This window comes from Centruroides vittatus, unplaced genomic scaffold (genome assembly GCF_030686945.1).
Source record: "Centruroides vittatus isolate TY-2023 unplaced genomic scaffold, ASM3068694v2 scaffold_576, whole genome shotgun sequence".
NCBI classification, from domain to species: domain Eukaryota; kingdom Metazoa; phylum Arthropoda; class Arachnida; order Scorpiones; family Buthidae; genus Centruroides; species Centruroides vittatus.
In genome coordinates this window covers 2,858,632-3,090,012 of record NW_027122713.1, presented here as the reverse complement: position 1 = coordinate 3,090,012, position 231,381 = coordinate 2,858,632, and the positions used below count along the sequence as shown (strand labels likewise).

Genomic DNA, 231,381 nt, shown 5'->3' with positions numbered 1-231,381 from the left:
CAACTCACCGACGAAAGAAAAGCGCCATTGGACTCACGCACATTTGCGCTCCCCGAGCGGCAAAAAAATAGGTCCGCACCGAGAAGAGGGGGGGAGAACCCACAAGCACGAAATAAACTCGCTAAACCTTAAGTAATAAAAACGTCCCGGAAAGAATTGTAAAAACAAATAATGTAAAAGGTTAGTGAGTAAACTGTCGGGAAAAAGGGCTGCCAGACGATGAAACACGTTATTGTTAGCATTTAAGTATGTAAATGAGGGGAGTGACCGCATTCAGAATTGTGACGTCACCTCACACTATAAATCCCGAGTCTCAAGTGAAGACGGAGAGGGGAATTCTGATAGCAACGAGCTTGGTGGTCTTCGCAGCAGTAATAGAGAGGTGTCCGATAGGATCTCGAATAGTTCCAAGGTGATTTTGAAGTGATTCGAAGTTTGGATCGAAAGTCTTGAGAGTTTGAGGAAATAGGTTCCGAGTATATTGAGGTGACGATTAGGATCTCTAGTTTATAAGAATTATTGTTATAAGTTAAACTTTTGGTTTTGTCGGATTCCAAAGGGGATAGATAGAGTTAAGTTAGACTTAGATTTGAATCAAGGATTGTCTGGTTGAATTTCTTTCAATAAATTATTGTTTGATTTTTACTTAATATTGTACATAGTTATTGCTAAACGATTAATTAAATCTTTGGTTTTTTTCTATTGACAAATATTGTCTTTATTTAATTCGGTGCACGCTTAAAGTCCAGGCCTGGCACGCTAACGCGAATCCGAGTAAAGTACCCGGTAGGTTAACGGTTGTTTCCGACACGGTAGAGTCGATAATCGTTGTAAATAAAAATAGTACTTTACAACATATTAAGCGCCACTCGTGGCTGGGTCGATAAAACCACCGAATACTGATTGTTAGTTATGGGTTCGCGCCTAATCAATGGACTGGACAAGTAGATTTTTCCGGTTTTCTTCGCGTGTCCATCTAAATAAGGGGGCAATTTCCCATATAAAGTCATACCGAGAAGCATTACTCTTGGCAGATTACCACGCAACGCATTGTTGCGTTACTTCATTTCATCAAGTAAACGACATATTTTGTTGTTATATATTTTGTCAACGTGGACATTAATTATTAATAGGATAATTATACTGGTTTTAAGATTTTACGCAAAAATTGAGAAAAAAGTTCTTAAAGAACACAGACTTTCTTCATTAAGCTACCTGTACACATACATAGATTCACATCAGTGTTTCGGGCTATCATGCCCCTCATCAGCAAGAATACAATTGTGATAATGTTTAATTATAAACTAACAGATAATTAAAATATTACAATATATTTATCTATTTAATATATATTATATATATATTTTATATATACTAGCTGACCCGGCCACGCGTTGTTGTGGCTCAAAATGTATCTATTATAAATGTGTAACACTTCCTCCGTGGGGGAATTTCAAAAAATCTCTTCTTAGTGTATATTCTGTTGACGTCACCTATTAAAACGCAATTAAAAACGCAAAAAACCGCATGTAAAATAGTATAAATAGAAGCAGAGTTCTTCACGGTAAGCCTTAATCCCGTCCATCTCCCCCCGTAGGGAGAATTTCGACATGTATATTATATAAAAACACGTGCATATTCGAATGCAACGTTGTGTCAAAATTTCAAAGGAATCTGTAGGAACAAACAAACGTTGTATTTTATTTATATAGATAGGTAGAAAATGATCTGCTTAGGTCCATTCTCACAGAAAAGCAAACTTAGGTCGTCTGAAGTTAGCGCCATCTGTTGGACATAAAAGCCTTAATCCATATATAAATATATTATTGAAAGGGGGGAAATGGTGATCTTCACATATGCCACAAACCTTCGCGGGAATGTATTAAACAACTTCCCAAAGTTTCATGGCAATCGGATAAATGGTGTGGTAATGCATGAAGGACACACACACACACACACACACACACACACACACACACACACACACACACACACACACACACACACACAGACATTCGTTTTTATATATATTTATATATATATTTTATAAAACTTACGATATATAAGAATCCAATTTCCGACAATAATTGGTTTTTGTATTGAAATGTAAATTGCTTCATATTCCTATTTTAGAAATTAAAATTACTTTATGAGAACTAAAACCTTTTTTGTAAAACTACTAAAATTATTTCTAAAGGAGAATAATATCAAAACAAAAAGTAAAACAAAAAACTATTGACAAGGTAAAAAATTATAATAGACAATTAAATAATACCAAAAACTTTTTAACAGAAAATAATTTATTACTTGAAAGTGACAAAACGAAACAAACCATAATTATGAAGGCAGAGAAGAAAAAAGAAATCATTAAAAATCTAATACAAGAAGGGGGATACAACTTGCTCGAAAAAGACCCAAGTAAAATCACGACAAAAAATTTACGTCTTTGTATGATGTTGGTTCATATGGAAATTACAGCCCTATATATATAGCTTTATTCTCCGATGAGTGTAGTGATCATAGTTGCCAGATCTGAAGGTTTTTTTTTTTTTTTTAACTCTTTCCGCCCTATGGGCACTAAGAGGGCCTCTTTTAGTAGGCCCATTATGGGTTCGGCCAGGCCCACAATGGGGCGACCGGGTGGTGAGGGACGGGGCCCGACATATCCGAACGGACCACCCCCCGAAAAATTCCTGGGAATTTTTCGACCCGTTCGGATTCGATCCCGGGTCCCCCAGAGCGGTAGGCTGCCACCTTTACCGCTCGGCCATCCGGCCGTCTAGATCTGAAGGTTAAAAAGTAGCGTGGTTGTGCTCCAAAAGTAGCGGATTTGAACTGCTTGTAGCCCAAACAATAAAACCGAATTATTTTGCAACTATGCACTTTTACTAATAAAATAAGTTTGTAATATATATATATATATATATATAGACATTCGGTGTATCTGCATCAATTTTCTCTAAATCAAAGCGAGTCATTCGCAGGCGCGGCGATTCATTTTTTGAACTTAGAAACTTAAAACTGAAAACAAAAGTCGCAGTCGCTAAGGCCTCTCTGTTTACACTGTATCAAGAACTGTTGTATCTGTTAGACTAGTTTAGAGACTCGGAGAGATTAGTAAAAACTAGTTAAACTCGCGTAACTGGTTAAACAACAAAGAATACACAAAGATTACACTGTCTTGACTCACGGAAGGGGAGTGTGAAACGAGGTCACCGTCCCCGAAGGGTTAACAATGGAAGTGTTAAGAAAAACCGACGTGCAATATTTACAGGCGCAGATGCGTTTTTGCGGGAAATCGAACATATTTTCAGACCCATCTAAAAATTCTCTAATTAGTCTGGAAACAGGGAAACCTAATTCTTGCAATCTGTGAAAAAAGATGGAGATTGGCTATAATGTAATAATCTTAATCTTTGCTGTCGTTACTTTTGCCCGAGTAACACTGGGTCTATTCACTACATTTTTAGTAGACGTTTCCTTTTTTCCCCTTTTTTAAGGTATTCCAAGGAATACCTAAAAAAAGAAAAAAAGGAAAGGCCTACTAAAAATGTAGTGAAATCGTCAAATTAGAGAAAGGAACGTTCTAAAACAGAAGTAGAGTCAAGAAGTCAAGCGGGAAAAAACAGGAAAACGAAGTAAAAGTACAAATAAATTTGTGAGTAGCATATTTTCGTTTTAAAAAAATAATTAAAAATAGGCGCATATTGATAGATATATGAGAGGAAAAAAATTAATAAAATTAGCAGTGTTAGTGGCAATGGATTGTGGATTACTGGAGCGAACGACTGATAGAAAACGGAAGCGAAGTATCTTTATCTTTGTTAAACGTTGCAACTTTATTTATACAATTAAGTGTAATGAAATTAAATAAAACTTTATTAGTTTTGTATGATACAATAAATATTGTGCGATTTTATATATGAAAATAAAGTAGCGTATTTTTAAGAATTGTAGCCTGAAGGTAATTATTACTAGCCCAAAAAGTAGCGTGTCGCCCAATTTAAAAGTTTTGTAGCGAGGGCACTTAAAAAGTAGCCCAATCCGCTACTTGTAGCCCAATCTGGCAACTATGGTCGTGATGATCGCTATGCGACCGAAGAGCCGGCCGTTTATCTCACGGCCTTAACGTATCGCGCGGGAAACCGTGCCTTCCGGGAGGACTTTTATGGGGAACTAGCCTCCTATTCAGTCGTTATTGGCTAGGAGAAAACCCGGAAAACTCCTAGCAACCAGCCTGTCCGAGTCGCGGCGCGAACCCACGACCGAACTTCCCAGTGTTTAGGGTCCGGTCACCACCGCTATGAGCGACAACGGAGACCACTCGCCCACTGGTGGGGCAAAAAATTTACATAAAGATCTGGAAAGCTTAAAAACATGAAAACTGATAACAGAAGAAGAATTCAAAAAAATAAGAAGTGAAAATAACAGAATACCAAAGTTTAATATTAGAGTTAAACCCATAAGAATCCAGTTAAGTATAATAAAAATGTTAATGTTAAAAACTATGTGTATTATAATTTAGAGAAATTTTTAAATAATAAGTTAAATACGATGGTAATTTCTAATTATAGTTTAAAAAACGTTGGTGAATTAATAAATAGATTAAAAAATGAAAATATAACAATTAATAATAATGCGAAACTTTTATCTTTAGACATTAAAAATATGTACCCAAGTATAACCAAAAATAACATTATAACTGCTTTGCAGAATATTAAAGTCCCAGAATGGATTATTAAATTTTGTATGTTAGTCATAGAAAATAATTGTTTCGAGTATGAGAATAAATTTTACAGCCAAAAAGATGGGATACCGATGGGCACTTGTATAGGCCCAAGACTAGCAGAGATTGTCATGATAGAAATAGATAAGAGAATTAGAGACATAAAAGGCATCATATTTTACAATAGATACGTAGACGACTGCATAATTTTATTCGATGATAAGCAAACTAGCTAAAAATTAATCCTAGAACAGGTCAATGCTACAGAAGAAAACATAAAATTTGAAGCTGAAATAGAAGAGAATAATAGGTTAAATTATTTAGATATAACAATAATTAGAAATAATAATAATTTAGAATATAAAAAATTTATAAAACCTATGCAGATACCGAAAGTATTCAATTATAAGTCTAATGTCCCTCAATCGATGAAATTTAATATATTTAAAATGTAAATAGAAAAAATTAAAAATAGAACGACTAATTTACAAGACCAGCAGCTGGAAATAGAACAAATAAACAAAATGTTTTTATTAAACGATTACCCTAAGAAATTACTGTATTAGAAAAATGGAAAAATTGGATCAATAATCAAGCTAATGGAAATACTGTAGTAACTTTAATAAAGACAAAAAATGTGTAAATTTTACTTTTATACCAAAAATATTCGAAAGAGTCAAAAACATTCTAAAAGATAAAGTAAATTTAATCCCGGAAAAAAATAATATATTTAAAAGAAATTTACATTATAGGTCAAATAAGAAATTAGATTTAATGGATGAAAAAGAAGTTGTTTATTCGTTTAATTGCAGTTGTGGTCCTAATAAAACTTATATAGGGGAAACCAAGCGAAAATTATGAACAAGAATAAAAGAGCATATACGAACCATAAGAGATAATTATGCAAATTCTGAAGTAGCTTATCATTGTAATAATTACAGTTGTCAAATAAAATTAGATACAGTAAAAATAAAGAAAAAAGAACCAAATAATTATAAAAGGCAGTTATATGAACACATAAATATCAAAAAGGAAAAAAATAGAATAAATAATAATTTAGGCAGGATAATCCACCAATCATGGGCAGCTACCTTAGATAACGAATGCGTATAAATATGTCGATGAGCTCAACACGCGCCAGTATTATGAGTTGGATAGAGTATTGTAAAGGTAACACGTTTCCTTTAGAAATAATTTTAGTAGTTTTACAAAAAGGTTTTAGTTCTCATAAAGTAATTTTAATTTCTAAAATAGGAATATGAAGCAATTTACATTTCAATACAAAAACCAATTATTGTCGGGAATTGGATTCTTATATATCGTAAGTTTTATAAATATATTGATATTTTAATTTTTAATTACCTATCTGTTATTTTATAGTTAAACATTATCACAATTGTAATCCTGCTGATGAGGGGCATGATAGCCCGAAACACTGATGTGAATCTATGTATGTGTACAGGTAGCTTAATAAAGAAAGTCTGTTTTCTTTAAGAACTTTTTCTCAATTTTTGCGTAAAATAATAAAACCAGTATAATTATCCTATTAATAATTAATGTCCACGTTGACAAAATATATGATAAGAAACTAAATTACAGTAAGGTAATAATAATTATTCGACATATTTTGTTGTTGGTACCAACACTTCATTTTTCATTCCACTACACCTACAATGGAATTTGTGGGTGTAGTGGAATGATTTGGGGATTTGGGACTGAGCCTGACAATCCCGGAATATAGAACTTCCATGAAAAATTCCAGGAATGTTTTTTTCCCAGATTCGATCTGATCCTCCAGAGTAGCAGGCTCTATGCTGAAGCCCAACGTCGAAGCTGAACCGACTCTGCCAACGCTGTACGTTCAAAATCAGCTGATAAATACTAATTCCTATTAGTGCTACGAAATTTGAATTTAAAAATTTAAAATTTGAGTTTCAAAATAAAACAAAATATTAAAAATAGGTAAACAAATTTTTGGGATCATTTTCTAAATAATAGAATTGCTACAAATCAAATTATTTGTCATTTTTTTTTTTTTATTTTAAAGTAATTTCCTTTTAATATCGGACGTCCAAACGAGAATTTTATACCTTGACACCTTTATATCTTAACATTATAATTTCAAAAACATAAATTTAAATAAATTCATTTAATAAAAGATTTTATTTCGTATTTAGGACTGTTTTACATTAGGTACAGTACGTACTACATATTATGGGATTCGCGGATATAGTATGTTAATAAAAATGGCGTATACGAGCGTATGTGCGTAATATGTGATTATTTTTCACAATACATGATTAAAATTTGTTAAATTTAAATAGGTTTAGCTTTTACCTACTTTGCGAAATTTCATCACGTTAATTCATTTTATTTATAAAGAGAAAGTGTATGAATTTATATTTATGCTAGTAATAAGGTTGTCACGTTTTCTACTTTAGTAGAACTGTCCAATCGAAAGATGTATGACATGTCCAACGTCCTACTTTTACACCTAAATGCCCTACCTTGGGAAATTGTATATTTGCATTTTCTATGGATATTAAATTCTTAATCTGTACAATCATTTGAATTTACTGCCACTAAAATATGGAAAACGAGAATGAAAAACGAACGCCATAAATTTGCTCTTATGCTTTATATCAGAACTATTGTAATTTTATTTTCTTACGCTATGACTGAACGGTCTGATGACCAGGCGTTAACCTACTGCTGTGGGGACCTGGAATCGAATCCGGACGTTGAAAAGCTCCAGAAATTTTACAGATATGGTCTAGCCCAAATAAGTTAGTCTCACCATCTGGCTGCCTCTTGTAGACCTGGACGAACCCATAATCAGTGTGATTGAAAGACTGTCTCGGTGCTCACAGGAGAAAAGATATATTGATTAATATATATATATATATATTTGTCATACTCATCATGGGGGTTCGTCCAGGCTTACAATAGAGCCGATCGAACCCATGATGGTTATGATTTTAAAACGGTTTTAGTATTCTTAGAGAAAAATCAAAACTTAAGCCAAAATGTGAGAAGGATGTCGAAAGCGGCTTGCTATGTTTTGAAAATGTCTATATTATGTATAATCCATATGATCACAATTACATCCTTTATAGGAGGGACTGGAATGATAGACATTGAATGCTTCTCTCTCTCCTTGTTAGATTTACCAGCTGGAGTTGAGCTGCAAAGCCATTTCCTTTCGTGTTGAAGTTTTAACCTACCGTTCAGGCGGCTGGGTGATAGTGATTAAAGTAGTTGCCTGCCGCTATGGGGGGGAACGGAATCGAACCCGAACGGGTCGAGAAACCCTAGGAGTTTTTCAGGAAGTGGTCCCGGAAATATAAAATATCATTAATCACAAGTATCATCGCGAGAAAGTAAATTGTCAATTTAAATGTTTTCAAAGATTTATGAAATTCAAGCAAAATTTATTCTTAAAAATGAATATTAAATATCAAAAATTATAATGACGTCGGCTTATTTACACAGAAATAATAAACTTTTATTGTTATCTTCAATATTGTTTTCTAATAATCGCTGTCTGAATAATCGAGATTTCTGCCGAATTCTTGAATTCGGCAGAATTTTACAATCTCGAAACGAATCAATGGACTATGATATCTTCCATGAGTACCTTTTTGTAGCGACGTTTCTTGTAAAAGTCACAACGGAATCCTCTACGTTTTTGGAGATTTCGATGGAAATTCTAGACTTTCTAGTGGAGAAAAATATGATCCTAGAACTAAAAAATGGCATCCTTTTCCAGATATGAACACACCTAGAAGCAATTTTGCTATTGTTGTAAGTAAATTTTCTTAAAATATTCATGCATAAAGTATACAGTGAATTATAAAGTATAATTTTTAAAGTGGCCACTTTCGGGATATACAGTTTTTGGCCACATTCACTTGTCTGGTCAGAAACAGGTCATTTGGGTGGGTCGGGTTATAAAAAATTGGCATACAGAACTATAAGTAGGGTACCATACTGAATCCTGCGAAAAGTTTATTACAGATTTTAAAAGTAAACAAATAACTAAAATTCGCAATATACCAAGATGGAGTTTGATTTATAATAAAACTTAGTTTTACATGGGAATTTTGGGTGTGGCCACAAAGCGAATTTTTACTGTATATATATTGAAAATGGTTTTGTTTCTGAAGGTTTTGGAAGATTTGATATTCGCTCTGGGTGGTTTCGACGGTTCTTCAATAATAGCTAGTGTAGAGTGCTACGATATTGAGGAAGACCGATGGATTCTAGCTGATGAAATGTGCATTCCAAGATCTGCTTTAACAGCTTGCGTGGTAACAAATCTACCCAACGTAACAGATTATATCTCAAGAATGCAAACCCGATCTTTAAAAATAAGAAATTCAATAAATTTTTTGGACACTAAATTCAAAATTGTTAATCATAATCTATTCCTTTCACACTTTATTCGTTTATAAATAAATTTTTGTGAAATTTAAGAATTGTTTAAATCGTTATTTAAGCAATATAATCATCTCTTTGGACATGCTAATGCTAATTGGATTCTATTCATTATGCAACGCATTGGCTATATGATCTCAGTTTCGCCTACTATAAACGATCCCTACCTTCAATGAGGCTAGACAACCGGTTGAACAAAGCTGCAGCTCAAGCTAAATATAAAACATTATAAAGATCGAAATCGGTTCGATGACTGATTAATTTGTAAATGCCCGGCACCGATACGTGAAGACTTTTTTGGAGTTCTCCGTCCGGTGGGCAAGTCATGGAGAACAATCATGAGCCCATCCCTCTCGACGGCCCTGTTGAGAGGGATGGGCTCATGATTTGAAGAGAGCTGGGGATTTTTTCCCATACCCGGAGAAAACAGACCCGTAGTAATCGGTATAAAATCTATAAAACGAAACTAACGAAATAAAATCTTTAAAACTACTTTTGATTGATAAAGAAAAATTCTAAGTATTTCATATTATTAAAAAATAATATGAAATAGCAAAGGGGTCCGCACTTCCCAGGGCCGCATACAAGCTGTCGTCGGTTCTGTCCTGAGGTAAGCTGCACTTATACCTTGTTATGATGTAATTGTGAGGCCCTGGAAATAGTTCGTAATTAAAAGAAAGGTATATTTTAATATACTAAAAAACAACGAGAAACAAATAATGTAAGTATCGAGCCAGCGACACCGGACTTTGACATCGTCGCTTATAAAGAATAAAGGGGGAAACAAATTTTAGAACAAAAGAAAATGAAAAAGGAATTGTTTTAAACTTAAAACGCAAAAAGGAAACGACGAGAAAATATGAGCGCGGATGTCTTAGTTACCGGTAAGTCGCGATCAGAGTCGAGAGAGGATGGTGTCGAATAAACCATCCCGGGCAGACTTTTCTTGCGACCCGAGCTGGTCTCGAATTCTACCTGAGGACAGATAAAAGACCCATAGGGGACAGGAGAGGGAAAGCCAGACGATTGAAAAGATGATAATGAGGGGGAGGAAGGTATAAAACCTCCGTGTGACGTAGTACACGACGTTCGATCTAGGAAGGCTTGGTCATCTTAGTCGTCATCATCATCAACTTCGTCGTGCGAACTTAGGAAAAACATCGTTGACACCTACCGTGACAACCTCCAGTGCTCAAATACAACAAATTCGAACTCCAGATTATCTCGGAGCATCAATCAAGGGAACACAGACTGAAACCAACATCGAGACTCCACACTATTTTTAGGAATTAAATTTTTGGATGTAAGCATAACCTTTAACCAAATAAACGGTTTATGTAAACACTTGTTTTTCCTGTCTCCACTACCTCCACCCACATATGCGAGGGCCCTAGACTATCCTGGCGAAAGGGAATAAAATTCCCTCCTCTAATCGACGTACAGTACTTACATAATGCTCTCGGTTTATCGTATTTTCTTTTTCTTTTTTTTTTAAATCTTTGGGTATGAAATTAGATAGATTTTAAGACTATTGTATACATTTTAGTCCGGGTCACTCTGTACAAGCGTGGATAATTGCTCTTATATGCGCGGAAATACGGTAATATACGTGTTGTCAGGTATTTTAAACCCAATGAAAAATTCCTAAAATTCTAAATATAGAAATCAACTGAATTTTCGTATATTTTATTAATTCTGGCAGATAAAAGAGTCTTCCAAATACTTCCAAACGATATTGTTTAGTACACTGTAAAACTATAACTATAACTAGTTCAATAAAACTATCTCGGCAATACAAAAGGTGTAGTGTGGTGAATTAAATTAATTATTTGCTGAGCACGTATGTTTTATTTTACACTGTAAAACATTGAAAATATTGAAGTATTGAAAATGTTGCATTATATAATTGTAACAAATATAATTGTTTGCGTTATGAAACAAAATGTCGATTAAATTTTAAAATAGTTTCTAATTTAATAAGCACCAGTCACTTAATAATAATAATAATTTAATAATATGCACCATCTTTCACTTTAAAGCATATCATAATACCAGTACAGTACTTCGATACAAATATTATGAAATAAATACAGTTGAACCTGTCTATCTCGAACCTCACGGAAAGGATTTAAAAAAAAAATCGAGATATAGAGGTTCCTACACAGTAAACAGTAATAGGTTTGATTGGAGGTACGATTTTATATTGATACAATATCAAATACTGTAATACCTGCATTAGATATAAAACATTTCTGACATACCTTAAATAATTTGTCATTAGTTTTCGATGCCTGACTTTCTTCAACCAATAAGACACAAACCAAATTCGAAACCAATCAGAGAAGTGCAGCGTTAATTTCAACTATGTACTATATTTCTAGAGATGTTTCTAAAATGCAATTTATTCTATCGCCGGGCTTTGAATTTATAATCGACACTTAGTTTATAATTTGAGATATAGAGGTTTTGGGAGAAAATTATTTGAGAAAGACATGGCAAATATATTGAATTTAGTCTTAAAATGCAACGGGAAAATAAATTTAGAGAAAAAGATTTTCAAGTCAAACATGTTTGAGATAGACAGGTTCAACTGTATTTATAAAATTACTTAACTTTTAGTTATATTTAGAATTTTAAACGTAATTTATGGCATTTCTGACGGATATATTATGCAATAGATTATGTAACGTTCGAAACGGTATGAGATAATAACGGAAGTATTGAAAGGAAAATATGAGAACTGATTATATATAGATATAATTTAGAAAGTTTATACTGTATTTAATAATTGAATTAACTAATTGATAAGAGTAACTATAGATTTGAAGAATCCCTTTAGTTTAGTGAATAATTTATATTACGTTTTCAGCTGTTATGTAAACGTATTGGAATGGTATCAAATTTAACCCTCCGGGAGGTTTTGCAAATTTCCACATTTTGAGGTTCCCTGAATCAATAAAAATCCTAGCAACGAGTTGCGTAACTTTCCCGTTTTGAAATTTTAATTAAAAAGTAAAATTTCATTTTATCAATCATAATGAATAAAATTGAGTATGGCGCCATCTGTTATGAGATTTTATTACAATAACTTTTTATATTTTTAATTATTATAAAATGGCAAAAAGCTTAATTTTGAGGGTAGAGATAAGTTTTATAACAACAACAACAACAACAACAAATTGTAAATACTAGTAACGAGTAAAATATTCATTAAGTCTGATCCCACTCGAGATATGATATATTACCTGACTCTGTCTCTCTATGCCCTCGACATAATCACCAAAATTTAATAGCATCAATGCCCCTTATACACAAACTACCGTGCCAAATTTCTTTTCTTCATCATCACCCCATCCTGAGATATTAAAACGAAATAGACGACAACATTTGACATTATTACAATACTTTCCTTGTTATGTATAGCCTACATAACAGCCAGGAAAGTAGAAGTCTAAAAAAGGGAAAAAAATTTTGCGCGTGTTTGTGTGTGTGTTTGTTTAATATTTCAGGAAGGGGGTAAACATTAAGAAACAAAATTTGGTGATAGCTCGCGTATAAAGGGCATTGATATTAAATTTTCTTGGTTATAGTTTGAGGGTGGGGAGATAGTAGGTGGTCACGTGCCATATCTCGAGTAGGGTCGTACTTAATGAAGATTTTACTCCTTATCAGCATACACATATATAACTCATCATTACCCTCAAAATTAAACTTTTTGCCATTTTATAATAATTAATAATATCCAAAGTCTTTACTAACAAAATCTCATAACAGATGGCGCTACACGACTTTAAATTTTGTTAACGTGTTTTCATAAATACCTGTATTTTTAGCCGGGAAAGTTACGCCACTCATTGCTAGCATTTTTTAAATAACTCCAAGCGTTACTCGTGTTTAAATTTTAAAAGTAAAATCAACATATATTTAATATTGTGTGTGGCGCTATCTATCATGAGATTTTATTGAAATAATATATTTATATCATTAATTATTATGAAAAGGCAAAAGGCTTATTTTGGGATAGGAGTGGGTTTCTAAAGAACAAGTAAATGCCAATAACGAATTAGATTTTCATCAAGTCCGGCTCTGGTGGAGATATGACACTTGGCCTTCTTTTATCTTTTCATCCCTTGACCTTTAGCCACAAAAATTTAATAACCTTAAAGCTCCATATACGTATAGAAATAACGACATCAAGTTTCTAAACTTTTGGTTCATCTAGTCCTGAGATATAATGCAAAGTACTGTCCGACCACGAATAGGGTTGCCACCTATCCGGGTTTGACCCGGAGACTCCGGGATTCAGTGAGTTATCTCCGGGCTCCGGGGTTAATTAATATTTCTCCGGGTTGTGCAAGTTGAAATGAATATGTACAAAATTATATGCAAACCGTCGCGTATATTTCTTCCCCCGTGTACCGAATTACTAGTGTCGTGGTCGTTCGCTTAAAGACATAACGTCTATAACTGGCGTAAGAGCATTGCTGCTGCGTGCTATGTAGTTATACTCTCTCTTGTGACTGTTCTGTCAAGAGATGTCTATTGAGAGTAGGGTTTCTCAAACGGGATCCCGGATTCCCGGTTGTTTTTTTAACCAGGAAAATATCCCGGGAAATCCCACAAATTTCTTTAAAATTCACTTTTTTCTTATTTTGTGTTAAAGTTGAGGAAATTTTGCAAATAGAAAGTATAATTAACTCGTAAACTGTCAAAATAAATTTGTATTTATTAATTTTAAACCTACTTATTAGTTTTTTAAATTTTTGCTCATTATGGCATGTTACAAATGGTCAATAATCAATACGTAGTTTATTTGTGGTAGGACTCTGAAAATTCTTTACTTGTAATATCTGAATAATCGTGCTTATGCTGTTTTAGTTTTAACCATGCCCAGTAGCTTCAATAACTGCGTAACGCCAGGTTGTGCAAATTGGGCAGGATACAAACGAGTACGAAGTCTTCAAGTATGAAGTTTTTCTTCATAAACCTAATTATTAAAGACAAATGAACTGTCGAATTATCGGGCTTAATACCGCTATTACAGCAGCCAAGGTAGACAAATCAAGAATACTAGAGAGCAAAAGAAGTACTACAATCTCGAAAACGAACTAGAAATCCTCCATACTACAGGTGAAAAAAAAACATATAACATCTGTTTTTTCTTAAATGCATTAAACACGATTCCAATCACATGAATTGAATTGGAAAGGGCATTCTTGGTAGCAGACTTTTTATTAGTTAAATAAGAACCAAATCGAGTGATTGGAGTATTGACCATCTTTGCTTTTTAAAATCTTATTATAAAATTTTCTAATAATTTTTTGTATTGTGTTTTATTTAAAAACAAAAATTACTTTTTAAGTTAGAAAGTTGATCTAAGTTCATTTTTTTAAAATTTTCAACTCAATTCAAAGCATTTTTTCGTTGTTGTTGTTGTTGTTGTTGTTGTATACAGTTTCCAGTAAACTTTAATAAATTTTTTCTATTAGTGAACATGTCCACGTAATTCAAAGATAATTTTTAGTATATATCTTACACTGCATTATTAATATGATTTTGGAGGTTGCAGAACGTATTAGATTACTTTAAAAAATGAAAAATAATTATATCATTTGATTTCATGATATTTTGTATATCTTAAAAATAATTAATTTTGTCCCGGGATTTCCCGGGATCCCGGGAAACAGTTCACTTTTATCCCGGAATCCCGGGACAAGCAAAAGACCGGGAAACGAGAAACCCTAATTGAGAGTGACATGATATAGCCTACATAGGGGACAGTTTGATAATCAGTGTTCGTTTTGGTTGATGATTAATGGTAAGTTATAGAATATAGTTACTCCTATCGTCCCACGCTCTAGTCAGTCTCGAGCAGGTTAAATACCGTTACATAACGGTTCTGTTGACCCTCAAACATTTTTCTTAATTTTCGGATGTTTTTTAAGTCTCCAAATTTTTTCAAAAATTTTTACCTGCGCGAAAAAATTTTATCGTGATTTTAATCAACCTTTAATGACGCACGATTAACGCTTAATTGTTTTTATGGGATTTTTAAAATCAAATTTCATTCATCGTTCTAAAGTTCTAGTGTACGGATTTTACTTCGGTAAAGTTATTTAAAGCCACTTTCTGAGCGGCCGGATGGCCGAGCGGTCAAGGTTCGTAGCCTGCCGCCCTGGAGGATCCGGGATCGAATCCGGACGGGTCGAAAAATCCCCAGGAATTTTTCGGAGGGTGATGTATCTGGATATGTCGGTCCCCGTCCCTTACCACCCGGTCCTGGCCGAATCCATAATGGGCTTGCTATTAGAGGTCCTCTTAGTGCCCACAGGGCGGAAAGAGTTACAAAAAAAAAAAAAAAAAAGCTACTTTCTGATCTCAAAAACGACATCCAATAGTTTATTAATTTTTTTAATTAATAGACTTTATTAAATATACGTTTAATTAAGTTGGGGGGTCGGAAATCGCAATAAAAAGTGTAATTTTTGAAAAATATTTAGAAATATACGGCCAGCTACTGTAGTATTCACCCTACTTTAGACCCTTCACCTCCTGAGACTTCTATGGAAACGTCCCCGAGTTTTTTTCTGATTTCTTAAATCATCGTCTCCGGGCGAGACTAAGTTATGAGGTGGCAACCCTAACCACGAATGAGATAGCCCTAGAAGTTACAGCGCCTGGACAAAAAACAAGTCGTCATAAAAATAGTGTAGTTACTTCGGAAAATGAGTTAGTTTACATCAGTAAACAAATTCAATAATGAAATGAGAACTTAATTAACGGTTATTGTGTTAACAATTACCTTTTTAGAATCTATGCTTATTAAGTAGCAGGTAAGCCCGGCGTTGCCCGGGCAAAAGACAAGAATAAACATTTATGAGACTAAGCGTATAGACGCTAGTTAATATTTTCTCCGCTTGTGGCGCTGACGATCGGTGACATTCCATCGTCAGCGTTTCAGGTACATAGCAGAGGAGTTTGGAGACCTCTCTGCATTTAAGTGTTTAACTCGTTAATGCAGGTTGAAAACTTTTGACAATTAAAAAACGAGCTGTTGCAAACGATGTTCCCTAGTTCGTGAAAAAATGCATGGAAATGCTTCGAAAAAAGCGAAATAATAATACAGTATTTTTCACACCTTTATTTTCATAAGACATTTTTAGGAAGAAATAATAACCGAGTATTATTAGCACGGAAAATACAAACATTTCCATACTAATACCATTTAATGATCTCTGTTCGATTCTTAAAGGTACCAGTGGTTAATCGTTATTGTAAACATCTTTTTTTTTCCTCGAAAAGTACGCAAACTCAGCAAAAGTAGATAACCTACAGTATATTCTGTCTACCATGATAAATTTTACATTTTCGGACCATATATGATAACTTTTTAAATGTTGTGTATTAAATCTGTTATAAAATTATTACTTTTGTTAATCAAGACTCTTTGTAAGAAGAAATACCGATATAACTCTTCAAAAAAATTTGCTTATTTTTCGCAACTCGTTTTTAGATTACTAAAAATATTGCGAAAAATATGCGCGGAAATACGGTGATATTCGAGGTGAGAACTTACTGTAATTAATATTGGAGAAGTACACAGGAATATGAACAAAAGCAACATATATTGTTTTAAAGTTGAAATTAAAAGTACAGCTATGGTAAAAGTAACATTGCTTCAGTTTATATCTCTAATAAGTTTCATTTCAATCAGTTTACATCTCTAAATAAAATTCTTTATAGAAAAAGCAAAAGCTTGCTACAAGGAAAAATTAATTTATTGAAAACTGTCATAATAAAGTGTACACTATGTTTGCGACTAAATTTTACAAACTGCAAAGAACAGAAATGTACTTATCAGAAATTTACAAATATAAAGTAGACAACATTAGACTTTTAATACTTTTTTTTGAGGCGGATTTATGCTGCAGTCAGAACTTTTTCCACAGTTTGACTTAATTGTCCAGTCCAATTGGTCGGAAAAGGGCTAACCACTTCTGTCTCAGTGCTTCATTCGATGGGACTTCATGAAATGTAACTTTTAATCCTTCCGGAGAAATTTTAGATCCAGCATACGATGTGCAAAAAAGGAACGCAACAATTTTTAGGCATGTTTGAACTATACAATAAATGTACTTATATCCATACACCAAGCTGCTGTTGAAGAGAAAGTCCCGTCAACCGTATATAACTCGCGAATAAGTATAACAATATACAACTATAACTTTATGTAACTATTACAATTTCATAAAATAGCAATATCTGCGAACGACCAATTTACTCAACACATGATTCTCACCGATAACTAGCGCCAAAATCTTTTGCAGCGGCAAAAATGGAAACAGTGTGAATACGGCAATTTTCCTTACAGCGGACGACCTTACTAGCAAAGCGATCAAGCGGCCTTGGTGTAGGAAAACATCTTTCCTTTCGTTCAGGGTTTATATTGGAGGTTATGGCCGTTGTCGGCTTCTGTAGGAAAACATCCCGGTGGGAGGGGATTAAGTACCCTCTCATGGTCGCTCCAGTGCTGCCAGCTAAAAACGCATACGAACTAAAATAATATTGGAGTAGCCCAAGACATAGCCAAATATTAAATTTGCCGACTGAAAAGATTTCAGTTGATCGGTTTTCGGATAATCGATGCTCTGCTGTATTTCTAACTCGACTTGCCTACAGACACAACGCTGCTAGCGACACCGTTCCAAATGACAATGTTGTTCTCTCATAGTTTAGGCTGAGAGTGGAACTCGGGGGATTCCCCAATAGCGCACAAATTTATGAATGTTAGGCTCGTATTAAAATATTTATATTGTTTTTATTATTTATATGTGAAATTTATTTAAGTAAAAATTATTTTATATATTTTTTATTTCTATTATTTCTAAACATGAATCCATTGTAAATTTATAACATATTTGAAAAAAAAAATTGATCTGGCATCGATTTTTCAGCGAGCTCCCAAATATTTTTCGCAGCGGCTGGATGGCCGAGCGGTCAAGGTTAGCAGCCTGCCGCCCTGGGGGACCCGGGATCGAATCCGGACGGGTAGAAAAATCCCCACGTATTTTTCGAGGGGTGGTCCGTCCGGATATGTCAGTCCCCGTCCCTCACCACCCAGGCGCCCCATTGTGGGCCTGGCCGAACCCATAATGGGCTTGCTATAAGAGGCCCTCTTAGTGCCCACAGGGCGGAAAGAGTTAAAAAAAAAAAAATATATATTTTTCGCGACGCCCTTGGGGTCGCGACCCCCACTTTGAGAATCACTGGTCTAGACGGACTGCGTGGAATATTTTAAATAAGGTTGTTAATTCTCTCTTACAAGTTAGTGTTAAATGAAAATGAAAAAATAATTTCCTTGCCATCACAGAGCAGAATGATGTAAGAATGGAATTTTTTATATCCAATCTGGTTTTCCTGGAATTAGAGGTTCTATTGATGAAAAGCATATTGCTATTAAGACATCAACTGAAAAAGCAGCAACTTATTTCAATAGAAATAAGTATTACTCTGTCATCATAAGTTTACTTTGTAATGAGAAAATGATATTCAAATGATACAATTTCTTGAGAAGTCATTTCTCATATGTAAGTGAAAATTCATTGAAGTATACAAATTTATGTAATTTTGGATTATTATTAATGCTGTTCATTTCTTTACGATTTATTATTGTCGCAGTAATTATGTGAATATCTGTATAATATATATATTGTTAAATTTTATTCTTTTTTGTAAGGATTACATTTACTTTATTAAATATTTTGCTGATAGATAGCGTTACGTGTAAAGACAGCAAATCGAATATGGACAGAAATTAATTGATATGTAACAATCCATGAATATTTTCGTGTGAGATGTACTGACGGTATCTAAGCTCGATGTGTATGAACATAACTTCTGAGTTTCGTAGCAATTGGTCAAACGGTCTAGGCGTGCATAGCGAACAAACAAACAAATATCCTTATTTATATATTGTAAATAATTTAAATATTGTAAAATATTTTTATATACAATATACTATATTTATATACAATATATAAATAAGGATATTTGTTTGTTTGTTTGTTCCCTATATACCCCTAGGCCGTTTAACATTATATTTTAAAATATAATATACTTAATATTATATTTTACAATATAAATATTTTTTATATTATTTTACAGTAAAATATTATAAAATATTGTAAAAATATTGTATATAACTTGCTTGCATATAATATGAAGTACTGTACATTGTAAATAATGAGTTTGCTTTGACTTCGAAATTGTTTATCACCTGAACTCGTAGGCCGGATGGCCGAGCGGTGGTGTCAGCCTACCGCTCTGGGGGGCTCGGGATCGAATCCGAACGGGTAGAATAATCCCCAGGAATTTTTCGAGGGGTGGTCCGTTCGGTTATGTCGGGCCCCGTCCCTCACCACCTGGTCGCCCCATTGTGGGTTTGGCTGAACCCATAATGGGCCTACGAAAAAAGGCCCTCTTAGTGCCCACAGGGCGGAAAGAGTTAAAGAAAACCTGAACTCGTAAGTGACAAATTCGTAATGAAATTAATTCAATGGAAATGTGCATTATTGCAAAGAAAGAAAAATGATAAACTATAGCTCAACAACAACGCTTAACAATGCACACTGAAATAGACAGTTCCTGGAAATTTTCCACTTGGGTTCCGTGATCTGTGGTCAGAAACTAGACTCAAACGCACACTCATGTGACCCACGCACGCGCACATAAAGAATTTTGTAAGACTCTTTTTTACATTTGGGCTTTTGGAGCGTTAAAACATCAAGAAATGAAAAAAATAAAAAAATAAAACCGGAAGAAGTGAAAATTTGACAAATCACCATACTTTATGCTATATCATATGAAAGTCGGAAAAGTGAAAATTAAAAATAATGCTGATTATAATTAATAAACATTTTATTTAGTAGAATTTAGTTAATTTGTTCACAAATATAAATATTATTTTTAGTGCATAAACAAAACAAACATTTAATTTTTATTTAACTTAATGAATTCTAATTAAAATGAATCAAAGAGATTGTTTTTCACATTAATGATCAATGATACTGTTAACTATATAATGATTCAGGTTTATTTATTTTTTTAAAGTTTATTATTCATATTTTTTAAATAACGGAATGAACAAATGAAAATCGATAAATGGGCGAGGTGGCCGCACGGCAATGCGTTATCTTACTAGAATGCAGAATTTGGATTTGAATCTAATCCGGATTGTTATAAAATATCATAAGTAAAGGTCAAAAGACTGCTCTCCATCTTCTAAATTACCGGTAGTTAATTTCGTTCAAACGCCCGTATGGCCGAGCGGTTAAAGTGGAAGCCTACCGCTCTTGAAACCCGGGATCGAGTAAACCCCAAGGATTTTTCGAAAGTGGTCTGTCCTGGTATTATGACCCCAGGGTCGGATGGCCGAGCGATCAAGGCGCTCTGCGGAATCCGGGTTCGAATCCAGACGGGTCGATAAATCCCCAGGAATTTTTCGGGGAGATGTCCGTCCGGATATGTCGGGACCCGTTTCTCACCATCTGGCCGTATCATTGTGGGCCTGGCCAAATCCATTACAATCTTTCTAAAAAGGCCCTTTTAGTGAACACAGGAAGAAAAGAGTTTTAAAAAAGTCAGTCCTATTCCATCCTGGCTCGCTCGAAAGGGTAGAAATTAAGCCCGTATCGTATTAGTCACATACATCAACAAAACATAAGAATGATAATATATAAAAACATATCAAATATCTTTATATATTATTGTTAAACATCATTTTTCTGATATTAATTTATATTTAGATCAGCAGAAACTGTCAATAAACGAAAAACTGCATTAAAAAAGAAGAAGGAAAAAAAAAGAAAGAAACCAAACGACCTTTCTTCCATTTTAGTAAAGAATTTCTGTGTGAGGGGGCGCTGTCGAGTTAGCGAAAGCAAATATCAGTCTGCTATTCGATGGTCTCGTCTGAAAATATATTTTAGATATTGAGATTATTTGCGAGGAGAAAGTAAATCCTGTTGGCTTTTATATTAATTTAATAGGGTTTTAAAGTATTTTGAGTTGATTTTTATTCACGTTCTCAGTCGTAGAGTGGTTTTAACGAATGTAACGAAGGGCGTGGATTGGAAAATACTTAAGAATGACTGAATACAAATTAGTCGTGGTCGGAGGTAAGATTTTTAAAAATTAACTCCTACTCTTTATAAAGTATTCGCGTATTTTGTGCTATAAAGACATTTCTCCTGATAAATATCTTATTGATTAACAGGTTTAAGTAATTTTATTAAGGTTCACATTCATTTTCGTTCATTGGAAAAGTTTTTGTGTATTTTATTACATATAAATGCTTAAGTAAATGTAAACTGTACGCAGCTGTGTAGCATGAATTCTTCTATGCAAAATAATGAAGAATGCATAGTTAACAGCTGCATGAAATTCCCATAAAGAAACCATTATACCATGAATAATATAGTTGGTTGGAGGAAATGAATCGTCTCGTTTAAACAGAATAGATCTATTTATTAATGTGTTGGCTTTCGTATTCAATTTATTGCATGCAACCGTTTGACATATGCCAAAACTTAAATGTCAAAAATCTTATTTATTACGATGTCCTTGTGATGCAGGACTGCGATTTCTAATCGTGTTTTAATTTAATAATTGGGGCCTCCAACAGTAAGATTTGAGGTCCAAATGAGGGGTTTTGTCCCCCCGAGAATTGTAGGCTCCCAATATGAACAAAAAAGTCAAAGGAACCATATCTGTACGTGCAACCCTTTGCAAGATATTCTCCTCCAAAGGTCAGTTTTTAACATATATTTGTATACTGTCTATTCTGTGCTCTGGATTGTCAAGGCTTGCTATTGCTTGCCTTGACCGAGGCTCTGCATATAGTAGTGCACTTCGGTACGAGCGACGGCAAAGCACTGAAGTACCCGGGTGGGGCGAGCCCCCACACTCCCCTAAAACTATATAACATCAAGTACTCCACGAGTGAGCTACTTGAAGCCTGCATAGTCACATGGACTAAATAGTTAAATGCGATAGTCTTAGCAAAGCTACGCGACTCGTGATCTCGTGCAACTTGATTTTGGGGGGCTGTATCTCGCAAAGGGTCACATGCACAGGTATGGTTCCTTTTGACTTTTTTCTCCTATGGGTATGCTTATCGGCTCTGATAGGTCCCAATTATCTCTTTTGGAGCTTGAATTGGGCCCTTCCAGCATCTAAGTTTTCTGTATCTGATCTCAATTTTCATTTTTCTCTGTTCTTGAGAAGATTTTGAATTGAAATTGTGTGACTTCTGGTCCAGACTGAAAGTTCGTATGTAGTTAATTGAGACCTCTGGCCCAAGCTTTCCATATCTGGTTTTGATTTTTGTCTAACTGTTCTTGAGATTAATGAAGGACGGATAGATAAGTGTTGAAAATTCAAGTTTTAATATAATAGGTCTATCTATATTATATTATATTTATGATAACAGGCTGAAAGAGATGAAATAGACCTGGTCCAGTCCAAATGTGGAGGCCATCCTCCTTCAAAAAATCCCAAAAATCTAATTGTCCACTGTTGTGACTAAATGGATGTCAGTAGTTGGTCACAAGTATGTGCCTGAAATATGTGACTGGCCACAGGAGTTTTCTGGTGTTACTCACATATCTGATATCTAAATAGGGGCATGTTTCTAATAGAAAATTTTCCCATAAGATATTCCCCCTTGGCACCCATGTGTTGTGTTGCTGTAGCCCATAAAACCAAATAAAAAATTATTGTAAAAAAATGAGTAAAATCAATAAAATAAATTAATTCAAATTTTTAACTTGAAAGAAATTTTAATTTATCACTTTTATAAAGGAGCTGTATGATTGTCTTTTGTTCTGGGGTCCAGGCAAAATGATCCTACTTATTTAAGTTTCTTATTTAACTTGCATTAAGTTTAATCACATTTTGTAGTATTTTAAATGTTTAATGGCTAGCTTTACCAATACCAATTTATAAAGATATGTATAATATGAAGCTAATTTTAATGCAAGAAAATAATTACATAAACAATTATATATTCCTGTATTTTTTTTGTGTGTGTGTATACATGAAAATTATTCTAGTCTTGTTAGGTCAATTGCATGCAGATCATGTGTACAATACTAATGGAATGTTAGGTATTTACAGCTATTTTGACTAAAATTAACTTACAGGTGAATGCAGTTAAAGCTGCCAAAAATAGTACTGTACAGGGTTATTTTTATTGGGTAAATGAAAAAAATTACCGAAAATAGTATTCCCATTTATTTAGAAACTTAAATAAGGAATTTGAACAACAAAGATGAATAATTTTTGAGATTCTTACACATGCTGTTCTGAGAGATAGCTGGTATATTAAATAGATGTATTTTATATTCAATATAAACAGCTTTTCCTTGAAACCCTTTATTTTTAAAAACTTTGTTTTTGGACAAATATAATAACTAATATTTATTTTTAATGGAATTTTACTTACTTTTATTTTATGCTTAAGATATTGTTCATTAAAAATTGACTGTGGGTGGAAAATTCCAAATTATCACTAAAAAGGGGGGAGGCAACTATAATATAAAAACAACATTGAAGTTTATGATTTAATATTTGTGATGTAGATCATATTATGTTGTCTGATTTTGTATTAATAAGCTTCCTTAAATGATTGCTGTTTGGATAAAATGTTTTATACATTTATTCTGTTACCCATGTTATTAATTCCAAGTATTCAATACAGTGAGACAAGGTTAGACTATGATCCTAGACTCCCTTAACCTTCAGACTCTAGTGGAACTCTTCATTTCCAAATTTAAATAAGCTACTTATACACCTTTTAACAAATTTATGTTAACATTTCCTTACTCCTCTTTCTTGTCTATAATTAGTTCTTTTTACATTCTCAACATTAATTACAAGCTAATATATTTACTTCAAAAAATATTATGTTGTTCATGTTGATTTTATTTTAGTAATAATAATTTTAGGTGCTATTATAAATTTTATCATTATCTGTTCTATACAGTAAAACCTGTGTAAACAAATCACACAGTAATAATTTTTTTTTCGTTTTGAACAGGTTTTAGTATTTTTTTAAATTTTATTTTTAAACTATATCAGATAAATGTCTCACGTTTACATTCATATTTTAATAGTAAAATCACTAACATAATGTGTGTAAAAAATTTAATGTAAATTTTGAATTGTTACATCATGGCAATTTGAGTATTAAATTTGGCAAGTTAAAAACATGCTTGATACTAATGATCATCTGTTTGTTCACATAAAAACATTAAATAGGTGTAATTAAATTAAAATAAAGTATACTTCAATTAACATAATTTTATATCTTTTTTGTTAATAGTTATAAAAATTAAAATTTCATTACTTAAATCTATCATCATTTAAAAAAAGTTCAATGCTATTAATAATCTAATCTTGCTTAATTTTTTTAATATTAAATATTAAAATATAAAAAAAATAGTCTCTCTTTAGCATTTATAAAATTCATTTTTTTATGAATTTATTTACTCTTCTTAGATTTTTTATTTATTATATATAAAATTAATTATTACAGATTTTTAAAGCATTACATGTAGTCAAGCCTACCTATAGCAAATTTGGAAATGTTGGAAAAAAAATTTGTACTCATATCACTAACACTTCTTAATAGACACACTTATTTACAAATTTATTATCTCTTCATCAACCAATGTGATAATCTCCACTTTCATCTTCATGAAAAGAAACTTTTCATTTCTGTTTAGGTGACAGGCATATCAAAACACTTGTGGATGACACACACATACCAATGTATTGTACAGCAATTTACTCTCTGCTGTACAATACATTTCACAGTAGGGGCTAAATTAGCTAACTTGGAGGTAAACTACAAATTGAGCAAAACCAAATGACATTCCTAAATTACTTTTTGACAAACAATACTTAAAACCTGTAGGAATCCAGTTTTAAATGTTTCAATGAGGAGGAACTAGAGAGAATGTTATACCTGGAAGAATATATGCATTAGTGTTATAGTGTCTTATCTGAATCCTTCTTGAAGAAAAGACTTTATCTTTAGCTAAGAGGAACTTTCTTTTGTTTGAATTGTAACTTTGCCTAGTTTTCCATAACAGGTTCAAGAACTTTAATGTATCTAACACACTTCTGTATATTAATTACTTTATAATTAGGTGAGCATAATATTCATATTGCACATTCAAAAATACAGAAAAAACAAATGATAGTAACTAATAATTCTTAAAAACCCATTTTGCTGTAATTGAACTTGATGTATTAAACAGTCTAGTGGAAAACAAAGTTTCAGTAATCTTTTAGTGTATTTAATTGCAATAAACAGTCTTATTAATAAATGTAGTAATTTATTAAATTACTAAAAATTAATAACAATTGTAAACAACATATCTTTGCTTATTATGACTTGCATTCTTTGTTACAACTACTTTTCACTTTTCTAATATAGTAATATTTGATGAAAGGCATAAAATGAATTAGCACACAACAAATATCAAATATATAAATTCCTGATATTCAAATTTTGTGCAAATTCATTATTCCTACTTTATGCTTTTCATCAAATATTACTATAGTTTCTATATTAAAATTTAACAAGCAGAAATGAGACTCTAGCTGGAATGAGATTTATTTCACTTCTAAAGTAACCTATTAAGTGCTTCTTAAAATTAAGTAGCTATACAGTCACTGTACAAAAATGCAAAATATCATATTTAAAAGTTCTTGACTTTGAAACATGAGCTGCCATGAATACTAAATAATAATGGGCAAACATTGGTGTTTTACTTGTTTAATATATTGTTATTTACTGTTTATTATACATTTATTGAAGAAATATAAAATATTAAATTAGTTATTTTAGATAAATTTTTTTAATAATGCTAACACTATCAATATAGTCACTATTAATATAAATATTTAATTAATTTATTCAAATTAAATCAAATAAAAACATCTCTTATTTATGAAAATTTATACTCTTACCACAATCCAACAAATGATTGAGTACAACTAATTATTGTATAGTCTGATGGAGGCTCATATTTGAACACTGTGTTATATGTGAATATTTTTACTCTTAAATCAGAATAATACCAAAATAAATTTAAGTTTGTTGTAAGAATTAAAAGAATGTCATTGTTATATTTCAAAATATTTATAAATATGAAAGAAAATGCTGTTAATGGTTATGATACTTAAACCTTGTAGTCGTCACCCACTCATGATTAATAAAAATGACATTACAGATCAAGTCAAACCACCTACGAGAATAGAAAATTATCACAAACCAATTTAATATTTGTTTATGTTGAATAGCATTAAACTGTTAAATTGAAAAATGAATACAGGTATACCTTGGGTTATATCGTTTCGAGTTAAGTCATTCTCGATTATACGTCATTTGTCAAAAAAAAATATATATATATATGAAAAAATAAAAATCAAGTTTAAATAATTTTATTCGACTTTACGTCTGTCCGCCACAAATATTGAAGTCATAATATCACTACAAAAGCATTAGAAGCACATAAAATCATGTTACTATAAAATAAATAAGAATAAAAGTATATAAAATCATATTAAAATATGCACATTTACAGTAAATGTTAATACTGTACAGTACATTATAAATCCTAGAGAATGAAATATGAAAGCATCTGTGACTCTGTGTTGTCTTATTTAGTGGTATTTATTGGTAAATTTAATGTAAGTTAGTTTATTTTCTACTACTGCAAAATAATTTTAATAACTATTTGTATTTAACCTTAAAAAAAAAAAAAACAACTTATAATGTCTTAGAGAAACCACATTCACAAATAGAGTCTGCGATGTACTGTAAACATCACCAAATTGTAAACATGTAGGCCTACTGTACATGTATTCGAAAATTTAGATTACTTTTTTCCTGTACTGTATTAAAAACTAAAACCTTATTTGTTTGTAAGCTTAAAATAGATTCTTATTAACCATATATTATTAAAAGTGCATTTATAAATAAAATACAGAACTTGGAATGGTTATTTGTAGTTTAGCCTAGTGACAAGTGAATTTGACTTGAGTCATTTTTCGACTTGAGTTGCCTCTCCTGGAACCAATTAGCAATGTAAGGTGAGGTATACCTGTATATCAAATTTAATGTGAAGACAAAGCACAATGTTTATTCATTTGTACATTACCACTAGTAAAAGAAATAAAAACAAATTCATTTTTAGAAGAATGTCATAACTTGTAATAAAAAATGATTATTTTATAATAACTTTGTTTGTTCTAGATCAGGGATGGCGAACCTTTTTGAGTCCGCATGCCATATTGTAAGCATACTTAGCTTTAAAGATGTTAATGCGTGCCAATGTCTTAGACTTCAAATAATGATATTTAAAGAAATTAAATGAATATGCTTTAATTTGAATAAATGTAAAAAATCTGATTGAAAAAAAAGATGATCAGGTGATAAACAGAAAGGATGATTGAAAAAGACAAAAATCATATGATACATTACGTGCCATATGATTTCTCTTACGTGTCACAGGTTTGCCACCCCTGATCTAGATAATGGTTGAGTAAGCATGAGGACATTCAAAGAAAGTAATATTAATATAACTTAAGTCGTTCTCGATCCTGGACTCAAGTTGTCTCACCACTCCACACGCACACCTGGGTCTGTATAATAAATAAAATTCAACTTACTCGAGCCTCTAACCAGTGTGAAAAATAAATTCGAAGAAACAAACGTTTTCTGAACACCTTCCGTGTTCTTCATCAGGTAAAATAGCTGAATTCCTTAGGGTCGATTTACACACAACAGTGACGTGCCGGCACAGTGCAGTAAGCATCGATAAATATCGCACATAGCCAATCAGAGTTTCATGTATGACACTTGTATGATTGACAGAATACAGATCCCGTGTCATAGATGAAACTCTGATTGGCTATGTATGATATTTATCAATGTTTATGCACTAAACGGTCACTGTGCCGGCATGTCACTCTTGTGTGTAAATCGACCCGTATTCTGGAACACCATTACAAAATTTTAAAATAAAATTGAATGATGATAATTCAATTGTGCTGTGTCCATTGTGTAAGCGTTGTACCTGTTGTGTTCCCTGCCATTCAGAATCGCATTTACTCTGCCCATTGGGAGGGTGTCCCGATGAGCATTCCGGTGTCTGGAGACTTATGTGAGTTAGTGGTGAGACAACTTGAGTCCAGGACCCTTCCGAGATTCATGCAAGACATCATGCTGTACAGACAATACATAGATGATGATATTATTATATGGAAAGTAATATTGAATATCCAATAGTATGAGCAGAATCATTCACTAAACTTATCAACCTATTATTACTCAAAAATTATGGCAAATGCAGCCAATTTTGGCAAACTGAAAGTTTGTCAAAAATGAGAAGAGTAAATTAAACAGACAAATTAGAACAGAAAGTTAATCTAGTTAAATTAAACTAATTAAGCTAATTAACCATAAAATTAAAAAGAAACTATTTGTGATGTGTATTCACAAATAAAAATTTCCATTACAAATAATAGGAATTAAGCTAAAAACTATTCTATTTGCCTAACACTTGTTTAAAGACAAAAATTTTCTCGTGCAGAAAATAATTTAAAGAGAAACAAGTAATATAAAAATAAATATTTTAAAGTGAATTTCTACTTAGGTCAACAAAGAAAAATTTTATTTTAGTTACTTTTTATTAAATAATTACAAAGTTTGCTTTTTTTCTCCTTGCGCCTTCTTTGGTTCAAATCGGCATATTGCTGACAGGCGTCACAGTTTAAATTTAATTAATTAATGAATTAATATTTGAAAAAACTGTATTAACATAGTGTCATCCACTACAAGTTTAAAAAAATGTAGATGAATAAAAGATAGAGTAGATGAATAAAAAGTATTTTATTAACGATTGAAAATTTGAACAAGATATATAAATAAATAAAAAAAAAAAAAAAAAAATATATATATATATATATATAGGGAGATTGTGAACTAATAGTAGGAATTTAAAAAAGGATGTAAAAAGTGCATTTATTCAATTTACTAAATACAAAAAACCAATACCTTAGAATTTAGAGGAGATCTGTAAAGCAGAGATCCTATTTTGATGAATAAAATTAACTTTATAACAAATAATTTCATTCAAATCAACAAATCATAATGTCAGTTTGAAAGCTATTACATGTTAGTTTTAAAATGCTGTTAGGATTTGTTGGACTAAACTAAGCTAATTATAATGCAATATATAAAATAAATTTAAATATGTTTATTTATTCAATTAAGGAATGTAAAAAAGTGAGATGATCTGCTATACATAATAGATATGCATAATTAAAAAATTCAAAAGAAAACACCATAAAATGACACAAATAATTACCTTAATTCATTGATGATCATCCGATTATTTTAATGTACAGAAATCCAATGTCCATTTGTGATAAAGCAATACTCTTTAAATTATCTATGCACTGTACTCTAATGCTCTTTCATTCATTTGTTTAATAGTTTTATATTTAGAGCCCATCTAAAATTGTTCCTGTGTTTTGTGAGTTTAATCAAATACACACTGGCCTTTTTCTATCCTTATTAGATCTTAGAATTTGTACAGCTTGGTAAATGCTTGACATTTAGTTTGGTGTTTCCATTTTTGGTGTATGAATCTAAAAGTGCAGTCACATACAGTTTATATCTGACTGTATATTTTCTTATAGCATTGTTTTGACATAAATCTTCATACCTAATATCTGAGTTAGTTAGAAGGTTAAATTTTTAAAATTACAATTATCACTTCGATAGAAAAACCATGTGAATCATCTAGGCTATCTGAGTAATTTTCATAAACTTCTGTATTCTGTGTTTCATCAGAAAAGGAGTGAGGGGTATAGCTCTTTTTATAAGTGCATCAATGAAATCAGGCTTTTGATACACCCTAGTTAAATATCTATCATATGACTAAGATCATCAGATGTAAGAAGTTTACAGCAATTGTATTTATTTGATCTGTGGCATTATTGTTAAGAAAATCCTGTATAGGATTCTTGTCTTTCCATATTAGTAGTATGTTTTCTACATATCAACAGATGATCTTTGTGGCATTTATATATATTTAACCACTTTTTCCTTTACTTCCTGACAACTTTCTTTGCCAGATCACCTGATACTAGAGACCCCATTGGAAGCTGAACTTGTCTGTAGAATTTATTATTTTAACTATAATGTTAGTTAGTTAGAATAATATCTACTCCTAAATATTCATATACTCTTATACACTTATATTTAAGTGTCTAAATTAACCTCCTTGCAGATTAAATTTCTTGTTAATTAACACACTGACTGTTTCAATCTTAACAGATGGAAAGACTAATGTACTAGTAATGAACACAGTTAAAAAATCCTTCCCCTCTAACCTGAGAAAAATTGCTTTGATTACTTCTAATGAAATACTCTACATAATAAATCAGTTATATATAATAAGTTATAATAATTAAGAATATATATATATTCTTAATTATTAATGTATAAAGTTTGAGTTTCAATTGATAACTAGTCTTTAAATAAAATTGATAATAATTGTTTATGCAGTGACATGCTTGAGGAAATATTTATTATTCAATTGTTTAAGTTAATTTGTTGAAAACTAGCTGCTTTAAATTATTTCTAGTAATAGATTGTTTTAAATAGATGTTTGTTTAAAACAGCATTAGAGGTCTTTAAAAAAATACTTGAAGTCAACTATGATTTTGAGATTTAAAAAAATATATAGTTTTGAAAAATTCTTTCAATTGTTCAATAAATATGCATTTTAATTTGTATCTAAAAAGCAGTTTTCTTTTGAACAGTGTTACAGGATGTTTAATTTTAATATGTAGAGTAGGAGAGCCTATTGTTGCTTTCTTTCAGTAATCGACCATGTAAGCCAAAATTCATGCATAATTAGTCCATTAGAGTAGGTTTAGTCAAGCTATCTTCACAGGAAGCATCATAAGACAGCCTCTTTTGTAATGACATGTAAGAATAACAGGTTGTCTCACTCTCAGCAATGGGAAAAATTAGTGCGCAACATCCCTTCTGGTAGTTGACTGCATAGTGAGGCATTGTGGGTCTTTAGATAATGAGGACTCCATGTTTCAGATGCTTGTTTTCTACAAAATGTCTGTTATTGAGTTTGCTTATCTTTTCACAGTTTTGTGAGGCTCTTTGCAAAGGAAAACCCAGTTGTCAACTGCCATAAACAATCATGTGACCTGCTGGCCGCGCTTTGGATGAACAGCCCATGATTAAATTTTTTTTCATAATGTAAACAAAGGTTTAATAAAAAATAATTTCCTGTGACAAGTATAGAACAAACTATTTTCATGTATAAGTTTTGCTTTTCATGTTACTACACATCATAATAAGAAATATCAAAGTTGAAAACAGCATTAAGCAATTGACTACTGGTGCTCTTACACTATATATGTGTGTGTATATATATAACATATATATATGTGTTATAATACTATTAGATAACAATAATTTTATAATTTTCCAAGTAAAAAATAAAAAAATATTTCAATCATTAAACTAATTAAAAAGAAAAAAATTATATATATATACTGTATATATAATTTTTTTTCTTTTATTGTTATTAGTATTATAATAGTAATAGTATGATAATGATAATTTATTATAGAGCTGACGGGATGGAATTAACTGTCAGTAATTTAAAATTAAAAGCTTAATTAGTAACTGTTATTTAATTACTTTATACTTTTAGTTATAAGGGTATCATATTTTAAGTAAAAAAATTAAATACAGGAACATGGCCGGCGTTATTCACATTTAATAAATATAAAATAGAAATACGACTTCACAAAGTTGGGACCTTGTCTTGTCTTTTACTTCCGCCGTTTACACCATCAGCAGTCCTTTAAAGTTCACAGTCTCTCGGAGACGACCTTTCTTTTGAGGCTACTGCCTCCGTAAAAGAATGTACAACGGAAGTAAAAGACAAGACAAGGTCCCAACTTTGTGAAGTCGTATTTCTATTTTATATTTATTAAATGTGAATAACGCCGGCCATGTTCCTGTATTTAATTTTTTTACTTAAAATGTGATAATTTAACTGTGGCGATAACACCAGAGGACGCTTTTTACCTATTTTACATTCTTTTACGGAGGCAGTAGCCTCAAAAGAAAGGTCGTCTCCGAGAGACTGTGAACTTTAAAGGACTGCTGATGGTGTAAACGGCGGAAGTAAAAGACAAGACAAGGTCCCAACTTTGTGAAGTCGTATTTCTATTTTATATTTATTAAATGTGAATAACGCCGGCCATGTTCCTGTATTTAATTTTTTTTTACTTAAAATGTGATAATTTAACTGTGGCGATAACACCAGAGGACGCTTTTTACCTGTTTTACATTCTTTTACGGAGGCAGTAGCCTCAAAAGAAAGGTCGTCTCCGAGAGACTGTGAACTTTAAAGGACTGCTGATGGTGTAAACGGCGGAAGTAAAAGACAAGACAAGGTCCCAACTTTGTGAAGTCGTATTTCTATTTTATATTTATTAAGGGTATCATAATTTAAATGCTTGTTTTTGTTTAAAAAAAAAAAATATATATATATATATATATATATACTCTACACACAATGCCATCTGTAACCACCCAGTAAATTAGTCTGGTGGCCATGGGAATTTGAAGTTTCTTCTTGTACTTTTGTCTGGATTAAAGGAGGTGCAGACTGTCATTTGCCAGAAATTTGATGATGTACCATATATATATATAAAATAAACATTACTAGTTTAACTTAATTGAAACCATTGAGTGCACACAAGCAAATTATCACAAATAAAATCAAGTACTCATAGAATAGCAAATACAGGTGCAAATTCAAATTCTCAACAATTGTCTGGCACCTCCTCTAATCTGGACAAAATTATGAAAGGAACTTGAAATTCTTGCATCCACCAGACTAGTTTACTGGGTAGCTACAGATGGCATTGTGTGAAGAACATGCTTATTTAGTTATTTAAATTGTACTTGGTGATGATATTGCAATCTTACGGTGTTAGTGTATTTTGCTGAAGTTTAGCCCTAGCTATGGCTACTAAGAGATAAGTGTCAGTAGTGGAGTCAAATATAATTTACAGTTAATATTTAAGTTTCTAGTAGTTCATAGTGTACTTCTAACACACGAGAGGTGTATAGCTTAATTAGTGGGTTAGAGGTACTGTACATTGATGAATTATTATGTGACCATAGTTGGTCCAGCAAAATGGCTTATCCGGCAAGGGTTTGGAACCAAGGATGCTGAAAATTCACTGGTGTACCTGTACTGATGTTTGCCAGGTTGCATATTTAAATCCTGCGTGATAGATGTTGTTTGGTTTATAATGGGATTACTTGTAACTACAAATATATATATATAGATTTGTGCTTTAGAAAGAAAACAAGAACAACTTGTTTCATGAATCTTGGCCAGGCTGTGTAAAAGTGAGCAGTAGCAAGGACCAGTCTACTTAGTGAAGGGAATGGCTTTTTGATGAATCTTTGACAGGTCACTGCATTACTATAAAGGAACTCTCTAACTTTTAAAACTTTCAGATCCCCAACTGAGTATTGTGCATTGTCAGGACAAGATATGCAAAATGATTTGTACTAACTGAATAAAGATGAATAACCTGCCAAGTGTTTGAAAAAGTCACTTCACTGTCAGCATAAAGCAACATAAATCACATGGTTTCATTGATATCAAACAAAATTTTTACAATGCTTAATTTTCCATGTAATCTAGTCATATTGGTTTAAATATTAAAGCTTAATATTCAAATGTAAATGTGGCTGTACTTAAAAATCTAATAAAATATTGTAAAAAAAAAGTTTAACTGCTATATAAATTGTCATGTCAAAAGTGGAGAACATTTCAAATATTAAAAAATGCTTTCAGGAAATCAAACTGTTCTTTAACATCAGACACAAGCACCTGACTGGATAGAATTACTGAGCACTGGTAGTTGGTTGTGGGTTCTTACCTCGACAATGGGTTGGCCATATGAAGTTTTCAGATTTTCTTTGCATATATAACATCTAAATAGAGGCCAATTCCCATTAAGAAAAAGCTTGTCAAGAGGCAGCCTTCCTTGGAAGATTGCCCATGTGTGGCATTTCCTTGTTCTATTAAACCAAAGCTTTAACATTTATAATCTTTCCACTTTTAATGTGTGCTAGTAAAAGAGTTGTTTTTCTACAATTATTCAGTGTATGTTTATTATTTATATCCAGCTTTTAGGTATTTATTAATATAATTAATATGTATTTTTAGCATTTCATAAGTAAGTATAAGAAAAATATAAAAAAAACATGCATTTTTTTTCTTTCTAATAAAATCAATGATTTTATTAGAAAGAAATTTCAGTTTGTGGTAAAAAAAAATGTACTTACAGAATATGAATAATCAACTCAAAAGAAAAAAGGACTTTTTGAACAAAACAAAGAGTATGATTTCAAAAATGTAGAATATAATTAGAAATTACAATTTTAATTTCAACTCTAGATAATGTTTAAAATTCACCAAAACAACAAAATTTTAAATGTCAGTTTTTGACAATTGTTTTTTGTTACTCTTTTAAAAGTTTTTAGTTTGATATCCAAATCATGCAAATAATTCATTAGTCTTAATTAGGGCAATAATGGATGTTTAAGAGTATTAGTCAGCAATATGAAATATCTGTGTTCGTTTGATGGTTTATCAAATTTAATTAAAATATAATAAGACACATTCATTCTTTTATTAAATAAGACAAAGTTTATTAAGCCAAGCAATCTTGCTGAAATTATTGGACTATTTTTGGGCTATGTTAATAATTAATTAGTTAATTTGATAGAGGTAGATGATTAAGCCACTATCTCCTATTAATTTTAACAATTATAATATATTTAATTTAATTTAGAACTGGCAGTGCACCCGCATGGTAAGCGGGAGTTGTGGGTTCAAGTCCCACTTCTGGCCAAATCTTTTCTCTTGAATCTGCAACTCCTGCTTATTGTGTGGATGCATTGCCAGTTCTAAATTAATTTATTATAATTATTAAAATTAATGAGATGATGGCTTAACCACCCATCTCTAGTCAAATTAATTAACAATTATTAATGTAGTCCAAAAGTAGTCCGATCATTTCGACAAGATTGTTTGGCTTAATCAATGAAATCAGATTAGGAATTGTTTAGACAAAATTTATTTAGTTTGAAACTAAATATTTAAAAATCATAACTTCATTTAATTATTTTTATTTAAAAATATGTTTCCTCTTCTCTTTAATATACATTATTTTCTGTGAAAACTACAGAAGAATACTAACACCAAAGTAGTCTTGTGGAGTTTGTTGATTGTACGAAGACAAAGGTCAAATTATATTAAACAGATGTCATTATCATTTGCAGTTAATAGATTGCAAATAATTTGCAATTGATGAGATACAGTAGTACTCTTTGAAAGGGCAAATTAAATCTGATTATTCCTCACAAATATCCTTGTTTATTAATTAGTGATCAAATTCCAAGCTTGGCATTATCAATTTTTTTAATTAAAAAAATAATTACTTAGCTTTCTAAAATTACAACTACGATTATTTTTTAATGCCTTTCTTTTTTATTGGACAAACTGATCTTGTCTAGTGCTGCAAAATCCCAAATGCCAACTGCAAACAACAGTTATTTATATATTAGTGGAGTGCAATATAGGTCAAAAATAGTTTTTCTGCTCTTCAACCTTAAGTCATAATTATCTTAACAAAATAAGTTTGTAGATATCTTTGTAAGAATTTGACTGATATATATTACTAATTAAGTATTGAAATATTAATGTTAAATTTAAAAAAGGTCATTGGAAATATGATGACAAATATTTATTTATTTTTTGCCATAAGCAGATAATGTATTTGTAATTTAATTTTTTTCTGATCGAAGTTTGGATTTCTTAACAATAATAATTCTCAAAAATTTGAAACTTCTTAGAGGAACTGGGATGAAAATTCCAAGACAAATTAGAGGGAATTTTTACAGAATATTTCTATGAAGGTCAAGAACAAGTTGTGCTCTTTACCCAGAAATGTGGTTAAGTACATTTCTGAAAAAAATTTATTCTCTAGATAATTTGAAGTATCTTCATAATACAATTCAGATATTGGTTGGATATTGAAATCCCACTCTAATATTAATTGGTTTGAGTAAATTATTTTCTGAGAAAATGAGTCACTTAAAGAGTAAAGAATAATTTGTGTTAGATGTATGTTAATTGACTGTCAGTTTCTCAGAATAAAATTGAACTGTGTTGATTCATTGTCTGATACATGAATCAGCATGTAATGCTAGAGATCTTTCTCCTCCTCTACTCACTTCTGTTATTTTCACTATTTGTATCTAGATATGTGCATTACTTAGTAATTAGCTAACAATTTAATTATTGTATATAAAAATTTTATAATTAATTTTAAGATAAAAAGTTTATTTAGAAAATGACATCTGATTTTATATTTATATATATAATAGTATAGGAGACATTGTGCATTGGTACAAGATAGTTGTGAAACATATTAAAAAGTTTTATCATATAATTTGAATGAAATACATTGCAGATTAAGGATTAGTAAAAAAAAAAGAATGAATTACATAATTTGTTTCCTTTCTCAGATACACACCTATAGCATTAAAATAATGAAGCAGTGGGTAAGGTTGAAAGTTTTTCTACCTTAACTTGCATATAAACATAAGGACATTAACAAATAATGCAATAAAATTTTAATCTTTATACAAAATACACATTCATATTATTCAATAATTGCTTGAAGTGTACAATATTATTCTAGAATAAATTTTTTAGCTAATAAAATAAAAATTAGTGTGTGTTTTTTTTTTTAAGATATGTATTTGGAACAAATCCATGAAACTTATTTGAATTTGTGAGGAGAGAAATTAAATTGGTGAATAGAGGTTTCACTGTCAAATTATTCATTGTAAATATTTTAAGGTTAGTAAACAGGTTTGAGAATATTTCTTGTTATTAGATTTTTAAGTTATATGTGAGAGCCCGCACTTGATAAAAAGACAGTTTTATTTAAGATAATTTTTGACAGATTAGCCTCTAAAATGTTTCACATTTGTTTAAAGATTTATATAATTTTCACAATATTCTGTTAAATAGAAGATGAGTGTAGTAAATAAATATATACTTGCTTACTGAAAAATCAATAACATAAAATAACCATTCAAACTTCAGCACAAATTCTTTAATATTAAGAATGTTTTCAAATGCATTAAGCGGCCATCATCAGTTACTTTCTTTAAATCGAATGTGAAATTCAAACAAATATTACGTAAATTAAATTTTAAATAATCGTCAATAAATGCGAAAAATACAAAAATTAACAATAGCTTAAAGTAAACAAAATAAAATACTCTAGGATTATTATAAACAAAGATAATCCAGGATTATCTTAATTTTACAATTACACCAACCCATCACAATAAGACTTCCAAGCGGTGGAAAGCCCATCAGCATCCCTATAGTTGATGCAATGTGTGCTCTTCTGTGCCCTGTGGATTTCCAATTTTTCCAAAAATTTTATCGCATGCTTCGATCTAGTAGACTTGATGATAGAGGCTTGGTCCCGAAAGACCGTGATGCCCTGTTGCTTGGCATAATTGGCAAGGACTATACTATCAACTGCTTTGCTCACCGACCGCTTATGTTCATTAATCCTCTTTTTTAAATTCCTCACCGTTGCCCCTATATATATATATATATATATACTAATTTAGAGTCGAACCTATGGTCCCTTAGCGGTATTGAGTATATTCCTGTTAAGGAGTTACAATCATAATTCATCTTGTCATTTCTTAATAGCTTGTATATAGTGGGATTGCGTCAATAAACAATTTGCAAGTTCTTACTTTTGGAAATCCTCTTAACACATGGCTTAAGAAAAGGTATGTAATTGAGTACCACTTTTTCTTTTTGTTGGTTTCTATTCCTCCCACGTGCCAGGTTACGATCTTTCTTGATGAGAGCATCTATTTTTTCTCCTCTGTAGCCATGCTGCAAAGCTGTTCTTTGGATATATTGTAGTTCTTTAACTGTATCAGAAATGTCCGTGCAATGCGTGTGTGCCCTCTTTATCCAAGAGCGAAATATTGCCATTTTGATATGCTCAGGATCCGCCGAGTTCTTAGGGATACTGATTGGGAGAGATGTCGGTTTATGATAAATATTGGTTCGGATTTCCCCTCCTACGCATGTTATAGTTAGATCCAAAAAATTAACGCTGCTACAACTTTTGATGTTCCAATTCTAGAGTTAGACCATAAGGGTTACGATTCATTAGATCTATAAAACGTTTGGTGTTGCGATTATCTTTCCACAAGATAAAGATATCGTCCACGTATCTTGCATATACCAAAATATCATGTTGTAACACAGGGAGGATACTGTTTTCCAGATTACAGAGTACCAATTCGCAGAGTATAGATATGTGAAAAGGGAGGACCTCCAAAGAGAAAACAGAGGATCGGATGATGCCAAGAAGTTCATTATCGGTGCCAGATAGCCTAACTAGGTCCTTTTGATATTGACTATGGTGGATTGCTACCTTGATCCAGATCCTACCTGATGGTGCCAGTTTCATCCTTCTGCTTAGACGAATCCAGATCCTACCTGCGAGGAGCCAAATACATCCTCTTATTGTAGCGTATCGTGTCCTGACCCTCAAGTGTCTGCCTTTGTACAACATTCATACAACAACAAGTATTTATCATTTTGCACCCAAGTGCAAACTTTCTCTTGCGTTAGAGACAAGCCATGATATGCTTATAATGTCTTGTTATATTGATCTTCATTGTAATCAATATGTAAATCCTATGTAAATAAACAGGTATTTGTTTAGTTTAATCTGTAGTGGAGTGCAATTCCTTCCGTTACACTGTCTCTTGGACCTCCTCCATCCAGAATCTGACTGCCCACAAACACAATCACTTACAAAACTTGTATGCTTGAGAACAATAAACTAATGGTCATTGTGATTTTTGTGTCCTTAAGGATGCGGTGGTGTCAGTCCTGGCATAGGTATCTTGACTTGGTACTTCTGTCACATATACATTTGTTAAATTTTATTATTTTGGATTACTTTCAGTGTCTGTTAACATTAACAAAACATGCATAAATTAGTTTAAATAATAATTTTTTTTTTATCATTCCTTAATTCAGAATATATTTCTTAAATTATATTAAAAGGATGTTTAGTGAGATATTTGATATGAATTGAAAACTTGATTGCAGTAAGTATAGAATTAGCATTTTGTGTTATTTTAATGTAAAATCATTTTTATAACCATAAAGATCACTCACGGTGTGCTAGGGACCACTTAAGCATTCATAGCCCTCTGCAGCTTTCAACCAGTATCGCTTCATCCGAGCACTGTGTGTATGTATATGTATAAAAATTCAGTTCAATAACCTGAATTTTAATTAAAGCCAAACAGTCTGGATTATTGGGCTACATAAAATAATTAGCCTTAATATAAATTGATAATCTGGTAATTGTTTGGCTTTAAAAACATTTGTAATCTTTGATAACTTTCAGAATAGTCATTACTGAATAAGCATGTATTCTTTACATTTTACATTAAATTATTAATAAAAAAAAATTGATATTATAAAAAGTTTAACAAAATAAAAATAAATTCGTTCTATACTTTTTGATTTCTACAAAACTTTGTTTAATTAGAAATAACATATTTAGCTAATTACATCTATTATGAAGTCCTTACATAAAGTATTAGTAGCAATATTTAGCAGACGAGTATGATACAAAAATTAGAAACACGTTAAATGTTTTAAACTACCATTCACTGCTTTCTTAAAGGCTTTTCATTATGAATTAATTAGTTCCAAGAACGTTTAGACTTTTGAATGGTTAATTGAGTTAATTAAGCCTTCAATTCACATTTGGCATTTCAGTTTTAAGTATCATATCGCTTTTATTATTAAAATGTAATGAAAAAGAACTAACAATGAGTATAATTTAATGAAAATAAAAATCATGTTATGAAATTAGTGTTTCCTTAGTGACGAGACATATGACGAGAATCAAAACAATTATGTTAAACTACCTGCAGAATATCATTTGAAAAAATATTTGGGATCCAAGATATTAGAAAGAAGTTAAATGAATGACATCAGTAGGAAATAGCAGAGAGAAAAGAGGATGTCAAATAAAGGAAAAAATTATATATACTTTTAATGAATTCTGGTAATTATCTCTTAAAAAATTACATAATTATATTGTAACCTGCATCAAAAATAATGTTCTCCTGTTTATATTTCTTAATTATAGTTGCAAATGTTATTTTTCAAGAGTATATAGAAAGTGCAAGAGAAAAAATTATAAATTATTCATTTTTAAACTTTATAAAACTTGCAACTCATTGACTAATTTTATCTTATTAATGAAAAAACTTCAGTTAGCATTTATGTGATTTTTGTTTTCAGTGTCAAATATAAATATACTAATGATGATCAAGTTAGTAAATACCCAAACCTCTATAATATTAATTGGGAAATTTGACTGTTTACTTAATTAGAACATTTTATTACAAATAGCACATTAATATCTTTAAGTAAAATATATAGGTTTCACTAAATTGTATTTAACTTAAGTTATTTAATTTTTAAATTTAGAAATATGTAACTAAAGAATGACTTAGAGGATTTAAAGATATAAAGCAGGAGGATTTAGAGCATTAAATATGTAATGATCTTGCTTCAAAACATTTTTCCTCTTTTTAAATTTAATAATATAATTAATATTATCAATTAATGAGTTATTAAATATTTAGCAGTTTTTAAAAATTATTCACATTATCCTAGGAGTGTAAAATATTCAATGATAGGAAGTAGAAAACAAATATTCAGATCTTTATCCTCTGTTTATTTCCATGGAAATTGGAAAAAATATGAAATAATTTTCTATTAAGTTAAAAAAAATTGTTATTCAAATCAAACCCTGATTTTTTTTTCTAAGTACTTTTTTAAACTTCATATGAAAAGCCTTATAAATATGGTAGAAATATAACAATGCATTAGAAAATGGGAACTATTTTTAAGTTATTTTATAAAGTAGTTTATATTTATACAAATAATTTTTTTTATTTCAAAATAAAGCTAAGAAAATCATGGCCATTTAACTGAAGAGGGTTTTAGAAAAGCTAAAATGTGTTTTTCTTAAAATGACCTCTTTAAAAGATTTAATATCTCCAAGTGGTCTTGTAAGCTTATATATATATATTTATAGTTACAATTATTTGAGCAAAATCAATCAATAAATAGCCTATAGTTTGTATTTATAAAATTTTATATATGACATTAGTTTTACTTGCTCTATGACATTACTGTACAGGAATTGGTTTAAGTTCTTTCCAAATATTATTTTTCAACTAAGGTCTTTATTACTCTTAAATTTTTTGTAGTTTTAAATATAGTTCTTTGCTCGAGTAATTCTGACATCAAACTCGGTATCGTGAATGCTGTTATAGACTAGCATTCTGTATGGGAAAACTCTTCTGTAATATAAAGTTTTATATCTGATTTTGCAAATTGCAAAAGTAATGATAGTCCAATCCAATATTATTCCAAGTAACATTTATATATAGCTCCTGTTTTATTTTTAAGATGTCTCTAGTGCTTTCGAGCTTTTCTAACTCATCCTTGAGGGTTCAAATGATTGTTTAAATAAAATATTATGTAGATTATTCAGCACTGTTCTAATACTATAATGTTTAGCACTGTTATTCAGTATTGTTCTAGTTAATTAATATGATAGATAAATATCACTTGTTAAACTAATATATTTATATTTTTTTAGCTGGTGGTGTAGGAAAAAGTGCCTTAACAATTCAACTCATTCAAAATCAGTAAGTTGCTTGTTTATTACTATTTTATTTTATTAAACTTTATCAGAAAATAAAATTAACAAAAACCAATTTAAATGTTCCCTGTAATTAAATAAATTACTTTATAAAATAATAAGATGCAGAAGTATATTAAATTTCCAGAAATTTTGAGTTATTTTTTTCTGGAGATTTATTTTTGGTATAGCTTTTTTTTTGGCGAAATTTAAAGTTAAAAAATATATTATCAAAGAATCGTAGTTCAAATATTCTCAAAGCTGGATGTAAGACAATGAGATACCAAAAACACACCTTATTGACTTCCAACAGTGAGTTTATAACATTAAAATCATTTTTGACCTATTCACGGGCTTTCCTCGTAAAATCTACAAGAATGGAACAAACTAACAGATCAAATACAAAACTAGCATTCTAAAATTAAGAGAGAACAAAATACAAATTACAAATTTGAAAGTTTAAATTTAAATGAATACAATAAAGTTTAAATATTAAAAAAAAACTCTATTGCCAACATTTAAATTAAAAAATAAAAGGTAATTTTTGCATTAAATGTTTAAACTTTACATATTGTATTTGTTTAAATTTAGAACTTTTAAATTTGTAATTTGTTCTATTAATTTTATAATGCTAGTTTTATATTCAATCTGTTTTGTTCCATTCCTGTGGATTCTAACCAAGGAAGGCCCATGACTAGGCCGAAAACATTTTTAATGTATTAAACCCACTAGTGGAAGTCAATAAAGTATTTTTGAATCTCAAAGAATTGTAAAAAAAATCCTTCAGGATTGCAAAAGTAAAAAAATGTCTAGTATGTGTGAAGAATGAATAAATTTTTCGGGAATATTTTAGATAAAATTCTACATTATTTAGTAGTTTATTTTTTATATCTAATATTATTTGGAAAAAAGATAAGATGTTTTATTAAAGGTTCTCTCACTTATCACTAATCTTTAACATAATATATAATTTTTCATTTAAAAAAAATTACATATTGCATTGTTTTATGATTTATAATATAAATCCTTAGCATTATCTTAAAAGTTTAGTAATATGTTGACACATTTTTAATATAATAAATTTATTTAAGAAAGTAATTATGACATATATAATGCTGATAATAAAATTTAAATTTATCTTTTATGAGGATTTGTTGAAATGCTCAAATTTATATTAATTTATACGTTTGTTTTGTTTCATTATGGTTTTAAAAATGTTTTTATGTAAATATTGTCATGCAACATTCTTCAGTAAAGCTCAGTTTTAAAATATGTAATTATAAAAACAATTTCCTTAAGGTAATCATAAAAACTGTTTTCTGTTAAATTATTTTGTATGAAAATTCTTTGAAATAGCCTTACAACAATTATACTTGTTTTATTTTCCAAATATTTTTGATATTTAAATAGTATTTAGTAAATGGCATTCTGGTGGTATTTAGAGATTACTTTATTGTCACTAGATATTTGAATCTGCTTATCACTGATAGGTGAATATCACCTTTACTTGACATTTCTATAAATATAAACAGTATAAATCCTGCATTTAAATACAAAAGTCAGTTTTATATTCAAAACAGTTCAAAGTATTTATGAAATAATACAATAAGATGAACGAATACAGTTTGTTAACACCAAGTAAATGTGTTTACATATCAGAAATCGTAGGGTTTACAAATGTAAATGTATAAATCTAAACATATTTAAGCCTATAATTTTTTAAATTACCACAACAAAAGAGATATCTAAAATAATTGAGCCCACTGTCTATTCCGATAGCAGAATGGAAGATTTAGTTTTACTTCCATCATTTTATAACTATATTTTCATATATGTATTCTACTGTATGTATATAATAATGAATCACAGTTAAATTGCAATATACTAACGCGCACACCAAAATACATCGCTAGGAATAAACTGACTTTTTGGTGTTAAGAGGTGTTTTTACTCATCTTATTAATGATTCATAAATTTTTCAACGATATTTTGCTAAAATCATTTGAACTTTCTTCAGATTACACTTGTTAAGAATACAATAAATACAATATGACAAGTATGAACATCTTAAGCTGGCTTCACACATTTGGTATTTATCAAATGCTGACATGCATGCTAAATGAAAACATTTGGCCAGTACTGAGTAATGTGGCCGATTTACTTGGGATTAATGTTTGGTATTTGCCAGTTCCCACTCCTTGTTGATGTATTGTGCCAAATCAAAGAAGACAAATAGGCACTTATTCGACAACTGGCGAATACCAAATGTGTGGAGTTGGCTTTATTCTTTTCAAATGTGTATTTTATGTTGCATTTTAATAAATTTTAAGATATAACAGAAAAAAGTATTAATTAATTTTTATTGTAATGTACATACATACATACATACATACATAAAACAAAGTATTTAATTATAAATGTTTTATTAAATGCTTTGTTCTAGTGTTTAATTTTACATTTAATGTTTGCGGTACATGATTTTACATGGATATAAAATATCTTGAAATTTTTTTCATATGGATTTTAAGCAAAGTAATACTGAATTAAATATGAAAAAATTGTTTTATGAATTCAAGAACTGAAATATAAAATAGAATTCTTGAATTTATAAGCTATTACATTGAAAATTTGTGCATAATATGAACATATGATTACAATTAATTATAATGATTGTTTTTCTATATGGTTTTGTTTTCTCCAGTTGTCATTTATTTTTCTCATTTTTTCTTTTTACTTGATTCTCATTCATCCATTTACTACATGACTGGTCAATTAATTTCATTATTTTTTCTCAGTTGGTGCTTGTTGATTTTATTTATTCCAAGTTTTCAATTTTCAGAATGTAGAATATACAGGGTTATTACAAATTACTTGTCAGATTTCAAGCAGTTGTATTTCCAATAATAATTCAAATTTAACAATAAGTGATACATTAAAAGAACTAGAAACTGTTCAATTTTGTGTTATAGGACTGCAGATGTTCTGTGTGTGTTTCTTTGGTAACATGACACATGTTCAAGCAGTAATGCTACAGTAGGACAAACTGTACATTTCCCTGGACAGTCATTATTGCAGTGATAATGCAGTCCCAGAGCTCTGCCAAAGATATGGATAATGGCAACACATGCACTGTCCTTTACATACCCCAACAGAAAAAAAATCACAAGGTATGAGGTTCATGATCTGGGAGGCATCTGTACAGTGATAAGTCAGTTACTGCAGTGTTCAATCCAGCAGTGTCGAAGTTTTGCATTTGGGTATCGATGTACTGTACCTCAGTATGCTAATTAGATGGAGCTCCATCCTGCTGGAAGATGGTCATTGGAAATGCCTTCTGCTGCATAGCCACAATTTTGACAATGGACATTGTGCCGATACCTGGTGTATTGCAAGAAAATCTTTGCATGTGTTTTTCAAATTTGGAGAGTTTATCTTTCGCTTTGTCTGGAATGAGCAATCCAACTCAATACTTTGAAGTTACGGGACTGTAAAACTCAATGATTCATTTGTAATAACCTTGTATTCTATTCCTTTGCATTATACCAAATGTTATGTCTTCTTTTCATGTTTGAAAATTGTTTTCAATGTAGTTTTGGTTTTTATGGTACATCACAGTTCTTTGCTAGTTCTTTGCAGTTCTATGGTACATTTTGTTTAATTTATAATTTAAATTTTCAAATTAAAAAATTTTAACAAATTTTAATTTTTTTTTTCTAGTTTTGTGGATGAGTATGATCCAACAATTGGTAAGTTATGTATATTATGTTACTTTGAGTAATGAAAATGTTAACTACATAGTAAAATATTGAAAAAAATATATTTTTTGAAATTTACTTTCAATTTATACAAAAGTTAGTTGCTATAAAATCACACTTGGTAGCAATAGAACTATTTTAAATTACAATTGTTAAGTATACTTTAACAGAAAATAGTGAAAAAGATTAAAACATTTTCAAAATCATAATCTTTATATTTTTTTAAATTTAGTGAATTATAAATAATATCTATTGACTAGAAACTTTATGAACTAAATTGAAGTAAATTAAGTATATAATGTCTTATTATTATTATTACTCAGATGTGAAAATACATTTTGCAAAATAAATTTTATGTAAAGTTTTATAAATTAAATTAAACAAATGAATAAATGTAAATTTTATTTCATATCTGAATTTATTTTATACAGAGGATTCCTATAGAAAACAAGTTGTTATAGATGGAGAGACTTGTTTACTTGATATATTGGATACTGCTGGACAAGAGGAATATAGGTAAGAATTTATAATTAATTGTAGTTGAAAAATTGAATATTAAAATAACAATTATAATTAACTTAGTGCAATGAGAGATCAGTATATGAGAACTGGAGAAGGCTTTCTTTTAGTATTTGCAGTGAATAATACCAAGTCTTTTGAAGATATCAGTTTATATAGAGAACAGGTGAGTTTATATATTATTTTTACTAATACTTATGCAAGTTTTTACAGTTCTAAATAACTGATTTTATTACATGAATCTTCATTATAACACTCAACCATTTAATGATACACAAACAAATATTTAAATTGTAAAATTCATTTTTCAAATAAATGTATATTGTCTTATTAAATTTTAAAAAATTTTCACACAAAGAAACATTTTATAGAAATTCAATCATTATACAAGAGCTATCTGAAAAGTAACTTCTATTTGTTTATTGAAATAACATCAATACAGTTAAAAAAATTTTATTATACAGTAGAAAACTGTAACATTTTGATTGTTTTTAAACATAATCTTCAGTTAAATTGAGGAACTTGTCATAGAAATTAACAAGCTTTTCTATTTCATCTTTATACGATTCTCTTACCTTTAATTGAAGCCACATCCTAACACTGAACTGCAACTCTTGTCATTGTCAACGCATTGCAATACAAATTATTTTTTCATTGTGTGAAAAGTTTGTAATTGCTAGGTGCCAAATCAGGGCTGTGTGGACAGTGATTAAGCAATTCCCAATTGAATTATTGTAGCAGAATTTGGACATGCAGGGCAGTATGTCGGCAGGCATTGTTATGCAAATAAACCATCCCAGGGCTCAGATGCCACGACATTTGTTCTGAATGGTCTTCCTCAACTTCTTTAATGTGTCATATAATCTTCTGAATTGATTGTTGCCTTTTTTCATCAATTCCAATAACAGCACTCCTCTTTTGTCCCAAAAGAGTATTACCACAACTTTCCTGGCAGACAAAATTTGCCAATGCTTCTTTAGTTTTTGGTGAGTGAGTATGGCTATTGTTTTTTTCCTTCTTTTATGCATTTATGTACAAGACACAAATCTCATCACCCTTAATGATTTATCCAGAAAAGCATCACTGTAACACTCAAGGAAAGTCAATGTTGACTCCAAACATTGTTTCTTATGCTCTTCTAAAAGCAGTTTAAACACCCACCTCGCACCAAACTTTTAGTAGCTTAATGTTTCAGTGATCGCTTCATGAAGAACTGTGTGTGAGATTCATGGAAACACACCAGAAATCTCTGAAATAATGAATCAGTGTGTTCTCTTGAATCTTTTCATCAATTTTCTCAACCAGTTCATCTGTTGTCACAATCACTGACCTCTTTTCTCTTCATTGTGGACATTGGTCTGGTTGCATTTTAACATATGGCACCATTGTCTTACACCATTCTCACTCATCTCCATAAACTTTGCAAAGCTGATGATGGATTTCAACTGCTCTACAGCTTTTGGCTAAATTTTATAACTTACATCACAGTTGGCAGGATTGTCAATTGCAACATACATTTTGAATAGCCATTGTTGAGCAAGTAACAATGATATGAATTTCATTCTACTGGTGTTAGATGCCTAAAGAATTATGCTAAATTCCCATGCAAACATGATACCATTATGCCTTCTATTCAAATTGCTACTTGAAAACAGAAGTTACTTTCTAGATAGCCCTTGTATCTTAACAAATATGTTACAATAAATGAAAAAATGCTATTAAGAGATTAAAGGTGAGAACTTTGTTTAGATTATTAAAATTTTAATTGTACAATGGACCCCATTTATCTGGGTCAAACGGGACTCGGTCTGATTCAGATGACCAAAATCCGGATAATCCAGAAAAATCGTTAACAACATAAATAACACAGTTTCTATAGTCTTCCCCAACATAACAACCACTTTTTTCTTTAGACATCATTTTGCAGTGTTTACTTTATTTCACAAATGTTTGAAGATGAATGAAATGCAGTGAAACAATAGAGGCTTTAGGGTGTTGAGTGAATAATTAGAGAGGTTACAAACTTATTAATTAACACATTGACTGCCACGAGAAGCACAGCATTTTCATTCAAACAGAAAGTAGCAATTTTTAAAATTGAAAATCTTTAAAGATTAGAAAAGGTTAAACAGAATATTAAGTAAATTCAAAGAACACTCCCTCAGAATACATAACAATGAACATCATGTGCCGATTCATAGGAAACAAACTCAGGCAAGAATATAATTAGGAAATTGATTTTTTTTTTTTTTTTTTTTTTTTTCCATTTATAGGTTTTCCTTATGTCTATCTTTGAGACAGAGATTGTTTTATAATTGGATAAATGGGGTTCCACTAACTTTTTAGCTACAGATACAAAGAATTTCAATTACAGTCAAATCTGTCTATAATGGAATCCCAAGGGACTGAACAACTGTTCCATAGTAGACAGGTTTCTGCTATATACGAGTTACTTACTAAAGGTATCCCTAGATTAATGTAATTAATTAATTTCTTGATGTTGCCGCATATATCAAAATCGCATTAATTCAATATAGTGGTACCTCGGTACTCGATCAAACAATCACCACCCACTAGAACAAATTTTCAATTAATATCAAATATTTTTATTTTAACTTTAATTTTTTTTATTTCATCCATAAAAAAGTTTTCTAAGATAAAAGTGAATAACCAATATAAAAATAAAATAAAACCTTAGAGCTGCCTACTTTTGTCAGACAAAATTATACTCAATTTCAGTTTGTTTTTTTTTTCATAGATGATAAAAAAAAACTGCATTCAGAACACAATCATCAGCATGTTTTACAATCATTTCAAGTGGATGTAATGTTTCAATAATACACGTCTGTGACACACTAAGATTTGTTGTAAATTCATGAGTTATTATTCGTCAATCTTCAACAATTTCTTCCTGCAATTTCTCTTCAATAGCTTTTGGGGGCTCATACGTTTTATATCTTTTAGTTCAAAATTTCCTGAACAAAACTTTCAAAATCACATCTGACACATTGAGTTTAGAAGCATCTTCTCCATACAAAGTAAGAGTATTTTTTACTGTTTGTATAGTGTGATATCCTTTACGAAACTTAAAAAGCATGCATAATATGCTTAATGTGCATTTTATCTGCAGACATTTTGACTTGATTTTATTCAAATGAAATGTGATGTAAAAAAGTTCAAAATAAGCTTCAAAACAAGGATGTGAGATTGTATAATCTCACATCCAGAATAATATGTTAGATTTCACAACTTATAATTAAGTTATAATTACAAAACACTGTTTCTGATTATAGAAGAAAACATAAATATGTGATTTAATTATAAGTTAAGTAAAAACAGCTGTTAATAAAAATAAACAAAAACTTTCAGTTCATACCCCAATAAAATTACTGTAATACAGTAATCGTATTTTGCTATTATCGTGTTTCCCCGAAAATAAGACCTAGTAGACGTTTTACTGAATTGATAAATATAAGGCCTCCCCTGAAAGTAAGACCTAGCAAAGTTTTTGTTTTGAAGTACGCCTGCTGAACAGAACACCAGAGCATGCAGCTGTGATTCTTTTTAGCCTGCCGCCATTGTCCCCTTCCTTTACCGTCCATTGTAGAGCAGCTGCATGCAGGACATGAAGACCATCACCTACCACCAACTCTGATGTTTCCTTCTGTGGCTGTCATTTGTAAATGTGCAGGCAAGGCATTGAGAGGCCTGCCGCCATAACATACACTGTCACTGCTGTGCTGTATGAGTGTGCTGTGGTGAGTTCCCCTTGATGGTTGGAAACCGCCATACCATACGAAAAAATAAGACATCCCCTGAAAATAAGACCTATCACATCTTTGGGTGCAAAAATTAATATAAGACGCTGTCTTATTTTTGGGGAAACTGTATGTATTGGGTATGTGTATTTTTTGACTTTTTTATGGTTGCTAGGCTTGTAAACTTCTTGTTAGATTTGTGTTAAATCAGATAAAGATACAGATTTTCCTCTTCGTTTCTGTGTTGGACAGGTTCTACTATATACAGGTTAATTTCATGTTACTTTTTGCAAAAATTTCAAGAGACTGAAGAAATTTTCTGTTAATGATAGGTTTTTGCTGTATACAGGTTCTGTTATAGACAGGTTTGACTGTATAATTTCTTTTCAGTCAGATTTGTCTTATTACAAGGTAAATCTAATTGGAAAGAAATTATAATTGGATTCTAAATGTATCTAAATTTATGACTGATGTGAAATGATATTAACTTTAACAAGTAGAAAATGATTCGACATGAAGGAAATGTCAAATACAGGGTGTTGAAAAAGTGTGTTGTTAATGGAAGTGGATGATAGAACTTATTGAGCTAAGCAAAAATGTAGAGTATTGCAATGTATTTGCAAATATAAATTGTAATGTATTTGCAAATTTGCAATAGTTACCAAATATTTGAGGTTAAAGTTGCAACAAAAATGACTTACTTTAAAATCCCAGTGTTGCCAGTTTAGAGGGGGGAAATAACTGCAATGACAAGCTTTTTGTGATTGCTTTTCAATCTGTCCTTCCAAAGAATCCTTGCAAAAGTTGAAAATTAATTACTTTGAAAAACGTTTTTACTGATTACTACATACAGTTTAAAATTGTTGAATTTTATTCAGTAAATTACAAGCAATACTGCCAAGGTCATGTGTGACCACTTTATGCCAACACCACTCACCAACTCCAATTTTCAGTCGTAGGTCAACAGTTGGGAGGTGTGTAACAGCAGTCCATCCTGTAGTAGCTTCATTTGGCAAAACTTTAGCCTTGAATATTTTGATAAGTTGCAAATTTGCAATTATGTTACTCTAAAAATTCTATCACCTATTTCCAGGAAGAACACTTTTTTTTTGCAACACTGTACATGTGGAGTACATTTTGTAACAAAGCAACCAAAATAAATTTAAAATATTAATTTCTTAGGACTTAGGTAAACTTATTAAAATCAATTTAATTTATTTTACTAAACCAATTTTTATAAATAAAAAAAAATTATATTACTTTAATGTTTAGTTGCCAAACCATACAATTTGTGCACAATAACAAATTTCTATGTACATTTACAAAAAAAACTACAAAAAGTTATAATTCATTTACATACAAAGAATTAAACAATTATACCTTTTCTTCTATATCAATAATAAAGAAAATAATTATTTCAAAACTGATTAATGATATTCATCACATTTATTTCCTATCAAAATTGGATAAATAATAATTGAGAGCACATTCCAAAATAGTTTTCAATCAATCTCAAATTTATTTATTGTTCAAGTGATAATTGATCACTTGAACAATAAATAACTCAGCAGTCAGTGTGTGCAATAATTTTAAGGTGACTACTTGCCATATCTAGTGAGTGGATTTGACTGTTGATTGGATTCTTAGGAATTTTTCAAACACAGTCTGTCCTGCATACATTAGACTTATACATCTAGCTACAGCATTGTAAATCTTGTTAAACTTAAATAGCATACTCTTAATTCTAATTACTAGGTTTGGCATGATTTAAAACATGGTTTTTTTTTTTTTGAAATAAAACACTGGGATCTAGTAAAATAGAAAAATAAATCAGAAAAACTTCAGTGTAAGACTCAAGAATGTACAGAATGTTTTATTTAATATAAAATACAACATTTTTAAATGTTTCTTTATGAAATGGCATTTTTAAGATTTGCATGTACAAAACCAAAACAGGATTGACAGCAGTGGCTTCTTCAGCTTGAAGAATTTCTTATTTTCAGAAATGTACAATGCTCAGTAGTGTGTTTAGGTGATTGAAAACTTTAACCTCTTTAATGTTGATATCTTGAGCCAGTAAATTTAAAATATGAGCAGAGCATCCATAAGTGACAATATCTATATTTTCTGTCATTGCTAATGTTTCTCTCATTTTTTTCATATTGTCACTTACCAGGCTTCTTACTTTACAGCCATACTTTTGATTGCATTTTTTTATTGCTGCAGTTGCAATAATTTCTAAGTAGTTTGATGTGTGCCATTCTGCACCTGTATCAACTGAGTCAATCAAATGAACTGTTCCATTAGGATCAGTCACACAGACACAAATCACTGGTTCATTATGTATATTACTCCATCCATCAATAGCCATACAGACTGTAATATCCTTTAACTCATCAGCTGATTCATTCTCAATGGAATTGTGTACAGTGTCCAGTAAGGGTCCCCCAATTTCCTTTCTGTGTGGAGGGTCATATCCAGGTTGCAACATCTGACAAAATTTTATAGATTCGGGGTGTTCTACATGAGTAAAGACTGAATTGGTGGCATATGTAAATTTTGCACATTGGAGATTCAATTGCATTTTTTGATTAGTTGACATTTTCACAATAAATGAATCAATGCATTGCAATTTTATTTTGCTTTGGGATGCAGTGCCAGTGCCACTAGTGGAGCCAGAAGTGGTGGCGGAGCACTTCCCACTGGTCTCAGATTCAGGCTCCTGACTCTTGCTAATCTAAATGATAAATATAGAAACAATAATTACTAATTAGATGTATGTTTTTAAAATTACTACTATATACAGATGTCTGAAAATTATTAGACTGAAGTCAGACCAGTGCAATATAAAATGATACATTTTAGGATAAGAACCAAAAATAATACACTTTATGCATGAGTCTAATAATTTACACACTTTTTTATGTTCAGTTCACAATGATTACAATACTGTATATAATTTTATACTATTGACTTTAGTTTCTGAGGCCTAATTAATTTCCGCTTGGAAAACTTTCCATCTATTGATTTTTTATATATTAAATAATTATTTCCATGTAAAAGTGAATCTGACAGCTGAAATAATTGCCGGGGAATAAATACCCCAAAAAACTATACGAAAAATTTAAAACAACCAAAAAATGCTTTCATTAGATAAATATAGCTGCAGGGATTGTTATTCTTTCATTTGACAGGCGTGAAAATTCACACGTGCAGTTTACATTCTTTACAAACCAGTTCACAGTATAACACAAAATTTCTGATTTTTATGCTATTAAAATAGGGAAGAAACTGAAAAAAGGTATATATAAAATATTCTACTGAATAAAAAAAACCTGCTGATTCATAAAAATCATCCAATAGTATTTTTTAAAATTTTACCAAAGTCAAAACGATCTTATAAAAGTTCAGAATGAATTAATTAATTTGATTTAAAAAAACAATGAGGGAATTAATATGCTAATTAATAAAATGTTATAAAAAACTTGTGGCAAAAGTAATTAATAAAATTTTCATAGGTCATAGATGATAATGTATATATACTAGCCCATACATTTTTGGAAAAGGACTGTTTTTTTCGTAACGCTATGTAAACTGCCCAAGAGGGCAGAACTATGTAACTCGGGTGAAGAACTTAAGAATATCTATATAGGTATAAATTGAGTTATGACCCAGGTAGAACTTTGTAAGTTTTAATTTTTTCTATAGCTTACTATAATTGTTCAAAATACTCACCCAGCTGTTGCAATTCCTGTATATCATCCTGTAGGTGGTTATCTTCAATATGTTTTGTCATATGAGCGACTAATCCAGCCATTTCTTTCCTACATATTTTTCATTGCACCCTGTATGCCAGTTTTCCTGGATTTCCAGAAATTAGTTTGTACTGGTTCCAGATATTATCAAGCCTTCTTCCTGCACTCATTTTTTACTTAACAAGTAACAACAATAATAATAATGTCTTTTACCATCCAAGTATTACTACAATACATTAGCTGTATTGCTAAAAGTCCTGGCATGTGCTGTTGGAAAATCTCCTTTTAGTGATAAAAGTCGGTGTGTCACATGCTTTTATGACCCATGACAGTGAAAAAAATTTCCCATTCCCATGTTCACATTTAGCTCACAAGTCAGAAAAAGTTTATTCACTAAATTTATGTAATAAAACATTTTTTAAAATTTAAAACATTGTTTTAAAACATAATATAAAACTGTTTTAAAATAAAAAAAACTCTATGTGTGTGTGTGTGTGTATATATATATATATATATATATTAAAGCAAAAAAAAACTCTGCTGTGTATGTGTATGTATATGAATACACACACACACACACACACACACAGCAGAGTGTCGTTTATCCGAATCAATTGGGGACTGGGGTTGTTCGGATAACTGATTATATACGAAAAATATATTAATTTTTCTCATGTTGAAATTTTTCTCCATTGCGTGTCGCTTCGCATTGAATTTTCGTCGATTTTAAGCCTAACGAAAATTTTTATAATAATAATCGTGGCTATTGTATCATTAGAAATTATTTCTTTATTTTGTACAAACAAAATATATATATATATATATATATTGAAAAATATAAAAACAAAAAAAATTATATTTAGAAGTTAATCTAGTATCAAAAACGTTCAATTCAGCACGACACAGTCCGAATGGAAAGCTTTCGGTTAAACGACACTCTACTGTGTTACTGTGTGTATATATGTAAAGATTAAAAATAAATCATAAAAGAGTTAAATGTACAACACATACACTAAAAACTAAATTCCAAAATGAAGATATTTTGAATAATTTTCTAAATGAAGATACTTTGTTTTCAGATTAAGAGAGTTAAAGATGCCGACGACATTGCAATGGTTTGTAAGTAAAAATTCTTTTTAAATTCACATTTATTTCATTAGCTTTTTGTTAGCTTGTCCACAAATTTAACATTAAGAGAAGCCATTAAAATTAAATTTATATATTGTTAAAACTTGTAATAAATGCAAAACTGTTCAAAATTATTCTCCAAATACAAAGGTAGAAAGTTGAATTATACTTTGTACAATGAAATTGTTAGATTTTTTTGCAATTTGTTAGAGTTCCTGTAAATTCAAATTATGCTATTTTTTAAGAAAAACAATTAAATTGTTTTAAAAGAATTCTCATTCTATAGTCTATTTAACCGTATTTCATGCATGGTGTAAACAAAATCATTTTGTACCTTTCCAACCCGTCTTATGATTGGCTGTGCCATTTGCACCAGTCTGCCATGTGCAAAAAACATGACATTATCACATCAAATTACTACAGACTATATCAAATAACTCTACATATTTTTTATAACATGCAGTATATATATGCAGTGTTCATATATATTGAAGTATTGAATTTGCAGGTATTATAATTATATTTAAGTACTGTGTTTGGAAAAATCACTAAAAAATCCTTCTAAATTAGAAGTGAACTTCTACGGATCTCCATTGCCAAAGGAACTATTTAAGGTATTTATAATTAAATTGTATACAACATTAGGCTGTGACAAAATCTATTGTTGTAAAAATGTATTGTTTTCTACAAAATGCAAGAAATGACAAGATGGCTAACCCATGCCAGTTTTGGTCACTGATGTTACAGCCAGTGTTGTTGATATTTTGATTCATTCTTCTGCTTACTGCAGCAGAAACAGTTTGAGCTTATATTTCTGCTATCAAATTTAAATACTGCTTATATTTGTGAGAGAAAGTGACTATCCCAAATAAAGAACTAATTTGTTATGCTACCAAATACGTTACAAGCAGTTCATAGGCCTGTAACCAATAAGTGATGGCTTTGATTATGTGAATTTGTGTACAGATGGAATGAAAATATGGGCAAATACAGTATGAGTGCTTAATAAATCCAATTCATTTGTCAAATGTTGATGTGTAATTTTGAGAGATTTGCAAAAATTTAAAATTTAAACTCATTATATCTAAGAAATTGACTTCCTCAACATTTTAAACTTGCTGGGGAAAAAAACTTGAGTAAATTATTGAAATATTGATTTGTGTTTAGTTCATAAACATGTCATTAGTTCTTATGATTTGTTAAGATTGCAGTGTTTTAATGCTTTTCCTTTGAAACACACAACATTAATTATATATAATGTCTGTCTTTAATATGTTTCAGAGGAATCAATGTTTATAACATAATTTAATTCCTTTAAATGCCAAATTATTAAAAAATTTCAAAAAAATTTTTAAACGGAATATAAAGTAACTGAACACAAACAAATAAAATTACAGAGGCCGTGGCTGAAGTTTTCATCTCTAAAACGTGAACGTCTAACGTTGAGCACCGCCATCCTGTAAGCCTAGAAGTTTGACACTGGCATTTGGAACATCAAGCATGTTGCAAATGCCATTGTCAAACTTCTAGGCTTACAGGATGGCGGTGCTCAACATTAGATGTTCACGTTTTAGAGATGAAAACTTTGTCCCCACAACCTCTCTATTAATGATACTGTATATATAATGTATGTGTAACAGTTTCTATATTGTCTACTTGGACCATGTTTATTAATAGGAGTTATTATACTGGAGTAGTTTCTGATTAGCAAAGAGAGGAAATCAGTTAAAAGTCAAAACAAAATATCTTTACTTTCCCCTGTACACTGTTTTGACTTTCGATTAAGATTTCCTCTGTTTGCTAATGAGAAACTACACCAGTATAATAAGTCCGATTAATAAATGAGCAATTATTTATTGTGATGTGTTCATGATGCCAGACTGCAATTTTTAATCACATTTTTAATTTATTTAATTTAAAATACATGCTCACCACCTCAAATTAGGGTCTTACCCCTGTACATCATACTTTTCCTGTTAGCAATAGTTGTGCTGGCCACACATTAAACTGCTTTCAGGGGAAGTTTTGAATTGAAATAATGTGGCTTCCAGTTTGCATTGGAAGTTTGTATATAGTTAATCAGGCCTCCTACCCCTAAGGTTTTCATATCTGGTCTCGTCTTCATCTATCTGTGTTCTCAAGATTAAGGAAAGACAGACGGATGACAATGGGACTTTACAGATCTACAATTTTTTCAAATTGCAACCCAACAAGGTCCAAGTAGACAATATAGGAACAAAAAAAGTAAAACAGTAAGGACAGAGATAAAAAGAATTGTGTAACAGTTTTTCATTCATTCACAAAGTGGTAGGTAATAAATGTGATCTGCCGGCAAGAACTGTCAACACCAGACAGGCGGCGGAATTGGCCAAGAATTATGGCATACCTTTTATTGAGACCTCTGCAAAAACAAGAATGGGAGTCGACGATGCGTTTTACACCCTAGTAAGGGAAATACGCAAAGAAGTAAGTTATCAGAGTGCTTTACTATCGTCTTAATTATAATTAAAAATAAAACTTTTATTTCACAGAGAGAACGAAAGTTGAAAGCTAATCATAAAAGTAAAAAACGTCGATGTAGATGCTGTATATTATAGGCATTAAGGTAATACTTCTGATACATTAAAAAATTATTGTTGTATTTAGTAAATATTTATTTCTATATTAAAATGATGGTAAATTTTGGCAAATAGGGAATAACCCTTAAACTATGAATAGTTTAAAGCATTATTTCATATCTGTCAGATTGTGGCATTTTAAATTTCTCTTAAGCCTCAATTCCACTTGCAAGTTTTCGGCAGTCGGTGGCAAGCTATGGTGGCAAAATTTCTAAGACCCGTTTTCTATTTGAAGTGGTGGCATTTTTGACTGTTCAAAAGAGCCTATAGAATGCATAGTGCTCAGTATCTGGGGTAGTGTAACCATATTATACCTATTGTGCATAGCACATAATTACTAAGGTGACCTTTATGAGTATGGTGCATAAGGTATAGTACAGGTTTGGCCAACCCAAATTGTTTCCTGGGCCACTTTGATCACAAGTAACATTACGGTGGGCCACAATTTAGGCAAACATGCTTTTAAAAAAAGTAAAACAAATACAAAATGAATAAGATTTTATTGTTATACCAAGAGTTTGCACTTGCACATTATAACAATGACACATGCAAATTTTCATTTATTTAATTGTCTTGGTATACACATAACGGGAAACAAAAGTTTTAATGGATATATAATATCGCTTAACGGGCCACACAATTTAACGTGATGGGCCGCATGTGGGCCAGACCTGGTCTAGTAGATAGTGGTGTTGCACTGAAGTTGGTGGGACTTGCTGGTATGCTCATGCAGGTACAAGGGATGGTGGTGGAACGTGGAAACACTGGGATGGGATATTCAAAACAGCCTAATAAACTCTGATAAATTGGCAAATTAACTACATCGTAGCACTTTAAGTGTAGAATAGATTCTACCGTATTATTCTGACGTGGGATACATAATGTCACGTTATTAGTCATTGAAAGTGGCAAGTCTTAGACGTGGTGGCAAATATTCCACTTGCCGGAAACTTGTAAGTTGAATTGAGCCTCTAGAGGCACTAATGTTTATATTTATCCATTTTGAGTAGAAAGTTTTTAGAGGAAGTGTGTACGGCAAAGTATTTAATAACATGCAAAATTAAAATTTTCATTGGATAAAGCATTTAAAAAATGAACACACACATACACAAAGGACCAATAGGAACAGTTGAGCACAAATTGGTTACAAAATTGTGTCTATTAAATTTAATATCATATTGGGTGTTGAGAATTATTATTTTAATAAAAAATTATCCTATAAAAACAGACATTAGTGAAGACAACAGAATTTTCCACAAGTTCTTAAGTTTTATGGATTCTGAAGTGTTTATAATAAACTAAAATAACTTCAAACCACCTTTTTTACATAATTTGGGGGTTTTATACACACATGCATTTCGAAATATGTCAATATATAAATAATATACATGTGTAATCATATAAATCAAATATTACAGTATGATTAGGACGGACCCTACTGACTAGGGTTAGTTTTCCTACCGGTCAGCACTACAGTATAACTTTGACCTCTTGCATAGCAAGCATATGCACCAAGGACAGTTTGAGTTATTAATTAACAAATCGAAAGGAATATGCAGTCGTCCCATCTCCTATAATTTTGTCACTTTCAAAATTACTCGCAACTTTGCCAAAATCTTTTATTTGATTGATAATATATTTTGGCACTGCCTTCATTGGTAGTACAAGGGTAATCCCAAAAGTAAGGTCTCCTATTTTTTTAAATACAAAGGAACGTTTAAAATGATATGAACTTAGACTATTTTTGTATAAAGCTTGAACATTTATTTTTCTACATAATCACCATTTTGGTCGATGCATTTTTGTATGCCCATGTCATACCAGCTTGCTGCCATGTTGTGTTAAACCAATTGAAATTCATTGCCAATTGACGGAAGTGTGTGGTGAGTTGTGCATAGATATCAAGAACATCTTCAAGTGGTAGAGGGAGTTTGCAGCTGATTGTACTGAAATTCGTGACGAAGAAAGAAGCAGGAGATGTCAGTTTCCGACAAGACAGTCGTAAAGGTTGAGCAAACCATGCATGAAGATCGCCGAATCACTCTGGTTGATCTCTGCATTTTGGTTATTGGGCTTTCCTCAAGCACGATTCATAGGATTTTAACGGAAAAGTTGCAATATCAGAAGGTGTGCACAAGATGGGTCATGCGCTGAGCAGGTATGACATGAGCATACAAAAACTGATACAGCGCCTACAAAAATGCATCGATCGAAATGGTGATTATGTAGGAAAATAGATAAATGTTAAAGCTTTAAAATGATATGAACTTTATTTTTGTATAAACGTTTTTTTGTGTTTAAAAAAAATAGGAGACCTTACCTTTCCTCGTATTAAGACTCATCTCAATAAGTTTTAGTCGATACATAAATATCAATTGAACACATTCACACACACCAAATGGAGATATGAACATTTTTTAAAAACTGATTTGTAATGCAATTATCAAAAAGTTATGACAACGCAACCCTTTGGCAATCTGCCTAGGGGGATGCCTTCCGGGAGGTCTTTTTAAGGGTAACCGGCCCCTATTCACGCATTACAGACGTGGAGAAAAACTCCGAGTGTTCAGGAAACGGAGCCACTTGGCCACTGGTGGGTCCTTGATGTCCATAAAGTGGATATTACACATATTATTTCCTCGGTGGATCGATCGACGAGCGAAATTAAAATAATTGCGTGTCTGCATTCGTCGCATAAATCAAAAGCTTTTACCGTAAATTCGATTAGTCGCGCGACCAAAATTGCAATAAAAGCTTGTCAGGTATTGGAGCTTTTTACCGCGGCTCGAATAACTTCCGATCTCGAAAAGAAAAACAAATGTAATCTGATTATTGAAAAAGTTCACAACTCCAAATAATTTTGCCGTCAATTTTTTTTCCTATCCTCTAAAAGTTGTTTCCAAATTTGTATTCGTTTATAAGCCGCTGCAAAATGGCGTCTTAGTCTATGGTGTGAAGCGGAATTTTTTTACTGGGAAAAAATGGATAAATGTACGAGAGAATATTTGTTTTTAACTACGAGGCACGTTCGATGGAAAACCGGAAAAGTGCCGTAAATAGTAATTTCACCCATGAAACTTCAGAGTCGGGCGGCGCTAACTGCGACTGGCAACACTGTCGATGCGAGAGCGGTGCTATTTTATCGGTTCTTCGCACTGACAGTGTTGTCAGTCGCCCGACTAGTTTCCCTTTTCAAAGTTACTACGCCACGGCCCCTCCTCCGGACTTCTGGTGGCACTTTTTCAGTTTTCTAGCGAAAGCGCCCGGAAAAATTTATAAAATTTTAATTATTTTTTTTTCCTCCGCAGAAACAATCGTTTACAATTTTCTACACCGAAATATTCCGAGTCTTCGAAAAAAAAGAAGTGTTTGCATTTTTACAGAGCGTGTTCTTTATACATATATTTTTTTTTTTAGTAAACCGATTTATTTTACCGTAAATCCCACGTATCGTGATTGCAATCGTCGTTTTATTTTACTACGTCGTAAATTCTTTTTTATAAATTCTTAAAATTTACTGTATCGACCTCCTCTTTTTATTTATACGAATGTAAGCGTGCGCTTCGGCCCTCTTTAAACGCTAGCGAAAAAAAAGCGCCGAATTTTCCCGGCAGACTCGGAACGTGGCGACGATTTTTCTCGCGCGGTACCGTTGCAATTATCGCGGCGTTTGGGTTTAGTCGCAGAGTTCCGGCACTAGCGGTAAAATTGCTACGTTTTCTGCCCGCCGTTTCCATTCGGAGAGAGACTTTCAGATTTCGACTAGGAAAATGTTTCCAGATTCGTAGATTCTTTCGGTTTTTCTCATGGGAATTAGATTAATGATGATTGCCGTATTGTGGAAATTTGATCCCACGTATTTATTAGCAACCGAGTTGATGTCGAGGTGCAATAACGAAGGAAATTTGAATGTCTCGGCATTTGGTCGTGCGGAGAGTTCTCGCCGACGCGTCTAAAATCGCGGCATTAAATTTGGTTATTTCTTCTCTTACAATTATTATTATTTTTTTTTTGGAATTAACATTTGTACCTTTTTTGTCTTGCCCACGTGCGTTGCAATTTCGAACACACAGTTTATATACGATAAATATTTGTCGTATCGCACGTTTCTAACAGTTTGTCTGTAAGTCGTCGTCACACGAAATATAAAGGGCGATTAAACGCTGCGATAGTTTTCGAGATTATTTAAATTCCCTTCTCGGGAGAAGTCTCCGGATTTTTCACTTTTGACTTCGTGTTTTGTTCCCTTCGTTTGCATGCGTTTACAATTAAATGTAGAGAATTTGCGAAGTTTCTTCCCGTCTTTCTCCGAATTTCAGCTTTACTTTTTCGCATCTTCTCTGTCAATTTTAAAAATCGATAAGCACAGTTCTTCCGTAACTAAGGCAACTTTGTCTGCAAATGTTACTCGAAATTTGTACGGAATCTCATTTTCCAGAAAAAAAACTCAATTCGATGACGAATTTTGTACGTTTCGTATCGAGTGACACACAAGATTTTACTACTCGAGCCAGAATAAATTTGTTAGCGAATGTGGCAAAAAAAAAAAAAAACAAGTAGGCCCAGTTACGTTAAGTAAGATGCAATGCGGTATAAAATTAGGAACGTCGGCGGTCGTTCCGTTTAACGAATCAAAATCTAATAATTAACTATTTTCAAAAGGAATGCGCAAGTCGTGCTCAACTGTTTACACCAGATTTTATATAAGATGAGCGTAATTACGGCGTAACACGGGAGACTTTTTGTCGGTTGCGTAAGCATTTTTGCTATTTTTAAACGTAGAGTGCCCCGAAATGTTTATTCTTTTGTGGAATGTAACAGTAAACTGCGAGACACGCGGTTTTAAGTAAGGTGACGCGTTTCGAACCGAAACAGGTAAAGTTACAATTGCGTATTGTATTTTAACGAATTTTCGTTAGACCCGATTTGGCCGCACGTAAGGGTGCAGTTTCGACACCCGCTTCCTTAAATAATAGCTTAATACGTATCTTTAATACTACTAGAATGCGTGTCGATCGTTCTCGTATTGGCCAGTCGTATTTTAAAATGTATATAAGCCGCTTTATAGAGGTATTTATTTATTAAATTACTCTTGCCGATTTTGAAGCATTCTATTGTGTATCGTGCGTGGCAGAATTTTTTTTTTTTTTGTTTATGGCCTGCGTGGGAGCGACGTTTTGCGGAAGTATACCGTCGCTCTGGAATGTTTACGGAGCAAGCAAGAAGCGTGCGAAAATCCGAGATTCCCTAATCTACAGATTTCAGCAAAATTTTTTAGCTTGTTGCACGGACAAAAAATAGAAACCTGCGCATTTAAATAACGTTTGTCCAAATTGTTATATTTCTGTTTCTAATTAGTTCACTCCCGTAGCTTTGAATTTTCTCTGCCCCGAAACTCCGGATGCTTCTTGGTTGCATCTTTGTTTTACCTTTGTATTTTATACGATGTAAAATCTTTTCTAATTGTACGATTTTTTTTAATTCCGTATAGAATTGTAAAACTTGCACAATGTTTTTTTAATCGTGTTAATAAAATTCGTTTCTTTTCAGATCGCTTTAGAACGACAATTTTATTAAAATTCCCATACACACGGTTAAGTTCCCACGCAATACGTTTTAAAAAATGTATTCGCGCGAGGGTCATCCACGAGGATGGACCGTGTCGCTAAGCGATAAATGGAATGGCGACCGGTTTAAACGAAGAAACTACAAAAGGTTTGTTGAACGTGACCGTCCCCTCGTTTGGAATGTGACGTGTGGCATGCGCGTCTTTAAAAAATGCCAAAGTACTGTACTCGAATTGGTCGTTCTGTCGCCGAGGGGAGAACCCTTGAAAAAATTTCTAGTACTTAAAAACCCGTTTAGAGCCTAATGTTTACACGAAACAACAACTTGCCAGTTTCTTCTCTCTCTGGTTAACTACGTTAAAATATTTTATGCTTTGGAATCGAATTAAATTTAAGATAACATTGCGGGAGTCCACTAGACTTGGAATTCTTTTTCTACCGAAAACGTTGGCTTTGACCGAGTTCCACGATTCTTCCCATTTCAGTAGATGGTAACTTCGCACAGAACGAATAAAAACAATCTGGACCACCCGTTAGCTATTCCGCTGGCTTTTATGTAGACGTAGCGTCCCCAGGTGTCGTCGGAACACTCGAAGTGAAGCCTGCGACGAAACAGCGCGCTGTTCAGACGGGAAACGGAGGAACACTTGGCTCCATTGGACACATTTTCCAATTTTGCTTTGTTTTCCACGTAGGCCGTTAATTTGTCCAGATTGCGAAGGTAGTCTCCGTACAGATTAGCTCGATCTGCAAACAAAGAGTAGTGGTTAGGAGGGAAACCTGAATATGTAGAACAAACGAAGCGTTGCCCACCTTGGCCTTTTCCCTGCCAGGTCGTGACCACCAGACCTCGAATCCTCCTCTTCTCTCCCAGATCCACCATCCACGCAGGATGGTCGACATAGTAGTTATCCAAAATAGCACACTTCTGCAGGGTGGCGTCCACGTCTCCGTCCACGGCCAGAGACGAGTGCCCATACTTCCATCCGTGCCACGCGTGTCTCTTGTCGTTCACCCACGTCTCTTTCTTGTAAGCCAGATTTTCCACTAGGAATTTTCAATTTTGGTTAATAATACTTAACCAATTCTTAGGGAAAAGGAAACGGTCGTGGTGCTTTATTCTTAAACCAGCAAAGAATTAATGCCTTCTTTATACAAGGCCTGATCAAAAAATATTTGGATTGAAACTGCAAAAAATCCGTTTCTCTCGAAGGTTCTTTCGCAGTTGTAAGTAAGCGAGTTTAGAAGACTAATCCCTACGACTTGTTACGCAAAATGCTTGTTATTATATACCTTTCTGAATGCTTATTTTATAATATACTGCTATAATCACTGTGCTTTTTGTTCAAAGCAATTTTCAAACTAATGGCAAATATATACCATATTTTACGGACTATAAGATGCTATGGACTATAAGACACACCTTAATTTTTAAACAATTTTTTAAAAAAATACCTATAAGACGCACCCGAATTTTGGAGGCAATTTTTCGAAGAAAAAAGTGCGTCTTATAGTCCGTAAAATACGGTAAGCAAAAAGTATCAGAAATGGCTGTTAGATAGTTGTTTTCCCCTCCATGTTTTGCTTGGACTTCATTGCCACCAAAAAAACAATTTGTGAAGATTTTCCACTGTGCTAACAATTTTGGCACATTATGGGCTCAGGATGGTTCATCTTTTCCTGTGTGGTCGGGAAATTGGTTGTGTCAAATTTGAACGAGTTTGCCCTGCGGTTTAAGCCTCACAAAAGCTCATTTAAGCAGACTATTTAATTGATTTTATAATTTAGGCAAGTGTTTGAAAAATTTTCAAGAACGTGTAGAAATTTTTTTCCTAATCTGTGATATAGCTTGCAGACTGTACATACAATCATATTTTTTAACGAATTTTAGATTAAAATTCATGGATGTATGCACTGCGAAAAACCTTATTGCGGGACACAAAATAATTTTTTAGTAATATGCCACATAGGAACAGTTGGGTGATACATGCCTGTGCAATACTCATATGACATGGCTGTTCTGCTGTTCAATGGCTGCTCTGCATAACACACAAAATATTATGCACGATAACCCCGACTATAGAAAAGTGTGTAGCAGATGACTTGTCACGTGCACTTGCATTATTATGCTCTGGAAGATGCTTTTCTCCAATGAAAGCTAGACAAGCAATTATGGAACCAGAGTAAGAGACGATCAGTGCAGCGGAAGCACATGTTGGCTAAAAATTCAAGATGCGGGCTTCTGTTAGGAAAGTCGTGCCTTTAATATTTTGGAATGTCAATGGCTCTATATTGGTGCAGTTTCAGGAAAAGGGTCAAACTGCGAGTAATGCTCAATACGGTGACCTGCTGTTGAACAAGTTAAAGCCCACACTACAATCGAAATGTCTGGGACTTGTTACAAACACATGGCTGTGCAAACAGTGATCTGAAATTTGAAGTGACAAAACATCCATAGTACAATCCAGGTCCAACAAGTGGAATGGTGCAAAGAACATTTCCAAGTTTGGAAGTTTGCCAACTGATGACACTGGGGTAATAGAATAGAGGCAGTGCAAAATTGGTTAAAGGTTGCACCAAAAAGCTTTTCCTTGGGCTTCTGGACCAAGTGTGCTTCCAGACTATGTTGAAACATAAGGCACAAACAACTTTTTCACAAGAATACTTATAAACAGGAATTTAAAGAAATCATAAATCTTAGTGTTAAGCCTAAACTCCACAATGTAATCGTAAAACGGAACGCCAAACGGAAACAAGACAGATAATTTTTAACTCTGCAACCAATAAGAACGCAAGGATTTGTTTGATTGTCACAATGTGGGTAATGGCAGAAGGTGTAGCGAAAAGGACAAGGAAATAAATAGATTTGGAATTATTCATTGAAGAAGTTAGAAAATACACATATCTGTATGACAATAATCTTTGCATTTATTAACAATGAAATTTTTAAAAAATGTAAATAATTCAGAGAAAGCATGGCAAAATCCGTAGTGTCATCTATTTTTGACTCTCTACGACAATTGCAGAATTGATCAACAGATGGTGCATTTCCATGTAATGTTCATTTCAGTGCTAGTAGAATCAAGTTAAAACGAAAACTGTATGTTTCAGTTCTGTTTGAGTTTGGACTCCACATTACTTGAAAACAGACTTTATAGTGTTTGATGTTACTGATTGATTACAATGATTCAAAATCTCCCTGTACAATAATAATAATAAACATATTTCTCTGTGGCAGCTCTGCATGTCAAGGGAATAAGTACACACAAACCTGTTTTTGTGTGTTTTTTTTTTTTTTTATTTGTGCAGTATATGAATTTCAATCAAATTGGTATACCGCACAAAACAAATCGCACAAAAACAGGTTTGAGTGTATAACAACAATTATCTCTCTTCAGGAAGTTCATTAGTAAAATAAGAACGTGTGTATTAAATGCAAACAAATATATTGAAATATAAAAACAATACTGTATGCAAAAATTATATGAAAGTAATTTCGACTAATCGCATGGATAATTTTCTGTTTCCAAAACTAATTACAAAATTTTCCACGTCAACCGGTCTTGTATAGTGCCTAAGAAGAATGTTGGATAACTAGATCAATCCAAAATATCTCTTTTGTCAGACTTTGTAATTTACAATTTAGTGAGATCACCATCAGTAAAACTGTTGAATGTACAGGCATTATTAGAGGCCATATACAATAAATTCATTTCATATAACAGCCAGTAAATTGGAGTTTGTTACACTACACTGTAAACTTCACACAATTACTTGTAAATCATTAATTATGGTTGATGCTTGTGTATTGATATGATCAAAATAAATCTTACCACATTCCGTATCCTCATTCAATCTCATAAATCCTGGTGGACAGGGTCCTAAAAATGTCACTCAATTAGTGCCACTTGGAATGATAATTTAAAGCAAAATTTTACCAACCCGTATGTAGACAGCCAATGATGCCAACTCTCATGCTCAGTCGTCCCTTCCAGCGAGTCGGATGGATCCTGACGTATCGTGCCACGAAAGGCCTGTTTAAGTAGTGGCGTCTCTCCGTGTCTTTGTCCATGTTACCGCCCAATTCCTGCATGTACTTTAATTAGTATTAGATGGGAAAACAACAGTTAATTTTCTGACAAACTCACCGTTATCTCTGGATCGTTAGAATTATCTTCTTTGTACAGGTACCATACAATGCTGTTGTTGCTATAAGATAATGTATAAGAAGTTACCCACTGTTTTCTTCTGCTATCCGCCCTCCCTTTCGTAATGATTCCCGTGACCATGGTCGGCGGACCGAGATCGACTTGCAGCCACTGGTGAACTGCATTTAAAGAAAACAAAGGTGACGGTAATTGTGAGATAGAGTCGACAGATCTAAGGCCGACTCACCGTCGTTACGCCTGGCACACCAACTTCCTCTGCCATAAATGTATGCATCGTCCGGAGTGCAAGTTCTCTGTTTCTTCCAAGGTCGCGAGCTAGAAGCGGACATTTTTGCTCTTGGCGGAAGACTTATTATCTCGTTGCATTCTAAAAAGACAGATTTTGTTAGAAATTCAAAGCATGTGTGTTTAATGTCACAATGGTGCCAACCTTGACAGCCAATAATTTCCACCCGCATGCTGGGATACTGATGCCATTCCATCACATGAATACGGAGAAAACGAGCAGTGATTGGAAATTGCAGATAGGAATGTTTTATGGAATGAGAATCTACATTTCCTTTAAACAACTGTACATGGAAAAAATTACAGAAGTATATATTTTTGATTACCACATGAAGGATTTTAACTATATCTGCAACTTACCTTTCTCTTTCCATAAATATCGCTACAATATTTCCAATGATAGGCGTCCATACTGTGAGATACCAGATACAACGTCACCCATTGGCGACCGTCTCCTCTACCTTGAGTCAGTATTCCGGTCACCTGAAAAACAAAGCCGATTCCATTAGCACGCAGAGAATATCGGATAAGCTATTAATATCTATGTTTTTGTTCAAACTGCCAAACGGTATAGCTATTGTAATCCAATCCACAACATGGAAAAATAGAGTATGATAATATTCAGATTTCTGGAAAGAACATAAAATTGTGTGTTTTGCCTATTGATTTGAGAAAGTGTTAAATTCCATATAGAGCCACTGCACATCTTTATGCCTGTTCGTGTCGATCCATTGTTTTTAACCATACCAAGATCTCGAGATTTATCGCAGACATGTCATTTGGTTTATGTGCCGACAGACAATGAAACAGAGTTTCAGATTCGTAGAGGAGTGAGCCTCACCTTGGCAGGTACGCCGAAATCCACCTGCAGCCACTCATAGGCCTCCGGGTGGCCTGGACACCAGGCAAAGCCACCAGTCCGCAGGAGCCGGGCGTGCCTGGCACCACAGCCGGAATCCCGGAGAGGGGAGAGGGCCGAACTGGAGCTGATCTGCCAGTCTTCCACGGCACCATTCATCATTCCCAAAGGTTTGCTGCATCCTACATAAAAGAGAAGGGGAAAAAAAATTTTATTACAAATTTTCTTTGACAACAATTTTTAACGACGCGCGGTTAAAACATCATTAACCCATAATAAAAGGAGGGAAATGCACTTAAAAATACATTTTTAAAATGGAAAAATGCATTTTTAAGTGAAATTTTCTCTAATAAAATTTGGTACCAGTTCACTTTAAAAAAAATTGAATTTTCAGGGATATTTTAAGATCGAATTTTAAATTGAATGTGGAAAGCGGCGATCGTATTAAATGACGGAGACGTGCGAGATGAGTTTAGAGAAGGAAAAAAAATTCCTCCTACGTTTACTTACCGCTTCCTGTTGCGGACGTCATCAGCGAGGCTACCAATCCTATGACGTAAGAAAGCATTTTCACGTGTATCTCTGTCAATAAAAATGTATTTAAAAATCAATCAGTTAAAAGTTCCACTCTCTTAATGTTCTACTTAGCCTAATTGCGGACGTTTTCGTTCCGATTATTCCCCCTGGCTTCGAGTTAGGGGGAAAAATTAAGAGTTTCTAGTGAAATAAAATTTCGGAGGTTTGTAGAGGATTATCTCGTCGGAAGTTCTGGAGGTAATTCCTCAAACCTTCAAGTTTTTTAGTTGGAATTTCTTCAAATAAAAAAAAAGTCCAGAATTTATTTCCGAGTTTTATACCTTTTTAAAACGGGATAAACGCTATTTATTTATCGAATTTTAGTAGCAGCGAGCTACCGACGTCTTAAATTCTACCAATTTTGATCATTTTCACCCTAAAAATCTAAGATGCCGCTAAAATATGCACACAACTATTGTAAGATTTTAGTAGGATTTTTGTCGCGATTCGCCACTACAACGAAAGTCTGCGCTACTTACTAAATAACTTTTTATTAATTAAAACGATTAAAATAACCGTTTTACTATTAATTTTATTTCTGGTGCTTCCACTACTTGATCCCGAAAAATTGAAATTTCCGACGATTGTCTCAACACTGCATCGAGAGAATTGGAAGTAAAATACTCCGAATTGCTAATTACAGTAGCAAAAAGGCGACAAGTTTTGGTTTCGGCGACGTCTCCGGTGGAAAATTCCGAAAACGTTTCGCCACGCAACAAACGGAGAGGACGAGTTCGGAAAAAACCGGCCTAACGAGTGACGAGAACACACTGGAACAACAATGGGGCCGAAGGGAGGAGGGGGCACTCCATAAACAACACAGTAAGAGGGAGGAAAGATAACGCTTAAGGGTCGACAAATTTACGATGGACGTTTTCGATTTTTCGCGAAGATTACGCGCGATAAATTCTCCCGAGGAGACGACAAAACGGGGGGGTGGACGATCGTATCCTATCAGTCCCCCCCCCCCCCCCCCCCGGCACGAGTGAAGCGTGGAGAAAAACCCATACAAGTTCAGCAAATCCTTTTACAGCGCCTTTAAACGCTCCAAAATTTGATGGTCACGTGATCGCCTTGTACGTCTATTAGCTGTTTATCTCTCGTTCGTACGAGGTTAACGACGCACCCGCGTATGTAAACGCAACCGAGAGGTTACCGAAATTTTTCGCTCGACACGTGATCGCAACGACAAGCGACCCGGATGCATTGTCACCACCTCTCCACTCCATCCTATCTGTCGCACAAACGCTATGTTTATTAACTAAATTCCCTTCCGGTAATTACGATGTTCTGTTTACTTTTTTGGGATGTTCGGAGAGCGCGAGAGTCGAATTTCAAAACAAAATGGGTTGATTTTGGGTCCGAACCCGATCCTAACTTGGAAATCGAATTACTCGCGGAAGTAGTCTTTTTTTTTTTTGCTTTGGAAACTCGAGCTCACCTTCCGGTCTCCATTTAGTCACGCAATCAAATTAGCGGGTTAATTTTACTGGACGATCACACGCAGTTAAGCAATAGGTTGTCACGTGACCGATAGCAACACATTGGGGATTCGCGCGAGGAAAAAAAATTAGCTCGCAAACAAACCCTAAATCGCGAGACGAGAAATCGCTGTCGTCACTCCCTATCCAGGCGATAAAAGGAACGGGACGATTGTAGCCTCATCGCCCGTGACGTCACACAAGGCGGCAGAAAAATCGACTTATTGTATCCAGCGTGAAAAAGAAAAGAACAGGAAAACTCTGCGCGATACAGATAACGGAACGGAGCTTTGATTAATAACGTTCTCTCTCGGATAGCAGACGAAATTCGGAAAGTTCAACCCCACCTCTCGCGCGCGTTTTACACACGCATATGTACAGCACAAACGAAACACTAGCTGCAATCTAAACACGACGGAGGAGCGAGGGGGACGAAACGAAACTGGAAAATTTACGTTGTCCGACTGTTTGTTTAAGTCCGGAATCATAAATCAGTTTCGGGTTCCTCCTCCCCACTCCGCAGTGTGCATAAACGAACTTTCACCCCAGACGGTATTAAGGACACTTTAAGCAAAGAGGGAGGGTTAAAGAATGTTTATACGCCGGATAAAAAATAAACCACTCTGTAGAAGTGTCGAGGTGTTTTCCCAGCATCTACGTCACACCGGAGTCAGTGTTTGCTCGGGATTGATAATTATGACGTCGCAGCAGCCTGTTAATTGAGATAACGTTAAAACTTTATCGGGGTGGTGATTAATTTTGATTAAGCGTCAAACAAAGAGAGAGAGAGAGAGCGCTAGCTTGTATGCAAATTAATCACCAAAGAGGTTATCTGTCTAGTTGCGTAACGAAAACGGATTTTTTTCCTCACCCACGCTCTAAACTCTGACTCATTCTTGTATTTAACTAAAATTTTATACACTAGTTATACATTTGTTAGTGTTTCTTCTTGCCTTTATTTAGAGACAAAACCGTTCCGAAGTATCTTAAGTCTTAAAAAAAAAAATAAACTATCCCATAACTTAAAACTGTACTCATTCTGGTTAGTGAATCTGACCTTTTTCCTTCTTAAAAAAAGCACACCCACCTGTACAGGTATCGCTGACTGATTTGAATATTGTGTAGCGTAGTGTTAAACAAACGTACCTCTACACGTTCCTCAGTCGAAGTCACCCTTATTTGCATGTGTTCGGTGTAAGGTGGCTTTACGTGCACGTGTTAAAGAGAAAACGGAAGTGTTCACGCGCAATAATTATACACAAAAACCAAGAAAAACTCACCCCGTTTGGCAAGAAAGAGTGGATAAGTCGTTCCACCTCCATCGGCTCTCCTTCTGTCAACTGTTTTCGGGCGCAACCGGATCGACTTCACCACGATCTACCGTCACATCACCCTCTTCCGTCGTCTTCCTCCGATCACGTGACGCGTTACTAGAAAATAGGAAGGGGGAGAAAAAAAAAGCTTCTCCGCGTCTCGTGGGGGCCACGAATCCCCCATTTACGAATACTCCCCCGAACTACGCAGACATATACAGGAAGGAGGAGGTGCATTCTACTCCCCTCCACTCTAGAAATCTATTTCTTCCTCGCCAACATCAATCTGGCCATCAAATTGGCCAAATTGCTGTCATTAAAAGATTGTTTTACCGGAGGAGTTGGCCTGAGGGATGCCGTTTATGAGAAAGAATTGGCAGAATGGAATCTGGAAAATTGAATTATGAAGTTCCCCCCTCTACCTCTTGACAGTTTCCTCTACTTCGAATTTTTTTTTCTAGTTTTGTGTCAGAGGTTGTTATAACTTAGGAGTAAAGAGAAATGTAGAAAAGGCATCCTTAAATACAGCTTTTGGGAGGTGATAATTGCTAAAATTTGCATACTCATCTTTTATTAATCACAGGAAACTTCAATAATTATCTCACTGCATTTTTATTAAAGCATAAATTGACATACAAGAAAAAAACAAATTTTAACTTACAATAAAATGGGCTAAAATTTGTTATAGTTCTCTCTAAAATTAAAAAAAAAAAAACTCTTGTAAATAATTTTAATTTAACAAATTTTTCTTTTTTAAATATAATTAAAAATAAACTAAATTCTGACTAGAAGGTAAAAATTATTTAAGTATATTGTAAGTTTTAGATAGTTATACATGTATATACTGTATATATATATATGTAAAGATATATGGTATTATGTTGTTGTCTTAGATATTCTCGAATTAAAAGTTTCTAGAAGAGGAATTGTTTCGAGAGATCAAACCGTTCTGCCAGAGGGAGCGAGTTTGGAATCTCCAAATAATTTGGCATCTTTATGGACTAGCGTCCGAGAATGTTTGCAATGATTTTGGCACCTACGAGTCGTAGTAAGGTTTTTAAAAAAGCAACATTCAGACGAGACGAGGATTTAAGTTTTGCGCTTATTAAAACGTCACAACAAAAATTATGATATCACAGAAACCACAAATATACAATACAACCGTGTGATGTTTCCCTCCTTGTGCGTTGGGGAAAATAATAAAATTAATAGTGCATAATTAATTAAAAAAAGTCAAGTATAGAAAATTGGTTGTTATAGAGTGAATGGAATTATGTGAAATTTAATAATTGCAGTTCAGAGGAACAACTAAATGTTGAGTAATTTCGTACAGATTTATAAATAAAGAAATAAAAATGAGATGGAATGAGAAATCGAAGATCTTAAAAATAAAATAAAAAAACACTGAAGTGAAAGAGGATGGAGAATCTCTTTGGAGAAGCACTCCAACACATTTGCATAACACAAGCAAGATATGTTTTGGTGTGTTACTACTTTAAATGTGTCTCACTCACAACTGCATTTTCTAATATTTGCCAATTTATACAATTATAATTGCATAAAATGGTAAATAATTGTATAAAATTTGTAGCTTTATTAAATATGAGAGATATACAAAACTATTTTTACTCCATGGTTGATAATATCTACCTTATTTAACTCTAACTGCAAGCCATTTGTTGTCAAACAGTCACTGCTTTGAAAGAAGCAAAAAAATAATGTAAATGGATACCAATGATAGTGAAAAATATCTTTGAAAATTTGATATAATTTCTGAAATTATAAAATTTTCAACTGAATAATTCAATCATCTTAAACTACATTTTCGACTAATGATGAAAATTATGTTTGAAGATAAAATCATTGTTTCAGTTCCTGAGTAATAAAGGATGTCAGAATGCTTTTTCATGAGTATAAATTAATTTTTTTTTTCAATTATAAATCCATATGAAACTGATAAAACAGCAACTACATCAATTTTTACAAAATTGAAAATACATTTCATTTTAATTGACATTAACTATAATTATATGCACAGAAAATTGCAACTAATTTTGATTTAACTTTCCTAACAGAAATTAAACACTTAACTTAATCAAAAATGTATATTATTTAATCTCTTTTATTAAAGTCCAATTGATGTACCAATTGTTTCTTACTATAATTACAATATATCAAAAAGATTAACTACTAAAAATATATTAATTTCAATTTTTGTGGCTAGGGAAGTAACTAAATGCAATGACATCAAAGGAGATGAACTTCAATAATCACTCAGAAAGTTCTGAAATGACAAGTGAAAGTGAAATAAGTGTCAATAATCATACTAATTTGTAGGCTGATGCAAGCAAGTGTTAAAAGTTTTATTTGGTAAATGTGTGCATTAATAAAGAGTTAATCAAAGTAAGCCATATAAAATGTATGGCCGAAAACAAATATCTTGAATACTGAAGGGCACAGTCTTTACGTATTTTCTGTACTCTTATGTATATTTTTACATACTATTTGATTGAAGTCATCCATTCTTATGCAACATACAACTGAGACTATAAGAGCTTGGAATCTTTACTGCATATTGCATTCATTCAACTTTCACACCATCCACAACACAAATTATTTTGAAGCAATGAATCTTTAGTATAAATGACATTACCAGTTCAAGAGAATTTTGATCAATATTTTTGTTTTCCTAACATAAATAAAAATGCAAAATTCGATTTCAGTCGAGAGGAGCCAGTTTAGAAGGGAAAAAAAATTAATATATCTTCTGTTTTATCAGTTTTGGTTATCAAAACAAAACATGAAAAAGTTAAAATAAGAAATTAAGCCTAAGTGGAGAAATCTGTCACTAATTTGTTTCTCGCCAGGAAAGTTTTGAAGAAAAATTTTTTAGAATTGATGCAATTTAAATTGCTAAATGCACAAATGACAAGACAATGCAATAAATTATAATGTTAAAGCATAAAAACAATAACGCTTATTGAGCATTTTGGCACAATTAACTGTATTTAACATACATTATGACAAATGAATTGTTGCTTAATGCATTTTTATGCTTTTCCATTTATTGCATTAAAGAATATTAAGAGATTTTTAGTTCCAAGTTTTTTCAATTTTTAAAAATTATAATTAAAAATTATTCCATTATTCCTGTTAATTAAATATTTTTAAAAATGGAAATGTATTGAGAGTGGGATTATTTGTAAAATTCACATATTGTGGTTAAATAAAAATCTGTGTACTTGATAATTGATTGTATCTTTTGTTGCAAGTATATATGTAACATTTTTACATATATAAATAAATATTTAATATATTTACATTAATTAATAAATCTTTAAAAAAATTTGTTATTGACTGTAATTACTACTGAAGTGCTCAACTGATAAGTTCAAATCATTCGTTAACATAAATGCGACGGAGTATTATTAAAGCTAAGTGGACTCTCGTAGTGAGATTGGTAATGAAAGCTAGCATTCGGTGGATTCTTCAGGATTGTCGGAGTCGATGAATTCAACGTGAGTGAATGGAAAATGACCTACTCTGCCCCACAGCTCGCCTTCCCACTGTCCATTTATGTTGGTCTTTGTCACTTTAATGATATCTCCAACCTAAAATGAAAGAAATAATAATAATTTTTTTTTTGGTTTAGTTTTGTTTTAGTTTTGAATTTCTATATTTACAGAAAAAAATATATATATATTAGGGTGTCCCTTATTTTTTGAATTTTTTTTTTTTTCTAACGCATAGGGCCTAGTTTTGTTTATTTTACTCTTAAATACTCCCACAATAAATTTCAGCTTGTTTTGATCACTAGAACCCGTGCCGACTTGCATTGAATCATTTCCATACGTATGGTGCTAGAGAAGTGGCACGTATTCACTTTGTTTGCCATTCTAACACAATTTGTCAGGCTATTAACACATATAATTTATTTTTGAAGATGTCAGTGAAATTACGAAGCACTAAAAAACATATTTTCTTAGTCGGAGAGATAAACCACCAAATCACGGGTGCAAAATTAGCGTCAAGTCGGCAAGTTCTCGCAGTTTTGTTTTTTAACATTTGCGAAGTTAAACTAACTGTAAGTGAACATGTAAATATTGTAATATGCAAGTGTATCATATTCTGGGAAAAAGCTAGAGTACCTTCAAAATCTATACCTAACTGTGTCAAGAAATTGGTGGATATTCATCAGGTGTGGAGAGTCTCTACACCTGATGAATATCCACCAATTTCTTGACACAGTTTGTTTTAACATTCAAAATATACCTTTGTTTAAATCTTGTTTAAGTATATGTATATATACTTAAACAAGATTTAAACAATGTTTTAACATTCAAAATTTTAGTAGTATATATGTATATATTACTAAAATTTTGAACATTAAAACATTGTTTAAATCTTGAAAATATAAATGATTTAAATAACAAATGATCTAAAAGTACTTAATTAACAGCAATTAATTCAGCTAATTTTATATCTTGATGAAATTTTTAAAAAATTCAACACCCAGTACTAGAAAATCTATTATTTTAATATGAAGACAGGCTATTTGTGAATAGTAAAATGATAATTTTTCCAGTGCTCTCAGATATTACAGAACAATACATAGCAAATTTCATCTCCATTTGAAAGAAATGTACAGTACCTGTCTACAAAATAAGTAAATTTCTTTACAAGTCATATTGATCTACAGGGTGATTATAATTAAAGTTGCCCTACTCAGACCTGTCTAGAGCCCATTCTTGTGAATGTATTTTGATGAAACTTGGTATATATTTTACATGGACCATACATGGGGAAAAGGAAAATGCAAAAAAAGTTTAGTTTGAATTTTTACCACTAGGTGAAAAAATGGCATATGAAGAACATGAAAAACAAAATGGAAACATGCAAAAGATTTTTATTTACAACATTTGTTCAATGTGCAATCCATTTGCATCAATTACATGTTCAAAACACCTCACAATGCAATCCATTTGCATCAATCATGTGTTCAAAACATCTTACAGCATTGTAAGGCATTTTGAACATGTAATTGATGCAAATGGATTGCACATTGAACAAATGTTGTAAATAAAAATCTTTTGCATGTTTCCATTTTGTTTTTCATGTTCTTCATGTGCCATTTTTTCACCTAGTGGTAAAAATTCAAACTAAATTTTTTTTTGCATTTCCCTTTTCCCCATGATCCATATAACATATATACCAAGTTTCGTCAAAATACATTCACGAGAATGTATTTTCTAAACAGGTCTGAATAGGGCAACTTTAATTATAACCACCCTGTACAATATTAATATTTAATACTTTGCTAATAGTAGAAACTATTACTACAATTGATTCTAAAAAACCTTAAATCCAGTAAAAAAGGGAACATTTATTAATGGAACAAACATTTTCAACCATGTATAATGGCCATCTTCAGATTTTAGAATAGAACACAATAAACAGAAACAATAGCAAATTTGAAATTATAAGTATTCAAAAAATAAAAATTTACATAGTGAGTCATGTGTGCAGGAGTGTAAATAGTTTTTTACTGGATTTAAGGTTTTTTGGAACTAATTTTGTGTCATTCTTTTGAAATTTGTCTGTGCTTTAGTCTTCTTTTGATGTCAAGCCTTTAATATTTTGGTCCTTTAATACACACTCTGAAAATGAATTGTCTATATACAGACAATACAGAGTCCAATCTAAGTCAAATTTAATATTTTAAAAAAACTAAAATGTAGTTCTTTCACATAACTTTATGGAGCCAGTGGACTGGATCTTGAATGTATCATTTTGTTGCCATATATAAGCAACAAAGCTAAGATGACAGTAAATAATAAAATTGAACTTTCTGAATTTTCATCTGTTCTAACATGTCATATGATGTTGTGTGACATTTTTTTTTTTATCGTCTCAAAATTTCAAATAGATTATAAAGTTTAAACATATCTTATAATTTTCTATATGTTTGACTTGTGTAAGTATTATATTCTATTTTATAATGAACACAACTATTTTGCTTCATATGAACATTAAGAATACAGCTAATATTCATAATGAATATTAGTTATATTCTTATTCTGAAAAAGACTATAGTTATCTTTCAGAATTAATCTATTTCTATAAAATTTAAAAAAATAAAAAACTGCTATACATTCAGAATAGCTTATGAATTCTTTTAAATGAGACAACTATTTAAATAATTAGTTTAACATTTTTTTTCATAAATTCCAAGTTATGGAATTTTAAATTCCTCTCACCCAGTGACACAAATCTAGGTGTAACCAATCATGATATAAACATTTGAATCAGATAAATATTTTCTGTTATCACTTATAAATACACTTAACTCTCAATGTTATCAATATATTTCTAATAAACTGTGATATATCAAATGTACCAAATAAAGTCAAATTTAATGATAACAATACTTTATTTTATTTTATGTAACTATATTTAATTTTCAAATAAATTAATTATTTAATATAATAAAAATAAAATTAAAAATTTTTAGATTATGTCAATAGCTAATTGAATTTTAATTTTAAAAATAATCAAGCTGTACATTATACAGTAGAATATATTTGTGGTAATCATGGATACTTTACTTATAACAACTGTGCATTATCCTTTCCTCATATTATATATTAGAGAGATGAAATAACTTAATTAAATAAAATTTACAGGAACTGAAATTTCAGATTTAATGTAATTTTAAAGGTAAAAATGAAAAATAGCAAAAGCTGTAAACCAATGTTCACTAACAAGGAGAGTCAGACATTTGCATCTCCAATTTGAGCAAAACTTGGCTAGCACATTGTCCTAAATATAAAGATCCTTGTCCAAATAATATGATCCACTTCTCAAGCATTTTCAAAAACAGGCCTCTGATAAAAATTGGGTATTTAGTTTATAAACCTTTAAAAGGTTCACTTCTTGTAATTGCAATAGCAGAGCGCATAAGACAATAGACATAACAGCTGCACGATTTAGGTTTGAGCCTTCTCTAGCTTTTAGTTTTCTTGTGTTTTTAAATGTGTAACAAAATTTTTTTATTCTTTTACTGTATCATTAGCATTATTATTACTATTGTTATTCCTCATATTTAAAGTTTATAAAAAAAGATTTTAAAAAACCTGTTTTTGCTAAATATGAAATGACAAGTCTGATTTAACTCTTTTATGTCATTAAATAAAATTTTTACTTCTTCATATTAATTTTCAGACAGGGTTGTATTGTTATATTTGAAGTGTAACAGATGAGTTGCAAGAGGAAATTGTCCATAACATTAACAATTAAAAAATAATGCTGCGACTATGCTACACTATCTTCATATCAGACTTGTCTTATTTGTCCATCCGCAGTAACATCTGAAGCTTACTCGCTTATGTTGACATAGTGTGTAATCAGGAGCAAAAATATCTGAAAATAAATATTAAAAAAATAAAAATTTTATTTCATCTCATACAACAGTTAAATCTACAGAGACCTTGTTTCACTAAACAGGAAATGATGTCACATTTTTCAATCTCTTGAATTATAAGCTTTAAACATGATGAATAACAATAATAATAATAATGTTAATGATACAGTAAAATGATAATAAAATTTTGTTACACATCAAAAAAAAAAACTAAAAGTGTGAAGATGCAAACCTACATCACATAGTTCCTATGCCTGCCTACCATCTTATGCACTCAGCTATCACAATTACAAGGATAAATGAAAGTTCCAAAGACTTACAAGCTGAACATTCAATTTTCAGATGACCATCTTTCAGAAACACTTGAGAAGTGCATCTTATTATTTGGACAAGGAACTGTTTGTGTTTAGGGCTACATGCTCACCAAGTTTCATTCAAATTGGAGACACAAACATCTGGCCTGCAACTTAATGTAAAAAAAGATATAGTATTAAAGTGGATGTACTAACAGTCTGCTGTCTTAAAAACCACTTCATTGTGAGTTTAAAAATAAAAATGAAAGTTAAGTAAATGAGGTAATTGCTTCTTCATTATTTATTCATTCATTATTTGAGCAGGGGACTGTTTTGAGGTATCACAAAATGGATCTTTATTAAGTTTACTATCATTTGAAGGGGTATTAGTTTCCCTTTTTGCACTAAATTAGGTATTTGTGCAATTTTCTATTTCTATTTATAAATCTGAAATTAAATTTTTAATAATTTCTTTTGATATTTAAATTCCTTCCTATGATGTAAAATAATAAAGACAATTCCATTGTTCACAAAACTGAGGAAAAGATGTGGTGGTGACCTGACATGTTGTCAGTTTTAAAAATGTCAAAGATACTAAAGTCAAACTAAAGGAGTTAGTAAATAATTTTAAAGACAGACAAATTATGACCAGTGAACTGCAAACTGTGCGACATTACATTTGGACGAAATTAAATTTGGATGAAAATCATTTCTCTAGGGATTAAGCAGCACATATATGCAAGACATATTTCCAACAGGGAAAGAACGAATGAAAAGAAAGAGAACAGAGTTTTATTTTGGCATTATTAAATTAATTCTACAGCTTTAATACAGTTAGAGATTGCTCTTAAAGATGGTAAATCATTCAGCATTCAAAAATCTTTCTAGAAAGTATACAAGCATTCAATCCCTGACCAAAGCACACCAAGGAAAAGTTATGTGCAGCTTGCATATGAAGCAACTTTCAGGAAATAGTAGGAAACAACATAGATTTTTTTTATTTTGGATGAAACAACCAATATGCTAAAAAAAAATATGAGCTGAACATTCTCATCAGTCCATTAATAGGAGAGCCATTACAATCCATGCTGTTAAGAGTTCACAAACTACAAAAGACAAATTCCACAACTGTTATGCAGGCCTTCAATGATGTATGTGCCAAATTATAAAATTTGCCATTCTGCATGAAAAGATTAGTCTACTTAACAAACTCGGCACCATATGTGCGAAGTGCATGTTCAGATATAAAATCGATGAATCCAAATCTAAGATATGTTGCTTGTCCTGCCCATTGCCTTAACAGGGTGTGTGAAGCAATTTGGACAGAATTTTCTTGGGCCAATGATTTCGTTTTGGAAATAAAAGAGGCTTTGATTAAATGACCCGTGACTGTACAGTACATCTATATAGAGATATAACTAGCTTACCATTCCTAGAACATCCTGTAATAACCAGATAGAACATTTGGATTCAAGTGGGCTTTGTTTTTATGCCAAAAATTTCTCATTCATGGAAGCACTTATTGATAAATTGGATGAAAAGTCTTCAGTGGCCACAATGAGACTCAAGAGTCTGTTGAAACAAGAAGCCATGTTAAAGAAACTCTACCTTTTTCATTTATACAAGTTCCTGTGCTGTTCAGTTTCTAAGAATGAGGAAAGCAAACAGTGTACTGAAAACTAGTGGGATATTTTTAAACATGCAAAAAACAATTGGATGGATTTGCTTTATAGAAAATTGAGCACTCTCTTAGCAAAAATCCAGATATTCAAAATAATTCCTAAATCTCTTCATTCATAAAGACTGGACTTTTAGTGAAAACCAAATATACTCCTCTCACATTTGATGATGTTGAGAGATTGTTCAATTCAATGATTCACTTTCTTTGCACCATCTGCAATTGATCACAGAGAATGGAGAACAACTATGTGTTTGCAAGTACAATGTTTTGCTGTTTGTAAACTATGAAACTGATGGACCAGATTCTGAAAGTGACTGACTAATTTTAATTTTCTACCATTTTCTCAAATTGTGTTTGTTCTAAATACAGTCAAACCTGTTTTTATGCAGTGGATAGGGACCGCATAAAAAAAAATTGCACAAAACTTCACGAGTGGCTATAAAAAATAGTTTTCGCAGCACAATTAAAAAAATATTTTTTTTATGCGGTGAATAGGGACCGCATAAAAAAAGTCTCAGAAAATAACTCATTTTAAAATCGTAGTCTTAGTTTCTAAGGAAATTACCTTCCTCTTCGCTTTGTTTTTGCCCTTATTCATTTTCAGGGATTATGTCTAAACATAAAATAAAAATCCTAAAATTTTATATCTAAATAGAAAAAATAATACAGTACTGTACATTTACCTTCAATTTACGCTTTGAAATGAATCTTATCTTAATGGTCCAGGAATGTGAAAGAACTTTGATGTCTTTTAATTAACGTAATTAAAAGACATAGAATTTATTGACAACAGATGTCAGCACTTGACTGCATCGTCTTGTCTATCGTCTGTTTTACATATTTTTGTCCAGGTGGTGTTTTGTTGACTTAAAAAATAAATTATTTCATTTTTCGCATATTCATGCAATAATATTACTATAATAAGTTCATTTATGCTATAATAAGTTTATTTAGCTATAATAAGTCAACGTGAGACATGACAAAACGCATGAGACTAGTCGCCAACTATACTGCACAAATAAAAAATCGCACAAAAAAAGACCGCATGAAAACAGGTTTGACTGTATACTTTTATGTACAATAAAACAATGATTTTACTTTCATATGTTTTTAAAAAACACCTTTTTTTTTCACATTTTCTTTATGAAAACTCACCACTTTTTAACCCTATATTTAAAGAAAATTTGCTCTTCAACTTCCCAAGTTTACTAACAACAATAAACTTCCATATATACAGCTTCCATATATCCAACTTCCAACAAACAGCTTCCATATATACTTCAGCTAAGTATGTAATTGTATATTATATAGTCTTTTGACAGATATTACAGTAACAGCTATAGCTACTCCAAATTTGAATTTTCATATGTAAATCTATCAGTGCAGTAGAATATATTGTGTGACATTAAACAAAACTCTTGATTTCAATCAGCTTACAAAAAAGAAAATTAATGAAGTTTTATCATTCCTTTTAAAATTTCATTTTAATATTTGTAACATTCAAATTACAATAATATTAATAAGAGCAATTCTTCTTTCATGTTAACAAAATATAGTTTATAAATCACAGTATCAAAATCAATATTATTTAATTAATAAATTATATCACTAAATTCTTATATTAAGTTACAGTAATTGTGAGTTTTAAAGAATAAACCAAATTAGTACTGAAAATTTAAACTAACCTCCAATTTCAGAGCTGTTTTGTCATAAGCATTTGGCACTCGAGCTTGTTTAACTCTTGCTAGAGCTGGAAGTTTTCTCTAATAAAAAAAAAGTAACATATTTAATTATTATAATGATGAAAATTATTAGAAAAATAGAATTAATAATTGTGTCTATCATTTGATCTGAATAATTGTTAATTTGAACTTTCTTAATTTAAAACCCCATTTATAGTTCAAAGCACTTGCGATTCCCAGATGCCTAATGTTTTTGTTCATTTAGTTTGAACTTGCTTTTCTGTTAATTCAAAGTGAAATTTCAGTCCTGAAACAAATCTTTTCTCTATCGACACTCAACCACTGTTTACATGAAATGGTCTAGTGTGGCAGGAGAAACAAAATGTAAACTAAGTCAGAATCAGAGACATCTACATTTCTCAAAGTCATGTGACATCACTGCCGACTTAATCTCATTAAAATTAAATTAAAAACATTTTTTTGTACATTTTTGTTAAGAAAGGAAACTTATAAAACCGATTAATGTGTTTTTTCCAGTATTTACATGATAAATTATTATCATGTAAAACTCACATTTCTTTTAATGTGAAAACTACACAGAAAATACTGTAATGAAACTACTGTAAAACACTTCTTATCTCCTGGTAGGGTTAGGTAAAAACTGTTTGTTTTTGTTTCAGGAAGATCAACTTCTTTCATGGTGGTGGTTAGCAAATACCCTTCAGCCTGGCAAATGAGTGTTTCAATTTTGGATTTGATTCCCATGACTTATAAACACATTGAATACTGTATTCACCTACATGCAGCTCTTATAATGGCTTTTTATTTTCCCCATGTGCTAAAGTGTTCAGAAGTGTTAGATTTAAAATTTTAACATCTCTTGCTTTATTTAGATGTTCACTACCAACTGTGTAATTTTCATGTCCATATCTGCAGTAGATGGTTTGTAATTAACATTCAGGAGTCTCAACTCCCCTATCTCAGATTACTCTCCATAGACTTTACATAGAAAATGCATTAAACTGTATTCCTCTTTGAACTATCTGTACCAAAGTTTTCTGCCTAAGCACAGCTGTGTAAAATGGCATTATCTGTCTCTCATGTGCAGTGTTCTGTGATTTACCCCATTAAAATTGGACTTTGCCCAGATTTCTTGAAAGAATCAGAACTCTATAGTGTTTTAATTACAATAGAAACTTTAAATTTTATTTTTTGAAAGAGAAATGACAGAACTAACTACAGTGGAAGTGTCGTTTATCTGAAAGCCAATCAACCGAAACGTCAGTTAACCGAAAGCGTCCCAGTCGGACTGTGTCATGCTGAATCAAATGTTTTTGATACTAGATTAACTTTCAAAATATAATGTTTTTGTTTTCATATTTTTCAATATATTTATTTTGTTTGTACAAAATAAAGAAATAATTTTTAACGATAGAATGGCCACGATTATCATTTTAAAAAATTTACATTAGGCTTAACATCAACAAAAATTCAACGCATAGCGACACGCAACGGAGAAAAATTTCAACATTGGATAGGTTAATATATTTTTTCGTACATAATCGGTTATCTGAAAAATAAGTTATCCGAAAAACCCCAATCCCCAATTGATTCGCATGAACGACACTCTACTGTAGTTAAATGCAGTAAATATTTTTTAAATAATAATTAAAATTTATGTGTTTTTTGAATTTTTTTAATAATTTCTTTTAACCTGTGTTATATTAAAAGTATAACAATTGTAAACTATGATATGTTTGTGATAAAAAATATAAAAACAGATTGGTTCTAGCCCAATTAGAAACTGAGAAATCAAAAATTTAAAAATTTTTTTACCAAAATTTTTGGCACCATACGTAGCAAAGATAATCTGTATAACAGCGTAAAAATCCATACAGGTATTTGTTTAAAAAACATTACCCATAAAGTTTGAAATTATATAATACAAAGTCTCATTTTCAAGGTCCCGAGCATTTCAAATTAAGCAGAGACGACTGTATATAAAGTATTTGTTATAGACATACACCATTTTGCATAAAGATAAAGCTCATAATTTGCCTTATTTTTTCAAATATTAAGAAACAAAAAAGTTATTATTTTTCAAATGAAGATTGAATAATTTATTTACAAAGTTATTCATGTTCAAAAAATTTGTTTCAAAATTATATATATAAAAACATATTTATTTATAGACTAAAATAAATTAATATATAATCTATGCTTAGGATTTGAAAAATGAAAAAAGATTTTTCAAAATTTACAAGATGACTACTAACTTAAAACCTATTACAAAGTGTGATCTGTGATCTGACATTTTGTAAATGTAACAAATTGTTTCAATTGAAGCAGATGAAACTGTAATGTAATGAGTCAAAGTGCTCTGCATAAGGAAGTTATCAACTAATCTTTTCTAATTGTAAAATGTATGTATTTTGTTGTGTCCATAAAATAAACAATTGCTGTTAACGTATATAAGTAACTTTATTATAATAGAAACGTAACTGTGTGATAATACAACGTAGCGTTTGTGCCTCCAGGTCTAAGTGTTACTACAGCTATCACATGACTGCCCGAAGACAAAAGAACACGACAAAGACAAAGGTCAGAGGTGCGGGGTCACCTAACTAGGTCAAGGGGCAATTCGGTGTGGGTTATCTCCTGGAGGTTTGCATACATAACAAATACATAACATATTTCTAACGTACTTAAAATTGTTAATGTAAATAAAAATATCTTCTACATTTATCCAAAAAAAGTACTAGAAAAGATGTGAAGATATGGAGAGTTGTTGTGACAAGCAACATGATTATATCACGGAAAAAAAATATAAACATGTAATTATTGCATTCATGTAAAAAAATTATGGATCCCTTAAATGACCTATATGACTTATTAAAGATTTTTATTTGCAAAAGATTGATTAATAACAATATTCCTTGTTAAGAACAAGAAAATAATATAGAAATTGATAGAAAAAATGAAGAGGCTGTAATTAAAAAGGATATTAAAACTTTAAACTTTTCAAAGTTGAATCACTATGATAAACTGACTGATTAGGACCTTGATTTATACAAAATTAAAAAATATAATGACTCATTAAAAGAATTTAATGATTCAATGATCATGTATTGCTCAAACTTTTAACTACTGTAAATTCAAATCACATCATTTTCCTGTATTTAAAATTATACTTCTTTCATTGTTAGCATTAAAGATCACGCTATAATGATCTTTGTTTATATGAGTAGTTTTATTTACATAATTCTTTATACAAAAGATACATGGTGATGCAAATTATCAAAATAAGACAAACAAAATAAACCATTTTCCTGATTTTCATACTATAAAATTCAGGTAACAAAAATAACTACATGTTGAAAAAAATAAATATATTATTTTATATAGATTCTAAAACAAAAACTTAAAATTGTAAAATTAAATCTAAGTTCTTGACATACACATGAAAACACAAAGATTAATATATTTTCAGGTAAGCATTAATAGCTGAATTCAATTACAGTTAATAACTTTAAAAAATTTATTTATTTTTTAATGAATAACTACATGCCTAATTAAAATAAACAATAATTTATTTGTACCGATATTTTTATCAAACCATTACACAAATTCATCCAAAAATATATATATATCAAACACAGAGTATGTAAAAGAATACATTAAGCATTACAATTACTTTTAATTGATGTAATGACAAAGACAAGTGTCACCAAAATCAACTTCTCAATAAAAATTCTTAATATATCTATTTCATTCACATTTTGCACCTTGCTTTCTTAAAGAATTTTTAATAAATTTAACTTTATAGTGAATGAAATATTTGAAATTTTCTACTTGATTTTGTCTTTCATGTATTATTAATACAGAGAAAACTGCTTACAACACACAAAAGATAAAATCATAACATTTCATAAATCATAAAAGGTAGCATTTAACAATTTTTATTCTATTTCAGTTTTTAAGATAAACTTTATATCGTCAAAATAAAATGTAATTAAAATAAATAATTAACACAGAGAATATAAATGAAACAAATACTAGATGCTATTAGAACATGAATGAAATATATTAAGAACTTTTTTGAAATTCTAATACTTTTATTTTGCAATGGTATAATTAATAGAACTTTGTTTTATTTTTTGATATCATTTACATCATTTTCCTGATCCCAATGTAATATATTTACTAAAAAAATTATAAAATGTACAAAAATGAGCCTTCTTTATTAAATGAGTAATATAAATTACTATTAATTGAGGAAACCAATGGTTTTTATTAATGAAACCTTTACAACTCACTACAAGTCATAATCAGCACTCAAACATGGAAAACAATTAGGAATTACAACATTTTAAATGCTTGTATACTCATTTAGTTATGGCATCAAGTTTTATTCTGGATTCTTTCTTTATTACTATAATAAGGGTTTGAAGGTTATCATTGATTTAATATGTCTCACCTACAAAATTAATCTACATAAATTTGCATATTTAACTGTTTTGCAGTTATTGAAAATAAAACTTTGGAAAAGAAAATGTACCTCAGAAACCTTTAACCGATGCAAATCAAAATTTAACATTACAAATGTTTTCAGACCATTTTTATAAAAATTTGTTTCTATAATTAGAATTTATTTAAAATATACAATATTTAGTAATTAATTTTTGGGATAAAATCTATTACAAGAACGTAAAAGAATATAAAAACAAAATTCAATGTTTGTGGCAGCTGATTGATCTGTTTTCTTTCATCTACCAGTTGATTCATGTATTATTTGTCATTCAATATAAGTGCTTACTTACAATACATATATCATAATGTTTAAACCATTATGATATTTGTGCTGATAGTGCATAATGTTCTTTGATAATATCAGAATTAATCACAAGGACTTTGTTCCACAATTGTGAGATAATAAATAAGGAATTCTGAATTGTTTAGTTTAAAAGAATTCAGGAAATAAGACGAATTTCAGAAGAAAAATATCTTGCCTGCATAATAATGCCTAGCATAAATCATCTCTTAATCTCTCCCCCTTGTGACTACTACTATTATATTTTTTCTAAAATCAAATCATCAATCAAAACAAAAAATGCAATTTGAACGTTATATTTGGTAAGGAACTGATGATAGTAAATTAGTTTTTATATTTCCAACAATTATGTGAAAAGAGAAAATTATATGTAGGAAAATGTGCATGTTTCTTGACAAGATTAACTCAATGATTTAAAAAATTTTATCCCTTTATATTGTTTCTTTTAAATTCCCATTCTTGAAATGTAATTGTCAAAATCTTGTATATATTTTCAGGGAGAAAAATAATTTAGTTAAAAATATAAGAAAAAGCTTATACTTTTTCATGAAAGTAATTCTGTTTTTATTTTACAAAATGTTTTTTTCTCTATTGTCAATATTAATTAATTAATTAATTAATTAATATATAAAAAAGTTTACAACATTTAAAAGAAGACATTATAAAATAAACATTTTTCTGTTTTATCATTTCATTTATAAAACTTAAATTGCTATAACAAGAATTTACAATCATTCATCTACAAACTTGTTTGTAGATGAATGATATTTATAACTGAAGAATACTTTCCTAAGATAAAATACTTTAAGTTGTTGGGAAGGCTATTCTTAGGAATTGGATAAAGATTAATTGGACTGCAATTTGAAAAAATTGTATACCTGTACATTCGCACTGTTGTCCATCTGTCCATTTTTTCTTAACCTCAAAAAATGAATTAGATAGATGAAACACGAGACCAGATATGGAAACCTTAGGGACAGGAGGCCCCAATTAACTATATAAGAACTTCCAATTCAAACCAGAAGTCACGTTATTTCAATTCAAAAATTTTCCCCGAAAGGTGTTAGATAGATAACTGGCATGACTCTATTGTTAAAGGAAAAGTATGATGTACAGGGGCAAGCCACTACTAATTTGAGATGGACAGCATATATTTTAAGTTAAATAAATTAAAAATATTAAAAATTGCAGCTTGGCATTGTGCCAATATTACAGTAAATAACTGCTTGTTTTATCCTGAAATATGACTAAATTTGCATTTAATGTAATAAGTCATCCTAGCAAATGAATTTATTTAGTGATCAATATACAACTGGCAGAAATTGAAAGTGTTACACCCACCCAGTAATGTCGAAGACATATGAAATTGGGGCAAAAGAATCTCTTTTTAAAGGCTATTGTATGATCAAAAATTAAATGAAGTACATACAGTGGTATGGAAATTATGGAGACATTTGTTATGCAAAATTGCTATAGTGTTTAGTTTATAAGTTGTGAACTGTGTTATGGAACATGACGTTTTTTGGTCCACAGGTTGTTGGTGACCAGTTATGCCATATCGACGAGTGAGAACTCCGTACACCCAAATGTCTGACTTTGAAAGAGGTCGGATAATCGGCATGTTGGAAATGGGGGCATCATATCGTGAAATCGCCCGAAGGACTGGCCGCAGTGCAATGTCAGTACAAAGAGTGGACCGCCAGTATGTGGACAGGGTGATCCATCCAGTAGTCATACCTTTCATGAACACCATCCAAAACGGTATCTTCCAACAAGATAATGCCCGTCCTCATGCTGCTGCCATCACAAGACAGGCCTTGCAAAGTGTCACAATCATGGATTGGCCCGCCCAGTCTCCAGACTTATCCCCTATAGAGCATGTATGGGATGCCATGGGTAGACGGATTACATCTCATAGCCATCCAGCGCGCACTGTACAACAACTGACTGCACAAGTTGTGCAGGCATGGAGAGATATACCCCAACAAGACATTCAAGCACTTATTGATTCAATGCCTGCAAGGATCCAAGAGTGTATCCATGCTCAAGGTGGGCATACCACTTACTGAAACATGTAACAAACAGCAATAAAACTTTGCGTAATTCTTTTCATTTTGTGTTCATTTCTTCTGGGTATGCCCCTGTACATGTTTACCAAGTTTCGCGAATTTCCACCAATTCCATCTGGGTGTAACATTTTCAATTTCCACCAGTGTAACTGTATCAATCAAATCAATATCATGCTTACAGTTGGCATATGGTATGTATGGTATGTATCAAACAATTGATCAGTATAGGCTGTTTTGTTATAAAGTTGGTCAAGTCATAATTTCTTACCTTGAAATCAATGTCGATTGAGTATTTTAACTCAGGACTGTATTCTATATTTTAATTTTTTTTTCATTTTTAGAAATATAGTAGTTTTTTATTCATTTTAAATAAATAACCGATTCCATTGAATAATTTACTATTAAATTTTCAATAAAGTTATTGTTACCACCTCCCTAGCAATAAATAATCCCATGAAAAGTTGCCGCTCTACAGTAAGTCTATGGGGCCCCCCTTTAGGCCCTAATTGGCTATTACAGTTCTTGTTTATATGCATGTAAAAATTTGATTGGTAATTTCTATTAGGAATGACTTCACTTCAACAAATGAGCATTTTCACATAACAGTTTGCTTGGCATTTTCCTCAGGAAAGCCCATCCCCTTCAAGGTTGTGCCTTTGGGGCATATAATGTAAACAAAGGGTAAAAATTGCAATTGTTATCATCTTTTAGGTCTATTTTCACTAATTTTCAAGTTAGGCTACTTTATTTAGACCAAAAGTATCTTTTCAGAAACATCCAGTCATAACTTTTACCACAAACACATCACTTCAGATTGGTTATGTAATCACGTAAATAAATTAATTACTCACTTAATATAGTTGATTATAGTAATATTCATTCATATAATATAAGAACAGAGTCTAATATTCAATTTTCAAAGCAAAAAATTTGAAAACCTAGCTTGACCTAAATTCTGTGAACCCATCCACCCCATGGTTAACCTTTCAGCAGTGGGAGAGTCAGGTATGGTTCTATCCCTTAGTAGTGGAGAATATACCCGAAAAATTTTTAAAGTATTTTTTCACGCAATTTTTTTCATTTCCGTTTTAGAAAAAGTATTTGTAAACAGTTATGTCTAGTAAAGAAAAGTCTTTTTTTATTGTTACATAATTCATTTTTTATGTGAATTTTTTTTTTGCGGTAGTTTTTGGCTAGATTCTGGTGATACCCCCAAAAGAATTTAACGTATATATACGTCCCTCACCACTGCCACACGATCGCCCTCGACGTATATATACGTCCCTCACTGCTGAGTGGTTAAGCAAGAAGTGTGAAACTTGACATCATAAACAACTAATTACTTTTGACCCCAGGCAGCCAGAAGTTTCAGGTTTGTTTTCTTTGAAAGAAAACAGATGCTACTATGTTTAGAAACAATGGAAATGAATTGGCACCTTTGATGTTGGAGGCATCAGATTTCATGACTTCGCTGTTACATCTTCATCACAGTGTTGCACATTTAGTTTGATTAGCCAATTGTGTCCAATATTCAATATAGGTATGTGCTGCCAGTTACACCACCCAGACCTCCAAGCGATTCTGAATATATGCTCTCCATCTTAAATTAGTAGTGGCTTGTCCCTGTACATTATTCTTATCTTGTTAACAATAGTCATGCCGGTCACCTATATAACACCTTTCAGGGGAAACTTTTTAAATTGAAATAACTTAACTTGTGGTTTTCAACAGAAAGTCATATAAAATTGGGGCCTCCTCCTAAGCTTTCCATATCTGGTCTCGGCTTTCATTCATCTCACTCCATTTCAAGATTAAGGAAGGACAGAAAAACAGAAGGATGACAGTGGGAATTTAAAGGTCTACAATCTTTTCAAATTGCAACCAAAAAATACACTTCAAAAAAGCCAACTTCAATTGAATTATAAATTAAAAATGGTTATTATTCATATTTTTCACAATTTGTTATTATTAAAAGTGGTAAAAGTCCATTTATTCATACATTAAAATATTTAAGGGTTTGCTTTTGAATTAACTAAAAATTATTGATAAACGTTAATAAATTTGGGTAATGTTTTTAAAACTATAAACTTGTTAAATTTTATTATGTAATAATAATTAATAATAAAATTTAAGCTTATTAATTTTAAGTTTATCAATATTTTTTAGTTAATTCAAAAGCAAACCCTTGAATATTTTAACGTATGAATAAATGGACTTATAGTACTTTCATTTATAATGTCTCAATTATAAAAATATAATAAAAAAAGTAAAAAAAGAGTAAAATACAAATTGAATTGCAAATTAAGATATCAAACTTTTTTACATAATTGCTTATAATTGAAGAATTGAAAGTCAAGTGCATCTGATCCATAAAATGAATGATGTGAGAGAAAAAGGTTTTGTGGGATACAGAATATATTTAAACAAGAAGAAGGTGTATGTAATCAAGAGCAATTACAAGTGACTCTAGAAGAAACTCAAAAACATAATCTATCTGACATGATAAATTTAGAGCTTTGAATACGTAAATCATCATCTTTCAGAAATAAATAATTTATCATGAGAATCTTTTGACTAACTTTTGATTAATGAATAATTTCTTTGTAAAATAAAAATTAAAAAATCTAGTACAAAGCTTACTTAAAAACTGTACAATATTAAAGATACAATACTAAAAAATTTTTTTGACATCTTTTGAATGTCAATTTACAATCACCAGAGTACAATTAACACTAGTAGAATCTTCTCCTATACTCATATAAATTGTTTAAAAGTTCCTGTTACATCAGATACATTGGTACCTTGTACTTTCAATTTAATTCATTCCAGGAGGCCATTCAAGCTCTGAAATGTTCAAAGTCAAACAATCTTTTCCATTGGAAATAATGAAAGTGAATTAATCCATTCCCACACCCTAAATAATACCATTTGATAAACTAAAAACAGCAAATACACATAATTTAAATTAAAAATAACACAATTAAATGCCCTAATAATAAATTAAAACATGAAAGCAATAAATAAACTGCATAAATACTGTATAACAACATGAAAATAGCATTTACTGGTCACACAGTATTGACTTTGGCATCTTAAACAGGGCTATCAGATCCTCCATACATGTACCATTTTCATGCTTTGCAAAAAGTTCCTTTTTCATCTCAGTCATTGATATTACAGCCTTCATGTTAGGCTTTGTTGCTTCCACACATTTCTCCTATGCCACAGTTAATAAGTAAATGTAATATTGGGGACAACAGAATGTTTCTGCCTATTTTTAAACAGCTGTCCTTACTTAACATGAATGTGTGATTTAATTACAACAGTTGTAAAATTTAACACATTATTGCTAATGTGAGATTGTATTCTTTGTTTGAAAGTTATTTTAAACTTTTTACTTCATATCTTGTTTGAATAAAATCAAGTCAAATGTCTTCAGATAAAAAGCAAAGCAGTTATATTATGCTTTGAGTTTCAGAAAGGACATAACACCAAACAAATATTAAAAATATTCATAATGTGTATGGAGAATATGCTCCTAAACTTTAACCATGTCAAATGTGCAAATGTGGTTTGAAAAGTTCCATTCAAATTTCAAACTAAAAATTACAAAATTCATCGGACATCCAAAAGCTGTCAACGAAGAAAAATTGCAGGAAAAGATTGTTAAAAATCAATGAATAATACACAATATAATATAACCAAACACACCAAAAATAAAGAAAAAAACACACTGAAAACATACAATCATAATGTGAGAGCAAGAGATGACTTGGGCACACAACAGATTAAATTTATGCTTCAAGCACATTTTTTCACTGCATGTGCAGTTTAAACTCTGAAGCAAATTTTTGTCAAATTTAGCATTCGAACTCTGAAGCATTCAAAATTAATCATTCAGAATACAACGTATCTCTGTACAGTACATGTAATAATCTCTTTGTAAAATAGAGAATATATTTTAAAAATATACGATATTGAAGATTAAATACAAAAATTTTTGAAGTCTATATTTCATCCTAAATTTTTTAATCTTTATTTTACAAAGAGACTTTTACAAATAACCAATGTCTCAGAAATTTTTAAACAATTTGCAATAAACATAGATGGAGACGAGCTTACAACTACTAGGGTTAATTGTATTCTGAATATTCATTCACAATCACAGAAGACTTCAAAAATTCTTCTGTATTTACTCATTATTATACATTTTTTTGAACAATTTCTTGTTTGCAGTTTGTGTTTTTATTGATTTTTACAAAAGTTATAGTTTACTAATATCAGAAAGTGATTTTTGGCCTATATTACATTGCACTAGACGTTTATCCATATTATTATTATTTATCACAAAAATAACTGGGAAAAAAAAAATCATATTTTATAAAAATAATTTAGATATTAAGAAAAAAATTATTGAAATTGTTTACAAATGATTTATAAGGAACTGACAAAACAAATATTTCAATAATTCAACTATACATTTTAAAACAGTTATTTATTTCAACAACCTAGAGTATTTTCCTAAATTAATAGTTACATGAATTCTGTTAAAAATTTTATGGATTTATTAATCTACAAAATTTCTCATCTCTTCTTATAATTTCATTTGTGTTAAAATAAAAACAATTATTAATAAAAAAGAAAACTATAAAGTTTAAAAACTAAATCAAATTAATAAATGATAAAAAAAATTATTAAAACCAATACAATATTAAACGATATTACAGTAACAAATAAACTACCTGCACCAAAACTTAATAAAAAAAATTATAATAAATTCTTGGAATGTCATAGCAGCTTTTATAACATTTGTAAAACTCACATCAACATATAGATTATAAACAAAACAATAAAAGAAACATTAAACGAAGAAAAATTTACCTGAAAATTAGGCATAGTTTGTTTAAATGGTTCTAATTTTTCTGATGTTTGCTCTGGAGGAGGAAGAGGTACTTGAGTTAACTGATCTTCTAATGGTTGTTCAGCAATGAAACATTCATTTTCTTCACAATCATCAATCTTTAAAAATATATTATGTTGAAGAACTTATTATAATTATTCTTAAAATAAATCAACAAGACAAAATTTAAGCAGCTATTTTTAACTATAGTTACTCTAAAAGATAACATTTCAAAAACCCACTAATTTTATTTTATATTATTTTTTCAATATCTTTATTCTTTTACTAAACATAAATATTTTCATACCAATTACTTTTAAGAATATATTTTTAATTAGTTTAAAAACTTTTACCTAAATATAATTTATTGATTTCATTAATATATCATCTGTTGCCATCTTTTGCTAAATATAAATTTAAATGTTTTTCTGATTTTAATTGCCAAAGAAGCAACTATTGGGTTGTTCGGAAGTAATTTCATTTTTCTTTTTACTAGAGGAATTAGATATATTTTTACCAGCCAATTTTATTTTAAACCACATTTTCATTATATACTTCGACAGCTGACATTTTAAGGCTTATTTGTAAAAAATTTTGTTTGATTCTGTACAATTGTTTGTTTGTTTTTTTTTTTGGTCCCATCAAATTTGGAAAATTGAAAGCATCATTTTCAGCATATTTTGCTTTTTTATAACTAAAAAATCAAAATGCTGTTCAAACAAGAAAAAAATTGTGGTACATGTTTGGAGATGATGTGCTGAGAGAAAGACAGTGCCGAAACTGTTTACAAAATTGTGTTCTGGCAATTTTAATATCGAAGATACACCACATTCTGGATGGCCATTTGAAGCCAATGAAAACAAAATAAAGGTACCGATTGAAGCAATCTGCCGTATAACACGTGAAATCATTAAGAGATTAAATCTGTTAAATTGAACTGTTTATTGTTACTTAAAACGAATTGGTTTCATTTCATAGCTCGATATATGGGTTCCACATGTTATTAAAGAGAGATGCTCTCTTTGGTGGGATTTTAAAGAAATTTGTTTTTGAGCTTTTACCAGACAATTTAACAATTGATTCAAAAGTGTACTGCCATCAAGTAAACAAATTCAGTAATATCATCAAACAGAAAAGGCCAGAATTGATCAACAAACAAAGTGTAGTGTTTTACCATGATAATGCCAAATTTCACACAAGTTTGGTAACTGGTCAGAAACTGTTATAGCTTAGATGGAATGTGTTATCACACCAATCATATTCACCAGATCAAGCACACTCAGATTATTACTTGTTCTGGTCTATACAAATTTTTTTTAACTCTAAGACATTTGTAAGTTCGCCGAAATGGGGGGAGTTTTTTATTCCCAACCGTCAGGATGGCTAAGGACTATACGCATGTGGGTGGCGGTTTTGAGGAGGCAGAAAAACAAGCGTTTCACATAGAAACTGTTTATTTTAGTCGAAAATGCTTACATAAATTTAGCAATGGTCCTTGAGTTCAGAGCTTTAGGTTGTTTTCGGTTTCGGTCTGGTCCTACGCTGGAGGGGCCCCGTAGCAATGTCGAGTTAAAAAGTTCGAAATTCTGAAGAGACAGTGCACAAAAGATGAACGGAAACACCACTATTGGAGGTAAAGAACACAACAGGTAGTCTAGAGGAAGCCCTTCCGTCCTTGACATCGGAGGCTTTATAATTTTCTCGGGATCAAATCATCACTAATTGGCTAACTCTTCTCCTCCTCGCTTCCCAATTGGTATCCCACCTGTCTCCAGGTGTAAATGGAGCTTTGTTAGGTCGCAGGAAAGGTCGACAAGAGAAGGTTTACCCGACACCGTCTTTTAGACTATGATCGCGTTTAATCGTTGACTATGACACCTACACTCATTTTGATATTTTTTTCTTTCTAGTTTCGTTTTGCTTTCTAAACTGCGTCTTAAATTTTTAATATTTTTCTTTCTAAATTTTCTTTACCTAAAAATTTGTTTTTTCCGTTACTCTTTATGAGCGTCGACATCAAAGTCCGGTGTCGCCGACTCGACACTTATAAAAGTTATAATCTTGCAGTTTGACTTAACAAACTTGTACATATCCCCTTTGGGGGGCTATTTCCGGGCCTCACACATTTACTTGAAATGACAATGTCAAAAATCACTTGGATCAGTTTTTTGTAAACAACGATCAAAATTTTTATGAATGTGAAATCATGTTACTACCAGAAAAAATAACAGGTATTTGACCAAAATGGTCAATATATAATTCAATAAAATATTTATTTATTATAAGAATATTGTGTTTATTTTTCTATGGAAAAACAAAATTACTTTCCAAACAACCGAATACTATCAATTTATAATGATATTACAGTAACAAAAAAAATAAAAATAATATATATTTTTTTATCTTGAAATAAAAATATATCTTTGATAAACTCCATGTTATAATTAAAAAGTTAATTTACTAACTTGATTAATAATGTTGCAACATTCTTGTTAAAATCAAGTTTCAAAATGTTTTAGTTAATAGAAAAATATTTTGTTTTCATCCTCAGTAAAGTAATAGTTTCTTATTTTTATTAAATTATAAGTTATATTAAATGAGTGTTAAATGATTGTTAAATGATTTTTCTACTACAACTTCATATTTACATATTGGAAAAAAAAACAAAAAACTTAGCACCAAAGGAACAAAATACATGAAAATGTTTTCTGTTTTGTCATTTATATACTATTACTGACATTTAGTTTTCAAAATTAAACATTTCCTTTTATTAGTATTTTCATTTATTTATTCTATAATTACTAATAAGTATAAACATACTCTTATCATACATTCTAACATTTTATTAACAATAATCTGCAAAAATATTCAAATTATTATGAATATGTATTGGTAAAGAATAACTGAAAATTATGTGTATCTTTAATACTTCAATATATGATTATTTTTAATTATTTAACTGCAAGTTTCAATTGATCAAAGAATAAATTCAAATAAATTAAATGTAATATTGCAAAATTCATTACTCTTACATTAAAATGTTTCAATACCCATTACAAAATAGATAAAATAAAAATTTTTAAATAATAATGAAAGTAAAATTAATTATAGAGAAATATTTAATTAAACTTTTAAAATGTACCTTTTCCACATATGGAACAGGTATAGATCCTGTCTGACCCAAATGATTTCTACCTGTCCACCATTGTTCTTCATCTTTAGTTATAATACTTAAAATTTCACCTTTCTTAAAAGGCAAATCATCTGGATCACCCTATTGAAAATTAATCTATTGTTAAAAATATGTCAAACATAAGTAAAATATTATTCCCTTATATTCTATTGAATATTTTATTAAATGGCAAAGTTTAAAATATTTTTAATTCATAGGACATGCCAGTATTTTATTTTTTAATGTAAATTCACTAGCTATTATTCACTTATTCATTAAGTATCAAAGATCACATCAAAACTTGTTATTCCTTAATCCTTAGTATGCTTACATGAGAAGAGAAAAAAGTAAGAAAATCTGGCTAACATGTAATACTGATTTTGTTAAAGTTTTATTGTTCAACTGAACAGAATAAATTCTAAAGACACATGTTAACAGATCTGGCAACAATAGGTTCAGGTTTTTTTCAGGTTTTATTGAAAACGTACACAGTACACGCTCGAGTCCTCTAGGCTCTGTCGGGCTTGAAAACATACAATACTAAGTAAGGAGACATTGGTATAATTTAAACAGTATGAAAATGGTAATTTGTAATTAACATCAAGTAAAGAAACAAAATAACAAACACATACAAAACAAAACAGTTGCAGGATATCAATATGATTCAATGTAAATACCTACTAACATAGAAAATAATAATAAGATCATAAGTATTTTATACAAAATAAGAAAAAGTACATAGTTTACACAGTAGACTAAAATCATCAGTTGCAGTAGAAGTTCTGTATACAGTAAACCAACATTAAAAGATATACCGTCTAGGCTGCAGTGGTGATGCAGGGGTTGTAGCAGTAGCAAATACCAATCAGTCACCTATTATTTACAGTCTCCGTAGAATGCCTATGATATGTTTTAGTTAATTGCCTAAAAATGTTGAAGATTTCCTTAGTACTTAGTAGATCACTTGGGCTACAGGGCCAATGACCATTGCATTGCATTGCATTGCATGAGCAGCAATCAAATTTGTTGCCTTTTGATTTCAGTAATGATGCAGTCAAAGGTGTAATGTAGGGCTCCATCCTCCATACTGCATATTGGGCGATCCTTGTTGGGATATCCTTTGAACCTCTGAAGGTAACTTTTAAAATTTCCGTGAGTGGTCAAGAATTGGGTTATATAGTACTCTGGGGTAAGCCATTTAAGAGAGTAAAATTGTTTGATATTAGGGATGAATTGCTTTGTAACACTATTGGTATTATTATTGTTATCCCAAGATTATTGCCACTCCTGTATTAGATCATTCCAAAGAAGAGTTTTTATAAACTGTATACTGCCTTACTGTATTTATTATACATAACAAGTATGCTGTGATCCAAGGCTGCAAATTTTGCTAATGCATCTGCCCTTTCATTGCCCAGTGTACCATGGGCTCGTGTCCAAGAAATGATGTAAGTGTTGTTCGACTGCACAATTAATTTGCGAATCTCTGTCACTATAGGATGTAACCTGGTGCTGTATATAAGCACAACAGCTGAGGAGCAGTCTGTTATGATTGCAATTTTAGTATTAATATACTTCCTTATCATTCATTCAAGAGCCTTTTGAACAGTGTAAAGTTCTGCCTGGAAGTTATTACTATGCTTTCCCAGACGATATTGTTGATGGAAAATCTCTATGTCTTGCTCGTAAGCCACGAAGGAGAAGCCTATATTATCGTCTATTCTAGAGCCATCCGTGAATACTTAAATTTAAGATGGGGGTCAATGTCACTAAGGCTGGTGATTTGTTTGAAAGAACCGGGGTAAACAGTTTGGGAATAGGGAGCGTTTTTTTCAAGGTCAAATGCATAGTATGTTTCAGAGATAGTCGGGATGTTGTGCCCCCATTTTAGGTTTTTGATCTTGGAGTTAAGTTCAATAATTTTGTCCACTGACGGTTTTTGAGAGATGACTTGCAAATTGATGATGGATGAAGTGCGATAGGCTTTCGTAATTAATATAAGGACTCCATGTTGGGCAGGAATCATCTTCGTTTTAAGATGCACTTTCTTAATTGCCCATCCCCAGCTGTCACATGCATATGTAACAATAGGAATAAATATTTGCTCATATATAATGTCCAGAGCCTTGGAGTCAAGCCCCCAGGTTTTGCAGGCTATTTGAGAAAATGCCTGAAAGATTAGGCTTTTCTTTTTTGCTGTGTTTTCTGTGCGCTTGTTCCAAGATAGCCGATGGTATAATGTAACTCCAAGATACTTCATAGACTTTTCAACTTTCATGACTTTTCCACTCATCTTAATTGATGGCACGCGCCGGTAGAGATGAGGATGTCTAGGCTTATTAATCACAAGGCATTTGGTTTTCGTAGTATTAAATTTTAACTTATTATGAATGCCTCTAGCAACAATACTGAAAACATATCTACAATATAAATATAATTAAGCTTCATTCTGATAATTAAAACATTCTCTATAAAGACTGGACATTGCTATTAGGAGGGTGGCTTATTTTGCTCATTGGGCATTGCAATGTATCTTGTAAAAAGAAAAAAATAAATAAAAGATAAAATTTGAAAGCAACTGATAAAGGTGTAGAAAGATCCAAATGTATCACTATCAATGTAAGAAACAAATTAAATAGACTTCTTCCTTCTCTATACATCTACATAAATTCTCCAAAATAACAGAACACAACCTGTATTTTTATTTAATTTAATCAATGATTATAGTTTTATTTAATCAAAAATTACATAAATATAATTAGATTACTATCACAAAAAATGTAATTTTTCATTTTTGTTTTAAATTTTCATACAACATATGATTTTATTTAATTATTGTGAATAATAATATATTAATACTTACACTCCCTTCAAAATCATATTTAGCTCTGACTTTTTCAATCTTCCTTTCTAACTGAAAAGATAATTTTATTAAAGAATTGAATAACCTTAAATAATAATTATATCTATATATTTTATTACAATTAATTAAGGTATTAATAAAATAAAGATTTCAAATATTATTTATAATTACATAAATTATAATAATTAATATTCAAAGTTCATTTCATCTTAATCAAAAACTTAACTTTGATTTGATAAAATATTTAATAAAGATGTGCTGTCAGAGCATGCAACATAGGCAATGCATGCTCAAAACTACCATTAAAAGTATTTGTTTAATTGAGTTTTCATAGCAGAAATGCAAATTTCCCACAATTTCTGCATTAATATAGAACTAGTGGAACTGAGTTGAGCACCACCTGTACGCAGGCAAAGAAAACAGCTTCGGAAAAGCATGTGCGTCTTTGGGTTGGATACGTACTGAAATGCAGTGCTTGTTTTCTTCCTGTGATAATGAACCACATCTTTCTGCCACACAAAACTTCAAAAAATAACTGTTGTGTGGTCGGTTGTAGTGTTACCTATATTACTGCACCGCCACGTACAAAGTTGACCAGTACTGTGCGATAGTATTTTTTTTTAAATCGATATTAATATCGATTATACGATATACGTATGTGCAGAATCAATACATTAAGTCAAAATGATCTACAGTCACTTCTCAAGTTATGACCACCTTGACTTATGACCATTTGCACTTATGACGAAAAAATTTCATAAAAAATTTTTTTAAATGTATCAATTTTTTATAGTTTTCGTCAAATATATATCATATACATATATATCTTGCACGCTTCTGGCGATTGATTGCATCATCTTTAGTTTTGTTCTGCAGTTAGTTACCCTTTGCATGTGCTTGTTTAAGATGGCTAACTGTTTTGTTGTTAAGTACAGTCACTTCTCAACTTACAACCATTTCGACTTACATCCGAAGTTGCAGAGCTGAACCCTCTCATAAGTCGAGAAGTAATTGTATTGACTAATGCACGCATTACTTTGACTGTAAACTGCTGAATGTATGTATATATTATATATTATTTTTAAATATATACTTATAAATAATATATAAATTTATAACTTGTCAAATTTTTATTTATCAAAATATACATAGTGTTACGTGTAACATACAAAATTCATACAGGATAAATTCATATATTGCAAGAATGCTATTATTCCTCAACAACAATCAAATGAACAAAATGTTGAAATAAAAGTAACGACTACATGAAGTACTAAACTTCAAAATTATCACATTGAAAAATCACTGGTAAAATCATCATCATCAGAATCTTCCTCACTAGAATGTTTTTGTATGGTTGAAGCAGATGACTGTTTCCAAGTGTAACATTTTATAGTTGTTGCTTTTAAGTAGCTCCTTTGCTAATAACAATGCTTCACAGGAAATCAGTACAAACTCGATTTTGTAGTTTAGTTTTTATTAAATTTAATTGCAAAAAAATATGTTCAACTGCTGCACTTGAATGAGGAAGAAATAAAAACATCTATTTACTGGCAAAGTAAAAAAATATAGAAATATAGAACAAAAATGAATGTTTTGAAAGGAACTAAATTGAAAGGAAAGGTACAATAGAGAGTCGTTAATCGGAACCCCAGTAATCGGAATGATTTTCAGTCGGACTGTGTCATGCTGAATCAAACGTTTTTGATACTAGATTTACTTCTAAAGTATAATTTTCATGTTTTTATATTCTTCAATATATTTATTTTGTTTGTACAAAATGAAGAAATAATTTTTAACGATACAATAGCCTCGATTATTATTATAAAAATTTTCGTTAGGCTTAAAATCGACGAAAATTCAACATGAGGCGGCACGGAACGGAGAAAAATTTGAACATCGGACAGGTTAATGTATTTTTTCGTACATAATCGGTAATCAGAACAAATCCCTAATCTGAACAACCCCAGTCCCCAATTGATTCCGATTAACGACTCTCTACTGTATTAGGATTTCATGAATGGTACTAGGAAAATGGTGTTGGCATCTTGGTACTGGAACAAGTAAAAAGGTACTAGATTAGTACAAAAGTACTAGGTGGTGCGGCCTTTGTAGCCCCAATTCTGTTACCCGGCATCGCCATTAGAGATGACTCAATCTAGTTTCATCGTTCCTTCCACTAGCTCTACACAGTAAATCCTGTCTATGGCGACTGTACACTGTTCCTTTCAAAAAGTGGTCTTTTAGACAGATGGTTAGCCAATGCAGGTGGTGCTGTAATATGATATTTTGCACACTTTTTAGCCATTTCTACTAAGCAAAACTTGAGGTGAGCAAAAATAAGCAAATTTTTCAATGATAGAGCTATATTGGTACTATATTTTATTCTTATTGGATAACTCAATTAACAAGAGTTGTCACGATTTTATAAGACAAATTTAACACCAATATTTTAAAGATTAATATAGTATTCGCATTTTCTTGATTATAATGCCCACTTTCTTTTCTCCAACTTAACTAATTCAACTTGGTTCTCTTCGTTCACTCCTCAGTTATGTGTATTATGTCATCGATATAGAAGCACATCGTATCTCTCCACCACTTTGGTTTTGGTTTTCGTTAGTTTAATCTATTTTAACTTTTAAAAATACTGTATTTTTTTTAATTATTTAATATTTTCTTAAATACAATAAGAAAAATTATTAATTAATAATAAAACGATTTTATTATTTCTTCTCATAATACAATTTCATTACATCAATGACAATTGCAGAATTGAAAAAGGAAGGTTGCCTGTAAAACTGATTTTTGCGTTAATGTGTTTATTGTTTTTTGAATATTTTGTGTGAAAAAATTACTTGGATATTATTTTTCTAAAAATATCATGGAAATAAAGTAGGTTGATACAGAAACTACTGTATTTATCACACATGTACGATATATGAGCTTAAAAAAATAAATAAATAAAATAAATTTTATCAAACAATGAGATCATCCGATTGATTGTATCGTGTACAATATTTTATACCCTCCTAAGGAAAATACTGTAGGTCTACAGTACAATAAATTGCATTTTCCCACAGATAAACTTTGCCACTAATTGCCATTGTGATAAACCATTTTCACTTTCTCTGATAACGTTAACATGATCTTCTAACGACAGCACTTCACATTTCTTTCATTTTTTGAACATTTTCGAACAAACTGAAATGAATTTCCTTTGTAGCTAGACTAATTCATTAACACCTGCACTGAATTTCAAGAGTGGGAGAAGTGCCTGAGGTGGGTTTGAACAATAGTTTAGATCGGGGGCTGTATTCTGCTCACTTATCTCTCATCTCTTCTTTCACCAACAAATGACGTCAAAGCGAGAGATGAAATTCGTCTCTCATATACAATGGCGATTCTGGTCGTTTGTAATGATCTCGTCATTGTCATTGATGTCATGATTCTATTCAGTTGATTATATGTGTTTGGGTTATCTGCATGCACAACACAGTATAGAATTTTAATCAATGAAATTTAGAATTTTCGAAAATGCAGAGTACGTAATCATAGATCACATGGCAAGGAAAGCATGTGTTCAAATAAAGCACGTAATTTCGACAAAGTTGTTTTTTGTTTTATAATGTTTTTACAGATTGTAATGTCAATTTGTCTCTTAACAAATAAAAATTTTAATAACCTAAGTTCAGAAAAGCTTGCGTACTTAGATATTTTTCAAAATATTACCATCTAATTTCTCCTTAACTATCTAAGTAAGATTAACATCATATTCGATAGTTCAGTAATTGATGTGGGATAATTACAAAAAAAAAAAAAAGGAATCAATGTAGGCACTGGAAAGAAATCAGAAGCGTTTTCTCTCTCGAAATATTTTTTCCTGAGATAGAGAATGTTCTCTAATACGATTGTACGGCACAAGTAGCATCAAGTTGTCCATATTGGATCTAACAAAATTGAGGCGAAAGACGATAGACTGGTCAAAAGACAACTATCTGCTCATCTCTGATAAATGAGAGAAGTGAAGAGAGAAAAAGTTGTCCAGAATTGTGTTTAAAAAAGATGCAATGATCTCTCGAGACAAAATGATTAGCCAATCACTGACCGGCTTGTGAGAGACGAGATGATGACCAGAATACGGCCCCAGATATATTCGTGGTAGTAGTTGCTTATTACAGTTGTTGTATGTTGTTTCCAACCAAAAATCGATGCCTGCCGTCGCATTACACAGGTAGTTGTTTAATACAGGTAACTTATATGATAACTCTATGTATAAACTATTCTGTGTCAGAAATTTTTGCCTGTTTTAACAGGTGCCCATCGAATGGAGGTAGTCGCCTAAGTAGTTTTTACTGTACATGCATTTTGTACAATGTGCCTTGTGCAAAGGTAAAATGTTTTAGATTTTTGTGGCTCCTACGAATGAAGACAGGATTAGCTTCCATGCTTCAACTCCCATAAAGTTCATATACATCAGGGAAGTAGAGTGAGAGGTAGGCAGAGCTCATTCCTGTCTTAGCTGGTAGTTGGAGAGAGCATATGTCACAGGCAGTGTTGGTGCTGTGGCAGTAACCACCATGATGTATTTATTTTGTGAATGTTTATATGTGATGTTTCTCTTATGAATAATAATAATTTTAGTATGTTTATTATTAATGTGCTGTCCGTGTAAATAATTGTGGTTGTTATAATTTTTCTCTATATTTTTGTTTTTCTAAATTGTGCATTTAAATGTAACACAAGGGGCGCTACAGGTGATATATATATATATATATACGGGATGTAAAGGAGCATGGGATATCTTTTTCCTGTGTGAGAGGTGAAGAAAGGACCTGCTTGAGGAGGAGAGACCAAGTAAGAAAGGAAAGGATAGACCAGGTTTGAAATTCCTAAAACATTATCTCTACAAAGGCGAGAAGTTGGACTGGACACCACTAGTTATATGTATTGTGAATATCACCAATGCTCCCTTGCTGGCTGTATACCTAAGTTTTGTATAATTAAATGTTTTTTTTTGTTCTTAGTGTTGACTGTTTCATTGTGCTCAAACACAACACTCCACAGTGCTGATAAGTTGGTGTATTAAAACTTGACTGAAAATGTACTGAAAAGCAAGTTATTTAAATAAGAAACTTTAGAAACAACTTTATGTATCTTTAGCACTGTTTAAAACATAAAAAAATGATATAAATAAATTGAAACAGCTGTCAGTGTCATGTAAAACATTAAAATAAAAATGTGTTTTATTCTAAATTTATTTTTATTAACACTTTTAATAAATAACAAAATTTAATCTAAAAAATTCCTGCATTATAAAATTTATATAGCTACTTAATTTAGTAATTTTGCTATAAGCAGCAAAATACCCAACTTTTCCAAACCTTTGATGAAATCCCTGAAGCTATAAAGAAAATATCAGGTCAGTCCATAAGTTCGTGCACATTTTTATGACCTTGAGAAAAATCTTGTTTTGCTGTTAAAAATGTCAGTCTAATGTGATAATTTTTACATCGAAGTGTTAAATTGGATCTCATTCATATAATACTGTTCAGAATTGTGAACATTTCAGTTGTTTACTTTCGTTAAAATGGAAGTAACCGACGAATATAAAAGACACGTTTTATACTTTTTATTTTTAAGTGGTGAGAATGCTACAAATGCAGCCAAAAAAATAAATACTGTACATAATCAAATCGTAATTAGTTCAAGGACTGCGCAGAAGTGGTTTGAAAGATTTAGAAACAATGATTTTAGTGTGGAGGATAAGGCTCGTACCGGAAGATCCGTCGACTTCGACGACGGATCTTCCGGTACGAGCCTTATCCTCCACACTAAAATCATTGTTTCTAAATCTTTCAAACCACTTCTGCGCAGTCCTTGAACTAATTACGATTTGATTATGTACAGTATTTATTTTTTTGGCTGCATTTGTAGCATTCTCACCACTTAAAAATAAAAAGTATAAAACGTGTCTTTTATATTCGTCGGTTACTTCCATTTTAACGAAAGTAAACAACTGAAATGTTCACAATTCTGAACAGTATTATATGAATGAGATCCAATTTAACACTTCGATGTAAAAATTATCACATTAGACTGACATTTTTAACAGCAAAACAAGATTTTTCTCAAGGTCATAAAAATGCGCACGAACTTATGGACTGACCTGATAATTTTCAGAATTTTACAATAATATAAATATCTACAAGTTTCCTGTTATATTTAAAATAATAATATCATACTTGTTAATTTTATGGTATCTAACAGTCCAACTATTACAATATTAAAGAAATGATAATACAGTAGAGAGTTGTTTATCTGAATCAATTGGAGGCTGGGGTTGTTCGGATAACTGCTTTTTCGGATAACCGATTATGTACGAAAAAATATATTAACCTGTCCGATGTTGAAATTTTTCTCCATTGCGTGTCGCTTTGTGTTGAATTTTTCTCCATTGCATGTCACTTCATGTTGAATTTTCGTCGATTTTAAGCCTAACAAAAATTTTTATAATAATAATCGAAGCTATTGTATCGTTAAAAATTATTTCTTTATTTTGTACAAACAAAATAAATATATTGAAAAATATAAAAACATAAAAATTATACATTAGAAGTAAATCTAGTATCAAAAAAGTTCGATTCAGCACAACACAGTCCGACTGGAAAGCGTTCGGATAACCGGTGTTTGGATAAACGACTCTCCACTGTATATGTATTTGGCTTATATCTCTATCTAATTTATAACCATAATTAAAATACAAACTGAATCACTACAGTCTATTATTTTTCAAACAAAAAAGGCAATGTGCATTTTATTCATAAAAGCATGTCAAAATTTAGTTTGAAGTGCTTTTCTTGTCCAGGCACAGGTGAGAGAAGCACTAGAATAAGTATGACTTGATATTTTTTTTTTAGTAAATTATATATAACAGGCAGCACCATCAAGTGACTATTTTGTCTCCCCAAAAACAAACATATTCCCATAAAATCACAAGAAAAACATAATTACAAAAATAAACTCACATACAATAAAAAGATATCACAACAATGGTAAAATGAACAAATTTTAAAAGTAGGTAGTAGAACAGTTTGAGATCATTTATTAGCAACAACTGGAAATGTTATTAATGTATTCCACATGGACTGAAGAATAATTGATTCTTGTGTTTGTGCATGAAAAATAAGTCCAGTTTTTTTTTTTTTTTGTTGGATATGCATTAACAATATCTATTCTGTTACAACTGTTACATCTAGAACAGGCCTGGCCAACCCAAATTGTTTTGCAGGCCACTTTGATTACATGTAATATTATGGTGGGCCACAATTTAGGCAAACATGCTTTTAAAAAAGTAAAACGAATACAAAATGAATAAGATTTTATTGTTATACCAAGAGTTCATACTCGCATTATTACAATGACACATGCAAATTTTCATTTATTTAATTGTTTTGGTATACACATAACGAGAAACAAAAGTTTTAATAGATATATATCATCACTTAGCGGGCCACACAATTTAATGTGATGGGCTGCGGGTTGGCCAGGCCTGATCTAGAATTACCCAGGAATGAGGAGTGTCCTTCTTTCTCCTGTCTCACACTAGCATCCATAAGCTTCACAATATCACTAAAATACTAAAAAGATGCTAAAACCAATACCCAATAAAATAGTTAAATCACAGACTTAGCTGTCAAAAGGTTTACAAATTACACAGTAAACATTTTTAACACTGTATTATACTTGTCAAAGACATATTGTAAAAAATACAAATAATAAACACATACAAATAAAAATATTTTTGTAGTCCTTTTCACTATTACAGGAAATATGATCCACATTTTTTTCAGAATTTTTTCTTTACAATATAAAAATTTTATGAAAAATATCCAAAATTAGAGAACTTTTACTTGATTTATTTAGCTATAGGCGAGGAAGTAGCCTGTAAGAAAAAGCCAAATCCACCAATGTGGATCATGTTTCCTGTGATTGTGAAATGGACGACAAGGAAGACTACAAGAATGTTTTTATTTGTATAAGTCATTATTATTTGTAGTTTTTACAATATATCTTTTAAAAATATATTTCATCCTGGATTTTTTAGAATTTTTTTCTTTGCTGTATTATACAATACAAAAACATTATTGAAAACATGTTGTTTCACAAATATTGTTGTAATTAAACATTATTGGCTCTACATTTTTCTCATGCATTAATGGACCATAATTATTTCTTCTAAATCTATCATTTATTTTAACATGGTCGCATGATATCTAGGAACTGATACAGGAGTGGAAAAGGTGGCAGGGTGGCAGATTGCTAGGGTCAGCAAAACTAGCTGAAGAAAATAAAAATAATACAAAGTTCTTAATTTCAGATAATTGATTATTTTACTTTTTGAAAATAATTAAGTAATTAAGTGTGTGATGTCTGAGCCCTCGGATCTTTTGATTAAAATTACACTACGCCTATATTTAAAATATGGAGGTAAACTACCTTGCCCAGGGTGGCATAATTGCTAGGTTGGCTCTGACGGTATCATGCCCCACTTAAAGCCATTGTACAACTAATTTACCTTTCCCAGCTGAAGGGCATGCCAAACTTTAACACATTCTTGTATTACCAATCACATGCATCACCAATGGGTATTATTGCTTTACTTACTCCATGTACTAAAGCCAATATCTTTCACTTATCTTTTCATTGTTTATTGTTCGTAATGTAAACTTCACTTACACCATAACCCATTCAAGTTTGGCGTACCTGTTCAGCTGGGAAAAATAAATTAGCTGTACAATGGCTTTATGTGGTGCATGATACCATGTGACCATGTGACCATGTTAAAAGTGAACCATCTATAAAAAATAATTGTGGCCCATTGATGCATGAGAAAAATATAGAGCCATAATGTTTTATTACAACAATATTTGTGAAACAACATATTTTTGATAATTTGATGGTTGTATAATGCAGTGTTAAAAATGTTTACCATGTTATTTGTAAAGCTGTTGTTGCATGTCTGATTTAAATCTTTTATTGGATATTGGTTTTAGCATTTATTATTATTTTAGTGATATTGTGAGATTTACAGATGCTTGTATGAGTCTTGTAACATTGTTAACATATTATTTGCCTTATATATAATACATGATCACCTAACTGATGAGAGAGCCATTTAACACCAGAGGCTAAAATGCATTTTAGGTTGCATATAGGAAAAAAAATGGTTTCAATTGTGTGATAACCCTTCAATAAAATTATGTACTATGTATATTGTATTAAATATAAAGGGATTAAAGGCTAATTAAAGTAAAAGTAATATATATAGTAACTTTTCTGTTATTTTTGAAAAACAGTTACTTTTCTACATTATTTGAAAAAGATAAAATAATCTCTATCTAAATCAAAAGAATTTTGTAATGTCAATAAATACTAAAAATATGTTTAATGAATTAAATCCAATCATATATTTCAAAATTGACAAGTTATACATACTGGTTTTATTAATGGAGTTGTATCAAGATAATGTAACTTGTAAAAGTTTAATAAAGAAGGAATATCAGGAAACACTTGATCACCAATTCTGAACCTCACTTGATCTCCTTGAAGAATTCTATTTATAATATAATGACTAATTTTATTGTCTTCTCTGTCAAAAAAATAAAAAATATTAATTAAAAAATTGTCATTAACTTACAGTTCATTGAAAATTATTAATCTAAAAATGTATATATTTTTACTGAAAAATTGTTGCTTTATATTGTAATAGATAATAATGAATATTATTGCTTTTAAAAGTCTGACACATTCAAATTATAATCAACCACTGAAATTTGTTGAAAGACCAATAATATTGTTAGAAGTAAGCATAAGATTGCTTGAGAGAACAAATCACACAAGAACACATAACAAAGACAGATATACAGGGTTTATTAATTATGGAGGATATACATTTTGGACTGTATGTCCCTCATCAGTCCTCTTTATTTTACATCAAAAACATTATAAAATTGTAGTTAGTTAAAAATATACATAAAGTTATAATGAACACAATATTACCTGGATGGCAAAAGTTTGTGAATCATTCTGTCAAGCAATCTTATGCTTACTCCTAATAATTAAAATGAAAATAAGAGGCAATCAAGTACATGCAATAATATTGTAATTTTTGTGTAAATTGTATCAATATTTTATTTCAATTGAAAACCAACAGAATTTGTAAGTCAATTAATATTAATTGTAATTTTACCAATTTTTTTATTGTTACTTTTGAAATCCATTAAATAAAATCAAATTCATCTTACAATTGTTACATTATTTATTTTTTAATAAATATAAGCAATAAGGAATATTTTATTTATTTAAGTTATTCTACATTTAATACATTTAAATCAATCAAGCAGGACATATTAATTATTATTGATGTAAATAAAAATATAATCTAAAATTTTAATTTCACTGCTTATTATTAGATATAATTAAAATAAAAACATATTTTCTTACAAATAAAGTATAACAAATGTTTCATTTCATTTCTAAGAAAAAATTTCTTAATTGCTAATTATGCCAAACTAAACAACTTATTTTAATAAATACTTACTTAACGCACAAAACTAAATCACCCTGACTGCTGATACTGTTTCTAATAAGGAAAATTCCAGATTCCTTTTGAGTTAGTAAGTCAGTTGCTTCTTGTCTTGATAATGGACCAAAGTACCAACTAATTGAGAGAAAAAAACTTACATTAATAAATAAATATATAAAACTTATAATCTATCTATATAGGGTAATTTTGAAGTGCAACCATCTATAATAGTAAGAGACAAATTTGCATTTAACAGAATAATAAATTTATACATAATTTAATTAATAATTTTTTTTTTTTTATGAACTATCTTATGATGTTAAAGTTATTAAATATACTCAAATAACAAAAACTTGTAAAATTATACAGGTATAATTCAAGTACTTTCAATAATATTTACATTATTTTCAGGCAATTAAAACAAAAACAGAATAAAAACAAAAAGTAACAAATATTAGAACATAAATACAATAGTTGTTAGATTTTTTGGAACATACATTTCTTTTACACTTTAGGACAATGGCATATCCAGGATTTTGAGAATATGGGTACTGCTCAAGGCAAATTTGGGGAACCAAGGCATGTGCCTCCATCATGTTTTGGAGAATGTTATTCAATTACTTTAGGATTATGTTACTTATGTAATCTTACTTAATTGAAGTCATACAATGTGCATTATTATATTGATTTTTATTTTAGACTAACAAAACTGATTGTTTTGGTATCAGTGGGATGCTGCAGCTCCTTAACTCTTCAAGTTCTGAAAATTTATTTCTGTACACCAGGAGACAAAATTGTTTTTATTCCTCAGGCTACAAGAGGAATTTATAAAGCAAAACCAATCAAACAACTTTCCATTCAGCCAATTTTGTTTCAAACAGATTAAGCCAATTTTGGCAATTTCATGTTTAGAGTTAGCATCCCTCCTGGATATGCCCTTGCTTTAAAAGGAACTATAACTGTAAACTGTTCTTAGTTCATTTCTATTTGCTCCAGAGTAACTTCCAAGTTATCCATGCAGTTTCCCTTGAGTAAAATAGTAATGGCATACCAAAATATTAATTAAAGCAATTTTTCTGTTTTCACAAAAAAAAAAAAAATCAATATAATGTCACTTTAAAAATTATACAGTAAAACTTCTCTAACTCGATGCTCCAAGAGGCAGGAAAACACTTTGAGTTACAGATGATTCAAGTTATAGAATAATAGAGTGAAAAATGCTGATTCTGAATAGATTTTTACTTTTACCTCTCTTGCATTAAATAAAGAATCTTTGATAGTTTTTTTTTTTTTGTTTTAAATAGCCCATTTAATGCCTTTCAGTAAACTGTTCAATGTAACTAATGGAATTGAACAGTTTTGCAGGTATATCTGTTGAGATAAAGCAAGAGGATCTCTTGCTTTGGACTGGAATGTTGTCTGAAAATTGCTGTTGGAGAGTAGATACAGCTTTCTGAAAATTTCATAAAAATCTGATAATCAGGATCACTTTGGATAGAATAAATATTAAAATTCGAGTCAGAGAAGTTGAAAGTAACATAAATCAGTGTCAGGGACCATGAAAAACTTTGACTTGAAGAAAATTTGAGTTAAAAAATTGGAGATGTTAAATCACTATTCTATTCCTTTGCAACCTACCAAGTGCTTTGTTTTCTTCAAGTGAAAGAAATATTTGAGTTACAGATGTTTGAGTTAAAGAAGTTTTACTGCATTATGTTCCTGTTAATCAGCAATGTTTTCTATTATTGTAATTAGCCATTTTTTACATGATGCTAAAAACTTCTAAGTATTTTTATTTCATTAAAGTAGACTCAAATGAAAGAATTTGTCCAAGTTTTTCATGCTAAATGTAGTTTGTATGTAACTATTTTTAGACTAATAAGTGTTAAAAAATAACTTTAATTAAACATTAATTATGTTACAGAGTCACTAAAGAACACTGTAATGATTAATATAAATATTTTTTAATAAAGATTTGATAATAAAATTAATTATAAAAAATCCACAACATTAGAAAACTGTATAGTCCAAATCTTAATTTTATTTCTTATTACTAAAATAAGATTAAAAAGTAAACTCTCAATGGGGTTGATACAAACCTAAATTTAAAAATATTCATTCAGGAAATCTCATTCAAATCCAACTTCTACAGATGCACTTAGAACAACTAGCACTTAAATATTTATTCAAACATCAATAAAAAAAATTGGTTTTACCTCCAAATGCACTTCACCTTGGTGTCTCTACCAAGCCACCTCAGTAGACATAGAACCTCAAAAAATTATTAAGTATGTTAGATTCCAAATACTATTTAACAATTAGTCACATTAAAACTCGTTATAAATGAACAATCTTATCCCAACAATGTAGAATAGCTACCAATATTAAAATTTTGTATAAAGAGGATAATAAAATTAAATGTAGAATTAAAGAACATTATGCCATAATAAGATATGATAGCAACATTAATATAAACAAAGATATGTTGACTGATGCATGTTGAAATAAGATTGTTCATTTATAATGCATCTCTTGCAACTTAAATTGTTAAATGGTATTTGGAGTCTAATATAGTTAATAATTTTCTTCAAGTGTTAAACTCTACTGAGGAGGCATTAGCAGAAAAGGTTAAAACGCATTTGGAGGTATCACCAACTTTTTATTGATGTTCAAATAAATGTTCATTTAAGTGCTAGTTATGAGTTGTTCTGATCACACCTCTAGAAGTCAAATTTCAATGACAGATTTCTCAAATCAAAATTTTTAAATTCTCAGTATGATTATTTTATATCAGAATAGTGTAATTTAGAGTACTAAAAATAGAGCATCACAACAACAGTATCAGAACTATCTCCATATTTTGTAGGGACAAAAAATTATTAATCAACAACCTTAAAAATGTGCTTTAAAATAAAGACATAAAAATACATTTTATGAATGTTAAAAAACCAACTCTAAATATTAAGAAATTATTTTAATATTTAATCTACAGGAAAATTTCCAAAAGAAAAAATAATAATAATCATCCAGCAGCGTATTTCAATCATTTTATATCTTGGCACGTCCTTTATGAATGAACGAGCTCATAAACTATCGAGTCGAGACGTCAGAATCTGAGTTTTTTTAAGTGGTTATAAATAAAAAGATGTTTTCTTGACGTCATATAATACATAAATTATTAACTTGGGTCCATTGCGGAAGTTTGTTTATTTTTTTTCTTCTTATTTTTTAATTTAATTATATACAGATACATACAAGTAGTTTTTTCCCCTTACTTTCTCAATGAAAGTAGAACGAGCATTATAACAGGGTGTTCATTAAGTCCCTGTACAATTTTAAAATGTGAATAATCTAAGTTCTACACAAGATAAAAGTTTACGGAATTAATTTATTCTAGTTTTTACAGTGTATAATTATTAAGATTATCAAGATAATTGAGTCAGGATTATAATGATAATTGTATTGTTTCTCCTTCATCACTAGTATCCAGTTGTGTTTCAGTTACACATTCAGTTGTATTCAATATTTGTGATCTTCAATAGTAAAGTTTAGTGGAAGAAATCAATTAAAAATATTACAAATTGAAGACTAAATACAATAAAAATTTGATGTGTTCGCCCATCCTTCACAACCACAGGAACACAATTAACACAAGTATATTTCATCCTGTTTACATATCACAGTCGAACCTCCAATAACGGCCTCTCTAAACGGCAGCCACGTTTCAGAAACATTTCTTTTTGAAACGCATTCAAAATAACCTTTAAACAACGGACATTTAAAAAATGTTTTTGGGCTATTTTGAATGAGAAATGTTCGTAGAATTTTAAAATAATAATGCTTATAAATCATTTTGTAATAAGAGAACTGGTTATAAATTCAACTGTAATTGCTGCATGCAGATACTCTTCGACTTGAGGACAACTTGCTTCGTACGGAAACCACTTTATAACACTTTGTACACATTTTGAGTGCACTATGTCAGAATTCACCAGTGGCCAAATGAATAAAACTACTAAACACTGGTGCGGTATTTGGTCGTGTTGTTCACGCCTCGCGAAAGGTTGGCCACGTGGAGTTTTCCGAGTTTTTTTTCACGTTTTAAACATACCTAAATAGAGACTACTATCCCTTAGAAAGTCCTCCCGGAAGGCATCCACCCACCTTCGGCAGATCGTCCATTTATCGTATACAAATAAACCAAACCACTACGTCCGAAACTCAGGAGTGAAGACTGCTTATATGCTACATTTATTCAGTTTTACAAGAAAATTTTGTATAAAATTTAATTAATTAAATGCTCACCATTAAAAGCGTTTGTTTATCCCACTCCTGTAACTCTCTGTAATGTGTCGCACGTGTCAACCTTCATTAGAAGTACAAGAAGTAATCAAACACAGATATGAGTCGAATTATGCCAATAATCGTTTGCTAAGATCTCAATCCTTGGATAACAGAACAATATTTTTTGTTTCTGAAGTGTTGCAGAGAACCATATTGTTTACATCACTGCATTATATGTTGTACTATACGTGCGATTAATAAAATAATGTAACGTTTGGTAACCTGTGTTATGTATTATTCCTTAGCACAATTAAGAGGGGTTGCTCGAGGATATGTATTACGTAATTTTGGGGGTGTGTACAGTACATGCGACGGTGCTACAGAACATTACACGTTGGGATGATAGTTAAAAATATATAAATATAGTGTTATGTAAGTTTTGAACGATAATCTCCTGGCAGAAAACAATATGATTTTTGAATATAGCCTTTTTTTAATATTCTTATCTTATTTATTTAATTTTACATTTTTATAGAGGTGAAGGGGAAAACGAAAACACAATATTCTATTTATTTTTACACAATTCTTCTTCAGATTTCGTAGTCATGAATAGCAGTTTATAATAAATGTTAATTTAAGTTTTTATCTAGAATTAGAAGCTACCGAATAGTAAAAAACTTTAACAATAATTTCTTGTATATCATTAAAAGGATATTACTTATGAAGTCGTGAATAATTACCATCGAAATCATGTGTAATTGAAGCACTACCTTTACCAATAATTATCATTGAAATCATTGTATAATCTATGCTTATTGTATGTAATGATAGGCATAGTAGTATAAAATTATATCCATAATCAAACCTCGATCTAGCGTCCTGTTAAATTGTGCCACTCTCGTAAAGCAGAATTCTTTGCAGAATCCTCCAGTATCTGTGAATTACTAAATGTACAGATTTTCGTTGCAAATTACATTCTTCTATCCCAATCATTCGACTCTCAAGTTCCCAAAATCGATGTTCTTAGACCTCATTCATATAATTCTTATTGTTTTTAGATACTTCAATTTAGCGCTACACTGGATTTAGTGCCAAATTCAGCAATGAAGAAGTAGTGGCACTAAAACAAAGCTTGACTGTTTTGAATTTCTATGAAATTGCTAAATATGCTCGTTCTAATATTGCTATACTCAACTTAAAAGCTGCAAGATGCTTTGATTAATGCATCATTTCTTCAATTAAAGAATTAATCTTGATGCTAAAATGCTTTTTGCATGAATTAGCATACTTAAAAAGGCAGGGGCGAATTCTCTGGGCTTGCTTTGCATGTGCCGCATGCTTAAGAGAAAGTTTTGACTGTCACTATATTTTTATATGAGAACAAATATGCCAATAATTTATTCGAACATGTAAACTCTTATCATTTGTGTTTCCTTTTACATTGGCAGCTAGAGGCTAGCCATTTTCAGTCAGTGCCATGCTTACGGGAACTCGATTGCTTGCTCGTGTGGAGGTTTTCCACAGCAAACCTCGTGTGCATGACGTCATTCAAAGCATTTAACAGGGCCAGATTGTATCAAAAGCTTGCGGTACCCAGTCAGCATACATGTATTGCGTACAGGGGCGGATCTACATAGGGAGTAAGTAATAGGGCTTAAGCCCTAAGCCCCAAGTGTCACAAAAATTGAATTATCATCATAAATTTTTAATACTTTTTCATTAACAATGAACATTTATCATATAGTAAAAAATAGTTAATATTAATAATAATGTAATAATGATAATTTATAGTATTATTTGTATTAACCAAAATTCCGGCTCTTTCAGCAGGGTTTTATTTATGTCCCCAATTCCCTAATCTCTTAATTATTTAACTATTCTTAAGTATTTAATTCTGAAGTAGAAATAAGTTGAAACTGGTTACTTTGTACTTGAATATTTGTAGTCTTGGGAAAGAAGTGGAAAGAAATTTTTATGACAATGGATACATAAATTGTAAATTTAAGGAAAATAAATTCTAAAGCTTTTTTTGTACCTTATACATCTTTCATTAAATTTAGTTGTAAATGATGCTGCCAAAGTAATAGTTAATTTTTTAACATTGTACAAGATTTGTACACGTTTTTTTTCTACATTTCCTTATAGATGGGACATACGAAATCGTAATATCACTGGTTTAACATTGAAATCTATAAGTAATATAAGATGGGAGAGCAGAATAAAAATATCAAATATTTTAATGGATTTTTTTAAACTCCTGTCAACTATACAGAACTATCATAAAAAACATCGTACCAGTAAATTCTTATCGGTTGGGTTAAGTTATAAATCTACTCATGATTCACATAATTGGGTGAGGGCGGTCAAATATCTAACAGGCAGGCGGCTAACAGCCTAGGACCGGTCCTGGATAGAATTGGAAGTGTTGTGTGTGGGTAGTTTCCACCAGCTAAACCAGGTGAGGTTGGTGCTCTGTAAAGCACATGCGCGAATGAGTATAATCTGGCTGTTTGGAAGCTGACAATACAGTGCTTCCATTCCGCCACTAATATTCAAATATACAATAGCAATCTTGTCATTTTTTTCACATGTAGTATAGAAATTTGTAATAAGATACATAATGCAGTTATAATAAAATATTAATTTTAATTATATGAAAATAATCGCACAATATGTATTTATTTTTTAGAAAATACAAGGAAAGTGGTGCTTCCACCGCTTCCAATGACGGCACACCACTGGTCTTCTAGTACTTTATCAATTAGTAAAAATTAATAAAGTAGTAGTAGACGAGATAAGTTTAAATTGATGTGGTCTATCCTTGGGATGTTCGTGCTACCATATAAGAGGCTTAATAACGGTCACAGTATTACCATGTTCTTTTGCTATGTATGTGATGAGGTGCAATTCGTCGTCTCTGTCCTAGATCAAAGAACAGTGTGAGAATGACCTCTTAACAAGTGAACAAAACACAGCAATCTTGTATACAAAAAGGTCATGTGACCAGTATGGTATCTATACTGGAAAATATGTCTCCTTATTGTACACCAGTGGTTCTTAACCTTTCTTGAGGTTGCTTCGTATACTTTTTGTTATGGATACACGTACAATGGTTTATACAATAAAACTTAATTACCTGAGATAGTGACAGTTATATGTTGGTTTAACTGTCACTATCTCAGGTAATTAAGTTTTATTGTATAAACCATTGTATGCATATCCTAATTTTTTCAATGCATTCTGTACATTTGTAAACCTGTAATCAATTTGCTAATAAATATGTAATAATAGAACTGAAGAGGGGCATTAAGCCCAAAATGCATATCCGTTCACACCAATAAACCAACCTTTTTCCTCTGAAAGTGATTTCCTGTGTGATATGTCCTCAACGGCAATATTGTGCTAAGAAAATACATATAATAGAGAACAACAAGCAACCAAGATTTAATTATAGGATGTTTAATAACACTAAATAATTATTTTTTGAAATATATAATTAGCGTCGTGTCTCCTACTGTATGATAGGACTACTTCATACTTTTGTTGAGGGAAGTAGTGGCTTATGTAAATCCGAAAGCAGCTCTGGAAATTATTTTTAGAAAATTTACAAACATATTATGCTGTTGATGGTAGATGATGCAGTGAAAGAACAAACCTACTCCTACAGAATTATGATAAGCTATTATGAACACAAATATATGTAAATTCTATAGGCACTTCACATCACATGCAAAAAATTTGAATAATTAAATAATTTCTAGACTAAAATCGTCTGTTTCTTTACAATATTATTCATAAAATTCTTAAAAAATCATTATTTTAATAAAATACATCATAATTTTAACCCAAAAACACAAAAAAAAAAAAAAAAAAAAAAAAAAAAAAAAAAAAAAAAAATGTAGTAGTTTAAGCCAAACTTTTATTCGCCATGCTAGACATAGAGAACACCATTATCAACCTTCTAGAATTGCCAGATGGTGGCGGTGCTTGACGTCCGACGTTCACGTTTTGGGCTGAAAACGTCAGCTGCAACCTCTTTATTTATTTTAAATCTGGATATATCTGAAAACTACTCACAAGATTTCCTGGTATCATTAAATTTTACAACCTGGCAACATAGTTATATGGTAAACTTTATGCCTGGCAGTTTGCATACAAGAGACATGAAATGAGTGATATTGAGTATTATCAAGTCCTTAACAAGCTTTCTCTCTACACCAGCTACATTGTTCTCACCAGATTAGGCCACTGTCCCCAAGATCAATCTTCTTCTTTAGTTTTCTCCTAGTTATAGTAAGTTTGGTAAGCACCACCTCTTTTTCCATGCTACTCTATCCTGCGCTCGTCTTTAGCTCTTTATAACCGCCCTCTTTTAATTCATCCACCATTTTAATTCTCTTTCTTGTTTCTTTCTGCCAGCAACCATTCCTCCCAAAATGTCATTCCATAAGCCTTCTTCTCAAATCATGTGTCCCATCCTATTAGCTTTTTGCTTCTTTATTGTCTCTAATATGCTCCTTTTTTCACCCACTTTTCTTAGGACTTCCTCATTTCTCACTCCATCTGACTTTCTCTAACTTTTTTCATAGACTCATCTCCAGGGCTTCTATTTTCCTAATGTCATATTGTCTCAAGGTCCAAGTTTCAGCACCATAGAGGAAAACACTCCAGATGTAGCATTTGATCAGTCTTTTTCTCAATTCTAATTTCAGTGGCTCAAACAAAATTGTTTTCATTTTGATAGTGATCAAAATTTCCCATTCTCCAATATTACAGGACTGTGGACATACTGTATATGCAATTGGATATTGCCCAAATGGACATTATGTGACACACAGTTGAATATATATTTCTTAACCTAATATATATCAGAAATTGTAAATTTTCCATCAAGACTAGTAAAAACACAATATGTATTTTTCTATATACAGTTCTTTATCAAAATATGTAAAAATTTATTTATTTAGTAACAAAATCAAAATCAAATTAAAATTTACATAGAAATATGAACATGATTTTATTTTTTGAATATAATTTACACATATCAGTGCCTGGAATATGAGTACTTGCTTAAGCTGAACATTTACAATTGGAAGTTCAATATTAGCAATGAAAATAGCCAATGTAAATGCCTATTTTTATCAATAGTTTCTTATGGTTTTATCAACTATTTCTTCGAAATGTAATTTTTCTACACTGAAAAAATTCTGAGCAAACACTATTTCATAGATAAGCAACTAAGAAACATTATCATTAGATTGTACAGTACAATGCCATTCTTATATAACACAGTGAAATGTCAATATAACAAAATTGTGAGGACCATTGAAATACAGTCAAAAATGCATGGATAAAAGAAACGCTTATGTTTGAAGTAAAAAAGTTTTTAGATATGCAATTTATCTATTACTATTTATATGGAACCAAATTTCACATTTTCAGAATGTAAGCTATATTAAATAGAATAAAAATTTACATGGCAATAAAATTTATCAAAAATATCGTGAGTGAACATTTATAATAATGATATAGTAGTATTGATTACTTGAAATCCTGCCTCTTTAATTTGTTATTGTTGCTTGAAGCCATTATTTTCTGCTAAAAAAAGTCTAATTTTTGTTTGTGTTGTATGTTTAATCAAAGTTTTTTCAATAAAATCCTGTACTGTGGCATAGCATTCCAAAGGCATTCAGGCACATCTTTTTGTTTAATTCTTTTTTGCATGTTACCTCTATCTTTTACTAAGTAACATGCAAAAAGAATATGCTTTCAAAGAAAACTGCTTTCGTTTATTTTTGTTTTTCCAGCAATCCAGCAAATGTTTAATTCATTAAAAAACGTTTTCAACCGATTTCAGCATTTGCCAAACAACAGGATGTCATCGTATTCTGGGATCAAGCGGCAATTATTAGGGCAACAAGATCTATACAGGAGGTGAAGCATCTCAAAAAAATGGAGATACACAAGGCACATGTAACCACAGAATGCATCAATCACAGGGATGCTGATGGATTATCCACTGCCTGGAAGCCCTTTTATATTAATACAAGTTAATAGATGTATCTTCTTGGATGGCACTAGAGTAGAGCATCAATTATCTGACTCAATTGGGGACTGGGGTTGGTCGGATAACTGAAAAAAAACGGATAACCGAAAAGTATGAAAAATTACGTTATTAGTATAGTATATCGCTATTAACCTACTTCACGTTGAATTTTCACCGATGTTAAGCCTAACAAATTTTTTTTTCAAATAATCGTCACTATTGTATTGTTAAAAATTATTTCTTTATTTTGCACAAAATAAATACAAAAATAAAGTAAAATAGAAAATTAAGCCTGGTTTAAATACTGGCCTCCCTTTCATGGTCGAGCCAGTGTTTCCAGCTAAAACATGCAAAAATTTAACAAAAATATTATTAAAGTAGCCAAGACATAGCCAAATATTGTAGCACCACATCACTAGTGGACATTTGAATTTGCTGACTAGAATGTGGTCGGTTAACCGATGTGACAGTTGATCGGGGGTTGAATAATCGATGCTCTACTGTATTATTTATTTATATTTAGTTGTTGTATTTTCTTTTATATTTATTTTTATAATTTTGATTAACCCATAAGCACATTTCCGTTGATCTGCACAACCGCGGTTTGAGTTTATTTTTGTTTTTTGTGAATTTTGAATGCTTTGTTCTTTTAACTTTAGAATTACTGATGAAGACTGCTGAAACCGGTCGAAAACATTTTTTAATGAATTAAACATTTGCTGGATTGTTAAAAAGGTGTTATTTATATCATTTATAGTTTATTTAGCTCCAGTAGGCATATATTATTTATTATTATTCAAATAAAAAGTGTTTAAACTATAGAGGTAATTACAGCTGCCACTGAAAACATAGCAACACTAGCATCAGATAAGGAAAAGTAACAAAATAGTGAAGATAGAAACAACTAACAGGAAACCATTTCTGCCAAAGAAAATAAGTTGGTCTTAGACTGTACACTAGCAATACTTTTGCTCAATCATATTTTAAACATGGTAATATACTTCTATATGCATGATTGTATCACAAAGGAAACTTGACTTATTTCAATTTCCTTCAAATAAAAAATTATCAAAATTTGTGGTAAATTAAATTGAAAATGGAGAAAAGCCAACAGAAGTAATGAACATATATTCATCTCAATTTAGAAGCAACGATTTTAAGCCACAAAAATACAGCGTATACAGTATAATTAACTGTAAGCTGTATTATCCATATAGGTAAACTGTTTATGGATAATTAATTGCCATAGAGGTGAATTGATAAGTGAATAAGAATTCTTACTCTATGGTTTATTTTTTTTTACTAACTGTTGCCAAAAACAGCTTGAATGTCTACAGTTGAAAACTGATAACTTTGCATTCTTTCTACATGAATGATAATGTTACTTCTATTTATCTTCAAATCCAACAAATTTGATTAATTTCTCAAAAAAAAATTTAACTCAGAATTTTTGCTATCTAAGTACATTTTCTTAAGCATTTTCAACTAGATACCAATATTAATCTGTCTCTGTAATCCAAACAAACACTTTTGGTAGACGTATCTCACAGCAATTTCTGGTTAGCAAAACTACTTTTTATTTACAATTGAACTACATATGCATTTTGGATTGGTATAATGTACTCCAAATCCTTCTCAGTGCTAGTTCAAATAAAAATAAAGAAATCTAAATTAGGACATGACAATGGTATACCATATAAAATACAGCAAAATTAAAAATGCAAACACTTGCTTTTCACCATTTTATAAATTACAAAAATATGCTTAAAATAGGAGGTGGGAGGGTAAACTTTTCTCATCCCCAACATAAATGGTTAAAATATTTTCCATAGGTATATAACAAACACTGTTAAAATATCAATACAAATAAATAATTGACATACATATGTAGAGGCTTGATACACTTACAATATATTAAAATAACCGCACCAGGATTACAAAACCAAAATTTTTACAAAAAATTTTTTTAACATGTTGAAATGTAATCACAAATTTTAACCTATATTCACACCATCTATCAACTCATATGTTGTGTCCGTAAAATAAACGATTACTGTTAACATATATAAGTAACTTTATTATAATAGAAACGTAACTGTGTGATAATACAACGTAGCATTTGTGCCTCCAGGTCTAAGTGTTACTACAACTAACGCACAACTGCCCGAAGACAAAGGAACACGACAATGACAAAGGTCAGAGGTGTGGGGTATCTCCTGGAGGTTTACATACATAACAATTCTCCCATGCTTAATAAAATGTTGTTTAAAATTTGTTCGTTTACAGATTTAGCCGTTGTACTGGCCTTCGTATTCACGTTGATCGTCGAGCCCCCAATTCATTTGAGTTTGTCATTGTTCGGCTGGACTCTCCCTCCTCCTCCTTTTCGTCATTGTCTCCTTTTTGTTGGGTAAAGTCGTTACAGTTCCTTCATCGTCACTAATTGTGCTTGGGTGTGAACTAGCACTAGCTGGGAATGAGTCTCTATTGTTTACTATGTCGTTACACCTGTCAATTTTCTTTTTGTTGAAGTCGAATCCTATCTGAATAGGATTTATCTGTTTGTTAATTTCACACAGGTGTAGTTGATCGTAATGCCTTTTTATTACGTATCCATTGTTGAGTTCAATTAAGTAATGCACACGACCTAGTTGTTCAGCAACAATACCATATTTCCAAGGACCAGAAGTTGTGTAATTTCAGGATTGTACACGATCTCCCACGATAAAATTTGTAGAATTTCAGTTGTTCGGTTATGTTCCTTTGGGAAGCTTGTGCCTGGGGTTTGAGCAGATCTAATTTTGTTCTTATTGTGTGTCCTAATAAGTTTTCTGCTGGACTTTTCCCGTTAGATAAGGGAGTCACTCTATACCGAAATAGTAGTTCATGAAGCTTCTGATGTAGAGTACCACTTTCATACTTCATACATTTGAGGTGTTTTTTTTAAGGTGTAACAGTATCTTTCAGCCTGGCCATTTGTGACTGGGTGTCCTGGTGCTATTAAGTTTTGACGGATTCCGTTTCTCAAACAAAACTCTTGAAATTCTTGTGACTTAAAAATACTTGCATTATCACTCACTAAAATCTCAGGTAGACCAAATCAACCAAAGATTTCATGTAGAAAATGAATTATGATGAATGTGTCTGGTGCTTTCTTTGTATAGAATATTTCTGGCCACTTTGATTTGGCATCAACAACAATAAAGAAATAATGATTCATAAATGGTCCTGCATAATCGATGTGTATACGTTGCCAGTTTTTTGTAGGTGTTTCCCATTTGTGTATTGGGGCTTTTGTTGGGTTTTTCTTGATGTCACTTTGCAACTTTTAACCATATTCTCAATATCAGAGTCAATATTACGCCAGTAACAGTAATTTCGGGCTAGGGCCTTCATTTGAACAATTCCTATATGTGTAGAGTGTAGCTCTTGCAGGACTGCTGGCTGTAAACTTCTTGGGACGATTACGCGGTGTCCTCTAAACAGAATGCCATTGTGTGTGGATATTTCTGGGTCATACATATGGCCATTGACAATATCGTTTTTGATCTGTAATAGTTCCTTATCAATTGATAATTCTCTTCGAATTTCCTTGGCAGTGATAGTTCCAGTTGAGATATGTTTGCCAACAGTGTCATGATAAGTATCATTGTGGTCTTCTGTCAGGGCTTCTTTCCTTGTTAAGGGTATAGGGTTCCATGACAGGTAATCAGCATTTGTATGTTCAATTGACTTCCTATGTTTCATGGTATAATCGAAGTTGGAAAGGAAGTATGCATATCTTAGCATTCTTGTAGCTGTCAAAACAGGTAGCTTCTTGTCAGGATGTAGTATCGTCATCATGGGTTTATTGTCGACTATAAGAGTAAATTTCCTTCCATAGATATAATCAAAAAATTTCTTACATGCCCAGTACACAGCAGTAGCCTCTTTATCCAGCTGGCTATAGTTTCGTTCGGCAAGTGTGAGAGATCTGGAGGCAAATGCTATAGGCCGTTCTGTTCCATTTGGCATCTGGTGTGACAATATTCCAGAGAGTCCAAATGGGCTGGCATCTGTTGCTAATGTTATTGGTAGTTTAGAGTTGAACGGAATTAGTACCCTATCACTGATAATCTGAGCTTTTGCACGAGAATGAAGGCTTTTTCCTCCTCTGCTGTCCAACGGAATTGAGCGATTTTCTTTAAGCATTGATTCAATGGATATAAAATATTTGATGCATTCTTTATGAATCTGGAATAGTAATTAACAAGTCCTAGAAATTGGCGTAATTCTTCCACATTTCTCGAGCGAGGTGCATCCTGGATGGCTTTATTTTGTCTGGAGACTTTTGAAGTCCTTCTGCACTAATTATATGTCCTAAATATTGTACTTTTCTTTCAAAGAATTTGCACTCACTGATGTTTACGTGTAAGTCACTAGCTCTCAACCTGTCTAAGACATTTAGTAAAAGGTTCATGCATTCTTTATAAGTTTTTCATTGAATTATGATGTCGTCAAAATGAGCTACCACTCCTTCAAGATTTTGGGTGAATTGGTCAATAAACTTATGGAACTCATTTGGTGCAGATTTAATTCCAAACAATAATCGTTTTGCTAGATAGGTTCCACGGTGTGTTGAGATTGTTTGTATTTTTGCACTGTCATCATCAACTGATAGATGAAGATAAGCTTTGTGGATATCTAACGTGCAAAAATAAGATCCATTCTGTAATTTATTGAAAATATCTTCAATGCGTGGAATTGGGTGGTGTGAGTCGTGCAACTGCTTGTTGACTGTGACCTTATAGTCAGCACAAATTCGTACTGTCCCATTGGGTTTTGGAATAACAACTATGGGTTAAACTATTACATTAAAACGTGTGAAAGGACAGAAGGAGTCGGACTCATTTGTATGTATAGTCCAGAAAGAAATATATATTTATTCTTAACTATGGGTGTTCCCCACTCTGAATAATCCACTTTTTTGATGATACCCTCACTTTCTAATTTCTCTAGTTCCTTATCCACTTCTTCCATCAATGCATATGGAACTGGGCATGGTTTTAAGAACATTGGTTTGGCACCATCTCTCAGTTTTAATGAGCAAATATAATTAGGTATTTGGCCAACTGTGGGAGTGAATACATCCGAGTAGCACTCTATGATTTTTGAAATGGATGTTTCTGCTTCTGTTGACGAAATGTTGTTGACCGTATTTGTGTGGCTGAGTTCATTGATGTCAATCTTTAAGCTCCGAATCCAATCTCTTCCTGCTATTGCATTTTTTTGGAAGGGAACGACATACAAGTCCTCTATACTGTAGTTATCACCATATTTAGTTTTTACTTTTGCTACTCCTAGTGGTTTGAAAATATCTCCTGTGTAACTTCAAAAAGTCACTTCTGTTTTTGCTATAAGTGCGTTCAATTGTAAGTGATTGAATTCGTCGATACTGATGAGAGTGACACGACTGCGAGTGTCACATTCAAAATGGACTTTTCTACCGTTAACGTAGATTTCTGTGAGGAGTCTGTCATCAGTTCCCGTTGTATTAACAAATACATCTAGAATGGTGTTTATATCAAAATCAACTACACGTTCATGTTTAATATTGTGGACGTTATGATTCCTGTTGATTATTAACGTTTGTTTCCTTAAGAATGATATGCAAACTTTGCCCGTGTGGTCCTTTTTATGACATCGTTCACATTTCAGCTGGTCTTTGACTCTACAATTTACTGATTTATGGTTGTTTTTCTGCAATGTAAGCATAGTCCTTCTAAATGGAGTTCGTGGAGGTTAAGTGGGTTTCCACTGTGACCTTCTATTCTGCTTCTGTTCCGATTTGACAGTTGTATTTGAGAGCTGTGAGCATCGTTTTACTTGAGTATTTTTGGTAATTTTGTGAACAAGGTGATTACTTTTATATACTTCGTCGTTTTCAATTTTGGAAGCTTCTATGGCTAATGCAATTTCTAGCGTCTGTTCGAAGGTTAGGTCAGTTTGTTGTAGAATTTTCTCACGGATGTCAGCGTCTCGTAAACCACGTATGAATTGTACTCTTAACATTAAATCTATGATGGATTTTATACAGTCCGCATTGTTACAACTAGACTTGAATTCTGCACTTTTCAAAAGTTGTTTTAACGAAGTCATGTAATTTGAAATGGACTCACCATTATCTTGTACTCTGGACAAAAATTTATGCTGTTCTGTTAGGATATTTCATTTAGGTGTTAGGTGATTTTGTAGTAACTTAATTAATTCAGCAAAGTTTTGCCTAGAGGGTATTCCTGGTGCAGTTAGGTTGGTCAGTAACTGATAATGTTTCGGTCCAAGACAATTGATTAATATCATTACCTTAGCTTCTTCAGTAATGGCATCTGTTCCAATTAGTCCTTTGATTTTGAGAAAGTTATCCAGTCGTTGGGAATAGTTTTCAAAGGTCTCAGACATTTCGTTGTAAGTTTCAAAGGTTAAGGCTTGCGCTTGGAGAACTCGTTGAACTGACAGTTCTGGTTTTGTCTCCGCTGACTGACTCTGTAGTTTCTTGATGAACACATCTAGAGTCAAAATTAGTTCTGTAAGTTCACTCATTTTTATATCCTTTTTGTCCTCGTTGCCAATTTTATCCTTGTCGCCAATTGTTGTGTCCGTAAAATAAACGATTACTGTTAACGTATATAAGTAACTGTGTGATAATACAACGTAGCATTTGTGCCTCCAGGTCTAAGTGTTACTACAACACGACTGCCTGAAGACAAAGAAACACGACAAAGACAAAGGTCAGAGGTGCGGGGTTGCCTAACTAGGTCAAGGAGCAATTTGATGTGGGTTATCCCCTGGAGGTTTACATACATAACAAATACATAACATCATACAATGGTAATCAATTTGCATACCTTCTGAGTTATTTATTAAATTATTTTTTTGTTTTCTTATTTCTAGGTGTTCTTTAAATCTTCTTTTATAAATATCTTTTTCAAAATGCAAAATTTTTATATTATTATGGTTAATTTTACAATTATAACTATTTGTATGGTCGTACCATGGGTAATTACTGTACTTCAATCTAATGGCTGCTTCATGTTTTTTTACTCTAACTTCTAATATCTGCCCTGTTTCACCTATGTACTGTACTGTACATATAAGAATTCTGACAATCACACTCCAATCTATATACAACACCTGCCTTTTTTAAGCAATCTATATTGTTATTACTATTCTTATTAAGAAATCTATAAATATTCTGTGAAATTTTATTGGTCAAAGATTTCTTAATAAGAATTCTTAATAATTAGATTTCTTAATAAGAATAGTAATAACAATATAGATTGGCTAAAAAAGGCAGGTGTTGTATATAGATTGGAGTGTGATTGTCAGAATCCTTATATGTACATAGGTGAAACAGGGCGGATGTTAGAGTAAAAAAACATGAAGCAGCCATTAGATTGAAGTACAGTAATTCCCCGTGGTATGACCATACAAATAGTTATACAGTAGAGCATCAATTATCTGGCCCCCAATCAACGTCACATCAGTTAACCAACCACATTCTAGTTGGCAAATTCAAATGTCCACTAGTGATGTGGCGCTACAATATTTGGCTATGTCTTGGCTACTTTAATATTATTTTTGTTAAATTTTTGCGTGTTTTAGCTGGAAACACTGGCTTGACCATGAAAGGGAGGCCAGTATTTAAACCAGGCTTAATTTTCCATTTTTTCTTTATTTCTGTATTTATTTTGTGCAAAATAAAAAAATAATTTAACGATGATTATTATTTTAAAAAAAAAATTTGTTAGGCTTAACATCAATGAAAATTCAACGCAAAGTAGGTTAATAGCGATATACTAATATGCTTATTACATGGGATATGCTAATATAGTGATACACTATACTAATAATGTATTTTTTCATACCTTTTGGTTATCCGACCAACCTCAGTCCCTAATTGAGTCGGATAATCGATACTCTACTGTAATTGTAAAATTAACCGTAATAATATAAAAATTTTGCATTTTGAAAAAGATATTTATAAAAGAAAATTTAAAGAACACCTAGAAATAAGAAAACAAAAAATAATTTAATAAATAACTCAGAAGGTATGCAAATTGATTACCATTGGTATGAACTAATAGATGGCGCAAATATAGGTTAAAATTTGTGATTACATTTCAACGTGTTAAAAAAATTTTTTGTAAAAATTTTGGTTTTGTAATCCTGGTGCAGTTATTTTAATATATTGTAAGTGTATCAAGCCTCTACATATTTCTTTCTTCCACGAAAAACCTTGACAATCCAGTGTGTTTATACAACTGCTAACGTTTTCAACCCCTTCGGGGTCTTCATCAGGCACAGCACAAAGGTAGTTTCAAGTGCCTGTGAATGGAACCAAGAAACCAAAGCGAGTTCTATTCCAATTTTTGAAATCAAAGAAATTGGAAGATAAAAATGGAACATTATGCACGAGCTATTATCTATTATCTACGCCTGCGTACTATTTACGTTCGCCGCTCTTTAAATTTAAAACAAATTAATGCAATAATTAAGTTATTTGTGGGTGTGGACTTCCCTCATAGCAAAATTTCCAGGCTTGCGAGATGTTGATTGCATCCTTGTAGTTGATGCACGTGTTGTGCAAACCCGCTTTATATATCTCTAGGGTCTCCAGCGTTCTGAGTTGGTCCGTGTGTTGTGACATTCTGATTATACGGGCATTTTGGAGGTCGGCAGTGATTCCCTGCTGTGTGGTAGATAGTTTATTGTTGGCAATGTCGTACCTGTGCTCTCGGAGGCGCTGATGGAGGGAGCGTTTGGTCGAACCCACGTAGACCAGACTTCTATTAAATCTGTCATCCCACAGGGGAACCTCATATACGCCCGGTGCGTGTTTCATGTCCAAATTGTCCTTCCCATTTCGAAGTAAGCTGTATACTGACCGCGGTCTCCTGTAAGTTATTTTATTTCGGGTGCTGGATGCGATTTCTCTGTATATCGTATCTAAATGGTGGTTGTACTCAACTATTTTTCTTGCACTAATATCGGCAGATCTTACCCCGGCTTGTAGGTTGTTACGAGTATTTCCCTGTGCGTACTTGCGTGCCATGTTGTACACTATGTTCCTATCATAACCGTGTTGAGATGCCACTTCCTGGATACGGCCTATCTCGGCCACTGTGTCTTCATATTTCGAGTTGTGCGTGAACGCGTGCTTAATTAGTGCACTAAAAGCCGCTATCTTATACGAATATGGATCCTCAGAGGAAGCTGGGATGAACAGAGGTACATGGCATTGTTTGTAAAATACTTTATGCGTGATCTTATTATCCCTTATTTGAATGTCCAAGTCGAGGAAATGTGCGGAGATGTTGCTTTTTTGTTCCAATTTAACGCTTAGCCCATACCCGTTGGTGTTCATTGCATTGATAAACCCATTTATGTCTGGTTCTGCCTTCCATATGATAAGGATGTCATCTACATACCTCCTGTAGAGGAGGATGTTGGTAAGGAATGATGGGATGATTTGTTGTTCAAGTCTCCTGATCACTAGCTCGCATAAGTCACCCGATAGTGGGCTACCCATGGGGACACCTCGTTTTTGTACGTATGTTTTGTTATTAAACCGGAAAAAGGATGAGTAACAGAGGATATGTGCCAATTCTAGTATCTGTTTACGGTGTGTATAGGCGTGTGGTCGGGCTAGTAATATATCCCTGATCTCGCAAAAGCACGGCTGTATTTTAATGGACGGGAACAGTGATACAAAATCAAGAACGGTGATACACGTTGATTCTGTAGTGGTAAGAACCCTCAATGACTCCATCAGTTCGATCGGATTCCTGATAGCCCAAGGGTACGCCCTCATTTGGTCACACACAAGTTTGTGTATGGCCGATTCTAAAGCCCTGGTGGGGGATCTGGCCTTGTCTAGAACTGGTCTGAGAGAGGGTAGGTCCTTATGAGTTTTGGCAAAGGCGAACAGCCTTGGCACGTAAGGGGGCGCCACAACCGCCCTACGCAAGCCCCACTCCCCAGCTAACTTGGTTTGTGTGAAACGTTTCACCCTTGCCTGTAACCTTTGGAGGTATCCATCTTCCGCGTTTTCACAGTCAGTGTCATTGATGTATCGTTGCATCATAGCCTCGTATGCTTGAGAAAAGCCATAAGATCAGTAAGAAAAAATGTTTTCTCCAAACTCAAAAATCTGATTAACCTAGAGAATATTATGCATAGACAAAATCCTGCAATGTTAATCGAGCTAAACAGGAAGGTAGCGCTGTATCAAGAAATTCTACAAAGAAGCCTTTCAGAACGATATCGAAAGAAATTGAGGTGGATTATTGGTAAACAGAAGCCTAAGAAAACGTCACAGAATCTCTCGCTGGTCTGCTGGGACAATATTTCCCCCCCTTCGTACCTTACTCGTGCACTAAAACACGGACTGCTGTATGCACCTGGAGATCATATCATACAACCAGAAAAAGTTATGCCTGACGTGGAACACCTGATTACCGGGCTCCCAGAGGTCCAAAAGGAATATTACAGGTGGAAAGTGGTGATCAAGATAAGCGAAAACAACAAGAGGAGGCAAGATGACGGGTTCTGGAGCCTTATACATGCATCCAGGAAATGGTTAAGGCAACAAAACAATGTTATCCTCAGAGCTGACAAAAGCAAGTCCCTGGTACTAATGAAGAGATGCACATACGAGGCTATGATGCAACGATACATCAATGACACTGACTGTGAAAACGCGGAAGATGGATACCTCCAAAGGTTACAGGCAAGGGTGAAACGTTTCACACAAACCAAGTTAGCTGGGGAGTGGGGCTTGCGTAGGGCGGTTGTGGCGCCCCCTTACGTGCCAAGGCTGTTCGCCTTTGCCAAAACTCATAAGGACCTACCCTCTCTCAGACCAGTTCTAGACAAGGCCAGATCCCCCACCAGGGCTTTAGAATCGGCCATACACAAACTTGTGTGTGACCAAATGAGGGCGTACCCTTGGGCTATCAGGAATCCGATCGAACTGATGGAGTCATTGAGGGTTCTTACCACTACAGAATCAACGTGTATCACCGTTCTTGATTTTGTATCACTGTTCCCGTCCATTAAAATACAGCCGTGCTTTTGCGAGATCAGGGATATATTACTAGCCCGACCACACGCCTATACACACCGTAAACAGATACTAGAATTGGCACATATCCTCTGTTACTCATCCTTTTTCCGGTTTAATAACAAAACATACGTACAAAAACGAGGTGTCCCCATGGGTAGCCCACTATCGGGTGACTTATGCGAGCTAGTGATCAGGAGACTTAAACAACAAATCATCCCATCATTCCTTACCAACATCCTCCTCTACAGGAGGTATGTAGATGACATCCTTATTATATGGAAGGCAGAACCAGACATAAATGAGTTTATCAATGCAATGAACACCAACGGGTATGGGCTAAGAGTTAAATTGGAACAAAAAAGCAACATCTCCGCACATTTCCTCGACTTGGACATTCAAATAAGGGATAATAAGATCACGTATAAAGTTGTGATGTTTCGTGACGAGGTGTAACGGTTTCCGCGAACAGACCGACACAAAATAATAATTGACACACGTTACTTCTAACGAACGTCCGATTTTATTCTCGTCAGAAAGAACAGAAGCCGGTTCTTTATGAATCCCAACTTTACAAAAAAAAGGCCCCCTTTTTTTTTTCACAGTCTAAACACCGCGCTCGAAGCGTAACCCGACAAAATTATACGCGTGCAGATCTTAAACTAAACTTATCCTACTTATAACTACAGGGAGGAACAATATATACATGTAGATAAAAAATAGTTGAATATGGAAATACTTGGTGGGATACCACTCTTGAGTCCTGTTTGATTATTTTATCTTCCCGTGTTCTCGGTGAATCTCTCACTCCCCGTCGTATCCTTCCCTTTGTCTTTGCTGCTCACTTATCCGCCTCGGTCGAGATCTTCCTTTTCACCTCTTCACTCTCCACAGTCCAGTCCAAAAATGATTCACCTTTCGTTCCTCGAGACCCACGGCGCCGTCCCTTCTATTGTTCTCTACGTTGACTCTTTCTTGGAAACGATAATCCCACCCGAAGGGTAAAAGGGAGTGGTGGGGGAAGTGAAGGAGGATAGATAATACAAAGAACAAAGGAATTTCTAACACTAGTTATATTACATATTAAAAACATATAAAATACGCGAATAACATGGCCGACGGCCACATACGCCCCCCCGAAGAATCAAACCCCGTAGTGCAACCTACGGTAGTTTACTTTATTTCTCCTTAAATTATAACGGTGTTGAGGTTCCGCGTCTCTCACGGTAGTGGGGTCGCTTTCCGTGTCCTCCCTCTCCTCGTTTCTCGATTGAAGTGAAGTCGGATCTGGCCCTATATTCCGTCGGGGAATCCAAGTCCTTATGTATTCCTCCGGTTCACCGCTTTCTACGTCATCGGCTTCTTCCCGTACTTCCTCATCTTTGCGATGGTGCGAGGATACTTTTCTGCTCTCCCTATATATTGGGGAGTAGCATGGCTTAATCCGATCGGTGTGCACCACCCACTTCCCTTCCCGCCGGTTGCTCTTCAACTCCACCGTGACGGGTCCTAAGACGCGTGAGATCCTATACGGTCCCAGGTACTTGGGGGAAAACTTCCCCAAGCCTTTCCTTTTTCCTTTACGCATCAACCACACTCTTTGACCCTCCTTCCACACGCTTTGTTTCCTCCCCTCATTTATCCGCCCCCTATTTCTCGAGTTTCGATTCCTTCCCAGTTCATATGCCGCTTCTCTTATTGCATTTAACTTATCAATAAACCTCGGGCCGTGCTCTCGGCCTTGTTGATTTTCTAGGTTTTCTTCAGGAAAAGCACTTGGGAACCGAGGATCGAAACCATATAATAGATAAGCAGGAGACTCATCCGTAGCGGAATGGGTTGAATTATTATATGCAAATAGACCCGTGTTGATGAATCTGTCCCAATCACGGTTGTTACCTCCTGATATTTTTGCAATTATACCACAGATGGTTTTGTTAAATCGTTCGCACACCGAATTGGAACACGGTCTATATGCGGTTGTCACATTATGTTTAATCGTGAGCTCGTCGCACACCTTTTGGAACGTGCTGGAGGTGAAGTTCGCTCCCCTGTCAGAGACGATCACCTCAGGGCACCCATACCTACAAATGATGTTATTAAAGATCGCCTCAGCAACAACCTGGGCTGATTGATTGGGGACAGGCATTGCTTCCCCGTACCGAGTATATAAATCGACGACCGTAAGGATGTACTTATTCCCCCCGTAAGATGTTTGGAGAGGACCAATTATGTCAGTAGCCACCTTCTGGAAGGGAAACTCTGCAGTTTCCGTTTCCTGAAACGGCGCTCGACCCCCGTGTAGATTGTACCTTTGGCAGGTCTTGCACCCTTTTATTATACGCTTAACGCGGCTTTTCAGGTCTTTGATGTAGTAATACCTGTCAATAAGATCACACGTTTTTTTCGCACCTAGGTGACCAGACAGCGGCGAACTATGGAATAGCCATATCACCTGGTCGGTCATGTCCTTCCCTACGCATATGCGAGTCCACCTCCTGAGCCCCATTTTTCCGGGCTTTACGTGTACGACCACATCACCATCTAACTGGAATTCAGATCCATCTCTTCCACTAGGCACCCATCCGCCTTTCCCTTGATGTTTGTGGCTTTCCCGTATTTTTTTTAAGAATTCATCTTCCCCTTGAGATTCAACCACTTTCTGCCAAAGTTCTTGATTTTCTACGACGCTATTACACACTTCATTTCTCACCTCTCCCATCCCTGAGCTTGGCCGCGACAGCGCGTCGGCTATCCCATTATGCTTTCCTTTTATGTGATTGATCTTTACATCGTAATCTGCCAGCTCCATCGACCATCTCATTAATCTCCTATTATGATTTCTCATATTGCTCATAAACACAAGTGGCTTATGATCAGTGTGTATTACAATCGGATATCCTAACACAACAGGTTTAAAGTGGCGCAGGGACAAAACCATCGCCAAACACTCCTTCTCGATCGTGGAGTACTTCTCTTCGGTATCATTGAACTTCCGGCTAAAGTATCCCACCGGGTAGAAATCACTGCTTTCCATTTGCCCCAGTACCGCACCAACACACTTATCCGATGCATCGGTATATAGGTGAAATGGGGCGTCAAAGTTGGGGTGTCTTAAGAGGGGGGGCTTTGATAACATGGTTTTAAATTCATCAAAACTTTCCTGACACTTCTTATCCCATAAAAATTTCCTATTCTTTTTAGTCAAATTGGTTAAAGGTAATGCCAAATCGGAGAAACGTGGTATGAAGCACCTAAAAAAACCGACCATACCTAGGAAACTCCGGACGCCTTTTATATTACGGGGGGCTTTCACATCACGTATTGCCTTGACATTGTCCTCGTCCGGGAGTATCCCACTCTGGCTTATAATATGCCCCAGATACTTAACCTCGCTTACGATAAAGCGGCTTTTTGATGGATGCAACTTTAGGTTGCTCCTATCGAGTGTGCTTATGACCTCACCCAATAGAGTTATATGGTCATCGAGGGACTTGGAAAATAGTACAACATCATCCTGGAAAATATAACAATTTATCCCTACAAAACGGGCCAACACCTTGGACATCACGGCTTGGAAGAACCGGCCACTATTTTTCGCTCCCTGTGGGAGGCGGCACATCTGGAATTTGCCCCACGGAGTGGAGAAAGCATAAACATGCCTAACAGATGCATCCAAGCTTATTTGGAAATAGCCGGATTTCAGATCTAATACTGAGAAAAATTTACTGCCGTGAAATTTGCTCAGGATTTCATCTACGCGAGCGATGGGGAACTCTTGCGTCTCAGTGAGGTCATTGACCCGTCGGAGATCCAGGGTCATCCGGATTTCCCCATTATCTTTCTCTACAATGTGAATGGGCGAGTTCCACGCAGACGAACTCTCCTCGATGATCCCTGCTTTTAAATAAGACTCCGTTAATACTTTTAATTTCGGTAAATAACACTCCGGAATCCGGTATTGGCGTGTACTCACCGGTTTACTTTGGTCAATTTCTGGCTTGTGTGATACCCCAATCATACCCGTTAGCTCCTCAATAGACTCGGCGAAACATCCCGGGTGTCTCTCAAATATTTCGTAAACCCGTTTTTTCTCCTCTTGGCACAAACCCTCCAGACCCTTAATTGCTATAGGAGTGACATTAAGGCATTCATTATACTCCCCCTTATCTATGCTATGGTTAGGGGCAATCCCTTTCACAGCCATCCTCACACCATCAATGATCTTGTATGCGTTGTTGACAGCGTCCATTCCTAAAATGCCGTCGTAATCAATATGGTCGGGCAAGTGCATGCACGCTACCGTCGCATTACATTCTTGGTCGCTGTAACTTATCTTAACCCTTAGGACTTTCTCGGATTCGGTAACAGCGCCGTTTATCCCCCTGATTCCTACATTCTCGCCCTCTATTGTTGCGCCCCTTACGTCCTTCCGCGACAAGCCCTCTATCACAGCCGAACTTATTATTGATCTCTCCGCGCCGGTATCGACCAGGAAATATAGCTTAGTATTCCCGATTTTCCCCTCAGCGATGGGAAGGCCATTCCGCGACTTGACTATCTTATTGGTCAGACTGAGTTTTATGTAAGGAACGTTATGCTGACCTTTCTGACGCTCCTTTACCAGTTTAAATGGGGGTTCTTGCGGCTTGGGCAGTCCCGGGCAAAATGCCCTACATTATCGCATGCGTAGCACCGTTTATTAGAAGTATCCCTACTCTCCCTTTTTCTTTCATCTAACAATCTGCTTACTGCCTCGACTAGCGTATCGACTTTCTTTTCCAATTCTATAATTCTCTTATCACCTTTGTCCTTTCGTGATTCCATGCTATCGCACCCCCCAACCACTGTGTCAGATCTCTCTTCCGTCACTATGCTAACTCCCCTTCGGTCGAAACGACCGTTACATTCGACCTCTATTGACTCCTCGGTCTCGGCAATTTCAAACGCCTCGTCTAATGTTTTCGGGGCTCTCCGTAGCACATTGCTTTTAAGGCCTCCCTTTAAACCCTTGATAAAACGCTCTAATATCACATCATCGCGCAACATACTTAGCTTCTCGTTATCCTTTACCGCCCTTGCTAGCAAGGTCCTTGTTCGTACTGAGAAGTCCGTCACGGATTCGCTACTTCCTTGCCTAAGATTCAAGAGCTGGTCGACGATGTCCCTGTCGCCAGCCTCTCTTTTACTAAAGCACTTGATTAGATCGCGCTTTATATCCTTATAAGAACCGGGGTATTGTTCCAACAGGCACATAAAAGTGGTCAGCGGCTCACCTTTCAGCCTGGATTGTAGCACCGCTACCTTTACCTCGTCATTCCAGCTGGCTAGGCGCGCTATATTTTCGACAGTTTGAAAAAACTGTTTTACGTTTACGGTATCATTCGGTGATCCTGAGAACATGGGGATCATGCCCAGAAAACCCGTAACTACTAACGGCGGACCGAAACCAACCCCATCATTGGTATTAGAACTCTCGACTTGGCAACTCGTGGCCATTACAATACAATTTGCAATTTTGCTATACACAAATTAACAATAAAACGTCACGTGGATACTTGAAACAATAATAAGATGCCTTTGTTACAGTTGGGATCCTGTCGCGGACGCCATTGTGATGTTTCGTGACGAGGTGTAACGGTTTCCGCGAACAGACCGACACAAAATAATAATTGACACACGTTACTTCTAACGAACGTCCGATTTTATTCTCGTCAGAAAGAACAGAAGCCGGTTCTTTATGAATCCCAACTTTACAAAAAAAAGGCCCCCTTTTTTTTTTCACAGTCTAAACACCGCGCTCGAAGCGTAACCCGACAAAATTATACGCGTGCAGATCTTAAACTAAACTTATCCTACTTATAACTACAGGGAGGAACAATATATACATGTAGATAAAAAATAGTTGAATATGGAAATACTTGGTGGGATACCACTCTTGAGTCCTGTTTGATTATTTTATCTTCCCGTGTTCTCGGTGAATCTCTCACTCCCCCGTCGTATCCTTCCCTTTGTCTTTGCTGCTCACTTATCCGCCTCGGTCGAGATCTTCCTTTTCACCTCTTCACTCTCCACAGTCCAGTCCAAAAATGATTCACCTTTCGTTCCTCGAGACCCACGGCGCCGTCCCTTCTATTGTTCTCTACGTTGACTCTTTCTTGGAAACGATAATCCCACCCGAAGGGTAAAAAGGAGTGGTGGGGGAAGTGAAGGAGGATAGATAATACAAAGAACAAAGGAATTTCTAACACTAGTTATATTACATATTAAAAACATATAAAATACGCGAATAACATGGCCGACGGCCACAAAGTATTTTACAAACAATGCCATGTACCTCTGTTCATCCCAGCTTCCTCTGAGGATCCATATTCGTATAAGATAGCGGCTTTTAGTGCACTAATTAAGCACGCGTTCACGCACAACTCGAAATATGAAGACACAGTGGCCGAGATAGGCCGTATCCAGGAAGTGGCATCTCAACACGGTTATGATAGGAACATAGTGTACAACATGGCACGCAAGTACGCACAGGGAAATACTCGTAACAACCTACAAGCCGGGGTAAGATCTGCCGATATTAGTGCAAGAAAAATAGTTGAGTACAACCACCATTTAGATACGATATACAGAGAAATCGCATCCAGCACCCGAAATAAAATAACTTACAGGAGACCGCGGTCAGTATACAGCTTACTTCGAAATGGGAAGGACAATTTGGACATGAAACACGCACCGGGCGTATATGAGGTTCCCCGTGGGATGACAGATTTAATAGAAGTCTGGTCTACGTGGGTTCGACCAAACGCTCCCTCCATCAGCGCCTCCGAGAGCACAGGTACGACATTGCCAACAATAAACTATCTACCACACAGCAGGGAATCACTGCCGACCTCCAAAATGCCCGTATAATCAGAATGTCACAACACACGGACCAACTCAGAACGCTGGAGACCCTAGAGATATATAAAGCGGGTTTGCACAACACGTGCATCAACTACAAGGATGCAATCAACATCTCGCAAGCCTGGAAATTTTGCTATGAGGGAAGTCCACACCCACAAATAACTTAATTATTGCATTAATTTGTTTTAAATTTAAAGAGCGGCGAACGTAAATAGTACGCAGGCGTAGATAATAGATAATAGCTCGTGCATAATGTTCCATTTTTATCTTCCAATTTCTTTGATTTCAAAAATTGGAATAGAACTCGCTTTGGTTTCTTGGTTCCATTCACAGGCATTTGAAACTACCTTTCTGCTGTGCCTGATGAAGACCCCGAAGGGGTTGAAAACGTTAGCAGTTGTATAAACACACTGGATTGTCAAGGTTTTTTGTGGAAGAAAGAATTATAATTCATCCAGCCTCTACATATGTATGTCAATTATTTATTTGTATTGATATTTTAACAGCGTTTGTTATATACCTATGGAAAACATTTTAACCGTTTATGTTGGGGATGAGAAAGGTTTACCCTCCCACCTCCTATTTTAAGTATATTTTTGTAATTTATAAAATGGTGAAAAGTAAGTGTTTGCATTTTTAATTTTGCTGTATTTTATATGGTATACCATTGTCATGTCCTAATTTAGATTTCTTTATTTTTATTTGAACTAGCACTGAGAAGGATTTGGAGTACATTATACCAATCCAAAATGCATATGTAGTTCAACTGTAAATAAAAAGTAGTTTTGCTAACCAGAAATTGCTGTGAGATACGTCTACCAAAAGTGTTTGTTTGGATTACAGAGAAGGATTAACATTGGAATCTACTATACAGCAAGCCGAATATATATTATTCAACTGGATAATTTATTTACTAATAATAAAGAAAATTTAAGACAGTTTTAAACTTAAATCATTTTATAGATTTCTTTCTTTATAACTAAACAAAATTTATTTCATTAATTATCAGCAAATTAATTAAAATAATAGAATTATTAACATAAAACATACAAAAACATGTTTTATTTTTTTAAAATTATCATTAAATAATGCCAATTCTAACTCTTGATTTATTTTGGTATTTTATAATCAACATTCATTAACAAATTTATACAGAACTTTTAACACAAATTATTCATTAAAAAATATAATTTAGAATTTCTCCATTATAAACAATTTATTTCATTTTACTTGATTCACAATAAAACAATTATTCTTAAGTTTTAGTAACAGCTCCTTATTAATAAATAAAATAGTCAGCTTTCTTATAGCTGTCTAATATTTTTACTAAACATTTTTGGCATTCCATGACTTCAGTCAGATGGAAGATGATGAACACAAAACATTTAATAAAAAGTACAATAGATTCCTATAGGCTATTTGAGTATTTTATTTATCAACTGACAAAATATTCTATAATCTATGTCCTTATCAATTTAACATTATCTCAAGATATTTAAACAGGCCTGAAGCTTACGTCTGCAATCCTTTAAGCACAATAATTAATAAAAGCTTCATTTTAACGTAATTATCATAATATAAAGTAATAAATTTTATTTTTACATATTTACAATACTATTATTTACTAATTTTCATACTTTGTTTCATTTATATTTTTAATTATTTGTAAAAATATTGGTTAGCTATTTTGTTGCTTTTTATTTAACAAGAGCCATTTCGGCTAAGTTCCACAATGCAATATTTTAGCAATGTTAAGACCGAATAATAATGTCATTATCCAAAATTAATGCTTAATATAATTAATAATCATCTCATTATAATATACTTATAATATGCAAATATATATATATATTATTTATACTTAGATATGTCTATATTACAGTATACAGACATATATACACAGAACTGTTGAAAAATAATAAATCACTATAAACAGATATCCCTCATATAACATGGTAGATACGTTCCAAAAAAGTGCTGTTATGCAAATCCATGCTATACAAAATAAAGGACTAATGCAAAACATATAGTTGCATTATAGAAGTTAGTAAAAGTATGCTATTCTTTTTCATAACTAACAGAAACATGTTTATTAAAGCAATCAATAATTAATTAACAATCACAATTAAAAGTTCTGTATTAAGCATTAATATTAATTTTAGTTAAACCAGGTTATTTTCTTTTTACAAATTATTGTCATTGTCTTAGCTTTTTTGTTGATCTTGATCAGGAATTTCGGCAACATTTTCACATTTTTTATTTTTATCATAAAAAATTTTTTATGGATGACAAAAAAATATGTTATTAATTGAAAATTTGTTCTAGCATTTGTGCAGTTGAGTACCAAGTGACTTTTTCCAGAATTTGTGTTCAAATACTGAATTGTTCAAGTACAGAGATACTGCCATATTTCATTCATCATTTTACAAATGATTGCTTACCTACGGTTAAAGAAAAGTTTAATAACACTTACCTAAAAATGTTTAAATAAACTTTAATAAATACAAAGATTAATCTATAAAAAGAAAACAGTGTGACAATTTTAGGGGCCGAACTCTGAAAGCAATGACGATGACACCTGATTGATAGAAAAGTTAGGACAAGGAAGAAAAAATTACATTATCAGTTTTCATTAAAGTAAACCTGACAAAAAGCACAAAATTTGAAAATTTCAATATTCTAAAATCCATAGGCAAATTTGAGACAACATGCATGCTTACTTGAATAAAAAAAATATTGAATAATAGAGTTTACACTTAAAAATTGCAAAATTTTGTACGGAGGATTTCCAAAACAGTGTTGGAGTGAAACTGGAAGTCTTGTTGCACGGGGGATATCCCAATTTTCAAACCATGTTACAGTGAAACAATGTTGTACAAGGGATACCTGTGTTATTATTTTGACCATTGAGTTTTCTTTCATGTTAATTAATAATTATTTGATTATTTAATTTCAAAATTTCTAATAAGAAAAAACTTCTAGAAAACTTTAAAATTAAAAACTTTTATGCTTAACGTAAAAACTTTGCATTTAGAAATTTATTTAAAAACAAAATTTCTAAATGATATGGAAAACAAAAAGTTAGAATTATACAAATATCTAATAACTGTGATAACAAAAGTTGACAAACAGAATATGAACTGATAACACACTGAACAATTGTTATCAGGAATGCCACTCGCAACATATGAAAAAACTTGGGTCTGGATTAAAAAAAAAAACCCAGATTATTTTCCCAGAAAAATTTGTGATTAAAATATAATTATAAATACTCTATCATAGTACATTCATTCTGTTACAATTACACACACTATAATACAAATTTAAAAAACCATTTATTACCTAATTTACACAGTAATTAATGTTATTTCACAGTTACTCTGTTTCTTCTTCTTCCATTAACATTTCTGCACAATCTTTATGCTCTTCTTGTCGCTTCTTATACCTTTGGTGGCAAACTCCTTGTACTGCATCTCTAATTAGTTCATGTTCAGGTTCATGCAGCAAACAGCTAAGATTTTTCCTACTGATTACTTGTTTAGCAAGCAACCTGTTCTTTGATAATTCAATAGTCAATCTGTTAGTTTGTTTGGTCTTAATGTTGTTAATTTGCGAAAATATTCTCTCGACACTGGCTGAGAAATGTGGAAGAACTGTGAGCTGCGTCATAAATTGAGATAGTAGGGCATATTTATAGTTACCAAAACCATCCTGTATATTGTGCAACAAGAACCAATATTCTGGTATACTATTATATTGTATGACCGACTCTTTTGCTAAACAAAATGATCACCATTCGTCATCTAACTGGTTAAGTTCGTTTTCCGCAATGTTGGGAAATGAACTACCAAACTTGCAAGACATCTTGGTGTTCGGCTTAGGTCATGTGCTACTAATGGGTCTAGCACTTGGAGTTTGGCAATAACTCCATTTGGATCAAACGAAAATCTCATCTTAATTTGCTTGCAAAGTTCAACAAAAAATTTTAAGCCGTCCTCTTTAAATTGCATGGCACTAATGGTTGACATAGGCTCAGTTTCTAACAGGGACATTGTTCTTCCACCAAGAAATATTTTTTTCACATCTTGGTGATTTCTTACATCGCCTGGGTCAATTTCAGACAAATTTGTAGTTAGCAAAGTTTCTTCCTTAATAAACATACTTAAAATATTACGATAGTCTGCTGAAATCATGGAATATAAAACATGTAGGCGAAAATGTTCTGATTGAAATTCAGTATTTAGAACATTTACTTTATGTGACACATACTGTAGAAAAACTAATGTATGTTTTGTTCCTTTGTTTACTAGCATATCATATATACCTCTAGCACCATTGATTTTGTTTGTTCGCATCTCTGATTGAAAACAAAGTTTTAAAGCATCCCACTGTTCTAAAATAATATTGATAACATTTTCACAGAAAGCCATCTTGTTTGTAATAATATTGGTATTTTATGTTGACTTGTGTTGACCTCTTGAATCATTTTAAAATCATTTGCCTTTTGCTGCATCAAGCAAAATACGATGTAATAATTTTTAGAAATGATTTGAGATACGAAGAAAATGTTTTCACATCTTGCTTCAATAATGTAAGAAGTCCAATTTTGTTACCCACCACTGCAGCACAGTTGTCACTGGCAAACCTGATCATATTTTGTAACAGTACCTTTCTTTCTTGAAAAATTGATTTGATAGAGTTTTGCAGACCCTGAGCTGTTCCATTTTCCACCAATACTATGTTGAATAGAACATCTTTTACATCATTTCTTTTATGATCAAAGAAACGAGCAACGATAGCCAAAGTTTGTGAGACTGAAATATCAGTGATCTCATCAATTATCATTGAAAATTTTTGTTTCTTGCATATGTCTTCAATTTTCAGTTTTTCGTAATAAGCAATGCCATCCTGCATTAAATATGACAACTTGGTATGTTTCATCTGTATCTAAGAGTTTTTAACTCCACATGATTCAGGATTCGGCAAATAAAGTACCATGCTTTTCGTTTTTGTTTCTAAAATCTAAATTTTTCTATTATTTAAGTCCTATTTTTAAAAAAACCCATATTTTACGAAAATTAGAAAAAAACAACCTCGAAACCAAGAGAAAGTCGAAAAACCCAGATCTGGGTTTTAAAACCAAGAAGTGGCAACCCTGATTGTTATTACTGTTTTCTGCTATGTAATAAGCAATGCACATGCAAACAGAGGTATAGCAATAAAATATGGCACTTACAGTGAAAAAAAATTTATTCACATATAAAAATTGAAAAATAAAAAGCTCCTTAATGATATATATATATCAAGTCTTGAGTTTTTTCTTCCAGAATTACATGCAATTATTATAAGAACAAAGCAAACTAACTATTGGCATTAAAGTTGTTTACTTTAAAGTTATTTAATTAAAAACAAGTACTTTCAACATTTCAAAATGTCATCTTCAAGTAAAGTGTATACCAGTGTTTTTCAACCTTTTTCATTGAGTGGCACCCCTAATTGAAAAATAAAAAATTGTGGCACCCTTCGACTGGTGGCAGATCTAGAATCTGAATAAGGGGAAGCTAATGGGGGGGCAGATGAATTTTTTGCAAAAATGAATATTATGCATAACGCTGGGGAGGGAGTCCCCTCCCCAGAAAAAAAAAATTTTTTTTTTAAATTGACAGTTTGAAGTAGCATTTTGATGCAAAAATAGTGTTTCTACATGTTTAAAATCAAAATTTAAGTCCATTGAATTTTGTCGAAATACTGACAATGAGTTATCTTGAACTACACTTAAGTAAATTTCCAAGAAAATGCCTAAAGGTCCTAAACTTTGCGACACCCCAATTGTGGCACCGTGGCACCCCGGTTGAAAAACACTGGTGTATACTATTCAAATTGTATATGCTCAACCTAAGATGACATTTTGAAATGTCAAAAGTATGCATTTTTAATTAACTTCAAAATAAACAATTTTAACACAAATAGTTAGTTTGCTTTGTTCTTATTCTACATTTGGCATCATGAAGAGCATATTTATACATATTACACACTCATACCAAGCTTGCCAATTTTCAGTGTTGATTAGTTTTCAATTTCAGATAAAGATTTCAGGCAATTTAGCTTTTTTTACTCTCTGCAATATAAAAATGCTATTGCCTATTCTTTAGCCTGTTTTAATAAATACTCTAAAAGTTGATTGTCTTGTTTAGTAAGTACAAGAGAATAAAGATCTTATTCTCTTGTATTTACTAAACAAGACAATGACGATTTGGAAATTAAAGAATTTAAAAATTTTTGCCATATTCAGTCTCCTAATGAGTCTGGAAAAGTTGGCATTTTACTTCACACTAAGCTATTGTATACATTGTAATATATCATTATTATTTATTTTGCATTACAAATGTAAAGTAAGAAAACTACAAGTCTCTGGTAACAGTCATATTGGCAAAGATATATGGAGGTAACAGTTCCTCTACACATCTTGGTTTTAGGCTAAATCATAGATTGATTGTGATGTACTATTGATGTTGTGACAGCTGATGTACTGACAGAATTGGGTGCTCAGTCTTCCTCTCTTCCCATGTCATAGAATGGACAGAAGAGGGCTAACCTATCAAAATAGGGATTCAGTGGAAGACAGAAGTGGTGACATAGCCATATAACTTGGGAAACAAGCACTTTGTTTACTACAGGAGATTATTAGCTTTCATGTAAAATTACTAGTATATTTACAATCTTGCCAGGTGTAGCCAAGGATGATCCTTATCACCAATTTTCAAATAATTTGCTTAAGGTTAAGATTTTTTGGTAAGTTCTGGATTTGAATTTATTGAGAAATATAGTTTACTGGTGCTGTTGAAAAGACAAATTTTTGTTTGTAAACTAATGAAATCAGATTTCCATATGTTTCTTGTTTTTGTCAGTGTAATATATTAACACGAATATAATTTGTAATATATTACAAATTATACTGCATATACATTATGTTCTACTAATTTATATACTGTATATACATACACATTCACAACAGACACACAAATATATAACATATAAAGAAGAAACCGTATTATCTGTTGGCATTAGAATTTAATTCAACAAATAAATAAATTCTAATGCCGACAGACAGTACAGCTTCTTCCTTATACTGTATTTGGCATAGTATGTGAGCAAATAATATTTTATATAACATATATATACAGTAATTGAATATGTAAGTGCTATGTTTTGTCTCTACGAAGAACTTCTCACACACTATTGATGCAACCAGAGAAATCTCACAGAAATAGGCAAACATCAGTTATTTATTGTAATCATTACAATAAATAACCAGTGTTCACCCATTTCCGTGCAATATTTCTGGCCACATCAACAGTGTGCGATAAGCATTCCATAGAGCCAAAATGTGCTTACATATTCAATTATAATAATATAAAGACAAAAAGCAAATCACTAACGTGTGTATACAGTATGCATGCATGTGTACACTCATTATAATCATTTATATATAAATTGATAATCTTAACACTGATAATGCTTTATCAATTAAATAGACTTATCTTCCATCTGGCATTACTCACGGGAATATAGCATTCACGTAATTTTAACAAATAAACATTACACATTTTCTATTCATATAATTTACATAAATGATTCAACAGACAAAAAAATCAATAATTTAACAAATATCTCACTTCACGACAACAATCTATTTACTGTTTTTTTATAATTTATTCATTTTTTGTAAGGAAAATCAAGCTTAAATTACCTGCTTTTATCGTAAGGATCGAAATTCGCAGCCATAATTACGATTTAATGTTTCTTTTAATAAAATATTTAATTAAATGTCGATGGAAAATCGTTTAGAGCAACGAACGAATGTAAAGACAAAACGAAATTTATAGATTTATTCACCGTCATCGTGCTAACGACGATTTCTCTTCCACTAAAATAAAAGTTCGTCTGCAAATGGCCGGTTTCTCGTATCTCAAATCGAGGTTTTGTTTCCATCGGCGTCCGAAGCGATAGAGCGTATGATTCGTTGGCTATGATTATGATATATTGTGATAACCAATCAGAATCGTCGTCAGGAAACGTGAGTTCAAATAATTTATCGTTTGGTTAAAATTTTAAATTTGTTAGAGCACCCTCTGCAAATTAATTATTATTTTATTTTATTTTATTTCACTTAAAAAATAATGAAATGATGTTTAAATTTTTATAAAATAAATTTAATAATTAAAAAAATTTCAATTTTGTCCGATTTACGACTTTAATAAATATGGCTTTAATTTTTTAATAGATTAGAAACGATAATATCGATTTTAAACATATTCCAATCGCTACTAAAATTTAAATATTAATTTAAAATAATAAAATTTTAAATTCGTCAAAAATTTAAAAAAAATTATGATTAAGGAACAAATTTATGTAATTTATAATAGCGGTCGCGTCATCTTCCGTATAAAATTTTTTAAAATAATCTTATAATATATAGAAAAATGGAAAAATTTGCATGAAATTAAAGGCAAAAACTTAAATTTTCTAACAATTCGTACTTTATATTTATCCAACCGGGAAATTCGCTTTGTAAAACGGAAAAGGAAGAGGATGCGACTTTGACCATAGACTGACAAAGGACATGTCATCACTTCTCACCCCACTTATCACTACTTTTTATATTTAAAAAAACATATATGTGTGTGTGTAGAAAAATATAGAAAAACGTATATTTTTTCAGAAATAAACTAAATATATAAACTGGAAAATTGTTTATTGACATATCAATACTTCATATATATGTATATATGTATATACAATCTTCAGACAAAAAATAATTACAGTAAATTTTATTAATGAATTAATTAAAAAAGATGGAAAAAACAAACATAAATAACAGAAAAATATTACAAAAACACAATAAATGTACACTAAATCTTAAGTGAAATTAAACTGGTACGAAATTGTTCTTCTTTAAAGGATGGACTCTGTTGGCGTAATTATATTACTTTATTTTACCAAAATTTTGGCTTAATTTTATGCTCAGTTGTGGCATCTATGTCTTTATTTTGTTATACAGCAATTAGATTTTATATAATTCTCTGTTTTGAAGTTTTAAAATGTCATTTAGGATTGTTCCTCTCCTGCGGCATTATGCTATGTGTTGGTTGTTTCAAGTCACCCCAAATATCTATTTTACGTACTCTAAATTAATAAAATATGATTTTATTACATTATTCAAAATCATTAAGGATGGATTACGATTTTACTTCAAAATTCTGACTTTTGAAATTCTGCTTTTCTTCGACACTTCTAGACACCACTGATGTTCCTCCCGACCTGTAAAATTTTCAGTCTAATGCACAAAAAAGTTTTTTGTTTGTTTTTCATAGTCCAAACTTCAATTTAAAATTCTTCTATTTTCGGCAATCCTCAATTGGTTATTTTGTAATCAAAGAAAGCCCGAAAACTGTTCAGCGATCCGCCTGCTGCTCGGAATGCCAGGATGCCACTTAAGATAATTAAAGTGTAGATCGGAGTTAAGGATACGGCATACTCTTTCTGTTGATTTAATAAAGTCTAGAAAAGAAAAGAAAAATTTTATTATTTTCTAACTTTTAATAACAAGGTAATATAACATAGCATAGTGTAACATAGTAGAATAGCATGATGCACTGACTACAGCAGATGATGAAGTGACTGGTGTCGATATGATGTGTCAATAGTTAATGGACAGCACTGAATAGGGAGTATGGTCGAACAATAAAACCCAGTTAATTTAGCAACTACCTCAGGTGTGCGAGTGTTTGATATACAATATGGTAAACATCTGGAGTTACTTTACTAAAACTACTATTTTTATAAGTGATAAAGTTATGGTGAGAAAAAGGATTACAATTTGTCTCCAACATAAGCTTCTTAAATGCTAAAATATTGTGGTATCTTGGAATTTCTTAAATGGGAAAACTTGTTAAGTGGTAACGTGTTATGTGGGAAATTTTAACACATGGTGTAAATGCCATAATTGGAGAAATTGAACTTCTTATGCCAAAAAACCTCTTAACCGGGTACTTCTAAAACGGGTTCCACTGTATTTAAAGTTAAGCCAAAATACATAAATCGAGAATATCTTGAGAATCTAAGAGTCAATGGTAAACTAGATATTAAGTGTATAAGGGTAAATTTAAAGGAAAAAATCACATTAATGGGATTTTTACAGAGATCATACACTAAATATTTTAAATAAATAAAAAATATATTACAAAATCAGTTAAATTTTCTGTATTCTGGTAATTTATTTTATATCACAAAAAAACATGACAAATTGCCATTTAAGAAATAAAAAAAAATTTTTATTTTTGTGTGTGTAACAGATTTGGCCAGAACTATGATGAAGGAGAGAGCCATAAAAACTTTCTGAGGCTCTGGCCCAGACTCAAACCAGAATCTGACAAATCTAAGCTTGAATCCAGATGAAGCTGAGTCAACCTATCACCAAAGTATCCAACTACTGCAATAGATTATTTTCAAGAAGTTTAAGAATGAGATATTTAATTTCATTTTCTGTACTAAAATATCAGATCTACATCATTGCATTCATATTTTTCATGCTAGGTTCTACACTATACAGTATACAGGGTCTTCCAAAAAGAATGCTACCATTTTAAATTATTGTAATTATGTTAATTATTATCTTAGAACGTTGTAATTCACATTAAAACATTGGAAAAACTATGCAAGTTTCATTTTCATCCAGTACAATTTCTCAACACATGCACCTCATCGCATAGTACACATCCGACAAATGCTCAAATTCTTCTTACACTTGCTATGGCTAATCTGTTGTCACTCCACTGGTGGTAGCCACAATTATATGGCTCCTGCAGATTACTTGTGTTATACAGACGAATGATTCTGACTTAGCGAAATGCAATACAAAATGTCTTCTCTACGGGAAGTTGCCATTTTCATTTATGATGCATCCTAGAGGGAAATGAAACTTAAATGGTACTCTATGAATTGATGTATGTTGCATACTTTCCAGATGATAATTAACATAATTACAATAATTTAAAATGATAGTATATGATAGTATTCCTTTTGAAAGACCCTTTTTCTGAGCAATAAAAAAGGTAAAATTATTTTTGCTAGAATTCAAAGAAATTATTTAGAAACTAGAAAGAATATTGAACTTTACAAAGAGAGAGAGAAACTTGATCCCATATTTTGGGTTGACAAACTTTAAAATAGCACATCTGTACCTTTTGTAAACTTTAATAAGGAAAAACTATTTGAATTGTAGCAAAAGTATTCGAAAATAATAATTAATTTTGTTGTTGATATTTTAATCTCTATATTCTCTGTACTCTTCAAATCTCTAATTCTTTCTAATCTAATCTTTTAATCTCTAATCTCTATGCCAGAAACTGATCCTGACAAACTTTAGCACTTTTCATATTAATATCAACACTGCTATTCTCCCTTCTTCTGCAACTCCTAAATGACAAGAAAGTCTTTATACAGCCTACTCTTGCAAATGAAATATTTCTAACTACAAATTTTTAAAATTTATTGCTAAATTTTCATCTTTTTCTTAATTTTATTTATTTGTTGGCCATTTTATACAAAATTAATGATTTATACTTATGATTTAGTCTAGTCTCTAGCTTTATGAATACTTTGCACTCATTTCAGACTTTAAATCATTATTCAGATTATCAGTGCTAGTTTTAAAGAAAATATGCATGCAGTCAGAACTTGAGGTGGGGCAGGATAAGGTGGGATGGCATACCAGTTCTTTTTAAATTGTATTGAAACTATGCCATTACTTTCTAGCAGTAATGAGGTCGTCCTGGAAGTTATGTTTTGACATTGTATTTTGTCGATTTTAAAAATATTTTCTTATAATTAACTTTCCATAAAATGGCTGCTAAGAAATAAAACAAATGACAGAAAACAAAAATTCATTTATGTATTATTACATAATTAAGATTTCATATAGATTATCAATATTGTTAAGCCTCCGAATACATCATAAAATAATCATGATAATGGAAAAGCATCCAGAAAGTATTTTAACAAGATACATGAATTTATTAATACTAACTTAAAAAATTCCAAAAATGAGTTCCATACTTTTCTTGCAAAAACATTTAAAACTGTATGTGGCACCACCTGTTACAAGATTTTATTTAAACTTTTTATATTATTGATTATTATAAAATAGCAAAAAGCTTAATTTTAAGGGTAGAGATAAGTTTTATAAAAACTTTTAAATGCTAATAACGTGTAAAATCTTCATTAAATCTGATCCAACTGGAGATAAGACACACCTCATCTATCTCCCCATCCCCTAAACTTTTAACCATCAAAATTTAACAGTATTGATCCATCTAGTACCCAAACCTCCCTGCAAAATTTCAGAAATTTTTAACAAAAGGCACAGGAGTTATTAAGCTTCAAAGTGGGTGAACATAATCATTCTCCCTCACACACTAACATCCATGTGTACAGATAAAACCCATAACTTGTTTTTGCATTTCTTGATATTTCAAGGTCAGAGCCCAAAAAGTAAAAATCTTGGAGGGTCACTTTTTGACTGATTGTATGTGTATTTTTTCACACAATGCATTAACTAGCTGAGAGGAGAAACCATCCCACTTTTTTTTTTATCTGGTTAGGCTGCCAGATACTCCATTAAACTTTTACTAGAATGTATGGCAACCTAACAAGATGGCAGAAGCAAACACCATATTGGCATTTGCAGACTTATTTTGTCAAAATAACTTTGGGTTAATATTATAACCATGAGGATGGCCATATTGCCTCATCAGAGCTCATCAAATGCCACAGCTCGATGAGTGCAACATGCATCAGTCACTGCACCAATGAACTCATTAGTGAATATAAGAACACATTTTAGTACATCGTGGATCATCGACATGCTGTTTGATACAAACTGGAATGTACCCTATATTTATTATCCAAATTAACATTAAAACACACAGATTCCTCAGTTAACACACTTTCAGCTAACAGATTTTCATTGGGCTGCAATTTAAAAAACTGTAAACCTATAAATTCCCACTGTGTCTGTCCATCTATCATTCCTTGATCTCAAGAATAGTTAGATAGATGAAAGCCAAGACCAGATATGGAAAACTTAGTACCAGGTGGTCCTGATTAAGTATATATGAATTTCTGATGCAAACTGGAAGTCATGTTATTTCAATTAAAAGTTTCTCCCGAAAAGGCATTATAGATGACTGGCATGACTCCATTACTAACAAGAAAAGTATGATGTACTGTACAGGGGCAAGACACTAATTTGATAATGTGAGCATATATTTTAAATTAAAAATACGATTGAAAATTGCAACCTAGCATTGTGAAGATGTTTTAAATATAGTTTATTAACTGTGAACAATTTATATACTACATACCAACATAACATAGTTCTAGAAAAGATCACTATTGCATGAAGTTACCTTAATCCCATCTTCATATTATAATTTCCCAGCCTATCTTAACCAGTCTTGAATTGGTTGCTGTAACATTTATTAGAAGTCACTTCAATCTTCTGGGACAATTATTGTTAGGTAATTTAATCCTTAATCATCATCATCATCATCATGAATAGCAGAAGTATCTTGATGTTAGTGATTCAGTACATAGATGATGATTTGAAATTTTTCTAGATAATAGCACTTCTTTGACAACAGGTTTGTGAATCTTCCTGCAACTTGGACAAACAAGATTCAAAGGACTTTCAAATGTATAGATTGGGATCCAAAAACAGTTATCACATACAGGACGGTTAAAAAGTTACTAGGCATTGAGAAATTACTATAATTTTTTATATTTCTAATTCAATGATGATGAAAATTATTTGATATGTACCCTATTAAATGGATCCATCCATTTAATAGGCATGCATCCATAGGATGCATGCATTAAAATTCAATGTAGGCACCAGTGTCATCCACCAACAACTTTTCCTCAGATCATGATATGGACGGGCAGCAATTTTGTGTGTGTCCACAACCAAATTTGTGGTCATTAGCTTTAAATGACTATTATTGATTGTTTCCAGATGGATTGTGTCAAAACATCCCTTCACTGTATGCCACCAACCCTTCACAGCAACCACTGATTTCCACACCTCATAGCATGCAACAACCTTCATTTGCTCCTGAACAGATAAATTATTTGCCATTATTTTTGTCACTGCATGTGCAGCCTCTCTTGGTCACTGTCCACATCATCAATGTGGGAATTATAAAATTCCATTGATTGGTTAAATGCACATGCAGATTTTATTATGATAGCATTATTATTACAAATTTCTCAATGCCTATTTACTTTCCACTCAAACTGTATATTGAATATTCTGATAGGATGTAGATTTTAGTTTAACACACAACTTTCAAGGAATGTTTCTTTCTATCGCATTAAAATAGAAAACTAGCCATATTTCAGAGTTTGTTACTATTGAAACAATACAATAATCTTTTCCCTAACACATACAATACCTAAAATACTGTAAATAAAATCATAGTAGTTATTACTTACTATCTCAATGTGTTTTTCTTAAACATCTACAAAGACAAACTGATTAATTCTGTATTCTGAAACAATCAGACAAATTTTAAGTTATGTGACTAATAAAAATTATATTTAAATTAAGGAATATAATTAAATACAAATTTAATGGTCTTTGAATCTTGGTGCCATTACTGCTTGTTATGGAAATTAAACCCTCTTAATTAAAAACATTTTTGACCCTTGTTAGTCAATTATGCTCAAAAACTGGAATAACTCATATAAACAAAGAAACCTGAAACCAGCACAAATTAACTCAAAATAGTACTTTTACTAATGTTTTCATCTGTTTGTAACAGACATCTTCAGGTACAATACATATAACAAAGAACTACACAAACAAATTAAAATTGAATACAATTTTTTGAACAAATTACATATTCAGTTTAAAATAATTTTTCAAACAAATTATGACTAGTTTTGAATCATTTTTTGACCATTAAAATATAAATACAAATTACAGTATAAAGTTCCGTTTATGGTAGTATGTATTTGCATTATATAGAGAGATGTATATATTAATATTTATGTATAAAACTTATGCATCAGAACTATCCAGGGTATAAGAAAAATAACAATTGTCAGTTCAAAGAAATTACACCAAGCTGTGGATGATGTGTCCGTTTCTCTAAAATTAATCCCTACTCCATTAAGTACCCTATAGATTTCAATGTCATCCAGATGTTCAAGGTGTGCCTTATTGGAAACCCTGTGTAACAACAGTGCATCCTGTAGACCAATAAGTATGTCTTCACTTCCAGCACATGTGGCTAAGGCCATGGATAAAAGTATCTTTCTGATAGCATATTCATGTTCCTCCATTCTTATGGAAAGACCCCTCACACACCTTAAACACCTGGAGGCCATTGCAATCTACAAGACACTTATGAATGGAGTAGGGATTAATTTTAAAAAAATAGACACATTATCCACACCTTGGCATGCTTTCTAAAGTTAGACATGATTATTCGTGCTTCTTTCCCATCTAGCTATTGTTATTCTGTTTGTATTATATATTTTATTTAAATCAAAGAAAATTTATTATATATTTATTAATTTTTTTAAAATCTTTTTGTATTTTGTTATAATTCATTTATTTTAAATACAAAATGCAGCAATTTAATTTATTAAATATGTAGTGTTCTTTGTAGTATTTGTGTTTAGTAAAATTATTTTGACCCAATTGAACTTGAATATTTTTGAATCATTCCTTTATCATCTCTGCTCTAAATAACTACTCTATTTTTATGAATGAGCCAGACTAATTAATCAAAGTATATATTTTTCTTTTCTGAACAAGAGACTGAAGTAGCTAGATCACACACTTCTTAGTTGGACTCAAACTTTTCTGGAAGGGTGAAATTGAAGTGCAAATGCTGTCAAATATATGTAGATGTAAAATTTTATTGCTCCCTTTCTCCACCTATTAAATATTTGTTAAAAATTATTTTTTATATACAAATAAATATTAATTTAAGTTAAATATTAAAAATACTAACTATAAAAGTGTTTGGGTAAACGCCCCAGCTCCTTTCAGAGTTCAGAGTACGGTACCTCTCTATGAATGCCTCTGCTCCCCCCATAAAATGACTTGGTATTTAATTTTGTTGCAGCTGGAGCTGGCCTACTAAAATTATCAGGAGTCAGAGCTGAGTGTTTTTTTACTAACTCCGCAGCCCTGCTTACAAGTTTGATATTACTTAAGAATATTCAATGTTAAGAGTATTAAGCTATTAAATACTTAATACTTCATAATTATAAATAATTGTGATTTACTTACTAGGCAGGAAATGAATAGATGAGAAACAGGAACATAAACAATCTGAAAATATTGTTTCTGGTCGCATGCATTGAAAAATATCACTCCCCAAAAAGTATGCAACAGAATAAAGGCCAATGTGGTGAAAGCTAGAAAATAAAAACACATTTTTTAAGGAAAACATTAAAATTTAACATTATGAAATACATTATATAATATTAAATATAATAATTGATAGGTTGTAAAAAGATCTTCATTACACCAATCTTCAGCACCATTATATCTTCAATACAGGGTGGGCCAGTGAAAACGAAACGGCAAAGTGTTCGTGTTCGTCCAAGCAAATCGCTCGGACAGGTCGATTTTATTCTCGAGGGGACATCTTTTGCAATAAAGTTTTCGTGATTCTGAATACAACAGACAACAAAAAATTTTAAAAACTCATTTATTTTGTATTAACTAAACAAACATTTATTTCGAAAAAAAATGTTTGTTTAGTTAATATTCAGATTCACAAAAACTTTATTGCATAAGATGTCCCCTCGAGAGTAAAATCGACCTGTCCGAGCGATTTGCTTGGACGAACACGAACACTCTGCCGTTTTGTTTTCGCTGGCCCACCCTGTATAATATACATTACATGATTATATGTGATTTTTTGATGAAAGAAACCAATAAATTAATTAATTTAAAAAATATAAACTTTCTTATTTATCTAGGTGATTGACTGACTGATTAACATAAGGCACATTAATACTACATAGTAAGCCACAATTATATCCATTACAAGTGGCCTAATCCATAATGAAGTAGGCTGGCACAGATGAAAGATGCGAAGCAATATCACAAGCATCCAATAAATCATAGAGCATGGATCCAATTTGGATCCAAATCCCTCATTAATAGATCTTACAGAGTACAGTCTCATTCATTTTATATTACAGTAGCCCCTCACTATATTGTGGATTCGGCTATATTGCACTTTTTTTTTGGTTCCTCAAATTTTAAAAGCACTTGAGTCAATAAATTTTAAATTATCAATTACCATTGAAATTTTTTCCCACAAAATATATTTTATTCCTACCACTGTCCTTGAAATTACCACTGCAGATGAAACAATAAATTCATCAAGATCTAAATAAGCAAAACAGGTGGACAGATCAATTATCATTTATGTTTCCTTTTGATATTAAAAGTTGCTTATTTATTGGTTTCAAGTACTGTCTCATTTACAAATTTCTGTGATTTATTATGAAATATAGTACTGTATAATAAAACTACAACTGATATTTTGTTTTTATGTGGACAGTATTTGTCCACATAAAAACATTGTTAAAGAAATAATAATGCTAAATGGGCATTCGTGGTATCAATGTTTACATAAATGTCATTTAATACGATATAACAAAAAATTGGACTCACTTTAACCTTTAACCAGTGCGTAATATATTTAATCTTACAAAACAAATGTTTTTCCTAATCCTTTCTGGGTTCTTCCTCAGGTAAATCAGCTGGATTGAATCCAAAGGCACATGCATTATGGATAATACATCTCATACATGTGCACATATATTTTGAATTCTGACTTGTCATTGATAACCATTTTGGATGTTGATGGTTAAGTTTGAACATATTTAAACACATTACATGAACAGATACACATACGATCTAGACATTTGAAATTTCCATCACTCAATTTTGTTCAAATAATTTTCATATTCGGATTCAATCCAGCTGATTTACATGAGGAAGAACCCAGAAGGGGTTAGGAAAATGTTTGTTTTATAAGATTAAACATATTATGCACCGGTTAAAAATTCAAGTGAGTCCAATTTTTTGTTATATACACCCTGGTGTGCGGTTCTGATTTATAATACGATATAACCACGAATAAAATTCAGTATTGAAAAAGTAAGCTTATTTTATATCAGAAACACTTGCTGATGAAAGAATAGATAGATTATACATGCTATGGAATCTCTATTTAGTAAAAGTCCAGAATTTTTAGTATTCAGTTATATCATACAGCTGGATATATCGTGCTTTTTCCTTGTCTCCCAACAAGTGCAATATAATGAGGAGCTACTGTATTAAATACAGGGTAATTATAAAGTCTCAATCCATTTTTGTAAAAAACAGTAACAAAATCATTTGTTTGCAAGTTATGTGAAATATACTGGACCCAAGAAGAGAGAATCAGTATGGATTGTGAATGTTTCAGTGGATTAACATATGAGGAAGTACTGACAAACTTCACCTAGAACTTCAGGAAGCCTGCTCCCATCTGAGGCAATATCAGACTGTTAGTTAACAAACTCAGGCAAGCAGGTAATGTACAGGATGCACAATGTTTCAAGAGACCCACCATACTGCACAAAACAGTTCAACCTGTAGAAACTGCAATAACACAGTCTACGTCATCTACTAGAAAACTAAGCCAGAGGATTCACTGTGCTGCAACCGACAGTGTAAAGATCCACAAACTCATGAAATGTGCATAGCGTGCATATTCAGGTATTGCATAAGCTGGAGTAGGAAAACTATGCCACCTGCCAAGTGATGTGTCATAATCCCTTGAAGGCTATGGAACAGGAGAATTTGACAATATGTTTGTGTATGTTAATCCACTCAAGCATGTGCAGACCACATCGATTCTCTTTTCTTGGATCAGCATGCTTCATACAGCTTGCAAGAAGTAATTTTATTACCATTTTCACAAAAATGGATTGAGACTTTATAATCACCATGTATTTGTGCTGAACTAGCCACTTGTATACAAAAATCCATCTAGCAACTAATTATTTTAAATTATGTAAAAATTTTTCAATATACTATGTAAATATGTAAAAAATTTAATGAAATAAACCCTTAAAAGAATTTTTAATAAAATATCAATAAATCTTAGTATTCTGTTTAGAAAATTTGAAGACAAATCAAAATTTTATAGAATTGTTTATTCATTACTAATCATTTTAATTTAAATATTATACATAACTATTAATTTCCTAATTTAGAGAATTTATTAAATTAATCTACTCTCAAGTCCTGCATTTTTTCTCATTTTGTTGTCTATTTTCTTAAAAAATTCTAAAAATAAAGTTTCCATATTGACAAATAAGTTCCTAAAATGACAAAGTATCCTTAACTCCAACAGACCTTTCTTTTTAGGCTATTGTCAAATCAAAATCTAGAACTTTTATTCATCAACATGTAACTTTAGTTTTAATTACACAATTTATTACACAGATGTAACTGTAATTTAGATGGTGGCAATTTTGAAGGAGATGTAGTTGCAGGGAGGAATGAAGTCTGGTTATTACTCTAAATAACAAAACTCTATTAGAGTTACAGCTATTCTCTCAATTGGAAACACACATTCATCAATATATAAACTTAAACATTAGTTCTATTATTTCAAGTTTTCAATTTTTTTATTGTTTACTATTATGTAAATTGTCCCAACTGTGAGTCCAATCTTAGTCTGGCTGCTTGAGTTATTTGATATAGTTAGCTGGGCCTCACTTTATCAATCGTAAGCTTAGTGAAACAAAGGGCAGACCAAGTTTTGGAGGACATGGCTTTATGGTCCTCAAAATCTCGCCAGTCAAAGCAGACAGTGATGGTGGTAGCCAGTACCTTTGATTTCAGTTCAGTAACCTTTTAATCTGACAGCATCAGTTTGGGTCTCAGATTGGTTTGTCCACTGGTCAGGAATTCAAATAAAAAGAAGCAGCAAGAAGATTTAGAGAAGAATAAGATATGTTCCTTGAGCCTTAGCCCCAAACTCATTGCCAATGTTGGAGAAGAGATAGGTTTGATAATAAGATATTGAGCTGCCTGAAGGAGAAGTCAAGTCAGGAACTCATCTCAGATGAGCCAGAAAGGAAGTAGTTTGAACTAAGGATTCAGATCTAACATGAAATCTGACCACAGAATTCAAATTCAGGGACTTCAGAGAGTAACTAGCAATTGTATGTGTAAACTGTATTCTTTCTAGATTGTAGAGGTGTGTTTCTCAAGATCTGAGTGGAACAGACTATACATACATACAATCATATTTTGAGTTGAATTATAATTTTGTTTCATTATTCTGAAAAGCTTGACTTAAAACTTTTATTTGAACAGATAATGTGATTAGATATTTTTTTTAATAAATTTGGAACAAAAACTTCTTACCAGAAATAAGAAAAAAGTCAGGCGAATCTCCTTTCAAACCTACTGTTCCTGGCCCAGAAGAATCTGCAAGTACATTAACCAACGAAAAAGCACCGCTCATAACTCCAAATCCAAGTCCAGCAACTGTAATTATATTTATTATTATATAATTATAATAATAATAATAATAATAAAAATAATAGACATAGTCATTCCAAACACTCACAATGTACAAAACACATGCACTGACAAAGTCAGCAAGTACACAAAACTCACCCAGGAAATAAGGCACCTGTGGAGGATCGATAGGGTGCCTATTGTACCTGTCATTCTCTCCTCTACAGGTGTGATACCACACACACACTACACAAAAGCCTGGACACATTACAATTGAATAGAAACACATACATCACACTACAGAAGGCCACTATATTGAATACATGTCACATTGTGAGGAAATTCCTGAATACAGACACACACACTGATACACTTTAATTTTTGTTTTGGTCACTATGCCTTGACTTTGGTCCAGCATAGTACACAGCCACCGGTGTTAACCGAGTATATCTCACTTAACCCAACATAATAATAATAATAATATTTATTCATAATAAGGAGACCTTGTTACAGGGGGAGTTGATTTAAGTATAAAAAACAATAAATAAAAACATTAAACTAATTATATAGATATTAATAATTAAATAATTTCAACATATACCATATATTTCTGCAGATAAGATGATAGTTGAATCATAAAAAAAGGCCCTCAAAATCCAGGGTTGTCTTATAGGACAGATACAAAAAAAAATTGTTTTAATTTATATAAATTTCAATCTAATTATAAAAAACAGACAAACCATAATTATTTACTAGTAGAGAGTAGGGCATGTCCACAAAATAGAATAGCCCATACAACATTTTTGTGAATAGTCAAGGTAATTACCAGAATGCTCAGATCAGTGCAAACATTTGCAACAATAGCAAGGCAGAAAATAAAATTTGTTCGTTTGAAGAATTATGAATAGGACATAATTCTGTATATGCTATACAGTATTATTATCCAGATGATGATCGCTGATCTAAACTAAATTCATAGACCGTTGATAGTTTGGGGGTCGTCTTATAGGACAGATACATGCTAAAACTATAAAACTTTGACGAAAATTTATACCTCGTCTTATCTGTGGAAATATACAGTAGTCATTTTGTATGATAGTCATTCAAATCATTAATAATTTGAGTAAAAAAATTAGCAATTTTATACATATTCATTTTTGATAAATTGCCCAAATTGGCTCTATAACTTAAATCATTATTTGTAGAAATTATGTCTGAAGTTTGAAATTTTTTGTTGGCAGTTTTTCAAAGCAGTACAGTCTCTGAGAATATAAAGTGCAGAGAAAGTGTTGGAATTAACAGAATCTTGAAAAGTCTTTGCAATTAAGGAGTATTGGTTTAGTCTCAGCTGAAGTACAGTATGTTTAATATTTAAAGTTGTATTCATTGTGATAATGTTTGATTGTGTAGGAAGGCTTAGAATATGCAAATACCAAAGGCGATATGTTGAATTAAGTATAGCATTTTTGTCATTAATCATCGAATGCAAAAATGCTGAGTCCATGATCATAGTATAGGCATTTTTCCAATTGTCAATTGAGTTGTCAAATAGAGAATGACATACTCCAAATGAATGTAAAACTTTATTAAATTTATAGCACCATATTGTTTTGTTGATATTATTGTTTTTCATTTGAGTATTCATAATGTGAAATAAAAATTTATCATCATCATCTTTTGAGTTTAATAAACAGTAGTAAAATTGAAGTAATCTTTTCATAAAGAAGGGGAAAAGTTGACATCTGTTAGTTTCTGAGCGTATAGCATATCCTGGAACAGTACATTTGAGTTTAAATAGTTTACGTAAATATATAATATAAAATTTTTCCAAGTCATAGGCCCAAATCAGACTGGCATATAAAATAGCTGGCATTATTATTAAGTTAAACACTCTCATATAAAGTTTTAAGTTTGTGATTTTTAAAATAGCACCTAAATAGAGAGTATTATTAATTAGTTGATTGATTTTTATATTGAGGTATTTCAAATGCATCTGGAATTTAGCATTCCAGTTGAAAATCATACCTAAATAGTTGACCAATTCTAAAGGTTGATCATTTATGTACAAAGATTTCTCTTGGTTAGCAAGTTTAGAGTTGTTTGCTAAATTAAAAATAATTATTTTCAGAATGTTAATCGATAAGAGTATGGAGTTCAAATAGTTGTTAATTTTATTAAGCTTATGTTGTAGAGTAACTTTAGTTGGGACCAATAAAACCAGATCATCAGCATATAAAATGTAATGAAATTTCTTCCGTATATATAAACGCCTTCTGAATCATTTAAAAACAGCTTATCAATATCATTAATATAAAAGTTAAACAAATAAGGAAACAATGGCTCACCTTGTAAAATTCCTTGATTTATAGTAATTTCAGGATATCGCTGATTACCGTATACAATATTGATTTTATATGAGGAAAAAATATTTGTAATAGTAGCTGCAAATTTATTACCAGCCCCTAATATTTTTAATTTGTTAACCAGAGAGGGTACACATACAGAATCAAAGGCCTCAGTAATATCGATGAATGCTGCAAAAATATTTCTTCGTTTTTTCTTAAGTATATTTGAATTAATGAAGTTGATAAGAATATAGCCAATTCAGTACCTTTAGATTTGACAAAAGCAAATTGAAAATTCAAATTTAGATTTTGGTTTATAGTCCATTTTTGATAACATGTTGCTAATATGGATGTGAAACATTTTCTTATAAATGATAAGAGTGTAATGGGTCGATAATTCTCTGGTGCTAATCTATTTCCTTTTCTTTTTTGTAAATCATGAGTAGCTTGACAGAATTCCATGATGGTGGGTAAATTAAATAGTCATAAAAATAGTTAAATAATTCAAGTAGTAATTGCTTTCTTGACAGAGGTAAGAGTTTAATGAATTTATTGGTAATTAAATCCGGTCCTGGCAATAATTTTAGTTTTAATTTTCCAATGGAGTATTCTAATTCATCATAGGTAAAGAGTGGATCAAAAAAATCATTCATCAGGGTTAATTGGTAATTATTTGATAGATTTTCAATGATCGGAAATCTAATGAAATAGTAAGACCATATTGAGGTGTCTATATCTGGTTGATGTTCTGGATGAGTTTTTTGCAAGTTTTGAGTTGATGACCAGAAAAGTTGATTATTTTTGCTTGCTAGCATTCGCTGTTGTAGGCTTTTGAAATAATTTTACTTTTTTACTTTTAATAGATTGAAATATGATATTTTTAGTTGTTTATAATGGTTAAAAAATTCGTCTGAGTAACTTATTAACTAATCAAACCATGGCTTCTTAAATTTATGTGATATATTATACTTTGAATTACATGTTTGTATAAATTCTTTTATTACTAGTTCAAATCAAAAATATTTTTCTATTTCCTCCGGTGGACCGTAGTTTAATAAATGTTTAATTCTTATACTAATCAAAAGTTGACATTGTTGATAGTTATAATTAATTATTGGATGTGATATTGATTCAATCTTATATAGTTGATTTTTTGCTATTTGAATAGACATTCTTATAGGAAAATGGTCAGGGAGATCATAATTTAATACCTGAATCTGTGTAAGTAAGTCTAATTAGTTCTGAACATATTATTAAATCTATTGTTGAACAACCAGAGTTGGTCAAACAAGTAAATTCAGACGGGTAATCATTTTTAATTCTACCATTCAGTATATATAGTTGTAGTTGATCCATATATTCAAGTAATTGAAGTAGTGGTAGGTTGATATAACAATAAATTCCTTGTAATTTTTTTTAATCCTTTATTTGGCAAAGTCAACCAGGTTTCCATTAGACCCATTATATTGGTATTATTTAATAAATATTTAAATTCAATATTATCAATTTTTTTCAATAAACCATTACAGTTCTAATTTATTATGTTTAAGTAAGGTTTTTCTTGATTTCTATTATAATCAGCTTCATTATTTGGAGATTGATAATTATCAGAATTGTTCAAGTCGTATATTCTAAAAAATCCTCTGCATAGACCAATTGACTTATTAAGAAACTAAGTTATTTTTTTCTGTTTGATTAGAAGAAAATCATCTCGTAGTTTAACCTGTATATTTCATTTTTTTAGATCGATATAGTAAGGTAATAAGGCTTTTCTTCTCTTTACAAGAATTAACAACCAAATCTACTGACACATTTAAATTTTGCCATGGTCTCAATGATTTATTTTGTTTTTGCTTAACTTTGACTGAAGGTTATCACGATTTTATTTCTCAACTGATCAGATTTTAAAGTTAAGCATTTGATATTAATTTTTGAATTAGGAATATTGTGAATTGATTTTGTGTCTTCATCCATTTTGCATGGAATATTTAGTGAATGATCCAAAAAATTCAATGTATCCTCTTCATTCCCGTCAGTAAATATTTTCGAATAATCATATACAGTTTAACCCGATTATAACGTCATCGGATATAATGACAACCCTAATATAACATCAAATTTTTTATCGATCCCACGATTTTACTATACTAGATAATGTTAAAAAAACCCACTTAGAACAACATAAAACCCTGTTTTAACATCATATTTGAAGCACTCCCAAATTTACAAAATTAAATTACAAATTTTATTTATCAAAAAAAATACCGTGTGTTCAGTCCTAGGGTAAGAGTTCACTTTCCTAGAATGACTGTGGGTGGTGCTCTTTCCACCTGACTTCGGTGTAGTGAAATTCACCACTTTTAAACGATGCGACGATCGGTTATTACATACTCATTTTTAAATTACTTTATGCTAAATTGTTAAATATTCTATTATTTTTAATATAACATATTATATCAAATAGTTTATAAAGAAATAATTGAATTATTTTTAATTGGAATACATTAATTTAACCTTTTGTTGCCTTTTGAATCGACATTATTCTCAAAACCGGAAGTTCCGTCACTATTGAAACTTAAGACAAATAGAAATTTCTTATAAAATGTAATTTTTGAAATTTTTAATTACATTGATGTAAATAAAGTTTATTTAAACATGTAGTTTGCATTTTTATATATATGATAATAAATCATAATAGATACAGTATATTGTATTACTATTAAGAAATAATTTTACGATAAAACATACGATGTAAAATTAGAATGGAGTTTATAATAGATTCTTAAACACACTTGGTACGTTTTATCAGACTGAAATTATGACCCTGCAGATAACGACACTCAGTTATAACGTCAAAAAACTGCCAGTCCCATGGATGACGTTATAAACGGGTTAAAATGTATTATTAAATTATTATTATTTAATTTATTATGCAATGCATCAATCTTAAATTGAAGTAGCTCATTCTCATTTCTTAATTTTGTAAGTTCAGATTCAAATTTATCATTTCTATCTCTGATAGTATGGAGTTGACCAGTAAAGTCACTAATTTCATTATGAATAGTAGTAATTTCTTTGCAAATTAGAGAAAATTGACTTTCTATTTTTTCATTACTAGAAGTAATAAGATCAACTATCTTCATCCAGAGAAGTGTAGTTGTAGTGTCAGATAATTCCACATTTAAAGTTGCAGATGAAGGATTTAAAGTAGGGTTTTCACTTACCGAAGTAGTCAATTCCACTCTTTGTGGTTGAGTATATTTGGTAATCAAGTTGTTTTCACCTTCAGATGATTTGGTATTGAATGAAGATTGTATAGTTTGGTTTGTTGAAGGTCTACCTCTTTTCGTTGGAGTTTTTTGAAGAGGACCTGGGCTCCGCTCAATTCTGGACATTATTAATAATAATTGAGTCAGTTTTGTGTTAAACATTGTAGAAACAACAAAAGGAAAAACGAGATTGGCCAAATAATTTCCGACAAAACAAGGTGTAATCGAAAACTCACCAGTCGCCTTGACAAACAGAGCACCCCCTTTTATTATTATATATACATAATTCATTACAACTTTTTAAATTGACAAATAAGATTATTCATACTATAATTCTAAAATTTTAAGTTGATTTTGATGTCTCACTTAAGAATCTAATAATTTCCAGTTTATGTTTTGTTAAAAGCTAATAAACAATGTTTAAAAGTTTACACATCTAAGCATATGTATAAATTCTTGATCAAAATAATAATAAAATTTTGATTGTTTTTACAGGATGGACAAAAGTCAGTCAATCATATTTTATTTTTTGTTTCACATATAATGTAAATACAAATCATAAACTGAGTTGGTTAAAGAGGTGTACTTTTGGCCAGATGTCCTTGGTTAAGGTGTCAACCTAATGCTCTGGGGACACAGGATCAAATTAGTACAGGTTGGAAAACTGCAGGTAAGTTTTCATGGGCACTCTATCCTAGATATGTCAGGCCCTGTCATTCACACTCAGCCACTCTATTGTTGGCCTAGCCAAACCCTTCATAAGCTTGATCAAAAGGTCCCTTAGTGTCCACAATGCAAAAAGTTTTAAAAAAGTGATAATTTGTGTAATGTCATTGACTAAACAGGATCTCATCTTAAACAATTTTTGTACAGTTTGTTGAGTAGTAAAGTATACATATAGTAAACAATAACCTGATACATTCAATTTAATTTAATTCAATCCAATTCTAATTATTAATTTTATCAAGATATGGTGACTTAACTGTCTATTTCTAGCTGAATTGATTTGTTATCTAATTAGTTATTAACCTCAATACAGCCTGATTAATAATCTTGTTGATCATTTGGGTAGCAGTAAAGTGTTTGAATAAAATAGCAATTTAGTCTTTATAATAGTTAAGTAGCTTTTGGGTCACCCAGGGTGGTTCAAATCATAGCTTAAATATGCTACTTTGCACTCTGTGATGATTTTTGATATATATCACAGATGATCAGATTTCCATGGTTGCTACTGTAACAGATGTAAAAAAATGCTAGAAATTTAACGCTACTATATTGTAAGCAAATAGGAAACAAAGTGATTAGCATTTAACATTTAAAGCATTGGTGAAAACTAAAAGCAATAACAATTGTTTTTAGTTTTTACCATTATTACCAGTGCAAATTATCATCCACAAGACTAACAGAAGTTTTTTAAGCTCTCTTTTCAGATTAAAAACATCTATTTACCTGAAGATATAACTTGTAACTGTCACCAAAATTCTGAATACGATAAGTAAAAGTTTTATGAAGTTTATAATTTGCTACTTCTGATAGTATTAGATAATTAATAACAATAAGTGGATTCTACTGTATAAAAACTGTTTTGGAATAAACTGCTAAACTGCAATCAAAAGAATTCAGAACAATGAACAGATACTCAAAAAAAAACAGGATACTGATCTTATATGTCAGATCCAGTTAAAATAGTGAGAAGTGTAATTTACTTATTACTTCTTACTTTATCCTCAAGTTATATAATAATAATACTATGAAGTGAAATAATGTACCTTAAATCTAAACAAGTTCAGCAAGAAATGACTGACTGTAAACAGAAATATACTTAACAGGGTGGCCAAACCTTGTCACAATATGAGCGATACATTGCCTATCAGAAATACATGAGAGTCACATCCTTTATTTATAAGCTAGAATACTATAGTTACCTGTTAGTAGATATTGTTACTTCACTGACACTTTATGACTAAGTAAACGATCATTTAACTCTTTTGGATTTACAAATGTTACCCTAAGCTTCCAGTTGTCTGCTCAAGGTTAAGCTGCCAGTTACACTTATAATCCCTGTATAAATTACACTGCTTAATAGTTAGTGTAAAGAAATTAACACTATGTTGATAAAACACCTTTACTTTACATTAAGGACTAGGGTTTCTCACCATGCTCACATTTTATCAAGATGACTCTAGAGCAGGGGTGGCCAACTTTTGTGTACATAAGATCTACTTTTTATCTTAAAAATGTGTCACGATCGACTTGTTGTCATAGGCATAGTCTAAGTGGAGAGGGGGAGGTGTGTAATACATACTATGTTTATACACTGTATTTCAGTACGAGGTGCACTCCCGCGAGCTATGGATAGATAAGCAAAATATATTCAAAACTATTTTTCTATTTTTTAAACCACTTATTAAGTTTTCGAGATATAAGGCTCATAAAAAAATAAATTTCCAGACCCAACTTTTGATATTTGCAGCTACTAGTTCATTCCGTACAGGCGGTACCTAAAAAAATCTTTCAAGATAGATTTTTAGTAACTTACAATATAATTTAATTTTTTTTATAAATTGTAATGTATAAGTTGTGGTACTATTTGTTCGTAAATATGAAAAAGTACAGTATGGCTGATAATTTGATTGAAGATTATCATGGAAGAATGATATAAGATTTTTAGATTTATTCTTTGTTAATCTATCGATCGTGGGAGTGCATGTCATACTGAAACACTCTGTATATCTACCTACGTAAAAAACAACATAATTATTTAACGGGCCAAAAGACTCACATTTAGGGGAAATAAAACAACATGAGTAATTATTAACAATATTAATTCGAATTAGCTACAGATAAAGACAGATTTGGAATCTATTTTACTGTATTACCTTAATAATAAAGGGAGAAATAGTAATAATATTGTTAATACATGTACTAAAGAAAAGAAGCTACCGTATGACAGTACCAAATATTCAAGCTAAATGGCTGTGTTTTTCTATGAGTCGAGTCATAACTGCATGCATATTGTTGCGTTTGCTTGTTACGTTCAGGCGTTGCGTTCAGTTACAAGTGTAACACATAAAGTAAAGACATCGCGAGTGGTCGACCAAAATTGGCTTTGTGATCGACCGGTCGATCGCGATCGACTTGTTGGCCACCCCTGCTCTAGAGGATGGAACTGTATAGTAGAAGTGATGGCAGACACATCTTACACCATTTATTGGTCTGAAGTGCATGTAGTGTAACAAAATATGCTTACATCCAAACTACTTTGAAATGATCATTTCATAGTAGTTTGAGAGCAAAGGAAAACAGTCCAAACTCCAACTCTGGTCCACCACTGTGAGGGATGAAGGTAAATAAAGAAGTCATTCCATTGATCTTTCTCTCAGAGATGGTCGGCTCAAGGTGCTGTCAGGTCTTATCATGGGAGATATGACTAGGTAGAGACTCTTACTCAGTCACTTTTGTAAGAAAAGACCTAGTTCCTCACCTGCACTGTTAAGTGTGGTCTGGACCTCACATCAGTAAACATTTAAGAATATTATATATGTGTAAATAGTATATACCAAGTTTATAAAAAGAAATTGTACATATGTGGGGCTACCGTGAATATATAATCGTAAATGGAACTAAATACTCAATAAAAAAAATAATACTTTAAAGAATTATTATAATATTTACCGTAAGCTAAAGTATTCCTATTACTAGAAACTGCCGTTCCATCAACTCCTACTTCTTCAACTTTTTTTAATCCAACTTCAGCTTTCCTGGAAAAGTTGTTTAAAAAAATTACTTTACTCTTCAACAAATTGAAGCATGCAAAAATTATAATTATTTGTATATTTAATTAAATTTGTAAATTTTTAATTCTACTATTATAATTTGTTTGATTACAGTAATAGAGAGTAAAATAGTGTATTTAAAGTTCATATATACAGTTTGGTGAACAAATTTCTCCTTTTTTTTTATCATAAAAAGTATTTCTACTACTTAATAAATATATAGCAGAAATTTTGTACTGTATACTCCTGAATCATTTTATTTTAACAATGAAACAACAAATTTTAATTTCAAAAAGCATTTATCAGTTTTACTTTTTAAGGATATATAAATTTGTAATTTATTTGCAAATATCTTTATATTAACTAATTCTATTTAATATGCAAATAAATTACAGATTTATATGTCCTTAAAAAATGAAACTGATAAATGATTTTTGGAATATAAAACCCTTTGTTTAGAATAAAATTAATAATATAAAGATAAAAATATATCAAGTCAGCTAGCAAATATATATAGATATGCATTACAGACTAATTATAAATTATTTTTGTTTTGTTTATATATACACAGCATGTTAAAGTAATTTGAATTTCAGAAATATTAAAATAATATATTTGATGAAAAGAAATAATGAATATTTTAAAAAATTTGCCGGGACGAATTTACTTTTAGAAAAAATACATTTCTTAAGACTATGCATACTAGATGAGTCAATTTCATTCTCTCTCTTCACATGCTGTGGAAGCGATAACAATTCCTCCACAGCATGTGAAGGGACAGAACGAAATTTGCTTATCCATTTTTGTATGAGCTATAATATATACATCATATATTGAAAGATATTAATGTTAGTGTCTTGATGAAATGGTATGGCCTTATTATATGCTTATGCACCATAAACTGTATCCAAATTTCAGTTCTAACCTACTGAAAGTTTGGAGGTTGCTTATATGATAGGTCTAAACTAAAATTTTGAGTTAAATTATAAGTTTATTTTTTGCTCTTTCTTCCTTTAAATGCCTATCACAGGTTCAGCCAAACTTATAATGAAATAGCCAAATAATAAGAAATTAGGCCTGACATATCCACCCAATCACCCATAAAAAGTTCAAAGCCTGTCAAAATGGCAGACATATGACTTCACTACTTTGATCATCTGGTCATGACTTACAAGATTTCATAGAAGTTCCAATAACGTATTTTTATCTTATTACTTAGTTACTAAGTTTTAAATTCATTAAAAAATAAATAAAAACTGATCGTAACTTATTCAAAATTGTTATAAACCTTACCTCAACAATTTATAAAAACAGAAACGAAACGTCTCTTGAAACAGGACTGAGAACACTACACCAAATGCTAATTGCTTCCTTAAGGGATAGACAATATACCACAAAAGAGATGATAATAGTAAAGAAAGTAACCAAAAAAATGCCCTGGAAGAAATCAAAAATATCCATTTTAATTAAAAGTTTTTAAATTAATTTATTTATTAATAAAATAAACAAACATAATATAAACTAAAAAAAAATAAATATTTTACTTTTTCTAGTTTATACTTTTTAATGATTATAGTCAAGCCTCTGAAAAATAGCCACTGATAGGAACATTAAAAAATTTGTTATTTGGTAGGTTGTATGCATTTTTGTTCATCATTCCTAAAAAAAAATGGCTGTCATTTAGAGGTGGCCATTATTGGAGGTTCGACTATAAATAAATAAATTTTTATATTAAATTCTATAAGTGGCAAAATTCTTTCCAATTTCAAATTAACTATTAATATATTCCAATTTAATAAAAATTACAAGTATTTAAACAGTCAAAACTTTATAATGCCAGATTATTAGGAGATCTTAGCTAACTATTAATTATCAATACAAAACTTTTTACTTTAAATTATTAAATTTAATTGAAAAATTAATGTAATTATTGAGAGTAGTAAAAGATAGCAATTAGACTCATTTTTCTATCAAATTACTTTGTAATGATAATTAGTAATTAGCCAAAATACAGCTAAAATAATCTATGTTTAGTAAATTGGCCATTAGGAATTCCAAACTTAAGACAATTGTAGATTTCCCCCTGTAGAGTGATGTCTGCGGGGATAGACAAAAACAAAAAAAAAAAGGGACAAGTCGGCTTAACAAATATTCGGCATTTAGTACTGTTTTAATACAATATCGATAATAACATACGCTCACCTTCCTCGGATTATCGGGGAAGTTCACGACAAAATAAAGGAAACAAAAAATGGGGTAACGGATAGCGCGTAACAAAGAGAAAAGGGGAACTTACGAACTAAAATAACTCGCGACAATTTTACACCGCGTACAGGAAACAAATAAAGACACTAATCTGTTTGGATGAATCCTCTACCAGTCGTTGGTCTCTTGACTATGTTTCTTCTCCACTGTTACGTTGTAATTGGTCGGATGCAAACGGATTTCTTTTCGACTTCGTCTTCTTTCCTCTCTCCTACTTCTCTCACTTGGCGCCTCGGTCTCCTGTCTACACGTGACTAACACACCGCAACCAACAGCCAAAAAGTGCTGTTACACGTGGGTCCTGACCTTTTATACAGTCTCGGCCGGATATCCTCCTCACGCGACCTCTACTGGCCAATCTGGCTGCCAACGTGGGGTAAATAGGAAAGATGACACCACGAGCAAAAACGAGGGGGTGAGGGGAAAAACCAAACAACAAAAAAAATAGTCGCGAAGCACTACACAATGCTTGCTTAAGTACTTGATTAAGCACTTGCTTTAAGAATTCCCATTTTATAAAAATAACCTTAATCCTTCATATTTATCCATCCCTTATAAAGCAATTTACCTTGTTCAAATTTATTTTTAAAAAAAATCTCTTTTCACCTGGAATATATATACATATATAATCCAACATCCAAATACATCTCTTATCATACCCGACATGAGATTGGCCAGGCATGAACAGAAATAGCAGGGGTGAGAGTCAATGCCTGACGTAACAAAATCGACCCAAACACACACAAAAATTTCCGAGCCAACTTGAGGATCTGGCCTTAACTACTTTTGATAATATCAAAGTTTTGGTATCCAACTGCAATGGGAGGCTTACGTGCATATTCAAAGTTACCACGAATAAATATATTGTATGTTAAGCTATAACATGGTATTTGATTTAATGTTATGCTTCTTGACCCACTATTATTAATTATATAATACAGTAGAGTGTCGTTTATCCAAAACCCGATCAACCGAAATGTCGGTTAAACGAAAGTATTCCAGTCGTACTGTGTCGTGCTAAATCAAACGTTTTTGATACTAGATTAACTTCCAAAATATAATTTTTTTTGTTTTTATATTTTTCAATACATTTATTTTGTTTGTACAAAATAAAGAAATAATTTTTAACTAGCCAGGATTAGCCAGGATTATTATTTTTAAAAATTTATATTAGGCTTAACATCGACAAAAATTCAATGCGAAGCGAAACACAACGGAGAAAATTTTCAACATGGAATAGGTTAATATATTTTTTTGTACATAATCGGTTATCCAAAAAATACATTATCCGAACAACTCCAGTCCCCAACTGATTTGGATAAATGACGCTCTACTGTAATAATGATCTCTGTAAGGTTTGTGCCTATATAGCTATAGATTAAATGGCAGAAAAATTAAATTTTTTATATTTTGGGTAATCAAATAGTTAATTGGAAGGTTATTTACAAGATATATGGATTTATAATTATGAATTATATGCTTGTAATTTAGTGATTGTAATGGCTGAAGAGGAGACAGCTTGTCTGTTCAAAATGCATACTGTGGTTACAAATAAATATTTAATGTTTCATCAAACTCTGAATGAGTTCTTAATAGTGTGTGAGAAGTCGTAAAAAGACCTTATTATAGTGCTCAAATTATCAATTAATAAATGGTATTTGATGTTTGAATATGCAACATAATCTTCCTGTTGTGAGTGGATACTGAAAGTATTAAACTTAGACTCCCTGGATTCAAATCTAGATTGCAGAGTGGATGACTTTTACTACCTTGGTCAAATCTTTGAAAAAGAAATGACAAGAAGGTTTCTATAAGCTGTTATTTCAACAGTTTAATTCATTTATTTTTATAATTATTTTTGATCTGATGATAAAATTCATATTCAAAAAACAACATTTCTAATAGTCTTTCTAATTTCCACAATATTAATGTGGTATGAAGAAAATCGAAGTCAAAATTTCCTTTTCCCCATTTATACAGTGTATTCAATAGCTCAACTTGGAGATGTGTGTGTGTGTGTGTGTGTGTGTGTGTGTGTATGTAAATTATTATTTTGACAAGAACAACTTGATGAGTCAACACAAAATTTTCCATCACTCACATCTAGCAGGATCAAATTCATATGTGAAGAAGGTAACTATGTACTTTATCATTAGTTTAAACTGCAAAATTTAAATAAAATATGTAATTTCAGAATCTACTGTATCCAATTTTATATTCTATATTTTTGCTCATTTAATTAACTTGATTAATTTGTTCCTATAAATCATTGTCTGACATCATTTGCTCTGACAATATTTTCCGTTTATAATTTTGGAAAATACAAATCAGTTAGAAAGGTTATTTGCAAAACATTACCCAAGACTTAACTTTTTTAATGGTTAATTAATTAAATTTTGTTACTAATAGTTGAAACATGCTTACTTTTTATATAAAATTATCATTATCATAATTAACTTTCATATGCAATTAGTAAGTAATCTGATATATTTTGCCTAATTATCAGTGTTTGATTTTAATAGTAAGTAATAAATACAATTAATTGGTTACTTGATGTAAGCATTCTGGTTATTAAATTCACTATTTAATGTAAGTACAATATCATTATTAGAATTGTGATTTATATAATAATGTAATAATAAAAATAGTAATTTAAATGATATCTTTTATAGTGTAAAATATATAATATTAAACAGAAAAATAATTTCAAAAAAAATAGTACATATTGAATTATATTTATCAAATATAATCCAATAGACTGTACAGGGTGGTTCAAAAGTTAGTTAATCAATTATATAAAGTAAATCTCTGAACAACAGCTACTGTTGAAAACAAAGAATGTTTGTTGTTTGGAGGTTATTTTCCATACATTTCAAAAAGAAACATTCCTGGAAAAAAAAAAAAAGCTATTATTTAGAGGTGGCCATTATTAGAGATTCATCTGTGTATATATATATATATATATATATATATATACACACAAACATACACACACACACAAACATACATACACACACAGTTGAACCCCTAAGTTATATATCTAATATGTGTATATTTATACAGGGCATATACTAAAGTCCCTCTACACTGACTTCTGTGAGCAATGTACAAAATACAATACATGCAGCATGAAGACATGGGAATCAAGAAATACATGGAAAATGAATAAAAACACATGAATTTTACAAACAAAATAAACATTTTAATGTCTGTGCTCACCATGCTCATTAGCATCTCTTACACGCTAATCATTTATGCAGGATGTCTTTTCGTACTAAATCAGTTATGCTCTACAACTTCAAAACTGATTTTTTCACATAAATGAAAATGATGCACTTATCGATTTCAAGATCATTTTCAAGATAAAAACACTAATTTCCAAATTTTACCATTATAGCACTTTAACTATGTATTATGTTCATAACTGTAGCTATCTGCATTCATCAGTTACTTGGGTGTAAAAAAACTTTACTAAGCATCCTGTATATATCAGGTCAGTCCATAATTCCATGCACATTTTGTTCACTAAAGTTTAGACATATTTTGATGCAAATAAATTCTGATCAAAGTTCAAACTGATCTGAAATACAGTTGAATAATTCCTAAGTTTAGTAGTATTGTGTGTTTTTAACATGTTATTATTTAATCCATTGTAATGAAGATTGTGAATGAATACAAAACATATTTTATATTTTTTGTTTTTAAGTGGTAAAAATGCTACAAGTGCAGCAAAGGAAATTAGCACAGTGCATAATGTTATTAGTGTCAGGGCTGCCCAAGGTTTGAAAGTTTAAGAAGAATGATTTTAGTTTGGAGGATAAAACTCATTCAGGAAGATCAGCGGACTTTGATAATGTTGCTCTCTCAGGATTAGTAGCAGCAGAACCAAATGTAATTGTTGATAGAACTTGCAGACTGTTCAAATTCATCCACTAACACTTAAAAGAAATTGGAAAAATGTCAAAGCTAGAAAAATGAGTGCTGCATGAATTATTGCTGGCTAATCAGTAGCTGCAAATAAACATATACATTTCTCTAATTTTGGATGTTGTTTTGAAACCCTTCTTTGATCCTCTTGTTATCAGAGATGAGAAGAGAATCATTTATGATAATGCATTAAGAAAAAGACAATGAATAGGCTGAGATCAACAGCCAAAAAGATTCTTTTGTCTGTTTGGTGGGACATGTTTGATGTAATTTACTTTGAGCTATTAGAAGCAAACCAAACAATTACAGCTGCAATATATTGCGAACATTTACATGAAAAATTACAACAAAAAACAGTCATCCAATAATCAATAGAATGTTTTATTGCAACATGACAACACCAAACTGCACACTACAAAACCAATTCTCAACAAAGTGCAATTGGTGTAACATTACAATCAACTGGTGAGGTAAATTTTACCTCACCAACCATATTCACCAGACTTGGCACCAAGTGGTTATCATTTATTTCAGGTCTTGAAGAACTTTTTTAAAAAAAATAAAAAGATTTAAACAAAAATAGTGTTGAAAGTACAGTTACAGAATATTTTGATCCTAAACTGAAAACTTTTTATGAAAGTAGAATTAAAAAATTACTTTCAAGATGACAAGATGTAGTAAAAAGTGATGACATTTTGGATTCAAATTAATTTTATTATGAAGTTTTTATTTTAACTACAAATGCACACAAATTTATGGACTGACCTGATATAAACTGACTTTTGGGCCAGTTGTAAATTATGTTATTTCTATCAGAAAATAATTTTAAATTATATGAATACTTTGCCTAATAATTTCTCATACAAAATATAGAGGATCGCTATACAATTCAGAGTCAAAATATTTATTATAACACTAAATAACTTACTTTTGGTGACAAAACTTTAATAAATCATCAATTGAATGCTTTCGACCTTATCCAAGGTCTACTTCAGGTTAATAGAACAATTCAAAAATTGAAATGCTAGGAATAGAATTTTTTGAACATTAAATTTAAAATATTTCAAACATATAAAAACAAAGACTTAACGGTTGTAAATACACGAGTTCACCATATACACATAACGCAACTCCTGCAATAATTATTATTTGAGGGTGCAGTATGCCAGTAAATAATAATAAGTACACAGTAGTTGCATTATATGTATATGGTGAATTCGTGTATTTACAACCGTTAAGTCTTTGTGTTTATATGTTCGAAATATTTTAAATTTAATGTTCAAAAACGTTCTATTCCTAGCATTTCAATTTTTGAATTGTTCTATTAACCTGAAGTAGACCTTGGATAAGGTCGAAAGTGTTCATTTGACGATTTATTAAAGTTTTGTCACCGGAAGTAAAAAGTTATTTAGTGTTATCATTAGTACCAGTGATTAGGTTAGAAGATATCTTTAAAATATTTTTCATTAAACATTTTTTACCTTACACACTCATCATCAGATCTGTGTGAAAGGTTTCAATTTGTGTCAAAACTCTTTTGATCTGACAATGAGTAAGATTATGAAATGTGAAAGGTCTCAAAAAATGTATAATCAAAAATAAATGATCAATTCTAAATTACTTATATTGTCTAAAACATAAATTTTAGTTACTTTTAAAAATTAATTTTTCATTTTTTTTCTTAAGAAATATGTATTTAATATAAAGTGTTCATTAATACATCACTTAAATGAATATATATACACCTCAAGAATATACTCAAAGAATACATTCTTTATGAATAACTTATTAAGTAAACTCCCCATAAGCCAGCTAATGGTGATCTTCTTTGGAACCATATTATATTTAAAAAAAAGTGAAGTGTAGTACAAAACTTTCCTTAATTAATTAATGAGCCAAGTTAAAACAAAATATATTAACCAAGGACTACCCATATGTCAATTATTTAAATTAGAAACTGGTCATTATGTTATTCAGAAAGAAAACCAAAATAGCTTTCAAAAATATGTTTTCTCGTGTAACCAGGGCTGTCAAGAGAGAGGAACTGGGGTTTTTCCCAAGGTCCAGGAAAAACTTAAGAGCATATAACAATTCCTATCCCTAAAAATGAATGTTAACTTTACTAACAAAAAATAAAATTAATAAAACTATTTTTATTAATAAACAAACACCTATATATGGCAAATGGTGGCCACTCTACCCCGGGCCTCTTAAAAGTTCTTGATGGTCAAGTGCAACTACTTGAAATCTATTATTACACACCACAATTTAATATCAAGACTAAATACTGGTAAGAATACCACAATTTAATAATATGGCAATGATGCTTTTCATCATCACTTTAAATTTGTATCAAATAGCAAACTTAAATTCATTCCATCTCTTTTCATCTTAGAATATTTTATTAAATATTTATATATTTATTTAGTCATCCATTCACTATCAAACTTCTAATAACTTCCAAACTTCAGCTGATAAGCTATCTATGTACTTTTTTTCTTGTACTGTCTTGCTTGGTCCATTATTATATCTAGCCATGAAGTTATCATCAACATTACATCTAACACATTTCTATTTTTGGTAATGACCAACAATTTAAAAATAATTATCCTACTTTCAATAAATGCTAGATATAAATACCATTATTTCATTTATTAAACAATAATAATATTGAAAGTAAAGTAATTAAGATTATTAAACTTAATTATTTATTAAAGAATATTGTTTTATATTTTCACTAATGAAAGCATTATTTGTTGATTACTTATCTTCAGGTAAAACCTGAAGATAAGTAATCAACAAATAAATTAAACAAATATTATAAATAAAAGAAATTTCTAATTATTATGCCTTTGTGTCCTTTTTTAACTTAAATTTAAAATTTATTTTGTATACTAGTACTTTCTATATATTAACAGGACTTATTATACTGGAAAATATGGATGCAGATATTTAGTCTTACAGATCAAAAATAATGTTCTTTATTTAGTTCACCTGAACACATACAACTTTAGACAAGTCCGAAACACAAGTTTAAAGTGTATGTGTTCAGGTGAACTAAATAAAGAACATTATTTTTGATCTGTAAGACTAAATATCTGCATCCATATTTTCCAGTATAATAAGTCCTGTTAATATATAGAAAGTAGTAGTATACAAAATAAATTTTAAATTTAAAAGAAATTACTATCTTACAATTCACACTGAAAATTTTGTGTAAACCGATTTAATTTATTACCATTATAAAATGCAGACTTATCAGAATTTGGGTGCAAAGACAATTTGTGACAAATTGAATGAAATTTAAGCAGACTTTTGTTACTTATATCTATATAAACAATCCATAAACCAGATTTTCAAATAACACCAAACAATCTGCTTTATTATAGGGCTATAATAAGGCTAACTTAATAATTAGGCATAAAGTAATTTGACTACAGGTAGGCAGTTAGATCATCATCTTGTGATAATTTTAATAATTATAATAAATTAATTTTTCTTCTTCCAAAAATTGAAAATTAAAAATTAATTTATTATTATTATTAAAATTATCACAAGAAGACAACCTATCTGCCTACCTCTAGTCATATTACTTTACTTCTAATTATTAAACGAACCTTATTATAGCTTGATAAAACAGCAGGTCATTTAATCCAGTGTTTCTCAAACTTTTTGGTCTGCGACCTCCCTTTTGCACTTAAAAATTTCAAAGGACCCCCGAAGAATGACTGTGTGTAGGAAAACATCCTAAAGGGAGGGGGTTAAATACCCTCTCATGGTCACTCCAGTGCTGCCAGCTAAAAACACATACCAACTAAAATAATATTAGAGTAGCCCAAGACATAGCCAAATATTGCAGCACCACAGCACTAGTGGAAATTTAAATTTCGGTTTGAAAAGATTTCGGTTGATCGGTTTTCGGATAATCGATGCTCTACTGTATTTCTAACTCAACTTGCCCAGACACAATGCTGCTAGCGACACCGTTCCAAATGACAATCAGAAATTAAATCTATTACACGCCTTTAAAGTATCCAGCATACTATTAAATTTTCATAAGAACGTTTTCGATCACTTTTAGAGATCTTCTTCAGTTACCCATTAAAAAGAACGAACAAAATTCAAATTTTGTTCATTCTTTTTAATGGGTAACTGAAGAAGATCTCTAAAAGTGATCGAAAACGTTCTTATGAAAATTTAATAGTATGCTGGATACTTTAAAGGCGTGTAATAGATTTAATTTCTGATTTGTTTGTTCCAGTAAGCATTTATTATTATCCAAATGACAATGTTGTTCTATCATATAAACTATGATAGAAGTTTAGGCTGAGAGTGCTTTGTGCACTATTGGGAAATCCAATAGTGCACAATTTATGAATATTAGGCTCGTATTAAAATATTTATATTGTTTTTATTATTTATATGTGCAATTTATTTAAGTAAAAATTATTTTATATATTTTTTATTTCTATTATTTCTAAACATGAATCCATACTAAATTTATAAAATATTTGAAAAAAAATTGATCTGGCATCAATTTTTCAGTGACCCCCAAAATATTTTTCGCGACCCTCTTGGGGGTTGCGACCCCCACTTTGAGAATCACTGATTTAGCATTATTAATATTATACCAATAGATAATAATATATGCTCATTCATAGCTTTTATTAATCCAATGCTAGATGTAAGCTTTCCCAAGTTTACTTCATCCCTTATTTTCTACGTTGTGGTTTCATAATGTCACTGCCCACTAGTATGGCAAAGTTGCTAAAATTACTGAACAGTGTAGTTGGTTATAAGTCTGAGCCTGACTAATAATTAGTTGGCTGCATGCAGTTTTCCAGATTTTCTTCATGTGTTTTACATCTAAATAGGGTCAATTTCCCATAGAAAGTCCACCTGGAAGATACCTTCTGGTAGATCATCTTTATGTTGCATTAGTTCATTTCATCAAACCAATATAATCTCACCTTTCGCAGAAATTTATGTCCATGTCCATAAATATATAAACATATACAGTATAATATATAAAATATAAACATCCAATAATCCAGTTTTTATTTAATGCCAAACGATTGCCTGATTTGCCTGATTATATCGGGCAATAATAATGGTACTAATTATTAATTAAAAGTCCTTTGGACTAGAGATACCGTATTTTACAGACGGTAAGATGCACTTTTTTCTTCGAAAAATTGCCTCCAAAATTCAGGTGTGTCTTATAGGTAAATTTTTAAAAAATTGTTTAAAAATTAAGGTGCATCTTATAGTCCATAGCGTCCTATAGTCCGTAAAATATGGTAGGTGTTAAGTGTCGTCTCTTGATAAATTTAATGATTTAGGTTCTGGAAAAAAAAAGAACCAACCCAAGACATGACTTCAGACAACTCCAATTCCTATTATATAAAATATCTAACATTTTTGGACTCAAAGAATGACAACACCTGGAAGATACTTTTAATATATAATAATAATTTCTTTATATATATATAATAAAGAAATTATTATACATCATACATATATATGATGCATTAATACATAAGAAATTATTAAATATATATATATAATAATTTCTTATGTATTAATGCATCATTATATAGTATTTTCTTTAAATAATTATTATTTATTCAAATCTATTAAAAGATAGTTAAGAGGAGATTCAACCTTTGTATTTTGTGTGTAAGTTTGAGCAAATTTCTGGAATACACGATTTACAGTAATATCCTTTAATCTGTTTCAGTTTCTCCAAACAATCTTGGTTGTTATTACAGTGAGTATATGCTCTCTTTATTAACATTCTAAACACCGCACATTTGTATCTAATGGTGTCAATGGAACAGAAAGGGATCAACCATGTTGAAATTCTGGTTCATATATACTTTGAATAAATATTATGGCCATCTCTGAAATGTACACTACATTTAAGTCTAAGAAGCATGCTGTAATATTGTTGCATTGGTCTAACAAATCTATTAGAATTATATATAATTCTTTTTATTATAGATAACTTTTTGTATTTTCACAAACAACCCTTCAACAAAAGAAACCCTTTGTATTATAATATGAGGGTAATCCCAAAAGTAAGGTCTCCTATTTCTTTTAAATACAGTAGAGCATCGATTATCCAACCCCCGATTAACCGACCGTGTTCTAGTCGGCAAATTCAAATGTCCGCTAGTGATGTGGCACTACAATATTTGGTTATGTCTTGGCTACTTTAATATTATTTTTGTTAAATTTTTGCATGTTTTAGCTGGCAGCACTGGCTCAACCATGAAAGGGAGGCTAGTATTTAAACCAGGCCTAATACACTACACTAATAATGTATTTTTTCATACTTTTCGGTTATCCGACTTTTCAGTTATCCGACCAACCCCAGTCCCCAATTGAGTCGGATAATCGATGCTCTACTGTATAAAGAAACTTTTAGTTTCAATAATGTTCATATCATTTTAAAGCTTGAACATTTATCTATTTTTCTACATAATCACCATTTTGGTCGATGAATTTTTGTAGGCGCTGTGGCAATTTTTCTATGTCCATGTCATACCAGCTCGCTGCCATATCACGGGACCCATCTTGCACACACTTTTCAATATTGCAGCTTTTCCATTAAAATCCTATGAATAATGCTTCAAGAAACCCTAAGAACCAAAATGTAGAGATCATCCCAAGTGATTCGCGAATCTTCACGCATAGTTTGTTCAATCATCGCAATTGTCTCATCGGAAATTGACGGTCTCCCGTTTCTTTCTTTGTTGTGAATTTCAGTACTTTCAGCTGCAAATTTCCTACATCACATCAGGACATTTTTGACATCTATGCACAACTCGCCATACACTTCTGTCAATTGGTGATGAATTTCAATCGGTTTAACATGACATGGCAGCAAGCTGGTATGACACGAGCATATAAAAATTGCCACAGCGCCTACAAAAATGCATCGACTGAAATGTCAATTATGTAGAAAAATAGATAAATGTTCAAGCTTTAAAATGATATGAATATTATTGAAAATAAATGTTTCTTTGTATTTTTAAAAAAATAGGAGACCTTACTTTTGGGATTACCCTCATATTTATAAAAAGCATTAGCAACATCACAGGACTCAGTAGCAGACCTACACTAACAGTGGTGTATCCAGGATTTTAAGAATAAGAGTGCCGCTCAACACAGATTTCTTTCAAAAAAATATCTATAGACATTATACTATACCGTTTTGAAATTATAATATGTAAGAATTTTGTTATTTTACTTTTTACAATTCTTCATATTTAAAATATGAATGATGCTCTTGACCTGTTATATTTATTACTTAACACAAAATATTTCAAAAGCAATTTTGCAATTATTATGCTATTTACAAGTATAGATTACATTCAATATTGGGTAATAAATGGCTTGATTTATCTATTCAAATGTAATTAAAATGCAATTAATAATTATATAAAATATTGTTCCTGAATCATTTGTATCAATTTCATAATGGTTTTCATCCAAATAAGAAAATGAAAATTAATACTCAGATAATACATAATACAGTTTTTTAATTTTCCCTATAGCTGTGGAAAAGGATGAGACAAATTCAATTATGTCAATTGCTAAAATATTGCTCATATAATTATAGTAAACCCTTGATTTAACAGACAAAAAATTTCTGTCTGATAGGAAAGATTTAAAACTTTTTTTATTCATGAATAGAACATGCTAAAAGGTTGAATTAAAGAATGAAAGAATATAACTCAAATGAATTACTCAAATGTACATTATATTATTATTTTATTCATACTTATACAAGTTATACATCATAATAATTATGACACAGCTGAAGAATTAAGCAAACAAAAGAAGCAGTACATCTTTTATGTGATATATTTTGATCTTTAAAAAAGGCCAAAAACATTTGTAATTAAACTGTTTATGCTGCAAACAAAGCTTTTTGTGTAAATTTTTGAATATCTGATACAATATTTCCCAATAAATGTTATAACACATGATTAAAATTCGAGCATGATTTCAACAAATTCGAAGTGATTCAAATGGCAGTTCCAACAAAATTTGTATTGCCTGAGGAAGAACCGATGTTTGTGGTTCGAAAACATTTATATACACCTATTTTTTGAGTTACGAGTTTGATAAAGAGGGATTACACACCGGTAACAGGTTAAGAAGTAGTTATTGATGATTAAAAACTTTTGCTGTAATTAAGTTAATTATATCAAAATTTGGATCCAACAGAAATTATTTTCCTTATTAAGTAATAATTTATTTGTATAATACAGCTTCATTCATAAAACAGTTTTAGAATACATAAATAAAATACGACATTTTAAAATAAAGATAAAAAAGCAATTACTAGTTAATTCAATGAATAAGTCCAATCATATTCAAGGAAATTGTATGTTTATTTTCATAACATTTTTGAAACGAATTTCTACCTATCATCAGCAGTATGCCATACAGATATTTTGTTACCAAATGTTAGAACACCTATTAAATATTTTTCCTTGTATGCTAAATAATTATTCATTTACAATCAATTAGTTTAAAATTTAAAATCTGTAGAAAATATAAATTTGCATGTTTAATAATTTAACATTCAATAAAATTCACAAATATTGCTAGAAAATTTTTAAAATAATTATAAAATATTTTATAATTCATAAACTATCCTAAAAAAATAATAATGATATATAATTTTATCACTTCTGTTATTTCTAATGAATAATTGCATATTTCTATATATATATATATATATATATTTTCATTCTTTTATACATTAAAAAAAATCATATTTTTACTCTAAAATTTTATAGTTTCTCAACCAAAACTATAATATCTACCTTAAATTATTATATATAGCATAAAGCAAAGCATATGTAATGTCAAAATGAAAAAAAAATAATGTTTACATTCAGTAGTTAATAAAAATCTAGGTCAATTTCAAATAATGTTTCCCCTTTTACATTAGTGGAAATATCTTTATAAAAATAAAATATTATTTTTCATAAACAACTGCTAATTTTGAAAAACACATGTATTTTTTGGTGTTGATTTAGAATTTTGTATCAGCTTAGAAAAATTAGATGGAAAATTGGATGGAAAATATGCATGACTTTCAATCATTACAACAGAACCAATATTAAAAATTTTGTGAAAAGTGCAAAGGATACTTTAAATTTAATCAGGAAATTAAGAAAAAAAAACAAGAAAAAGGAAAACACAAAGAAAAGAAGTCACTGATGATCCTGGTCAGTGTACTGGTTCCACAAGGAGGCTGCTCAAATGGTATAATGAATAGTCATAAATGCTCAAAAGGAGGAAAAAATAAATAAATAATAAAAACATAAGCTAAATATAATAAAGTTCCATAAACATATTTTAAAGTTGTTTATAAATAGTTCCTACAAGAGTGCCAGTGCTAGACATACTGGCAACCGTTCCGGAAGCAGGGCACCAAAAATCAGTTTTACTCGGATGCCAAGCCAGCCCAGAAGGAAAGGAAGTGGACGAATGAGAGAGAACCTAAAAATACTAATTTACAAGTTAAACTAAAAAATATTCTTATCTTGTTATCTATTCTGATTCTAATCAATCTACAATATATCATTTAAATATTTAATAAAAAAAAATAATCTCTCATAGCTTTAAATACAGAACCGAATTTGACAGATCTGTCACTTGCGATGGAATGTATTACACTAATATATTCACAGATAAAATGACTTTAACACAACTACATATCATCTTTCTATGACTTTAAATTAAAGGATAACCTCAGAAATTATTACTATTATTTAATTCTTGTCATATGACACACTGAATTTTGATGAGTAAGCCAAATGTACAATGACTCATTCATAATCAACTACTGAACACGATTATGAATGAGTACACTGACTTGTCACAATTAACGTCACAAACAATATATACAAAAGAATTATAAGGCTTCACACTTATAAAATACAGAAATTAAGCTTATTTGTAGAATAATGTGTTAAATATATTCGATTGCAGTTTATTTATTCAGAAATTTCGAAGCCATCATTGGTTTACGAGCATAAAATATTGGACAGAAGCATTGTACTTACGACGATATCAATATGATGATACGTATCGGATCTTTAGCGATTGTTAAAATGAACATAGCAAAAGGTGGACCAAATGCTATAAAAGTACAACCAAAAAATTCCATAACCGTCATCTTTCCACCTTATTTTCTCTACAAAAAATCGAATAATTATCCCTTTAAAGGCATTAGATACCATTAAACGCACACACCACTTCTCGCTTCCGTTCTACATTTTTAAGTGTTGCCAACTGCGTCGCCGTCGTAAAGTAAATAAACGATGAAAATTTTAGTCAATTTTATTTACTAAAATATATTATTTAACCGGTAAATTAATTAATATTTTCAGTCGCTTTATTTTGATATATTTTTACGTCGTTAATAAAATTGAAAATTAAATAAATGAGTGGTGGCGTGTAGACCAGACGTCCTTCCAGCGGGAGGGTGAGGGTTTATAAGTTTTTTTTTTTTTTTTTTTTAACTCTTTTCGCCCTGTGGGCACTAAGAGGGCCTCTTTTAGTAGGCCCATTATAGGTTCGGCCAGGCCCACAATGGGGCGACCGGGTGGTGAGGGACGGGGCCCGACATATCCGAACGGACCACCCCCCGAAAAATTCCTGGGGATTATTCGACCCGTTCGGATTCGATCCCGGGTCCCCCAGAGCGGTAGGCTCCCACCTTTACCGCTCGGCCATCCGGCCGTCAAAGGGTTTATAAGTTCAAACCCGGAGCTAGTGTTGCCAATTTAGCGAAAAAGTCGCTAAATTTTGCGAGTTTTTTGCTTTAGTTAGGGCCTTTTTTGAAATTTAGCGATGGAGATTTTTCTAGAGATTTTTTTTTAGTAAATTTAGCTACATTTTAGAGATTTTTCACGAAATCAAAACATTTCATAAAACTATTAAAATTTAATAAATTTCTTCATTTGTATTATCTGTAATGTGCAATAATTATGTGCATGAGTCGGAAATCTTATTTTTAATAAGTCGCAACACTAATCAGAGCTCAAGTTCTCTTATCATGACCAAATATGGTAAACACTTGTAAAGAGGACGGAGCTTAATGGACATTATCGTCGCGAGTAGCAGTAGCAGGTCCAATCCTGATTCAAATAGTTTGTCAATTTTCTTAAAGTTTGATAGTGATCGTTGTTACATTCAAAGTTTGGGATTCCTTATAAGTTACCTATCCCACATCGTGAGTAACCAAGTGCTGTAATATAGTGTCATTTTGTGATAATATTATTTACTATTATTTATTGGTATTTCAATTTATTATTTATTACCCTGATATCAGTGAAAATGCCAAATGAAAGAAAATACACTCAAAAATTTCGAATAGAATGGCTACGTGACGATAGGTATAAAAACTGGTTGCGGGAAATAGAAGGAGAAAATACAAAGAGTCGCTGTAAATATTGTAACTGCATTTTGATAGCAAAAGTAAGTGATTTAGAAAAGCATAGGAAAACTCAAAAACATATAAAAGCCGAGCCATCGTTTAATATTCAGCGGAGTGCAAATATTCTTCCATTTATGAAAAGTTCAAATGTTCATAGAACAGAGGGAAATATGGCGCTTTTTGTAGCAGAAAGTTGTCCTATAAGTCATGTAGACAAACTAACTAAATTCTGTACAACAAATTTTTCAGATAGCAAAAGTTGTAATAATCTGACTCTTGGACGAACAAAATGTTCAGCCATAATTTCAAATGTTTTAGCACCACATTTTAAAGAAAATTTAATAGTTGATATAGGTGATAGCAACTATAGTTTACTAATTGACGAAAGTAATGACATTTCAATTTCCAAGCTTTTAGGTATTGTAATTAGATATTACTCTCAAAATAAAAAATGCATAACTACAACTTTTTTAGATTTAGTACCACTTAAAGAGTGCAATGCTCATGCAATTTGTGAAGCAATTAAATTTTCCTTGAGAAATAATGCCTTGGATTTGCATAAACTCGTTGCAATTAGAACAGATAACGCTTCTGTAATGATAGGAATCAATAATGGTATATATGCTAAACTCAAAGCCGAAGTACCTGCTTTGATTCTGGTACGTTGCCTCTGTCATTCATTACAATTAACTATTTCCCATGGTACAAAAGAAGGCCTTCCAAGAAATATAGAATTTCCTATTAAAGAAACATTTAATTGGTTTTCTCATTCTGCGATTAGACAATCCAAATACAAGGAACTCTATTCTTCGATGAATGATGGAAATGAACCATTGAAATTAGTACAAAGTAGTGAGACTCGGATGTCAATTCAGACCGCTATTGATAGAATTTTGAAACAATGGAATGATTTAAAGGCAAATTTTAATTTGGCTAGAACGAACGAAAGATGTTATACGGCAGAAATTTTGTTCTCAATGTTTGATGATCAAAGAAATTTCTTACTTCTTTTATTTCTTAAACCTGTACTTGATGAAGTTCAGAGATTAAATAAAATATTTGAATCTGAGAATAATGATCCTACGAAGTTGCTACAGGACTTGCTAAATTTAATAGAATCTTGTTGTTCTAAGATTGTTATTCCAGGAACAAAAATAACAAATGATGTAGTGATTGAAAACCATTTAGCACTCAATCCATATTTGGGTTATCAGTTTGAAACTGAAATAAACAATTCTGCACTGTTAGATGAAGAAAAGAAAAATATTCGTAGTCGCTGCATTGCCTTCCTTTTGTCTCTTATAAAACAACTTCGGCAAAGGTTACCTGACAATATATCAATGTTGAAAACCACGACATCACTAAGTATTGACCATTGTCTCAACCCAATTAAAAGTGGTATAATAAATCTTGCGAAAATGTTTTTCACTGATGATACAGTATTAATTCGCATTGACTTTCAATGGAGGAAAATCCATACAATCCAGTGGAAAGAAACTTCCAGCACGATAAACCTGTGGATGGAGGTAGCTCAATACCGATATGCTGCCAGAGAAAATCCCTTTCAAGACTTGGTCAATTTTGTTTTAAAAATTCTTTTATTACCTCACTCAAACGCAGAAGTAGAGCGTTTATTTAGCCAGATGAATATTGTTAAGATCAAACTGTGGAATAGATTGAATACTATTTCACTCAGTAGCATATTAACGATTAGATATGGTTTGAAAAGATTAGGGAAATGCAGCTATGATTATGAATTGCCAGCAAATGTCATTCGAAAAATAGGCACTTTAAAATCATATCAACATTTACAATTTGAAGCAGGACCATCTTTTGAACACAATGAAGAAATTGAAGAAGTAATGGAATTTAGCGACAAATGGAATTTTTGAATAAAGTTAAAAATAGATTAATTAAAAGTAGATTTTTATTTTTTGTTTAGCTATTTTTTAGAGAATTTTGAAAATTTTTTAGCTATTTTTAGACAGTTTTTTGTTTGCTTTTTGCTACTTTTATTTTTTTCAGTTGGCAACCTTACTCGGAGCAGATGGTAGAAGCGACAAAGACGTCGGTCTGTTGACTTTGTATGTACAAAGAGTAAAAAAAAAAGTCATCAAGTGCAAAATGCAAACTTTTCACGTTTCCTGTGTGTGCGGTTGTATTGAAAAATTTTTTGACACTTCTGGAGACTAAGGTTCGCGTCCGAGTCTCCAGAAGTGTCAAAAATTGTTCAAGGGTGATGTTCCGCACATGATCAGAGGCACATATTTCAGATTTAATATGTGAAGCAATTTCGGAAATCGCACATACAAATCCCTGTATGCTTGCTCAAAATTTATACGCGTTGCGCTTAATCGCTTATTAGAGTGTTTTTGATTCGTATATATGTGGTCATTATCTTTAAATGATAGCTAAAGATAGGTGTCGACTGGTATGCAGATTGAGCTAGAAGGTGCATATCTCTTGGAATAAGTGTTATCTGACCATAGGGCCTATGCGCCAGATCTGTGAATCGTGTTCGGAGCAAGGTCACCTCTCAAACACATCGATGAACCATCTTTCTTTGTAAAGCAGTTGCTATAGTAGTAAGAGCAATCGACAATCCGGCCACTATATGTAACGCAGACATGTGGGTGGGTATGCATATAATTGTTATGATGTGTTACAAAGAGACAGTAACGTTTCTACAAAAATGTTATGTAATGCTGGTATTTCAATCCTTGGATCACAGAATGATCTATTTTACTTTCTTTCCTTTGTTATATATAGCAGAATATGGCGATAGGTCAAAAATGTTCTCCCAAGATTTTTGCATTTTTAGACTCGACAGACCTTGAAATTTCGAGAAATGCAAAAAAGGGAATTTTTCTGTATATATGGATGTTTCAGTGTGTGTGCGTGTCTGTGGCACGATTTTCTTCGCCCTCCTTGAAGCTTAACTCTTTTTGTCCTATGGATACTAAGAAGGTCTCTTTTAGACAGACCATTATGGGTTTGGCCAGGGCCATAATGAGGCGACCGGGTGGTGAGGGACGGGGGCCGTCCTAGCGTTACGGGGTGGGATGATAGTTGAAAGTATAAAAATAGTGTTTCGTAATTTATGGACGATCTCCGACTACCAAATCCAGATCAAAACAGAAATTTTCTTGGATAGTGAGTGCATGAGAACTCACAAATGGATGGATACGTCAGACCCGTCTCTTACCATGACTGTTGGCTTAGCTAAACCCATGACTGGAAAGATCCTTTTAATGCTCACAAATCAAAGTTAAAAAAAATAAATTATAAATTAAAATCAGGACAAGTGTACAAGGAATATAATCCATCCTAAATTTTAAATTCTAAAAAAAAAATTTCTTGTTAAACAATTAAATCTATCCATGACTATTTTCCTTTTAACTCATCTGCAGATACTTACGTAACAGATGATTTTCAGACCCCTTACAGGTTCGGCTAGACCCACAATGAAACAACTAAGAGATGAGATATTCGAGTTAAGTAAACTATAAAAATTTTTGAATTGATCTGTACCTGAACCGGAGTTCTCCCTAGTAGCAAGCTGGCGCTTTACCGTTTCGGTCATCGAAATGTCTGTAGGCCTACTTTAAATACATCACAATGTAGCACTATTTTTAAAAATAAAGAATACTTAGGCAAAATATACCTTATATATATATTAATTTTTTCAAACTTTAAAGACTAAAAGTATTCAAAATAGCCGATAGATGGAGCAATAATTCTCAAAGAGTACAAAGTTTTGAAGAAATAGAACCTTCTGTTGTTGAATCGGGGCAATTGATAAAGGTCCATGGCTTTGAGTAAAATGAATTTTAATGTCTTAAAGAAGACAGATGAAATAAATGGCGTCTTATAAAGAATTAAAAAAAAAAAAAAAAGATTTATGCCTGTTGCATGAAGTATTATACCTTTTTACAGGGGTGAATCCTGACCAAAATTTTTGGGCATGATGAAAGTTATAATAGGCCTTTCTCTAGCACTAAACAATAGGCAAAAACGTTATAAAAAAGTATGGACTATTATAAAGCCCATTATATCTATACATGAAATATATTATAAAAAGAAAGTGTTAAAAATTTATGATAATAATTCAATTTTCGCAGGCCCTTGATACGGGGCCCAGGACTTAAGCCCTATTAGTCTCTACGTAGATCCGCTCCTGTACACAATACATGTATGCTGACTGGGTACCGCAAGCTTTTGGTACAATCTGGCCGTGTTAAATGCTTCGAATGACGTCATGCGCGTGCACTTGTTTGCTGCGGAAAACCTCCACACGAGCAAGCGATCGAGTTCCTGCAAGCATGGCACTGACTGAAAATGGCTAGCCGCTAGCTGCCAATGTAAAAGGAAACACAAATGATAAAAGAGTTTACATGTTCGAATAAATTATTAAAATATTTGTTCTCATATAAAAAATATATTGACAGTCAAAACTTTCTCTTAAGCGCATGCTAAGCAAGCCCAGAGAATTCGCCTCTGCCTTTTTAAGTATGCCAATTCATGCAATAAGCATTTTAGCATCAAGATTAATTCTTTAATTGAAGAAATGATGCATTAATCAAAGCATCTTGCAGCTTTTAAGTTGAGTATAGCAATATTAGAACGAGCATATTTAGCAATTTTATAGAAATTCAAAACAGTCAAGCTTTGTTTTAGTGCCACTACTTCTTCGTTGCTGAATTTGGCACTAAATCCAGTGTAGCGCTAAATTAAAGTATCTAAAAACAATAAGAATTATATGAATGAGGTCTAAGAACATCGATTTTGGGAACTTGAGAGTCGAATGATTCGGATAGAAGAATGTAATTTGCAACGAAAATCTGTACATTTAGTAATTCACAGATACCGGAGGATTCTGCAAAGAATTCTGCTTTACGAGAGTGGCACAATTTAACAGGACGCTAGATCGAGGTTTGATTATGGATATAATTTTATACTACTATGCCTATCATTACATACAATAAGCATAGATTATACAATGATTTCAATGATAATTATTGGTAAAGGTAGTGCTTCAATTACACATGATTTCGATGGTAATTATTCACGACTTCATAAGTAATATCCTTTTAATGATATACAAGAAATTATTGTTAAAGTTTTTTACTATTCGGTAGCTTCTAATTCTAGATAAAAACTTAAATTAACATTTATTATAAACTGCTATTCATGACTACGAAATCTGAAGAAGAATTGTGTGAAAATAAATAGAATATTGTGTTTTCGTTTTCCCCCTCACCTCTATAAAAATGTAAAATTAAATAAATAAGATAAGAATATTTAAAAAAAGGCTATATTCAAAAATCATATTGTTTTCTGCCAGGAGATTATCGTTCAAAACTTACATAACACTATATTTATATATTTTTAACTATCATCCCAACGTGTAATGTTCTGTAGCACCGTCGCATGTACTGTACACACCCCCAAAATTACGTAACACCTATCCTCGAGCAACCCCTCTTAATTGTGCTAAGGAATAATACATAACACAGGTTACCAAACGTTACATTATTTTATTAATCGCATGTACAGTACAACATATAATGCAGTGATGTAAACAATATGGTTCTCTGCAACACTTCAGAAACAAAAAATATTGTTCTGTTATCCAAGGATTGAGATCTTAGCAAACGATTATCGGCATAATTCGACTCATATCTGCGTTATCTATTACAGTATCTAGCCTACATTCTACAAGAAGTAATCATTGTAAAATGTCACACAGGCAACAAAAATCAGAGTTTCATCTATGACACGTGGTCTATAATCGACTAATCACACAAATCCTACACTCCAGCAAACCAGAAGTACGGCCATTTTTCTCTCTCGCTTCCAAGATTTAGGATAATCAAAGATTTAAAATACTTGCAGCACACTTTGAGTTAAATTTCGTCAAAATCTGCATATATTTTGTGAGCGGTTATTAACTATTTTCCTAATTACTTTCGTGTTATGGTTGTTTGTGGCGAACATGATTTCTATTCCGGACGATAATAATGGCGGCATATCCAGTTCCGTTGTAGTAGAGTATTTTGCCTTTTAAAATTTATTTTCTTAATTTTTTTAAAGTAATATTTTAATGCTGTACCGTTAAAGGGGTTTATCAAGGATATGCGGTTTGAAGTAATTTGAAGGTTGACACGTGCAACACATTACAGAGAGTTACAGGAGTGGGATAAACAAACGCTTTTAATGGTGAGCATTTAATTAGTTAAATTTTATACAAAATTTTCTCGTAAAACTGAATAAATGTAGCATATAAGCAGTCTCCACCCCCGAGTTTCGGACGTAGTGGTTTGGTTTATTTGTATACGATAACTGGACGATCTGCCGAAGGTGGGTGGATGCCTTCCGGGAGGACTTTCTAAGGGATAGTAGTCTCTATTTAGGTATGTTTAAAACGTGGAAAAAAACTCGGGAAAACTCCACGTGGCCAACCTTTTGCGAGGCGTGAACAACACGACCAAATACCGTACCAGTGTTTAGTAGTTTTATTCATTTGGCCACTGGTGAATTCTGACATTGTACACATTTTGAGTGCACTAAGTGTTATAAAGTGGTTTCCGTACGAAGCAAGTTGTCCTCAAGTTGGAGAGTACCTGCATGCAGCAATTGCAGTTGAATTTATAAGCAGTTCTCTTATTACAAAATGATTTATAAGCATTATTATTTTAAAATTCTATGAACATTTCTCATTCAAAATAGCCCAAAAATTAAAAAAAAAAACATTTTTTTTCCAATTTTTAACATCAATTAAATTTGATTTTATGAATAATTTTTCCTATATTTTTTCCCATAATTTTATTACTTAATGAAGAAATGTATATGTATACAGTCAAACCTCCGAGCAACGGACACTGACGGAAACATTTTAAAAATGTCTGTTGTTTAAAGGTTATTTTGTATGCATTTCAAAAAGAAATGTTTCTGAAACGTGGCTGCCGTTTAGAGAGGCCGTTATTGGAGGTTCGACTGTGATGTGTAAACAGGATGAAATATACTTGTGTTAATTGTGTTCCTGTGGTTGTGAAGGATGGGCGAACACATCAAATTTTTATTGTATTTAGTCTTCAATTTGTAATATTTTTAATTGATTTCTTCCACTAAACTTTACTATTGAAGATCACAAATATTGAATACAACTGAATGTGTAACTGAAACACAACTGGATACTAGTGATGAAGGAGAAACAATACAATTATCATTATAATCCTGACTCAATTATCTTGATAATCTTAATAATTATACACTGTAAAAACTAGAATAAATTAATTCCGTAAACTTTTATCTTGTGTAGAACTTAGATTATTCACATTTTAAAATTGTACAGGGACTTAATGAACACCCTGTTATAATGCTCGTTCTACTTTCATTGAGAAAGTAAGGGGAAAAAACTACTTGTATGTATCTGTATATAATTAAATTAAAAAATAAGAAGAAAAAAAATAAACAAACTTCCGCAATGGACCCAAGTTAATAATTTATGTATTATATGACGTCAAGAAAACATCTTTTTATTTATAACCACTTAAAAAAACTCAGATTCTGACGTCTCGACTCGATAGTTTATGAGCTCGTTCGTTCATAAAGGACGTGCCAAGATATAAAATGATCGAAATACGCTGCTGGATGATTATTATTATTTTTTCTTTTGGAAATTTTCCTGTAGATTAAATATTAAAATAATTTCTTAATATTTAGAGTTGGTTTTTTAACATTCATAAAATGTATTTTTATGTCTTTATTTTAAAGCACATTTTTAAGGTTGTTAATGAATAATTTTTTGTGTAAAAGATCCGAATATAATTTAAAAATTCAAGAGATGTATCAGTAAAATATATTATAAATTGAAAAGTAAATACTTATAAAAATTTGAAGCGTTCTTGTAAACGGCTTTTACGACTGCTGAAACAAAAAAAAATTATTTTTTTCATATGAAGATATTTTTCTTATATTATCCATCCTATCTGCAGTTCCTGTAGATCTTATCTGCAGTTCTATTCTGTCCAAATTATAGATTACATTTGTAGTTTAATTTATACAATTCTACCTATATTTTATCTATCCTATCTTGTTCATCCTATCTATAGTTACTAACTTGCTGTAAATTCTAGCCTATTTTATCCATAGATCTATCCTATCCTATTTACAGATCTGTCATATCCTATTCGTCCTCTATAGTTACTGTAGATCCTCTTATCCTATCTTATCCATAGTTAACCTACTGTAGATCCTATCTATAGTCCTATTTATACTTGTATACTATTTAAACTATAGCTTCCATCTACAGACTAATTTAAGATATGTCAGTGTCTGTCACTCTTATTAAAGGGTATTAACAATAAATTATTAAAGATTTTTTTAATAATAGAATTGCTAATTTATATATATTTTAGTATGAAGTTATACATTTGCTTTATAAGGGTGACCCATAAGTCAGGTAACCAAGACCGTTACGCAGACAACGCCAACCTAAATAATGTAGGAACTAGCAATGTAAATTGTTTATTGAACATGTAGGATCTCATTTGGAACGCTTATTTTGAAATCGATTAACTGACTTTTGAACCATCCTCTATATAACTTTACAATGTTTTATATATTATATTTATATATTTACATAAACACTATTGCTCTGTTATTTTAACCAACTTTTCTTAAGCTCGCAAAGCAGGGTGATCCAAAAGTCAGTTAGCCGTGTGAGTCTGCCCAACAGGACTTTACAAAAGTTGTACTTTAATTTGTTAAGATGTGAAACTCATGGTTAGCAAAGTATTTAAATAAGACATTAATTTAGTATCCACAATGGTAAAGGTGACTTTTGAGCCAACCTGTGTAGGTTAACTGATATGGTTCTCACATGATTAACGACAAAAGATCAAAGGACTCGCTCGGTTAACCGAATTTTGGACCACCCTGTATTTTGCGAGCATTAAAAAGAAAAAGTTTTTTTAAAATAACAGAGCAGAGTGTAGAGTTTATGTAATATATAATATAAGTATAATATATACCAGCAGTTCTCAACCAGTGGTACACGTACTGTACCAACGAGGGGTAGGCAATTAGTGCTGAAAGTCTAATGACTCAGGTGGTACGCAAGTGATAAAAGGCTGAGAACCGCTGATATATACAATATTGTAAAGTTATATAAAGGGTGGCTCAAAAGTCAGTTAACCATTTTTAAAGTAAACGTTTCAAATGAGATCTTTTATGTTAGCATTATCTGTATGACATCTTAAACTATAGAATTATGAGTAACTTTAGAAGTACAGTACTGTACGTGCCAACTCCTAAAGTTATTATTCCATAAAACGTGCTATTAGTATGGCACATTGCATTTTCATAGAACTTAATTGTCAAGATATTAGTGAATTTATTAATTACATATTTTAATAATAATAATAATAATAATCGGGCATTTCATATAATTTGATCGTTCATTTTTCGTCGATCGCCGTACAATTTGCCATCAACCGTTTCCTGGATAAGTTCCGTGAGTAAAACAGCAACAAAACGAGCTCAAGCTAAAGAAAACATTTAAAAAATAAACAAACAAACCATTTTAAAGCATAAATTTCTTACAAAACAATAAGAAACAACAATTTTGATCAGAAAAAAATGGGTTTTTTCGTATCCAAACTCGACAATTCTCGCCCTTCAAGCGTTTCCGAAAAATTGGTTTTCATGTATAAAGTTCTTCGAAAGTATGTTTCGTGTGCCAAATTTATGTGATTAAAATGATTGAGGAAGACATAACACGGATTAATTATATCCGGCGGTGAAAGTTTTATAGCATATAAGTACACAGTTAAGTCAAAAGAAGACAATTTACAGGCGGTTTTCGGTGTAATTTCGTTAGGATAAACTGTCAAAATGATGGCTATCATTGTTCTAAACGACTTAAGAGAATCGTATGTCTAAGTTTCAGAGGTGAAAAGTGAGATAACGGTAGGAGAGTGTCTGACAGATCATGCCAACCAGTTACAGCTGCCATAGTAAACAAACAGCTAAGTAACGGCTGGAGTGTGTGTGTGATGCTTTTTATCTTACATGTAAGAATATCCTCCTACTACAGTCGTAGATATCGTCAGATTAAGCTGGCATAACAAACATTATGGCATTATTAGCATGATATAATGATTATAAACTGGATAATTACGAAGCTAAATTCACGATACAACGAGTAACGTTCATAAAATTCGAAAAAATAATCAATTAATTGTGTCAAATTGATTTTAAAATTAATTTTTGGAGTCATTTATGGTATTAATTTTGAGTTTTTTTCGTTCAAAAAATCGCGTTTTTATTACTTTTTTTTTCTTTTTAAGGGATGCTTCTTAGGATATACAAGTAATAAATTTATAGTCCAGCAACTGATACCTGGCGCTTATTGAAGACATTACTTTGATTCATGAAATACGGGACAAGTACTAAGATCCTAATGTTTCGAGTTAATGGTTCCTAAAATTCTGAAATTTTATATCTTGATGTTTTGTCTGGTTTTAGTCTAGCAGAAAAGTGCTTTTTGCCATACACGTGTTACTGATTATAAATCGAATTTTTGACACTTCTAGTTTAATTGTACGTGAACACTTTTATATGGGCACAGAATTTGCTTCCTTTTAATAAAAATTCATAAAATATGACCATCATTAACAAGGTTTCTGTTAATTCGTTTGAGGTAAGTTTTTGTTAAATATTAACAAATTTTTATCATTAACTAAGGAGCCAAAATGACTCCTTAATTGGTGCTCAATTGTAATTAATGGTTTAACTTTTTAAGCAAATTTCTACGTTTAAAAACTATAATTTATCAAAATAATTAATATTTATAAGTAAATTTATGATTTAAACATAATTTTTAATGACTTTTAGTTAATTAAGCTTACATAATTTCCGTTTAAATCTTGTAACTAGATACGGATTTTAGTTACCACACTGAAAAACTACATTTCAACTCCTAAATAGCGTCTTAATTATATTTAAAACATCCTAATTATCCTTTATGTATAATCTTACAACACGTAATTAATTAATATTGCATATATTGATTAGTTTTCCTTTATTTCAAGTTAAATATTATCATCGAAAAACCATATTGCAACTCCCAATTACCATTCTAATTACGTATCGAATAGCTTGATTATCGTTTGTACATAACCCTAAAACTCAAATAATTAAAATTTCACAGATTAATTAATTTTCCTTAGTTATAATTAAATACAATTGATTTCTCCTGAAGGACCTCGCGCAAGCAGAGTTTGTTAACCTCGTCTTTGCACAGTTTTGATAGGAATAAATCAAATATTTTATTAAAATATTTACACAAAACAGTTTTAAAATCTGAGATCATCTTTTATTTTTCTAGGATTTTTTTTTAATTATCTCATGTAAAATACAGACGTGTAAATGTAGAAATCCAGACATTAAACAAAGGAAGCGAGCATAGACTTTCGCATCCATTCTTTACCCCCTTGACACCAAAAAAAAAAAAAAAAGCAGAACCAAAATCAAAAAAATAATATCAAAACTATGATTAATACTTATTGACCTCCAAAAAACACTTACATATTACTGGTATTGGTCGTTTACTTTAAAAACATTATTTTAAAATATTGTCGCCTAGATATAAAAGAACCTTAAACAATTGTTCATTGAATCAATGGGCGTTGATCTGACTACAATACGCAAGAATGATTGATTGAAATATATATATATATATAATGTTAAGTTTAAGCATACGTCGTTACTAAAACTGTCCTAATTGGAGACTGTTTGACCTTTGAACTGGCATCCATCTATCACGACCACAAGCAGGCTGTCCTGGTAGACACCAGGGCAGTGCCAGGAATTGTGGCGAGTTAAGGGTCTTCCAATATTGGTCCCTGGCTATAGTGACGCAAGAGGGAGCTACAGTTCGAATTAATATCCTATTAGGCTACAGTTACACCTACAAGCAATATATAAGAAGAGTGATGGGAGTAGTGAAACATCTTGCAAAAACCCTTTCTGATCTAGAGCTCAAGCCGTTGGCATTCATTGCAAAGCGCAGATTTTCAGGTAAAACTTTCTAAATTTCTTAAATTCATTAATTTAAACAAAAATTTGTTAAATTTATTCGTTTTTGTAACTTGCAAAGTAACAAAACCTAAGGTTAAACCAAGGTAGTACTTGTATATAACTGGTATATTTAAACACTTCTGCTACATTTTCCTTGTATTTATTCCTACATTTTCTTAAATTGTATTAATTATTTAACATTTTAGTTTATCTATAAACTTAATTAAGATACATTATACTTAAAAATTAATTTAGATTTAGACTTAATTTATAATTAAATCAGTATCACATACGTCACTTTAAATGCCTTATATGCAAACTAAATTAATTAATTAAGTTTTTAATATTAATTAATTAATATTAAAAACTTAAAGTAAAAAAGGCTTTAAATCGTGGAAATTTTTGTATATATAATCAATATTTAATTACTGTAATAAATAGAAAACAATGTATTAAAACATTAGAACAATTAGAAAAAGGTAATTAAATTCTACTTTGTTCAACCTTTTTCTAATTTAACTTACCAAATAATTTATAAAATTAAAAATAGCTTTAAAATTTCAAATTATAAATTTTTGAATATTTAACAAGTAAAAATTTAGTTTTAAGGTATATAAACATGACTAATATCAAATTTATTTGATAAGAAAATAAGAAAATAATTTAAAAATTATTAGAAATAAAAATAAAATTAATTAATTTTCTAAATATCTGTATAGAAAGTGAATTAAGTCTTTATAAACTGAAACAAAATAATATAATAAGTATAAAATTAAATTTTTATTAATTTAATATTAGCCTATATTTTATATAATATAATTGAAATTAAGTATATTATATACATGCTCATATTTAAGATAGCTTATAATATAAGCTTATAATCATCTTATATATTTTAATATTTAAAAATATATATAAAAAATTAACTTATAAATAACTTAAAAATTAAATTTTCATTTAAATTAATGTGTTCACACAAACACTATACAATTTTTACAGGGGTTTATAATTATAAAAAATACATTTTTTTAACCCATCTTTTAAAATTATACTCCTGCTTTTCGTAATTTTAATTTTTTTAATAAAAAATAATTTTATAAATTTTTTTCCTTAAAATTTTAAGTTAGAAGCATTCATCCATCAAAGGTTACACTCTTGAACTGTGATTCATCATCGAGATTCTACATATTGATTATGAATCATTGCTCAAAATGATCAGAATTCTTTAAAAATTAATGATTATATTGTCATATTTAATATTTAATTAGTGAATTTTTATATGTATTAGTGGTTATCTTCAATCATCAATGAATACAATCAGCATCAGTGTAGCATCATCATTGCTGCTGAAAAAACATTAATAAATTACAAACTTTTATGGATAACAAGCAAAAAAAACACCCTTAATATACAATAGAATATGAGTAGAAATATAAAATTTATAGGGAAAAAAATCAGTTTTTAGTTATAAAAAATGTGCCACAATTTTAAGCAAGATAGAGAAAAAGGGTAAAAGATCTATGATGATATATGATTTAAAGGTTAAATTCTAAAATGACCCCGAGGTTATTGGTAGAAATTTTATACACTAAGTAATGATATGTTGTGAAAGCTATGCAGTAATTCAATTCTTTCAGAGACAGGTAGTGTCTGGAACGTTTCTTGAAGTGCGATCTGATATGATTGGTTATTATCTGTTTAATACGGTATTAAGTTAATTTCGGATGGTAGAACGTAGGAAAAACACTAAAAACTATAAACATTTCATTAAAACCCATTAAATATTCTTGCAGGAATATCGAGAACATGAACTCATACATTTCATATGAAACGTCCGAGTTCATTGAAGAGTTATCCAGGTTGACGTCTACAAATCAGACAAATTTCATCAAAGGTGAGATATATTGTTGTTTTTTTTTTTTTTTTACTATAGAAAATCGAAAATAAATCGACTTTTTAATCAGATTTTCATAAATAAAAAAGTTTATACTCTCGGTTTTCATTAACTGATAGCAAAGGGAGAGAAATCTACTTCTTTAATGCACTCTTATCTTAATGTGGAAGATTCTTTTTATCTTAGTGGAAACGTCAGTCATTCATAAACTAATGGGTTACTATATCAAGGTCGTGTTGCTGTCTCAGTTGACATCTGCAACACTCCAGTCGACCGTCTGTCATCCAGAATATCTTTTCACAGCACGATTGGTGACATTTCTGTCAACCGATACCAACTTGACTGACTTAATGGTCGCTACATGTGACGTTCGATCACCTTTGACCTTCATAATCTTGGCGCCTAATGTTTGCCAATTGTGAACCTTTGGATTTTTAAGTCACTTTTTTTTCAAATTTTATAGACATATCCAAGCCTAGAAAACGTTCGAGATCACCTGCTGTATCGAGAAATGCAGCTAGAGAAAGGACTAGAGTCAAAAGTTTGAGGAATGCATTTCTAAATTTGCAAAGGACCCTACCGTACGTTCCACCTAATACAAAATTATCGAAATTGGATGTTCTGATACTTGCAACCACTTACATTTCTCATCTGATGAAACTTTTAAATCAGGATACTGTAAATTCGGTAAGAAATCGGGAAAATATTTACGATTTTAGCGCTTTTTCTTGTGCCTAAGTAAGTTTCATCTCACATTTAGGAAGCCGAATGCCCACTTTTATCATCCTGTTCCATCGAGCTGAAGAGCCCTGTTTGGGAATCCAGTTATCTCCATCCTGTCAAGGTACGTTTCGGGCCAATTTGAATTAAATTATTTTGCTTTTTACGAGTATTTGTGAATTTAAATCCTGTATTTTCCTCCTCCCCTCTCTCTTTCAGAAATGGCCTATGAGATCTAGACTTTACGCGGGTGTTCAAGAGGATTCCACAAATTTATGCTTGGGTCTTGGTCTGTATCAAGAGCCAACTGATAATGTCAATAAACGACAATTATCTTACTGAGATGATTGATGATAAATCGTTGCTGGTCAGCGAATGATGATGATGATATTTACAAAAATACAGCAATAATTTCCAATTAATACTCTTAAATAATTGATTTTTAATGACTATTTTTGCATTATATTCATGTTCGAGATGGATTTTTCTATGTTACGACAAGCTTCTATGTACGAATATAAATTCTTTTACTTTTGTAAATAAATTTATATATTTTTAAATGTATCCCTTGTGTTTTTTGAGAATAAATTTCATTAAAATCACTTAATTATAATTTTTAAATTAGTAAAATTCAGTTGATCGACGGGATGTTAGCATATCTTCAATACTAAAAGTCGAAGAATTAATATAAAGGTTAAGAAAATTCACTATAAACTGACAAATGAATATAATATCAATCGATCACCCGATCGTATGATCGATCAAAGATTAAAGATGATCGATCGCACGATCGATTAATAATTTTAAAAATTTTTTTAAATTATTTTTTCGAAATCTGAACAAATTATGTAATTTTTTAAATTAATTTTTAAATAAAAAAATCTATTTTTAATTTTTGTTTCCTAATTAAATAATTATTCAAACTTAATTTTAGAAATTTAAGAGAACAAAAAAAAACAATAATAATAAAAATAAATTAAATTTCTCACGTTTCGAATTACAAAATGATTCATAAATTTAGAGATTAAATTCGAAATTATGTAATAGTGAAATTTGTAATCATTTAATTGAAAATTATAATGAGAAATGGGGCCAATTTTTTCATATAAATGCCCGATAATTTTAATTTAAACCATAATTTACATTGAGTTAAGCAAGTTAAGAGGCTTCCACTACAATACTTTTTATCAGAAGGCCTTCTTAATTTTGATAAATTTAGCGCCTTTGCGTGAGAGTGTTCTAAAGTTATGTACTTTTACATGTGAATAACTTAAATTTTTCAAAGTTTAAGTCCATAATCATAGTCCTAAATCTTTCAAGGCTTAAGACAATCATCACAAATTTGCCAAGGTTCAAGTTCATCGCCGTAACACCTAAATTCAGGCCAGGACTTAGACTTGTGTTGGCCCTAAGCTACAACTTATGGACTTGGATTTGGGGCTGCCTAAGAGTTGTGGTGGTCTAAAGTCAGGTCCTTATCCACTAGTATATACCTTATCATTATTTGGTCATTACCAAATAATGATACATGTATGAGGCTCTAAGCTATATACTTATAACGCGAGACCTTAAGCTGCAGTTTGTTTAGCTGATGTGTAAATCTGGACCTGCCTGAATATTTACAAAGTTTAAAGCCAATATTACAATATAAATTTCCCAAAGTTTAAGGCCATCCTCATGAACTAAATTTTTCGAGCTTTAAGGCCATCACCACACTGAAAATACATTTTATAACAAAGCATGAGCTAAATTAACATGAAGCAAAACGTATAATCAATTTAAAAAATTGTATTAATTACATGAAACTATTCAATCATTTCATAAAAAATAAAAAAATTTTCATAATTTAACGATATATCTGAAGAATTTCAGACGATTCTAATGGTTACATAATCGATTTTTTAACATATAAAGTACGAATTTATGTATAAAATCTGAAGAAAAAGTAAATTTAAATTTAAAAAACTACTTAATTATATCATTATTAATTTAAAAAATGCATTTTAAAATATACAAAACCAATTAAAGTCTTTAAAAAATCGCATAAATCCACAAACTAAGCAAACAAAAGTCAAAAAAAGCCTTAAAAACCGATTTATTAATTTAATTTATAAACCAATCCAGCAAATAAGAAACCACTAATTAACATAATTTAGCACGGAACCAATTAAAACACACGAGACAATTTTTCTATTTCGAAATTTAATTTTTTTTATTTATTTATTTTTTAAAATAAATTTCTCGTGCTATCTACAATTTATAATGAGTAGCTATAATTTTGTCATATAGAAGAAGGGTTCATGTTGCTGGCACGTGCAAATGGAGGCGACTTCAACCCATCTGAACTTCGTCCTCTGCGATAGTAAGTCAGCCTGAAATGCCAGAGGTCAATGTAATAGCAGTAATATTTATTAATGAATGTTATAACACGTCGTAGAGTAAGAAGTGTTGGCAAAAACACTAAACGGAAATATATCGAGAAACACGAGAAGTTAATTTTTGACCATTTTCTATACACAGAAAGCCAGTTAGAAACTTGTAGAAATTGTAACTGGGAAACTAATTTTTCATTTAAAAGTGTTTATTTTTATGTAATTAATGGCTAATTTTAGTGCCGTAAATCTAAAAGAAGAGTGTGTAATGCTCCTTGCTAGAGGCTGATTGTTTTAAAAAATGGCGAGAAGTGGCACGAAAGTCTACATTCCGTTATTTATTTTAACTCAATTCTTGGATTGTATTAACTCTAAATTTAAAATTTTCAGTTTTATTATGAAGGAGAAAAGGATTTATGAAGTTAAAATTAAGTTTGGAATATATTTTTCAGGCCTATTTTTAAAATAAATTTCATTGAAAATAACATGGTTAAGTTCAATTTAATTACTGTTAGATTCTTTTGAGTTAAAAATTATTTGTAAAAGATTTTTGAAGTTGTAAAATGTTTTCTAAGCTAAAATAGTTATCAGTAAGTTTTTAGCTTAGAATACATTTAAAAAAGCATATTGGCATAACAAAGCACAACAATTATATATATAATAAGCAAAACTGGCATAACAAGGTATGCAAGTTCTTATTACATAACGGAAATATGCAATTTTGCTAGCTGCATGTTTATAACAATTACATTTAAATTAAATTAAACATTTTGATGCTGTACTTTGTCTTTTCACATAAGTGCTGTACACAGGCTATATTATAAATAATATAACATACCTTACGAATATTAATTCATAAAGAGAAATATAGGACTACTAAAACTGTTACATACGTGCTCATTAAGCAACTGTCTATAGACATCAAGAGTTACAATGTTTAATAAACTACATTTTTTCTCATTTTTATGAAATAAGTTCTTAAAAATTGACTAATTAATCATAAAAGTATTCAAAATTAATGAATAATTTTTAAAAAGTATTCATTGGAACCCTATACAACTGTTTTAATGTTCAAATTATGATAAAACAGTAGCAAGAAAGCGTTAACATCACTCCTCAACGAGACTACTGTTGATCTACTGACGTCAATGAAGAATGGCACCCAGGTTCTTAGTGTCAGTAACTATAAACACTAGTAAAGAAGTTCCTCTCTTAGCATTCGGCAGCACTAAAATAAATAAATAAATCCTAAATTATAAATATTTATTATTATTTAGTATTTGAAAAGATGTTATTAAGTAATAAGTAATGCATGAGCGCAATTAGCAGTTGTAATTAACCGCATCATCTAGTTAGAAGTTTTATTTATAATCTACTACATGTTTATAAATTAACAAGGCGTTAATTATAATTTTAATCTTAATTATTGGCCTATTTATATGATTATGAGCTTAATTATTTAAATTCGTGAATTGCTTTTTGTCCTTATGTTACAATATGAAACTACGAGCACTAAGTTTTGGCTCTATGGAGGACATCACACACTATTGATGTAGTCAATAGTGTGTGATAAGTCCTCCATAGAGTCCTCCATAAGTCAATAGTGTGTGATATATACATAAAAGGAACATTCTATTTTGTTGCTGATGCATGGATGACTTCATTTTCGGGATTTTTCACAGACGATATATTATGTTTATAACACAAATAACAACCAGAGATTATAATTGTTGTTAATGAAATTTATCGTGAAGTAAATACTATGGTAAACGAACGTAATACAAAGCCGTAAAGAAGATTACAGTTAAAAATTTGAGAAAGGCTGTTTTGAGAAAGGTTACACACGTTTTAGCAGACGGTTAGCTCGTACAAACAATGTTCTCTACTACAGAAGCCATGCCACTATAGGGTGGTGTCCGGTGTTGCTGATATAAGTAGCCTAGTAACTGCTGGATAACGAGTATCACAAGTTTAAGTAAGGGTGCCAGATAGGATCTAGTTGTACCCCTGTGTTTTCGTTTATTCTTACGTTATTATAGATTTTGATAATTTCTAAATGTTCGTATAGTTTGCGTTTGGTAGTATTTCTTTCAGTTTTTAATATTTATAACAAATCTTTATTAATATTGCAATTATGGAATACACGATGTTTGGCAAAAGCGGAGTTTTCAAGGTTGTATTTTATGGCACTGATGTGTTCTTTAAAAGTATCTTTAACTTTTTTTGGTTTCACCAACGTAAGTGTGGTTACAACTACAGGAAATTTATGAACCACATTGTTTCTCTCCGAAATGTCGATAATAATTTATCGTTGCTTAATCTTTTTTGGATTGTGTTGGTATGGGCCAACGTATATTAAATTGCTCGAATTTATTTTGGATCTTTTCGAAAACTTTTTTGACATACGGAACCTTAAGGGATTTGGTTGGTGTACTAATGTTTTAGGCTATGTCTGGAGTTCTATTATCTAAACTACCTAGCCAGTTTAATAAGGTGGTTTTGAGATAATTATTTAACAAAAATAGTTTGATTATTTTAGTGATTTCGGAATTTTGATCTATTAGATAAGTTAAACGTGATTATATATATCTATTAACCATTTTGGGCAGTCATTAGAGTGGGGGTGATTCTAACACTTTGGTGCTTAATTAGCTTAATTATTTAAGCTGAAAAGCTCTATCATCGCCAGTTTATCAGTTCGTTGTCATGCATCCGATAAGGCAAACTGTATGCATAACTGTGTTTATAATGTCTGAACTAGCTGATATGCATCCGGTAAGGTACATATTAAATGACACGCAAACATTATTGGTACAATTATGCATAACAGAGGCCTCTTTAACCACTTTTGAGACCCAAAACAGACGTAGAACAAAAATATTAGTAACGGACAGTGAAATGAGGCCCCTAAGAAAGCGAGGCCTACAGTCATTGCCAGGTAAGTTATGCCCATGCGTTAATGTGTCTTTGCCTGTAGTACACATCAGTTACAATGCTCGCCTATTAATTGCTAATGCCACCAGTAAGGCATTGTAGCCGGTATAACTGTACAGACTATGCTAGATTATTATGCATTCAGTAATATACAATTGAATGATAAAACATGGCAATTACTTCTATAACATTAATAATTTATTAATTAATTGTTAGGCATTCACTTGTACAGGACATTATCGGATATTTAATGATTAATTTAGAATATTTTTATGTAGATTTTGCATTTAAAAATCCTTGATTTAACATCATTTTAAAAAAGGAACAGGCAACATTAATCATACAGAACAAAAACAATCTCTACAGCGGTTAACTGACTTTTGGACCACCCTGTATTTGCTTACGGTTGCTACTACAGTACAATTAATTATATTTATCTAATAATTGTTAAGTGCCTCCGAATAATTACAAATTATAATAAGTCGAAAGGTCGCATTTTGTAGATAATCCTTCCAGTTGTTTATGTGTTCATTTAAGCGTAGGCCTATAGGTTATCTCGCGGTTTTCGGCCTTTCTCTTACGAAGCTGCACCCTAATTGGCTCACTTGTGTATAAGTGGCACACCCTGATACCAGATAATTTAAATTTTGAATGAATTATCGGAGAATCTTGTGACAAAGCCCGTTGCAACACACTCGGAACTCTCCAATCCGCAGAGCTATCGCCTGAAGCAGTTAGCACGTAGGAAATTGCTTAGAAAAAAATAAAATAAAATAAAGAATTATCTAAATTTGTCGTATTTTTAAACATGATTAAGTAATTTTATTTGTGTAACACGATTCCCACTGTTACACGTCCTAGTGCAACACTAACTGTCGGCATGATTTCATAAATTGATACTCGGAATGTGTAATTTTATTATTTAAATAGGATTGAAGTTAATTTATGCTTTCTGGTGCTTAAATAAGAGTTTCTTTCATCAAATCACGGACTTTTCGGTAGAAAAAGTGAGCCAAGATCGTTATTTTTCGCCAATTGGATCATTACGTGAAGGGTGGCCTAAAAGTTAGTTAACCATCATAAAGACTGTAGTTGATGGAAGAATCTGTCGAGGGGATGCCTCTTGGAAAGACTTTCTATACAAAGCTGCTCATATTTAGGTGCTAACATGTGAAGAAACCCCAAAAAACTCTATACGTGTCCAGCCCATCGGTGAGGCACAAACCCACGACCAGTAGTTGTTCGGTGGTTTTATACATTAGCGGGCCCAAAATAAATACTAAATTGTTATTTTATTCAAATTCTTCATTACTTACAAACTACGAAAAAATTTGCGAATTTCTAGCAAACGGCACAGTTAATCGACTTTTGGGCCACTCTATGTACTATTAAATGAACAAATGTGGTAAAAATATGGTCTTATAACATAATTTAATATTTAAAAAATTTTAAAACTTACCTAATCAAAACACCGGGACTTACCCTTAATTGCGGTTAAATTGTTTATCGGGTCCAGACATTGCATCAATTTTAATTAATTACTAGATTAATTTTTGTTAAAATTCCAGTTTAATCTCGAATTAATAGGTCATAAATTAAATTAATTGAGTGAAAATAAATAAAAAAAATTTTATCTATTTTTAACTAATTAAAAAAAAAAAAGAAATTCAAGTTACCTATCCCGGAACAATGTGGGATATGTCACTTGTCATTGAGTGTAATCGGATGCTCAATGGACCGAGTGAACAAGCTATTAGATTGGCAGTGACATCAGATTTCCCAGTAGAAGACCACCAGCAATGGACGTGTGCCGGACGTCAATCACGTGGTCTGTCATCTAGTTCATCAATCACACGTGCCAAATATTGATATTTCTATTACAGAATCCATCAGTGATGTAATAAATCCCTGCGCACTCCCCACGAAAAAAATTCGGTTTTAAATACTGAAATGTTAATATCGATCACAATAAGAACGATCTCGTGTTAATTATAATTAAGTTTCGGGTAATTTTTAGTTTATAAAACCAAAATCTTTCATGATAAGCGACGAATTGGCAAATCGATAGAGCTTAAAACTTCGTTAAGTCGAAATAAAACGCGCTGTTTCATTTAAAATTGTTTTTAATAAGTTAATTACCGTTAACTAAGTTAATTATAATTAAAAGTGAGATAATTAGGTATGGATTTATAAAAATTTAACTCATTTCAACGGGAGTGAAATTCGGGAAAAAATCTCTTCACTTTGTAAATTGTGTTTAAGTAATATAATTAATTTTAATTAAATTAATTGCAATTAATTTAATTAAAATTAATTATAATGAAATAGTTAAAATGAATTAGTTAAATTAGAATTTGTATGTATCTCGTTTTAGTGAGTATATTATCAAGTGTAGCAAAGTAAAATATATTATTTCCTTGTAAATTGTTTTTTAATTAGTTAATTAATGTTAATTAAGTGATTGAGACTAAAAATGGGTTAAGAATATATCCCATTTAAGTGTTATGCAGGAAAGCTTCTTATACAGTCAAACCTGTAAACAACGGTCACTGACGAGAACATAAATGGCCGTTGTTCGGAGGTGGCAGTTATTTGGAAGTTATTCTGTATGCATTCAAAATGAAATGTTCCTGAAAAAATGGCCGCCATTTATAGGTGGCCATTTTTGGAGATTCGACTGTACTGCAATTTCTTCACTTTATGGCACTTAATTTTATTTGGTATCGTTAATATGTTCATTAACATTGTGATAAAAGAGATGATTATCGTTTATTCCTTTAATTCTGTTAAATTGGAATTTCTTTTTTTTAAAACAATGTCAAAAATTCTTAATTTTTTAAAACATTTTATCAATTATTTTGAATTATATTACATCTTATGCAAGTTTGGCAAAGTATAATCGAGGATATTTTTCATAATCTGTACTTTTTACTTGAAATTTTTTAATGAATGTTTTATGTACCTAGTATTAATTCTTTCAAGAATATTCGTTAACATTTCAAAATTAACTTTCAAAGCTATCTTAAAGAGGTATGGAATATATTGCTTATGTTATTTATAAATAATATAAGAATTAAATTGCAGTTCTTAGACAACTGTGTACATAGAGTTGTATAAAATCTGCAAATTCCAGTATTGGTATCGACAGCATTACTCGATTTAGTCCAAATCTTTATCATTCTCTTAAAATGTATCAACGTTTTTTTACTACTTCTCCGTATTTTCTTATTTCTTCTCCTCCCTCTCTTCCTCTTTATCACCACCTCCTTTTTTGTCATCATCAGGACAGTCTAGAGCAGTGATTCCCAAATTTTTTCGAGTCACCGCCCTTTTGGTTTCATGGAGTTATACCCAACGCCCAGGGCCATCACCGCATAGACAAATGAGACAAATGTATAGGGCCCGGTTTTTGAAGGGCCCGGTCAAACTGTCTGTTTTGAAAATATTTTTAAATAAAATAGTTTACTTTTCTAAATTTTTAGATAAAGTTTATTCGTACTTATATACTTACTTTTTTAAAACTGTATTGGCTTTTATTTAAATTATCTTTTCATTATTCAATTTACCTTTCATGGGTAAAATATTATATTATTTAAATATTAACCAAAAATGTTTAATTTAACAATTAATATTTTAAGGTAATATTGTTATTGTATAACAACTTTTGTTAGACATTTAATAAAATAAATTTCAATTTTTTTAAATTTATAAACAAACTGTTCAAACTTTTCTAGAAAAACTAAAATTTATTGTTGTATATTAAATATATTTTATTAATAAAAATTTAACATTTGTTTTAGTTTTTCACATTACAGTATTTAGTTTTGTTTTATTTATTGTTTTATATTTTTTGTGTGCTCTATTTCTTGTGGGAGAGGGAGGGGCCCGGTAAGAAAAAAATGTCTAGGGTCCCAAAGTGGGTTAATCTGGCCCTGCCAACGTTCCTAACCCATTTTCCCTTGTATGAGAAGGCTTGGAAATATCCTTAAGGAAACTTTTCTATGCTCACACTTTGTATTCTTACAAAACATTGTTCTCAAAATTAAACGTAATGTCTTCTTACCCGTTTTAACAGAGGAACGGGAAAGATTGTAAGTGACCCCAATCTTCGCCTATGATCACCATTCAGTACCCCTGACGCCCACTTGCTTCTTTTCGCCCCTCTAGATTTACTCACCGTCCACTTTGGGAACTGGTCTAGAGAGTAACGGGGACCTGGAGCAAATACATATCGGGGCTTACAGTAATAAGGAAGTAAACGAAAAATAAACATTGTATAGGGCCCCAAATTCCTCAGGGAGCAGAACGATTTACCCGTTTTGCTCCCCTTCTGATTAGTCCCGGTCATCATTATCTTTTCCTTTTTCATCCTCACCTTCTGCTCCTCCTCCTCTTCCTTTTTCTGTTTCCCCTTCCCATTCTTCTTCTTTCTCTTCTCCAGCAACTTTTCCTAATAATATTAGATTTAGTCTGCTAATTCTTATGAACTGCTGCAAATTATATTTGTCTGTTTTTTTTTTTATGTTGTTTAGGCTGGACTAATAAAAATAATTATACAATCAAACCTAGATTTAGCGCCACTGTTGGCTTGCCTCAGCGATAAATCGAGCGTGCCTCTCAACTGAAAGACCTCAAATAATAAGAATTATATATAGTTACGAGGTCTACACAAGTTTTAGTTTGACAGTTCCTAAGTCGCGTGATTTGATGTTTGTAACGCAAAATCTCAGATACTTGAGGGTTCTCTACTAATATTTGAGGAAAATATCACTAGCATTCATTGCCGCTCTGCGATGACGCTATATCTGTTAGTATTTTGTTGGTGAAGTTGGATAAACTGAGCCAGCAAGGATATAAACGAGAGACGGACGAAACTTCTATACGTCTTTATTTTAAGAAAAGCTACAAACACTGACACTAGTCGTTAAAAAATGTAACAAGAATTCAAAGGATCATACGTAACGAGAGAAAATAAACAGTGTCATAGTACATCACATTGTATCTTTCAGGAGATAAATTTTTGACACGTGACAGCCACATACCTAACAATATCGAGGTTTGACTGTAAATAATACAGTCTAATGTAAACACAAAAACTTTTTCTATTTATAGGGACTGATAGGTAATATAGTAATATAGGTAATAGGTAATATGGGACCTGGGCCTACTCACAATTTGTAGATTGCCGTCTCCAAAATCCATAAAAACATATTTTTCACTATTTATCGAAATAAACTCGAATTTATATAATTTCTCAACACCGTATTTACATTAAAAAAACTAAACTTTTGGGCCCTCTTTGTGATAGGACCCCTTGGTTTCCACCTGTATGAGACTGCCCGTTGAATATGTCTCGCTCAACTGTCAAAAAATAACAGAAAGATTGGCTAATTTCATCTAATTATAATGGATATAAAACTATTGAATTTTAATAAAGTATGGATCTTCTAAATCTGTAAATCATTTTAAAAATATATAAAGTTATAAATGATCGAAAATTCCTTAACTGTCCCTTTATTAATTAGTGACTGAATAATTTAAAAATAAAATAAAATTTTCAGGCCCTTCTGGAGGGGTCTGTGCCAATTAGTCCTATTGATCTCTTTTATATATGTATAAATATATAAAAATAGGTCCGACGTAACACTGCTTTGTTCTTTATCAGACTTAAATAAAATGAATCCCTCTAAAGCAAGGATTGCCAAACTGTTTTGATCGTCGACCCCCCTACAACTTTTCGAAACCTTACATCAACCCCCACCAAAAAGTTTGTTACAAGCAATAAAAAGCTCCTACTATTTTAATATATATTTTTTAATTTTACATTTATTGTATATATGTTAATAATAATTTTTGCAACTGACAATCAATGAGACGGATAAACTTGATGATCCTTAGCAAGATTAGCAATATTCGGTTCAAAATTTGTAAGTTTTAGTCTTTTCATCGACCCCTGGAGGTCGATATCGACCACTTTGGCGACCCCTGCTCTAAAGTAAGGTGACCAGATTTTAACATAGGTGAAGGGTTTGTCTTGTTGAAAAACATTGTTCTAGAGCAGGGGTGGCCAACTTTTGTGCACATAAGATCTACTTTTTATCGTAAAAATGTGTCACGATCGACTTGTTGTCATAGGCATAATCTAAGAGGGGAGGGGGAAGTGTGAAATACATACTAAGTTTATACACTGTTTCAGTACGAAGTGCACTCACTGCTTATGAGTCGAGTCATAACTGCATGCATACAGTTGCGTTCGGTTACAAATATAATACATTAAGTCAAGACATCGCTAGCGATCGACCAAAATTGGCTTGGCGATCGACTTGTTGGCCACCCCTGTTCTAGAGCAACAAAATTTTATTATCAAAGAACGCAAAAATTGTATTGTATTGTATTATATTTTTTTAAATTTCAACTATGTAAAATTTACAAATATAATAAATACAGTAGAGCATCGATTATCCGACTCCCGATCAACCGTCACATCGGTTAACCGACCGCGTTCTAGTCGGCAAATTCAAATGTCCGCTAGTGATGTGGCGCTACAATATTTGGCTATGTCTTGGCTACTTTAATATTATTTTTGTTAAATTTTTGCGTGTTTTAGCTGGCAACATGGCTCGACCATGAAAGGAAAGCCAGTATTTAAATCATGCTTAATTTTTTATTTTGTCTTTATTTTTGTATTTACTTTGTGGGGAAAATAAAAAAATAATTTTTAACGATACAATAGCGACGATTATTATTTTAAAAAAAAATTTTGTTAGGCTTAACATCGATGAAAATTCAACGCGAAGTAGGTTAATAACGCTATACTAATATACTATACTAATAATGTATGTTTTCATACTTTTCGGTTATCCGTTTTTTCAGTTATCCGACCAACCCCAGTCCCCAGTTGAGTCGGATAATCGATGCTCTACTGTATATATACTCATATAAATCTTTAAAAATTCTTTATTCTTTCTCATATTTCTCATTTGAGTGATTTTTTTTAGTAGACTGCTGTCATTGTTTAAAACGCCATGAAATTTTTCGCAAGAATTTGTTAAATATATTTCACACATAATATGGCTTTCAAAGTCTCAACCCTTAATTGTGATTTATCAGATGTCCACACTTTATTCACAGTAGAAAAAACGCGTTTAGTCGCGGCATTAGTTCCTGGTAAGGACAGCGCATATTCCACAATTTTTATATTCTGCACCGTATTCTTCGCCATGTAACATGCAACGAACAAAGTGTTCGCTCTTTTGGACAGTCTGTGAACACGCGCTGCAAAATTCGGGACTTTTTTAAACGCTGCGGGAAGCGGGACAAATTGTAAAAAATCGATACTCTCCCGCCAAAAGCGGGACGTCTGGTCACCTTATCTAAAGATCCTAATGTACGTGCAGAATTCCAATTTTTTACGTTGGAGAAACAAAACGGAAGTTGAAGATTAGACTATCAGAACATCTTGCTGCAGTACGACTAAAAGTTAGAACTTCATCGGTATTTTTGCATTGTAATGCTCATAATTGTCAAATTAATAATAATAAAGTAAAGATTGTATACAAAGAAACAAACTGTGTAAAAAGAAAATTTAAAGAGCACTTTGCAATTGTTATGCAAAGTAACTCTGTAAATTTGAATAAAGGCGTGCTGCCAGAGGAATGCTGGGTAAACCTTGTCGGGTATAAAAGTTGTAAACACGCGATAGGAAATGGTAATGGAAATTTGTCATTGTTGGCTTTTTGAATTATATTTTGTACTTGCAAACCCTACTGAGGAGGTCGGAAAAACTAGCGAAATGCATTTAGGGATAAATATGATGTAATAAAAAAAGTATTTTCTCTCTAAGAAAAACTTTAACCTTTTTAAAAAAATTCTAACAAAAGTCAATTTCATTTTTTAACAAATGGTTTAGAGTTAAATTATTTTTTAGCCCTCTGTAAGTCAGAAAAGAAAAAAAGAAATTTAAATTTTCGTGTACTTTTTGATAGTACAATTACGTAAGACCCTAAATTTATTATTTCATAAAAAATGACATTATTTAAATTAAAATTCTTTCTGATAAATAGTGAAAAGTCTGTATTTTTATTGCCGGACGGTAAGGCTTCATATTTGTAATTGACTCTGGCCCCTTCTCAGTTCTCAAATCCTGCTGAATATAATAAAATGTAGATAAAAGGAATATATGCCTAAAATGACACTCAAAAAGAGACAGGTAATTATAAATAAATCTTAAAATATGCAAATATGCCAACGTTTCTCTTACATACTTTTATGATTGTTTACCAGAAAATTTCACAATATATCTCGTAATCAATGTAGAAAGGGAAAATAGCATTACGTAATTTATAGACTATAAATGCTTAAATAACTGATCCTGAAACGTTACTTTTATATTTTTGAACTACCATCCTACTCCCTGTAAAGCTCCTTAACGCCATTGCATACCAACCTCCAAAATTACGAGATATCCTCGATCGACCCTTTCAATTGTACTAAAAAATAATGCATTACTCTTTTCTATTAAATGTAAACATAACTGAATTATATAATATACAAAGCAGTAACATAAACAGTATGGTTCATCCCCTTGTAACACATCATAATGACGTACTCATCTGCGTTACATAATTTATAGACAACCCCAAACAGTATCCTACATCCTAATTTTACGAGTGATATTTTCTATTATAATTGTATAAAATGCCGTAATTTAATTCCGCCTTCATTCTGTTGGCCATTTCTTCATGGTATTATATAATTAAAAGTCTATTTTCATGATTATAACATTAAATTATGACGCTAATCCTATTGGTAATTAAAGTTCGATTTACTACCGTTTTCAGTACCAATTACGTCATAAAAGCGGGGATCTAACAGTAACTGTATTTTGAATCTGTTAAATTTTACGTAAACTTAAACATTGCTTCAGAAACTTGAGAAATTCTGAATTATTAATTTTAAAATAATAAGAAAATTTATGGGGTAATATAATTTATAATTCGCCTCAAAACAGATATTTTCGACTTTGTATTGTTATGACATTAGCGCCATCTTTCCATCATTTTCTATACTAATTAATTTTATTTAGCATTGTCGAATTAATGATACTATATCACTAACTCAAACTCAACCTTCTTACTAAATATACTAGATACATCCAATACACCTTATTGCTGAGAACATATATTTATTACGTATAACTAACGTTTTCGGCCCACTTTATGGGCCATCCTCAGGTTACAGTTGTTCGACTCTAATACAAAATCGAACACGTTCAAAATTAAACTAAATTAGAACATACATTTTAAATTTAAACAAATAGAACAAGTATAACACCAAATAATAAATAAGAAAATCCAAATAAAACACAAATGTAAATGCAAATAAAATACGGTGACTGGCCGTAAACATTAAGGAAAAATTCCTTATCCTTTAACGCATATATCTACTGAGCCTCTGTAGAAGCATTATTACGTGTGTTACTTTTTACCATGTACTTCCATGATGACGGTAACCCCGTCGCATCCTTATAATTTAAACATCTGCCAGACAAACCCGCTCTGTAAATTTCGCATTTCTCCGTTATGGATGACAACGTTGGCGAGTGTACTTTTGCAAGAATTTTGGCATCCTCCCATTGCACAACAGAACCATCGGCTTGCGCAATCCTGGATAACGCTGTTGAACACTTGTTTTTTGCGACATCATACTGGTGCTCTTTAATCCTCACTCTAAGGTTTCTATTGGTGACCCCTACGTAGTCCTTATCAATTCCCAATTGCTCATTTTTGTATGGAATCGCATAAACTCCTGCCTGCTCTCTATCGCCAATTCTTTCTTTGTCATTTCTAATCAACCTATATACTGTGGGGGCCCTTTTGCATAATATACTGGCGTTTTTGTGTCTCGATATTTGCTTCATAATAGGGAAGAGACATTTATTATAGGTAAACTTTGTGAAGTTACCCCCAGCTTCAGGTTTCTTCTTAGAGTTGCTCTTAGGCTTTACGTATGCTGTTATTAAACGCTCTATAGACCTTGTTCCAAACCCTAACTCCTTTGCCACCATTTTTATTCTACCCAGCTCATCCATCGTGTCCATTATATTCGAGCAATACAAAAATGCTCTTCTGATTAGGGCCCTAAATGCGGATAATTTATAAACGGTTGGGTCATTAGAATTTGCCGGAATATACATCGGATCATGTGTGGGTTTGATGTACACCTTCGTGTACAAAGTTCCATTCCTAAACTCAATGCCAACATCCAAGAAGTGTAGTTGCTTGCTACTAATTTGCTCAAGGTTAAGTTTTAAGCCATGCTGGTTAGAGTTCATTTGGTCTAAGAATCGTTGAATCATTGCGTCATTATTCCAAATAATTAGAACGTCGTCTACATATCTTTTGTACATGATTATGTATTCATTATAGTCACTGTACAAAAGATATGTAGACGACGTTCTAATTATTTGGAATAATGACGCAATGATTCAACGATTCTTAGACCAAATGAACTCTAACCAGCATGGCTTAAAACTTAACCTTGAGCAAATTAGTAGCAAGCAACTACACTTCTTGGATGTTGGCATTGAGTTTAAGAATGGAACTTTGTACACGAAGGTGTACATCAAACCCACACATGATCCGATGTATATTCCGGCAAATTCTAATGACCCAACCGTTTATAAATTATCCGCATTTAGGGCCCTAATCAGAAGAGCATTTTTGTATTGCTCGAATATAATAGACACGATGGATGAGCTGGGTAGAATAAAAATGGTGGCAAAGGAGTTAGGGTTTGGAACAAGGTCTATAGAGCGTTTAATAACAGCATACGTAAAGCCTAAGAGCAACTCTAAGAAGAAACCTGAAGCTGGGGGTAACTTCACAAAGTTTACCTATAATAAATGTCTCTTCCCTATTATGAAGCAAATATCGAGACACAAAAACGCCAGTATATTATGCAAAAGGGCCCCCACAGTATATAGGTTGATTAGAAATGACAAAGAAAGAATTGGCGATAGAGAGCAGGCAGGAGTTTATGCGATTCCCTACAAAAATGAGCAATTGGGAATTGATAAGGACTACGTAGGGGTCACCAATAGAAACCTTAGAGTGAGGATTAAAGAGCACCAGTATGATGTCGCAAAAAACAAGTGTTCAACAGCGTTATCCAGGATTGCGCAAGCCGATGGTTCTGTTGTGCAATGGGAGGATGCCAAAATTCTTGCAAAAGTACACTCGCCAACGTTGTCATCCATAACGGAGAAATGCGAAATTTACAGAGCGGGTTTGTCTGGCAGATGTTTAAATTATAAGGATGCGACGGGGTTACCGTCATCATGGAAGTACATGGTAAAAAGTAACACACATAATAATGCTTCTACAGAGGCTCAGTAGATATATGCGTTAAAGGATAAGGAATTTTTCCTTAATGTTTACGGCCAGTCACCGTATTTTATTTGCATTTACATTTGTGTTTTATTTGGATTTTCTTATTTATTATTTGGTGTTATACTTGTTCTATTTGTTTAAATTTAAAATGTATGTTCTAATTTAGTTTAATTTTGAACGTGTTCGATTTTGTATTAGAGTCGAACAACTGTAACCTGAGGATGGCCCATAAAGTGGGCCGAAAACGTTAGTTATACGTAATAAATATATGTTCTCAGCAATAAGGTGTATTGGATGTATCTAGTATAATGATACTATATTAATTTTTAAGAAAATTAAATAATGAAAGTAAAGTTTTTATCCACTTTTATCGATTTTTTAAATTAATACTCCATCCAAATTATTTAAAAGAGAGACGCTGAGAGTTACATAATATCCCGATATTCATATAGGCGGCCAGATGACCTAGGGCTTAGGTCATTAATTAAGGCTCCAACCTGTTACTCTGGAAATCCGGAATCGAATTCTGGTGGGTAAAAAACCCAAGGATTCTTCTTAGGTGATCTGTCCCAGATGCGTCGGGGCCTGTCCTTCATCACCGGCCGCCCTATTGTGAGCGTGGGCGAATCCACCATCAACATGGAAAAAAGCCGTCAAATCGATCCCAATCTTTAAAATGTTATAAGTAAGATAATTACTGTAGCAGCATGTGTTTGTCTTGTGATCAGATAATCATCTTTCCTGGTGGTTTGTCTGAGACATGTAGAGACTGCATGCCATTTATGCGTGCCCCCATGTATCAAATGCCTCATTAACATTTCACAGTCTGGTCAGGATAACCTAATTGTGGGCAATTTGGAGAAACGATCATTCCGCTTCCCTGAGCTCAATAATGTGTAATATATTATATCGTATAGATATGCCTAGCATTTTAAGACCCGCAAACAATACGTACTGCACACTGAAAATTCTAAGCATAATAAGAAAATTTAGCATGTATATTATGCTAAATTTTCTTACTTAAATATACAAAGAGTCTGACTTTTGCAGTCTGATTCTTTGTATATTATAAAAAGCAACATTGCATAAATTAATACAAAAGCAGTTAAATTTATTTTGCTGGAATATACATTATGTTCAAAATGACCATCCTTATTGATAATACAGAGGTGTTGACAGTTGATAAGTAGTAGTTTGGATCGTAGAGGTGGGATATCCACTGCTGGAACAATTAGGCTAGACTAGGGATGTCCAATCCACGGCTCAATAAACGTGTAAACAAAACCGACAAATTGTTTTATTTATTTATTTCAACGGCATAAACTCGAAAAAGAAGTTTCACAAAGCCGTAAACCTTTATACATATTTTATTTTTGAGTGGAAAAAAAATATTTTCAAATACTTGGAAAGCGTAAATGAGGAAGGAATACTAAATAAAGCTGATGTTGTGACTCAAAGGATTATAGACTCAAATTTGGGGAAAGGAGAGAAAAGCCAAAAGATAAAAAGTAGCAAGAAAGGTTAAATAGACCTGTTATGCAAATATTGACCCTTAATTTTCCAACCTTCCTCACTTCTTTACCTTTTGTCCTTTCTCTCCTTGGGTCTATAATCCTTTGAGTCCCAACTCAAGCTTTATTTAGTACAAAGCTTGGAGTTGATTTAGTATGAAGCTGGAGTCCTTCCATCATTACAAGATTTGGCTACCGTTTTTTAGTTTGGCGTAAAAAATACAGTAGCGTGCCGTGACATTTGAAGATAGGGAAGCTGCCTTTCTGTAAGAAGCCGACTTTCAGGGACAATCAATTAATTGCGCGTCAGGGCCCGTTCGTATTCGTTCGTTCGATAAGCCAGTAAAAACCGTATACTTCTTTAAATGTATTTTTAATAGATTATCTGACGTACTTAATAAATAAGAAAGTTCAATATAATTACCTCCGTTATTAGATTCAATAAATTCCCCATGCCCTCTAAATGCCAATTCTTGCTTTGAGAAAAAACATATAATATCTATTAATTTAGATATATCTATTAATCGTAATTATCTTGTTATAATTTTCAATATTTATTTCATATTGCCTACCAATGTTAAATTCTATTCCGCTTTGATTTCCAAATTGTTTCAATTTTACGAAAGAATCGTCAAAATGTCGAAATTTTTTTGTTGACATATTTATATTTAATTTAGGCATTGGTCTTTCTCTTTTAATAATGTTTTCTTTTTCATTATATGGTCTTGAGCCAAAACTTTTTTAAAATAAATTTTTTAATCACTAGCCACGATATAAGGGCTAAAATTAAAATTATAAAAAAAACTTACTTGGTAAAACAAAATGTGTGATGAATATACATACCTAATACAAAAAATTCTTCAATTGTATGAATATACTTTTAAAGAAACTTATAACTAAATATAACTTTGTGAAGAAACGTACATAAAAATAACAAAATATTCTTTACTTTTTAAATCTTAAAACAATCCACTTAGTGAAATAGCTCCCTACGAGTGGCTAATGAATGGAATCAGAGACGTCCTAGTAGGTGTGCAGCGCGTGCATGCACGCAGGTTGCCAAATCCCGAGGGTGCCGATACTGGTCAATGTCAAATGCCTCTTTTGTCCCATCACTAGTATACCTCAAAGGACGCAACAGGGTTGTTGTAAATTTTAAACATTTCTCACCATAGCTGTAAAAACCTAAATATGTTAAACTTAACAGATTGTCCGTTATTTGTTTTCTAACTAATTAGTTTTAGGACCAAGTGTCCACGGAAATTTCCAAAAATTACAACTTTTCAGTCACTCTCATTGAACTGGAAAAATTCCTGTCTTCATTACATTTAATATTATGAAGAGATCAGTCCCTACTGTTCTCGGCAAGAGATTGGTTCCGTTAAGCTTCTGTTTAAGTAAAATTTCGGCTCTTTCATCAGGGTTTTACCGGTATTTATGTCCCTAATTCCCTAATCGCTCAATTATTTAACTTCTTCTTAAGTAAAAATAAGTTGAAACCAGTTACTTTGTACTTGAATATTTGTAGTCTTGGGGAAAAAGTGGAAAGAAATTTTTATGACAACTGATACATAAATCGTAAATTTAAGGAAAATAAATTCTAAAGCTTTTTTTGTACCTCGTGCGTCTCATTCATTAAATTTAGTTGTAAATGATGCTGCCAAAGTAACAGTTAATTTTTTAAACATTATACAAGAATTGTACACGTTTTTTCCGTATCCCCTTACAGATGGGACACTAAATCGTAATATTACTGGTTTAACATTGAAATCCATAATATAAAATGGGAGAGCAGAATAAATATATCAAATATTTTAATGGAGTTTTTAAAACTCCTGTCAACTATACAGAACTATCATAAAAACATGCCAGTAAACTCCTATCGGTTGGGTTAAGTTATAAATCTAGTCTACTCATGATTCACATAATGGGGCGAGGGCGGCCAAATATCTAGCAGGCAGGCAGCTAACAGCCCAGAACCGGTCCTGAATAGAAACATTGGAAGCGTTATACGTGTATAGCATCCAGTGACATGCGTGTGAGATTGGTGTTCTGTAAAGCGCATGCACCAATGCCTATAATCTGGCTGTTTGGAAGCTGACCTGTTTCGACATTCCAGCGCTTTCATTCTGCCACTGATATTCGAATATACAATAGCAATCTTATTGTTTTTTTCACATGTAGTATAGAATTTTTTAATAAGATACATAATGCAGTTATAATAAAAAATTAATTTTAATTAATTCAAAGTACGTTAAAATATGAGAATTTATATTTTAGAAAATACAAGGGAAGGTCATTGGAAGGTGGAATCGGCGCTTCCATCACTTCCAATGACAGCACGCCACTGAAAAAATATCATTTGGTGCATTGGTTACTTTTTGGGCTACATATTACTTATAAATATATTAGTTGAATAAAAATGCACTTTAAAATGGTGTTTTGTCGTTTTTTATTAATTAGACACACAAATAAAACAAATATTTGTGTTTTTCAAATAAATTTTTGTTTGTCTCCTTAGAAATAGATAAATTCATTTATTATAAAGTAAAAATTAAAAGTGCCTGTAGAAGTAATTTTTTAATATCCTTTATCGTGATAAAGTTTTAATATTTATTACTCTAATCTAGACATGTTAATCCTTAAATATACAAGTATATTTAAGGATTGGCCACAAAGTACATACTTGTGTTAGACGGTTCCTCGAAATCATTACGTAATGTCAGAATTGCCTACTCTGTTGAACCAGACGATCCCTTGTCAATTTTATTGGGCTGCAATTTGAAAAAACAATGTAGATCTATAAATTCTCACTGTCGTCCATCCACATGTCTTTCCTTAATCTTGAGAACAGAGTTAGGTAGATGAAAGACTAGACCAGATATGGAAACCTTAAAAGCAGGAGACCCCGATTAACTATACACAAACATCCAATGCAAACCGGAAGCCATGTTATTTCAATTCAAACACTCCCCCCAAAAGAAGTTAGACAGATGACTGGCACCACTCTATTGTTAAAGGAAGAGTATGATGTATAGGGGCAAGAACCTGACCTTGAAAGAGGTCATCGGTGGCCGTAAGCCACCAGTAACGCTTTCAGAGTTTAAAAAAGACGGCAAGGCAGCCAAAGTGGGTCGCGCGTCCTACGCGACTGTCGCTGCCTGGCCAGCCCGAGCACATCCAAGACGGGGCGCGGGCTTCTGCCAAGCCACGTCAGGTTCCAACCACAGAGCACACGCTTCTGGTCTACCTGACGAAAGATACGACGAGCAGCGATCAGACCAGATCGCTGATAAAAACGAACATTAATCCGGCCAAACTGGGGGTCGGTATCAAAAATGTTCGTAGGGTCCAAAATGGAGGCGTCCTGCTTGAGGTGGCAAAGCAACAGGATATGACAAAACTTGTCAAGGAATTGACAGAAGGCCCACAGGTGCTGTGAGAGGCGGTCAGCTGCCGACTGCCCCAGAAGCACCGTCCACGGGTCATTCTCTTCGATGTCAGCCCGGACATCAAGTCAGAGTCCCTCATGGAAACCATTAAAGCCCAGAACAATATGGAGGTGCAGACTGGTGACCTGCAACCTCGGTTCCCTATGAAGGGAAAGAGGGGCCTTGTCAATTGGGTTCTAGAGGCCACCCCAAAGGTTTACCACAAGCTCCTGAAAAAGGAGAAAATACACATTAGGTGGACTCGCAACCGGGTGAGAAGATACACGGCCATCACCCGGTGCTACAAGTGCTACGGTTTCAATCACGTAGCTAAGAGCTGTTCGGCGGCGACTCAGTCTTGTAGCAGGTGTGCCGAGGGCCACTCTTACGAAGAGTGTAAAGCCACCACACCTAAATGCACAAATTGCATAAAGGCAAACCAAAAGTTCGACCTGCGGCTGGATACTGGCCACTCAGCAATGAGTGCCAGCTGCCCATGTTATACACGGGAGCTCGCAAGAGTTCAGGCCTGAACTGACTTCGGTCAGTAAAGGAATAACTATTATATCATGTCTGAACGTTCGATACCTCTTCTATTTCAAACTGGAGGGATCGTGAGCGTGGCTGCAAAATATTGCAGTTTAATGCTGAAAAGTGCCGTGCTGCGACCGCCCAACTCAGGGTGAAAGTGGTCAAGCGGGAGATTGACATCCTCCTGCTCCAAGAGCCATACTTGGTACAAGGAAAGGTCAATGGCCTATCACTTCAATGGAGCGTATTCGCCCACGAGGGTGACGACTGTCGGGCCGCAGTAATTCTCACACGGAGGAATGTTGAAGCTTTTGCTATCCACGTCTCGCGACTCGTGGTGGCCGTAGAGATACGGTCGCCCACCTGCACTTGAGTTGCGGTCTCCAGTTATCACCCGCTGTCATTAAATCTGGGAACCCTTCTAAGTGAACTCGAAGGGGTCGTCCCGCTCCTCAGCAGGGTGGTTTTGGCTGGTGATTTTAACGCCAAACACTCGCTGTGGGGCTTTCCGGAGGATGATCCTGACGGGAACACGATGAAGGATACGGTGGAGGGTGGGGGATGCATATCCTGAACGATTCGTACGGGATTGCTACCTATTCCTCTCCTATGGGTGAGAGCTGGATTGACCTTACCATCGTTAGTGGTGCAATGCTGAGACTAACTTTGCAATGGGAAACGATCAATGCAGAAAGCTGTAGTGACCACCGCTTCATCTCTTTTGAGGTGGAGTGTGGCTCGCCCCAGTGGCCGAGTAGGCGCTACAAGCTGACTGAAGGAAACCGCCATCGTTTTAGCAAATGCCTCGCTGAAAAGACGACCGACATCATCTCGCAAATCCCAGCAATAGGGAGTGTCGAGGATCTGAAGGGAATTGTGGCAAACCTCACTGAAGCAGTCAGAGGAGCAGGAGACCGCACACTCGTGCAACGGTGGCCCAACGAACACCGGTCAGTTCCCTGGTGGACCCAGGAACTGAGTGTCCTATGGAAGCGCACAAGGGCGCTTCGCCGACGCTTCCAATGTTGTAGGGACAGCGACTTTCGGGCTACCAGGAAATTGGAGTTCCAGAGAGCCAATGCTGAATACAAGTACAAGTTAAACGATGCTAAGAAGACCTCATGGCTCAGTTTCTGTCAGGAAATAAGTTACAAGAACCTATTCTGTCTACCCTACAAGATAGTGGTGGGCAAATTAAAACATAGTACGGTCTTGGGGCCCATTAAAAAGCCTGATGGAACCCTAACCTCCACAGGAGGAGTTGATAGAGGTACTGCTCCGCTCGCACTTTTCGTGCAATGAGCGGTCTGAGGGCTGAAGAACAGCGGCGGCTTCGCAGCGATGCGAAGTTGCCCGTTCTTGAGGCCGTGTCGACAGAGCTGGTGACTGACTCTGAGGTCACCCATACCATCGGCAGAACCTAAGGAAGAGGAAAGCACCTGGTGATGACAGAATCATGGCCGAAATGGTACAAGTTCTGCAACATGAACGTCCTAACCTGCTCCGTGCTCTGTATCAGAAGTGTCTACTCCTGAGTCACTTCCCAGTACAGTGAAAGCGGGCGCGTCTTGTGTTCATTCATAAGAGTAGGCGCCCAAAGAACAAACCAAAATCGTATAGGCCTATAAGCCTTTTACCAGTCCTAGGGAAGGTTCTTAATAGAATCCTTAGTGACAGGGTGTACTACCACCTTAAGCGGAAAGGGCTGTTGCACCCACAACACGGGTTCCAGCCGGACTTGTCAACCTGCAGAGCACTATATCAGGCGGTCAACCTGGTATACCAGAACCGCCAGCAGGGCCGCCACACGTCGCTCGTTTCGATGGACGTAGCGGGGGCTTTTGACAATGTCTGGTGGCCATCCATCGTGGGTGAACTGCAGAAGGCGAACCTGCCGACTAACCTTGTATCGCTTTCCAGGAGTTTCCTGAGTGACCGCACGGTAGTTTACCATACACCCAGTATGAGTTTTGAGAAGGTACTGGAGAGGGGTTGCCCCCAAGGATCCTGTATCAGACCATTACTCTGGAACGTTCTAGCGGACACGGCGCTGCGACTAGTCCTTCCGGACGAAGTCCAGCTGCAGGCTTATGCTGACGATCTGTTGCTAGTAGTTGCCAGTTACAGCCGTAGCGAGATGGAGACTCGCAGCAACAAAGCCATAGAATGACTTGTTCGCTGGGAAGAGCTGCATAAGCTATCCTTCAGCCCCAAGAAATCGGAGGCCCTGACGATGGCCCGAACTGGTGTGTTGGCTCGCTGACCAATATACCAGATTCGGGGCAACTCCTATCCGAAGGGTGAATGAGCTAAAGTACTTCGGTGTTATCATCGACCAGACACTATGTTGGACGCCACATCTGAGGAGTGTTCGGGAAAGAACAAACCTTACGATAGCGGCACTATTGAGACTAGCTAGGCAGGATTACGGCCTCAGCGGGCATGCGCTTTGATCCATCTATAAGATGAGTGTAAAGCGCGTTGTCTGTTACGCCTATGGTATCTGGTGGAAGGACTCCACCAACATCAAGCAGAGCAGGACACTGCTCACAATTCAGAGACCCGCCGCCCTGCGGATCACTAGAGCATACAGAACTGTGTCTACAGAGACGGCCCTGGTCTTGGCCGGGCTGCTCCCATTGCCTCTGGTGGTCAGCCAAGAGGCAACCTTCTACAGGACAACTGTGGAGGGCATCGAAGCAAAGCATTGTAATCAGATGTACCCAGCCAGACCAAGACGTTTGGCAGATGTTTTGAAAGTCCCTCCGGCCCATAGGATCAGACTAGACTGGGATGTCGGTGAACCGACAGGAATTGGTGTTGAAATATACACTGATGGCTCTAAAGACGGTAGCTTAGTAGGTGCCGCATATTGTGTCTATTCCAGTGGGGTACTAGTGTACTATCAGTCGGCTAGATTGAATGAGGAGGCGTCCATGTTCCAGGCAGAACTGGTGGCTCTGGCGGGGACGTCCCAGTGGATCCTATTACATCCAGGTCCAGAGCCAATCACGGTTTATTCTGACAGCCAATCGTCACTTCAGGCACTGAGCGACAGGTACCATAGGGACGAACTGGTACAAGAGATCAGAGGTAGGGTACTGAGGGCAAGGCACGAGCGACACGTTGCCCTGAGGTGGGTCCGAGGCCACATCGGGATCCCAGGTAACGAACGTGCCGACCAACTGGCCAAGGCGGGGGCTAGGGGCCCATTTGTAACGAGGACAGTGGAACCCTCGGCAACATACATAAAAGGTACTCTACTGCAGCGATCGATGAAAAGTTGGCAAGAGAGCTGGACTCTAAGTACGGTAGGTAGGTCAACCTACGCCTTCGTGCCTGATGTTGGCCTTACCCCAGTGAGTTGTTGTAGGTTGTTGACTCAGATACTGACCAGACACGGAAGGTTTCCCCACTTCACGTCCATTTTTGGACAAGGAGATGGTTGCTGCTCCTGTGGGTGTCCTCGCGGCGACGCAAGACACTATGTACTTGACTGTCCTTTTACAGAGGATTTCTGCCAAGGGGCTGGCCAAGTCGACTGGTCCAAGCCACCTGAACAAGTACTTCGAACGCTAGCAGCAAGTAAAGGAAACCTAATGAAACTAAAGGATTTGATGGTTAAAGTTATGGATCTATTTGATCTATGAGCTCAGTGGACGCACTGGGCAGGGTGTCTCCTTCTTGTAGGGAGGAGTACCCTATTTCTAATGTCTGAACGTTTATTCTATGTGAGCTATATGACAAAGCAAGAATTTTAAATGCAGCATAGGCTGCATATATACAAAAGTTATGCCAAGTTAGTGAGTTGGGACCAAGAGGACGGATGACAGCCCAGGAGATGTTCTCGGTGCCCCAACTAAAAACAAAAGAGTCAGTGACTACCTTCGAATAAGAGACCAAGGCCCATGATTAAGGCATAGTCTCTAGAACCCTGTAGTGCCTTGTGGCGGAGCAGGGGAAAGAGTTACCTTATGAGGCTATAGGAGCAAGCAATCCCAGGCAACGAACGTGCCAATCAACTGGCCAAGGCGGGGGCCAGGGGCCCATTTGTAACAAGGACAGCAGAACCCTCGGCCACATATATAAAAGGTACTCTACTGCAGCGATCGATGAAGTACTGGCAAGAGCACTGGACTCTAAGTACAGTAGGTAGGTCAACCTACGCCTTCGTGCCTGAAGTTGGCCTTACCCCAGTTAGTTATTGTAGGATGACAATGCAAATACTGACCGGACACGGGAGGTTTTCTCCATTTCAAGTCCAAGTTTGGACAGGGAGATGGTTGCTGCTCGATGACAATGCAAATACTGACCGGACACGGGAGGTTTCTCCATTTCAAGTCCAAGTTTGGACAGGGAGATGGTTGCTGCTCCTGTGGGTGTCCTCGCGGCAACACGAGATACTATGTACAGTACTTGACTGTCCTCTAACAGAGGATTTCCGCCGAGGGGCTGGCCACATCGACTTGTCCAAGCCGCCAGAACAAGTACTTAGAACACTAGCAGCAAGTAAAAGAAACCTAATGAAACTAAAGGAATTGATGGTACGGGTCATAGACCTTTTTGATCTATAGACCCTGGCTTAGTGGACGCACTAAATGGGTCACCTTCTTGTAGGGAAAGAAGATCCCGCTGACTGATTATCGTATTGATAATGTTAGAGTTATAGTGAGCTAAAAGGGACAAAACTGTTACAAGTGCAGAACAGGCTGCACGTTAAACAAAAGTTATGCTAAGTTAGTGGGTTGGGACTAAGAGGACAGATGGGAGCCCAGGAGATGTTCTCGATGCCCCAACTAAATAAAATAAGAGTCAATGACTACCTTCGGGTGAGAGACCAAGGCCCATGATTAAAGCATAGTCTCTAAAACCCTGTAGTGCCTTGAGCAGAGCAGGGGGAAAGAGTTACCTTATGAGGTATAGGGGCAAGCCACTAATTTGAGGTGGAGATCATATATTTTAAATTAAATAAATTGAAAATACGATTAAAAACTGCAGCCTGGCATTGTGACGATGTCACAACAAATAATTGCTGGTATAAAATATGAAACGTTCCTCTATTTGTTTTTGTTTGTTGATCCGCTACAAATTATTCTTGTTTAACTTAGGAAAATATAACTATCATACATTACTCCTCCCGATTTTATCCCCCTTATTAACTCCTAAACCCTTTGTCCAATCCACACCAAATTTTTCATACTTTCTCTGGGACTCTGAGGAAACTATAGACTTTCGTGAAAACCTGGACACCCAACTCTCCCACTGATTTCATCTCCTCGAAACTTCGCAATAAACATAATAATTGTAAGCTAAAATAACCAAACTTGTAACATAGGTTTTGATTTTAACATTTATCCATGTTACTGTTTGGACCAGCAATGCTGGACATATCTGCTGGTTATTAATAAAACAAATTATGAACTATAATAAAAAATATAATTTTTAAAATATCTTTGTAAATTTAAAACACTCTAAAACTAATTTATTCTTAAAAACCCACGAAACATTATTAATTCAACTTCAAATCCAGATAAAAAATTTGGCACAAACATAATAATTATAACACCAGTTATAATTATTATGTTTGTGCCATGTTTGTAAGCTGATGAGGGGTCCTGTACCCGATAATGGCATACTTTACCTAAATCTGAATGTGATTATTAAAGACTAACTTTTTTATTAAAGATCTAGTCCTTTCTGTCGGCCTTGGTGTGATAAGCCCTCCAATTGTTAAGTCCTATTTATTAGGTTACTAATTCTATCCAATTTAAAGAAGGTATGTTTTTGTGACAGTTAAAAAATGAAAAATTAAACTAATTGATTCGTTACTGTTGTTATATTTAGTATTATTAATGTTATTTGTTATTCAGGGGAATTACGCCTTTCAGCATTCGTAGCAGAGCACAACCTGCCTTTCTTGGTCATGGAGCATCTGCCGAAATTAATTATGAACATTTGTCCCGACTCAAAAATTGCTCAAGGATTGGCATGCAGCAGAACCAAAACAACAGCCATTGTGAAGTACGTTACTAGTAACAAGAGTTTTCTTCAAGTTTGTGAAGATTTACGAAATAAGAAATTTTCCCTTATCGTGGATGAATCAATGGATCGGAACACAATAAAACACTTATGCTTAGTTGTAAGGTATTTAAAAGATGACGTTATTAAAGATAGTTTTTTGGTCTTGTTAAATTTCTGATGCAACTACCTTATAATCACATTGCTGAAATGTTTAACCACAATAATATTCCCTACAAAAACATTTTGATGGGGTTTGCATCCGATGGATTGTTATGATGGGAAGTCACCATTCTTTGATGACACTATTAAAAAATAATGTATCTAATTTATATATTATAAAATGTATATGCCATTCATTTCACTTGTGCGCATCATATGCGTGTCACAAATTCCTTAGGTTCATCAAAGATCTCTGCCGCGATATTTACAATTATTTTAATTCTAGCCCGAAAAGAGTTTGTGAATTCAGCCAATTTCAGCAATTTTGCAATATTAAGACCCACAAAATTCTACATCCATTGCAAACCTAATGGCTTTCAGTTCATGGTATGGTAATTCGAATTTTAGAACAGTACGCTGCTCTAAAACTACATTTTACTGATGCTGTCAACAGTAATGATGTCCGTGCTGCAAATGATATACTGCAAAAATTGAATGATTTGGTTTCAAAATTATTTCTAGAATTTTTGATTATGTGTTGCCTCTATTCAATATTTTAAATATAGAATTGCAATCAGAGTTCCCAAAATTGCATGTTTTGTATGATAATGTTTGCCTCGTTTTGAAAACAATTTATGATTGCTTCCTTCAAAAAAATTATATAACAACTACTCCAATCCAAAGTATTGATTTTAAAAATCCAATTAATTATTTAGCTATAGAAAACGTATTTTGGAGCAAAAGTCGTTGCATCGATGACGCAACTGAACCTTACAGATGAACACATTAAATTTTTTCGACTACGTTGTTTGGATTTTTACATTGAAGGTTGCACCCAAATTACTGCTAGATTTCCTCTTAAAAACAACTCTATAAAATTTTAATCTTT

General features: G+C 32.0%; 7 protein-coding genes across 13 annotated transcripts; 4 read left to right on the top strand and 3 right to left on the bottom strand.

The window, feature by feature from the left end:
• Positions 1–21,028: 21,028 nt before the first annotated feature.
• Positions 21,029–63,245, top strand: LOC136989489 (GTPase KRas-like). Of its 2 annotated transcripts, XM_067287664.1 has the most exons (10): positions 21,029–21,176; positions 21,253–21,339; positions 42,122–42,170; positions 45,881–45,909; positions 46,350–46,434; positions 46,501–46,603; positions 55,030–55,069; positions 57,384–57,544; positions 57,610–57,683; positions 61,005–63,245. In XM_067287664.1, the coding sequence occupies exons 2-9, from the start codon at positions 21,309–21,311 to the stop codon at positions 57,673–57,675; spliced, it is 564 nt and encodes a 187-aa protein (XP_067143765.1). In that variant the 5' UTR covers positions 21,029–21,176; positions 21,253–21,308; the 3' UTR covers positions 57,676–57,683; positions 61,005–63,245. The 2 variants fall into 2 exon arrangements, with proteins under 2 accessions (XP_067143765.1, XP_067143764.1); XM_067287663.1 differs by having other exon boundaries at positions 21,029–21,339.
• A 2-nt stretch (positions 63,246–63,247) lies between these two features.
• LOC136989479 (lactadherin-like) lies at positions 63,248–72,400 on the bottom strand. 3 transcript variants are annotated; one of them, XM_067287648.1, is made up of 11 exons: positions 71,914–72,400; positions 69,087–69,158; positions 68,559–68,758; positions 68,078–68,200; positions 67,863–68,001; positions 67,659–67,799; positions 67,412–67,590; positions 67,206–67,350; positions 67,097–67,144; positions 64,077–64,310; positions 63,248–64,010 (listed from the first exon to the last, which is right to left on the bottom strand). In XM_067287648.1, exons 2-11 carry the CDS (start codon positions 69,142–69,144, stop codon positions 63,745–63,747), a joined length of 1,533 nt encoding a protein of 510 aa, XP_067143749.1. In that variant the 5' UTR covers positions 69,145–69,158; positions 71,914–72,400; the 3' UTR covers positions 63,248–63,744. The 3 variants fall into 3 exon arrangements, with proteins under 3 accessions (XP_067143749.1, XP_067143747.1, XP_067143748.1); XM_067287646.1 differs by having other exon boundaries at positions 67,659–68,001; XM_067287647.1 differs by lacking the exon at positions 71,914–72,400 and having other exon boundaries at positions 67,659–68,001; positions 69,087–69,299.
• A 139-nt stretch (positions 72,401–72,539) lies between these two features.
• LOC136989485 (adapter molecule Crk-like) lies at positions 72,540–147,767 on the bottom strand. The gene is made up of 8 exons (XM_067287657.1): positions 147,533–147,767; positions 111,461–111,580; positions 110,356–110,509; positions 100,858–100,908; positions 97,965–98,096; positions 94,804–94,941; positions 83,026–83,103; positions 72,540–75,557 (listed from the first exon to the last, which is right to left on the bottom strand). Exons 1-8 carry the CDS (start codon positions 147,565–147,567, stop codon positions 75,417–75,419), a joined length of 849 nt encoding a protein of 282 aa, XP_067143758.1. The 5' UTR covers positions 147,568–147,767; the 3' UTR covers positions 72,540–75,416.
• Positions 147,768–148,520: 753 nt separating this feature from the next.
• Positions 148,521–186,295, bottom strand: aph-1 (gamma-secretase subunit Aph-1). Its single transcript, XM_067287658.1, has 6 exons — positions 186,070–186,295; positions 171,080–171,223; positions 169,686–169,771; positions 160,301–160,423; positions 156,146–156,273; positions 148,521–149,343 (listed from the first exon to the last, which is right to left on the bottom strand). Exons 1-6 carry the CDS (start codon positions 186,180–186,182, stop codon positions 149,197–149,199), a joined length of 741 nt encoding a protein of 246 aa, XP_067143759.1. The 5' UTR covers positions 186,183–186,295; the 3' UTR covers positions 148,521–149,196.
• A 1,050-nt stretch (positions 186,296–187,345) lies between these two features.
• Positions 187,346–189,337, top strand: LOC136989460 (uncharacterized). The gene has a single exon (XM_067287613.1). The coding sequence runs from the start codon at positions 187,346–187,348 to the stop codon at positions 189,335–189,337; it is 1,992 nt and encodes a 663-aa protein (XP_067143714.1).
• A 9,738-nt stretch (positions 189,338–199,075) lies between these two features.
• On the top strand, positions 199,076–202,707 carry LOC136989512 (transcription factor 24-like). Of its 4 annotated transcripts, none has more exons than XM_067287695.1 (5): positions 199,076–199,529; positions 201,323–201,423; positions 201,887–202,110; positions 202,184–202,267; positions 202,363–202,707. In XM_067287695.1, the coding sequence occupies exons 2-5, from the start codon at positions 201,336–201,338 to the stop codon at positions 202,483–202,485; spliced, it is 519 nt and encodes a 172-aa protein (XP_067143796.1). In that variant the 5' UTR covers positions 199,076–199,529; positions 201,323–201,335; the 3' UTR covers positions 202,486–202,707. The 4 variants fall into 4 exon arrangements, with proteins under 4 accessions (XP_067143796.1, XP_067143797.1, XP_067143798.1 ...); XM_067287696.1 differs by lacking the exon at positions 199,076–199,529 and adding an exon at positions 201,145–201,235; XM_067287697.1 differs by lacking the exon at positions 199,076–199,529 and adding an exon at positions 201,171–201,215.
• Positions 202,708–226,777: 24,070 nt separating this feature from the next.
• LOC136989459 (uncharacterized) lies at positions 226,778–227,962 on the top strand. Its single transcript, XM_067287612.1, has one exon. It carries the CDS (start codon positions 226,778–226,780, stop codon positions 227,960–227,962), a length of 1,185 nt encoding a protein of 394 aa, XP_067143713.1.
• The last annotated feature ends 3,419 nt before the right edge of the window (positions 227,963–231,381 follow it).

What these genes read in the sequence shown, in the direction of transcription:
- LOC136989489 (XM_067287664.1), top strand. Translation starts at nt 21,309, where the DNA reads ATGACTGAATACAAATTAGTCGTGGTCGGAG. An exon ending in ATTCAACTCATTCAAAATCA is followed by an intron (nt 42,171 to 45,880) that starts GTAAGTTGCTTG and finishes TTTTTTTTCTAG; the next exon opens with TTTTGTGGATGAGTATGATC. An exon ending in GCTGGACAAGAGGAATATAG is followed by an intron (nt 46,435 to 46,500) that starts GTAAGAATTTAT and finishes TAATTAACTTAG; the next exon opens with TGCAATGAGAGATCAGTATA.
- LOC136989479 (XM_067287646.1), bottom strand. Translation starts at nt 69,144, where the DNA reads ATGCTTTCTTACGTCATAGGATTGGTAGCCTCGCTGATGACGTCCGCA. An exon ending in ATTTCGGCGTACCTGCCAAG is followed by an intron (nt 68,201 to 68,558) that starts GTGAGGCTCACT and finishes TTTGTTTTTCAG; the next exon opens with GTGACCGGAATACTGACTCA. An exon ending in CATTGGCTGTCTACATACGG is followed by an intron (nt 67,145 to 67,205) that starts GTTGGTAAAATT and finishes TGACATTTTTAG; the next exon opens with GACCCTGTCCACCAGGATTT.
- LOC136989485 (XM_067287657.1), bottom strand. Translation starts at nt 147,567, where the DNA reads ATGGCTGCGAATTTCGATCCTTACGATAAAAGCAG. An exon ending in CTGTTCCATATGTGGAAAAG is followed by an intron (nt 94,942 to 97,964) that starts GTACATTTTAAA and finishes ATATTTTTAAAG; the next exon opens with ATTGATGATTGTGAAGAAAA. An exon ending in AAACTATGCCTAATTTTCAG is followed by an intron (nt 83,104 to 94,803) that starts GTAAATTTTTCT and finishes TTTTTTTATTAG; the next exon opens with AGAAAACTTCCAGCTCTAGC.
- aph-1 (XM_067287658.1), bottom strand. Translation starts at nt 186,182, where the DNA reads ATGACGGTTATGGAATTTTTTGGTTGTACTTTTATAGCATTTGGTCCA. An exon ending in TGTTTTTATAAATTGTTGAG is followed by an intron (nt 169,772 to 171,079) that starts GTAAGGTTTATA and finishes CAACTTTTCCAG; the next exon opens with GAAAGCTGAAGTTGGATTAA. An exon ending in ATCTATTCATTTCCTGCCTA is followed by an intron (nt 149,344 to 156,145) that starts GTAAGTAAATCA and finishes TTTCTTTTCTAG; the next exon opens with ACTTTATTAAATCAACAGAA.
- LOC136989460 (XM_067287613.1), top strand. Translation starts at nt 187,346, where the DNA reads ATGCCAAATGAAAGAAAATACACTCAAAAATTTCGAATAGAATGGCTA.
- LOC136989512 (XM_067287695.1), top strand. Translation starts at nt 201,336, where the DNA reads ATGAACTCATACATTTCATATGAAACGTCCGAGTTCATTGAAGAGTTA. An exon ending in TCAGACAAATTTCATCAAAG is followed by an intron (nt 201,424 to 201,886) that starts GTGAGATATATT and finishes CAAATTTTATAG; the next exon opens with ACATATCCAAGCCTAGAAAA. An exon ending in GTTATCTCCATCCTGTCAAG is followed by an intron (nt 202,268 to 202,362) that starts GTACGTTTCGGG and finishes TCTCTCTTTCAG; the next exon opens with AAATGGCCTATGAGATCTAG.
- LOC136989459 (XM_067287612.1), top strand. Translation starts at nt 226,778, where the DNA reads ATGAGTGTAAAGCGCGTTGTCTGTTACGCCTATGGTATCTGGTGGAAG.